The sequence below is a fragment of the Mirounga leonina genome, unplaced genomic scaffold (assembly GCF_011800145.1).
Source record: "Mirounga leonina isolate KUSES-001 unplaced genomic scaffold, KU_Mleo_1.0 Mir_454, whole genome shotgun sequence".
In the NCBI taxonomy this organism is placed as follows: Eukaryota; Metazoa; Chordata; class Mammalia; order Carnivora; family Phocidae; genus Mirounga; species Mirounga leonina.
Window position 1 is genome coordinate 6109567 of NW_023270763.1, and position 242014 is coordinate 6351580.

The 242014-nt window shown below is 47.9% G+C and overlaps 12 protein-coding genes and 1 non-coding gene across 35 annotated transcripts in view; 8 read left to right on the forward strand and 5 right to left on the reverse strand.

Annotated features, from left to right (window-relative positions):
* Window positions 1–11282: 11282 nt before the first annotated feature.
* ARPC1A (actin related protein 2/3 complex subunit 1A) lies at window positions 11283–40833 on the forward strand. Its single transcript, XM_034988396.1, has 10 exons — window positions 11283–11402; window positions 17968–18060; window positions 21079–21183; window positions 28295–28517; window positions 30491–30598; window positions 32905–33117; window positions 35277–35352; window positions 35783–35976; window positions 38443–38533; window positions 40431–40833. The coding sequence occupies exons 2-10, from the start codon at window positions 17997–17999 to the stop codon at window positions 40467–40469; spliced, it is 1113 nt and encodes a 370-aa protein (XP_034844287.1). The 5' UTR covers window positions 11283–11402; window positions 17968–17996; the 3' UTR covers window positions 40470–40833.
* Window positions 40834–46253: 5420 nt separating this feature from the next.
* ARPC1B (actin related protein 2/3 complex subunit 1B) lies at window positions 46254–60440 on the forward strand. Of its 3 annotated transcripts, XM_034988405.1 has the most exons (11): window positions 46269–46346; window positions 52132–52215; window positions 53627–53703; window positions 54289–54393; window positions 54806–55028; window positions 56770–56877; window positions 57657–57863; window positions 57967–58042; window positions 58763–58968; window positions 59736–59826; window positions 60112–60440. In XM_034988405.1, exons 3-11 carry the CDS (start codon window positions 53640–53642, stop codon window positions 60148–60150), a joined length of 1119 nt encoding a protein of 372 aa, XP_034844296.1. In that variant the 5' UTR covers window positions 46269–46346; window positions 52132–52215; window positions 53627–53639; the 3' UTR covers window positions 60151–60440. The 3 variants fall into 3 exon arrangements, with proteins under 3 accessions (XP_034844295.1, XP_034844296.1, XP_034844297.1); XM_034988404.1 differs by lacking the exon at window positions 52132–52215 and having other exon boundaries at window positions 46254–46346; XM_034988406.1 differs by lacking the exons at window positions 46269–46346; window positions 52132–52215 and adding an exon at window positions 47112–47126.
* A 3081-nt stretch (window positions 60441–63521) lies between these two features.
* Window positions 63522–74011, reverse strand: PDAP1 (PDGFA associated protein 1). Its single transcript, XM_034988411.1, has 6 exons — window positions 73881–74011; window positions 70884–70975; window positions 69458–69568; window positions 67756–67877; window positions 65349–65500; window positions 63522–64247 (listed from the first exon to the last, which is right to left on the reverse strand). The coding sequence occupies exons 1-6, from the start codon at window positions 73891–73893 to the stop codon at window positions 64189–64191; spliced, it is 549 nt and encodes a 182-aa protein (XP_034844302.1). The 5' UTR covers window positions 73894–74011; the 3' UTR covers window positions 63522–64188.
* A 136-nt stretch (window positions 74012–74147) lies between these two features.
* On the forward strand, window positions 74148–81197 carry BUD31 (BUD31 homolog). 3 transcript variants are annotated; one of them, XM_034988412.1, is made up of 6 exons: window positions 74148–74346; window positions 75360–75491; window positions 75909–76029; window positions 78985–79107; window positions 79341–79524; window positions 80954–81042. In XM_034988412.1, the coding sequence occupies exons 3-6, from the start codon at window positions 75936–75938 to the stop codon at window positions 81018–81020; spliced, it is 468 nt and encodes a 155-aa protein (XP_034844303.1). In that variant the 5' UTR covers window positions 74148–74346; window positions 75360–75491; window positions 75909–75935; the 3' UTR covers window positions 81021–81042. The 3 variants fall into 3 exon arrangements, with proteins under 3 accessions (XP_034844303.1, XP_034844306.1, XP_034844304.1); XM_034988415.1 differs by having other exon boundaries at window positions 74155–74346; window positions 79341–79507; window positions 80954–81197; XM_034988413.1 differs by lacking the exon at window positions 74148–74346 and adding an exon at window positions 74361–74445.
* A 218-nt stretch (window positions 81198–81415) lies between these two features.
* Window positions 81416–98339, reverse strand: PTCD1 (pentatricopeptide repeat domain 1). 5 transcript variants are annotated; one of them, XM_034988403.1, is made up of 9 exons: window positions 98263–98339; window positions 95620–96100; window positions 93290–93430; window positions 90489–90707; window positions 88080–88181; window positions 85469–86176; window positions 84278–84394; window positions 83473–83655; window positions 81416–81823 (listed from the first exon to the last, which is right to left on the reverse strand). In XM_034988403.1, exons 2-9 carry the CDS (start codon window positions 96076–96078, stop codon window positions 81641–81643), a joined length of 2112 nt encoding a protein of 703 aa, XP_034844294.1. In that variant the 5' UTR covers window positions 96079–96100; window positions 98263–98339; the 3' UTR covers window positions 81416–81640. The 5 variants fall into 5 exon arrangements, with proteins under 5 accessions (XP_034844294.1, XP_034844290.1, XP_034844292.1 ...); XM_034988399.1 differs by having other exon boundaries at window positions 95620–96138; window positions 98263–98280; XM_034988401.1 differs by lacking the exon at window positions 98263–98339 and adding an exon at window positions 98164–98252.
* Window positions 98340–98509: 170 nt separating this feature from the next.
* On the forward strand, window positions 98510–112366 carry CPSF4 (cleavage and polyadenylation specific factor 4). 4 transcript variants are annotated; one of them, XM_034988410.1, is made up of 9 exons: window positions 98687–98756; window positions 99476–99558; window positions 101299–101349; window positions 103423–103575; window positions 105281–105376; window positions 105777–105870; window positions 106975–107047; window positions 108492–108662; window positions 111389–112366. In XM_034988410.1, the coding sequence occupies exons 2-9, from the start codon at window positions 99546–99548 to the stop codon at window positions 111455–111457; spliced, it is 720 nt and encodes a 239-aa protein (XP_034844301.1). In that variant the 5' UTR covers window positions 98687–98756; window positions 99476–99545; the 3' UTR covers window positions 111458–112366. The 4 variants fall into 4 exon arrangements, with proteins under 4 accessions (XP_034844298.1, XP_034844299.1, XP_034844300.1 ...); XM_034988407.1 differs by lacking the exon at window positions 99476–99558 and having other exon boundaries at window positions 98510–98756; XM_034988408.1 differs by lacking the exon at window positions 99476–99558 and having other exon boundaries at window positions 98510–98756; window positions 108567–108662.
* Window positions 112367–113231: 865 nt separating this feature from the next.
* Window positions 113232–121418, reverse strand: ATP5MF (ATP synthase membrane subunit f). Its single transcript, XM_034988416.1, has 4 exons — window positions 121314–121418; window positions 115308–115415; window positions 114093–114209; window positions 113232–113380 (listed from the first exon to the last, which is right to left on the reverse strand). Exons 1-4 carry the CDS (start codon window positions 121324–121326, stop codon window positions 113352–113354), a joined length of 267 nt encoding a protein of 88 aa, XP_034844307.1. The 5' UTR covers window positions 121327–121418; the 3' UTR covers window positions 113232–113351.
* A 29191-nt stretch (window positions 121419–150609) lies between these two features.
* Window positions 150610–150681, forward strand: TRNAW-CCA. Its single transcript has one exon. It is a non-coding gene; the product is annotated as a tRNA-Trp (tRNA).
* A 6924-nt stretch (window positions 150682–157605) lies between these two features.
* On the reverse strand, window positions 157606–158239 carry LOC117999191 (adenylate kinase isoenzyme 6-like). Its single transcript, XM_034988143.1, has one exon. The coding sequence runs from the start codon at window positions 158200–158202 to the stop codon at window positions 157684–157686; it is 519 nt and encodes a 172-aa protein (XP_034844034.1). The 5' UTR covers window positions 158203–158239; the 3' UTR covers window positions 157606–157683.
* Window positions 158240–161262: 3023 nt separating this feature from the next.
* Window positions 161263–181008, forward strand: LOC117999373 (zinc finger protein 501-like). Of its 4 annotated transcripts, none has more exons than XM_034988417.1 (5): window positions 161273–161793; window positions 163382–163462; window positions 163756–163853; window positions 166021–166147; window positions 170999–173794. In XM_034988417.1, the coding sequence occupies exons 1-5, from the start codon at window positions 161469–161471 to the stop codon at window positions 172210–172212; spliced, it is 1845 nt and encodes a 614-aa protein (XP_034844308.1). In that variant the 5' UTR covers window positions 161273–161468; the 3' UTR covers window positions 172213–173794. The 4 variants fall into 4 exon arrangements, with proteins under 4 accessions (XP_034844310.1, XP_034844308.1, XP_034844309.1 ...); XM_034988418.1 differs by having other exon boundaries at window positions 161275–161793; window positions 163293–163462; XM_034988420.1 differs by lacking the exon at window positions 170999–173794 and adding an exon at window positions 180498–181008 and having other exon boundaries at window positions 161287–161793.
* Window positions 181009–194652: 13644 nt separating this feature from the next.
* On the forward strand, window positions 194653–206573 carry ZNF789 (zinc finger protein 789). 6 transcript variants are annotated; one of them, XM_034988426.1, is made up of 5 exons: window positions 194653–194852; window positions 197349–197426; window positions 202035–202161; window positions 202607–202704; window positions 204099–204178. In XM_034988426.1, the coding sequence occupies exons 2-4, from the start codon at window positions 197358–197360 to the stop codon at window positions 202657–202659; spliced, it is 249 nt and encodes an 82-aa protein (XP_034844317.1). In that variant the 5' UTR covers window positions 194653–194852; window positions 197349–197357; the 3' UTR covers window positions 202660–202704; window positions 204099–204178. The 6 variants fall into 6 exon arrangements, with proteins under 6 accessions (XP_034844317.1, XP_034844316.1, XP_034844315.1 ...); XM_034988421.1 differs by lacking the exon at window positions 202607–202704 and adding an exon at window positions 205467–206573 and having other exon boundaries at window positions 194661–194852; window positions 204099–204212; XM_034988422.1 differs by lacking the exon at window positions 202607–202704 and adding an exon at window positions 205467–206573 and having other exon boundaries at window positions 194661–194830; window positions 204099–204212.
* A 4982-nt stretch (window positions 206574–211555) lies between these two features.
* On the reverse strand, window positions 211556–221451 carry ZNF394 (zinc finger protein 394). Of its 2 annotated transcripts, XM_034988437.1 has the most exons (3): window positions 220787–221451; window positions 218222–218357; window positions 211556–212657 (listed from the first exon to the last, which is right to left on the reverse strand). In XM_034988437.1, the coding sequence occupies exons 1-3, from the start codon at window positions 221237–221239 to the stop codon at window positions 211576–211578; spliced, it is 1671 nt and encodes a 556-aa protein (XP_034844328.1). In that variant the 5' UTR covers window positions 221240–221451; the 3' UTR covers window positions 211556–211575. The 2 variants fall into 2 exon arrangements, with proteins under 2 accessions (XP_034844328.1, XP_034844329.1); XM_034988438.1 differs by lacking the exon at window positions 218222–218357 and having other exon boundaries at window positions 212334–212657.
* A 5702-nt stretch (window positions 221452–227153) lies between these two features.
* Window positions 227154–242014, forward strand: part of ZKSCAN5 (zinc finger with KRAB and SCAN domains 5) — a 23193-nt gene continuing 8332 nt past the window's right edge. The window contains exons 1-5 of one of the 3 annotated variants that reach the window (XM_034988430.1): window positions 227160–227740; window positions 228003–228520; window positions 232351–232489; window positions 237120–237202; window positions 237482–237617. In XM_034988430.1, the coding sequence (XP_034844321.1) occupies window positions 228107–228520; window positions 232351–232489; window positions 237120–237202; window positions 237482–237617 (772 nt within the window). In that variant the 5' untranslated portion in view covers window positions 227160–227740; window positions 228003–228106. Of the gene's footprint in view, window positions 227741–228002; window positions 228521–232350; window positions 232490–237119; window positions 237203–237481; window positions 237618–242014 lie in introns of all 3 variants that reach the window. The other 2 variants (XM_034988429.1, XM_034988427.1) reach the window with 2 other exon arrangements.

The window sequence follows — 242014 nt, forward strand, 5'->3', positions numbered from 1 at the left end:
AAGTGGCAGGATATAAAATCAATGCACAGAAATCAGTGGCATTCCTATACACCAACAAGACAGAAGAAAGAGAAATTAAGGAGTCGATCCCATTTACAATTGCACCCAAAACCATAAGATACCTAGGCATAAATCTAACCAAAGAGGCAAAGGATCTGTACTCAGAAAACTATAAAATACTCATGAAAGAAATTGAGGAAGACACAAAGAAATGGAAAAACGTTCCATGCTCATGGATTGGAAGAACAAATATTGTGAAGATGTCAATGCTACCTAGAGCAATCTACACATTCAATGCAATCCCCATCAAAACACCATCTTTTTTCAAAGAAATGGAACAAATAATCCTAAAATTTGTATAGAACCAGAAAAGACCCCGAATAGCCAGAGGAATGTTGAAAAAGAAAAGCAAAGCTGGCGGCATCACAATTCCGGACTTCCAGCTCTATTACAAAGCTGTCATCATCAAGACAGCATGGTACTGGCACAAAAACAGACACATAGATCAATGGAACAGAATAGAGAGCCCAGAAAGGACCCTCAACTCTATGGTCAACTAATCTTTGACAAAGCAGGAAAGAATGTCAATGGAAAAAAGACAGTCTCTTCAACAAATGGTGTTGGGAAAATTCAACATGCAGAAGAATGAAACTGGACCATTTCCTTACACCACACACAAAAATAGACTCCAAATGGTTGAAAGACCTCAATGTGAGACAGGAGTCCCTCAAAATCCTAAAGGAGAACACAGGCAGCAACCTCTTCGACCTCAGCCGCAGCAACTTCTTCCTAGAAACATCGCCAAAGGCAAGGGAAGCAAGGGCAAAAATGAACTATTGGGACTTCATTAAGATAAAAAGCTTTTGCAAAGCAAAGGAAACAGTCAACAAAACCAAAAGACAACCGACAGACTGGGAGAAGATATTTGCAAATGACATATCAGATAAAGGGCTAGTATCCAAAATCTATAAAGAACTTAGCAAACTCAACACCCAAAGAACAAAGAATCCAATCAAGAAATGGGCAGAAGACGTGAACAGACATTTTTCCAAAGAAGACATCCAAATGGCCAACAGACACATGAAAAAGAGCTCAACATCACTCGGCATCAGGGAAATCCAAATCAAAACCTCAATGAGATACCACCTCACACCAGTCAGAATGGCTAAAATTAACAAGTCAGGAAATGACAGATGTTGGCGGGGTTGCGGAGAAAGGGGAACCCTCCTACACTGTTGGTGGGAATGCAAGCTGGTGCAGCCACTCTGGAAAACAGTATGGAGGTTCCTCAAAAAGTTGAAAATAGAGCTACCATATGATCCAGCAATTGCACTACTGGGTATTTACCCCAAAGATACAAAAGTAGGGATCCGAAAGGGTACGTGAACCCTGATGTTTATAGCAGCAATGTCCGCAATAGCCAAACTGTGGAAAGAGCCAAGATGTCCATCAACAGATGAATGGATAAAGAAGATGTGGTATATATATACAATGGAATATTATGCAGCCATCAAAAGGAATGAGATCTTGCCATTTGCAATGACGTGGATGGAACTGGAAGGTGTTATGCTGAGTGAAATAAGTCAGTCAGGAAAGACATGTATCATATGACCTCACTGATATGAGGAATTCTTAATCTCAGGAAACAAACTGAGGGTTGCTGGAGTGGGGGGAGGGTGGGAGGGATGGGGTGACTGGGTGATAGACATTGGGGAGGGTATGTGCTCTGGTAAGCGCTGTGAATTGTGCAAGACTGTTGAATCTCAGATCTGTACCTCTGAAACAAATAATGCAATATATGTCAAGAAAAAAAAGAAGAGGAAGAAGAAGATAGCAGGAGGGGAAGAATGAAGGGGGGGAATTCGGAGGGGTAGACGAACCATGAGAGATGATGGACTCTGAAAAATAAACTGAGGGTTCTAGAGGGGAGGCGGGTGGGAGGATGGGTTAGCCTGGTGATGGGTATTAAAGAGGGCATGTTCTGCATGGAGCACTGGGTGTTATGCACAAACAATGAATCATGGAACACTACATCTAAAACTAATGATGTAATGTATGGGGATTAACATAACAATAAAAAAAAGAAGAGGGCGCCTGGGTGGCTCAGTTGGTTAAGCGACTGCCTTCGGCTCAGGTCATGATCCTGGAGTCCCGGGATCGAGTCCCATATCGGGCTCCTTGCTCAGCAGGGGGTCTGCTTCTCCCTCTGACCCTCCCCCCTCTCATGTGCTCTCTCTCTCTCATTCTCTCTCTCAAATAAATAAAATCTTTAAAAAAAAAAAAAAGAAGAAAAAAAAGTATTTTGCAGCTTTGGAGCACTGATTCCATAAAACTTTTCTCTATGCACATTAAAAAAAACACACAAACACACACACGACTTTTAAATATAGGCAGCAAAACAGTAACCAGGTATTTAGACCAAGGGGAAAAGTGTATTATGAGCATTAGGTTTAGCAATTAGGAAGACTACTGTGGGAATAGGTACAGGAGAGGCCCTCAGCCCAGTCTTGGAAGATAAAGGAAGGCATCCTGGAGGAAATCATGTCTTCGCTGAAGCCGAAGTATGAGTAGGAGTGGCTCTCCCTCAAAGGGGAGGGAGAGCATGTGGGAATGGAAAGTGGGAGTGGGGAGGACCAGCTGGAGCGCGCTTGGTCCAGGTAGCAGCACGTGAGCTACGGTGGCGCAAGCAATTGACATTCGGTGACCTTACACGCCAACCCCTGCAGGCACAGACAGTTTTGGAATTAGTGCAGTGTGAGCAACCAGGTCTCCACCTTTCCACACTACTCTTCTCTTGGGTCTATCAAGACAGCTGCCACAGCTCTAACCATCCTATCTTCCCACAACCATGTTTAAGACAGGGCAAAAATAAAGACTTCCTCACCATCCTTTTTCTCAGGGAGCATATTTATTCCCAGAAGCTCCCTAAGAGACTTCTTGAGTCCTGATTGGCAGAAATGGGTCACAAACCCTTCCCTAAGCCAATTAGCAGCAAGTGGCAATGTGGTTGCCATGTAAGGCAAGGAACATCTGTGGCTCATTCCCAGGGAACCACCTGAACAAAAGTAGTGGAGCCAAGAGGGTAAAGGTGATGACGTGTGGAGAGCCAGAGTGTCTGGTCACACAGAGGACATGGTGAGAGATGAAGGTGACAGAACATAGGAGACCTTGATGACTTGTTATGGAGTATGGACTTTATTCAGAGGGCAAGAGAGGTTTGTCATAATTCAATTCACATTATGCATTTTGGGCAGGGAATACAATATAAGCAAAGTTGTGTCCCACCCACTGCATCACACCAGAAGACACGTGACGTCAATTTGTGCCACTGTTTGTGATGTTGAGTTTGACACTTGATGAAGGTGGTGTCCACCCCAACTAAAGAACATTCTATAAAATAACTGGTGTGGACTCTTTAAGATTGTCAATGTTGTGAAAGGCAGGCAGGCAGGCAGGCAGGCAGGAAGGAAGGAAGGAAGGAAGGAAGGAAGGAAGGAAAAGAAAAGAAAAAAGGAAAGAAAAGAAAGAGAGGAAGAAAGAGAAAGAAAGAAAAGGAAAAAAATGGCTAAGGAGCTATCATATTAGACTACAGAAACATGACAATTAAATGCAGCAAATGATCTTGGATTGGCCCTGGGATCAAGAAAAAGAAATTGAGGGGTGCCTGGCTGGCTCAGTGAGTAGTGTGTGTGACTCTTGATCTCAGGGTTGTGGGTTCGAGCCCCATGTTGGGTGTGTAGAGATTACTTGAAAAAAATTTTAAAATCTTGGGGTGCCTGGGTGGCTCAGCCGTTAAGTGTCTGCCTTCGGCTCGGGTCATGATCCCAGAGTCCTGGGATCGAGCCCCACATTGGGCTCCCTGCTCAGAGGGAAGCCTGCTTCTCCCTCTCCCACTTCCCCTGCTTGTGTTCCCTCTCTCACTGTGTCTCTCTCTGTCAAATAAATAAATAAAATCTTTAAAAAAATTTTTGTTTCATCTTTAAAGAAAAAAAATTGCTAGGAACCAAACAAGAACAGTTATGCTCATAAGCAAACCAGTCATTTCATTCAGTGCTCCGACAAAAATATTCATCAGACTTGCAATTTTCTACCACTTTAAATTTGTTCCTGGAGAAGCACTCTTTGTGTTGGTTAGCTTCCCTCCAGGTGTAGAATTACTCAACTTTTCGCCAACAGTTTCATTTGGGACTGTGACAACAGAAGAAGCCCACAACGTATCTGAGATAATAAGCACAGAAAAGCAAAGGTACACTATATAATACAAATTAGAACTACAGTCGTCCCAGGTTAACCCATTTCTGAAAACAAGTCTAAGATCAAAGGAGCCTATATTAGATTATTTTAAATGAGAAATAAGAATGCATGCACTGCCTGCCCAAAAATTCTAACCAGTTTCTCTAAGTATCACTAAAAACCCTCTTAAACACCAATAAAACAATTCTCCAAACATTTCCACATAATATAAACGTTTTATATGCTTACATGTATCACTACCTAATTATTTAACACTTAACAAACTCCATAGTGATTACATTTACCAGCAGTATGTGATGATATACACTATATTAGATGAGAATTAAATATTCCCTATAACCTGCAACAAATGTACTGCAAAGCAAATGAACAATGTGATAATGTGTAAAAGATATATAATTAATGCAATAGAATTTAGCAAAATAAAACACAAATGGAGCCATTTTTAAAAATAATTACTTACCAAGTGATTCTGGTAATGGAGGACTAGGGTGACAGACAACTCTCCCACTAGCGATAACTAGAAAGGTGGAAAAAATATACAAAGATAAGAGATAAGAGAGAGCTAATAAGGTAGTAAATACCAGGTCAATATCCAAGAGAAAAGAGAATATCAGAGAGTGAGCCTAGCATTTTAGGACTGCTTCACCCCAAGGACTATTTGTTGATTCTAGACCAGGTGGTTGAGAGCCTACCAGTACTTTTAAAAGTCTATCATACTATAGAGACAAAAGATGCAGCTCAGGACCCTCCAAGGACAAGGGTCCCGGCAAACGTCTGTTATAGTCGTCAGGGATCCCCAGAGAAACAAAACCAATGGGAAATAGACAGAAAGACAGATACAGATATAGATACACAGTTATATCAGTAGATACCCAGATATAAAAAAGACTTAGTAAAAGGAATTGCCTTACATGATTATGGAGGCTAGCAAGCAAAAAATCTGCACAGTTGATATTCCTGTTCAAGGTTGAAGGCCAGAACTGCTGGACAACCAGAAAGAGCCAATGTTCCAGTTCAAAGGCCGTCAAGAGGAAGGAATTCTCTCTTACTAGGAGGAGGTCAGCCTTTTGTTCTATTGAGCGGTAAATAGATGCTACTATTGGATGATGCTCACCCACATTATGGAGGGCAATCTGCTCTATTCAGTCTACCAATCTAAAAGGTTAATCTCATCCAAAACCACCCTCACAGAAACACCTAGAATAATATTTGACCAAATATCTGGGTATCCCATGGCTCAGTTAAGTTGACAAAATTAGCCATCACATCTGTGCTTTGGGATGGGACACTAGGATCCAATCCTTGAGAAGAATGTGAATTAGAAGATGAACATTCTTCTCAAGGATTGGAGCCCAGCTTTGATCATCTGAATGACCCAGAAAAATCTCAAATCCTAAAATTAGATTAAGGTGATCCCAGATTGCTGACATCCTCAGGCACTTGGCAAAATTAAAATGAAAATCTTATCTGGGCAAAGATAAAATCATTTTAGGTCTCAAATTATTCCTACATAATGTAAAAATTAAAATGTTAGACACAACATTGATAACCAACCATATAAGAGGACAAGAATACAAAGGAGAACCAGTCAAAACAAGCTGGTAATAGAAACAATCCCACAGGAACTTCAGAAAATGGCAAATACACGGTATTTACAATAGAATTAAAATGTATGACAAGGATAGTATATAACTATGCAGAAGAATAATAATGGAGTTAAGGTAATCTAAGACCTTTGCATTATCCAGGAAGAGAGAGTACTAATCATTGGTGTGCTCTGTAGGACGAAAGCCCTGATCTGCAGCCTTTGCTACTCTCTATGGTATAAATGCTCCCATGGTGGCCAATTTCAAGCTACCAATAAGAGGTTACTGAACATGAATTTGGGAAAAGAGAGCACAAACTGTTCTCCCGAGCCAGTGTGCGCCTGCTCCAGCACACCTCTAAATTAGTTCTTGAAAATGGAATAATAAAAAACAATCCAGGGCACCTGGGTGGCTCAGTTGGTTAAGCGACTGCCTTGGGCTCAGGTCATGATCCTGGAGTCCCAGGATCGAGTCCCACATCGGGCTCCCTGCTCAGCGGGGAGTCTGCTTCTCCCTCTGACCCTCCCCCCTCTCATGCTCTCTCTCTCTCTCTCTCTCTCATTCTCTCTCTCAAATAAATAAATAAAATCTTAAAAAAAAAAAAATCCAAAAGACGGCAAAAAAGGAGAGAGGAAAAAAACAGAAAAGTCAGGACAAAAATAAAGCATATAATAAGATGATCGAGTTAAATTCAAATATATCAGTAATTAAGTGTAAATGGATCGATATTTCAGTTAAAAGATAAATATACCATAATCATAAATTGCAACTGCATGTTGTTTATGAGCAACACATCTAAAAGCATAAGGTAATAGAAAAGTTGAAAGGAAAAAAGATATACTAGGCAAACCCTAACCCAAAAAAAGCTGGTATATCAGAGGAGCAAAAGCACTATTAGAAAGGAATATTCTGGGGCACCTGGCTGGCTCAGTTGGTAGCCCATGGGACTCTTGATCTCAGGGTTGTAAGTTCAAGCCCCACATTGGGTGTACAGCTCACTTTAAAAAAATGGGGGGAGTGCCGGGATGGCTCAGTCAGTTAAGCATGTGACTCTTCATTTCGGCTCAGGTATCATGTCTCAGGGTGGTGAGATGGAGCTTGGAGTCAGGCTCCCTGCTCAGCATGGAATCTGCTTCTCTACCCCTCTCTCTGCTCCTCCCTTCACCGGTGTGCCTGCACTCTCTCTCTCAAATATTTTTTTTAAAAAGGAATATTTCATAATGATACAACATCCAACTCACAAGACATAACGATTCCATAACATAGAAGCACCTAGAATATAGCCTCAAAATATACAAAGAAAAAAATAACAGAGAGTGGAAATAGACAACTCCACAACACTTGGGAGATATTAACACACCTTTCTTAGTAATCAAAACAAGCAAGCAAAAACAAATTAGTAATTAAGCTAGAAATTATGCAATTAAGGCAGAAATCAATAACAAAAATATAACTTAAAACTCCCATGTTTAAAAATTAAGAAATGCCAATTCTACACAAACTCTTCCAGAAAACTTAAGAGAAAGAATACTTCTGAACTCATTATGAAGCCAGAATTACTCAAATACCAAAACCAAAAAAACAAAAGAATTACAAGAAAAGTAAACTTCAAAACAATATCCTTCATAAGCCAAGATTCCTTTTTTCTTTTAAGTATTTGCTTTGACTTTTTTTTTTTGTTATTACTTTTGCTAGTATGTCTTTGAGCAAGTTGCTTACAGCCTCTAAAGACTTTTTTTAATGTAATCTCCACCCCCAATGTGGGGCTCAAACTCACTACCCCAAGATAAGAGTCACATGCTCTACCGACTAATCCAGCCAGGCACCCCTTAAATTGTTAAATTCTTTTTAAGTTTTATTTATTTAAGTAATCTCTACACCGAATGTGGGGCTCGAACTCACCACCCCAAGATCAAGAGTTGCATGCTCCTTCAACTGAGCCAGCCAGGTACCCCTAAATTGCTCAATTCTTAAGAAAAATTTTAGCAAAGGAATACAATAACGTATAAAATTAATGTCAAGACTAAGTAGGACTGGTCAACCCTCTCAGGTCCCCTCCCTCTTCGGGAGCTTTGTACTATCACTTTACTATCACCCAATAAACTTTGTTTTGCTGCCCACCAAAAAAAAAAGACTAAGTAGGACTTTTCCCAACAATGCAAGTTTATCAATCAATATATAAAATCTAGGAAAAAAACAGGAAAAAAATCTATATAACCTTGGATTAGTCAAAGATTTCTTAGACGTGACACCAGATAAATGGACTTCCTCAAAATTAAGAACTTCTGCTCTTTGAAAGATATTAAGATAATAAATGAAGAGAAGCCACAGACTGGAAGAAAACAATTAGGAAACAATAAACTGTGACAATCAACTTGGTACATTATGTTCAAATAATAACTGCCACAATTTATTGAATACTTTTAATAAGCCAAGAACCGACAAGCATTTTATAGACATTCTCTATTTTAATCCTAAGACCAACCCTAAGAGGTGGATACTATAGAGGTGGAAACTATTATCCTCATTTGACAGATGAACATAAGAGAAATTGATTGACTTCTCCAAAGTCATATAGATAGTAAGCTGCAGAGCCAAAATTTGAACCCAGTTCTATTTATTTCCAATGTCAATGAACTCTCTTAAGTACTCCATCATACTATCTTTCTATTAAAATAACCTAAGTTTGCCTAACATGGAAAAGGCGTCAGAAGCAAAATGTGTTAAGTGGCCGTGGCCTCCAGATTTACAGGTTGGTGAACTACAGATTTTACTTACCAAATTAGGAAAACAATACGTGGTATTCATAAGTTTGCTCATGTGTTTGTCTTATAAGAATGGTATCTGTGATAGTAGGGTATTTATATACCATCTGAGACTACCTTATGCCTCTAGACACCCCACAAACTAAGTGGTCCCATCCCTGTGCTATGGAAACGAACTGGGTAAGCAGCCTAGAGTGCAAAAATTTGCACGCAGTTTTTAGTCCTCTGTACTGAATTGTACAAGATCCTATCCATAGGAAACCTTCCCTCCTTGGAACCATATAGGACAATATCTAAAGGAGTGGGCAATAAGCATAATTAAGCATTAACAGAGTATGCATTTATGTTTTTGTCCTTTGCTTATAGCTTTTATAGGCATTGATTCAATAAATATTTCCAACAGTCTTCGTGGTGAGTAGGTGGTAGGCATTAACCCATGGAAAATACAAAATAGAAGCAGAGGGGAATCTGGCTGGCTCAATTGGTAGAGCATGTGACTCTCGATCTCAGGGGTCGCCCGTTTGAACCCCACATCGGGTGTAGAGATTACTTTAAAAATGTTTTTAAAAAGAAAAAACAACAAAATGGAGGCCAAATGGCAGTAGTGTTCACTGTTGCTCAGCTGGGGTTCAAGGGAGAACCAATCTTCTTACCCTTCAAACCACATTCAGGATACTACTAAATCAAGGCCCTCCTGAGCAGATGGAAATCCTTAGGCCTTTGCAAACATGTAATCTTCCTGACCTATGATTGGGTACTTTCCTGATATAAGCCCTTCCTCCCACTCACAACTGGTAGTAACCTTTGTGTTTTTTGAAATCTCAGACTGTTTATTTCATTCATTCGTACTTTCATCCAACAAATATTAAGTAGGATCTTCCAGGTTTAAGGCATTGTGTATTTCCTTGTATTTAAAATTACGTGTGAACTGATCTTATCCTAGCTTCTGGGCTCCTTGAGGACAGGAAGATCTTACCCAACTCTTCCATACATCTATTGAAATTCTTAGCACAAATCTTGGCACTTGGTGAGTACTCATTAAATACTTGATGACTTGAAGTTTGACCAATTTCCAATTCAATCCTCTTCTTATTCCAATTGAATCAATAAAGCAAACAAAATCATTCCATGATATTATCCAACCCTTCACTTCCTCCCATTTCTAAGCACCACCTTTCCTGGTACTAATTTTTTTTTTTTTTTTTTAAGATTTTATTTATTTATTTGAGAGAGCGAGAGCTCATGAGAGGGGGGAGGGTCAGAGGGAGAAGCAGACTCCCTGCTTCTGAGCAGGGAGCCCGATGCGGGACTGGAGCCCGATGCGGGACTCGATCCCGGGACTCCAGGATCATGACCTGAGCCGAAGGCAGTCGCTTAACCAACTGAGCCACCCAGGCGCCCCTGGTACTAATTTTTTAAAAGAGAATCCTCATTTGGCATACTAGATCAGTGTGATTATGCATGTAAAAAAACAAACACTAAAAATACCTCACCCTCCTTGGAACTCCAACGGCTCGTATACCCAGGGCGTGACGTGATAATGGGAAATGCTCTGGACCAGGTATCAGGAGTCCAGCCCTGGCACCAACTTCTATCAACCCCTTCCCCAAGGTCTATTGATTTGCGTGTTATTCTCATCTATCCGGATTATAAACTCCTTCAAAGAAGGAGCCGTCTTTTGTAAAGAGGTGGGATCTAAATAAAACAGTTGGTATTTTGACTCTGGATACCAACTCTACATGCTTCTGGATTAGTTCATGTAACTTGCAGACACACGAGGAATCCTCGCTTCCATGTGTGCTGTCCTTCCTAGGCCAAGATGTTGGGAGGGGGGTAATTAATTTAAAATGATCGTTCTGCTCTCTCAGTCTGTCCTCCATCTCCCTGGGACCAAAGACTTTGTAGCCATGGGGCAAAACAAAACCAATTTCCTTCCAGTGCATTAGTGCTCCTTGGACAGCTGGATTAACTAACCCTACAAAACGGTGTGGCTCTGAAATCAGGATGTTTGGGGTCAAACTCATAAGCCCCCCCCAAGCACTCTGTTGGTGACCTCCAGTAGCCCCGGCCAAAGGAGCGCTGCTCCAGGATGTCTATGGGTTCAAGGGCACCAAGTGTAGCTGGAAGTGGGGTTCAGGGCACTTCGTAGAAGCCGCATCTGCAGAGCAAGCACTGTCTCCACGTGTTTGGGGGGGTGATGAATGTGGCGCCATTTGGGGAGCAGGGAACAAGTGATTCCGACCGAAGAAAGGTCGAGAAGCTTCCTCGGGGAGGGCCTCAGAGGCTTTCCACAGAGAAACTGGCTCCTAAGAGGGAAACTTCTCTCTGAAGGGAGAAAAACGTAGTCGCTCGTCGGGTCCCTGGCTCGCTCTGAAAGGCCTCAGCCCTCGCTAATTCATTTCCTGACAAAAGCACTTGTGAAAGCGTTAAGGCTCCACACGTCGGTCCGCGAGTCTGAGAAAACTTTACGAAGAAAAAAATGAACCCTCCACGCCCCTCGCCACCCTCGCCACCACCTTCGAGGCGGCGGACGACGCCGCTCGCAAGGGGCCCCTCACACGCCGGCCCCTCCCCCGCCGCAACTGCGCCGGACCCCGGCCGCGCGCCCAAGCTCAGCGCGTGCGCAGACCACCGCGCGGCCGCCCCGCGCAGGCGCCGAGGCCATTTCCGGAATCTGTCAGCCGCTCCCTCTGGGCCTCGGTCCTCCGCCCGCGTCCGCCGGAGCCTGTTCGCGTCGACTGACCAGAGTCCGCGAATTCTCCGCTCCGAGCGGTCCGCACTGCCCCGATCCCAGGTAAGGGACAGCAGGGCGAGCTCCTGGCCCTGTCGGCCTGCACTGGCCCGGCCTCGCACCAGACTTGAACCCGCGGGGGCGGTGAGGCGGGGGCGGTGAGGCGGGGGCTTAGGCCGCGGCGCCCAGGGGCTGAGGGGCGGGCCGGGTCTGCTGGCCCGGCCTCCGGAGGGGCGGGGATCCCCATTCTCCGTGGGGTCCGCCGAGCCTCTGGGGTGCCCACACACAGATCGCTTCTCTCGGGATTTTCCAGCTCCGAGCCTCCTTCGGTGCCGGGATTAGCGCTCCTTTACCTGCGCTTCCGTAGCCCTGTTCGCTCCTCTATGATGGGCATTTATCACAATGTGTAAAATCGTAGTAATGAGATGACCTTCCTCCTAGTCGAGCGTCACGACGGAAGGTTCCTTTCTTTAGCATCTAGAATAGGTACTGCGCGCGGTGGGCGACCCTGGAATGTCCCGCCCCTGTGTAGGGCAGCCCTCGGTCTTTCAGCTCTTGGGGGGCCCTCCCGAACTGCAGAAAGACCCTCCCCCGAGTTCTTGAAGCTTCCTCCGCGCGAGTGCCGCCTTCTCTTAAGTCAGTATTGCACACACCCGGCCCTGCTCGCTCCGTGGAGCCTTTTATGTGGCCCCTTTGACGTTCCGGCCCCTCCAGTAGGACTGCCCATATTCCAGTCCCGGCACCACCACTTCGTTGGGAAGATTGCTTCTCTGAGTCCCTGTTTGCTCGTCCGCAGTAGGAATGTTCTTAGGGCTATCATTATTATTATTATTTTTTATTATTATTATTTACTTATGTATTTGGATCAAGTTAGTTTATTTGCATTAATTGCCTAGACTAGTACCTGGCCCAGAGTAGGTGCTTAATAAATACTCGTTATTCCGCGCGCCTGGGTGGCTCAGTTGGTTAAGCGACTGCCTTCGGCTCAGGTCATGATCCTGGAGTCCCTGGATTGAGTCCCGCATCGGGCTCCCTGCTCAGCAGGGGGTCTGCTTCTCCCTCTGACCCTCCCCCCTCTCATGTGCTCTCTCTCATTCTCTCTCAAATAAATAAATAAAATCTTAAAAAAAAAAGAGAGAGAGAGAGGGAACACAAGCAGGGGGAGAGGGAGAAGCAGGCTTCCCGCCGAGCAGGGAGCCCGACGCGGGGCTCAATCCCAGGACGCCAGCATCACAACCCGAGTCGAAGGCAGACGCCCAACGACTGAGCCACCCAGGTGCCCCAATCTCACTTTTAAAATAGGGGTGAGGGGCGCCTGGATAGCTCAGTCATTAAGGGTCTGCCTTCGGCTCAGGTCATGATCCTGGAGTCCCGGGATCGAGTCCCGCATCGGGCTCCCTGCTCGGCGGGGAGTCTGCTTCTCCCTCTGACCCTCACCCCTCTCATGCTCTCTCTCTCATTCTCTCTCAAATAAATAAATAAAATCTTTAAAAAAAAAAAAAACAAAAACAAAATGTGATATTGGGTTGTGCAGCTAACCCAGTTTTCACCTTCTTCTTCCTGTTCATTCATACCCTGGAGAAGGAAGATGATCTTTCCAGCTTTTTTAATCCCCTAAGAATCTCAGTTTGGTATGAATAAGTCTAAAGGAAAAAAAGTATTCTTTCTATACCCAGAGAAGAATCTAGTACTGACAAGAGCTAGCTTAACGGGGCGCCTGGGTGGCTCAGTTGGTTAAGCGACTGCCTTCGGCTCAGGTCATGATCCTGGAGTTTCGGGATCGAGTCCCGCATCGGGCTCCCTGCTCGGCAGGGGGTCTGCTTCTCCCTCTGACCCTCCTCCCTCTCATGCTCTCTGTCTCTCATTCTCTGTCTCTCAAATAAATAAATAAAATCTTTAAAAAAAAAAGAGAGAGAGAGAGAGAGGGAACACAAGCAGGGGGAGTGGGAGAGGGAGAAGCAGGCTTCCCGCAGAACAGGGAGCCTGATGTGGGGCTCAATCCCAGGACGCCAGCATCACAACCCGAGTCGAAGGCAGACGCCCAACGACTGAGCCACCCAGGTGCCCCGATCTCACCTTTAAAATAGGGGTGAGGGGCGCCTGGATAGCTCAGTCATTAAGGGTCTGCCTTCGGCTCAGGTCATGATCCTGGAGTCCCGGGATCGAGTCCCGCATCGGGCTCCCCGCTCGGCGGGGAGTCTGCTTCTCCCTCTGACCCTCCCCCCTCTCAGGCTCGCTCTCTCTCTATCTCATTCTCTCTCTCAAATAAATAAATAAAATCTTTTAAAAATAAATAAATAAATAAATACTCGTTATTCCTACTGTTTGGGCATTCTGTGCATATCGTCTTCCGTTCCTTTCCTACCACCCCCCCCCCCCACCTCCGCCCAGACTTGAGGACCAGGAAAGTGTCAGATGTATTTATGTTTCTGGCCCTATCCCTGTGCTTAACTACACTTCTGGGAACATGGTAGACACTTAATAAATTGTAGCTTAGGATCTGATTAGAAAGCCATCTGTTCTCATACGCAGCTCTGGAACTTGAAGGAAATGCTAACCTACTTTTTATCTACTTCCCTTCATTTCCTAAATTACCGAAGTTATCCAAGTTCTGCTGTTTTCTTTTTTAAATCAGTTTTATCTCACCTTTTTGTTTCAGGTGTGTCCTGGGTTTTTCAGGTATCTAAGGAAAAAAGGAGAGGATATCAGTCTGGAGGGTGTTTTTGCCCTGTTAGGGAGTGGGTGTAACTGGCTGCTTCCTACCAAGAGAGTATTCGGAAACCTTCCAAGGTTAATTCATCTACTTATCACAATTAGAGGAGGGGATTATCTTGGAAAAATAAAACACTTGCTTGGAGGAAGAGTGGCGGTATTTTGATCTAGTTAACTAATCCTGTGCTGAAACAAATTCTGCATAAAGAAGTTTAAAATGATCTGCTGGTAAGGCTGGTGCCTGGCATTGAAACCTTGTCTCTGAACCTTGTGGAGGGTGTGGTGACCTTGTTGGAGTACCTGGGATTGCTGGGTTGGGTAATGAGAGCAATTAGAAACTGGATGAATCACAGTGTTGGAAACTGACCCTAAACAGGGAGCTGAAATCTTTACAAATACTTTCAGGCTTCAGGGCCAAGAATTCAAAATATATGTAGACGTTTCCAAGTTCAGAGGATAATAACCAGTGTGTGCTTTTAGAGATGGTTCAAAAGCCTTGGGTCAAAGGAAGAAAGGGAACTAATTCAGCATCTCTTTTGGGCTAGGCTTTGTACTACATGTTTTCACATGTTACCTCATTTAATCCTCATACCTACAGCCTTGGGATGTCAGTGACATGTCCATTTTACATATTTTTAAAAAATGAGATTTTGTATTGTTAAGTGACCTGCCCTGGGTCTCATAGCTAGTATGTGACCAAGCCAAGGTTCAAACCCAGGTCCCCTTGGCTCCGGAGACCATGGCAGCCAAACATCAGACTGACTGTATTCAAAGCGGTAGGTAAAAAAAAGGAGTTGGGTTGTAGGGGGAGTGCTTGGAATCATACTATAAATCATTATAAGTCATTTTTCCTTTCAGCTCCGTATAGTAAAAGCCTAGCAATAGAAGCTTGTCCAATTTTGTATCACCGCCTTTTTTGTCTGTCCCTTTTTCTCCTATCTACTCTCATTAAGACAAAAGTTTTCAGGTTTCACTTAAATACTAATCACAGTTTAGAATTAGAATTATCATGCTGTGTCAGGAGGTATCTTTTTCTTGGTACAGATTCCAGCTATTGCTCTCCTGCACTCACTGAGTTTGATGAAAACAGACTGTGTTTACTGGGTGCCTTATAAATTTGACAAACATGAGTGTTGTCTTACTCTACAGACTTACAATATCCACATGATTATAAATGAAGTACAGGTCTGAGTGTATGTCCAAATATGGAACTTGAATGATATAACAAATTTAGAAATGCAATTTTAGGAGTAATTATGCCATTATGTAAATGTTTACCTCTTTTGAAAGCTTTGCAACTTTGCTTAAAAAACTGAGTTGAGGGATGCATGGCTGGCTCAGTCAGTGGAGCATGCAGTTCTTGATCTCGGCATTGTAAGTTCAAGCCCCACTATGGGTGTAGAGATTACTTAAAAATAAATTAAGCCTTTTTTAAAAACTGAGTTAAAGAATGAGAAAGTCTTTGCAACTGTTCTTTTTTAACTATACACGAAATATGTGCTTTTATTGCATGTAGTCACATTGAATTATTTGTAGGCCAGTTTTGTTTTAATTAACAAATGAGCTTATAAAATACAGCTTTCGAACTAAATTGCTTTTAATTAAGGAGATATTTGTGACACAGTGTGTTATTTTGAGTAACTTATGAGTAAAACCTGTTGTGGCGGGTAAGCATCTGATATCAGATATAAGAGAGAATCATGCAGTGAGCATCTGGATGTTTGTTTTAAAAAACACATTAAGCAGCCTCATTTGAATTCATGTAAACATTTTTTTTTTTTTAATTTCCAGTTAGAGGCTTTTTCTTTACATGAAAGTTGCAGTTTGCTTTCTGGAATATGTAAAAATAAAAACCCAGTGACCTAAATAAATATCTTCACTTTAGAATAGTGAATATGAAACACTGACATTTCTCTGCCAGTTCAAGATATCCTATGTTTTATTTAAGGGTGTGCTTAATCTCTTTTTGACCTTTGGATTCCTTTACAACAGTTAGCAGAGACATTTCTTCTGCTTTCCACTGAGATTGATTTCTCCTTTGTCTGCTGAACTTCGATTGTTCACTTCATAACCTTCTGCTGTCCTTTCCATTCATTTTCTATTTACATCAGAATTCCTGTCTTACATTTCAGTCTCCACCCTAGGTTAAAGACTTGTACTGAAGTGTATTGAAACTTCAGAGTGTTGTGGGAGTGCCTCTTAGAAATGATAAAAGGGAGGAGGATCTGGCTGCTTTTGAAAAAAATTTCTCTTATTTCAGGTAATGGTTGCCTCTTTGGTGGATCCAGATTTGGGTATCTATGAAATAGAGAATTTTATTTGACTTTGAGCGTAATGGTGTGTCACAGATTCCTGCTTTTCATTTTCAGTAGAAAGTTTAAAGAGCAATGTAACAAACACCTGTATAGTATACTTTTTTTGTAGATTTACCAGTTGTTAACATTTTGCCAAATTTGCTCTTTATATATCTACTTGTCCTGAACTATTGAAAGTAAATTACAGAAGACATCATGACACTTCATCCCTAAACGCTTCATCATCTTTATATCCTAAGGGTTAGAACGTGCTCCTATCTAATGGCAAACAGTTATAGTTAAGACATTGAAAATAACTTCATATTGTTATGTAATATGTAGTATAAATTCATATGTTGTTTATTGTACAAAATATGTCTTCTATGGCTATTTTAAAAATATAGATTACAATCGAGTTTCATTTGTTGAATTAGAACAGTCCACTTCACACCCATTGCCTCTTATGAATAGTACAGGCCAGTTGTTTTATAGGATAGCATATATTCTGGTTTGAACTGTTTATTCCCCCTTTGTGTTATTTGACTAATTCCACCTCCCTTTATTTCCTCTAAACTGGAAAGTATGTCTGGGTCTTGATTGGATTTAGAGCAAATATGTTTGGCAGAAATACTTGATAGGTGGGTTGGCCATATTACCAGGTTTCTCCAGGATAGTCCTGTGACCTGTTGTCATAACATAATTAATAATGCCCCTTTTTGCTTTCTTAAACATTTCTGGTCTGGATGATAAGTGGTCACTGTTTTTTGTTTTTTTTTAATTTTTTTTTTTTTTTTTTTTTTTTTTTAAAGATTTTATTTATTTATTTGAAACAGAGAGAATGAGAGACAGAGAGCATGAGAGGGAGGAAAGTCAGAGGGAGAAGCAGACTCCCTGCCGAGCAGGGAGCCCGATGCGGGACTCGATCCCGGGAGTCCAGGATCATGACCTGAGCCGAAGGCAGTCGCTTAACCAACTGAGCCACCCAGGCGCCCCTGTTTTTTTTTAATTTTATGTATTTATTTGACAGACACAGCAAGAGAGGGAACACAAGCAGGGGGAGTGGGAGAGGGAGAAGCAGGCTTCCTGTGGAGCAGGGAGCCCGATGCAGGGCTTGATCCCAGGACTCTGGGATCATGACCTGAGCTGAAGGCAGACGCTTAATGACTGAGCCACCTAGGCGCCCCAAGTGGTCACTATTTTTAAGTGATGATGTGTACTTTGTGTTTCCTCCCATCAGATTAGATTGTTCCAGTCTTTTCAATAAGTTTGATCCCTTGGTTAAGATGGTGACTGCCAGATTTTTTTTGTTGTTAAGGCTCATTTTTCTCTCTTTGAAATTAGTAAATAATCTGTGGGATGATAATTTGAGACTGTGTGAATATCGTGTACCCCGACAATCTTTAACCCATGGTTTTAGGGTCCCTTGATGACCCTTGACAGAATAAAGTATACCTTGGTGGTTACAATGCTTGTTGTATTTAAATGATTAAGTTTTGACATTGAGATTGATTTTTTAATGGGACAGTACTGTTTTATTTATCCCCAAACACTTTGGGATCCCCAGACAACTTAAATATGTGTTGCCTGCCATTTTAAATGCTTTTTTCTGTTGCTTATTACAGCTTTCTATCCTTTGAAAACACTAAGAATAATGTCCCTGCATCAGTTTTTACTAGAGCCAATCACCTGTCATGCCTGGAACAGGGATCGTACCCGTAAGTATGCTATTAATTTTACTCCTTTATTTTGGTGCCTTTGATATTTTTATATGTAAGCACTTTTTTAGGGATCCCATACTTGTGTCACATGTGAAAAGGGCATGGCCATGGATTCGAAAGGAAACTAGGTCAGTTTAGTTTATAGATAAGAGAAACCAAGGCCTAGAGTTGCCAGTGGAAGGACTTTCCAGTGGTTAATGTTAGAGCGATTGCTAGCACCTAAGCCTTCTGGCTCTGTGTCCATATCTTTTTCTACAGTACCAGTTGGAGAATGGTTTATATCAGAGGCATCTTTCATTGCCTTAAGAGCCCAGCGTCTGGAATGGTTGTGTAGTGATGTCACAGTCCTCCAATATTTAGTAAGAATACTAAGACCTAAAAATAAGCTATTACAGAGACATATAGTTTACTCCTGATGTGCTAAGAGCAGTATTAGCTACTATTTACTATATTATTTTAATAAGCTTGAGTTTCTAGTTTTCTAGCTCCAACCAACTAGAAAGGGATGGAAAAGACTCTTAGAAGTAGGCACAGTACAACAAGCGAAGTGACAGAGTATGTAAGAGGGAGGCCAAAAAAACCCCTAAGAACAGACAGAAGTGTAGTAGTGTGCCCATGAGTTATTTTTAAAAATTAAATTATATTCACTGTCTTCTTTAAAATAAAGCTTTATTGGGGTGCCTGGGTGGCTCAGTCAGTTAAGCATCTGCCTTTGGCTCGGGTCACGATCCCAGGGTCCTGGGATCGAGCCCCGAGTTGGGCTCCCTGCTCAGTGGGGAGCCTGCTTCTCCCTCTTCCTTCCTCACAACCCCGAGATCATGACGTGAGCTGAAATCAAGAGCCAGATGTCCAACCTGCTGAGCCACCCAGGCTCCCCCTAGACATACCATATTTTCATCAGTTTATTCATCAGTTGGTGGCCATTTGGGTTGTAGCCACTTTTTGGCTATTACGAATAACGCTGCTGTGAACATTCACATACCAGTTTTTATGTGGACATATGTTTTCAGTTCCCTGAGTTTATACCTAGCAGTTGAATTTCTGGGTCATATGGTAACTATGTTGAACGTTTTGGGGAGCTGCCAGACTGTTTTCCAAAATGGCTATGCCGTTTTACTTTCTCACTAGTAGTGTATGAAGGTTCCAGTTTCTCTGTGTCCTTGTCAACACTTACCATTACCTGTCTTTTTTTATTATAGCCCTGTACCCACTATATTCTCGTAGGTATAAAGTAGTATCTTGTTGTAGTTTTGATTTGCATTTCCCTGTCGATGACTAATGATGTTGAGCATCTTTTCACATGTTTATTGGCTATTTGTATACCTTCTTTGGAAAAGTGTCTATTCAGATCCTTTGCCTATTTTTATTTATTTATTTATTTATTTTTTAAGATTTTTATTTATTGAGAGAGAGAGAATGACAGAGAAAGAGCATGAGAGGGGGGAGGGTCAGAGGGAGAAGCAGACTCCCCGCTGAGCAGGGAGCCCGATGTGGGACTCGATCCTGGGACTCCAGGATCATGACCTGAGCCAAAGGCAGTCGCTTAACCAACTGAGCCACCCAGGCGCCCTCCTTTGCCTATTTTTAAAATTAGGTTGTCTTTATTATTGAGTGATAAGAGTTCTTTCTATATTCTGGATATAAGTCCCTTACACAATACATAATTTATAAAATCTCCCATTCTGTGGAGTGTCTTTTCACTTTCTTGATGATGTCCTCTGAAGCACAAAAGTTTTTAGTTTTGAAAAAGTCCAGTTTGTTTTTTTCTTTTGCTGCTATGCATTTGCTGTTGTATCTAAGAAACCATTTAATTCAAGGTCACAAAGATGTATACCTATGTTTTCTTCTAAGAGTCTTACAGTTTTAGCTCTTATATTTACATCTTGCATCCATTTCGAATTAATTTTTTGTATAAGGTGTGAGGTAGAGAGCCCAACTTCATCCTTTTGCATGTGGCTCTCCAGTTGTCCCAACACCATTTGTTGAAGACTATTCTCTCCTTAATGAACTGTTTTGGTACCCTTGTCAATAACCAGCTGACTGTAAATGTGAAGGATATTGGACTCTCAATTCTGTTCATTGATCTTTATGTCTGTCCTAATTCCAGGACCACACTGTCTTGGTTACTGTAGCTTTGTAGTAAGTAAAGTGAATATTTTTTTTAAGGTTTTATTTACTTATTTGAGAGAGAGAGATATCATGAGCAGGGGGCAGAGATAGAGGGAGAGGCAGACTCCTCACTGAGCAGGGAGCCTGATGTGGGACTCGATCCCAGGACTCTGGGATCATGACCCGAGCCGAAGGCAGACCCTTAACCAACTTAGCTACCCAGGCACCCTAAAATGAATTTTTAAATTCAGTTTTTCTACAAAACATTTTAAAATATGGGATCCAAGTAGAGGTAAAAATAATAAGAGGAATTTTTCAGGGGTAAATCTTGGGAACCCTTTTTTTTTTAAAGATTTTATTTATTTATTTGAGAGAGCAAGAATGAGAGAGAGCAAGCACATGAGAGGGGGGAGGGTCAGAGGCAGTCGCTTAACCAACTGAGCCACCCAGGCACCCGGGACCCATTTTTTTAAAACAGATTTCTTACTCCTTCCTTGAAACTATTTTTAAAATGCCGACTCTTGGCATGCCTTGCTGGCTCATTTTGGTGGAGCATGTGACTCTTGACTTTGGGGTTGTGAGTTCGATGTTGGGTGTAGAGATTACTTAAATAAATAAAATCTAAAAACAAAAAACAGGGACATCTGGGTGGCTCAGTCGGTTAAGCCTCTGCCTTCGGCTCAGGTCATGATCCCCTGTCCTGGGATTGAGTCCTGCATCCGGCTCCTTGCTCAGCAGGGAGCCTGCTTCTCCCTCTGCCTGCCACTCCCCGTTTCTGCACGCCAGCTCTCTCTCTGACAAATAAATAAAATCTTTGAAGAAGAAAAAAAAAAAACAACTGTAACATATCTCTTTTTTGGTGACAATTTCAAGTTTAGGTGTTAACTGTTGACTTTTTTCCTCCAGAGATTGCTCTTAGCCCCAATAATCACGAAGTCCACATCTATAAGAAGAACGGGAGCCAGTGGGTGAAAGCTCATGAACTCAAGGAGCACAACGGACACATTACAGGTAAAGGAAGATGATACTTGCAAATTGAGCACTCTTCTATTAAATAAAGAGCCTGATAAAGTAAGTCTGCCTTAATATTTAAAGTCATGCAGCATTTACTGAGTTTTCTTTAGAAAACTTGAGAAAATAATCATCATAGTGATCTCAGGGGTTTTTTTGTGTTTTTTTTTTAAAGATTTTATTTATTTGACAGAGCACAAGCAGAGGGAGAGAGAGGGAGAAGCAGGTTCCCTGCTGAGCAAGGAGCCCGACGTGGGACTTGATCCCAGGACCCTGGGATCATGACCTGGGCCGAAGGCAGCCGCTTAACCGACTGAGCCACCCAGGCGTCCCGTGATCTCAGTTTTTAAGTGCTTCTTTTAGCCCAGCTGGTTCACAGCACTCCACTAGTGTATGGAAAACACTGATCCTACTCTGAGGAGTGAAGAGCTTAGATGAGGTGACAAGATGAGAATGTGAAAACTAGACATTTAGTGTGTCAGCTGTGGGAAAACATAAGCCAGACTGTGTTCCCAAGTGAGGGGACACAGTGTCTTCCAAACGCTTTCTGTATGTTGTTTGTGGGGTGAGGAAGACATTCCAAAATACTGAAAAGGACAAAGAGTAACGTAACAAACACCCACATTGCCACCACCTAGAATTAACAACCGTGCCAGGGTACTGAGAAAACAGAGCTTTATTTTTTTTATTTTTTATTTTTTTAAGATTTTTACATTTTTATTTATTTGACAGAGATAGAGAGAGACAGCGAGAGAGGGAACACAAGCAGCGGGGGAGGGAGAGGGAGAAGCAGGCTTCCCGATGAGCAGGGAGCCCAATGTGGGGCTCGATCCCAGGATCCTGGGATCATGACCCGAGCTAAAGGCAGACGCTTAACAACTGAGCCACCCAGGCGCCCCCAAAACAGAGCTTTAATAATAAGGAGTATTATTCAAGGTAACAGTACAGTCCCCTCCCACCGCCAGTCCTGTTCCCATCCCCCAGAAGCAGTCTGTAATTTGGTATGACATTGTCCCAGTTCATTTTTAATACTTGTACATGGGGCGCCTGGGTGGCTCAGTCATTAATCGTCTGCCTTCGGCTCGGGTCATGATGCCGGGGTCCTGGGGTCGAGCCCTGCATCGGGCTCCCTGCTCCGCCAGGAGCCTGCTTCTCCCTCTCCCACTCCCCCTGCTTGTGTTCCCTCTCTTCGCTGTGTTGTGTCTCTGTCAAATAAATAAAAATAATAACAATACTACTACTAATACTTGCGCGTACACATATATGTATTCGTAAGCAGTCGTCAGTACTCTGGGCTGGTATGTTCAAGCGCTACATAAATGGCGTCATGTTGTGCATCTCCAGCTTGCTTTTGTATTTCACGTTGTTCCTGAGTTCTGTGTTGATCAGGTTTATTCCTTTTAACCACTGTTTAACAATTCATACCTTGTTTATTTACTCTTCTCTCCACTGAAGGATGTTTAGGTTGTTTGCAGTTTTTCCTGATAGTGAGGTGCTAAATCGATCATCCCCGTGCAGGTCTCTTTGTACATGCGTGAATGTTTGTTTATGGCAAACTTGTACTGCTGGGGTGTGCACATGCTCAGCTTTGCTAGGCATGGTCATACTGCCTTCATCCTGGCCCCCTGGTATGGGAGTGCTTATCTTCCCCCATCCCACACGTACTTGATACGATCAGAGGGTCTGATGAGTGAAAGGCTGTGTCTCTAGAAATTGCATTTTCCTGATTAATAAAAAGGTTGAGCATATTTTCTGATGTTTATTAGCCATGCTGGATTTCTTTCTCAGACTTTATTGTTCATTACTCCTGATCATTTTTCCATTGAGTTTTTATCCTTTTCTTGTTGATTCATGGAAGACAGGATCTTAAAGCATTGGCTCTGAGGCAGTTTCCTGAGTGTACATTAGCTTTCATCTTTGACAAAAACTCTCGATGAATAGATGGATAAAGGCGGCAAGCAGAGTAGTGCTGAGTTTCATTAAGCAGGTATCAAATAAGGGAGGAGGAGGAGTAAGATAAAAATGGAGAATTTCTCTGATGGTTTTCAGAATTCAGTGAACCAAATCCTGATACCAGATTTCAAGAGAATGAATTGCTTTTTTGTGAGGTGGTATCTGGCTATTTTTAAAAGAACATACTCACTTACTGCTGTGTTCAGAAAGAATTCTTGTTCCTTGATCCTTACTACTATAATTTCTTCTTTATCCATTTTCTGGCAGCGTTGATTCAGCCTCTTGCTTTGAACAGTTTGGTCAAGCATGTCAGAACTTATTCTCCATAACTTTTCTTTTTATTTTTTTTTAAGATTTTATTTATTTGACAGAGAGAGACACAGCGAGAGAGGGAACACAAGCAGGGGGAGTGGGAGAGGGAGAAGCAGGCTTCCCTCTGAGCAGGGAGCCCGATGTGGGGCTCGATCCCAGGACTCTGGGATCATGACCTGAGCCGAAGGCAGACGTTTAATGACTGAGCCACCCAGGCGCCCCTCTCCATAACTTTTCAATTACAAACTTTTCACTGCAGTCTTGGATTGTCCCTCTCTTCACAATGACATTTGCTCTTACGTGGGCAGCAAAGTGACTGATAATGAATTTTTTTTTTAATTGTGACCCTGAAATTGCCTCTAGTCCTCCAACATACTGATTAGCTTAAAGATATCCTTCCCCCCAACCAGAGAAAAACAGCATGTTTTGACCTTCTGCCCCCTTTCCATTGTATTCCCCAGCAAAAACTCATGACCATCCCTTCTTGTTTTTGCCAATGATTTGTATTGATGCTAGTGAGCATCAGAGCCAACTGACCATATTACTGAGCTAGCACGAAAGACATAATTTATAATTTCTATTTTTGTTGCTATTGCTTTCCCATGACCTTATTTCTATTAGGTTTGGCCCATTTTCTTTACATTCCTTTGCCAGTGGCCTTGTGGCCTAAAAATAAGAACATTCATACTTTAAATTGGAATTTTAGCATTAGGAAATACTTCTAAGTGAGAAAGGGCTAAGGTGAAAGACCAAAGAAATAGCCAAAAAAATGAAATAGTTATGTTCTTCTTCTCATCTGCTTCTCTTTTGGAATCCTTTGAACTTGGGCCTGTTTTCATCCAAAGGTTCAAATGACATTTTTTTTTAGATCTGAAAAAACTTTTGTTGGAAAAATCTAAATATAACTCTGTGGCAAGAGACCAAGGATCATACATATTTTCTCATAAAGATAGTAACTACAGAAAAAAAAGAAAGAAATCTGAAGTTTTCTAGAAGAAAAGACCAGTCATTACTACAGAGAAAAAGAGTATGGTTAACATCAAAGAGAAATCAAAGTCCTGGTGTTTGTTTCTGTGAGTTTCTTTTTTTGTGTTAAAAGTGATCACTCTCTTTAAAAGAAAAATTTACTGTGGACAGTTTTAAACAGATAACATAAAAAAGGAAGAATAATGTAGTGAGCCCCTGTATACCCATCATCACCCAGATTCAGCAGTTACCACCTCACAGCCAACCTTGTTTTCAACTCATTTCCTCCTTGTATAGTTTGGAAGTACATGCCAGACACTGTATCGTTTCATATTTCAGTTTGTGTCTCTAAAAGAGAAGGACTCTTCTTTTCAATAATAACTGATACAGTAATTTTAATGGGGACCTTAATAAGGTGCACACATGGTTGTGATTAGTTGATATATCTCTTAAGTCTTTTGTCTATAGGTTCCCTTTCTTCTCTTTAACTTTGTAATTTATTTGTGAAGAAAACTGAGAAATCAGGTTGTTTGTCCTGTAGTGTTTTCTAGAACTTGGATTTTACTGATTGCAAGCCCGTGGTATTTTACATATTTTTCTGTCCTCATATTTCTTGTAAATTGCTAGTTGAAGGTAGGGAGTTAGGAAGTTCTTTTGTCAAGGATGCACATGGTGTCTAGTCATTGTTCTATGATGCTAGCAACTATCAATGATCAGTGGCCATATCCATTCATTTAATAGTGGCTGCAGTGTGGTGGTATTTTAAATCTGTCATTTCCTTTCTGTTAGTTGGTTACATTTATAAGAGACACTTCCCTTCATCTACTGTTTGGCTACCTGGATATATAGTTAGTATGGAAAAAACAGGGTAGATGCTTGAGTCTCTTCCTTTGCCTTTAAAGCCTTCTGATGGAATTAAAATAGTATTTAAAAGGTTTTTTTGAATAAACTTAAAATTTTAAAATAAGAGAATAAAAAAAGTAAATAAAAAAGAGTTAAAAGCTAATGTCATCTAAAATACTTTGAAGCTGTGACTGTTTTTACAGCTTCCATACTCAAATGAAAGATGTAGCTAGACTAGAAGCATAAAACAAAGCAGAATACGGTCCCTTGTGTTTTTTTTGGAGAGTATGGATCTGTTGATTTTTAAAAGTGCCTCATGCTTAAGCACCTCAGGAATTCTTACAACATTATGTGTTTAATCAGAGTGGTGATCATATGGAATAAGGGGTGAAATTTTAGATTGTCAAAATCATCACAAAATCACTGAGCTTTCTCATTATAAGGCAATATTCTGGATGTTAGGGGACACATTTGTTTTCTATTGCTGTGTAACAAATACTGCAAACTTAGCAGCTTAACCAAAGCACATTTATTATCTCACAGTTTTTGTGGGTCAAGAGTCCGGGCATGGCTTATCTGGAACCCCTGCCTAGGGTCTCGAAAGTTGTAATCAAGGTGTCAGCCAGGGACGAGTTCTCATCAGAGGCTTGACCAGGGAAGAATCCACTTCCAAACTCCTTCGGGTTGTTGGGAGTAGAATTTCCTAGCAGCTGTAAGATTCATGTAATGTAATCTTGTCCACTAATCATGTACATCTAATCACCTTTCCACCATTCCATTGATGAGAAGCAAGTCACAGGTCCTGCCCACACCTATAGGGAGGGGACTTCCCTAGGGTCTGCCCACCACAATAGTTTCAAAGACTTCTTATTTTCAAGAAGCTTGTAATCAAGTTAAGAGAACAAGACATTCATAAAAATAACAATATTTTGCATCACACTTTGGGGAATTTATCATAGATCATTTTAACCAGAACAAAAAGGTATGTTCCTGAATGTTTATTCCAATGTTACCTATTTTAATAAATGATTGAAGGGCGCCTGGGTGGCTCAGTTGGTTAAGCGACTGCCTTCGGCTCAGGTCATGATCCCAGGGTCCTGGGATCGAGTCCCACATCGGGCTCCCTGCTCGGCGGGAGGCCTGCTTCTCCCTCTCCCACTCCCCCTGCTTGTGTTCCTGCTCTCGCTGTCTCTGTCTCTGTCAAATAAATAAAATCTTTAAAAATAAATAAATAAATAAATAAATGATTGGAGACTAACAAAGCATTCAACAATGGGATGTTTTGGGAAATTATTATGATAAGATCAATGTTCTGAAATAATGCATAACCAGTACTAATTTATAAAAAGGAGAAGAAAATGTTTGCCATAGTATTAATATCATTTTGGGGGAGAAATGTGTATGGACATAAGAATGGGGGCAGGGCTTTGTCTACTTCCTTTGTGGTGTTTGTTTCTTGCAGGTTTTGCTTTTGTAGTTAAAAATAAAACTTAAAATCTGGGGCACCTGGGTGGCTCAGTCGGTTAAGCATCTGCCTTTGGCTCTGGTCATGATCCCAGGGTCCTGGGATCGAGCCCCAAGTCGGTCTCCCTGCTCGGCAGGGAGCCTGCTTCTCCCTCTCCTTCTGCCTGCCGCTCTGCTGGCTTGTGCTCTCTCTGTCTCTGTCGAATAAATAAATAAAATCTTTTTAAAATAATAAATAAATAAAACCTAAAATCTAATAAAGAGGGCTGCAAAACTATCCTATAATGAATGGACTTGCAGTCAAAATACACATCACTTAGAATGCACTCCCCCATATCTTTTTCCCCCTCAGTGGTGCAAATAATTGAGCAGACTATTCCTGTAGGTGAAAGAATGAATGAACTCTTCATACAACTAAAGTCACTGTGAGTTACGACCAATGGAAACTTTGATTTATATTCATTTTACTTTTTTCCCTATGTTAAGAATGATAATGATTAATTTTTAGGAAGATATCTATCGTAAGAATTTATTAGTTGGGACACCTGTGTGGCTTAGTCAGTTAAGTGTCCGACTCTTGATCTCAGCTCAGGTCTTGACCTCAGGGTTTGAGTTCAAGCCCCATGTTGGGCTCCATGTTGGGCGTGGAGCCTACTTAAAAAAAAAAAGAATTTATTAGTAACATTTCTATATGTTCAATGTGGAATTATATTTGTATTGATCCTTCACGGAGCCATCAAATAAGTAAAAGTCTGGCCAAATATGAAAAATAATCCATACATATTTAGATTTCTTCCTAGTTTAGATGCAAAGATACTCAGGGTCCCTTTCTAGAACCTGTAGCATATAGAAAAGGTATTTAGGTTAGTTTAAATGACAGTGACCCTCAGAAGAATATATAATGAGTCACAATTTATATTTTGCCTCTGTTTACTAAAGATTTTTTTTTTAATTTAATTGACAGAGAGAGAGAGAGAGGGAACACAAGCAGGGGGAGAGGGAGAAGCAGGCTTCCTGCTGAGCAGAGAGCCCGATGTGGGGCTCGGTCCCAGGACCCTGGGATCATGACCTGAGCCGAAGGCAGTCGCCCAACCAACTGAGCCACCCAGGCGCCCACTACTAAAGATTATTTTAATTTACCCTGATGTTTTATTTAGATGTGACGTAGCAGATTTTCAGTTGATATCATGGAGTGAGGTCTGTTAATGAATGAATAAAGGTAGTTTTAAACCCCCCAAAATCTAATAACGAGAAAAGAAAAAGGTCTTTACACCAGATCACTTTAGAAACCTGTGAATGGGTGGTAGAATGCCCCTGTTTAATTTTGTAACCTCCACAATCATAAAACAACTCTGTTCTGCCTGGCCTCGTGGAGGATCCCGAGTTACAGAACTTCGCAGAGAAACCTTGCCTTTGCGTGTGAGGTGATGATCAGGACCATAGATGAGGGGAAGGTTGGGGCTGGGGAGGAAGATACCAAGCCCACTTCTAGCCCTGCCATGGCAGTGCCCACCTGGCTGACGTCTCTTGTCATTGGCCAGGCAAAGCAGATGACACCACGTCTCACTTGCAGGTATCGACTGGGCTCCCAAGAGTGACCGCATCGTCACCTGTGGGGCAGACCGCAATGCCTATGTCTGGAGTCAGAAAGATGGTGTCTGGAAGCCAACCCTGGTGATCCTGAGAATTAATCGTGCAGCGACTTTCGTCAAGTGGTCCCCGCTAGAGAACAAATTTGCTGTGGGAAGTGGAGCACGACTCATTTCTGTTTGTTACTTTGAGTCTGAAAATGACTGGTGAGCAATCTCTGAGTATTTCTTATTTCTCTCTGTGGAATTACACATTTGGACCGCTGTTCCTGGTGACCTCTTAAAGCACTGGGTGAAGGCTTAACTGTAACTTCAGTGTTTCCTCGTCTGGAGATTTTTTTTTTCCTCTGAAGATCTCTGTTCCCTCTGAGCCGTTTTCCTTCTTATATGCACGTTGAGTCAGATACCACATCTTTCTCATGTTGATGCAGACCTGTGGCCCCATGTTCTGATTTCCTAACTGGTAGTTTCTGTAAGATGCTACTGTTCTTCTCATTCTGTGCTGTCCAAATTGTTTTCTTACTCTTACAGGTAACTCATAAACTTGAGAGATTCCCATGCATGACCTGAGAAGTAATTTTTTTCCTCACAACTCTGTCTACTTAAAATAAGATTCCTGCAGATAACAGTGTACTCCTTTAAAATTTATTGGCTAACCAAATCTGTCTTGGTATAATATTTTTTTCACTTAAGCTGCTGGGAGTAAAACCTGACTGGGATCTTGGCAGTATCGTCAGGCTGTTGTACCTTCTGCATAAATCACTTACAGCTGAGCCACTCAAGATACAGAGACTGATTTTATGGCCAAGTAACTTATTGTAACTAACCCTTCTCGCCTACTTTGATAAGAAAATGACTCTGCTCTAGGTGGCACACATTCACAAAGGGTGGTAAATAGCCTTCAACATGGAATTGTCATTCAGTAAGAATCTGGCAGTGTTTGTATTTGTCCTAAAAATAGCAGAGTACACATTACTCTTTGTGTCACTGTTACTGGTTGCTTTCTGCTGAAACAGTGGAAGGAACAGATTATATTATGTTTTGTGAAATTTAGTGAAATCTCACAAATTCTGATTCTTTGGAAAGAAAGTCTGAATTTGCAACAAGATTAAATTACGAATTTAAGACCTGCATTTTTCTTTCAAGTATGTGTAAAAATAAGCCTAACAAAACGTTGCCTGCCAGAAATCATTTTAGGAGACTCACTGTAATGAATAGATAAAAACTTTCCTTCCTAGGTAACGTTCAACCTCAGAGATTGTTCACATTTTTATTCACTGAAAAATAGTCTCAAATATAGGTAAATTGGGCTTTCTATAGTACAGGGTTGTCATTTGAACAAGCTGTGTTTTCAGGGGAGTTTCTCAGCTATAGAACAACATTTCACTGGAGTGATGTGAATACAACACTCTCTAAAAGCCTATAACTGCATTACAAGCAAGTCAGAACACTTGTCTGTTTTTCAGAAGGAAATTTTTTAGATAGGTTCCTAAGAGAAAGATTTTGTGGAAAAGTAATTTGGCATTCAAGGATGGGCATTCGGCTCGATATTAAGTCTCTCGGCTCTTAAACAGCAGAACATGATTGGTTTTTAAGCAGCAGTTTAGAGGCAGAAATTGAATTAGTGAAGCCAGAATAAAGACTGATCTCAGACATAAATAAACTTTTCGAGTGGAGGAGAATTAGTTAGAACCTCCAACAAGAGGTTGCTATTTTCTTGGTTGTGATTTCTCTGAAAAAATAAAAATAATAATAATAATAATTTGCAGCTTCACAGAGACGTAGAAAGGAAATTGAGCTATTTTACAAGCCAAACTTAACCCAAAATAAAATAATAGATTACTGAGTATTTGTCATAAAAATTTAAGTAATTCCAACCCCACCTTTTATTTTAAAGGTTAGTCACATGTAATCTGAAACTCCATGACCAGTATCCAGAGTTAATCTATAAATACAGTTACTCACAGGGATCCCCTGGTTGCCAGGAAGATTCAGTGGTAAGAACGTCAAACCCTGAAAGAACAGAAAGGACTATTATGGCTCTTCTTCCTCTCTCCGTTCCTCTCTGTGGCAGAACAGCGGGTCGCCACATGGGTATCACCTGACACACCTTTGTTAGGCCCTTTGGGAACTGTTGCTCGATGTGCGGATAAACTGAAATGGATTTTCTCCTTTTGTAGGTGGGTAAGCAAGCACATTAAAAAGCCAATTCGCTCCACGGTCCTCAGCTTGGATTGGCATCCCAACAATGTTTTGCTGGCAGCAGGATCATGTGATTTCAAATGCAGGTGGGAACAAATAAGAACTGGTAGACAGAATTGATCTGTTCCTTGTTCATCTTTCAAGTATTTCTCAGGTTAACCTTGTGTTTGCAAGGTACAATGCTAGGTACCATGAGGGACTCAGAGGTAGAAGGAGCTTGTGATCTAGGAAAGCAAGCACAGAAGTCACAGAGGGGGTAAGAAGTAGACTTGGGAGGTGCAGGAGGAGGGAGCTGCGTGGGTGGGGCCAGGGACATTTTCCTTGGGCAGAACATCATGTTTGGAGCAGAGGTATAGTGGCCCTCAGACTGCGGTATTATTTCTCATTTCGTAACCCAGGCAGGGACTCGGCAAATTCCAGGCTGAAGCTAAGATGAACAAAACATAGCTAAACAGTGCTCTGCTGAGCTATTACTGTGTTCTTCCTTTTCATTTGTTGTTAGCGTGAGGCCAGAAGAAACACAGCCACTTTGCTAAGAGCTTTAAGGATCATACAGTGTAATTGCTTTTTACAGTTACTCTTTACCAAGAAGGCTTTTTTTCCCTTGGCCCAAAGAAAAGCAAATAAATGTTACTTCACATTGACAATATGGTGGGTTGGGAGATGGTATGCATCTTTCTTTAGTAGGCTGTTTGGAGAATTTCCAGAAAACCTGGCTAGTAATTTATATCCAAGAATATCCAATGGTTTGGTTTTGGTTTTGGTTTTTTTAAGATGTGTGTGGGGATTTGTGGAATGGGGATACAGCAGCGTCGAGGCACTCTGCAAAAAGACTGCTTCTTCTACTTAAGAACCAGTGTAATTCTCTAGGAGAATTCAGGAGTTTTGTTGTCTCATGTGTTACCCAGAGTCATTCTAGCTCCCTTGAAGGATGGAACTGAATGATCCATACCACCTGAATTCTCAGGTTATGTCTAAAAGAATCTGGTCATGAAAATGGGTTGCCAATTTCTTTGATAATACTAATTTCCAGAAGCAAACTTAGCTTTGAATTGTGGTCCTGTGGGGAAGAGTCTGTCCAGTTCACAGTCTGCAGTTGGCGACTGAGAGACCACCGGTCCTGGCATAGCCTCTGATGACGAGAGCACTTGCTGACTTAAGGCCCAGCGATTCTCAGACTCATAAATATGGAGGACAAACTGATGTGCCAGAAGGAAGGAGGGTGAGGGGATGGGCAAAATGGGTGAAGGGGAGTGGGAGGTAAGGCTTCCAGTTACAGAGTGAGTCTCGACGGTGACAGGGAACACAGGGACACTGCAAGAGTGTCGTACGGTGACAGATGGTAGCTACACTTGCAGTGAGCGTGGCATAAGGTATAGAGAAGTTGAATCACTATGAAGCTAATGTAATACTGTGTGTCAGCTGTATTCAAGTAAAAAAAAAGTAAGGGCCAGGAATTCCAAGGTCATGTCCTCTAACTCAGAGAGAACTCACTGTGCCCTTCACCTCTCCAGAGGGGCTCTGCCTCTTCCAGAGCTGCTGCTGTCCTTGTCATTTCAGGGCAAGTATCTCAGATCATGTTAGGGAGTCTTTAGGTCCAGAGGTTCTTGAAGAGAAGCTCTACAAAGTAGAAATAGCGTTGGAAGGGGGTGGATTCCCAGCTGCTCTTTCTCCCTCCCTTTTCCTGACTCAGCATCCAAACCTCCTCACACACAGCTTCCTGGAATTCAAGAGGGAGAGACTGCTGACAGCCGACTGTGAAGGAGACCCTCCTTCACCCCAGACAATAACCTGTCACAAAGACTGGACAGGGAGCCCTGATAGCGTGATGGCCTGAGGGAGAGCCTGCCTACTCCCTCACTGGCCTCCCTTGGCTTCCTCTTTGGATGTCCCTTTCTTTAAATGGGTTAATGCCATTGGTTTATTGCAGCATGGCACATAGTTTCCTCTCCTACCGTTTGGCTGTGTGGGCTTCCTGGAATACTGTGTTGAAAATGATAGTGAAGTAGACAGGAAAGAATGCCGTGCTCACTTAGCAAGGTCAGCCATGTGCAAGGGGGGAGGGGCGGGGCAGCATGATCCTCCCCCTCTGGGAGGGAAGGGCTTTGTGCTCATTGCTTCTAGAAGTGCACCCCTAGAGCAGGGCCAGACACATCGTCGGTCTCCGTGTATACCCTTGGATTGAGTGCGTTTTGCCAGACTCCTACGGGCCTGTAGGCAGCCCATAGAACCAAGCCTTAAGAGACTTGTGGCTGTGACTCTGTCATGTTTCGCTTTTCAAGGCTCAGTCCCTTTGCATTCTGAGACACCCTACAGCAGCTACCCATGGCCTGTCTCTGTATACATACATTTTCATTTACTTTTTCCTTCTTTCCTGCCCCTTAAACTGCAGAGTATTTTCTGCCTACATTAAGGAAGTGGATGAAAAGCCGGCCAGTACGCCCTGGGGCAGCAAGATGCCGTTTGGTCAGCTGATGTCGGAGTTTGGTGGCAGTGGCGCTGGTGGCTGGGTGCACGGGGTCAGCTTCTCGGCCAGTGGGAGCCGCCTGGCCTGGGTCAGCCACGACAGCACCGTGTCCGTTGCCGATGCCTCAAAAAGTGTGCAGTGAGTATTTGCCTTTTGCGTGGAGTTAGGGAGTGGTTTGGGATCTCTCACCGGCTGGGCTAAGGCTCTTCTTCCCTGGGGGCAGTTCCCGATGTGGGCGTAAAAATCTGACCCGGAGCCGCAAGGCTGCCTTTAAAGTCACAGACACACGTTTAGATGGTCCATTTGGGGAAAGTTTAAAGAGTTAGGTCTCACTCCCAGAAACGCTTCTTAATGGGGGTAGTGATGGTGATTCCTTTGCAGGACCCTCCTGGTTTGCTGCCGCTAAGAGTTCCTGCAGATAGCCGATTTAGCCTGTTCGTGGGAATTCCTCACAACAGGTACACGTCATCCAGCAGTCTTAAGTAGGAGATAAGGTTCTTACTCTGTGTAGTCAGTGAACAGTGACTCCATTAATTTGGAATTTCATTCAGTAATACTTAAAACCCTGACACCAGTTTCTCAGGAGTATGCCGGAAGAACTTGAATTGCAGTGACTCATTTGTGAGGGAGGCACCTGCCCAGCCTTAGGGAGAGCACCAGGCATCTTGTCATACGTCAGAATTTATTAAGATTTTAGAGAGTGCAAGCAAGCACAAGGGGAGGGGGAGGGGTGGAGGAAGAGGGAGAAGCAGGCTCCCCATCGAGCAGGAAGCTGGACGTGGGGCTCCATCCCAGGACCCTGGGATTATGACCTGAGCCGAAGGCAGACGCTCAACCAACTGAGCCACCCAGGCGCCCCCCACATCAGAATTTATATCTGCTCGTGATACGCTGGAGGAAGAGAGATGATGATTGGAATTCTTCCCCTTACGAATCTTTGTTCTTCCTGGTGAATCCTTTTCCATTGGCAGCTAAAGGTTACCCCCCCAAAAGGTCTCCTAACTCGTCAACCTGTGTGCTGAGAACCGGTCACCTCAGGGGTCTCTGCCCCCCTCTGCTGCACAGTGACAACGAAGTGACATTTCAGAGAGGATGTTTTTTCACCAACTGGATTGAATTGGGTTTATTTTGTTTACTTTTTTTAACACCATAATAAATGGTGTAGTGTTCCAGATTTCTGTACATGTATAGGCACTTACATATCTTTTCATTTTGAACACAAATGGGATTATGCTGTACGTTTTATACAGTAATTTGTTTTTTGTCATTTAGTTTTGATGTCATGGTTATTTGATTGGTGTACAGTTTATCGTAATGTGTAATAAGCTCTTAGCATATGCTTATTAAGGTCCCCCGTTTGCCCTCATATTGATTTATGATTGGGCTTTTCTAGTCCTGCAAGTCCGATTATATCCTCTACCCTTCCCCTTCTCGAACATAAATATTTCCTGTAGTAGGAGCCAAGTGTGCCACAGTAAGGCCTTAAGATGAAGTGTTAGGACTTCAGTCCAATTCCAGTGGGGTCTCCTGAGACAGTTTTCAAAATGCATCATCTTTTACATGAAGTTGATCCTAATTCATCAAGCCCTGTGTTTGCCCGCCATGTCTGTGTGACCTCTTGGCTGCAGCAGGTAACTACTAAGTATGTGGGTACACACACACCTCCCCCAGCCCTTTTGTGCGCGAGCTCCTGGCTGGCCAAGACTTGTCCCCAGCTCCTCCCCCAATGCCTGGCAGAGAAAAGAGAATAGACTCTCCTAGATGTTTGTGCCCACCCTCTGGGAGCCCACGGTGACATGGGCAAGGACAGGATGGAAGGACAAGGCATTCAGTCACCAGTGAGTGACACACAGAGCGGTAGGTGGTCAGAGGAGAAGCCACTTCAGGCTGAAGAGGTCCAGGAAAGCTTCATGGAGGTGATCAGATGAGAGCTGAGCTTCAGAGACCAGGGTGGACTTTGGTGGACAAGCAAGAGACAGCATGTGGGTAAAGGGTGTGGGAGCAAAGGCAGAGATGGGAAAGAAGAAGGACTTGCTGGGGGCCAGTTTGTTACGAGTGGGGGGGCCTAAGAAGCAGGTGGGCCAGAGAGGGCCAGAGGCCTCTGTTTCTATAGGTGACCCCAGGGCTGCATCATGCTTGGGATTCCTGAAAGTACAGGTCATGGGGCTCCTTTTAAGCATATGTGTTCGTTTGCGCTGCACAAGCCCCTGTGAAAATGGGTCCTTCTCATTTGCCGTGTCTATAAAGAAGCTGCGTGGTCTGTGCCATCTCAGTTTAACAGCTGTTCTTGTGTTCAGGGTCTCAACTCTGAAAACAGAGTTCCTGCCCCTCCTGAGTGTGTCGTTTGTCTCCGAGAACAGCGTTGTAGCCGCGGTAAGTAATGCTCTCCGTTCTCCCTCGTAGTACACTGTGTTTAATTCTCCGGAACAGGAGCAGCGTGCACTCTGTGACTTGGTGCCCTGGCACAGACCAGAACAGCCTTTTAGAGTAGCGAGCCTTGGGCACCTGGGCGGCTCAGTTGGTTGAGCGACTGCCTTCGGCTCAGGTCATGATCCTGGAGTCCCGGGATCGAGTCCCGCATCGGGCTTCCTGCTCAGCAGGGAGTCTGCTTCTCCTCTGACCCTCCCCCCTCTCATGCTCTCTGTATCTCATTCTCTCTCTCAAATAAATAAAATCTTCAAAAAAAAAAAAAAAAAGAATAGCGAGCCTTGAAGACGAAGAGATGCCCGTGGTGTGCGCGTTCTGCGGAGGGGTCGGTGGGTGGGCGGCACACCCTCGGCGCCTGACTGAGCTCTTATTTCAGGGCCATGACTGCTGCCCAATGCTCTTCAACTATGATGACCGTGGCTGCTTGACCTTCGTCTCCAAACTAGACATTCCCAAACAGAGCATCCAGCGCAACATGTCTGCCATGGAGCGCTTCCGCAACATGGACAAGAGGGCCACGACTGAGGACCGCAACACAGCCCTGGAGACGCTGCACCAGAATAGCATCACGTACGTGCCCCCCAGCTACCTGGGGCCCCCGGGAAGCCACCTGTAGCCAGGGCCCTGACCCATCGCTGGAGAAGTGTTGGGTGACGACGATGCCTTTCTTCCTCTCCGTGTTTCCTGACTGGGTCCCTTTGCAAGTTGCGTGTACTGTGTGCCCAGACATCCCTTTAGGAACAGGAGCAGAGAGAAGTCTGTAGCTTCCCGACTATGGGCTCTTATTTTCAGCTTGTGACAGAGTGAGCCGCCCCCACCTAGGCATTCTGTCCTTCGAGGTGCGGCTGGTACGCAGCATCCCCTGTGAGGAGCGCTGATCCTACGGCAGACGTGAGCTGTGCCTGCCAGGGTGGCCTCTTCCTGGGGCTTGCTTTCTCAAACCCTGACTGAGAACAGAAGGAGACCTTCCTGAACGTTATGGTCCTCTGGTAGTGAACACGTGATGGGAAGACTAGTTATACCCTGGTTGAAAAGGTAATTCTAGGGACGCCTGGGTGGCTCAGTCGGTTAAGCGTCTGCCTTCAGCTCAGGTCATGATCCCAGGGTCCTGGGATCGAGTCCCACATTGGGCTCCCCGCTCCGCGGGGAGCCTGCTTCTCCCTCTGCCTCTGCCTCTCTTTATCTCTCATGAATAAATAAATAAAATCTTTAAAAAAAAAAAAAAAGAAAAGGTAATTCTAGCTGTCATTTCAACCATGGATTTCAAGTGATGTATACCAGTAAGAAGATCACTTAACTAAAGAAACGGAATTCTTTGATGACCTCAGGCAAAACCAAGGAGTTTCTTGACTTCAGGTTTTCATCAGGCGTGTGTGAACTGTGTTTTAACCAGACAGCCTGGTTTTTTCTAAATCTAGAGGAGAAATGTCGTCTGTTCTTGATACTTTCAGTGATTGTGGTCAGTTAGGTACCATAACATTTTCTCTTTTTGACTAGACCTTTTGTGTTGAGAGATTTGCATTGTGCTGATGATGGTGGGAACAAGAATGGAAACCTCTCGACTTTCTCTTTGGGAGAACTATTAAATGCAGGTTGTGCTTGTCATCATGTTCGGTGGAAAGGGCCGCTGGGTTTAAAATAGGCCGAAATGTCTGTGCTCTGCTGGACAGTCGTAGCTTGAAGGCACAGCAGGTCTTCCCTGTGCTTCTCATTTGTCTTGAATGACTTTCAAAACTATTTCTTGTGGATTTCTCTGAAGCTTCTCTGCAGACCGTGTATCAGGAAGGTAACAGCTCTCGTTGCGTTAAAAAAAGACCCTTGCAGATGGGCACGTTTGCTTTTATTTGCCGCTATTAAGTCCTCTTTGCCCTTTTTTTTTTTTTTTTAGATTTTTTATTTATTTATTTGAGACAGAGAGAATGAGAGAGAGAGAGAGAGAGAGCGCACATGAGAGGGGGGAGGGTCAGAGAGAGAAGCAGACCCCCCGCCGAGCAGGGAGCCCGATGTGGGACTCGATCCCGGGACTCCAGGATCATGACCTGAGCCGAAGGCAGTCGCCTAACCAACTGAGCCACCCAGGCGCCCCAGTCCTCTTTGCCCTTAAGCAAAGGGTCGGCACACCTTCCCTGTAAGGGACCAGAGTAAATATTTTAGGCTGAGGAGGTAGCCGGTCTCTGTCACGCCTGCTGACATCTGTGATGGCGGCCACGCAGCCAGTGGCAGTACATATATACGTGCGCGTGGATGTGTTTCGGTAAAACTTTACGGACACTGAAATTTGAATTTCCTCGTCACAAAATAATAGGCTTAATTTTTTTATACCTTTTTTTTGGTAACCATTTGAAGTCATTAAAGCTGTTCTTGGTTAACAGGCTACATGTGCCGTAGTTTTGCCATCTCCTTCCCTAGAGGGAATGTTCTAGACGTTTCAGAGGAGAAAGAAAAATTATTGTCTAAGCTATGGAATTTTCTTGAAAGCTTTTCGGCTAATTAGGCTAAGACAAGTTGTTTCATTCATCCATTCTCTGCATTGCTTGCTTGGACTCTTGTGTGTCTGAGTGTTGCTCACATTTATGATGATTCATTTCAAATGCAGGGCAAGCTCTTGACTTGCAGGCCCTGCTTGTCTTGGGAGGCGATTTGGGAGTTTTTGTTGGGAGCCAGTTGGATTTCAGTCATGCTTCATCCTGCCTCCAGTGTTTGTTTTTAATTGTTTCCATTTTCGTCATTGCTGTGGTCCTGCCCACACTCTGCTCCCGGGCAGTCTGCGTGCTGCGTGGCCTGGCTTGTCCTGCCTCTTGGCGTCCCGGTAACGACTGCAGCTTCCTACCTTTCCAGTCTTGGCTTTTCCGGACATCCGGTAGTAAGATGCATTTGAGTATTTTCTGTGTCCGACTGCTGCAGCCTAATGTTGACGGACAAGCTGATACTTAGGAATTGGGAATTTGTTGCCTTCAAACGCCCTTACACTGTTGGGAAGGTTGGGGCCCGCGCCCACCACACACTTGACAGTCTCTCGTGTTTGCTTTCTTTCAGTCAGGTGTCTATTTACGAGGTGGACAAGCAAGACTGTCGCAAGTTCTGCACTACTGGCATCGATGGAGCCATGACAATTTGGGATTTCAAGGTATTTTCCCCTTTTCAGAAGAAACGTTTGCGTTAAAACTCTTTCTCTGGCAAGAATGTTCCTCGTTTCTTGGAACAAAACGTCAGATCCAGTGCACATCAGAAACGGAGAACATTAGCTTGTAGTTGTCTTGAAAACCTGGCAGTCTGGGCCCCTGGCTGGCTGAGTCGGCAGAGCATGCGACTGTTGATCTCGGGGTCGTGAGTTCAAGCCCCACGTTGGCTGTACAGCTTACTTAAAAAAAAATTAAAACCTGAAAGCCATGAGGAGAAGAGCAGACTTTCGCAGTGAGGTGGGATACACCGATCTAGATGTCCACTTGGCGGAGGGAACCTTGAGTGGCATTTTTGTAGCAGGCCCTGTGTTGAGCCACCAGACTGTTCGACGACCTAGATCTCTTTCCATGGTTTACACGAATCAGTCTAATAAACATTCACGAGATGCCTGTTGGGTGCCAGGCCTGGTACTGGGCCCCGAGGATATTGAGGTGAAAGAGCCCTCAAGCGGCTTGTCTGGTAGAGAGTGGCGGTGTTCCGTGGAGCTCCAGAAGAGAGGCCAGTGCCTCTGTTTCTACAGAGGAATTGGGCGGGGGGTGGGGGTGGGGGGAGATTGCCAGCACTGCAGGGAAGAGATGGGCCTGAGCTGCATCTCCAGATGCACTGGGATTTTGGGTGCACGCGCAGGTGGGGGTGAGCCGTCTGAGTCACGAGAGCAGCAGATGCGGACCGGCCGAGCTCGGAGCACCGCCAGCGGTTTGGGCTGTGGTGTGGGTCCTTCCTAGTTCCACTAGGAAGCGGGCCACGGCGTGGTCAGGGAGAGGCGCTGGGCTTTGTGTGCAGATAGCTAGGACCTGCTCCAGAGCTGATTAGAGAAGCACCAGGCTGTAAGACGTGGACAGCCGTGGGCTCTGGGCAGAGGCTGTTGAGCCCGGCGAACAAGTGAGGAGGAGGTGACCTCCAGTGCTGGCAGGGGTGTGGCCCCAAGTTTCTGGACTGGGAGGAGATTTAGGAGGTCAAGTGGAGGGGCATCGTGAGGAGCAAATGCAGCGGGACTCTGCACACACTAGCTTGGGGATTGGGTGGATGGTGGGTGAGATAAGGAACCAGAGGGGAGCAGCAGGGGTAAGAGAGGAAGGCTGCCATGTGCAGCCCTGTGAATTTAATTTCTCCTGGTTGTTACCCCCGAAACAGGTAGATGTTTACAGAATTTTGCTCCTGCCCGTGCATTTCCATGATGTTTGATTTTTTTTCCCCCTCCTTGGGTGAAATACCTAATATGGAAAAAAGCCTTCAGAATACTCTGGAGAAGCAAACGGTCTTCCTCTAAAAGTCCCCACCCCACCCCCCACCCTTTTTACCTTCCCGTGCTTTCCATCCTGGGCATTGCGGCCCCCATGAAATTAGCTCCCTGCTCAGTTACACTCGGCACTTTATTCTCCGATCCCTCGGGCCACAGCCTTCCCTCTCCTGTGTGTGCTGTACGCTAGGAGGTCGCAGGGCAGTTTCCTGTGGTCCGTCCGCCTTTGAGCACCTGCTGTGTGTTGTGCCCCGGGCCCGCCACTGTGTGGCCTGTGAAAACGGAGTGCCCGCCGTGAGGGCCTCTCGGGTGTGGCGAGAGGCGCGGGACATGCACGCAGGCAGCCCTCACCAGTAAGTGCGGCTGGCCCAGATCCTGTGGCTCAGAGCCATGGCGACTGGGGAGCGCGGGCTTGGAAGGGCCAGCAGGGGGCCCAGGCCTGGGAGAGCGGGTGTCAGAGCTGGGCTAAGCCAGATTTGGGGGGTACGGGGCTTGCACATCAGGCGGCGGGGGGAGGGGGCAGTCGTGTGGTGCAGGGGGGCTGGGGGAAGACGCCACGACGTCCTCAGTAACTCTCAGTGTTCTTCCTGCCGTTTTCAAGACCTTAGAGTCTTCCATCCAGGGCCTCCGGATAATGTGAAGCTGAGTGAGCCTCCCAGATCCAGCATGACAAACGGACAGACTCACAGACTGACAAACGCGCTGACGCAGCCCCGCCGTGTGCATGGTGGTGAGGAGAGCCAGCCGCACGGAGACACTGAAGACCCGTTTCGCGCAAATATCGTTTGTGTGTTTTTGTTTGACTATAACTGGTGACAGTGTTGGTTTTTTAAAAGCAGCCGTGATTTGGGTTTTTCTGTTTTTTTGTTTTTGCTATTTCATTCCATTCTTGACCAAAGCTTCTCTTTAAGTAGTTTATTATGGAAAATTGTCACACTAACTTAAAGGAAAGGGTGGGAGACATGTCCATTGTCCGCTAAACAAATAAAAATACTGGATGTGTTTTTGGTTTTGTTTCCTTCTGCCGTTTCCATTAGAAAAATAGGGACAAACGCTTCATTAGACTAGTTCGTTTTTAGGGTAAAATCTTGGATTCTGAAATCGAGCCACCCTACCCCACCTCTGAGAAAAGCAGCATTTACTGATTGCTGTCTTCCAGCCTCGGAGAGCTGCACACGAGGCCGCAGAGATGCCCAGCTGCTGAGCCTGCTCTGAGGCGCCACTCTGTGGGGCCGCTCTGTGCCCGGGGCAGGGGCAGCCCCCCCTCATAGCACGCTGCGGGGACGTGCTGCGGGGGAGGGTGCCGTGGGGACAGGAAAGGGACACGTTACCTTAACAGTTTCCGCTAGACATTACTGGGCCCAAACTGAGTTCTCCTCATGATCAGACGGGAAGTTTGACGTTCCAATACTGAGAATCTTGAGAGGTGCAAATATAAATAATTAGCAAAGGAAGTAAATACAGAGTAGCCTTGGGCACAGCCATATTCCTGCTCTCCCTGGCCCAGGAGAAGGGGAGCAGTTGAGGTCTGATGGGTTGAGGCCCCTCACCAAAAGAGTTCTTGGCTTTGCACGAGAGAGAATTCAAGAGCAAGCCATTTATAGAAAGGGACAAAGATAAGTGTAGAAGTAAGAAAGGAGCTGCTTTACAGAGTATGGGGAAGTGGACCCCACCCCTGCCCGCCACCGCTGTTTTGCCTCCAACAAGGGGTTTTACGCGTTTTTAAAAATTAGCTAGCTGTACAGGGAGGGGCTTACTCTTTAACTTCGGGTTTAGCATTTCCATCGGGCAGTTTTTCCATTGCTTAGGTTGCAGAACTACCCACGGGGAGCAGTGGTAAGAGTGTCCAAACTTTGTGGCTTTTACTGCCAGAGGGAGAGGGGTCTCACGACTCTTTTTATGACCTGCTGACTTTTAGGTTAGGGGTCAGCCTAAATCCAAAATGACTTGACTTTGATCAACTTGCCCCCCGAGCCTCCCTTGCCTCCTGCCTCACAGTGATTCAAAGACAACCCTGGTTTTAGGACACTGGTAACAGTGCTTTATATCGTGGTACATTCTGAAGAGTAATTTTGCCCTTTTGGTGTCTCATGGGGAGCATCACTTTCCTCCAGGAGAGAATCTCAGCAGCCGAGGGGCTGGCCTGGTGGGCCTGCCTCGTCCCTGTTGCGGTAGCCACCTCTCGGGACCCCGGATGGCAGGAGCCCCTTTCTGTTAATACGTGTTTGCACCTGTGCATCCGCAAGGCCATTGTCACGGGACAAAAGTAGGCCCTAAAGAGGAATCCGCTAAAAATTCCCTTTTCGTATCATTAAATCACATGGTTTGGCCAGCAAGCCCAGAGGTTTTTAGAGAAACACCGTATTCCATGAGAGAAACAATGGCAACAAAGAACAAAAATTTCTAACTTTGCCTCCAAGAACTTAGCCAGAATTGTCTTTTTTCTCACCCGTCCAGCTGGAAACCGACGGTGCTGCCGGGCCCGGGGCCACAATAACTGCCAATCTGGGGGGCCTCTGGGTGACTGCCAGAGCCCTTTGATTCAAGGCTTTGGGCTTTAATGTCAGGTTAGAGTTCTGCCAAGTTGTGTGACCCTGAGCAATCTAGTTAACATCGCTGAGCCTCCGTATCCTCAGCTGTAAAATGGCAGTAAAAACAGGATTAGTAGGGGCACCTGGGTGGCTCAGTGGGTTAAGCGTCTGCCTTGGGCTCAGGTCATGATCCCCGGGTCCTGGGATCCAGCCCTGCATCGGGCTCCCTGCTCAGTGGGGAGTCTGCTTCTCCCTCTCCCTCTGTCCCTCCCCCCGGCTTGTGCTTTCTCTCTCACCCTCTCTCTCTCTCTGAAATAAATAAAATCTTTAAAAAAAAAAACTAATTCCTGTTAGATACTCAGGAAAACCGAGGTTCACTTTTAGGCTTGGCACTGGCCCTATTATAATAGGCCCCGGAGACCCTTATAACTGGTAGAGTGGGAAGCAGTGTATAAAGGATCTTACTAACCAAAGAAAAATCCAATAGTTCTTTCCAGAATATTCTGAGAATATTCAGCCTCAGAACCCAGATTGATTGCGTAGGCGACTCTCGGTTTGGCCCAACGGCCATCACCCAAGTGGTTTAGCTCCCACGTGTGTCCAGCTCTGGAGGCAATGATGTGGAGGGTCAGGGTTTCCCTCAGCACCTGCAGTGTGGCCAAGACGTGAGCTACCCCGTGTGGACTCGGGTCCCGTGTAGATCAGTATATGTATTATAAGGTTAGGTTATTTATTTATACATGTATAATTTAAATACTGGGTGCAGTAGGTAGAATAATGCCCCCCCCAAAGATGTCCATGTCCTAATCCCCAGAACCGTGAACTTTGCTGACGTAATTAAGTTAAAGAGGAAGAGGATTCTGGATTATCCAGGTGGGCCCACTGTAATCCCAGGGATCCTTATGAGGGAGGCAGGCAGGTGAGTCAGAGATGGGGCCGTGGGTGGGAGTGTCGCTGGGCCTCGGAGCCAAGGAACACAGGTGGCCTCTGGACGCTGGAAAAGACAAGGAAACAAGGTCTCCCCTGGAGCCTCTGGAAGGAACGCCACACTGCGCACCGAGACCGGGGACTTTGACCTCCGGAAATGTAAGAGAACACGTTTGTGTTTTTTTCAGCCGCGCTGTTTGTGGCAAGTTGCTACAGCTCAATAGAAAACTAATACATATGCTGTCGATTCAGAAAAAGGAAGAGATACAGGGTCTAGGAACAGTTCTTCCCAAATTGCGGGTCAGAGCCCATTCGTGGTTGTGAAAATCAATTTCGTAGGTCATGATTGGCATTTGAAAAACTGAAACAAGAAAAGAACACTTGGCATGGCAGTAAGAGTGCGTCATGATACCTAGGGTTCAGATATACGTGGGGGGGTGTACGGGGTCACAATACACATCACTGTGGGTCATGACCAGAAGCAGCTTGAAAGGGGCGCCGGGTGGCTCAGCCAGTTAAGTGTCTGCCTTCGGCTCAGGCCATGATCCCGGGGTCCTGGGATCGAGCCCCGCATCGGGCTCCCTGCTCAGCGGGAAGCCTGCTTCTCCCTCTGCCGCTCCCCCTGCTTGTGCTCTCTCTCGGACAAAAAAAGAAAGCTGGAAAGCCACCACCATTACTTCATTCACCTGGGGGATCCCAGGAAAGGTGCTATAACCACACCTTTGATGCGCTACCTGAGAATAGCTCCTGGACCCGGCACCAAGGAACGCGACTGAGAGGCGTTAACTACTCACAACAACCCTACAGGGTTGAAACCTACTGTCACATTTTAAAGATGACAAAACAAGTCCAGGGCGGGGGTGGGGGTGGGGGGCTGGCTGGCTGGCTCAGTCCGTGGAGCAAGCGACTCTTGATTTGGGGATCGTGCGTTGGAGTCCCCACGCAAGGTGGAGAGCGCCCCCTGCTGGGCGAGGGCCGGGAGTGGAGATGCCTGGTGAGCAAGCCCAGGTGAGTCAGGCCAGGCTCGGGGGCCAGGGTGAGGTCACGGAAACGGACAGGAGGGGACCCTTCCAACTATACCTTGGGGGGTTTCGTTGTAGTGTCCAATCACACTGCTACAAAACCACGTGGCTTGGAAGGGGGTGTGTAATAGGTGTCGCCCCCATCCCGGCCCCGGGATATGAGATGCTAAGCATGTTCTGGGCCTCCTGGGCTTCATCCACCTCACATGCAGGTGTGGCCTAGGCAAGGAGACACAGGGGTTTCTCCTCCTCCTCCTCACAGGGATCAGGTGGCAATCCCTTGATTTCAGGGAGAGCAACCCAAGGTCCCCATGTCGGGGTGGGCACACGCTGAGACACAAGGAGATCAGACTGGGCGTTTCGGGAAAGGTTTTCCTCCCTGGTCTCCCTCGCCACTGCCGGGGCCAGCCCACCACGCCCGGAGTCTAGATGTCTGGAGCTTGGCTGCCCTCTTGTGACCAGGAGGCAGCAAGGCCAGTGCAGCCAGGAGGTAGGAACAGAAAGCCGGAAAGAATCTTGAGGCCCTGAGGATAATGCACCAGCCCCCAAACGAATCCCTCCTGCAAGTCAGCCAACCCGGAAGAGTCAGCCTGGGTGTGTAGCTGCTTTTCTTGGAAACCTGAGAAGGGCGAAGTGCAACATCTTCACCCTGGGGCCTGGGGAGGAGGAATCCTCTGGCGGTCCTATTTGTCAGGGTGCTTAGAGCGATGGGTAACAAAGTTTCAACTCAAGCCAGCTGAAGAAGTCAAGTCCTTGGCTCACTGGTCCGGAAACCTCTGGAATCAGGTCGGGCTGGAGCTGACCAGTTAGAGTTTGACCAGGGCGCTGGTCATGTCTCTGAGATTTTCTCCACGGCTAGATGGGAGGGCTGGTGACAGCTCCGCAGTGTCTCCTGGAGCCAGGAGGGCTGGTAGTCCCACAAGCCGCAGCTGAAGCTTGCTCGCTCCTGGAGGAGCTGCCATGTTCACATGTCCTCCTCCCCACCGACCCGCAGAGGAAGAGCTCAGTGTAACAGGAGCTGGGATGGGTGAGCGCAGGGTCCTGCTGGGAGCCCAGCGGGCACCTCCAGTGGGGGTTGTAGACAGTGAGCTAAGAGACACATCCTGCAGGATAAACCGAAGTTGGCCAGGTGGGGACAGGGTGGGAAAAGTGTTCCAGGCAGAAAGAACAGCATGTGTCACAGCCCCGAGACCGGTAAAGGGTGGGAGTCTGGCCCCAGACCTCCTGAGTCCGGGAGGACCCCGCACCCCATCTGCTGCCGGTGGCCTGGCTGACCCTGGGAGAGAGGACTCCTGGGGAGGGGTCTGACCGGCTGAGTGGGCACAGCAGGGTCTTCACCAGGGTCTTCCCCATCTGCCCCGCCATCTGGCCACATCTCCACTGATGAGGCAGAGGCTAAGGACAGATAGACCCCTGGGGACCACTTGGCCCAGGATCCAAATTCACGTGGCTGCAGGGCCACCAGGCAACTTAAAGGCGAGAAGGGGACCGCAGCGGAATCAAAGGGCAAGGAGTCCTCATGGAGAGAACGAGCTGGGCCAGCCAGAGGCGCTGCGAGAGGCCAGCGGGCAGCCCTGCGCCGGGCGCGTTTGCAGCGAGGGCGGGAGGGCAGCCTCGCCTCGCCTTCCTGCCCGCAGCCGGTTCCGGGCCTGCACTGTTTTTGCGCCCTGAGGGTATCAACTCGCGGAGGAAGGATGGAGAGGGCGCTTTCCGGGCGGCGGGGACGTGCGCGCCCCGCCCGGCGGCTGCTCCGCCTGGGCGCCTCTCGGAGCCTCAGTTTCCCCACGCGTAAAGTTACGAGGGGCGGTCGCGGCTGATTTCTGGGCGCCCGGGCTCCGCGCAGCCCCCACCCCGGCTGGGTGGGCGGGGCCTGGGATCTCGCGGCCGCCGCCACCCTGGTCGCCGCCCCCGTCCCCGCGGGGCTGAGGCTGGGAGGCCCCGCCCCCCGCCCACGAGGAAGTGGCTGCGGCGCCGCGCGGGGCCCAGAGCCGGTTCGGCGCGTCGACTGCCCAGAGTCCGCGGCCGGGGCGCCCCGAGGTGAGGGGGCTGGGGGACCCTCCGGAGGGGAGGGGGCGCCCGGAGGGGAGGGGGCGGAGAGTCGCATGCAGGTGAGGAGGGTGCGGGACGCCCGCAGACGTGGGGGCGCGGGGAGAGGGTGCCTGCGTGAAGGGGCACAGGGCTGGGGGCTTGCCAGGTGTGTGGGGTCGCCTGGAGGGGAGGGGACCAGGGGATGGCGGGCCGGGCCCGGGGTGGTAGGCCCCCTCCGGGCGAGGGAAATGCAGGGCTCCCTGCCTCCGGCGCCCTCGGGGCGGCCCCGGCCTCCCCCCCGCCCCCGTCGCCCCCGCCGCCCCCGCCGCCCCCGCCTACCTCTTCCTGACCCTGCCCCGCGATCGGTGCCCCCCGCTATTTCGGGCCGCGAGGGCCCCACGCCCAGTCACTTCCCCTCCATCCTCCAGCCTTCCGGGTTGCTCCGGCCGGGAAATGAGCTGGCGCCCCCGCCCACCTTGCCCCCCCCCCCCCCCCCCCCCCCGCCCCCCCCCCCCCCCGCCCACCCCCCTGCCCCTGGGGCCCGGGTCCGCGGTCCTCACCGGGAGGGGGTCCGGACGCCGGACTGAGTGGCCCCTCCTTGGCCGGCGGCGGGAGAGCAGCGGGGCCCGCCCAGGGCGGTGACAGTAACACTAAGAAGCCCCGTAGCCAGCCTAGCGCGGGGACGGAGCCGGAGGCTCTCCCGGGGTGCTTCCAGGCTGTCCCCGGACTCCCCGCGCCTGGCAGGCGGCGCTGCCCAGTGGTTAAGGACACCCGTCCCCCGGGACCAGGGTAAGAGTGCCAGCTTCCATCACTGGCCGATGACCTTAGCAAGTCACCTAACTTCCCTGGACCTCAACCTATCTTATCTGTAGAATGGGGACGTCCTGAGGCTTCCATGGGATAATGTGTGGAAGTGCCAGGCACACACAGGGTACAGATGTGCTCCTACTCTTGCCACCATTATAAGGCCTGCCCACATTTATCAAAGTGTGTGGATGATGCTAACCTCTGCGATTTGGGGTCCGAATCCCAAACTGGGCCATGTAGGAGCTGTGTGGCTTTGAGCAAATCTTGGCTTTTTGTCTGAGTCTGTTCCTTTTTGTACAAAATGAAGGTTTAAAAAAGAAAAAAAAAAAAAAAACCCACAAAACTTTTTAGGCTTGCTTTCAAAGAGAATGTATGTCAAAGTCTTGGGTAAAACTACTCGGCATTTAAAGATGCCGGTAAAGGTCTGTCTCTGTGCATACATCCTCTCAGTTAGTTAAATGGTATCCCAACATGTTAGTGTCACAATTTACTCTTGCCATATTTATAGTCCTCTGGATTTTTCCACCCTTCCACCATTCTAAAGGGGGTTATTAAGAACATGTTTGCTTAAAAAAAAAAGGGGGGGGGTATTTTCTTAGCACCAGAATGAATTTATGCCACCAAAGAGTGTTAATTTTTAAGTTCCTGCTGGTGTTATTCTGCTTGTTCTGACCCAGTTGTTGAATTGTTATTGCGTTGCTCTTCAGAAAGGCTGAACAAATTAGCAGCAAATGAGAGTTTCTCCACAACCCTGCCAACACTGAGTTTTATGTGTTTTTGGAGTTTGTTTTGTTTGGATTGCTTTAGTAGTAAGCTTTAATGGTGCCTTTGTATGATTGTTTTCATTTATGTTTCTTGACTTGATTTTTGCCTGGTTTAGAAGACTTCGGGAGCAGACCTGGGGAGGAGGTATTAGCTGGTCTGTCTGGGGTGGCAAGGGCTATTCCATCCACAACAGGAAGTTGAGTAACTGCTTAGCACGTGTGCAAAATGGCTTGCTGGCAGCTCCCTGGAGCTTCTGAGCTGGGTGGGGACTTCCCTGAGTGCCTGTAGGGCCAGGATCTTGCTCCAGACTGCTCCTGCCTGGCTTCGTCTCAGATACAGCCAAATCTCTGGCTTCAGAGGAACTTGGCCAAGCTTCTCTGAAAGCAATAAGGAACCTACAGCCGGTACCTTGTTCAGCCCCAACCTTTTCTGATCGAGATGTGAAGGAAGCATTGGCTGAGGGCATCCAGCCAGTATGGAGAGTCAGAATTTGACCCCAGCACTGTAAGGAAGGAGCGCTGAGCCAGCCTTCACCTGGCTTGCTCTGCTTTGGAGGGGAGCTGAGTCTTCCCAAATGCTCAGAGAGGACCTTCTAGATTTCAGGTTTCCAACCTTTGCTAATCATTGACCCTAACCAGGAAGGAAAAAAAAAAAAAAAACTGAGCACGTACTCCCCAGTAAATATTTACATATTGCATACGTAGGCCACTGAGATAATAAAACATATTCATTTCTTGTAGCCCATCCCCTAAAGCAAAGGATGGGATTCCTGCAACCACATTTAAGAAATATTATTGAGCACCTATTATGTGCCAGGCACTCTAGTTGGTGGGGAGATACCTGGGTGGACAAAGCACATACCCTGCCCCTAGGGAGCTTACCTCCTCCATATCCCAGTGCGGGGTCTCTGGCACCCCCTGGAGGGAAACCCACTTCCTACTTTGGAGACACGACCTCCCTCCCAGACCTCAGGCCACCCTTCCCTGTGCTCTCCCAGCCCCAGCCCTGGATGATCTCCAGCCCATTCATACTGAGTGTTCATTGTGTGCTGGAAGGATGCAGGGGAAGGGCTACTGGGAACGCGCAGATCCTGGCTTTAGGCTGGCAGAGGGGAGCCAGCCAGGGGAGGCTCGGCGTTTGGCCCACACTCCCCCAGCCTCTGTTTCTGGGGTAATGAGGCACAGAGCACTGCACATGGACTCCTAGTCCCAACACCGTCCCCAGAGCCCCTTTCTCCTTCCCTCTGACCCCCAATCGTCCAGTGGTCCCATGGTGCTGACTCACAGAGGCACAGTGACAAGTGGGTGGGTGTTCCCGAGGCCATGGCCTCAGCCTGACTTTGTCTCCCCCCCCGGGAGCCATTGCTGAGGCACTGTGTTGTCGACACCCTTGGGCAAAGCAACTCTAGTTGGTATTCTTTAGGGTGACTGACTGGTTGGCGGTGGGTGCTTGCTCAGGTCCCATGGAGGTTTTCCTGGGAACGATGACGTCAGTTCCCATGGCAGGGTGGCCAGTCTGACCTCCTGGAACAATCCAGTGATTCTCCTCTAGGAGGATGTAGCCCTGAGGCAACAGTGGCCAGAGAAGCTACTCCCCTCTCTGGGTTACCACTTCCTCATTGCTAACTTGGGGGTTGGGAGTCCTTGCTGAGGCCCTGCTGGTTTTAGTTGCTTTGCAGAAGTTATGAAAACGGGAAAATGCACCTCTTCCCTCCCACCCCCTTCCCCCGGATCTACCCCCCCAGCCCCTTTAAGGTGTTAGTTAATGCAGTGTACTGAGTATTTCTGTCTGAATTCATGCTAAAGTGTGATTGGCTGATAGATGTGGTCTGAGCCTCCCCCCAGCCTGTCCCACTGTGCCTGTGGTCATCTTTATCAACCCCTTCCTCTCCCACTTGAGGACCTTTGTTTGGGTCCCAGGGAACAATGGTCAGGGCTCCCCCAGTCCTCTTGGCTGTGTGACTAGAAAGGGAGCTGCTGTCTTCAGCAGCCCTCACAGCCTGGAACTCTGGAACATCACGCTCGACAGGCTTTTGCAGCCTGGCCCCTGGGTCTAGATACTCTTGCCAAGACCCTTGCAAGAGGCAGAGACGCCCAGGCACACGGTCTGGGACAGTTGGAGCTGGGAAGTTGCATTCTGTAGGTGAGCGGTGGGCCCAGAGACCCTCAGGGCTGTCGCCCCAGGGCTTCTTCCTTCTGGGCCACCAGGGGCTGAAAGGGTGGTGGGGGAATTGGCCTCCACAGCGGCCAACAAGCGCCCGGCTGGGCCCCGCTGGCGACCTTGGAAAATGGGGGTGGGCAGATCAGCACAGATAGGCCTGGTCCTCCCACTGCTTGTCGTCTGCGGTGTGGATGGTGAAGTGCTCCCACCAAGCTGGATGCCCATGCTGACCCCACCCAGCGGCACCGGAAGTGCTGGGGGAAGTCCCCATCAGACCTGCTGACCTGAGCTGAGGGCCCCGAAGCGCCACTTCCGGGGCCTTTGCCTTACACAGAGAGGCCTTATAAGGAGAGGCTGGGGAAGCAGCCATGTGGGAGCAGTGTGCTGTGTGTGTGCGTGCAAGGCTGAACATGTGTGAGCGTGCAGGGCTGGACACTTGTGAGCATGTGGGAGCAGTGTGCGTGTGCAAGACTGGACACGTGTGAGCGTGCAAGGCCGAACACGCGTGAGCATGTGGGAGCAGTATGCTTGTGTGTGTGCATGCAAGGCTGAACAGGTATGAGCGTGCAAGGCTAGATGCATGTGAGCGTGCACAGCTGGACACTTGTGAGCATGTGGGAGCAGTGTGCTTGTGTGTGTGCGTGCAAGACTGGACAGGTATGAGCGTGCAAGGCTAGATGCGTGTGAGCATGCACGGCTGGACACTTGTGAGCACGTGGGAGCAGTGTGCTTGTCTGTTCATGTGCAAGACTGGACACGTGTGCACGTGCAAGGCTGGACACGTGGGAGCATATGGTAGCAGTGTGCTTGTGTGTGCACGTGCAAGGCTGAACATGCATGAGCGTGTGTGGCCTGAGCAGGTGTATCAGCTTTCTCTTTCTCAGCAGTGGATTGAGGACCCACTTGGTGCCCTGCTCCAGGCATGTCCCTACCTTGTCCCTGCATGTGTGTCTGTGTGTCCATGAGACCTGGGCTGCCCCAGGAACCTCCCAGAGCTTCCTGCTGTAAATAAAAACAGGTTTTGCATCTGGGGTGGGCAGGAGGAGCAGGGGCCACAGGGCGGTGAGCTGGGGGTCAGGAAGCCAGGCCCGGCAGGATTTGTGGTGCCACCTGGGGCAGGCCCGTCACTGAGCCCTGGATTTCTTGGGGGACAGTGGGCTACATGCAGCCCATCTCTAGCGGCTGGGCCCCAACTCCATGCTGTGCCTTCCAGCAGGGCCTCTGGGTCCTGAACAGGTGGCCATTCTCCGGAGGGGCTGGATAGGTGCCCACTAGTTTCCTGGGGTGTTCAGGGCTCAGACCCAGAGCTGGGGAGAAGCCTGCCTTTAGCCCAGTCCATGGGCTGCAGACCTGCCAACGGGTTCCTGGTGACACCTGCCAGGTGTGACTGGGTAGGTAGCTTCCCCTCGCTGAACCTCAGCCTCTCTGTCTGTCATCTGGGGCTGTGGCCTCTGAGCACTAAAGTCAAGAACACCTGGGGTGGGGGGATGGGTGAAACAGGCGAAGGGGACTAAGAGCACACTTATCTTGATGAGCGCTGAGTAACGTATAGAATTGAGTCACTATGCTCTACACCTGAAACTAAGAACACTGTGGGAACGCTACTGGAATTAAAAAAATGCCTGGACTGCTTAGAGCTAGCAAGTAAGGAGCATTCAGGAAATGTTGGGTGGTGGTTGTTTTTTGTTTTTTGGGATTTTTTAAGATTTTAAGTCCTCTCTACACCCAACATGGGGTTTGGACTCGCAACCCCAAGTTCAAGAGTTGCATGCTCTACCGACTGAGCCAGCCAGGCGTCCCAGTAGTTTTTAATTTTTTTTTCTTTTTAAATCAGAGAGAGTGAGCACAAGCAGAGGGAGGGACAGAGGCAGAGGGAGAAGCAGGCTCCCCGCTGAGCAAGGAGCCTGATGCGGACCTCAATCCCAGGACCCTGGGATCATGATTTGAGCCGAAGGCGCTTAACCAGCTGAGCCACCAGGTGGCCCCTGTTTTAATTTTTAATAAAGGACTTCCTCTGCTGGGTACTAGTGACAGTATACAGCTGGCTTCCTCACGTACTTAGGTAGCACCGACTACATGCCAAGCACCCAGGCACTGGGGAAAGCAGTGTGGACAAGACCCGTGAGAACTGTGTGCATCCAGCTCCGTGAGTCCCAGCTGGGGGAGACTGCAGGTGCTGTGAATGAGAACCGCGTAACGAATGCTCAGTGATGATTCTCTGGGGGGAAACTTCCATCGGGAATAGGGAGCGCTGGGGTAGGGGCCGGTGGCTGAAGCTGCAAACGGCGGTCAGAGAGGGTAAGGTGGCCTTGGAACATGGACTTGAAGGGCAGCAGCATGGGCTCGCCATGCAGGCCCCCCAAGGGGAGAGCTCTGGGGGCCGGGGGAACAGCCAGTGCAAAGGCCTGAGGCCCATGGGCCCTGGGATCAGCCGCGGGGCTCCCCGGGGAGACGGATTCCCACTCGGTGGGTCATGGCTGGATGTTACCCCGCGGGAGCTGCGTCTCCTGAACACCTACTATGTGCCAGGTGTGGCTTAATGTCTTATTTTACCCTCTCAACGCCTCTGGGGGCAGGACTCCTGTTCCCATTGTGCAGGTTGGACACTGAGGTTCGGAGGGGTGAGCCATGTGCCCAGGGTCAGTCACCGCGGGCAAGCGTGCAGCCCGGCTCCGCCACAGGCCCTGCGGCTGAGTGGGGAAGTGGGGAGAGCATGGGTTTGAGAAAGTGCTGTTCACTTTGGGTCTTTCCAGATGAGGAGGACTCTGCCGAAAGGAACAGGGGTGGGCAGAGCTGGGCAGGGAGGCGAGGGGGCGAAGGGACTGCCCGTCACCCACTGTGGTGTGTAGCCCACCTGCCTCAGGCTCAGTGGGTGGCAGCGGGCGAGGCTGGGGAGTTGCAGTCCGGGCTGGGCCCAGTCCTGGGGGTGCACCCAGCTGCCCTCTGTACCCGCCTTCACCCCCACAGTCCAGCCAGCCACTCGGGGCCCCGTCCTGCCCTTCCTGTGGAAGGGACAGCAAGTGGCTTTTCTGGCTGAGGATGGGATGTGTCTGTGTGTCGGTCCGTGCCCCTGCCCGCAGGCCCCTGCAGACCGGCTTCCTCCCCTCCGTCTCCTGGAAGGCTGCCTGCTGTGTGCTGGGTACAGCGTTCATCTCATCCTCACCCCGTCCTTTTTTCTTTTTTTTTAAAGATTTTCTTTATTTGAGAGCGAGCACGAGTGGGGGGAAGGGGCAGAGGGAGAGGCAGAAGCAGGCTCCCCACTGAGCAGGAAGCCCGACAGGGGGCTCGATCCCAGGACCCCGGCATCACGACCCGAGCCGAAGGCAGATGCTTCACCGACTGAGCCACCCAGATGCCCCTCACCCCATCCTTCTGCAGGGGAGGGGGCCCTCTACCCTTGAGGAAACTGAGGCACAGATGATGAGCGACACAAGCTCAGCACACCCCACTCACGGGAAGGCCAGGCTGGCCCCTGCTGCCCTCCCACAAGTCAGCTGGGGCCTCTTCTGGGATCAGAGGCGGGGCTGACTGGAGGTCCCTTCCCCTCTCGGGCACAGGAGCTCAGCGGCCATGGCCTACCACAGCTTCCTGGTGGAACCCATCAGCTGCCACGCCTGGAACAAGGACCGCACCCGTGAGTGCCACTGCCACAGGACGGGGGGGTGCGGGAGCTCCCGGAGTACATGCGGGTGGTAAACCGGCCAGGCGCCCTGGACCGTGGGCTCTGGGGCTGGCTGTCCCCCTCCTTCACCTCCAGTCGCCAGTGTGGAAGAGGGGATGGACGAGCTCTGGGCACACGCAGGGGCAGCCGGCCAGGGGGCCCTGCTGCAGGTGCCGCTGGGGAGAGAAACACGCAGGAGGAGGGAAATCATTGGAGGCAGAGGCGCTGGTTTAGAAAGGGTGGCCAGGGAGGTGTTTTGGAGGAGGTGAGGGAGCCGGCCATGCCAAGGCCTGGCGGCAGGAGATCCTGGCACTGCCCAGAGCAGCAAGGAGCCCAGGGCTGGAGTTGGGAGCAGAGGGCAGGAGACTGCTGTGGGGGTGCCTATGGGTGCAGGTGAAGGATGGCTAGTCCCAGGCGAGGGGTCGCAAGGTGCTTCAGGGAGCCCCGTGCCAAGGCAGAGGGGTGAAGGGCACTCCTGGGAGAGGGGACTTGAGAGAAGGGGGAGCCTGGGCACACACACCTCCTCCCACTCCCTACCCCTACCCTTCTCTCCTGCAGAGATTGCCATCTGCCCCAACAACCATGAGGTGCACATCTATGAGAAGAGTGGGGCCAAGTGGGTCAAGGTGCACGAGCTCAAGGAGCACAATGGGCAGGTGACAGGTACGTCAGGCTGACTGGGATCACTCTCCGGAAAGGAGACGGGATGGCGCAGGGCCACCCAATCACTGTGTTAGGTAGGATAGTTTGGGTTGCAAGTAACACAACCCTAATTCAAACTGGCTCAAGTTACAAAGGGATCATGTTGACTCATGTTACTGAAAACCTGAAGAAGTTTTGGGCTTCAGGAAAGGCTTGATCCAGCAGCTCAGTTCAGCATTACCAAGGACCCATTTCTTTTCTGTCTCTTGGCTTTCCAGCATGTGATATTTTGGAGAGACGTAACACTCTCAGTTCTAAGTGGCACCCCCTGGAGCAGCTTGCATCCAAATTGTGGCCTCAAGCCCCTCCTACGTGGATGCCAGAGGGCCTTTCTGCTTGGATGGCTTCAGCCTGTTTCCTCCCCATCCCACAGGCATCGATTGGGCCCCCGAGAGTAACCGAATCGTGACCTGTGGCACAGACCGCAATGCCTACGTGTGGACGCTGAAGGGCCGCACGTGGAAACCCACCCTTGTCATCCTGAGGATCAACCGGGCTGCTCGCTGTGTGCGCTGGGCTCCCCAGGAGAACAAGTTCGCTGTGGGTAGTGGCTCCCGCGTCATCTCCATCTGCTATTTTGAGCAGGAAAATGACTGGTGGGTGCCTGGGCAGGGTCAGGGTGGGCTGGGAGGGACCCTGGGGCTGCAGACCAAAAGGTGGTGGGACTAGTGTCCCAGAGAGAACTGGACAGGGTGTCAGGAGCCCTGTTCACAAGACCCTGGGGAAGTATGTCCTCTCTGGACCTTGTAGGTGACGTGCCAGGCACTCCCATAGCCCTGTCTCGGAACTAAGGGCACAGATCACCCCAGGACCACCTCTGTGAGCGTTGCCTAAAGCCCTGCGCACGCACACACATGGACCCCGACAGCCCTCTGGACTGGGCGTCTGTTGTCCCCACTTTTCAGATGAGCAAAGTAAGTCACCCTGAGGTCAGGTCACTTGTCCGAAATGTCCAGCCTGTCGTGCTTTCCTCCCCTGCGTCCCTGAGGGCAGAGGCTAGGCTGGAGTCTGGGGGACTTGAGAATGAATTCAGCCCTGGCCAGTTAGCTGCTATGGGACAGCCTGCCCCAGGTTTGTCGTGAGGTTTAAAGGCCGCCAGGATCAGGGAAATCCAAATCAAAACCTCAATGATAACACCACCTCACACCAGTCAGAATGGCTAAAATTAACAAGTCAGGAAACGACAGATGTTGGCGGGGATACGGAGAAAGGGGAACCCTCCTACACTGTTGGTGGGAATGCAAGCTGGTGCAACCACTCTGGAAAACAGTATGGAAGTTCCTCAAAAAGTTGAAAATAGAGCTACCATACGACCCAGCAATTGCACTACTGGGTATTTACCCCAAAGATACAAATGTAGGGATCCGAAGGGGTACGTGCACCCCGATGTTTATAGCAGCAATGTCCACGATAGGCAAACTGTGGAAAGAGCTAAGATGTCCATTGACAGATGAATGGATAAAGAAGATGTGGTATATGTGTGTACACACACACACACACACACACACACACACCGGAATATTATGCAGCCATCAAAAGGAATGAGATCTTGCCATTTGCAACAACGTGGATGGAACTGGAGGGTATTATGTTGAGCGAAATAAGTCAAACAGAGAAAGACATGTATCATATGATCTCACTGATATGAGGAATTCTTAATCGCAGGAAACAAACTGAGGGTTGCTGGAGTGGTGGGGGGTGGGAGGTTTGGGGTGACTGGGTGATAGACACTGGGGAGGGTATGTGCTCTGGTGAGCGCTGTGAATTGTGTGAGACTGTTGAATCACAGATCTGTACCTCTGAAACAAATAGTGCAATATATGTTAAGAAAAAAAAGAAGAAGGTGGTAGCGGGAGGGGAAGAATGAAGGGGGGGGAATCGGAGGGGTAGACGAACCATGAGAGAGGATGGACTCTGAAAAACAAACTGAGGGTTCTAGAGGGGAGGGGGGTGGGAGGATGGGTTAGCCTGGTGGTGGGTATTGAGGAGGGCACATTCTGCATGGAGCACTGGGTGTTACGCACAAACAATGAATCATGGAACACTTCATCTAAAACTAATGATGTAATGTATGGGGATTAACATAAGAATAAAAAAAAGGAAAAAAATAAAAAATAAAGGCCACCAGGGATAGAGTTCCCAGCTGGAAGGGACCCTGCTCCCCACTGGCCTGATCCAGGCCCTGAGAGGCCCGTGGGCCAGCAGTGCCCAGGCCCCTCCCTTCGGGGACCCTAGGGGGTCTGCAGGGCTCCATGGGAAGGTAGAGTCCCTGGGGCACTGAGGCCTTGGGTGCTGAGAGTGCCGGTCCCCCTCCCCTTTCCCTGTCCGTGTGTCCAGGTGGGTGTGCAAGCACATCAAGAAGCCCATTCGTTCCACTGTCCTCAGCCTGGACTGGCACCCCAACAACGTGCTCCTGGCTGCCGGCTCCTGTGACTTCAAGTGCAGGTGAGGGGGGGGGCCTGAAATCAGGGGAACCAGGGTGGAGGGAGCCCCGCGCCCTGCCTTCCAGACCAGCTCTGCCACCAGCAGGATGACCCAGGGCCTCAGTCCAGCATCTGTGAGGTTTTGCTTTTGGAGGGGTCGCCATTGGGTCCTGTCTCCAGCCCATGGAGAGTCTCGGCAGGATGCACCCTTTGCTACCTCTTCATGTCGGCAAGGCCTCTTTCCTATGTCCTCCTCTCCTTCAGTTTCCTTGTCTTCCACCTGAAGGACAACAAGTGGGTATGCTTCTCATACTAAGGCATAAATGACTGAGAAGCTTAGACAGACCTGCCTCATTATCTCGGGCCTGGAAGGTAGTGTCCTCAGCCCCCACTGGCTGTTTCTACTTCTGGGCCTGGCCCCCGTGAGCTTCCCAAGGCCTGGGGCTCCCAGCTCCAGACAGATGGCCTGGGTCTCTGAAGCGCCGCCCAGGAAACAAGGCTCCAGCAGGCTCCGGGGCGGCCCCTGGACGTGGAGAGGGGTAACGTCCTGCTGAGGTTCTGTGGGTGGGTGGGGAAGCTGGTTTGTGGGCACCTGATCTGTCCAGGGACCCCGTGCTGGCCCTGAGGCCCAGACTCGTCCCAGCATGAAGATGCAGGTCACGAAAAGCCGGCTCTGTAGCCACGAGCCCCCGGCTGGGCACTCTGGCCTCACCAGGCCAGTCTGGGAGAGAAGTCCCTTGCCAGGCGCCTCCCGGACCCCCTCGGCCATTGCGGTTTGTCTCCCTTGGTCTCTCCTGGCAGGATCTTCTCGGCCTACATCAAGGAGGTGGAGGAGCGGCCAGCACCCACCCCGTGGGGCTCCAAGATGCCCTTTGGGGAGCTGATGTTTGAGTCCAGCAGTAGCTGCGGCTGGGTGCACGGCGTCTGCTTTTCGGCCAGTGGCAGCCGTGTGGCCTGGGTCAGCCACGACAGCACCGTGTGCCTGGCCGATGCCGACAAGAAAATGGCGTGAGTACAGGCCACAGGGGTGGCGGAGGGGGGTTGGGCAACCAAGGCACAGACGGGGAGCGGCCGGAGCGGCTGACCCCCCGCCCCCCGCTGTCTCTCTCAGCGTCGCGACTCTGGCCTCTGAAACGCTGCCGCTGCTGGCCCTGACCTTCATCACGGACAACAGTCTGGTGGCAGCGGTGAGGCAGGGAGGGGCAGGGAGGGGAGCGGTGTTAGTTAGAGTGGCTCTCCACTGGTCTCCCCCCACCTTCTCTTCCTCCTTGGTCGGAACGGGCTGGCTTATGCTGCTGTAACAAGGCCCCAGTGCAGGTGTTTGGGGGGCGGGGGGGCTGCGTCTCCAACATGCGCCCCAGCTGCCATGCAGGGAGAAGGGGGAGGCGGAGAATTGTGCCCTGGACCCTGAGGTCTCTGCTTACGTCTTACAGGCCAGTGGGTATGTGGGGGCAGCACAGTTCTCCCCCGCATCCAGAAGGGCGCTGCTCTTCTCCTGCCCACCAATCTGTCTCCCCTCTTCCCCCCACATCCCCCCCCAGCAAACACCCTCGGGTCCCGGAGGGTGAGGGCGGACTCAGGCCTGCTTTGCCTACAGAAGCATCCAGCTGTGGGGTATTCTCCGGTTGGGCAGGGCACAAGGTCCCCGAGCTTCCAGGGAAGGCGGCCACCCCTAGATGCTCCCACCACCCCCCAGCACCCGGTCCCTGTCCGTATACCCAGGGTGGGCCTGGCTGTGTCTCCAGGCTGGTGTGGGCTTCCCTGGGGCTCCACCCAAGTCCCGTCACCAGACTCCCTTGGTGTCGTGCCTTGTCTCCAGCCTCTGTTTCCCTGTGCATAAGATAGTGGCGCTGTGCCCGCCCTCGGCCACACTCCTGTGACCTCCTCGCCCTGTTGCCCTGTCGCAGGGCCACGACTGTTTCCCGGTGCTGTTTACCTACGACGGCACCACAGGGACGCTGAGCTTCGGCGGGCGGCTGGACGTGCCCAAGCAGAGCTCACAGCGCGGCCTGACGGCCCGAGAGCGCTTCCAGAACCTGGACAAGAAGGCGAGCTCAGAGGGCAGTGTGGCCTCGGGCACTGGCCTGGACTCGCTGCATAAGAACAGCGTGAGGTGAGGGCGGGACCGACCCTGACTCCCCTCCCAGCAGTGTCAAAAGTGGGGGGCCCTGACTTAGGAAGCGGGCGACCTCTAGGTGGCACAACAGCATCAGGTGAGGGCAGCGCAGGTGCTGTGGGGACCGTCGCGGTTCTCTGGGACGACCAGAGAGCCACCAGCCCTGTGGGCAGGGCCGTGGCTGAAACGGTCCTGCCGCCGCCTCCCTGAGCAGTGAGGCAGGATGAGGCGTGAGAAACTGTCCACAACGCCCCAGGCCTGCCAGCCCCAGGTGTCCACCCCGCAGCCAAGTGGGGAGAAGTACGGTGGGACTTCCTGACCCTTCCTGACTGCCTCCGACCCCAGCTGGGTAACCCCCCCGCGGCCGTCAGGTCCAGTGTCATTTTCAGACCCAACTCCTGAGCCCGGCTTTCAGGGCTCGTCAGCACGACCCCCAGGTCCTCCCAGCCCCCGGTTTTGCTTTCCCCCCATCCTGCTACACTCCCATCACTCTGGACATCGCCCACACACATGGGATCCGTGCCCGGCCTCTGCACATCCGCTTCCATTTGCCTGGGCTTTCCTACTGCTCCTCCAAGCAGACGCGCGAGCCCCTCCTCTGCATCCCCTCCCGGCCCACTTCCCCGGCTCTCTGCGAGGCGCACCCCACCCGCACAGCCCAGCACTTCTCACCGGAGTCGGGTGGGAGCTCCTGGAAGGCGGACGGGCGTGAGTCCAGCAAAGGGCCACGGCTAGGACCCATGAAGCCCTCCTCCTCTTTGCAGCCAGATCTCGGTGCTCAGTGGGGGGAAGGCCAAGTGCTCCCAGTTCTGCACCACAGGAATGGATGGCGGCATGAGCATCTGGGACGTGAAGGTGAGTCCTAGCCCACCTTGGCCCCTCCTCCCCCTGGCCTTCCTCGATGGATAGCCCCTTTTATTTCTCTAGGAGGAAGGCACTTCTTTGGGATGAAGGCAGGGGGAGATGGGCACCCCTGGGGCACCTCCCTTTAGGGCTGGGTTCAAACCCAGGTCTGCCCAACTCCAAAGACCAGGTTCTCTGTCCTCTGCCAGGGGCTGGGCTGGCTAGAGGTCAGGTCCCTGGGGGGTGGGTGTGTGGGGGACAACCAAGAACCAGCCTGTCTGTTCTGTCTCCTTCCAGAGCTTGGAATCAGCCCTGAAGGACCTCAAGATCAAATGACCCATGAGGCATAGGTTGCCCTCATCCCAGCTGCTGGGGGAGGGGGTCAGGGAGGCTAAGGATTGCTTTGCTGAATGTTTCTAGGGTAGCAGTTTGGGTCCCCCTGGGGACTGCTCCAGCTGGAGGGGAGGGAGGGAGGGATGGGAAGCTTTTCTGACCTATTGAAGGAACAGGTGCCTTTTTCTTATAAAGAGCTGCTTTCATTTATTGTTAAAAACAAAAATGTTCTCAAAGTACTGTGCTGGTCATGAACTGCAACAACGTGGATGTAATAAAAAAGCAATCTTAGAGCTGGTCTCCCGTGTTTGGGAGGAGCGTGTGTTCTCACGGACACAGGTCCCTTCTGCTCTACCAGAAAAATTGATCCCGAAGCCCAAGGGCCTTCTCCTCCCTGCTCCCCTTTCCCTCGCAGTCCGGCCAGAGCAAGGCTGGACCCTGGTGGCTTCCCTGTCACTCGGTAGTCGGATTCCCAGACCAGTGCTTGCATGTTCCAGCCTGTTGCTGGGCTTTAATGGAAACTGATTTCTCAACTTGACATTTGCAGCTGGTTTCTGATAAATGCGCATCATTTCCTAAGACCATTTCCCCTCCATTCCTATTTCACAGAAGGCCTTTCCTGTGTAACACATGCTTCTGTTACCTAATTATTCAGTCACAACCAGGTAATGAGTTACATCCACAGATCCTAACTGTGAATGGCCTTACGTTTGCAGGATGGAAGATACCTAAACATACCTTATCCCAGACTGTTCTAGGGCCTATCCATCAGGATATCCCCCAGTCAGAAAAGGCCCGCTGACTCTTTCTTTTAAATCACAAGGTAGAAATTCTAAGATCCCAGGAGACAGGCCTCACAACTCCTCTTATTCTAATTGCTTGCCAAGGCCCTCCCAGCCTGTACCAGCCCGCTGTAAGGTGAGCTTCTGGTCCCAGAGCTGACGGGACTGTTGTCAGGCCCTGGAAGGCCAGGGAGGTGTCCACATATCTTTTTTTTATAGCTCACCTCAGGGCTGAAAAGTGGCCCCAGAATATCAGTGTTCTTCTGAGACCCTGACAAACAGGCTCCCCTCACTCTGAGAAGGATGAGCAGGAAGCATGCTCTTTGGCTGCAGGGGCCTCATAGATGTGAACTGTCTGCCCTCGTTAGAGACACAGTACTTGGCTGAAAACTGACAGGCTCAATGTTTTGCTTCTCAGAAGGAGGAAAAGGCATTAGAGGACTAGGTCGGATAGGGCTGGGCTTCTGTGGCAGGTGGGAAGTACATCAGGGAAGGAGGGGATTGGACCCTGTTCTGTGGTGGACACTAGGGCCACTGGCCAGGCTTTCTACACCCTGCCCCACTGGATGTTGAGGACAGTGGAGGGAACAAGTAGCTCACAGTCTGGTGGGGGCAGTTAATGATGACAACCCAGTGTTGGGGAGGGAGCTGGTGGAGCAAGAAAAGGAGGGATTGGGACTGAGGGAAGATTCCACGCAAGTCATAACGTGCAAGAGGGCTGTAAGCAAGGGTCTGACCTTTCTAGGAGCCAGAGGATTGATGTGCAGGACAGGGATGAGGTGGGTGGTGAGACTGGGAAGGTCCCCAGAGACCAGCTTCTGGAGGTCCTTGGCATTCTGGGGAACCAGGCCACTAAAATGGGAAGACACATGAGGCTGCTGGTGCAGTTGTGTGGGTGTGAGGTGACCTGGGAATAACACAGGCCCTGGGGACCAGCGGGATGCAGGGGATGAGGGACAGGGAGGAGCTGGGATGACCTGGGTGAGTGGAGGAGAACACAACTGGGAATATCCTAACGCGAGTCATTATGTCCCCACTGTGGGAAGGTTTTGGGGCGCCTGGGTGGCTCAGTTGGTTAAGTGTCCTCGATTTTCGGCTCAGGTCATGATCTCAGGGTCATGAGATCGAGCTCTGTGTTGGGCTGAGTGTAGAGTCTGCTTGGGATTCTTTCTCTCCCCTCCCTCTACCCCACCCCCCCATGTGCACGCATGCACTCAAATCTTAAAAAGGGGGGGCGGCCTTGTCACCCCCTTTTAAGAGAAAACTGAATGCCAGAGAAAGAAGTTACCTCCTCAGAATCTCACAGCCAGGAGGTAGCAGAGCCAGGATCCAAACTCAGGTCTGACTTCCGAGCCCCACTGGAGGGGCACCTGCTGAAACGTACTGGATGTGGGTCCGGATCGCTAGCTGAGCCAGGAAGGAAATGCTTCGAGCCAGAAGTCTTGCCGACACGTCACCCAGGTACACAGGTGAGATCTGTGCGACCACTCGGAGGCCCGTACACACCAGGGACATCCTGGCTTCTAGTCTCACACCAAGGTACAACCAGACAAGGACAAGTCCCGGGCACACAGGGAGCCCTGCTGGCCCAGCCGTTCCTGCAAACCCCCGGCTGCCAGCACGTTAGAGGCCACCTCCTCACCACCCCGTGTGGCTCTAGTTCGGCCGGCTGGCAGCCCCCGGAGCCAAAGACAGGGTACTCTGTCTGTGAACCTTCCAGACAACCACCACCTTCTTGTTCGTCTTCTCAGAGAACTCATTTTCACGGCACAAACCTGAACCAGCTCTGCACGACCTCCAAGGGGTGGGGGGCTCTGGCCAACCTCTGAGGTTCAGTCCCGCTTCTCAGGTCCAGGGTCAGGGATTTTCCAAGCCCAGGGGGAGCTGCAGATGCCGGCAGCTGTGGTAACCCTTCCGGGGCTCCTGGGGCTGTTGACCTCCAGCATGGTCAAGCCCAGGGGGCGTGGCAGGATCCCTGGAAGTCAGGGGCCCAACTCCATCTCTGCCACTAAATCCTCCTTTCTGACCTCAGGCCAGACCCCTGCTTGGCACCGGTTACTGACCTCTCAGGACCGTATGCAAAGGATGCTGGTGTTCACAAGGCAGAGCGCCCCTGATGAAGGGGTGCGGGAGCAGGAACAGGCACAGTGGCCGAGTCTGCAGGCAGCTCACGTGATGGTGCTAAGCCTCAGTTTCCCTGCTGCCATCCCCACCAGGGTGGTAAGGATGGCATGAGGTCAGGCCCGGCAGTCATGCCAGGTATTGGGATGCTCCTCCCAGCACTGAAATCCTGACACTGAACACCAGGGGCACGTGGAGGGCATCACAGGGAGGCATGCTGCTGGTGCTATGGACCGTGGACCGGTCCCTGGTCACTCTGGCTTAGGGTCTACCACACTTGGGTTAAAGGAGGGGAGGGACGAACTCTATCCCGAGGTCTCTCCTAGCTCAGATGCCCAGGGACCAGTCCCCACACCCGGCTGGGTGCTGCCCGAACCTCGTGGGGCAGGCCTGCCTGAGAGCAACACCATGCCCTGCTGGGGAAAAGGGCCCCCAGGCACAAGGGCCCAAAAATGGATCACAGAACAAAGATTATGATAATGTCAAGTTTAATCTGCCAAATATACAAGTTGGACTTGTGGAGTATGTTTTGCCTGGGTGCTGCACAGTAAACAGAGGCTTCTTGAAATAATCAACGGGGAGGGTTAAGAATGGGCCCTAGTGCTGGCCAGAAGGGTGGGGATGGGGCGGGGAAGGGCAGAGGGGACTGGCTGGGGACGAGCCATGACCCTCATGGACCCAGGGGCACGGGCTCCCAGACGACAGCCCCTCTGAGTGAGCACCCAGGCAACACAGACCGGGGCCGGTTGTTGCAAACTTGTCAGCAGCTGCCCCCCCACACACAATCAGCCCCTACCAGGCAACCTACGGGACAAATGGAAGCTCTTCTTACCCCACTTCCCAGGCACCCCCAACAAGAGTTCTGAATTCTAAAAACGGCAAAAACATTCGAATGGTTACATATGAAATGCTGTCCCGCATCTTTCTGTCTCAAAGATAGCAGCCGCTCCCTCCCCCCAGCCCTCCCCACCATCCCCCCAAACAATTTCTGTGCCAAGATGAGAAGGAGGCCCCAGGCTGCGGGGGCTCCTTGCCGTGAGGGGCTGCTGCTGCGGCGGCGCCAGGACGGGGCAGGCGAGACTCGGCAGAGGGCCTGGCGGCGCGGCCGGACCCCTGGCGCCTCCTCCCGCAGGCCATGCTACTTATTCAGGGACAGCGACTGCATCCGTTTTCCCGACAAAGTCGCGTCATCCTTTGCTGAGGGCGGGAAGGGAAGGGCAGGTGTTAACGTGACACCACCCCCCCGACACACATGCGCCCGCACACCCCGGGAGCACGGCACTGAGGGCTCGAAGACCACAGAAAACATTCGGGGCAACGGGCTCAGCCGGCAGAGGAACAGGCCCGGGGGGAAGAGGGTTCCTGTGGAAGCCACTGCGCCCTGGTGTCCAGACATTCCCGTCACATTTGGGGGGCTGCCCCCTGACACAAGCCCACCACACAATCTACTGGGCAAAGAGGAACCTCTAACCACCCCCAGGCGAAACCCCACAATCACACCCTCTCCCCGTGGGCGCTGCAGCCTCCGACCAGCAACAACATTCCAAGGCCTTTCCTGCTTGTGGTCTGGGAAGAAAGAGCTACCAGTGGGGAGCTGGGACAGCAGGCTACCTCCAGTGTAGTGTGACAACCCTGGGGCAGCTGATCTCCCCCTTCTAGGCCTGTTTCCTCATGATTTGGTGAGGAGGCAGGACAGCAGATCCCTAAGGGCTCTTGTGGCCCCACGTGTACAGAGGGGTGCGTGAGACCAGGAGGCGCAAAGTCCTGAGTCAAATGCTCCTATAAACCAGACCAACTCCCCACGGCTCCCGCCACCAACCTCTGACCCCACTGGAGGGAGAGCACGGAAGAGGGAGAGCTGGGCCAGGTTTCATCCGGGGTGCGTGTGAGGTCCAGCCTACGCCTGCCCTACCCTCTCAAGCCCCTCAGATGGACAGCGGTTACCCGAGGCGGCTCTCCCCACTACACAAGGTACCAGATACCTTAGCAGGACCGTCCAACCTTGAAGGTATGCCCTAGCCGCATCCCTGCGGCTTCCGTCGGCTGCTGTGCACGGTGCTCTGCTTAGACTCAAACCCTAGTCTGACTCCGGGCTGCTGCTGGACACTCCCCGCACCCCGGGATGTGGTGGGCAGGAACGCCCACCTCCACGTGACGAGAAAGGCACACGCATGTACCCACAGGCTGGGTCTCCAGCCAACAACCCAACCCCATCCCACCACACGAGGACACTGAAGCGCAGGGTTTGGTGGCTTGCCCAGAACCAGAGTCAGGCAGCCAGACGAGCTCACCACTTACCTTTCCTCTCTTCTTCTTTCTTCCTGGCAGCCTCTTCCCGCTGTTTCCGGATGATCGCCAGCCGGGCAAGGTCAGCTTTGGCTTGCTCTGTCTTCCCAGCTAAATGCATTTTCATGTAACGCTCCTTTGCTTTCTGCTTCTCGATTTCTTCTCTGTTTGGATAAAATGGTGTCACAGGGGACATCTTCACAACCATTATCAGCTGAGCTGAATGTGGAAGCCAGGATAGAAGCCAAGTCCTCGGGCCTGGGGCCCAAGTGGAGGAGGGCACCCTGGCTCCGCATACCCTCTTCATGATGGACACTCACCAAACAAGCAGAGGCACGGGCCCGGACCTCTGACAGACAGACTTAAGGGGCTGGAGGAAGTTCAAGTGGTGCAGCAGCTTCCCCAGACAGCAGAGGATGGGGGTGAGCTTAGCACAGAGTGAACAATGTCTGTGCTGAGGGGTAAGGGGGTGCTAACTAGGGTCTCATGTCCACAGCGAGAAAGGAGGCTCAAAAACCAAGTGAACAGTGTATCCAAAGATGAGCAGGAGGAGGAAGGCACTGGAAACCACATTCTGTGAGGGGTAGAGAAGGGAGTGGACCAAGTAGCCCCGGATGGGAACCACACCCACCCAATCTCAGGTCAACAGAACACAGCACATTCTCAATCAGGGCAGCTCAGATGTGTAAGAAAGAGACTGCCCTCCAGGGCATGAACCCCCACTGAAGAGGGTGTGGGAATGAGAGCTAGGATCCCACAGGACAAAGGTGTCAGTCACCAACCCACTAGATAGAGAAAGAGGTGATGGAGGATCTTCCTCCCAGGCCTGAGATTTTGAACTGGAGTGGGCACACTTTTCACTGTGCTATTGGATGGTCCCACTTATACCAGGTTCCTGGAAGAGCCAAGTACTGGAGGAGGGGGCAGGGAAGCCCTGCCTAGCAGGAGCCTGGGGGAAGGACCTGGCCTCCCGGAGGTCTTCACAGCACACAGCACTGAGTAATAAGAAACAAAACATGGGGACAGGCCCGACAGAAGGAGAGAAGGCCAGCCACCGAAAGTCAGGAGACTCTGGATAAGAAACGTGCTACAGAGATGAGACTAGCATACCTCTCAGCTCAGCAGATCCTACCCTGGGAGGTAGGTGCAGAGCCAGGAGCCTCTAAGCTAAGCAGGAGAGATCCAAACCCAGGGGGGAGAGGGGGGTATGCCCTGGAGGCATCCGGAATGATGAGCAAGGCTACCCAAAGGCTCTGCAAAGCCCCCTCAGTGAAGGCTAAGTGCCAGGCAGGATGCTGGACCTTATGGCTTTCACTCTGCAACCTCAAAAAGCAGGGGTAACAACAGGATCCCCTTTTTACTGTTGAGAGGGAAACTACCAGAAGGCTAGAATCCTTAGCGGCCTCTAATCACACCCTGAGCTCATGAGCCTTCCCTGTGGGGTTTTCTAGACCCCTCAGCCATGTTAGCACAGGAAGGCAGATTTAAATCCTAGCAGCGGGCGCCTGGGTGGCTCAGTTGGTTAAGCGACTGCCTTCGGCTCAGGTCATGATCCTGGAGTCCCGGGATCGAGTCCCGCATCGGGCTCCCTGCTCGGCAGGGAGTTTGCTTCTCCCTCTCCCACTCCCCGTTTGTGTTCCCTCTCTCGCTGTGTCTTTCTCTGTCAAATAAATAAATAAAATCTTAAAAAAAAAAAAAAAAAGACTAAACTTCTTTAAAAAAAAAAAATCCTAGCAGCCCAGGAAGGAAAAAAAAAAAATAGGGCAGTTTTCCCTAGAGAACTTCAACCTCTTGTAAGGCCCCTGGTATCAGCCGGCGGCCATCCAGAGTCAGGGCACTACTTGTCAAGCAATGGCCATGTGCAGAGCACTCCAGTACTGGACTGAGACCCTCACACAACCCAGAGGAGGCTGTCCGCAGCTCCATTTCCACCTGGGACTTGGGGAGCCCTCAGGCAGCCAGTACACCTCTCTGCACTGTGCTGCCTTCTCCCACAACCCATGGCAGTGACACCAGAAGAATGCAGGCCAGCAATGGTCAGATCAGGCCGGAGAAGGGAAGTGTCCCTGGAACGGGGTGCCCTGAAGGAAGGGACTATAGAATAACCGTCCGTATCCTTGGGCATTACTTCAAGTGCAACGCTCAGGTCCGAATCTGTTGTTCTATTTTTCCCTGCTGGGTAGAAAAAAATTATTTTTGTTTTGTGTTTTTGGAGAAGCTTCTATAGAGCCTTTGGGGAATAAGATGAAACAAAAATAAATGCTGTAGTTGGAGCCCCGACCCAGTCACTGGGAACCTCAGAGCCCAGGAGGCAAGGGCAGGGGATCTGAGCGCCTCAGCCACGCCCCCACTCTGCCCCGGCCCGCAGGCCAGCCCCCTGCCCACATGCCCAGGTCCCAAGCCCAGCAGCAGTGATTACCGTTCTCTCCTTGAAAGTTCCTTGGGCCCATCCAGGTCCAATTGTGTGACCTTTTTGGTTGTCTGTGCCACCCGGTTAGGGTTCTCGATGTCGATGAGCCCCTCCACGCCTTTGCGCTTTTGCTAAGATGGGACAAGAAGCTGGCTGTTGGAGAAGTTTAGTCCTGCAGAGCCCCTGAGGGCCACTCCCACCATCTCCCAACAGCCCACCTGGACGGGGACAAACTCCTGCTCCACCCCCCGGCCCAACATGATGCTCGGTCTGAGCCTCACAGTGGGAATAGCACTCAGGAGAGTCTTCACCAGCCTGGGAGGTACAAGGACGGTGAGTGCACACGACTAGAGCCCAATCTATGCCGAGTCCCAGCAACCAGGGATTATTCTCTGTTTTGGAGGTGAAAGAACAGACACAGGACTAACTAACTTGCCTAAGGCCAACCAGGAAGTAGACAGCAGGTGAGCTGAGAACCCAAGCCCAACTCACAAGCTCTCAACACAGAGCACTATGCCCCCACTGCAAGCCCGGCCCCTGCAAGCAGTTTTCCATGGAATCTCACGGATGACGGCAACAGCACTGCTGGATCCCCGGGGCAGGCCGGGCCAAGGATGTTCTCAGGACCAATTCCAACTCCCAGCCATCTCAGCTGAGGGGACGGAAATGACTTGAGAATGAGCCACGAGATCACAATCAGTTCTAGTAAGCTGCACCTCCCACCTCCCCTGGGGGAAGTTCAGCAAGAGCACAAGTCCTCAACGTAACAGGCTGGGTCCAAGTTTCAGGTCATGTTGAGCCCAGCTTTTCTCTTTAAGTGACCAAGGAGACAGCTTCCAAACAGCAGTGAATCTGACACAGAGCTCCAGACACCAACAGCCAATCCAGCTACCTGTAAACGCCTCCACTGACATCGCAAAGTGAACGTGCCTCACGCACTCTGCTCCTTCCAACCATCCTTAGGCCATAGCCTTATGCCTCCTTCCCTCAGCCCCTGCAGCCACTCCTCGGCAAACCCCAATGAGCCCATCTCTTAAAACGTGGTGTGAATCTGCCCACTCGTCTCCACAGCCACTGCCTCCATCCCAACACAAGTCAGTTTCTTGTCTGGAGACCTGTTGCCATTTCCCTGCTTATAACCTCAACACCCTAGGATTTACTCTTTGCAGAGAAGCCAAAACCACCTTTCAAAAGCAAATCTGGTCATCTCTCCCTCCCACTTCAAGGCCTCCACCAGCTGCCCCCCACCCACAACAGTGAAACCCAAACCCCTTCAAGTGCCACACAGGAGCTGCCCTTGCGAACCCCTCTTCTCTCCTCCCTAGCCACTCCTCTCTGCATCCACCAAGGCACATGCCCCAGCAGCCTCCTGCTGCTCCTGTTCCCACCCCAGGGCCCCCGAGTGTGCTAACCCAGCCGCCCGGACTGCTCTGCACGGTTATTTTCACACACCTGGCTCCAGCCCTTTTGTTCAGATCTCAGTTTGAAAGCCACGTCCTCATGATCACAGTCCATCTTGTTCATAATACCTGCCACTACTTGAAATTATGCTGTGCGTTTACTTCCTTATTGTAACTCCCTATTAGAACATAACTCCTTCTGAGCAAGGACTCTGTCCGCATCTACCATTGGAAATGGTAATCAAAAGGCACTCGATCAACGTTTGCTGACTGAATGAGTCCAAGTCCCAGGCCTCTACCAAACGGAGTACCTGGTAATCGTCGTCTTCATCTTCACTCTCATCTGAGTCTAAGGATTTCTTCTCCTTTTTGGGGTCACCTGCAGCCCCATCTCCACCTTCTTCTCCTTGTTCCTCTTCTTCCTGTTTCAGAAATGGACAACCTGCAAAATCAAAAATGCACAAACCCCCTAGACTGTGACCCCTGCTCCCATCACCTCCAGACTGTGGACCCAGAGAAATTAAGCCCCAGAAGGCTGGGACCAAGTAGGAGAAGGGTCCTACTCTGAGACCCTGGCTCCTAGTAGGGGACCTGGGTCAGAGGCAGCCTATCTACTCGGCTCCACAGCCTGAAAGCCATTCCCACAGTCCAACCTGGGGGAGAAGTTCATCTCCCAGGGTCAGAAAAACTCAGCTGTGGGGCTGGAAACCACAGTCCTGCGCAGCTCCCCTCCTGCTTCCCCAGCTGCCACACGCAGCTGCCAAATCCTGAGCCAGTCCTCCTCTGCTTTCCACTCCCACAGTTAATGGCAGGCCAGCCACTCCAACCTGCCCATGCAGAGGCCTTGCTGCATTGGCTTCCTAAGACAACACCCAACATGCCGCTTTCTTCCACTTTTCTTGCTTCCCACCAAAACTATTCCTAACAAAAACAGTAGGTCCTTCCCCCTTAGCACTTGCCCACACATTCTCCAAGGTCCTGTTTAGCTGCCCGCCCCTCCGTCAGGCCCTCTTCCCCTCTCTCCCAGAACATGTGGCCCCTCCCTTCTAGGGGCTCCCAGGCACTTCACAGCTGTGTCACTCATCGGGCCTGACTATGCTCTTCTCGGCCCTTATCCAGGGGCAGATCTAATGGTGTAGTCAGGGATGTGGACATCAACGATGATGGAAACATTCTATTTCCTGACAACAGGCTGGAAAAAACACTGCAGGAACAGAGTATAGTGAACTACTAAGCTCAGACTAGAGGCGAAGGGTGAACAGCTTCAGTGAGAGTCACAGAGAAGATGACGTTCGGCAAGGCCTGGAAAAACGAACAGTACTTTGCCTGCTGGGGGTGTGGGAAGGCAGGGCATCATGTCATGCTGGGTCTGGCAAGAGGTCTGGCATGGCTATAGCAAACAAATGGGGACTGCTGGGAGCTTGAGCCGCGGATGGGCTGAGCCTGGCGGAAGGACAGCTCCCAGAAAGCAGGAACACAGGGCCAAGAACAGAGACCCACTAAGGCAATCACCGCTAAAAGAACAAAGTTCTAATTGATTCAATCAAAGATGGCTCTCCTCTTCACTGTCGGTTATTCTGGGACACCTGCCTGCTGTCCACGCCCCACCCCCACCCCGAACCTCAGGTGCTGGCTTCTTCCTAGGAAATAGGTGGTCTTTGCCTGGCCTCTCTGGATGCCAAAGAGGCAGGAAACCACCCTGGGCCACTCCAGTGGCCTGGACAGGCACGTACTCACCCTGGCCTTCTGCTTCTCAGCCTGGAGCTGTGCGTCGATCTCCTCAGGGCTTGTGTACTGCCTTGCCCGGCCTTTGTGGCCTCCCTTTCTCCCTGCACAAAGATTGGCAGTTTAGGATGGTGGGAGGGAATTGGCTTCCTTGATTGCCCTGAGCCCCAGGGGGCTGTGTCCTGCCTGAGGTGCTCTCATCAGAGGCTGCAGAGTCCTCCCCCACCCCTCACCCAGCACCACCCAAACCTATACTCTCCTACCTTCACATGTTCAAAGGGACCAAAGGAGCAACATGTGACCACCTGAGGCAGCCCCAACTGTGTGCTGCATGTAGCTTCCTACAAATGAGACCCAAGGGGAGGATATGGGGGAGGGCACAGCACACACAGTAACTGGCCAAATCCCACGGTCCCTTAGAAACCACACACAGTGCACCCAAATGCAGTCAGAACATGTAACACTCACATCCTACTGTGACTACAGTGGTTTTTAAATGTTCTGTCACAGTCATCCACTCATCTGATCCTCAGAATAAACCTATGAGGAGTCACAGCTGGTCCTGCTCTGCGGACAAGACACTTAAGATTCAAATCTCAGCTCTACCACTTGCTAGCTTTTGGCAGGTACTTAACCTCTGAGTCTCCGTTTCTCCATCCGTGTTCTTATCTCCTAGAGTTTTCAGGCGAACGAACTTAACATGTGTAAAGCTCTTGGAACGGTGCCTGGCATTGAATAAGCACTACAGAAACATACGCTACATTTGTTATTTTTCTAATAGAGTATTTTGGCAGGAGGAAAAAAACAAAGCCACTGACCACATCAGTGATTTACTGTAAATGTCAGAGATATAATAAAATACTTCACGTTCACCTAAGTGGTATGGTAGAAAGAAAAAACCTAAAACCTACTGAAAACTTTCTTCTGCTTGGAGTAAGCAGCATAGCCGGCAAAGTTAAAGCTGAGAATGAAGCCGACTACCTTCTAACAGTTAAAAATGTGACTGTAAATTAAAGCTCATCTAAGAGTATCAGTTTTACAGTCTGACCCTCTTGAGCGAAGACAAAAGACTGACCCCTGCGAAAGCCATCAGCCAGTTTTATAGCAGGATGGCACCTGCTCTGCTGGTCCTGGAGGATGCTGGGGGTTGTGGCCTCAATCCATCCCCACCTCTTCTGGAAGCTTCGGCCCAGCTGACTTCCAGAGAGTGTCTCACTGAGTGTAGAGAATCTGTAATTAGACGGCCAGGGCTCCTCTGGACTCCAGAGCCAGGAGCAGAGAAACCAACCTCCTCTTATTTCCTAGACAGCAGCTGCAAAGCTGTAATTGGGCTGCTACAGACCACACCACCCATTTTTAATGACTACCTGGGTTCCCAGGGGTGTCTCAGTCTATGCTCATGAAAGTCCTATTTTGAGAGATCAAGCCTGCCGCTTAAAAAAAAACAAAAACAAAAACCAACACCCTTTCTTGCCCTCTTAAGATTCCAGGCAGTAGTCAAAACTCAAAACTGGCTACTATAGGCTCTCATCCAGCACACCTGGCTAGGGGAGACTGACCTTAGCTTGGCCTACCATAACTTTTATCAAAAACTGCTCCTGCCTTTAAAAGTGTTTCACATTTATACAGCGGAAACAAGAGGGCATCCTTTTCTCTCAGAGAACTTTATACTTTAAAATAAAAGAAGTCTTTTGTTTTGCTTTTCAAGCAAATCAACACAAGCAAGAAATGTAAATCGTATCTGCCCATGAAGCTTTTCACAAGCCAAAGATCAAGTCACTTAACCAAGATATTTAGGATTTTCTAATTCTAACCTCCAACCTTGGCTCAAAGTATCTATGAAATAGGACCCTTAGAGCCAGAATTCTGGAACCGAAAGGGTTCAATTAGCACCCTCCTTTTGCAGAACACAAGACTGAGAAAAATGGAAGAGACAGGGCTCTTCCTACCACAGATGAAATCGGTAGGGAGGTAGGTTTGAATGGATTCGGCTCTGTAACCCCCAATATCTCTGCAAGTAAAATCAGGAAGTCATTTAGGTTTGAAAGAACTCCAAGTAGATTTCCTGTGGGCTGAAGCATCTCAACCAACATGACACATGAGCTACCGCTATTAACCGAACATCTGTTCTGTGCCAGGAGTTCGCCGGGCACTTTGAGTGCATTTTGTTACGACCTCTACCTCCAGCTCTCCAAGCTAAGGGTTATTAGCCAGGTGCTCCAGATGAGAAAAACAGGCTGGAATTAAGTGATTTCTTCCAAGTGACACAGCTAGACTTCAAGAACTTCTGACTCTTAGGGAAAAGACAATGAAGGACTGGTCTACCGTGGATCCTCTATTTTCTTGGCCAAGAAACTGACAAAACCCTGCAAATAATGCTTAATGGGCGCTTAACTGTGATGCGCCCTCCACGTGGATTACCCAGTTTAAGCCTCCCACCTGTACTATGAGGTAGGTACAATCATAAGCCCGGTTTGCAAATGAGAAAACCCAAACACAGAGAGACGAAGCAACTGGCTGAAAAGCACACATGGAGCCGCTGACGAATAGGCGCGGTCAAAGCCAAGTCGGCCAGGCTCGAGAGCATCAAGTTAGGTCTCATTCGGCAGGCCCAGCTCGCCCAGAGCTCGAGAGGGCCCACGTTTTGCGCGCAAGGCAGAGGGCCCGGCACAGGCGCGGGACGCGGTGACTCAGTCCCCGGCTAGAAGCGGGAGGAAACTCCCGCTCCCCCAGGCCAGGAGCAGTGCGCCCTAGATCCGGCCTTCCGTGTCGGCGAAGACCCGGAGCCTCGGAGTCTCCCCAGACCCACGAAGGAGGGGCTCGTGGCCACTCCGGTCCTCAGTTTCTCCATTCGGACAATTGGGCGTCGAGGCCCACACCTGGCCCTCAGCCGGCGCGGACGCCCTCCCTCTGCGCCACTCTCCGAGACGCCCGCGGGCTGAATGAACAGCGGCTGCCGGACTCGGGCAGCCCCTCGAGGCCCGCGGGCCACGCGCGTTCGCCCCTCACCTCCTTTAGGCATCGCGGCTCCAGCGGCTGCGGCGGCGGCGGCGGCGCCTCGAACTGACACCGGAACCGGAAACACCTCGGGCTCGACTTCTTCCGACCGGCTCAGTTTTCCTCAGCGCTCCGCCGCCGCCGCCGCGAGGGCCGGGGACCTCAGGGAAGCCGGCGCACGGAGACTGTCCCGCGCGTCGCCTGAGTCTAAGCTCGCCTGCACGCTACCCCGGCAACAGTGCCTCCGGCCCCCCCGCCCCGGGGAGACGCGTGAGCCTGCCGGTCTCCCCGCGGAATTTGAGGGCAAAAGGCAACAGCGGCTGTAAAATTATATACAGGCAAAACTGCGGACACCTAAGGTGACGCAATCTCCGCGCGAGGTGGGGAGGGGCTCCGCGAGGACCCCAGCCGGAAGCTATCACCTGGGAAGCGGAAGCCGTCGGGAGAGAAGCGGCGGCTGACGGTGACGGGTTTTCAGGTGAGCCCTTTTCTGTATTCTCCAGTACTTTGGTAACGGCTAGGACCAGGAATCGGAGGTCTGCACTGGCCCAGAAGCGATCGGAGCGGCTGGACAGGGGTGGGTTCGGGCCTCTGGAGCGGGAGGTCAGAGTGAGTTCCCGAGAGGAGGTGGCGCCTCGCTCGTTCTGCCCAGAGAATAGGAGATTTGGGGATTTTCTTGTTTCTAGGCACCCCCTCCTCCCTCTCTTTTCTCTGCCGAGAACGTTTTCTGTCTAAATACTGTTTGTTCTTGTAAGCCCGGTTCAGATGCCGTGGTCTCTAGGAGCCTTTCCTACTATCCCGACCCTCAGGTTGTCCCTGCCAAGCTCCGAACGCCTTTCCACTCGTTTCTTCTCCCGAGCGCTGCCACCTCTTGATCCAGGTGCCTCCTACCTGTTACCTCCCCTGGTAACACATGGACCAGGGCTCTCGAATTTCCCTGACTCATAGCAAAGTGGTCATCCCGTATTTTTGTCTTCTCGGCTCGTGCGCGCTGGGGTAGGGTCCAGGTTCTGGCCATCTGTAGCTGCAGCGCAGGGGAGACACGTGCAAAGACCACAGATTTGGGAGTCAGGAGCCTCCCAATCAGAATCATACTCTGCCAGTTCTCAGCTGTTGTGACCCGGACTTTACCTCTAGAAGTTTCATTCCTCACCTGTAAGGTCGCTAATGGAGAATTCATGAAAAGGAGCCTGGGGGGGTGTGTGCGCGCGCGCCCGGTGCTGGGGTACTTTGTAAACTGTCAGGCACCCCACAAAAGGGAGGGACTGGTTGAGTTTGGGAGAGAGGAGTCTGCTGTGCTTCAAAATAGGAGATAATTAACCGGAATCCTCTTTGCCAGCTAGGAAATGCTACGTGGCTTGAAAAATGTTTTCTCTGGATTTGTACTGGCCTATTGTAGAGGCTTTATAATGACTTTGCCTTTATGTAATGTCTTTGTTGGGTTTCAGAGACTCTTTGCAGTCCAGCTAATTCACTGCCCTCATTTTACAGACAAGACTGAGGACCTGAAGGGGAAGGTGACCTCCCAAAAGTCACAGAGTAATTGGTAGAGTTGGACAAGAACCTAAGCCTGTAACTGAAGAGACCAGAGGTCTTTCTGTTATACTTCTTGGGACGCAGACGGTAAGGTGCTTTGGCTCTATACCATCTTTTTCCCTTTTAAACCCTCGTTTTCTCAGCTCTCCCAACCACAGGCCTTCTCACACTGTATTGTAATTACCTTCTCACTGTTTCCGTGCTAGAATGTCACCTTCCCAATGACAGAAGTTGTGTCTTACTGCTTGTTCTTTGTTCCCAACATCCAGTACAGGGCCAGGCTCATAGGTGATGTTAAGGATAACGGGAAAAATCTACTAAACACATTTAATGCAGGCATGTTCCATATAATTATAATGAAATCTTCTAGATTCTAGTGTTCCCATTTTACAGATGAGGAAACAAATTTAGGGAAGGGAATGTGCACCAAAAGGGTAGCTGGTGAAGGCCTTTGGGGAGCTCAGGTTCAGAAACCAATCCATTTAATTTCTCCCCCTTCTCCAGATCTTTGCAAATTATCTTGTAGAAAAAATGCCCAAAGTGAAAAGGAGCCGGAAAGCTCCCCCAGATGGTTGGGAGTTGATCGAACCAACACTGGATGAATTGGATCAAAAGATGAGAGAAGGTAAGTAAGTGGGGGAGTTTCTAACTGGGTGAGCTGTGTCTAAGAGTCACAGGCTTCGATGTCTCCAGGGGCCAGGCAGAAATGCGGGTATCACATGGGCATAGACAGCCCCACTGTGGCCTCCAGACACTGACCTGTTTTGTTTGCTTATTAACTCAGAATATTAGGAGTTCTGGAAAATAAGATGGCACTAATGAAAAGGTCCTCAAAGACATTTTGGGGCCAACTTTGATATAAAAGTCTTAGAGAATAAAGATTGGATAGTCTACCTCTAATTACTTACTGTTCTGGTTAAGTACCTATTTAGAGTCTTACAAAATGTTTACTTGGAAAATCCTGTCCTTTTTCATGTTCACATTTTCCGTTAAGAGTTTTATCCAGACTTTTCTTGCTGGTCTCTGACACGGTTTTCACCACTTTGTTTTTGCATTATCTGCTAGTTTTCCAGAATGTACCATGTTCAGTTTCCTCAAAATGCTGTATGATCTTGAACTTGATTAATCAGTGTAGTGTCTTTTTAGAAATCTTACCTGAAGCCACGAGCATCTGTTGGCCTTATAGGATCTCAGTATGATCCCTTACTCAATTGCTTTTTTTTTTTTTAATGTTTTGAGAGAGAGAGAGTGCGGGGCCTGGGGGGTCATGGCAGGGGAGAGAGAATCTTAAGCAAGTTCCACATCCAGCACAGAGCCCGATACATGGCTCCATCTCACAACCCTGAGATCATGACCTGAGCCGAAATCAAGAGTGGGACACTCAACCGACTAAGCCACCCCAGCACCCCTAAATAACTGCTTTTGTAAGGATTTTAAACTATTTGAAAATCAAGCATAAACAAATAACAGACATTTAGTTTTTTAAAGAATTAACATTTTAAAAGAATTGTTGCTGAGCTTTTGAAGTTAATCGAACATTTCTTTCAAAGTTTTTGGCATTCACCAAGTGGCAGGAATCTAGATCTAGTCTATGCTGTGATGCCCATATCTCTGGCCTCTCTTCCTACACTCACTGGGGCAGGACTCCACATCACCCACTGAAAGGCGCTTTCCACTTTGTGTGTGAACCTGTATAAAACAACGTCCAAGAATGTTCACATGGTCTTGTGAAAATGGGTCCAAAAGGGATTTTTTAAAAATGGGAGCGCTGCTTTGATTAAAAGATTGAGAAATGACAAAAGCACAGGGAGGAAGGCTCTGCTTCCAGATGCCTTATAAGCATGTTTGCCCCCCACCTTTTTAATTGAGATCTAACTGACATAAAACATTTTATGTTTTAGCTCTATGTGATTTGATGTATGTATATATTATGAAATGATTGACAATAATTTAAGATCCATTACCTCACAGTTTTTTCTTTTTCTTGTGAGAACTTTTAAGGTCTCTCTCTTTTAGCAACTTATAAATACACAATACAGTATTGTAAATTGTAGTCACCATTCTCCAGGATTTATTTATAACTGGAAGCTTGCACCTGTGACCCCCTTCCCCCATTTCACCCAGCACCCCCCTTGTTTCTTGAGGACTCTGATCAGATGTCCCTTTGTGCCTTCTTTGATCACCTGTATAAAATGTCAGTCCCCACTTCCCCTTCTGTTTTCTCTTCTTTTTTGTGGCCTTTACCACTTAGCCCCGCGTGCCGATCCGCCTCCCTCCCCGGGAATGCCACCCCAGAGCTGCTCTGCCTGCCCCACTGCTGTGTCTTCAGCACCCAGAGCAGGGCCTCGGCCGCAGCAGGCACGGTGTCCACTTGCTCAGTCCGCAACACCTGCCTTTTGCTCGGATCACAGAATCCTGTGTGTGGAGGTGAACTCTACATCTTAAGTAATAGCATGGCCCCAAAGTTTGAGAAATGGAGGTACAGTTTTCTTGACCACTCCTTATCTTTCTCCTCTGCTCTAAAAACTGAGTGGAGGTGGTAGACAAGGATCAACTTGTAACTGCTAACAGAAAGAGACTTGCCACTTGAAACAATCCTGTTTAAGTCATGTGGCTTATTTTTTTATCTTTTAAAATAACAGCTCTATTGAGATTGAAGTCCTATTTTGTAAAATTTGCCCTTATACAGTGTTCAGTGTATTCGGAGTTGGGCAACCCTTACCTCCTGAAGAAACCCTGCACCCTTTGGTAGTTACCCCCTTCTCCCCAGCTCTCCCAGTTTGAGCAACCACTCGTCTACTTTCTCTGTACATCATCATCTAGTAGGGGGGCTTTGGGGACTAGTTTCTTTCACTTGGCATCATGTTTTCAAGGTTCATCCGTGTTGTAGCAGGTCATTTCTTGTTCTGGCTAAATGATTCTTCATGGTGTGGGTAGGTTTTGTTGATCTATTCATCAGCTGATGGATGCCAGGATTGTTTCTACTTCTTGGCTGTTGTGAATACTGCTGCTTGCACATTCATGAGAGTTTTTGTGGGCATGTGTGTTTTCAGTTCTCTGGGCTATATACCCAGCAGGAGAACCGCTAGGGCTTATGGTAACTTTAACTTCCTGGGGAAGAGCCATCTTTAAAGTCAAGAGCCTATTCTCCAGAGAGGCTGCACCATGTTACACTTCCACCAGCGGCCTGTGATCCAATTTTCCTACATCCTCAACACTTGTGATGGTCTTTTTGATGATAGCCAACCTAGAGGGTATGAAGTAGGATTTATTCTTTATTCCTGGTTATTAAAAAAAAGGGGGGTGCCTGGGTGGCTCAGTTGTTAAGCGTCTACCTTCGGCTCAGGTCATGATCCCAGAGTCCTGGGATGGAGCCCCACATCGGGCTCCCTGCTCTGCGGGGAGCCTGCTTCTCCCTCTCCCGCTCCCCCTGCTTGGTGTTCCCTCTCTCACTATGTCTTTCTGTGTCAAATAAATAAAATCTTTAAAAAAATAAAAATTAAAAAAAAACAACAACACTGCATCCTGTGCAATGAACACTACCTGCCACAAGAAAACAAAGACACCTTTTTCTCTGCAGCTGAAACAGAACCTCATGAGGGAAAGAGGAAAGTGGAATCTCTGTGGCCTATCTTCAGGATCCACCACCAAAAAACCCGGTATATTTTTGACCTCTTTTACAAGAGGAAAGCCATAAGCAGAGGTAATGAACTAAATTCTCTCGGCCTCCCCAACTTGAGTAGCTTTCACATTTATTTCATGGTTCTTGTTCTTGCAACCTCAGCAAGTGTCAAGTTTTCTTACTGGTAAAAAAAAAAAAAGCGGGGAGGGGTCGGCGTTGGCTAAATATTCTTTCTAGTGAAGAGTAGTGATGGGCCGGGGCTGGGGAAGCTTTGTGATACCATGGTCTGATGCCCTTTCCCTTCTTTTTGACAGAACTATATGAATACTGTATTAAAGAAGGCTATGCAGATAAAAATCTGATAGCAAAGTGGAAAAAGCAGGGCTATGAGAACTTATGCTGCCTGCGCTGCATTCAGACACGGGACACCAATTTTGGAACAAACTGCATTTGCCGGGTCCCCAAAAGCAAGCTGGAAGTGGTAACGTCTCTACCCCTGTAATGTCTGATGATCGAGTTTGAGGTCACTTTTTCAGTTCGGAAGTCCGCCCTAGTTGACCGCAAGGGATCGAACATGATTTTGCTGACTGTCCTGCTGGCCATGCCCCAGGGAGTGAGTCCCTCTCCTGAGCAGTCCATGCTGGGCAGTGTGGCAACAGTCGTGTGTTAGGTCTGGGGGCCAACTGCACCCTTGGGCAAGTTATTGAATTCCTTCCCCACATAGGAAGTGGGGGTGAGAACACCCACCCCCAAGGTGGTGGGGAGGGCTGAGTCAGGGGAGCATGCTCACCCCAGGTACCCTTTTCTCCAGGCCTTCTCCTCAGATGTGTTCCGTTGTATTTCTTCTGTCAGAACTTTGTTCTAAAACTCACTGGGCAGCTCAGGAACAGTGCTGCACATGCAGTTGCTGAGCTGACAGCGTCAGCCTCTCTGAAATGGAATTGCAGAGGGAGGGAGGTGGTTCCTGGGACATAGGCCATGGTCGTCTTTGAGTGCGGCCCCTTGGCTGACCATGGTGGGCCCAGCTGGGCGGGCAGGCCAGACTGCCCACCTCCCAGGGGGCCACCTGTCACACAGGTGCCTCATCACCAGTCCCTTGATGTTGCAGACCAGTTCTGGTTTATAAAACTCTGGACCAAGGGCTTTAGCTCAGCAGGCAGCTCTGTCTCCCTGAGTCATCTGTAAAGTCAGGGAGCAGTGGACATCGAATGAGGGCCCAAGGACATCAAATTCTTCCTTAAGGGAAGAATCTGGGTGTCAGTTTTCTGATGGCATGGAGAGGTGGTGGAATGGCGGAAGCCACCACACCCCCCCCAGATTCTGTGGTGGCATTTGGTTGGGGGTACTGCCCCAGCCCTGTGGCCAGAGTAGATCCTGTTTTTGATTTAGTTGAGTTTCACCATCTAATCTTGTTCGTTTAGGTAAGGGTCTTACTCCTCCAAAAAAGAGAATAAAGGAAAGTATACACAGACCACTGCTGTAGGGCCTTCTGTCTGTTGGGCAGGCCCTCAGCCAGACATCCGGGCACACCTGGCCCAAGAGACAAGACCCTTCTGCTGCCATTCAGATTCCGGTGCACATCCTCTGCCCCTGTGCCCCCACTAGAATGTTCCCCAGCCCAGAGGCCCTGAGCCCCCTGAGCAGTAGCAGACCCACTTCCAGCTGACTGCAGGGTAGGTCATGCTCAATTCAGGAAACAAGAATCATTCACAGATTTTTTTTTTACTTTTTGGGGGTCAAGTACGTACAGTGTGCATAAATTCAGCACACAGAGGTATAGCTTCAGTGTCAGCAGCATGATTGTATCTGTCACGAAGATTTTCTGAGGAGCGTCCTGTAGACAGTGAATGTCCAGTTGCCCCCCCCCGTTGCGGGGGACGAGGGGGGCGTGGCAGGAGCGCAGCATCTCAGCTGTCCTCTGTTGCAGGGCCGGATCATCGAGTGCACACACTGCGGCTGCCGGGGCTGCTCCGGCTGAGGCCCTGAGGACCTGACCCGTCTTCACCCTGAACTTGGGACTTACGGGTTTCTGCCTGTCGCGCCACCCCCTTTCCTGGGAGCAGCTCTTCTCGCAGAGCAGTGCTCCTGGCCTGAGTTGGAGCATGGTCTCTATATGTAAAGGCTTTGGTGTTTCTCAGCTGTGATTTGTAGGAATAAAATTTTTAAACCTTCTGGGTCCTGCATTCATTCTTTCTGAGAGCCAGTGGACTGTGGACCCCAGTGGGCGAGTGCCAGGCCCTAGAAACCGGTCGCCCTTGGGCCTCCGTCCTGACTCCACCTTGTAGGTGCTGTGTGACTGAGCAAGTTCACTTTCCTCATCCGGGATGGGGACGACCACCTCCCAGACGAGGATGACCAGAGATGGCGTGCCAAGGTGGGTCAGGCTGCTCCTGGACCTGCCACGAACTTGTCAAGGCATCCTGGACCCAGTGTTTGTCCTCATGCCAATGCCTGCAAAACGCTACTTCCCTCCCTCTGGGTCGGACCCTTCCTTGGGGTTGAGGCCACACGAGCACATGCACAGGCCCGATGCGGAGTGGCCCCTGGGCTCCCGCAGAGCTCTGGAAACACTGCCCTTTGTCCCAGCTCTGCTCGCGGCCCCCAGCGCCTCCCATCACCTGCCTCCGAGGCCTCCGTCCACATCCGCCTCTGTGATGGGGTCTCGGTCCCCCTGGTGCTTGGTCCGGAACTTCTGCCACGGGTGGGGGGTTTCCTCCGCTGGCATCACTTTCAGCCACTGCTTATAATAAGCTCGGAAGCCATCAATCTTCTCCAAGTAGGTGTTTTTCTCTTTGTACTGTAAGTGGAAAAGCACGGGGTCAGAGGAGCCGTTAGGCACCGCACGCTACACACGGCTCATGCCAGACCATGGCCGCTGGCTCAGGCCTCAGGGAAGCTGTTCTTGCTTCTAGGTGCTTAAGGGAAGAGGGCGGGAAAACTGTTCGATACTCGAGTTGCTTACTGTCGAGAAACACAGCTGCTGTGGGGCAGGCCAGCTTCCCATCTGCTAACAGTCCCTCGAAGTTTGTGCTGCTGTGTTACACCCAGGGACAGCCCTCCCCGCCCCCCAAGCTAGAATCCCTGGGTGCTACCTCTGCCCCCACAGCCTGAGAGCCTCCCCTGTGTCCTCTCAGCACTGCTGCAGTGTCTCTGGAGAAGGGGAAGGAAAGGGAGGAAACAAGATGCGCCCGGCAGATGCCAAAAGAAAGCTGGTAAAGAAATAACGTAGGAAAAAAACCAGCCAAAAATATATATTCGAAGATAACGATGACACACAGCTGGCTTCCAAAGATTTAACAATTCCAAACTTGTAGGTACCTAATCCAGCCTGAAAGTACAGAAAACAAATCTTGACAGGCACAGACAGAATAAGACACGGTCGTAAGGGACTAGGAATGTGATTTAATCCAGTAAGATCCAGGCCTGTGGTAGTCTGGTATCTGGACTGAACCTGAGAAGATCCCTTGAGGACTGTACACCATGGAGTAGAGAGACAAATTCACTACCTGGAAGATACCTGCAACGTGGGACAAGAGAGGAGTATCCAGAACACATAAAGAACTCTGGAGAATCAGACAAGACTAACAGCCAACTGTCCACAGATGCCCAGTTATGCCCTCTGCCTGGCATACGCTCTGCTGCTGTCTCCCGGATTCTTACTGAGCCCTCAAAATGGCCCTCAAGTGTTGCGCCTGCACAGCGGTCCCTGACCCCATGCCTGGTGTGTCCCTGCCCGTCTCCCTCCCTCCCCACTGGGATGGTGCTCCTCCAGGCCACAACTGCTCTGGAGGCACTCAACATGGGGTCTGACTCCCGTGGGCCCTGAATCCGAACCCCCACAACCTGCTATCCTCAGTACAGCAGGGAGAGAAGTGGACATTACAAAGCAGATTCTGTCGCGGCCCGGCTGCCATCCCCGTTCACTGGACAAACAACAGTCTATATCGGGCACCAGGCAATGGGCAGGTACTGGGGAGCCAGGTGAGCGGGGCTTATGGTTTTGTGAAGGTGACAGTCACCTGTGCAGGCGTAATCACAGGTTGTGAAACACAGTGACAAGCAACAGGGCTGGACGTGGTGGGCAGGAGGGAGCAGCAGGGCACCCCTGAGAAAGAGCCGTCGGCGATGAGACCCACAGGGTGAGGAGCCAGTTACAGGAAGCACAGGGGGAACCTACTCAAGGCAGAAGGAATACAAAAACCCCGAGAAGGGAAGGAGGCAGAAGGCCAGTGGGACTGACTGAATCCAGGGAAGAGCAGCCAGAGATGAAGTGGGCCACAGGGACTCATGGGCTGTGGTTTAAGGAATTTGGGATTTCTCCTAAGGGAAGCCACTGACAGTTTAACGCAAGGGAATTCCAGTTCCGAAGGCCAGACCCAGGGTGGGGGCGCGGGGAGGCGGGATGGTTAAAGAGAGGACAGGCGAGTGAGAGGTTGGCGCACACACCCGGTCAAAGGAGGGCGGGTACTGGGCTGCAAACTCCAGCTGGCGGATGACCACCTCGTTCACCGGGACACTGCTGCACCTCATGTGCTTCAGGATGTTAATGAGATAGGTGTAGTCCAGCTTCTTGAGGGCCGCGTTGATGAGGGTGCTGTAGATGTGGGTGTTGGGGGTCACGTGGGATTTCTGGAACATCACAGACATTCGATCAGCGAGGTGATGGCAGTCGTTGGGACAAAGCAGCCCACTGTGCGTGTCAGATGGCCATTAGGCCGACCAGCCACCAGGCCAAGACGGTCCGAACCTGGTGCCAACGACGGGCTGTACGCCCCGCTCCAAAGGAAAGCACGTGTGCCCCGCACTGTCGGTCCATCCCACCCAGCCTACCTTCCCCTGCCTGAAGAGCTCGCTCAGAGATCGATGGCCTCAGGCAGTAAACCACGCACAGGAGACCACCTCCTTGGCTCCTGGTTGCGGGTTTACTGCAACCCCTGCCCCCGGAATTCGGATACATCCCTGCTCTTGTCATGCCTCCCTTACCTCCGGAGTTGGGGCCAAGACCTGTTGCCACCCCTCCATCTCTCCCCACTGTAACCACCTTCAAGACTCTAATGTTTTCAAAGCCAGTTCCTGCAGCAAATCACCAGGGTCCACTTTCTCTCAAGCTAGAGCGACCGCACTCTCCCTGCCCCCATGCACACTGTGCTGTCCGGGTGCAGAGGCCTGGGGGTTCAGGAGGGCCCAGCTCTCTCCCCGAACACCCCAAGTTAGCACCATGGGTCCGCCCACCAGGCCTGGACCCACTCACCTTCATGTCCGCAAGCAGCTGCAGACCGTCTGCTGGCCTGTGGCACCCAGTGGCCAGGCCACAGAAGGTCTGCAGGTTGGGGGTGAGGCCCCTTTCTGCCAGGAGCGGCAGCAGCGCCTGTGGGGACGGGGACGGCACTACCGTAAGCTGTGACCCACCAGGCCTGGCAGGAGCCTTCTCAGCTGAAGCCCGTGGCTGGCTGGAGACCTCAGGGGCACAGCTCTGCTCAGAGGCCTCCCCGCTCCCTCTGTGACCACACTGGGTGCGGGTCTCAGCCCGGCTCGCAAGCACCCAGCTCCCCGGAGTTGGGCGGCTCTGCGAGGAGCCCCGGCCTTCCGGCCCGTCTCCACCGCGCCCTGCCCCCCTCCCCGAAGCCCTGCGTACTCCCATGCCTCTCTGCTCCTCTGCTGGCCGTCCATCCCAGCACTCAGGCCTTCAACATCAGGTGAGCACCAGTGGTCTCCGAGGGCCCTGGCCCCACAGTCCAGGGCGGGACGACAACAGTGTGGGAAGTGAAGCTGAGGCTGCGGGGGCCGGCGGCTGAGGAAGAGGACGCCCTCGCAGCCCAGCCGGCTCAGGGAGGGGCCCTGTCCTGTTCAGCTTGTCTAGAGGGCGGCGTGCTCTGCACTGAGGGCCTGAAGGCAGAGGCTGCGTCCCTGTCACCTTTGATGCCCACAAGAGCCCGGGTCAGTGCTCTGTCACACAGACACGTGGACAAAATCGCACAAGGGCTCCGGTGTCCCCATCTGTGCAACGGGGGAAGCCTCATACTGGCAGAGCCCTGTGGTGTGGTCAGCGAAGAGAGGAACGGATGGGGAGCTCTTCGAACAGCATCTAACACAGACGGCTGGATCAGTGTGTGTGGGTCGGGGGGTGTGGCCGAAGTGTGGGGACACTCAGCAGCCACCAGGCTCTTAGGCCACGTGCCCCTCGGGCAGCGTGAGGACGTCTGCCTACACCCACCTATGAGCTCCTCAATGGGGACGGGCAGGGCGGCCAGCCGGTCACCCCTCCATTCTCAGCTTGGCCCAAGCCCAGGCCCAGAATGGAAGCTCTAGTCAGTCTGCCCACCTACCTCAGGATCAGGTGACGCCCCCTGCAGGGGAGCCAGGTCCTGCTGTCAGAAGGTCAGAGGGAACGGGAAGGAGGGGCCCCAGCCTTGAACCTCGTGCCCGCCTCCGAGCCCCTCACCTTCGCCCCCTCCAGATCGCCAAGCTTGCTCTTCTTCCTCATCAGTGTGTTGAAGAACGTCATGTCAGCTTCCACCTGGTACGTGTCCAGGACGGTCAGCAGTGAGGACTCTGCGGGACTCCCGGGCTCCACCACCTCAGCCAGCAGCGTGAGGGTTTTGATGTTGGGCCGGAGCCCATGCTCTGCCATCTTACCCAAGAAGCCCTCTAGGCCCCCCATCAAGGCCAGCCTGTCAGCTGGGGTGGTCACAGTCCCAAAGGAGACCACAGCTGGGGGGACTGCTCCCAAGGTCAGGAGGTTGGCCTCCAGCCCCCAGCGAGAAGCTTCTGGGGCCAAGGAAGTGAGGGCCACCATGCGGTCAGGCTCCGTCTTAGTTTCCACCTCAGGCTGGGCCTTGCTGAGGGCTCTGGCTTTGCGAGGCTCTGGAAGGCCCTCAAGCACCTGAGAAGGTTCCAGAAACAGCTGCCTCTCCAGGGCCTCCACGTGCAGCTTAACTGACATGCCATCGCCCAGCCGGGCCCGGGCTCTCCTCTTTGCCCAAAACTCACGTGCCAGGGGCTGGAGCGTGACCGTCTCCTCCCTGGGCCTCAGGAGCAGTGCTGAGGCCACCTCCGGGTCCCCCAAGCCGCAGTCTCGAGCTGCCCCCAGGAGCAGGTTGTAGCCATGCTGGCTCGGCTGGAGCCCCAGACTCAGCATCTGCCTCCACACCTGCCGGCAGAGACAAGCTCAGCTCTGTGCTCCTTCTCAGAAGAGCTGTCAGTGAGCTGACGCGAGCAGTCAACAACCATTCAGCAAGTGCAAGGGGCCAGGAAGGAGCTGGAGAGCACCTAACCCGATGCCAGGCTCTAGACAACTAAGAATCCTAAGAATCTGAGGACTCGCGGAGACTTCACGGGGGCGCTACTCCTTTCCTCTCTCTAGCTCACCCCAAAACTGTTCTCCACTTTCACCTCTCTGCCTCCTCCCAGGGCCCCTGTACTGGGAACAGACTTTGCCCTGGGTCTCTGCCCACCTTCTCTGTACTTCTCTGGGGAGGGACGATCTCAGAGGCTAGGTTCTGGAAGAGTCTAGGCTGGCTTAAGAAATGGATTTAGCGGCACTTCGAGTGCCCACTGTGTGCCCTGTCCCATGCAGCCTCCAGGAAGTATGAGAGCACAGGGCGGGCACGGTGGAAGGGGGCTCAGCCAGGAAGAGCGCCTCCCAAGCTGGGGGTCCAGGCAGCCCTATCTCCTCTTGAGATGAGATCATTTTCATCCCACAGCACAGCGCCTAGCACACTCAGTGTGTTCTCCACAAAGGACCGCTCTGGTCATGTCTGGGTCACTCTGACACCCAGACCACGCCATTCCTAAAATGCCACACAGGGCTCACTGGTCACACTGGATTCTTTGTCTGCAGGCTCAAAGAATGGCCACATTCAGTGGGACGAGAGCTCACATCTGACTTCCTGTCCTCATCAGGGATAAGTGTACAGACAAGGCAGGGACCGTTCAGGCCCAGGTGCGGACGGCCTGCAAGAGGTCCGCTGCACACCTGAGAGGGTCTTAAGGAGGGCAAGGGTCTCAGCAGGCACCTCCATGGGGAAGCATTGACAGAACTGAGGTTTAGCAGGGATTCGGGCTCTAGGAGTTGGGATGGACCTCGGTTCAAATCCCAGCTCTGCTTCATAGCCGTGAGACCTTAAGCCAGTTACTTAACCTCTGTCAGACTCACTTTCCTTATCCGTAAAATGGGGCTGATGGTACCTAGCTTGAGCAGTTTAATAAATGCACAACACAAACCAGCTATTAGCACTACAGACCGTTTCTAACTAGAACAGATCTAGAACAAAGAAAGGGAGGAACTAGATCTTGGCTGATTTTCACTAGAAAGCTACTGCTTCCAGAGGGAAGGCAAGCATCTGGTCCAGGGCTGTCCCAGGTCCCTGGGGCTCAGCCTCCACATAGGGAGGCCATGGTGAGAAGCCACCTAGGGAGCTTGCTGATATGCCGATCTGGACACAGTAGGCCCACGGTGGGGCTGAGACCCTGCTTTTCTGACAAGCTCCCAGGTGAGGCTGATGCTGCCGGTCTGCAGGCCCCACCTTAAGCTGGAGGGCTCTAGGTGAGCTCTGGGTCATTCCCACCTGTGGTACCATTGCTACCACTGGACTGGGGGTGGGGGAGGTTCTCTCTGGGGATCTAAGGTAGAATCAGAGCAGTGTATCTCAACCCTGATGTCTGTGAGAATCTCTCAGGACTACATGCAGAAATGCTGAGTGGGGGCCTGTGGGAGGTGGGCTGAACAAGCACTCTGGGCAAGACTGTAAGCTTTGGTGATATGAGCTAGCTGCCCAAAAGGCCACTCAGCAAGTGAAAGAGCACGGGCTGGCTGTGCCCTCACTTGGAGGGCAGCCATGCGGCCTCCTCGGGCCTCCTCCCCCTGCCATCTGTAAAACGGTGGGGAGCAGTGTGCTTTGCGAAGGCCAAAATATTGCAAACGTAAAAACACCCAGCATGGGGCAGTCGCAGGAGCTCAAATGCACATGTGATCATCATTTGTGCCCGATACAGGTGCACAGGAGAAGGGGGACTGCATGAGAGGCAGGAAGGCAGAGCTGTGAGGGACAGACCTGCAGGGCGTATCGGAAACCTGTCTTCTTGTCCTGGATGCAGCCCATGAGCAGGTAACTGAAGGTCTCCTCTGTGACTGCATGCCCTTTCTGGACGATTTCCTGGAGGAGGGAGTGGAGGCCGTGGTGAGAACTGGTGGCAGAGCCCGGGCCGGGGCCCGAGGGCTCTGACTCAGGGCAGACACTCCTGGGGCAGGCCCCGGGCCGTGCACCTTGAAGAGGCGCAACGTGAATGTGGCTCGAGGGTGGCTCAGAACCAGCTCCTCTCTGCACTCCCTCCTCCTCTCCTTCCAGGCTGCTCTCCCTGGCTGGCGCGATCACTTCTGGGCAGCCCCTCTGCAAAGACCACGCCAGCAGCCACTTTTAGCCCCTGTGCTTAAGGCACTGGAACTGCACAGAGCTGGCTTCCAGTCCCAGCTTTGCCACTGGCCACCTGTGAGTGTGGCACGGCAGGAAGCTCCCCAGCCCCAGCCTCCTCATCCCTAGAGCGGGGTCACAGGCAGGACCCCCCAGAGGGTGTCTGGAACAACCTCACCACAGAGGGTGGTGCCTGCCCACGGCACGTGCTCGTGGCGCTTGCTACCCCTGGCCTCCCTCGGGCCTGTCGGGGTTGGCCACTGCCTTCTTGAAACGTTCTTCCACCTCTCGGCCCCTCAGGGGCTCCTCCTCGAGCCTGTCTTCCTCTGTCCCTCTTGTGAGCATGGCTGCCCCCACCCTACCCCACCACTGTCGCTCTCCCATCCCCACCTCTGTCACCAAACCTTCCACCTCAGTGAGATTTTATTTTTATTTATTTATTTATTTATTTATTTATTTATTAAAGATTTCATTTATTTATTAGAGAGAAAGAGAAAGCACAAGCAGCGGGAGTGGCAGGCAGAGGGAGAAGCAGGCTTCCCACTGAGCAAGGAGCCCGATGCGGACCTCGATCCCAGGACCCTGGGATCATGACCTGAGCCAAAGGCAGACGCTTAACGACTGAGCCACCCAGGCATCCCAATTTTTTTTTAAAGATTTTAGTTATTTATTTGAGAGAGAGAATGAACAGGGGGGAGGGGCATAGGGAGAGGGAGAAGCGGGCTCCCCGCCGAGCAGGGAGCCCGATGCGGGGCTCAATCCCAGGACCCTGAGATCATGACCTGAGCCGAAGGCAGATGCTTAACGACTGAGCCACCCAGGCGCCCCTCTCAGGGAGGTTTTAGTTTGTGCTCCCTCTTCCTGGACAATCACAGCTGTCTCTTAACTGGTCCCTCTCCCCCACCAGCTAGAGTGACCTGCATAAAATATCAATGGCATCTCTGCACAGGTCAGGGGCCTAGCAGCCACACTGCCCTCTTCTGGAAGCTTCACCTACCTGCCTCTCACACAGCACCCTTCGGAGGGTTGCGTTACTCTCAAGGTCTCCAGGCTTGAGACCCCATGATCCTGCCTCTCCTGCAGGGCAGGCCAGCTCAAGGCAGCCAACCCACGGTCTGGTCAAAGGCTGCTCTGCACCACGTGGTGCCTGGACAGCCCATCAGGTCGTCTGTCCTGCGGGTGGCAGGAGCGACCTCACAACGTGCAGTGAGGAAAAGCGTCAGTCAGCGATGGAAAAAGCGAGACCAAACCTAAGAGCAGAGAGCAAGCGTGCCCTGCCCATGGGCCTGAGGGAAGACGAGGCTGCCAAGGGTGTGCCGAGGTTCTCCTGAGGTTTGGTCGTGGGGACCTAGAGCCTTCCTTTAGGTGTTAACTCATGTTTGTCTCCCTTCCCAACCTGAGCAGGCAGAACCACCACCCTGCTCGTGCTCCTCCCTGCTTAAACCCCCTCACTGTCTCCTTCTCTGGAACTGGGAATAAAAACCCCCCTTACAGCCAGGGAATAAGAGGCTACAGGGGGCACCTGGGTGGCCCATTTGATCTTGATCTCAGCTCAGGTCTTGATCTCAGAGTCAAGAGTTCAAGCCCCACATGGGCTCCAAGCTCCAGCATGGAGCACACTTTAAAAAAAAAGAAAAAAGAGGCTTTGGGCCAAAGCCCTGACACAGACAGGTCCCTGCTCCGCACTCCCAGGCCCCCACTCCCCTGCTTCCCTCGAACCTGGCACCTCCTGGAAACCGGGGACTTTTGTTCACTGTTCTAAGCAGGAGGCCTTCCCTGGGGAGCACGGATTCATCCCTGGCGCTCTGAAGCCCCGCCCCCCGCTGCGGCACCAAGGGGTCCCACACACGGAGTCACAGCACACGCAGCCCACCGCCCTCCTAGGGGTGGGACCTCTTTAGCTGTCAGACTGAGGCTTCTGAGAGTTGGTGAACCCGAGCCCGACTCCTCATCAGCCCGAACCCTCCCGTGAGGGACAGTGAGCCACAGCCTCACATCTGCCACGTGGGACCGGCCGCGCAGTGGGGAGAAGGAAGGAAGGGGCAACCTCACCTTGAACACATCGAGGCACATCCTGAGGTCTGCACACATGGCCGCCATCTTCAGCAGGGCATGGTACGTTTTCAAGTTGAGCTGGAAGTTCCGGGCCTGGAGCTGCTGCCGGAGCTTCAGGGCACTCTGCAGTGCAGAGTCCTTCCAGGGGGACTCGGCGCAGACGTTGAACAGGGCTGTATATGTGGCATCTGAGGGCTCCAGGTCCCGTTTTTTCATCTGTGGAGATGGGAAGACATCTGGAGGTGGCTCTGGGGTCAGCTGGACACACAGGTGACATCCACCCTGAGGGAAAGCTAGAGAGGACCCTGTTCCTGCATTAAACAGATCCGCTAGCAGGGCCTGTGCTAAGGCGGAACTGAGTGACATGTCAGAGCCTCCTCCTCCAAAACCCTGACTCGGCCAGAGGGCTCTGAAAATGGACCCTGCATCCAAACGCACCAAGCAAAAAGTCATCCTCCCCATGGCCGTCAGCCCACTCTGGGCCTGAGATGCGTATAGCAGGATCCTCCTGATGCTCCCAGGTCACCCTGTTAAGACCCATGTGGTGGAGCTGGTCTGGGAAAAGGAAGGAGGGGACAATCAAACCCCAGCTCCAGCATTTACTAACTGAGGGGTCGTGGGCAAGTTAGCTCCTTGTCGGAAAAACGGGGATGATACCATTACCTTTAAAGGCTGTTGTGAGGGTCAGCTAGGAGAGTGGCCCCCAGACCAGCAGCAGCCAGGAGCATGTCACTGCAGCATCTCAGGACCTCCTCCCCACCCCCCACCCCCCACTGCCCTGCAGAGTCACAAACCCGGGGGTGAGGCTGCCACTCTGCTTATCAAGCCCTCCAGGTGACTGAGCAAGCTGGAGTTTGAGAAGCTCCTGGTAAACCCAGTGCTCTTTCCCAGAGAAGGGCCATCTGACCGAGCACAGGTGACAAGCTGCTTGCAGAGTGTAAAGAGCCTTGTTCTCAGAGTCAGGCCATTTGGGGCTCAAATCCCAGCCCCAATGCTCTCAAGCAGGGTGACCTTGGACATGGCCCTTCATCTCTCTGGGCCTCTGTTTCCTCATCTGAAAAATGAGGATCATGATCCCGACTTTGAGGATGATGTATGCTGTGTGCATCCTCACATACACGACAAATGTGTCCTGAGGACTTACTACAGGCTGGGCACTGGCCACCAGTGGTTACAGGACATACACAGCCTGTTTTCATCGAGCTTCCACTCCAGGACAGGAGGAAACATAACAGACAAATAAGTAATCAACAACAGTAATAAGGGCTGCAAAGGACATGCACAGAAAATGGCAAAGGAAAAATAGCAGAGGTGGAGAAAGCTGGCAAACACCACTTTCGCCAAGTGACCAAGGTACGTGTCCTCTCTGATAAGTCCCCTGACAGGAAAAGGGCACTTTACCTTTGTGATAGCCCTTCCCCGAGCCCATAACCCCAGCCTCGTCACAAGAAAGTACAAATGGAGGGACTCCTGGGTGGCTCCATCGGTTAAGCCTCTGCTCAGCAGGGAGTCTGCTTCTCCCTCTGCCCACCCCTCGCTTGTGCTCTCTCTCTGATAAATAAATAAAATCTTTAAAAAAGAAAAGTATAAATATAGAGACATTCTACAAAATCCTTGACCAATACTCCCTAAATCTGTCAATGTCAGGGGGAAAAAAAGGAAACTCCAAAAATGTCACAAAATGGAGAACCCAGACTGGATACAGGAATAGAAAGAGTATCTTGGTGGAAAAATGTGGTGAGATCCAAGTAAAATCTGGAGTTCATCCACAGTCATGTACCAGCAGTGGTTTCTTAGTTCTGACAAATGCACCGTCACTACGTGAGATGCTAATATGGGGATTAGCTGGGTGACAGGTATTTGGGAACTTTTTCTACTGTCTTTGCAGCTTTACCATAAACCTGAAAGTGTTCCAAAATAAAAAATTAAAAAAAAAATAAGCAGCAAATTGATGGAGAGTAACTTAAGGCAAGAAAGAGGGAACTGCACTTCTCTGAGGTGACAGGTTGTAAGTCACTTAAGGATCCTGCGCATGTGAGGAAGGGCTGTTACCGGACTGTGAACTAAGAACCATAGGAAACACCCCCCTGGCACCAGCCACTCCTCACTTAGCACCTGAACGCTTTTCTGCTGGTCAGGGAAGCCTCCCGTCATTCCCCACCATGATATTTCATTAGGTCTATTAGAGGATATGTCACTTTATTGTTTGTAACCACAATTCCTCCCCCTTGCTTCCAGCTAGAGATGACCCGGCCTCGGGCAGGCACATCCCAGATGACAAGAAGTCTTGCTTCTGGCGGCGAGATAGGGTGGGATCACTCCTCCTAGAGCCTACTAACCTCCTAGGCAAAGCTCTTTCTCGGCTCACAGAGGAAACAGCTTCCTGGCTGTGAGAACAATAAATACAACACAGGAAGTGGATGAATATAAAGCGAAACCATCTTCCAAGAGGAATGAAAGCCCTTTTCAGAGGACCAGCTTTGGAAGCCAAGTGTGCATGTGTGTCCGGTGTGGGGAGTAAGTAGGGGTGAGGGGACGTGAACACACCTGGGGCAACGGTGGAGAAGGAAGGGGGCACGTGGGCCCTGCCGCGGTCAAGGCAGGTGCTGGAGGACCTTCCAGCGCATCTCATGTCATCATCCAAGATCACCTCCACTTTACAGAGGATGAAACAGAGGCTGGGAGGTTAGTCTGGCCGCAGGTGACATCCCACCATGCGTGCCTGGCTCTCTCTGCCTCTAAAGCCCAGGCTCTCTGGAGCCTCGCCCCCTGCCCCCAGCCCTGGGCCCCCCACTCACATCGTTGTAGAGGCGGAAGGCCTTCTTCAGGTATCCAGCCCGCCCGCAGCCCCCAATCAGCACCGTGTAGTTGCACTCGAGGGGCTGGAGTCGCTCCTCCTTCAGCATCTGCCGCTCAAACAGGTCCAGGGCCTCGGCCAGCTGGGAGGGAACACAGGAGGGGGCTCAGGGCGGCCTTAGAGACCCTTAGCAGAGGGAAGGAGACTGAGAATGAGGGACCCTCCCAGGCCTGCCCAGGAGCTACACAGCCGCTCTGGGCCTCTGCCACCAGCCTCTTGGTCCCTGTGCTCTGCAGCAAGAGAGCTTTGTGGTGGCCAGGAGGAAAAGCCCACTGAACTCCCACCACCTATGAAGGCTCTTGGCCCACTGCTATGGCTGCCTTCCCTCCAGCCAGACGACGAACTCCTTGAAAGCAGGGCCGCCCATGTCTTTGCCTCTTTGTGGGCCTACAGTAGAGCCAGGGCCTGGCCCTCAGTAAGTCTTCAGAAAATGTTCATTCTGCAAATCCTGGGATCTGTCCTGCCCTTGCTTCCTGGGTGACCCCATCCGCAGCGCCAGCCCCCTGGGTCTAAGTGGGAATGGGAGACCGGGTTCTGCACACTCAGGGCCACTGTGCTGCACGATCGCAGGGGGCCGTTCATAGCAACACTCCTGTGATGGCACAACACAGCAGCCCCGAGTGACCGGCTTCCTCTGGCTGCAAAGCCCCGTGGCCCACAGTCATCTCTACCCCACCTACTCCTTACACCATCCCCTTTAAATCCTCAGTTCACTCCTTTACAACTTAATTTTCTTTTTCATCCAGTGGTTCAACCAGTAATGACTGAATCCTGCTATGTACCAGGCAAGGTCTATTTGCTGGGGATACAGCTGTGAACAAGAGGGGACTCCTTCACGGAACGTGTCTTCTAGTGTGGAAAGACCTACGCCGAGTGAGATAACTAAGAAAAATATATACTGTGTCAAATGATGTTAGGTTTTAAAACAAAAATAAAGCAAGAAGCGCCTGAAGAAGGGGATGGGAGATTCAGTTTTAGATATGACAGCCAAGCAGGACTTCACCCAGAAGGTGACAGAACAATGATCTGAAAGAGGTGAGGGAAGGAACAACACTGTCTGAGAAAAACAGCCAGTGCAAAGGCCCTGAGGCAGGAGTGTGCCTGGGAGTTGGAGCTGGAGGAGCAGAGAGGAGGCCGGGATGGCTGCAGCACCGTGCGGAAGAGATAAGAGTAGAGAGGTAAGGGGGGGTGGAAGGAAGACCCTGCAGGCTTCATAAGCTATTCTGAGGGCTTTGGCTTCTCTTTATTTCTCAACTTTTTGTTACGGAACAGCTCAAATATAGACAAAAGTAAAGAGAGTAGTATAACTACAATGGTTATTAAATTTGGCCAATCTTGTTCATCCATACTCTGTACTCCTGCTCCAAACTGATTTTTTTTTTTTTTTTAAGTAGGCTCCACACCTAAATTGGAGCCCAGTGTGGGGTTTGAACTCACGACCCTGAGATCAAGACCTGAGCGGAGATCAAGAGTTGGATGCTTCACCAACTGAGCCCCCCCGGCACCCCCAAAATGAATTTTTTAAAGCACATTTCTAGACATTACATCATTTCATTCCCCAGATCTTCAACACACACCTCTAAGAGATTTTTAACATAAATGCAATGTCATTATCAACACCTAAGAAAATGAACATCAGTGTCATCGAACACACTGAGGGTCCTGGAAGGAAGAGTAACATAATCTGCTTTAACAGGGTGGCTCTGTGCTGCGCGCAGACGTGGGAGAAGGAGGTGGTGAGGGCGGCAGGGAGCTCAGTGACAAGTGTCGTGACAGCTGAGGGGGTGAGGATAAGGCGAGGCCTGGGCTTTCAGGGGTAGCACTGTGCGAAGTGTGAGGATTGGCAACATTTTGAAGATCCAGCTGGTGAGAGAAAGAGAAGAGTCAGGGACAGCCCAAAGGCTTCCAGCCTGGGCGAATGCAACAATGCAATTGCCATTTAGTGAGATGACGACAGTGTAGGGAAAACAAAGCTGGAAACCAAACTTTCAGGCCCATGTAGGTGAGCGTAAGGGAGCTGGTGAGGTAGCTAGATATGCAGACTGGGAAGGCTGGGCTGGAGATACGAACATGAGAACTGCAATTGGAGGGTGGGGGGTGTGAAAGCCAGGGGGCTGGTGGATTGCCCAATGCAGCACCCAGGGTGAGTGTAGACAGAAGAGCCTTAAGCATCCAAATATTTAGAGATCGGGAAGGTAAGGTGGCCCCTCCAAAATACTGGGCTTCCAGGGAAGTAGAACCGGGAGCAACAGAATCCAAAGGTTCCCTCACCTTCCCTTCTTTGATCAGGTGTTTGCACTGAAAGAAGTACCAGTAAGGCGTGTTTTTCCGGCCCCGCCTTATCTCTGGCTCCAGCCCCCTTTCCTCCTCTTCAGCATTCTGTTCCCTGAGACGTAAGTTATACAACTGGGCTGTCGATTTTCGGAACATTCTCCTCGAGGAGTACTTGTTGGAGAGGGTCCCAAAGCTCTCCTCTTCCTCCTGAGCGGCCGTGGGGCCAGGCTGGCTCAGGTCAGAGCTGAGGCTGCTCATGTTCTTCGGGTTCCCTTGGCCAAGGGGCAGCTGTGAGGGGGAGCTGCTGCAGGCTCGAGTCAGCCCCACAGCCCTCAGCCATGCAGGCCCCTCCCTGCCTCCTGCCCATTTGGCTCCGAGAGGGCCAAGGTGCTGGAGGGTGGACAGTCCCACAGGGCGGAGTCCAGAGAAAAGCGGGGCCAATCTTGCGAGGTCCATGTCTGGCTTTCTCCTCCAGGGCCTGGCACAGGTCAGAAACATAATGAAGACTACTTGGGTCTGTAGTCACAAAAGGCAGAGAGAAGACAGAGAAGTGGTGACAAGCACGAGTGCTGAGATTAGAACGCCTAGGTTCAGACTTCAGTTTTGCCAAAGAACCACCCATGAGTCCCTGGGCACTCGCCGCTCTGGTCTCAGTCTCCTGCCCTGTGAACTGGGGTTAACTAGAACCATCGCCCACAAAGCACCATAGCAACAATTGAACGAGGCCTCTGATACATGGCATGCAGCACAGTGCCAGCACAGTAAGCACTCAACAGACATAAGCTAGTGGTATTATCAAGCCATGACCTAAGAGACCGGGCACGGAAGTTAGACCCGAGTCTGAGTCCTGGCCAGAGCTCTAGGACCAGGCCCATCCCTTGACCTTCCTGTGCCTAGATTTCTTCAGCTGCAAGACGAGGATGATCCTACCGACCTCACCACAAGGTTATAAACATTCAATGTGATGTTTCTAGTACATCTCATTTAATAGATGCTTTAAAAATTGTAGCTATTATAATGTATTATTAGAAAAAAACAGCATTCTGGGCCTCTGCACAAGGAAGTTAACTCAAGCATGCCTTTTCTGCAAAATTTATGGATAAATGGGCCAGAGTTGTCCTGTTCAATATAGTAGCCACTGGCCACATGTGGCTACTGACCACTTAAAATGTGTCCAGTCTAAATGAAGACACACTTTAAGAACAAACCACACACCAGATTTCAAAGATTTCATACCAAAAAAAGAAGGTAAATTACACACAATAATCTTTTGACATGTCGAAATGATAATTTTGGATATATTGGGCTAAAAAAAATGTAACTTAGTTTTCACGATTTGTAAGCTTTATTTAAGGTGGCTACTTAAAAATTTTAAATCATATATGTGCTTGCATTATATTTCTACTGGACAGTGCTAGGCTAGAGATCCTGGTCTGCACACTTCAAACTCTTCAATAAAAAAATACCAGGGGGCGCCGGCGTGACTCAGTCGGTTAAGCATCTGCCTTCCGCTCAGGTCATGATCCCAGGGTCTTGGGATGGAGTCTAGCATCGGGCTCCCTCCTCAACGGGGAAGTCTGCTTCTCCCTCCCCTGCTCTCTCTGTCAAATAAATTAATAAAATCTTAAAAAAAAAAAAGAAAGAAAATGTAAAATTACATATGTGCTCAAGTTACATTTCTGTTAGAGCGGCAGGTCTCACCAGACAGGGGATGCTAAGGGCCCTCTGTACTAGTGTCACGAGGGTGCTGGTCAAGAGAGGCTGGCTAATACGGTACCCAGACCTGGGTTCACAGGCAGCCCAGCTCCACAGCCAGCCAGTCTCACCTTTGCATTCGGCTGCACTGCTCCAAGACCCCCAGCAAGTCACTCCCCTTCCTGAGCCTCGGTTATTAATCAATCTGCAATCACTTCCGAGGTCTAATTTTACATTTTCAAGTAGCCACATTAGATAAAGTGCTTACATGCATTAAATGAAATGCACCGCACTGCAAGAAAAAACCCTAATGATACCGAAATAGGTATCAAGACGTTTTTTAAAAACTCCTCCTATACTAGTGCTTTTTCGACGCATTAATACCAAGATCCTGCCATCCTGTCACAGTGGGGATCGGTGTACCTGATAGCCTGTATTAGCTGCAGATACTGTGTCTCCAGCCATCATTTACACTCATCTCCATTAGAAATCACGACTTAGTTTAGGGCCCTGTTAACGCTACTCCGTCAGTCACGGAAGGAAATGCTCATTTCACACAGAGAAAACTAAAGGGGCAATTTTCTTTCTACCCAAGTTCATTCACCTGCCCAAGCTAATAACCCCTGAATTGGAGACGCGCTGCCGCTGTCCTCTCTGGGGGACCGGCCCCTCCCCAGACGCTCCCCGGGGCCCTCTGGCCGGCCCGACCCCCTCCACACTGGCCTTTGGAGCCTCCGTCGTCTCACTAGACGTCCCCGGCCCTGACCCCGGCTGCGACACTCGCTGCCCCTCCGTCCTGTCCCCGCCCGGGAACGGGGCTCCAGTAAAGGTCAAACAGGAACTCACTCAAAAAGTCCGGCCCAGCAAATGCAGCCCGGACTCCCGCCCCAAGTCACCCCCAGTCCGGCTCCGCGTCACCCCGCCGCGTCACCGCGCCCGCCTCACCGCGCCGCGGACCAGGGTCTCGTTCCCAGAGACCTTCTCTGACGCGCACGCCGGCGCCGGCTTCACGCAGGCGCACTCCGCGACGCGAACTCCCCGCCCCGTACGCGCGGAGGCGGGTTACCCCGGGCCGCGAGGAGAGACGGGAGTTCGGCTGGCGGCTAGCCTGGCCTAGCGGAGCGTCCCGTACTCCCCGCTCTATTGGCCGGGTCTGGACAGGCGAAAGGCCGGCGCGGGCTCCGGGAGCTCCCGGCATCCCTCGGGCGGCGGCGGCGGCGGCGGCGAGGCAAGACGAGGCGGAGGACCGTGTGCGGCGGGGCGGGTGGCGGGTAGAGGTGTGAGGGCGGCGAGGGACCTGAGGGGTAGTCGGGCCGGTGTGGCCGCCGCCGCCGCCATGCAGGAAATCATCGCCAGCGTGGACCACATCAAGTTCGACTTGGAGATCGCAGTGGAGCAGCAGCTCGGGGCACAGCCGCTGCCCTTCCCCGGCATGGACAGTGAGCGCGGGGCCGGGGCTGCGGGCGAGGGGCGCGACCGACTCAGCCCCGGGACCCCTCCCCCTCGGTTCGGGACGCCCTCTCCCTGGGTCCCGGACCTTCTCCCCATCGGTGGTGGAACCCCTTCCCCCACCCATCCTGGGACCCCCTTCCTCCATTCAGAGTCGGGAGCCCCCCTTTCTCCAGTCTTTGAACCCCTGGGACTATTCTAATACAGTCTTCAGGAGGGCAGGACCGTGTCTGGCTGTTCAAATAGGTCTTGAATGAACGCGGGTGTCTCGGATTGGAAATTACTTCCCTCCCCTAACTAAAAGAAAATAGATATTCCCCCTTTTCATCTCCAGCCCCCCACTTTGAGCACCCTCTCCTTGCTTTCATCAAAACTGGGCGGTTGGAGGAGTTTTGCTGGAGGAAGACCCACCTGTTCCTCTCTGTAGGAGATTCCCAGGTAGATTCTCAAGCTCCATTCTAGGATGTGCACTCCTGGGAGCCTATCCCTCACTTTTCCTCTGGACCCCAATTCTGGGCCATTCATCCTACCTGGGCAGCTGCTTGAGCTCCCTTCATTCTCCACCTTCAGATGATAGCTCCTCCAGCCAACTTAGGTGGGTGTCTAGCACTTTAAAAGAAACTAACAGTTCTCTTCTCTCTTTTCTGGACACACTTGAAGTCTAACGTTGTACCATTAAAGCTCAGAGGTCCTTGTGTTCAATCCACAGATGGGGCATCTGAGGCCTGGGTGGGGGAAGGGACTTGCCGAAGACCACTTGGTCCCTGGCGACTTGGTACATGGTGGAGCCAGGTGAGCTCTCCAGTGTTCTTGACTGGCTCAGTCCGCAGTTCCCTGTGCCATGTCCCATAACTGCCAGAGGCCCCCCGTTCTCCCACCGGTCGGTGGCTTGGCAGAGCCTCCCTGCAGCTTCATTCCCATCAAGCGGCCACACTTCTCATGCACACGTGACCAGAGTTGTCCCACTCATGCTGACGCTTCTCTGTGAGATATTGCTTCTACCCACGTGACATACCTCTGGCAACCTTATCTCATACACACACCACCTGCATCTCTATGATACGCATAAGCAGCTGCTGACCCCTCGACACACGTGATCACTTCCTGCTTGTGCATGCACATCCACCTTTGCACATGTGGCCTTTCCCTGTGTTGATGGCATTAGCCTGAGGCCATGGAACCATCCATGCAGGGCAGCTCCTTCCCACCCACCTTTCTCCAGCATGGGACCGCACAGACTTGAGTCTGTGAAGGCAGGTGCAGTAGCAAGGGGCCCACATACCTGTGGGACATGCCTGGCCACGGGTGCTGCCCTGGCTTGGGCCTCAGACTTGGTAGGCACCCTCAGCACTCTGCCAGCCCATGAGCTAGTTCAGTGTGTTAAAGCCCTGGGAGGCCACAACCCTTTCTCCTTTGTCCTGGCACTTCACTGTCATCTTGTTTTGGGAAGAATTTTCAGTTCTCCCCTAAAGGCATACTCTTAACCTATCTGCCTGAGACCCAGGCCCCAGGATTATGGACTTCTGGCTTCAAGGAACGAAGCAAACCTCTGAGAAGAGCCCAGAAATACTCTTCTATGATGCTTTCCTTACTATAAGGCTTTTTCAACTTTTTGAAATGCAAATGAGTGACAACTTTTTGGCTTTCTAAGCTTTTTGAGATGCAAATGAGTGATACCCTCTTGACAGCCTTAAGTTTATCCTAGCAAAATCTGCCTGCTTCCGAGAATCCAAGGAATCTCCTGCAAGTTAGCGAAGAGAGGTATGAAACTGGCTTTCCAAGATGCTGTTGGTGGATTTTCAGCAACTCTAACATGCCTGCTGATAGAGGAAACTGTCTGTGAAGCCACGGACCATTTATTCTAGCAGCCATGGCGAGTGAATTCCTGGGCTCATTGCAAAGCCTTGCCCCCTGGAGTCACTGATACCACACTCAGCCTTTGTTCCATCGCTCACCTCACCTGCACGGGCTGCCTCTGCAGAAGCGGAAGACTGCACCTTTAATAATTGTGTGTTGGTGTTGCGCCACCATGAACTAGATCTTGGACAGGCAGAGTTCTGCCTCTGTGTCTTCCATTACGCTCTTCCCTCCGGAATAGCACCTCTGAGGCGCTTGTCCCTTCCTCAGAGTCCCCATTCGATTGTTTGTGTTTCCTGTGAGCTCATTCCCTCCCTCTGCCTCATGTTCAAAGACCCATGAATTAGCCCTCTGGAAGGTCCGAGTCCGAACTGGGGGTAATTAACTTCTGTGATCTTGTACCCCATCCTTCCCACACCCACTCCTAACTCCTTGAAAGCATCTCGCTTACAGGAGGCTCTCAGAATGACTGGTCTCAACATAGGTGTCTCATTTTGCAGGGAGTGACCAAAAGGAGCAGCTTTTTTTGTATTTGCCAGGCCTTGCATTTTTTTGCCAGTCTGTTTCCTGTACCCTGAACCCTTCATGGGTCAAAGGCAAACTGGGTCCCCTCCCCATGTCTTCAGCTGTCCCCAGGCACACCTCACTTTGATGCCTCTCCTTTCCTTCCTGCAGAGTCGGGGGCTGCTGTCTGTGAATTCTTTTTGAAAGCTGCCTGTGGTAAAGGTAAGAAATCCCTGGCTCCCCGACATTCCTCCTGAGGTGCTTTCCATCACCCTGCCCCCCAGCAGACTCGTAGGCCATCAGGCCTCTGGCTTGCATTGCTTTCTGCAGACTAGCAGTGTCCCTAGATGAAATTACTGTGCTTTGGACAGGCTAGGAACATGAGTGGGTATTCTGCCCGAAACCTACAACACGGGATGGAACCCTACTCTGAGTCTGCCTCCTCACCTCACTTTGCCTGTGGCCACGAGCTGACCTGTGACATGGACAGAAGGGCCAAGCACTGGGCGCCTGGATGGCTCAGTTGGTTAAGCAACTGCCTTCAGCTCAGGTCATGATTCTGGAGTCCCGGGATCGAGTCCCACATCGGGCTCCCTGCTTGGTGGGGGGTCTGCTTCTCCCTCTGACCCTTCCCCTCATGCTCTCTGTCTCCCATTCTCTCTCTCAGATAAATAAATAAAATCTTTAAAAAAAAAAAAAAAGGAGGCCAAGCACTGAGGTGTTCAGGAGCTTTTTCAAGATCACAGAGTTAGCGAGTGGCTGAGCCAGTGTCTGAACCCAAGCCTTTCTGCTTCTACAGTCTACACAGGCTCACTGTCCTCTGTATCATGTCATCAAAAACCCATATAGTAGTCTGTCCTGTGGAGCCTTGTTCATACTAACCAGGCTCCAACAGAGGCTGCTGGAACCAGACTATCCACTAATTGATGAGACAGACTGCTGGGTGGGAGCTGAGATGCCAGGTATAGGTCTGGGCATTTTTCTTCCTGCAAGCAAATTTATTTGGAAACTAAATTTTAATCAGTGAGTAGGGAGCACAGAATTAAGAGCAAGGGGGTGGTTTTAATGGATGATTTTGGCAAGTTTGGTTCTATAACCCAGTCACTTCCCACGGAAACGATAGACCTGCCAGGTAGACCGACCAGGTTGACCTGGGGCTGTCTGGTTGCAATATCATCTCCCACTGGGCTCCTGGTCTTCTTCCCATGTCTGTGCTCAGTAAATCTGGCCTTCTGACCCACCACCATCTGTCAGACAGCTGGCCTTAACACAGGGCACTGTGGCTGTGTCTATGTTAACTAACTAGTAGCCACTGGCCACATGTGGCTACTAGTTAGTTAACACATGCGGCCAGTGACTGCCATATTGGATGGGAGAGATATAGAACATCATTGGAAAGTTCTGTTAGAAAGGGCTGGTCTAGGTCTTTCCGTCACAACCTCATTGTGGTTGGGCCTTCCCAGTGGTCCCGCCAGGTCACAAGTTAGAAATAGGAGTTTCTGAGGGTATGGCTCTGTCCCATCTGGTGGCTGATCGCTCAGGTCCTGCTACAGAAAGGAGACCTCCCCCAGTTTATATACAATGTGTTTCTTCAGTTCCGAAGTTGATTTTCTTTCTAAATTCCTGGTTGCTAAGTGGGCACTCATAACTAGAAGTGGAACCCACTTGGAGTCCAGGCTTCTGCTGGTGGGCCTCTCTACCTTCTGTTTTTTTATAAAGGGTTATGTTTCCCAAACCCCAGTCTTTCCTTTACTACCGCTACAGTTTTTTGTCATGTCTATGTATCACTAGAGCTATAATTCAATTAAGAAATAAGCTCATTTGGGGCTCGTGGGTGGCTCAGTCATTAAGCGTCTGCCTTCGGCTCAGGTCATGATCTCAGGGTCCTGGGATCGAGCCCCGCATCAGGCCCCCTGCTCAGTGGGAAGCCTGCTTCTCCCTCTCCCACTTCCCCGGCTTGTGTTCCCTCTCCCGCTGTGTCTCTGTCAGATAAATAAATAAAATCTTAAAAAAAAAAAAGAAAGAAGCTCATTCTCCCACCACCCTTAGGCTTGTTAAGCTTCCATTTAACGGTGATGTCTGTGATACCATGATTCCATGTTTTAGGTTTTTCCAGAACGCGTTGACATAAAATAAGTACTCAGAGTTAAGATGTGTGGCTCTGTACTACCTGAAATCACATGGCCTTCTGCCCGAGGCAGACCCCACTTCCAGGACATGTCGCTCTCGGGTACTCGAGGGACGTGTGGGGTGAAGGCCCCCCTGCCCTCCTCACAGCCCCCCCTTCCTCGGCAGGGGGCATGTGTCCATTCCGCCACATCAGTGGCGAGAAGACCGTTGTGTGCAAACACTGGCTGCGGGGGCTGTGCAAGAAGGGGGACCAGTGCGAGTTCCTGCACGAGTACGACATGACCAAGATGCCCGAGTGCTACTTCTACTCCAAGTTCGGTAAGCAGACGCCCGGCCTCGGGAGCCCCGGGGAGGCTTCACCCAGACCTGAGACCCAGAGGGGAGAAGCAGCTGCTGGTGTGCCCACGCTTTCTGCCCTCTCCCAGCTCTCCAGCTTCACAACCTTAGGCCGTGCCCAGCAACCTCAGCTGGCCCTGTTGGTCAGGATGGGGGTGGGCTCTGGACCCCAGCTCTACTCTCTGTGGGGGGCTGGGCAGGGCTGGGCGTGCAGCACTGTCATCGGGAGACGGTAATTATCCCAGCAGCCCAACAGGTGTGGCCCGCCAGTTTATTAACAGTAGTTGTAGCTTTTTTTTTTTTTTTTGTAGAGGTAGCGTAAGCTGTGAAGTCAAAGCACAGAGGGTCAGAAATAGGACCCAGGCTTCCCAGCCCCGCCCCACCCATACCAGCACTGGAACCAGCACCAGAAGGGGGCATCCCCTTTCCATGGGAGCCATCTCCCATCTGGACCAAAGGTGGGAGCCAGCCCTCCTGGGCAGACTCTTAAGGGCACCTCTGCAGGCTGGCCTGGGTTCCTTCGTTCCTGCTGGGCCCGCAGCCCCCTGATGCTCTGATGCGCCCCGCCTGCCCTTTCCCGACAGAGCCTGGCCTGGTGCGCATGCACGGTCTGCAGCTCCTGTCACCTGTGAAACAAGTCAGGGTCCTAGTAAACAGGACAGACCCAGTCCTTGGCCCATGGTGCTTTTGCCCTAGCGGCCCAGGGGAGGAGGCCGCTGACACTAGTGAGACAAAGATGGGAATGACGTGCAGGAAGTGCTCTGAAGGAGACAGACAGCGATGGGACCACACGAGGACCACAGTGTCCTTTAGGCTGAATGGTCAGGGAAGGCCTCTCTAAGGAGGTGAGAGCGGAGCTGGGATCGGAAGGCTGAGAAGGGGCCAGTCACTGGGGGCACAGCTGGGGTCCCAGCATGGCTGGGGGAGGAGGAGCCTGGGGAGGGGTGGGCTCAACCCCACGGGGACTTCTGGTGCGTCTGGGAAGGAGTTTGCATTTTCTCTGACCAGCAGCGATCAGACTGGCCTTTCGTGTGTAACGTGAGTCGGGGAGGGCAAGCGTGGAGGTGGCGCCACCGCCCAGCTGGGCGAATGGTCCCTTAGTTGGGTGACAGATGCTGCCGGCCGGCTGGGCTGGTTGCTCCCGAGAGGAGCTGTCATCACAAAGGCTCCATCGCACTTGACCACAGGGATCCAGCCTCGAGTTCCCAAGTCTTCCCTACTTTTGTCCTGAAAGGCAGAATCCTCAGACCTTTCCCCCCATCCCAGCTCGTAGATGTGAAGGGCTGATCAGAGTAGACCAGTCATTTCCTGGACTCAGTTGGTGCCTTTGCACATTTGGGCCCCCCACAGTGCCCAGGGCACCCCGTTTAGGTAAGGGGTAGAGCCATGAGTTATTTGATGAGTGTGTACCCTGTGCCTGGCTCTGGGTCATTGCCCTTCAAGGCAGCATGGACATGTGAGAGGGAAGCACCATGTACAGGTCATGAACACAGCCCACGTACAGGTCAGGAGACTGAGGCTCCGCGACACTGCCCTGGGGCTCAGGACTCTCCAGGCCAGGAGGGACACCAGAAGCACCTGGCCCTCTGCCACACAGCAGGCCCCAGCCTTGAGGAAAGCTGAGGCGGTCTGAGTCCAGCTCTCCCCGAGCTGCCCCAGGTGGATGCGTGTTGGGCTTTCCCTGCAGGGGAATGCAGCAACAAGGAGTGCCCCTTCCTGCACATCGACCCCGAGTCCAAGATCAAGGACTGCCCTTGGTACGACCGTGGCTTCTGCAAGCATGGTAGGTGTCGGGGTGGCTGGGCCCCCCCAGCAAGAGGCCAGTTCTCTCTTCCTCTGCCCACACGACCCTCTCTACCTGTCCCACCTGTTCCAGTAAGACCGGGGTTAGGCATCTGGGGCTAGTGAGGCTTTTTTACACCCTCAGCTCACCTGAGCCTCCCAGACCTCCCGCGTGGACTGCCTTCTCTCCCATATTTTCCATAAGGAAACTACCATTGAAGGGGTCGTGGGCCATGCCTGTGTCCCCCCTGAATGGATACGAGGCAGAGCCCGCATCTGGAGCCCTGCTCTTGCTCTCTTCGTCCCCGGCAGTGGTGTGGGCAGGGCTCCAACTGGCCCAGGGGCACGAGGGCCTCCCCCGAAGCAGGGCGTCTGAGTGTCCCGGACGCTTGGCTCCGCAGGTCCCCTCTGCAGGCACCGGCACACGCGGAGAGTCATCTGTGTGAATTACCTCGTGGGATTCTGCCCGGAGGGGCCCTCCTGTAAATTCATGCAGTGAGTAGCCAGACCCTACTCCCCCACCCTGCTCCTGCCCCAGGCCCTGCTGCCCTCTAGATCTTCCCCGGGTCCACCTGGGCCTTGATCACTGCATGGTGTCACCACAGGGCCTGGGGCAGGGGCTGCCGCTGCTCCCTGAGCTCAAAGGTGGCTCTGCCGAGCCCAGCACTTAAGCTTTCCTGGGTCATAGATCTGAGAAAAGCTGGCCTCCGTGCTCCAGGAAACCTCACGTCTTGGCATGTCACTCAGGGACCTCTGGTTAAGAACCTGTGCCCTGAAGGAAGGAGACTTCGGTTTGGGGGCGTCCTCTGTGGAGGCAATGACCTTGAGATTCCACACACACTAGTCCACATAGCTCTTCGTGTGTGTGTGTGTGAGAGAGAGAGAGAGAGAAAGAGAGAGAATGGAGAATGTCCCCATTTCACACGAGAACACTGAGGCTCAGAGCTCAGCCACTGGCCAGGGTCATATGGTAGCAGGGGTGGCAGCTGGTCAAGGGCAGGTCCGTGGCCCCCGAAGCTGGGTTTTCCTTGCCCGGCAGGGCTCAGAGCTCCTTTCCTAGGCCTTGGTGCACATATGTCACTTTGGGTGGTTGTGGAGTCAGACTTCTGGGACTGCAGAGTAGTGTCGTCCCCAGTCCCCGGGCTGCTTCCATCCACCCCAGTGACACCTGCACAGAAGCACAGGATCCCGGTCACTGCTGCACAGTGGGCAGGTGACGGGTGCTACGGACTTGGTCCCACTCCCTAGGTGAGAGCCAGGGAGTGTGTCTTGTTGGAGGTGGTCCGGCAGCTGCACTAGACCCTCAGGAAAGGGTGTGTGTTGGGGGGAAGCAGCACTTGCAGGTCCCACAGCTAGGTGGGAGCAGAGCTGGGTCTGAGTCCAGATGAGTCCGTTCTTCTCGCCTCTCTTTCGCGAGGCTTTGGGGCAGGGCTGAGCGCCAGCGCCCACCCCACGTCCAGGCGTGTTGCTCTGTGCCTGGGCAGAGGCTGCCTGTGATCTCCCAGGGCCAGAGTTTGAGAACACTGCCTGGCCTGGCCCCTCTCTCATCCCCTCTTCCCCTCCCCTTGTTGTCCTCCCCTCTGGCTGCGGGGTGACCAGCCCTCGATTTGAACTGCCAATGGGAACCACCGAGCAGCCCCCACTGCCACAGCAGACGCAGCCTCCGACAAAGGTACCGTGCCCCAGCTCCCCGTCCCCGGTGCGCAGTCGGCCAGACCCGGCTGGCGACGTGTGAGAGGCAGGGGAGGGGGTGGGACAGGAGGGGAGTCACCCTGAGTTCCCGTTTGCATCTCCCTCGAGAGGTGGAGGGCTGTCTGCTAGAGCCCAGCGCCCGTGTGGCTTCTCTTCCCTTCCGGCCTGGCGAGTGCTCAGTGCGCCCCCTCGGGAGCCGGAGTGGAGGGCGGCATGGGCGCCGCAGGCCTGCTGCTCGCGCTTCTGGTTCCAGCCCGTCCCTTTATAAACAGGGAAACCGAGTCCTCAGGGCGGGCCTCGTCGGAAGTCCCCCAGCTGGGCAGGAGCAGCCTGGGGGCAGGCCTGGGGCTGACCGGGTCTCCGGCCTGTGTCAGTGCCCTTGCTGCCCCGTGTGGAGGTTCCTGGCAGGGAGGGTGGGCTGGCAACAGCGCTGAAGGACCGCTGGCTCCACCTTCCTAGACAAGGGGTCCCACAACCCAGCAATGGGCTGATCGTCTCAAGCTTGAGAGGGAGAGATGCCAGAGACACATGCAGCCCCCCACCCCCCACAAACCAAGGGCACCCTGGCTTTGGTTATGGGAGTGGAGGGTTGGGGGCCCAGAAGAAAGGCTGGCTGGGTGCGCTAAGCAGGGTCTCAACAGGCTGAGTACCCCCGCCTACTGATCTTGCATCCTTACCTTTTACTTGGTTGAACTCTGAGCCCACTGCCAGAGCCCTGTCCATCCTTGAGTGCTACAGGCTGAGCCAGGAGGGCGTGTTGCACTGAGCCCCACCCTCAGGTGGTTGTGGGGTAACTCAGACCTCATTGCAAAGCCAGAATTCCTGGGTGCAGGAGCAGCCGTGACAACCTGGGGGTTTCTAGCTCACTGCTCCTGTTTACGGGGGCCAGAGCCAGGAAGCCTCTTGGTTGGGAGGTGGCCTAGCTGTCCAGTCCCCACGCCAGGAGCCCCCGTCCCCCTTGCTCACATGACTCCCTAGTGGAGGGCCCTCTCAGCCCCTAGACCGCGGGTCAGCATGTCAGCCTCCCAACTGTTTTTCTGTGACTGTTGCTCGCCGTGTAGGCTGCTAAACATCTGGCTGAACCAAGCGTTCATCCTGACCTGAAGCTAGAACCTCAGAAACAAAAGTAAGGCCTGCTCATGCCCTCGCCCTGCTGCCCCAGAGACCTCCTCGTCTCTTTGGTGTTTTGTTTTCTACTTTTATTTTTCGTTCTTGTGTGTCTGCATGGTGTTTTTCGGGCAGCGGCTCCTGCCATCATCACCAGATGTTTCTTTCCTGCCTGCTCTCCTGAGCAGGGCCACCACGGAAGCCCTTCTTCCTGCTGGTCGTGCGGGAGCAGTCCCGCCCTCTTTTCTCCTGTCCCCATTGGTAGTCTGCGTGCACGTGTTTTCCGCAGTAAAACCGTGTTGTGTAACTCTTTCCAGCAAAGTAACAATCCGCCATTACAAAGGTCGTCCTCCTTGATCCAGTTAACGAGTCAGAACTCTTCTCCCAATCAGCAGAGAGCCCCGCAGGTCATCGGGGTCATGCAGAGTCAAAACAGCAGCGCAGGCAACCGGGGACCCCGGCCGCTGGAGCAGGTCACCTGTTACAAGGTGAGTCCCAGGGCTGGGGGGTGGGGTGGGGCTGTGCCCTCATTCCCTGTGTAGTTCATTTTGAAAAATGGTAGTATCTTTGTTTCTGGACTGTAAGAGTGAAAATGGGCTACCCTGGTGGGCTGGAGACCATCCTGCTTCCTTCCACAACACACCAAGGCCAAGTGAATGATCACACATGCTGTTGAATGAAAGGACGGAGCTTGTGGGAAAGAGAGGCTGGTAATAAAGTAGAAGCACAAGTCCCAGGGAAGGGAGTAGGCCCTGAAGCCTCTGGATGTCCTCACATCCTGCAAGGGCATCCCCAAGGGAAGGGGACAAAGCTTTGAAAACAGATTAGAACTCACCCTCTACACACACACACACACACACACACACACACACACCCCACCCCCTCCACCCCCCCACCCCACCCCCCACCCCAGGGAAAGGGTAAACTTTTTACAAACCTACTAGAAAACCTGTCTCATTCTTGGCTCTGGATGGAAAGGCGGGGAGGTAAGTGCCTTGAGAGTTTATAGTCACCAGGGGACCCTTCATGAGTTCGCACATATTCTGGAAAGCTGTAAACTGGGTTTTACGATCTGAAACAGCCCCAGATGTGGGTCCCTGGTGCCTGGCTCTACAAGGAATTTATTCTCATCCCGACCACATCTAATTCCCACAGCTAGAGTTCTGAAGAATGAGTTGTAATTAAAAATCACAAAACCTAGAAGGAAACCACCACCACTGAGGGAAGTCAGCAGAAATAACTGATAATAGAACTCCGCCACAAAAACTTCAGATTTGGGGATTATGAGACAAAATACAAAGTTAGTACACCCTTTTGGTAAAAACATTTAGATGACACACAAATGTTTTGGGTGCAGAGTGTTGTCCCTATTCCCACCTTCCCTAAAACAGCCACTTGATTCCGTGTGTTGTCACGGAATGTGCTGTGTTGTCACGATTTTTGGTTTTGGTGCTCCTTCACACCCCACAGGGGACCCCACACAGAGAACTGCGGTGCCAAACTTTTATTCACACGAGCACAAGGAACATATATTTTAATACAAATAGGGCCCTGGGATGTATAATGTCCTGTATAGTCTTTTTTTTCTCGATAACATGTTGTGGATCATTCTGTGCCGGTAAACGTAAATCTGTTTCACTGGGTGTGTACAGAACTGCAGTTTACTTTACCAGTTCTCTGTTGGTAGCAGTTTAGTTTTTGCTGCTAAAAACAGTGCTGAATCTGACACTTAGACATCTGTGAGCTCTCGCCCGACAGCAGCATCCATGCCTCCAAGTAGAAGATTCAAGTCAGGAGGTGTATGCTTAGCTTCAATTGTTCCCAGAACTTTCCCTCAGGAAACGCTGAGCCGTCAGACACAGAGCAGGGTGAAACACAGAGTGCTCGCACTCTTTCCCAGGAGAGGTTTGTGTTCTGCAGGGAGGGGACGGCAGGTGCCCCAAACCACTAAAGGCCTCAGGTTTCTGAGCATGAGCCCCACCAGGTGAGGAGAGTACGGAGAGGGGGCTGTGCCTCTGACCAGTCACTTCACAAGTCCGAGGAAACGCAGGTGTTCGGAGGCAGTGTGGCTGGCGTCCTGGCCCCCGCCCTCAGCAGCAAGCTCTCCTGCATCCTGAACTTAGGTGGAGCCGGGACCTAACCACCTCTTCTCACCACGCGCACTTCATAGTCGACATTATAGGCACCTTGTGGGAATCCTGGGTTCTCCAGGATCAGCTGTGGAGGCCGATGGACATGCCAGGTGCTGTGAGCAGGGGCCCGGTCAGCGCTTCCCTCTGCTCATCTCTTCGGTGTTAGGGCCAGCTGGCAGCTACACGGGCCACTCATCCACGTAGTCACACCTACAGATCAGGCCGACTTGAGAACATGGGGCCTGCAGGGTCAGAAGACAGAGCAGGCTGGAGATCTGGGCCCAAGGCCGAGGAGGTCGGGACTGCGAGGGCCCTGGGTGGGTGCCCCCTCCTGTCTCCTCCCAACCCCCTGGCCAGTGCTTGAGGCTGCTGTTTAACATTTTAAATCCCCTCTGCTTTCTGAGTGACAAGAATGAAGAGAAGCTAAGGAAGGGCCTGGAGAATCGGAGCCAAGATAAGTCAGAGTCAGCGCTAGATTTTTGAAGTGATGCTCTGGGTCTGTTCGCCCAAGTCTAACCATTGTCCCATCTCTCTGATCCTGTAACAAACCTGTCCCTGGGGTAGCTTAGGCAAGTATGCAAGAGCCAGGAGGGAAAACTGGGTGCAGCTCACCCTGTGTCCACGGCAATGAGTCCCCGGGTTGCGGGGAGGAGCCTGGTGGCTTCTCTCACGTTGTTGCCTCCTGTCTCCAGAAGAGTGCCTCAGAAAGGTAAGTGACTGGCCAGCCATACAGAGGGGCTTGGTCCCCAGGCAGGTGGGGGAGCTCTGGTGCCACGGGATTCTCATCGTCCTGCCACCCACCATGAGACCTTCTGTGGACAGGCGTGCAGGAGCTCTCCCTGCTGTGCTCGCAGATCGTCCTCTGGCTCTGCAGCTGCTCTTCCATCTGCCGAGTTGCTGGAGTTTCTGAGCCACTGTACTTTGGGGCTCCTTTTCCTTCATGTTTGAACGAAAGTCTGTACCACTGAGAATTGCAGAGTCCCATCCCTAGCCTGGTATTTGGTGGGTGTGACCTTACTTGAAAATTGCATTTGAAAACGGTGGTTTTTTCTGTCTCCTCCCTCCCTCCCTGCTGTTCCCAGTGTGGCGAGAAAGGACACTACGCCAACAGATGCACCAAAGGGCACTTGGCCTTTCTCAGTGGACAGTGACGGCAGCTGGAGCTGGAGCCAGCTCAGAGCAGCCCAGAGGGCCCACTGTTGGGAAGCGCTCTGGGCCCTCGTTGGGAGCGTGCACTGAACTGTTTCACGCGTGTTGGTGCCGCACTGGCCGGGGCTGGCAGGCAGGCACACTGGGGTTATCGTTCTGAGGGGCTACGTCTGTCAGTTTCCCTGTCATTTTGCTGTAATCTTTTCTTAAAAAGGGACAGGTGCTCTAGTTTGGTCCTTCCAAGTCAGCATCATGTTTGTCTAGCATCCCACCTCCTGTCCGGATCTCCCTGCACACCACCAGTCTGGGGAGGGGAGGAGGTCGGGGCGAAGGGCTTGTGCTAAGCAGGCTGTATGGAAGGCAGCCCTTCCCCTCGAGGCCTCATCATTAAACACCAGTTCTTGGTGACTGCAGGGGCTGGTGGATCATTTAAAGCTTCAGCCAGGTCATGCCTGCCTCCTCCATGTCCTGCCGAATTCAGAAGCTGTGCCTATCGATGTGATTTGAACGAGGCAGCCCTTCAGGGCAGACTTAAGTGCACCTGTTGCCTCGACCTGGTCCTGCTCGAAGGCGGCAGTGGTTGAGCGGAAGGGCGCAGGGCTCTCGGGTGTGAGGATCTTTCCTCTGGGCTGACTTCCTTGGAGCACCTGCTTGCCAGTGGTATATCTCAAGGGTACACCGCCAGCTGGAGCTGCAGAGCACCCGTTAAATGGAGGACCTGGTCCATCTGTGCACCTACCTCCTGCCCCGCCAAGCATCTGTACAGGCACTCACCTCTGGCCTCCGGAGACCATCCTGCCCCCGAACCTGGAAATGTGAAACCATCACCTGCAACCCGCAGGGCAAGTGGGCCTATCCAAGTTCTATTACGAGAACACTTTTTACGAGGTTGATTAAAGCTTGTTTTTTAAGCTGCGTCTCATTACTTCAGGGACCCCACGCCAAGGAGAGGACTCCTGCTGCTGGCCGCACGAGATGCTCAGCACGAAGCTTCGGTGTCGGTGTTTGCTTGTCCCCTTTTGACACATGTGAATCTCCCGGAGGGGAGGGAGGCTGCCAGGGGAAGAAAGGGCCTCTGTCCTGGCAGCTGGTAAAGTCTGGAAGCTTGGCCTTTGAACAGCCACGTGGCAGGTCTCCTTACTCCATCTCAGATGTTGGAATGATAACACTTACTCAGATGCGGATCTTCTACGAGATAATTAGTCACAGCATCTCAGCCCTTACACTCCATGCAGTATGTTCTTACCATACACCCCTCAAGAAACCACTTCTGGCCTTCATGTCCCTTTACCGAAGATCTCTGATGAAGGGTAAGAAGGAGGGGGCTGGATACGGGGGCAGTTGTGAGCTCTCATCAGGGCCTGTGTTTTCCCTTGCTCCCCTGAATCCTCCCACAGGCGAAGAAGCTTCCTTACCAGGAGGGCCCACACTAGTGTAGCCTGCATAATGCAGCAAGATGGGGGAGGAGAAGGCATTCTCGGCACTTGGCCCAAGTTCTGATGTAAAAGCATCAGCTGACAAAAAGCCAGAAGTGCTTAGAATACTTCAGGTGCAAAGAGCAGGGAAACCCCTCTGGGCACTTGACAGGCTCAACCAGATGACACCCCACCTCCAGTGAGCTGGGATGAGGTCCCAAAGCCACGGTGGGCAGCCCACTGGTTCAAAGCCCTGGGCCACGGACAAGAATCGCCCTTTGGGAACTGCAGAGCAGTCTCATCCCCACTGGTACAGCAAGAGCTCCGAGAGGGCAGGGAGATGGCTACACCAGGAAAGCAGTCCGAGTACCAGTCATCTTTTATTGGATGTTAATTCTGAATTAGAATATGAAAGGATTCAAGGGTGCCAGGCAAAGGTCATGGTCAGGAATGCCGAATGTGCCCCCACACTGGGCCCTCTTCAGTGGTACTTGCGTAGCCGCTCATGTTCTGAAGTTAGAAAGGCAAGATGGTAAGTTTCTTTAAAGGTGTAGTGAAAGCACAAGACAACGGCGGGGGGGTAAAGCCATGCTAAGAATTCCTTTCAGGATACAACCCAGAACCTGCCTGCCAGGGTCTCAGCAGAATGAGCAGACGTGGGGGTACAAAGGCACGTCGAGCTAATCTGCAGCCTGGCCAGCCTCATCCTTCCCAGGACACATGCACACTCGGACACAGTCCCCGAGAGCCTGGCCTTCAGAGCTAGCATCACCCCAGCTTTCAGACTGGCGGGGGCTACCGCGGGCACCCTGCTACCCTCTCCCACCCCACAAGCTCCTCTCGGCCTTCAGACCCAGGACAAGCTACGCCTTTCCAGAACACCGCACAGACACTGGATGGTACCACTCCTCTTTCTCTCTTCGCACTGGCTGCTAGGAAGATGAAGCCAAAATTTTCCACCAACCCTCAGCGGAGCCTGCAGCATCTTACAGAATGCTTCCTAAGTACTACTTTTATCAGGGATTCATGTCAGTTTTCCTGTCTTTATTTTCTCTTTGCCACAATTTTCTCACTTCAAATAGCATCCTCTGTACTACATTCTCATAAGTCCCTCCCAATTTTTCAGCTGCCATAGAATGAGGGACTTGTAAACCTGACAGTGAACCAGTCCCACCCAGCAATGAGCAACCCCAGAGGGCAAGGCGACCAGAGAGACACTCACTGAGTTCCTTGTAACAACGACAGTAGTTGAAAAGCACATAAGCTGCCAGCACCATAGAAATCCCAGCAACGCCCCCTTTCTTCACATTGACATACTTGTTGTAATACCGGTAGTAACCTGCAAACGAGAGAGGAGGCCACTGTTTGCTTTTGCGGTGAATGCTTCACACACTGCAAAGTCGAGTCTGGCTTAAATTCAGGGACCCACTTCCGTTCTGACTCTTGAAAGCCACTCACCCTAAATTCACTGGCTGATGAAGGGAAAAGCACCAATGCACTCAGCCTGTTAGCCTTTGATCCTACCTCACCCTCACCTCCAGCCCTACGGATCCCCTTACCCTAATTTGACCAAAAATCCAACCCCAAGTAAAGGCCACTTAGCTGAGGCCGGCTAGGTCTGCCTGTTGGGAAAGAAGGCTTTGTGCGATCATCTCTTTGCTGGGTACCCCCGCCAGTGAGGAAACGGTTTCTGCCCTCTTTGGGGCTTGTAGCTTGGTTGACAAAAAAATCAACGAAATGATTCTAGAAGGCCCTGGTTTATAATAGTGAGAGAAGATAGGAAGTCAGGGACTGTTGTCACTAAGTATGGGGAAAAGGCAGAGAATTCTGATCTGAGCTAAGGAAGGGCCCCTCAGGGCAGAAGGAAAACATGCCACACAAGAGTTACAGGGCGGCCAGGACTGGAAAGAAAAATGGGGGAGGGCGGGGCTCGAAGCCAGAGACTACACAGGCATCCGTGGGTTGATATGGGTCTCTGGTTCCTGGAATGAGGACAGGGGCCCCACGGGACTGATGTGACTGTGCACAGACCTGAAGGGTAGATAATTTCAAACATCCACCCTGGAAGTTTTGCCTGGCAGGGGGACGAGCGCTACCTTACGGACTGATGTCCACTATGCTTCAAACTCTTTCCTCTTTAAAAAGTCTTATGATGTAAAAATGCTTGTAGACGTTTAAGACGAAGGCAGTGGTACCAATTCCAAGCAGCAGAAAACATTTTCTTGGCTGAAGTATCTTAGAGCCAGCCTCTGATAGGACCAATCACCAATCAAACACAGAGCTTCAGGGGCTAAGAATCTGTCCCTGTCCTTCTCTACATAACTTATTGGTCTGAGACAAGGCCTTGACTGCTCAAATTAATTCAGAGCAAAGAGAGACCAGAAGACCTAGGCATCTGCTTTTTTTTTTTTTTTTACACATGGCTGTAGGCTCTGACCTCTTTGAAATGCTCCAGCAATGCCCTTAGGGGTGAAATCCCGCATCAGTATCCAGCTGGGCAGCTCTCCCAGTTTCACATCCATGAGCTTCTTCTCCTTCACTGGTACTGAAAAGGAAGAGCAAAAAACACGCACTGAAAACCCTCCAGTAAGACAAATAGCATCCTTTTATGTCACTTACTTCAACCATTCAATAAAGTCACTACACAGAGGCTGCACACGAAGAATATTATGAATAAATATATCACACCAAATTCACTATTTTAAGCCACAGTGTATATAAAGCGAGTTTTTTTTTTTTAAAGATTTATTTATTTGATAGAGAGAGATAGCGAGAGAAGGAACACAAGCAGGGGGAGTGGGAGAGGGAGAAGCAGGCTTCTTGCGGAGCAGGGAGCCCGATGTGGGGCTCGATCCCAGGACCCTGGGATCATGACCTGAGCTGAAGGCAGACGCCTAATGACTGAGCCACCCAGGCGCCCCTAAAGCAACAGTTCCACTAATGATCAAGATTTGAATAACAGCTTACTGGGAATAACTGTAAAGAGAACGTAAGCACCGTGAGGAATTAAATAATCAGGTGGAGGACAGAATAGAAAAATGATTGCAAAACTAATATTTACATGTACTAGCTCATTTAATCTTCACACCAAGTAGCTGAAGCCTTTATTTTATGAGGAGTGGAGGAGACTGACTCAGAGAAGTTGGGCAACTTGGCCAAGGTCACACAGCATGCAGGCAGTAGGGCAGGGCTCAACCTTAGGTCTGGCTCCCATGCTCCTCAAGACAATCTGATATTTGCCTCAAGCATCCTACCTGGGGCCACAAATGTTAAATGACTTAATAAAAACCACTCCAAATGATCCAATGGGCCCCAGATAATATTCCAATGAGAGTCTGGGGACAGAACAGGAAAGGCTCCTGGCCAGAGCAGGGTAGAACTGTGAATGTTCAGATGCTCAAAAGGAGAGAATGGTCTCCTTTCTCATCCTCCCCACAGAGATCACCTTTAAAAAGCTGCTGAGCAGGTATCCTCTTCAAGGCAAGGAGTTAAAGGCTACTGTCCTTTCTTAAAGATTATCAACCACAGAAGGAGCCAGACCAAATCACTCAAAGAAAGGTTTCTTCTCCATTTTGGGGATCCAAGGAAAAGACTAAGGCTTTGTAAGGACCAGCCTCAAGAGTCCACTGAGGGGAATCCCAGAGATCTCCTGACATTTCCCAACACTTAACAAGGGCAAGGGTTGTTGGGCCGTACAGAAATACAAGGTTTAATGGCAGCTTCTCATCTGCTACGGTCATCTGGAGAACGAGACACTGGGTCCGAATGAACCAGATCCAGTGTTTCAGTGTTTGTCAAGAGGCTACAAGTGAGGGGCACCTGGCTGGCTCAGTCGTTAGGCGTCTGCCTAAGGCGCAGGTCATGATCCCAGGGTCCTGGGATCGAGCCCCACATCAGGCTCCACTCAGTGGGAGGCCTGCTTCTCCCTCTCCCACTCCCCCTGCTTGTGTTCCCTCTCTCGCTGTGTCTCTCTCTGTCAAATAAATAAAATCTTAAAAAAAAAAGAGAGGCCACAAGTGACAGGTGGAGGCATAAGCCTAAGACTTGCATACATAGCTTGAGGGTTATGATTTAGGCTGCCTGTCCCAAACAAACTGGCCCGAACCTTCCATCTAGACTCAATCCAACAAACACGGAGCACCTACTGTATGCCTGGCAGCGTCCTACACACTATGGACACAGCACTGACTGCAGACGAGAGCCCTGCTCTCAGGAGCCAACCTTCTATCGCCAGACAACCATCTCACCCACTCATCTTAGCAGGCTCACCATACTTCCGCCAGACCCCTTTCTGCTTCTTCACCTGAGGGCCTTTGTATGTGCCGCGCTCCTGGATCATCATCACTCGGCCAGCTCAACATAAATGTTATTCCCTAAAAGGCCTCCTTCCCTGTCCATCTTATCTCAAGCACTAGCACTACCTTTCTATATGAGCTCTGAGCTCCAGTTTCCTTGTCTGTAAAATGGCTTATTCCAAGCACTGAATGAGAATCTATGTAAAAGCATTTGGAACAGTACTCAGAACTGTGAAGTGTTAACATTATTCTTGTTGAAATGTCATTAAGGTCTATGTGAAACAAAGAAAAAAGACAAAAGTAGAGAAAGAAATGGCATACAAACCAAACTTAAGGACGTCTTAAGTAACAGGACTTCAGGGATTACTCGCACCCTTTAGTTCTTTTCCAAACAGAAAACTGATGTGAGTAGTTCGGTAATATTTTTGAATATGAGATCGTCTCAAATGAATTTCGGGATACGTTCCAAATCTCTGTTGGAGAGTTTAGTGTCAATGATAGTAATACCACACAATAATGTCATTCGAGAATGACCTGTATCTTTCTGCCACCCTGTCCATGCTATTCCGAGAAAAGTTTAACAAGTACACATTTTTACATGCCAGTTTTGTCTTCACTTGGTTCAGAAGGCCGCAGTCCAAGAATAACTATTCTTGAATAAGAACATAGTCAACACCTTTGCTACAGACTCGAAGCCTTCTTGCATGCAGTGAGGAGCGCAAACATGTCATGCTAAAACCAACTGGCTTTAAATATGGCCACACAGTGGGGAGTGCATGACTAATTTATAAATGGAACTAGAAGGGCCGAATGTTGCGAACTGTTGGCACTGGGTAATGAGTCTGAAGTGTTCATTACATTATTGTTTCCTTCATCTTTGAAATCTTCCATAATAAAAGGTTTAAAAATGCTCTTAATCATAGTACTATGTTGGGAGAGGTGTACAAAAGAAACAGTATTTTAAGTCGAAGTATTTGAGACTGGTATAAGGCTGGTAACTCAAAAAAAAAAAAAATCAGGTCACTTCTGATCCCACAAACTATGAAAACACACTCTGCATTCTCACGACCACATTCAGAGGCTGGCATGGTGCCTTGGCACATCACGGGAGAAAACAGCCAACAATTTAAAATTCATTTTTCTATATATTCAGACCTATAAAGAGGGTTTCCTTAACAAAAACTAAGAAATTTATAAAGACGGGGAAAAATTTCACATTAGGCCTAAGGAGAGCCAAAAACAGCACCACCATAAAACTCCAAGAGATCAACAGATTCATCAGAGATGCATCTACACTTTCTCCAAGACTGTGTGTCTCTCTCAATGGAAGACGAAGACTTTGGTCCTTAGGCAGCCACACTGGAGCCCTCCCCCAGCACTTCCTGCAGTGCTGCACACCCCGCTGCATTCACTGGCTTACACTGGTAGAGGGCAATGAGAGAGAACACAGCAGACTTGGGAGTCCCGTATTCTGGGCTTAGTGCCACTTTGTGGCCGTGCACCCTTGGACAAGTTCCTGCCTTCTGTGCCTCAGTTTCCTCCTTCGTAAAAGAAGGTTAAGAACAGTGGCCACCAGGGCGCCTGGGTGGCTCAGTCGGTTAAGTGACTGCCTTCGGTTCAGGCCATGATCCCAGGGTCCTGGGATCGAGCTCCTCGTCGGGCTCCCTGCTTCTCCCTCTGCTGCTCCCCCTGCCTGTGCTCTCCTGCTCGCTGTCAAATAAATAAATAAAAATCTTAAAAAAAAAAAAAAGAACAGCAGCCACCTTGGTAATTGGCTGTAGGTACTATGTAAATGGAAATTATCTGTCTTTCTGCCTATGAGCTATGTGAAGGTGGGAGCAACCCCACATACAGTTCGTGGTCATAACATACTTTCAGTGAAGGCTGAGAAAGGACCACATGTTCTTGGGAGGGTAGGTGGCTCCCTGGCCTGATTTTATGACTTCAAAGCATACTGTCCACCTATACGGAGAGGCATAAAATGCTAAATGTCTTCTGGGTGCTAAATCCAGCCTAGGGCTGGCCACAGAGTAGCAGATTTCAGAACACTTTTTTTTTTTTTTTTTTTAATTTTTAAAAACCATTCTTAGCTCACAGGCCCTACAAAAACAGATCACAGGAAATCTAGCCCATTGGCCACAGTTTGCTGACCCGATCTCATCTATTGCTGTTAATTCATATTTCCATCACTTTATTTGCTAATGAACTAGTGGCTTTATGTTCTGGCGACAGACACCAGCTAAAAGATAGTCAGTACTTAAAAGACTTGGACTTCAACTCCTTCACCTAGGGTGATGCTGAATGGGCCAGATGTGACCCTGCTCAAAGGTCACAGAGTGGAAGCTGAGATGACCAGTACTCAACAGCAGGTCAGGCAGTGTTTCAAGTACCTTACACGTACTAAATTGTTTAATCCTTAGTCCACAATGCTCATCACTTCGCTCTACTTAAATAAGATGCCAAGTCTCAATGCTTCCTTTTCACATGTCCTCTTGTTTAAACAATACAACCACCGCTGATAAATATTCTCATACCTGTTTTTTACAGATGGGAAAAACAGCATCATTCTCATCTTTTCTGATCCCCTCTTCATTTCTCCAGGCTGATATTAAGAATATAGAAACTGCGGGGCGGGGGGGGGGGGGGCGTCTGGGGGGCTCAGTCGTTAAGCGTCTGCCTTCAGCTGGGGTCATGATCCAGGGGTCCTGGGATCAAGCCCCACATCCGGCTCCCTGCTCTGCGGAAAGCCTGCTTCTCCCTCTCCCACTCCCCCTACTTGTGCTCCCTCTTTCGCTATGTCCCTCTCTGTCAAATAAATAAAATCTTTAAAGAAAAAAAAGAATATAGAAACTGGGTAAAACAGGGGCGCCTGGGTGGCTCAGATGGTTAAGTGTCTGCCTTCGGTTCAGGTCATGATCTCAGGGTCCTGGGATCGAGACCCCCGTAAGGTTCCCTACTCAGCTGGAAGTCTGCTTCTCTCTCTCCCTCTACTCCTCCTCCCTGCTTGTACTCTCTCACTCTCTCTGTCGAATAAATATTAAAAAAAAAAAGAAAGAAACTGGGTAAAACAGGTTAATCAAAATTCTGCCTCAGGCAGGCCACACCACATCTCTGACCCTTATTTTCATCTTTAAAATGGGATCAACGTTCCAGACAGGGACTTAATGACAAGGCTAATGTGAGAGGCTCTAGAGCTAAAACATGGTTTCCGTACTAAAAATAAATAAATAAATAAAATCAGTGTGCACAAGGGAGCCTGGGTGGCTCTGTCGTTAAGCGTCTGCCTTCGGCTCAAGTCACGATCTCAGGGTCCTGGGATCGAGCCCCACATCCGGCTCCCTGCTCCGCGGGAAGCCTGCTTCTCCATCTCCCATTCCCCCTGCTTGTGTTCCCTCTCGCTGTGTCTCTCTCTGTCAAATAAATAAATAAAATCTTAAAAATAAATAAATAAATAAAACCTTTAAAAAAAAAATCAGTGTGCACAGTCTGAGACGTGTAGATTTATACACGCATGTCACTGAAAAGCCTGCAGATCATAAGGCCATCCTTGAGATTAAAGCTCAGTTTACCACGAGGCCTCAGACCCCTAGGTTTGCATCCTGCTCAGCCCTCTCACTAGTTGTGACCTTGAATAAATCACGTCACCTCTCTCAGCCTATTCAACGCGTATTCCACATATATGCGTCCAACCTGACATGGTATCAGGCACCGTCCCAGGCGTTCGCTCCTCCTGGAGCTTAATTTGAGCTTCAGCTTTGGAAAGGGCAGAAACTGCGCCTAGGGTTCAAATGCAAAGCGCTTGGGCTGCAACGGGGTCAATATTCTTCAACGAGGAGGAAGGATGGCCGGAGGTGGTGCATTCCCAAGCTCGCAGACGCGTCCCCCGGCTGCCGTCACCCCCGCAACTGCAGCCGAGAGACGCGGGCCCTGGGGCAGGCGGGCTGCGCGCTGAGCGAGCGCAGGGTAGAACGGTGCAGGGCCCTGGGCAAAGGGCTCGGTGCCCCTCCGGTGAGGCCATAGGGAAGGCCCTGAGCGAAGGGCAGGCGGCTCCGCAGCCCCCTCCCCTCCCAGTGCAGCTCTGAGCCCCGAACCCCGGACCACGGGTCCTGCCCTCAACCTTGCAACCTTAACCGGTTACAGGTACTCACCGACTGACGCCATCTTGGAGTCCTGGGTGTCCGCTCTGCCAGGCCGCGCAAGGACTCCTGGGTAGGGAGCGCGCGCCCCTGCTGGCGAGGGGAGCAGAGGTTCATGGGAAGCAGGTCGCGGTTTGTACGTGTCTGGAGCTGCAAGTGCACCATGGGGTGAAGGGCAAAGTCTCTGGAGGGCAAAGCCCCGGGATTCCGCAGTAGGGAGAGGGGCTGGGGGCGGAGGGATAGGGAGATGGCGGACGGGATGGTGATAGTAGGGCTCAGCTTGGGCTTCCCATCCTAGGAGAGAGGAGGCTGGCAGGGACCAAAAAATGGGAAGCAAGGAGAAAAGAGCATCCTGGCTTTCTTACTTTGTCGCCTTGAAAAGGCCACGATAACCATTCCTGGTTCAGGAATTCTGACTTGGGCTGGACGCTTCGATTCCCTGAACTGCACTTCCTTCTCTAAAGTGGGATGCAATACAGCAGGCACCAGCAGACAGCGGCAGGGGAGTGGCCTGCCTCAGGGAACTTTAGGATTCCAGTTTTCTTCCCTATTCAAGAAAGAGTCTAAGTGTAAAAAACAGAAGGATTTGTGGAAATAAATAAATAAGGGTTTGTGGTTATATGAAAAACCAGGAATGCAAACAAACTCTGGAGTCACCATGCACAGTGTTCCCCAAGACCCATGATTTCTAAGCCTTAGCCATTCATCTTCAGAAGAAAACAGGGACAAAGAAGGGGTGAATTCCCGGGATCTTGCTGTCCCTGGAGCACCACGTAAACCCTCTGGGCTAGAGGCTCAGTGCCAGGATCCATGCCCTCAGCAAGAGGGTTGTAATTTACTCCCTTCATAGGTCCATCAAGAAACTGGACTCCTCGCTGGGGCAGAGATCCATTTTCTTGATATTTGTCTCCTCATAGCAGTTTAATTCATTTGAAATACTTTTTCTTCCTTTCTCTTAGAACCAAAACAAACAAAAAAACCCATGCTCTCTGAGGTGGCTTTAGATGGCATGTTCATGTGTTTCTGGAAAATTTCTTCTCCAGTCCTGATAAGTTCAACAAGTTGTCACCAGCAATGCATGGGGGTGTGGGAGTAGGAGGCATCATACCCATTAACATGGTTCTTTTTTTTTTTCTTTCTGGTTTTTTGGGTTTTTTTAGAGAGGGAGAGAGAGAGGGAAGGGCAGAGGGAAAGGGAAAGAGAGAATCTTGAGCAGGCTCCATGCCCAGCGTGGAGCCTGACGTGGGGCTGGATCACACAATGCTGAGATCATGACCTGAGCTGAAATCAAGAGTCAGACACTTAACCAACAGACCCACCCAGGCGCCCCCCATTAAGATTTGTTCTAAAGGGATTTGCATTTCTGGGGGTGACATTGGGATCTGGTTTCCAGAGGGGATGGGGCAACTTTCTGTTAGACAAAACGCTGTGGCCATTTCAGCTTTGGTGTCCTTGAATGACCTTTCTTCGGAAATAATAGGGGTGCCTCTCACCAGGGAGAACCACCCCATAACAGGGAGCTCCTTGACAAAGGCTATTGTGATCATTGTCTCATCCTCCGTGGTGCTGGGGGGTAGGGATCATTAACTTCACTTATCAAACAAGATTCCTTGTGGTCCTTTTCATATCGTCAAGTACACTGATGGACACTAACCATCAGTGGTCAGCTTACTTTTCTGCTTCTTCCACTATAAATTGAGCTCCTTGGGTGCCTGGGTGGCTCAGTTGGCTAAGCGACTGCCTTCGGCTCAGGTCATGATCCTGGAGTCCCAGGATGGAGTCCCGCATCCAGCTCCCTGCTCAGCGGGGAGTCTGCTTCTCCCTCTGACCCTCCCCTCTCTCATGCTCTCTCTCTCTCTCATTCTCTCTCAAATAAAATTTAAAAATAAATAAATAAATGCAGATCTTTTAAATAAATAAATAAATAAATAAATAAATAAATTGAGCTCCTAAAAATAAAGCTGTTTCTGAACTCAAAGTCTGGCTGTCTCATTCAAGATGTTCAATAGGTGTTTGTTAAATTATTGTGTGAGAAAAGAGAGGTAAATGAGCAGAACAATAAATGAAAGAATCACAGAGATAGAAAGCAATTGAAGAAGTCCCTATGCTCAGTACGTCAGAAATGCAAGGAGCACCACGGCATGGCATCTTAGCACACCAGGTGGGAATAAGGCCCCAAATGCATTTCTAGTACAATCAGAAGGTGTAAAAAAAAAAAAAATCATGGAGTGGGGGAGGAGCAGAGTTCTAATGGCAAGGAGGCATAAAGGGGGAGTGCAGTGAGGATTCACCTGGTACACAGAGGTGGCCACCAGTATGAGGTGAGAGGAGTTGAAGAGTGAACAGAGAAATCCTGGAGGATCTGATTTATATGCAATGAAAGGGAAATAGGACAGAAGGATGGTGACAAGGGAGAGAGCAAGTTAAAAGAACACAGAAAACAAGAAATGAGATTATCAAATATCAAGAAGCCTTGATCTTGAACTTCAGGTTTCCAGAATTAGGAGAAATAAATTTCTGTTATTTTTATTTTTATTTTCTTTAAGTAGGCTCCAGGCTCAGCATGGAACCTAACACCAGGCTTGAACTCATGACCCTGAGATCAAGAGTCAGACAACTGACTGAGCCACCCAGGCGCCCCTCTTTTAAAAGGCACAAAGATTAGAAATGAAATTTATACCATAAATCATGAAGACAAAATGAGAAATGAGGCAACATAAAAATAAATTGTAAAAGGTGGTTGAAAAAATTAAAAATGGGAATCAACAAACATATAGCACATTATGAAGAGAATTCAAGAGACAGGGCTGTAGACAAGGAATGATGTTGAAAACACAACTGAAAAGCAAAAAAAATAGTACAAAATATCTCAAGATCAAGGTGCCTGCAGATTCGATTCTTGGTGAGGGCTCTCTTCCTGGCTTGCAGATGGCTGCCTTCTCATTGTTATCTTCACATGGCAGAGAGCCTCTTTCCTGGCTGCCTTCTCATTGTATCTTTACATGGCAGAGAGCCTCTTTCCTGTGTCTCTTACAAAGGTGCTGATTCCATCATGAAGGCTCCATCCTCATGACTTATTTATCTCCCAAAGACAACTCCTCCCAGTACCATCGCATTAAGGATTAGGGTTTCAACATATGAATTTTTTTAAAGATTATTTATTTATTTCTAGAGAGAGCTTACAGGGGGGAGGGGTAGAGGGAAAAGGAGAGAGAGTCTTATTTTTTTTAATATTTTATTAATTTATTTGACAGAGAGAGAGGAAGAGACAGCACAAGCAGGGGAAGTGGCAGGCAGAGGGAGAGGGAGAGGGAAGCAGTCTCCCCACTGAGCAGGAAGCTGGACGTGGGGCTGGATCCCAGAACTCTGGGGTCATGACCTGAGCCGAAGGCAGACGCTTAACTGACTGAGCCACCCAGGCGCTCTGGGTACTGTTAACTTTAATTCTGTACTGGGGAAGCAATAATTATGTAATAATTGAGATAATTAAGATACTGGCATAGTATCTTCGATACGAACACAATGCAATATTTAAAGTTATGATTGAAAAGATTAGGCAAAAATGAAATACTTAAGTAAAATAGATTCTGAAATGGTATTTATGATATTTATTTATTTATTTAAAAAGTAGGCTCCACACCCGACATGGGGCTTGAACTCACAACCCTGGGATCTAGAGTCCCATGCTCCACCAATTGACCCAGGCAGGTGCCCCGAAATGGTATTTATGATTTTTTAAATAATTATTTAAGACAAAATTCTTACAAGTAGATAATATCTGAAGGGAACATTAAAATATCCTTGTTAAATGATGGGGCTTTTGGGTGCCTGGGTGGCTCAGTTGGTTAAGCGACCGCCTTCGGCTCAGGTCATGATCCTAGAGTCCCTGGATCGAGTCCCGCATCGGGCTCCCTGCTTAGCAGGGAGCCTGCTTCTCCCTCTGACCCTCCCCGCTCTCAGGTGCTCTCTCTCTCTCTCTCATTCTCTCTGTCTCAAATAAATAAATAAAAATCTTTAAAAAAAAATGATGGGGCTTTGGTGTTTTGTTCATATAAAATTTTCTTTTAGTAAGGTTGTATTTTTAGGATCCCCTACAGTTCTGTACAAACTCTGGGCTCCCCAACAAGCTGAAAATGTATGGCTCTGACCCTAAACTGCAAATCAAAGGTTTTGAGAACTGAACTAGAGTAAACAACTACCCAGGTCCCAGACCTACCTGTGCATGGTGCACATGCAGGACAAATCCAAAAAACACTGTAGAGCATTGGACAAAATCCAACACCCATTCATGATAAAAACTCTTGGTAAACTAGGAACAAGGTGGAACTTTCTCAACTTGATAAAGACTATGTATAAAAAACCTCCAGCCAACATCATATTCAATGAAGAAACTAGAACCTTTCCCACTAAGATCAGGAACAAGGTGAGGATGTCCCCTCCCACCACTCCTTTTCAACATGGCACTGGAAGTCCCTGCTAATGCAATAAGGCAAGGTATACAAATTTCAAAGAAAGATGTAAAACTGTCATTATTCACAGATGACATGATCATCTATGTAGAAATTAAGAACACTCCTGGGACTAGTAAGTGATTAATAGCAAGGTTGCAGGTACAAGGTTAATATACAAAGGTCAACTGCTTTCCTATATACCAAGAATGAACAGATGGAACTTGAAATTAAAAACACAGTATCATTTACATTAGCACCAAAAACTATGAAATACCTAGGTATACATCTAGCAAAATATGTACAAGATCTATGCGAGGAAAACTATAAAACTCTGATGAAACCATCCAAGAACTAAATACATGGAGAGATATTTCATGATCATGGATAGGAAGACAATATTGTCAAGATGTCAGTTCTTCCCAGCTTGATCTATAGATTCAATCGCAATCAAAACTCGGCAACTTATTTTGTGGATGTGGACAAACTGATTCTACAGGATGGCTAGGAAGAAAGTTGGGTAACAAAATCATGCTCCTTGATGTTAACCCAAAGGAGGTGAAAACATATCTACACAAAAACCTGCATATGAATGTTTATAGCAGGTGTATTCATAATTGCCCAAACTTGGAAGCAACCAAGATGTCCTTACGTAGGTGAATGGATAGCTCAAATGGTCCATCCCAGACAATGGAATATTATTCAGCATTAAAAAGAAATGAGCTTTCAAGCCATAGAAAGATATGGTGCATATTACTAAGTGAAAGAAGCCAACGTGAGAAGGCTTCATACTGTATAATTCCAACCATATGACATTCTGGAAAAGGCAACATTATGAAAAGAAGAGTGGTTGCCAGAGGTGGAGGCAGGGAGAGATGAAAAGGAAGAGCACAGATGATTTTAAGGGCACTGAAAATACTCTGCATATTATTATAATGGATATATGCCATTATGCATTTGCCCAAACCCATAAAATATACAGCAAGGGTTAATTCTAAGGTAAACTACAGACTTTAGATGACTATGATGTGTCAATGTAGGTTTATTCTCAGCAAAAAAAATTTCATCATTCCAGCGAGTGATTTTGATAATGGGGAAGGCTATGAATGTATGGAGACAAGGGGTATATGGGAAGTCTCTGCACCTCTTTCTAAATTCTGTTGTAAACCCCAAACTGCTCTAAAAAATGATTTTAAAAAAATTCATCAAGTGCCAACCACAGGTTACTGGTGGTATCTCTCCAGAAAAAACTTGAGCTGCAAGGTATTGGGCATGGTTTTCTTACCGAGTTACCTGTCTGGGTTTTGTAGGAGTGCTCTGTTTTCTGTATTTTTTTCCTCTGCTTCTTGAATTCTTTCTTTTTTAAAAAAAATATTTTATTTATTTAACTGAGAGAGTGAGAGAGAGAGAGAGAACATAAGCAGGGGCAGACTCCCCTGCTGAGCAGGGAACCCAATGTGGGGCTCCATCCAAGGACCCTGGGATCATGACCTAAGCCAAAGGCAGATGCTTTCCGACTGAGCCACCCACGTGGCCCTTGAATTATTTCTTTTAATAACTTCACCTCCTTTGATTGTCTTTGCTCATTTTCCTCCCATTCTTTATTATTTGGAATAACTTCCTTAGGAGAATCTTTTGCATGTTTCTTTAAAGATTTTTCTGCTTTGACTTCCATTAATATTCTGATGTTGTAAGCACTTCTTGCCTGTTACTAGAGGTATTTTGAACAACTAACTGCTGGCTCCCATGTTCAATTGATACCTTTTTATGGAGATAAAAGTTCCTAATATCCCATCCATCTTACCAGGTTTCCTTAGCAAAAATCTATACACTCCACCCATTAAAGAATGCCTGGGACTCTTCTAAACCATACCCTGAAGTCCTGATGATTAATAGTCCACACTGGATCCAAAAGGCTGCCTCTCTGCACCTGTCAAAACTAGCTGTCAAAATCTGTTCTAGTCTCCCTCTGCACAGCATGACCCTCAGTTACTTCACTCAGTTATCTATAATACTAGAGGGCTTTCTTGACATGACACAGTATAATTTAACATTAAAATGATCGCATGAAACAATACACATTTGCAAAAACTATAAAAACAAAGAGTATGATTGTCAATCCTGAATGGCTTTTGAGCTCAGTTTTTTTTGTTCATTTAATCTCAGACACTGGGTATTCTCCAGTGGTTCAGAAGTTGCCATTGGGATATTTTCCTCTCCCGAAACGGGGACTGTCCCTTACCTGCAGAGCTAAACATCGAGGCACTGACACCCCCAATTTTTCATCTCTACAGTGAGCGGCGTCCCGCGTTCCCGGCACTCAGGAAAGCAGGACTCAGTAGCTCCCCTGGTGGCTCCAGACGGATAGGCACAGGGAACCGGAGCTGTGGGTATTAGCGGGGCGGGAAGCCTGGCACTGAGGGCTGGACCCCGGAGACACGAGCGCGGGGAGCAGCAGCCCCAGCCCTGGTCAGAGATGGGGGACGCGGTGTCGGAGGGGAAGGTGGGCGCGGGAAATCCAACACCTGAGTCTCTGCCTGTGAAACGGACTAGGGGGCTGGCCTAAGGGCAGATTCCTCAGCAGAGTCAGCTTTAAAGGGCTTCTGGAAGGAAGAGATCAGCAGAAGGCCCAGAGCTGGAGACCCCTCTCTCCGCGCCCAGACCCTCTCTGTCCAGTATCCGGCCGGCCACCTGGGCTTTTTTTTTTTAAGATTTTATTTATTTATTTGACACACAGAGAGAAAGCACAAGTGGGCAGAGAGAGAGGCAGAAGCAGGCTCTCCACTGAGCAGGGAGCCCGATGCGGGACTCGATCCCGGGACTCCAGGATCATGACCTGAGCCGAAGGCAGTCGCTTAACCAACTGAGCCACCCAGGCGCCCCACCTGGGCTTTTATCGTTGCCCTTCATAAGCCTGGCCAGTTGGAGATCGAGGCTCTGGGAGCGTCACAATGGGACCCTCTTGACTCAATCCGTTGAGGACCCTCTAAGCTGCCCCCTTCTTCTCCCTGCGCTGAACGACCTATTCCGCCGCATTCTTCCCCTTCCAGCTCTGCCTCCGTCTCCCTGGTCCTGCCTGCTCTCCGTCCCGTGGAGAACCAGAAGATGTCCCACATTCCCCAGAGAAATCGCAGCGGCTGGAGCCAGGACTTGCAATGATCAAGACGTCGGGTGGGTTAGAGGAAATCCCCTAAGTCCGGGGTCCGCATGGCAGCGCTTCCTCCCTGGGCCGGCTGCTTGGGGGATCAAGGTCAAGCCCGGGGTTAAGGCAAGTGGAGGAGCCTCCTGGAGACCCGGTCCTCTCTCCGGGGCCCACGATCCCGACTCCGCCCCTTCCGGAGCTCCGCCCACGGTGAGCGGGCGGTCTCCATGGTGACAGTAAACAAGCCTCGGCTCCGCCCTGTAACCCAGAAGGACAACGCACAAACCCGGATGGGAGGAACCGGCCCTTCGCGAAAGGGAGCCCACGTGGGGGCGAGGCCCTGGCCTCGGCGACCTGGGGCTCGGGACACCCGGACCTGGGCTCCGCGGGGAGGGGCTACAGTCCTCAGGAAGGGGCAACAGCTCCCGGGAGAACCAGGAATCCAGCTCCCAGGGAAGTCGATGGAGCCCCGATGTGTACGTGGCCCCACCCGGCAGAACTGGGGAAGGTGCGGGGTGGGGGTGGGGGTGGGGGGCCGCTTGCCAGGCAAGACCTCCTGGGCCTAGCGTTGTCCTGAATGGGAGCAGGGGCTGAGAAGGAGGAGGAGCACGGTGAGTGGGACTCGAGCATTGGAGGGTCTGCTGTTTCACTGATAAATCTGTACTTTGAAATCAGAGTACACACATCATTTAAAGGGTTCAATCTTTTAGAATTCTTGTTTTTTTTTAAAAACAGCACCTTTGTATCCTTCGTTCCATTTCGTTTCCTACAGAACACGCGTGTCCAACCTGCCACTTGATTATTGCCCCCCCTCCCCCCAGCACTGCTACGCGTATTTCACTTACTGTCCTCTCGCCCTCTTTGGGGCCCTGCGATCTCTACATCTGTCTCCTGTTCTAGGAATGATGGCTTTCTTAAGTTTGGAACGTGCTGCCCATTTTTATTCTGTTACCAGTCCTCCTGATGTGTTGTGCTCTGAGAGTATTTTTAGGTAAACTTTTGTCTTTTTTCTTTCTTTCCTTTTTAAACAATTGTTTGCTTTCTTCAAAATAATTCTTTGTATCAGACGACTTCTCTTGAAACAGTTTCTTTGTAGGAGATAGTTATCTTATCCCTATCTGGAGAAAAAGTAAGTTATCTGACACCATAACACTGTGTTGTTCAGTATGGTAACCATGAGTTGCTTTTACATTTAAATATGAATTTTTTTCAGGGGCACCTGGGTGGCTCACTTGGTTGGGCTTCCAACTCTTGATTTCTAGGTCATGGTTTCAGGGTCTTGGGATCCAGCCCCCTGCATCTGCTCTGAGCTGGGTACGAATCTGCTTGAGATTCTGCTTCTTCCTCCCCCTTTGCTCCTCCCCCAACTGGGGCTGGCACTCTCTCAAATAAATAAATATCTTTTTAAAAATATGAATTTTTAAACCTTTTTTAAGGATTTATTTGAGATAGCGAGCATGGTGCAGGTAGGGGGCAGAGGGAAAGAGAGCGAGAAACCCAAGCAGACGCCCCACTGAGCACAGAGGCCCAGGAGGGGCTCCATCCCGCATCGCTGAGACCATGACCCACACTGAAACCAAGAGTCTGACACTTAACCAACTGTGCCACCCAGGTGCCCCTGAATTTTTTTTTTTTAGAGAGAGAGCGCATGTGCCAGCAGGGGGAGGGGGAAGGGGAGGGGCAAAGGGGGGGGGAGAGAGAGAATCTTAAGCAGGCCCCACCTCCAGCGAGGAGCCCCGCAGGGCTCCATATCAGCACCGTGAGATCATGACGTGAGATGAAATCAAGAGTTCGCCAGGTAACCAACTGAGCTACCCAGGCACCCCTAAGTTTAAATGTGAATTAAGCAATTTTTTTTTAAAGATTTATTTATTATTTGTTTGACAGAGAGAGACACAGCGAGAGAGGGAACACAAGCAGGGGGAGTGGGAGAGGGAGAAGCAGGCTTCCCGCGGAGCAGGGAGCCTGATGCAGGGCTCGATCCCAGGACCCTGGGATCATGACCTGAGGCGAAGGCAGACGCTTAACGACTGAGCCACCCAGGCGCCCCTAGAATAACTCTGTATGAACAGATTTGGTCCTGAGGGAAATCTAATTGCCCCTCTCCTTCATATGAATTTGATTTCTCAGTCACTGGCAGGGCTATGTTTCTTTGGATCGCCTTCTGCTGATGTCTCAGCTTACGGAGTCAAACTTTTGGGCAGGTTACTGTAGGATTCGGGAACACCACTCAGTGTTCAGTAGCAGGGCTGGGGTAATAAAGGTTGTTGGGTCGACGAAACATCCAAGACGTGGATATGGCCAGAGAAGAAAGGAAACATCCAGAGAGGCAGGCAGGTCCAGCTGATGAGTTCTCCAGGAGAGGTGAATGTTAGGGAATCAGGAGTTACAGAGTCACCACGTGGTGAGCAAAAGCAGGATAAGAAACATGGCCCTCAGCAAGGATGAGAAAGAATATCAAGGAAAGGTATTGGCTTCACACTCCCTTCCTTCCCCTGCAGTACCCTTTCCTCTCTCCTCCACTACTGAAATTCTATTTCTCCTTCAACTTCAGCTCAAATGCCGCCTCCACCAGGAAGGCTCCCTGAGTTGCATGGCTGACATCCAGTCCCCCTACCTCGGCCCCACCCCGCCACCCCACGTCTTTCTTTAACACCTCTTTCTTGTCCTTCACAGGCTGTCTCAGTTACAGGCAGTCAGTTGTGGTCTGTCACATGCAATAAATAGCAACTCCATTAGGACAAGAACAGTATCTTTAAAAAAAAATTAATCCCCATGTCTCTCAGCATGGTGTATTACACACAGGAAGTCATTAATAAATGTTCACTGATTGAATGACCTCAAAAATTCATTAGGAGAAACAGCACTAGGTGCAGAATAGGGCATTTGAATCACTCAGCCATTCGGTTACTACGTACTGACCATGTGACCCATGTGCATGGGTACTGGGAGCACAGCCCTGAACAAAAGAGACAAAAACGTTCATCCCCAGGGAACTTACACTGCAGTTATGTATTAGTTTTCTGATTGTGTGCACTTGCGGATTCCCCACCCCCACCCCGGGTGTGTTCTAATGGAGAAGTTCCCCAAGAGGTGCCTTGTCTCACCTTAAAATCTTCATGACACCACATCTTACATTCAGAGAATGGGTTGTTACCCGGTTACCCACCAGGGGCACTACCGTTACGGAATGGATCGCCCGACAGAAGATCCAAGCGGCACCCGGAGATCTTGGAGGACAGGAGGTTTATTTAACGCCAGCGGGCTCAGAGGAGCGTGGTCTCCAAAGGTCTGAGCCCCGAGCACAAAGGGGGCAATTTGTACACTTCTACTTCCGCACACTTGGCACTTTTGGTGCATGTGCGGAGCGGGGCAGGGAGAAGAACCAGAAAGAGCGCCGGGGCAAGGACTGGGACTCTCGTTGGCTCAGTTGGCCATCTTAGGACACAAATTGTCCTTATCATCCCCCGCTTTGATGCCCCTTTAAACACCTAGTTTAGAGGGCATCATTCTGTTTGACTCTGAGGGTGGACTGCAAGGCTTGGGGCGAACATGGACTTAATCATAAACAACACACCAGGTAGCAGAAGACCAGGACTGGCTGAGGCCAGGAAAACCATGGTGAAATGCGCTCAGGAGTAGACAGCAGAGGGCCAGTAAAAGTGGGATCTATGACCTTAGGTAGGAGCCTCTAGGGGAAAGTCTAGTCAGGAGGGGCAACAGTGTAGAATCTGACTCGCAAGATGAGGGAAATCACACCGAAGCCGGAGTGAGTTCGTGAAGTCTGGCTGGACTCTCCACTGGTGCGGCTCCTCATCCAAATGATGAGCTTTCTTCTTTCTTCCAGTCTTTGACCCAAACTGAGTCCCCTGTCTGGAAGAAGTGTACCTGAGACCCTGAAGAGTTTGGGGCCCTCTCAAAGGTGTACTTTTGTAATTTATTTAGGGTAGCCCCCAGGGCCTGAAGCTGCTCCTTTATCCCTTTATCTCCAACCTGATGCAAGTTTCCTGGAAGGCTTCCCAAGCATGGGGGAGGCCATCCATATATTAATTCGAATGGGGAGAAACCTGATGTCCCGGGCGTGCAGCGAGCACACAGGAGAGCTAGGGGTAGCAGATCCAGCCATGGAAGTTAGTCTCCTGACAAAACTTTGCTAAGGTTCCCTTGAGGGTGTGAATCATTCACTCTACTGTTCAGAGACCCTGTCTCCTCTTGCCTTGGGTTCAATCGGAGGCTAGTGTGTCCAGTGGGCTCAAAGGTTATCTGAGCCCTAAGCTTGGAGAGTATGTCTCAGCCCAGGAGAGGGATGGGGCAATCAGGCAGATAAAGGAATTCATGTTGGACCCTGGGGCCCCCTGAATTCACACTGGCGAGCCTGGCAAAAGGGCTGTTATATCGCCCGCATGCCAGTGGCCCCAAGGATGGTCGCAATCCTTTTGCTGAAAGGGGCCACTGGGGAGGTGACAACAGAGTGCTCGGCCCCAGTATCAACCATAAAAGTCACTGGTTGGCCCCCCACCTTCATTCTGACCTTGGGCTCCTGGGGGCCAAGGAGGAAAGAGCCCAGTCCCCCTCAGTCTCCATTATCACAAGGCCTATGAGGTCCTCCTCTCGGGGGTTCTTCCTTGTAGCGGCTGGACTTTTGAGCCTTTCCCCAGTTGGAACATTCATTTTCCAATGCCCTTTCTCTTTACAGTAGGCACATTGATCCCTTGCCAAGGGGGTTCTGGGCTTCCCCCCTTTCGGTGGTTGGGGTCTCCCCGTCTTTGTGTTGTCCTTTTCTTTCAGGGTGGCAGCGAGGAGGCTCTTTCTTTTTCACCTTTTTGTCAGCTTCCCATTCGGCTGTGACCTCCCTGTTCATATAGACCTTATTGGCAGTCTCTCTTAGTTGGGTGATGTTCATCCCGGCAAAACCCTCTAGTTTCTGAAGTTTTTTTCTGATGTCTGGGGCAGCCTGAGCCATGAAGGTATTTACCATCTGTTGGCTTTCCTGTGCCTCGGGGTTAAATGGAGTGTATATCCTGTAGGCTTCACATAGTCTTTCGTAGTAGTCCCCGGAGGACTCCCTTGGTTGTTGAGTGACGGAGGATACCTTAATCATGTTCATGGGTTTCTTAGCTTCTGCCCGGATTCCCCAGAGGAGGGCCTCCTGGTACTGACAGATGTGGGCCTGTCCCTCGGTTGTGGTGAAATACCATGCTGGGCGCTCTGTGGGTGTGGCTGTATTAGCCCAGGAAGCAGGGTCAATGACTCCCGCTGGTGCGTGCTCTTCCAGGTACAGCTGTGCACCTTTCATTATTCTCTTCTTTTCCTCTGTGTTAAACAGGGTGTGGAGTAACTGTTGGCAGTCTTCCCAGGTTGGCCAATGAGGCTGGAAGAGGGATTCTATGAGGTCTACCATGGCTTGTGGTTTCTCAGAGTAGGATGGGGTGTTATGTTTCCAGTTGAGGAGGTCGGTGGTGGAGAAGCACTGATAATACATCATGGAATGGCCTGGTTGGACCGTCCCGTCTTCATCATGCCTCTCGGGTTCCCGCGTCTCTCGTACAGGCATTTGGAGGGCGCTTGCACCGGGCAGCCTGGCTGCTGGTCCTGGAGAAAGTGGATCCTTTGGGCCTGGGGGCGCCAGTGAAACTGATGGCAGCAGAGTGTCTGGACCTGAAGGGCCAGGTATAGACGGTCTTGGGGGTATGTACGGTGGGGGCAGGTTCGGTTTGTCCTCGGGATCTCTGGCTACGATTTGTGGAGAGTGGGGCTTTTGCTGATTTTCTTTAGGTCGCTTGGATGAGGTGATTAAGACCCGGGCCTGTCCCTGCCTATTGCAAGTGAATCACACGCAGGGGGGAAGGGTCTGAGCAATTCCTAGCCAGGAGTCAATGTACGGAAACTGGTCAGGGTGTCCTGGTTCTCCTGTTATGACTCAGAATACTCAATGAATCATTGTGACATCCAATGTCCCTTCTGAAGGCTACCTGACATCAAAGGTAGGCCGTTCCAATTCACATAGGGTTCTCAATTTGCTGAGGTTCATCCTGACTCCATAGTCTCCCGAAAACCCCTTTCCCTGAACTTTGGGGCCAGTAAGCAGTGTGGAGTCTCCAGATGATGTTGAGAGATTTGGTCAAGACCTGCACAATGTCTGCCACAAGTGCAGGTCCATTGTCACTATGGATTGTTAATGGCGGGCCGAACCAGGGGGACGATCTCCTGCAAGACAACTTTAGCTACTTCCCAGCTTTGCTCCGTCCTGGTCGGGAAGGCTTCGACCCACCCAGAGTATGTGCATACTATTACTAGGAGGTATTTGAACCCCCTGCTCGGCTGCATGTCTGTGAAGTCTACCTCTAGATCTTCGAAGGGGGTTGCTCCCATCCTCTGGACACCTGGCGGGGGCCATGGTGCAGACTGAGCATTATTTTTAGCACATGTCATGCATCGTTCACTCGTTGCTCAGCACAGTGTTGGCAGCTGACCAAGGTAGTGGTGCTTCTTGAGAAGGGTCTCTAATGCAGTTTTCCCCGATGAGTGAGTCGGTGGTGTTCCTTGGCTAGATGCCCTCCAGTTGCTGTTGGAACAAAGATGCGCCCGTCTGGCATCATCCACCATCCCTTTTCAGTCAGGGTGGCTCCCTCAGCCATGGCCCATTCTTTTTCCTTTATAGTGTAACTGGGTGGAGGGACTTCTTCCGAGGGTGCCAGGGCCATGGTGAGGGAAGGGGCTCTGTCCATGTCCTCACTGGCTGCGGTCTTGGCTGCGTCATCTGCCAGATGATTTCCCCGCACTATGGGGTCATCTCCTTTCTGGTGTCCCTTACAGGGCAGGATTGCTACTTCCTTTGGAAGCCAGATGGCTTCGAGGAGTCTCAGTATCTCAGTATCTCCTCCTTGTTCTTTTTTTTTTTTTTAAGATTTTATTTATTTATTTGACACAGAGAGACACAGCGAGAGAGGGAACACAAGCAGGGGGAGAGGGAGAGGGAGAAGCAGGCTTCCCGCTGAGCAGGGAGCCTGATGCGGGGCTCGATCCCAGGACCCTGGGACCATGACCTGAGCCTAAGGCAGATGGTTAATGACTGAGCCACCCAGGCGCCCCTCTCCTCCTTGTTCTTGACAGCTTTTCCTGCTGCAGTTAGGAGGCCCCTTTCCTTGTAGATGGCTCCATGTATATGTACAGTAGCGAAGATGTACTGAGAGTCAGTGTAGGTGTTGATTCGCTTGCCCTCACCAAGGGTGAGGGCTCAGACTAAAGCATATAATTCATCCCATTGAGCTGACCATCCAGCTGGTAATGCCTTAGCTTCTAGGACATCAGTGGTTGTGGTTACTGCACAACCCGCTTTCCGGGCACCCTCTTGTAGATAACTGCTGCCATCGCTGAACAGCGTGAGCTCTGGATTCTTTATGGTTTGATCCCACAGATCTGGACGGCTCACGTAGACTTCATCAGTCACCTCGGAGCAGTCATGGTCTGCTTCCCCCTCTTCCGTGGGGAGAAGGGTTGCTGATTTAATGTCCTTACTGTTTCGAGGGTGACCCGTGGGTTTCCACAGAGGAGCCCTTGGTATTGTGCTAGCCGAGAGCTGGAAAGGAAGCGGTGTCCCTGTGCGTTCATGAGGGACACAACTGCATGAGGGACCTTGACGTTAAGTTCTTGCCCCAGGGTAAGTTTGTCTGTCTCCTTGATGAGTAGGGCTGTGGCTGCCAGCGCCCTGAGGCATGGTGGCCATCCCACTGCCAGGGGGTCGAGCTTCTTTGACAGGTAAGCAACTGGCCATTGCTAGGGTCCAACAGTCTGGGTGAGTAACTCGAGTGCTATTTTTTCCTTTTCAGTCCAGGCAGGGGGTTCTCAATCTGGTCCCCCTAAGAGATCATAAAGGGGTCTTGCTCTTGCTGAGAGCCCAGGGATCCAGATGCGGCAGAATCCTGCAGCCCCCAGGAATTCTTGTAGGCCCCTTTTTGTCTGGGGCTGTGGCAGGGAGATGATGATCCTTTTCCTCTCCGGCCCTAGTTCTCTTTTCCCTTGGGTGAGGAGGAAACCAAGGTATCGGACCTGTTGTTGGCAGATTTGTGCCTTCTTCCATGAGGCTTGGTATCCCAAGTCTGACAGTTTTTTTCTGAGCCACTTAGGTGCCCCTGGGGGTTGCTTTTTAAACACACAGCTTCTGGGATATTCCCCCCATCCCACCCATTTTGATCCATTGGGTTTGCGTGGGCCGGATAGTATTACACCCAGTGCTCATCACAACACGTGCCCTCCGTACCCATCGCCTGGCTACCCCATCCCCCAAATAGTTGCCTTTTTAACAAGGTTCTCCCAGGTGACTCTTATAAAGGAGGTTTGGAAACAGTGTCTAAGCCTTGCTGTTCAGAGTGCGGCCAGTGGACCAGCAGGATCTGTATCGCCTGGGGTATCTTGTTTAAATCGCCAATGTCAGCCCTACCCTGGACAGACAACCGGAATCTGCCTTTGAACAGTGTAGTAAGCTACAGGCTTTTGATCTGACCTCTTCTATTCTGTTTTCATTTTAGTAGGGTTCCTCCCCCGACTTCCTTGCCCCAGTCCTCTCCAGAAGAGCCGGTGTCCCCTGCCTCTCCCTACCTGAGACCTGTCCCAACCCTGAGGGAATGCTCACCCCAACCTCCCACCACCCAGAGATGACAAGGAAAGGTGCTCTGTGAAGCTAAAGAACCTAAACAGCTGGAGATCTTGCCTTGTTAGAGAAGGCCGACTTGACTCCCAGGTCCTCCGACCTCTGCAAATTCCAGACCCCCAGGCCTGTCTCATTATCTCAAATTTAGTTGCTCCGCTTTGTCTCCATCAAGTGTTCTGAAGCATTTCACACACAACTGGGCTTAGACAATTTGGCCAGACCTTTGATCATGGTCTCTAGAACCATAGGTTTACTCTGCCCTGACCCCATGGTGATGTCCCCGTGTGCGGTGGCGCAGAGACAGACAAGGGGGGGTTGCCTCCTGAGATGAGGAGACCAATCAGATGCCCATCTGGCCGTGTCCTGAAGGAGCTTAGGTGAGGCTTAGCCGTAGCGGTCTCAGCGTTGTGACTTACGATCGTAAACTATTCCGATGCCGCCATAGACTGTATGCCGTTCACCACGGAATCGCAGAGGGGCCCACTCAGACTCCGCAGGCTTCTGGGGACCTTAAGGGTGCCCGCCCGTGGAGTCACAGAATCAGTCCGCTTGAGCAAGCCAGGTCGGACTGCACATTCACTCACACATTCACGCTCCAGAAGTTATTACATTCCCTCCCTGGGAATCCCTACCTGTGAGACCTCTAAGAGGTCTCTGGGAGGTGATCAGGCTCCCCTCCACCCCAATGGGGGTGGGCCTGTCTGGGTCCTGGGGCCCCAGGCCTTACCGGAATCCGACGTCAAGACCAGGTCCTCACCTGCCAAGTCTCCTCGAGTCTGGCGGGAATAGCGGAGTGGGACCGGCCCGAGGCGACCGGGGCAGGAGACTGCCGAAAACTAGGCAGGGCGCGCCTTCTCCGTTATGATCCCTCGTTCCATCACTGCCCCACCATTGCCCCCAAACTGGTGGCAACAATGGGCCAGCGCGGTTGGGTTTCCCGGTCAAGGAACCAAATATTACGGAACCTGGACCGGATCGCCTGATGGAAGAACCAAGCGGCACCAGGAGATCTTGGAGGATAGGAGGTTTATTTAACGCCAGCGGGCTCAGAGGAGAGTGATCTCCAAAGGTCTGAGCCCCGAGCACAAAGGGGGCTATTTATACACTTCTACTTCGCATACCTGACACTTTCTGGCGCTTGCCCGGAAGCGCCCCGGGGCGGGGGCTGGGACTCTCTTGCTGGCTCGGTGGGCCATCTTAGGACACAGATTTCCCTTATCACTATAGGCACAGAAAAAAATCCGTTGGCTGATTGTTCATTTCTTCCCCTCGAGACACTAAAGTGATATCACACAATTTGATTACAGCAGCCAGACCCTAAAATGGGGAATGCCTGCAGTTTCTGGCATTTCCCTTGGGAGCACAAGCAAGGAAACCACGGCAAAACATACTTGCTTTTTTTGTGAAAGTAGAGTAGGAAAGGGGTGCCTGGGTGGCTTGGTTGGTTGAGCGTCTGCCTTTGGTTCAGGTCATGATCTCAGGGTCCTGGGATCAAGCCCCATGTCAGGCTCCCTGCTCAGCGGGATGTCTGCTTCTCCCTCAGCCTGCCACTCCCCCATGCGCCCCCACTCGTGCTCTCTCGGTCAAATAAATAAAATATATTAAAAAAGAGTAGGAAAGATTATATGCTGACAGATTTCTTAATTTTGTGAACATTAAGGTGATGGTCACCCAGCTTCCATTCATGCTTTTGTGTCTACTCCCAAGTCCTGAATTGCGCTGTGATCCTAGACAATGGTTCATTTGGTCATAGGTTTTCCACGTGAGGATGGAATTTTGGAATAGGTGGTAAGTATGCAAGGTCACATCTGGGGCAGAATTGCTGGGGGTAACGCTTGGTGCAGGGAACCTGTCATAGAAGTGCATTCATTTTTCTGGATCTTAAAGATTGGGGGAATCAGATAAACACAATGAGCCCTCTCTCCATGCATTGCCAGGCTCATGATCTGCAACCACCTGAGGGCATTCACTGGATTCTGACACCACCCATGGTCCGTGGGTAAGCAGCTCTGCCCTATATCCTGCGCTGGTGCCCACCCTGACCAGTCAGCCCCTCCCACTGGGGGCATCATTTCTGGCAAAGCACCCCAGCCTTAGAGGTGCAGTACAGAGATTGACTCACTTCAGGACAGCAGCTTTAATTTTCAAGAATTGAGACCCACTAGGGGCACCTGGCTGGCTCAGTTGATGGAGCATGCGAACCTCTTCAGGACTGTTCGAGCCCCATGTTGGGTGCAGAGATTACTCAAAAATAAAATTTAAAAAAGTAGAATTGAGACATTAAGAAATGCCTCTTTGGGCAGAAGAAATGTGTCATTGTCATGTTCTCCAGACCCTGCAACCCACCTCCCAGGGAAGTCTCATCAGATGACTATTTTCTAGAAAGTTGCAAACAGTTCAAGACTGGTCTTTGCAGGTCTTTCACTCAAAATCATTGACTTGTTGAGGCGTCTGGGTGGTTCAGTCAGTTAACTGTCTGACTCTTAATTTCAGCTCAAGTCATGATCTCAGGGTTGTGAGATCGAGTCCCACGACATGGATCCCTGGGTCCCATGGAGTCTGCTTGTCCCTCTCCCTCTGCTCCCCTCCCCTGACCCCACACTCTCTCTGTCATAAATAAACAAAATCTTAAAAAGAAAATCATTGTCTTGTCTCCCAATTGGAAGTGAAGTCCTCTTGGCTCTCCGCTGCCATTGCCCTTAACCCAAGAGAGACTTTTTCTTGTTGTCCCAGCAATACAACCTGCCTGAAGGTGGCTTCTCTGGGCTTCCCTAACCTGGGAGCTTCCTTCAGCTTCTCCACATAAGTGAGGAGTAGGGTAGAGGCAGCCAGATGGAAGGGGCGCCCTGGGCTTCCTGGGTCTAATCAGAAAATATGGTGTGACAGCTGGTGTCATTATGAAAGCTATGCTGCGTGAAGAGGCCCATCAGAATGCCTGGAACACTGTAGGCACTTAATACATGAAAGCTACTGGATGGGAATGCACACATGCACAGAATCATTTATACACACAGACACACACAACACTTTCTCTCTGGAGCCCAAGGGATAACCCTGTGGCAGGAACCCAGCACGGAGTTTGTTCCAGGAGCCATTTCTGTCCAAAAGCTGGTGAGATGGAGCAAGTCAGAGGAGTATCCCCAGGAGGCCACTGTGCAAATGACCTCCTTTCTCGGGCAGCCTGTCCCTTGACCACAGTGCGTTCTTTGGAGCTAGACACGGGGGGAAGGAGTGTGTAGGATCCCATCTGGAGCCTGCACAAGGGATGACTCTGGGGGCGCTCCAACAGTCTCCACTGGAGAGAACAGAGGGTGGAGGGGAAGCTGGTTCACTTCAACCATTACATCTAATTCACTGGGACCATTCCTGCTCCCACACAGTGTTGGGCCCACAGTGAGTCCCAGACAATGGAGTTAATCCTGTCACTGACACTTGGGGAAAATGAAGGGCTGTGCCATGTTCATCCTGAGAGTCAGAAATTTGTTCAGGTTCCTGTCTCGCACCTGCTCACAGCCCAAGCCCAAGCCAACCGTGAAAGGGGAAAATCAGTCCCCTTTCTCCACCCCTGGAGCTTGGGTGCTACTCTCTGTGATATAAAATGGATACAGGGAACCTGAGAAGATGGCATAAGGAAGTCCCAATAGGGCTGGCTCCCTCTGAGCCAAAGCCACGAGGAGATCACAGCAGGGCCATGGATCCTGATGGCGGCTGCTTTCCTGAATATGCTGGGGCTTGTGTGGCCAAGGGCAAGTTTCCCCCTCTGGTCTTAGATTCCCAATACATAATTCTGATTCTGACACCAATTCCAACTTGTAGGTTTCCCTCCACACCACCAAGCATTTCTCTGACATCAGCTGGGTGTCCTACAATTCAACTCAATTCTTTTTTTTTTTTTTTTAAGATTTTACTTATTTATTTGACAGAGAGAGAGAGTTAGCGAGAGCGGGAACACAAGCAGGGGGAGTGGGAGAGGGAGAAGCAGGCTTCCCGCAGAGCAGGGAGCCCGATGTGGGGCTTGATCCCAGGACCCTGGGATCATGACCGGAGCCGAAGGCAGACGCTTAACAGCTGAGCCACCCAGGCATCCCCAATTCAACTCAGTTCTAACATATCTACCTGAAGATAGCGTCAGATCCCACAGGCTAAGGGCTCAGTCCTACAAGTCTGCCCCTACCCCCACTTGAGACAAATAGCTTCTGACTCACCAGCTATAGAGAGGAGGTTCCAATGCCGCCCCCTGCTTGGGTTCAATTCATTTGCAAGAGTGGCTCACAGAATTCAGAGAAACATTTTACTTACTAGCTCACTGGTTTATTATGAAAGGGCATTACTCAGGAACAGCCAGATGGAAGAGATGCACAGGACAAGGTATGGGGAAGAGGTGAGGAGCTTCCATGCTGTCTCTGAGCATGTCACTGTCCTTGCACCTTCATGTGTCCACCAACCTAGAAGTTTCCTGAACCCCATCCTTTTGGGTTTTGATGGAGGCTTCATTACATGGGCATTCTTTTTTTTTAATATATTTTTTAAAGATTTTACTTATTTGACAGAGAGAGACATAGCGAGAGAGGGAACACAAGCAGGGGGAGTGGGAGAGGGAGAAGCAGGCTTCCCGCTGAGTAGGGAGCCCGATGCGGGGCTTGATCCCAGGACCCTGGGACCATGACCTGAGCCGAAGGCAGATGCTTAACGATTGGGCATTGGTGATCACTAAGCTCAATTCATATGAAGTTCATGAGGCAAAACTCATTCACATTGAAAAAAATGAGAACAGCTTTTTTTGGGGGGGCGTGTGAAGGTGGGGATAGACAAAGAAGGGACATAAGATAATTTTGTGGGACAAAGGCTAATGTTCTATAACTTCATAGAGGTTTGCGTTACATAGATGTCAAAACTCATCACTTAGGATGTGCATTTCATTGTAAGCAGATTTTAACGAAAATGAATACTGCAAAAATATTGAACTCGAGTTAATAGGCATTCTGGATTATTTAAGGAAAAACTTGGTGTCTGCAATTTTCTTTGAAATGGATACAAATAATGTTATGGGTTGATGGGTTGGGGGTATGTGATAAAGCAAGTACATTTCAATGTTAATGACAGAATTAATGTTGTGGGGATACAGGTGTTATCTGGAAAATTATTTGTCTCCCATAATGTTTCCAAATTTTCATAAATAAATGCTGGGGGAAAAAAAACAAGTCCTTCCTACTTTGATGTTGTGTGGAGGTCCCCACGCAAAGAGATATGAGGTTTCAGAGTAGCTGGATCTGTTGGGATGCCAAGTCAATGGGGAATAAGCTTATTCAAGGCAAGAACACAATAATGGGTCATTACAGATTCCTTTAGGAAACCTATCCTAGTTTCACTTTTGATACCAGAGGGGTGGAGGGAGGCCTTACACAGCTCAGGGGGGAGCCAAGGAGCACAGGGAGCATGGATAGGACCCCCTGAAGGACACACTGCTTCCTCAGTGTGCCTGGTGGGGTAAGTGTGACTATCACAGGTGGGATGACCTTTGCGCTAGCAACTCTTCTATGAAGAAATCATTAGTGTGCACTCGCATGTTCATTCATCAGCTCTGATGGAGAAGAAAAGACGCTGCATGAGCCTGAGTATGTAGCATTCCCTTTTTTTTTATTTCTCCTCCTCTTGCAGACCTAGAACCTCTAACCATGGTGCTCATTAGGGCTCTGATTTTTTTTTGTTGTTGTTGTTCTAAAATTCTACCTACATTTTCCTCTCTGGTTTGTGCCACATGCAGTGAGGACTTGTCACGATTCAGCCTCCTCAAGGTCCATCCAGCCTCTTGCCCACCTGACCCCTCTAATCTCCTCTGGATTGGGAAGAGGTCTGCGTTGTTTCCCAAAAAAACGTGCTACGAGAAATACCTGGCATCTGTTCTTTCTGAGGCTCTTTCTCACTCTGGTGTTCTGCAAACAGATTTTACTGCTGACAGCACTTTCATAACCTCTCTTCAATTTCCCTCTCCAGCCAAGTTTTCTGAGATTTCACATAATACTGGAGTCATTGGCTCATATTGTCCTTCATTCTGGTGATGCCCTTCCTGTTGTCACTACTCCACCAGCTGGTATTTCCTTCCAAAGCCAATGGAGCTCAGCGTGGTGTTTCCCAGATTTTTCTTTGGCTTCCTCAAGGGTAGAGGAAGTAGATAGGGGAGAGAAGTGGGCACCCGGAGTCTATGCCTGAGACTCAGAAGAAGAGCAGCGGGCCAGAGTGGTCACCTCTGTAGAGTCAGCTTTAAAGGGCTCCAGAAAAGAAGGGACCAGCAGGATAGAAGCTGGAGGGCCTCCCTGGGCAACAAGAATGTGTCCAGTACAGGCTCTGGTGACCTGGGCTTTTATCCCCACCCCACGTCATCGTCCATCCTCCCCCAACGCCCCAATCATCAGCTGAGGCTCGGGGCGGGTCACAATGGGACTTGGTGTTAGTCCCCATCCCCACCTGACTCCCACAGAGAAGTCATCCTTGGCCGGAATATCGGGGCTAGACAGCCGATTCGCACTCCAGGACTCTCTCCATCTCCATCCGAGTTCTCCCCGCTTCTCCCTCTTTCCAGTCCTAACCCCCGCGCTCCTTCTCCGCCTTCCCCGCCCAGAAGACGATGGGGGGCAGCACTGTGCCAGGGGGAAACTGGAGGGGCCTCGGGGTCCTGCCTCCGCCTGCCGGTGCACTGGCCTTCACCTTCCTTGCTCCTTGGCGGTTTTCGTGCACTGCCCCTCCTAATGCACCCTTCAAGATTCCAAGACCAGGGGCGCCTGGCCAGCTCAGAGGAGCATGAGACCCTTGATCTCGGGGATCGTGAGTTCCAGCCCCACTTCGGTGTAGAGATTACAAACATACAAACAGATAAATAAAAAAGATTTCAAGACCAGCCAGGTGCAGAGGGAACTGTTGGCCTTGTGCGCTTGCTCTCTTCGCAGCGGAACCATCCTTAACAGGGGTGATTTGGGCCAACGGTGACGTCTGCTCCCCTCCCCGCCCTGCATTGGGGGAAAGGGAGATAGGTAAGCGGCTGCGCCTTGGGAGGGGCTGCTCCACCTCCTAGACTTGTGGGCGCCAGCGTCTGGGTTGAGAAGGGGAGTTGATGCGCAAAGTGGGAAGAGAGCTCCCCGACGACAGTCATCCGGATGTGGCGAACACCCAAGCTCAGGGCTGTAACACTCTCCCCCAGGCTGAGGGGGGCAGCTAAGTTCTCCTCCACCCTTCCCTCCTTTGCGCCCCCCCCCCCCATCCCAGCCTCCCGGGAGCAGATCCCTGCAGTCCTCAGGTGGGAGCGCGCCCCCAGCCAGGCGCTGGCCCCACCCGCAGCCGCTTCCCGCTCAGCGCTCGGCTCCCCCCAGGCTCCCTCCACCCCTGGCAACCCGAGCCGGCACACTTGGGGGCGCGAGGAGGAACGCTGGGTTGAGCCCTCCAGGCGAATTGCCTGGATCCCTTCCTCTTCTGCATCGAAATGGTTTCACGCGTCCTTGAACTCTCTTCCAAGTTCATTACAATTTTTCCTTAGGGCGCTTGTTGACCATGGACGGTGTCTGGGGGTATAACTGAGCCTTAGACGGAGCTTACCTCTAGTTTTAGGCTGCTGGTCCCAAGCAATCGGAGTCGAAGGAGACCCTGCCCTTGCACCTAGGTCTGTAACTCCCAGCCTCCGGGGATGGGCCTTCCTTGGTGGGATCTGAGCCCCCCCCCCCCCCCCCCCCCCAGTGGCGCAGGGACCGGACAGAGCTTCCCGACCCAACGCAGGGCGCGGCGTGGCGTCCTCCCACCTCTCCCGCTAAATTTGCCGGGGGAGTCCTCGTCTCTTGCACGGAGCTGATTGGCTTGAACTCAACGGGTGCCGCGTCAGGTCCGAGCGTCTGATCCGAGGTCGCAGCTTGGAGGCGAGAGCCTGGGGGCGAGCAGCGCTCGTCTTCTGGGGAGGCTCTGTAGCTGCTGCCTCGCGTGAATGGGAACGCAAGGGCTGGAGAGCGCTGCCCACGGGGCTCACCAGCGGAAGGAAAGGAGCGGCCGGTGGCCCCTGCGTCCCCTCCTCCTCTTCCCTTCCTCCATGCCCCCCCCAGCACGCGTGGGGGACGCAGGCGTCGCCCGAGCCCAGCGTGCACCCCTCCTAGGAGGCCCCAGAGAGAGGCCGGAGGGGAGCGCCGTGATGACCACTCCCTCGGTGGAGGGGTTAGGGCCAGAAGCTAGGATTTTATACATACAAACGCCAAGGTTTCAGTTAATGAACGGGGTGTGTATGGGCGGGTGGGGGGGGGATGCAACTTATTCCCGAGATACTTGTACTCCCCACGACAGGACCAGCTGCAAGTGCGTTCCCGTGCAGACATTATTTTTTATTTTCTTCTTCTTCTTCTTCTTCTTTTTCTTTTTCTTTTTTTTTTTTTTTAAAGATTTTATTTATTTATTCATGACAGACAGAGAGAGAGAGGCAGAGGGAGAAGCAGGCTCCCGAGGAGCAGGGAGCCCGATGCGGGACTCGATCCCAGGACCCTGAGATCATGACCTGAGCCGAAGGCAGACGCTTAACCATCTGAGCCACCCAGGTGCCCCCGTGCAGACATTATTAATACATTTTCAGAACCGAGCGACCGTGAAGGAAAACTAGCCATGAGGTAAGAACTGCATTTTTATCTCAAAGCTCTGTGCTTTTCAGCGTGGGAAGTCTCAGGATTGTTCCTGACAGTTACACTTCATAGCTCATCACAGATCATCGGCGGAGTTGGCACTGAGCAGCTGTGTGGGGAATTGATGAAAATGTGTATCTATAAAAGGGTGGACCATCTTTCCACGATATATACATGTATCAAATCATTATATTGTATATCTTAAACTAATTCAATGTTATAGGTCAATCAGAAATAATACATGGGCAGGAAAAAAAGAGCGAATCACCTGTTCTGTGCACTCTTTGTACAAACACCTCTGCCCTAAGACAAGGCGTCCTCTTAGAGATAATCCCCATCGATGTAAGGGAGGGGTCTGAAGCTTTCACCTCCAAGAGTAACCCAGGATAACGGGACCCATCCAAGTTGTGGGGGGACCTTGTTCACTCAAGACCCTGCCTAGGGGCACCTGGGTGGTTTAGTTGCTAAGCATCTGCCTTCGGCTCAGGTCATGATCTCAGGGTCCGGGGATCGAGCCCCACATCGGGCTCCCTGCTCAGCGGGGAGCCTGCTTCTCCCTCTCCTCCCCGCTCCTGCTCTCGCTCACTGTCTTTGTCTCTCTTTCAAATAAATAAGTAAAATCTTAAAAAAAAAAAAAAAAAAACTTAAAAAAAAAAAAAAGACCCTGCCTAACTGGGCAATAAAGGAAAAGCTGGGAAGGTTCTTCCCGGGGCTGTCGCTTCGTAGATGAATTGATTTGGGCAATTTGCCTCTGTCTCTCTGTTTCCTCTCCAGAAAAGTGGGATTCGTAATAACAATGTCTACCACAGAGAGGATGTAAGAAGATTAATAACATAACATACTTAGAATGGGCAAGAGGCTCATAGCAAGCATTCCACTTAAATGTTATGTATTACAATTATCTTCTTTGTTATTGAAATATATTTGACATATAGCATTATATCAGTTTTAGGTGTACAACAAAATGATTTGATATACGATATGTCACAAAATGATCACCACAATAAATCTAGTTAACATCCATCACCACACACACACAATTTTTTTCTTGTGATGAGAACTTTTAGGATCTGCTCTCTCAGCATCTTTCACAAATACAATACAGTATTAGTAACAATAGTCACCACGCTGTACATCACATTATCTTCTTTAATTCTTAAAACACCTTTACAGAAGATCTTAGAATCACAGTTTTACAGATAAATGAAGCTCCTCTTTCCGAGAAGCTCTTTCACTCAGTTCATTTGGGGGAACATTTACTACTAAGGTGCCTGTTGCTGTGATCATCAATCTTGTTCAACACTCCTCACCTCTGACTCACCCCTGAGTCCAGTAAAGGCTCAAAGGGGTCTTAGAGAGTCTTGAGGGAAGGAGGAAGGAGCAGTGGATTCTGACCTGCAGGATATGCTGCGAGTAGGCAGATGGGAGAATCTTGGATCCTGGCCAGTGAGAGCAACAGGAATTTAGGGTCTGAAGATTGGGCCTGCAGGCATCAGTGACTGGGTTGGTGTAAGAGACTGCTTGAGGCCTTCTGCTGAGATTAATTGGGGGATGAGAGGTGGAGGTATGAGGGTTTTGGGGTGGTGTCTGATATGGTTGGGGACTGCGGATCAATGCAATCTGTGATGTGAGGTCACATCCAGGATCAGTGATCCAGGTTGAATGGGGTCAGTGTTCTGTGCGACTCTCTGGGGGTCCATCATGGGCGATGTTAAGCAGTGATTAGGCATGTGAGGGGTGAAAGCAGCACCCCCTGTCTTGTTCCTACATTAGGGAGAACAAGGTTCACCTTAATGATCGGAATCTCCTTCAGTTGGGGAGAGGGTCTTTTTTTTTTTTTTAATGTTTTATTTATTCATGAAAGTCAGATAGAGAGAGGTAGAGGCAGAGGGAGAAGCAGGCTCCCCGCCTAGCAGGGAGCCCGATGCGGGACTCGATCCCAGAACCCTGGGATCATGACCTGAGCCGAAGGCAGACGCTTAACCATCTGAGCCACCCAGGCGTCCCAGGGAGAGGGTCTTACAGTGAGTGGATCATGGAGCTCTACTGAGTTTCAGCTGGTTCCCATTGGCCCTCACTCTTGGCTCTATGGGAAGCATCAGGCAGAAGCCCCTGGAGGAATCACACCTTGCTTTTTAAAGTAAGGATGTATTAAATTCCCAGAAAATTCCTGAAAACTGATCCCAAAGTCTTCAGGATCCATAGACACTGCATATGTAGTTTCTCATGTAAACTATGAAAAACCTATAGCCACATCACACATGAAAGTGAAAGACTGGATACTTTCTCCATAAAATCAGACACCAGGCAAGATGTCTGATCCTGCCATGTGAGCATCGAGGTCAAATCTAAGTTCTTGGGGGGGTGGGGGCGGGCAGCAAGGGTTGGGTTATGTGTCTGGAGGTCCCTACTTCAACGACCTTATAGGGCAGAGTGTACATTTTAAATCTGAGCAATATCCAAGTTGCTTCATTTCTGTCCTAAAAAGCCTCCTGAAAACTTACCCATAGGTGCAGGCACCAAGCTGCTTGGTGAATGGCAGAGCCCAGCCTCCCCAGGACATGCCCAGGGAAGTACTGTGGGTTTGTTTGAATAAAAATGCAGTTTTTGAGAAACCAATGGTAGCAGTTTTCCATTGTGATTGTTGAGTAAAAGAGAATTTTTTGTTTTAACATATTTACCCTTTTCCCTCTTCTTTTAATGTAAGACTATGCGGGAATGAAAGGAAGAGTAATGCATCTCTGCAACTGATAACCCTGAACTGTCTGAGGCCACAAAGAGCTGTCAAGGTGAGCTGTCAAGGTCGTTGGCAGCTTCACGCCCACCAGTCGATCCCTTCCTAGGAGGGCATTCGGTGTTTGGGGTCTCCCTGGGAGAAACAGACATCCATACACTCAGGTTGGAGCTTTGGGAGAATCCTTCATTTTAGATATAGAAATGATCTCCAGGTCTGTGTCTTGGAGGTGTTCACTTTACTGTTCTGTTACTTTAATTTTTTTTAACGATTTTATTTTTAAGTACTCTCTGCACCCAAAGTGGGGTTCGAACTTAACAATCTTGAGATCAAGAGTCGCACGCTCTACCCACTGAGCCAGCCAGGCGCCCCTACTGTTCTGTTACTTTAAAATCAACTCCCATTTAAAGGACATAGATCTACAGGTATTTACATCCCATAACTCTATATCCGCAATTTAAAACTAGTATCACTTGCTGTATTTGAAAAATAAAATACATTATTGAAACAATAAAAAGGCTCCTTCTTCTTGATGCAACTGTTAGTGGCTCAGTTCAAGCTCTGAGAAATGCCGGCAGAGTGAAGGGTGGTTCTTCTGTCCCTGCAGCAAATTCACTGCAGCATCTTCAGCAGAAGCTTTACTGTGGGTGCTCTTTCATGAATGGCACGAGAAAGGCAATATTGAACCTCAAATCTTCAATCTAAAGCATCCCCAACAGTGCTAGTCTTGACTGGGTATGCCTGGGATTCAGGAATGAGGAAATTATCTGTTCGTTGTTCCCAACTCAAAATCATCATTGTGTTCCGCATGTCCTAAAAGTCAGAAGTGGAAGGTTTCCCGTTACACCAGCAAGGATGTGGCGAGATCAGTCTTGGTATTTCACCCAGGAAGCCTGTATGTATGATGCCCAAGTTGGGGACACCTGGCTGTCACATGGCTCCTACATCCAGAATCTCCCTGATGCCAGGTCCTCTCCATTCATTAAGCTCCATCAGTGAACAGAGCGCTGCTACCGAAATCCTATTATCCATGGTCTGCTCCACATCCCAACCACAAAGCATTACTCTCCCCTCCCCGACCCATTGTTCTTTTAACCCGAAAGATCACATCAGGTGGCAAGATGTGCAGAGCCTGGTTGTCTGCAGGTGCTCAACACTACTTACTGTAGTTTTGTTTTTGTTTGCTTTCGTATCTGATGAGGTTTCTACAATGAATGTGCTATTTTTTTTTAAAGCAAAAAGTAAAAAAGAAACCAAGTGCTGCTTTTGGGAAGTGGAAACAGTCTTCCCCCGTAGGCGTGAATGGGGTGCAAATCCTCACGTCGCTCCGCGTGCTGAAGGGCTGGGACCGAAGAGAACCCGGATCCCAGACGCCCCCCACTCCTGCCTTCCCTGGGAGCTGCGACTGACATTTTCCAGACGCTTCCCAGACCTCGCTCCTTAAAAGCCCTGGGGAGGTGGGTTTCCCGAATCCCGAGCGCGAGTACCCCCGGAGCCCTGAGCTCCTCGCTTGCTTGCTTCATTCATATTTATATTTTGCTTTGAATAGCCCCGTTTTAGAAGGGACAAAGGGCTCAGAGTCAATTCCAAGCCAAAATATGGGCGGTGTAAAAAAAATGCCAAACGCTGCACCTGACACCTGCTGCAACGGACGTCGCTCTAAACAACAAAAAACGGGGCAGCCTCCAGGACCTCGTGGCGCAACGGTAGCGCGTCTGACTCCAGATCAGAAGGTTGCGTGTTCGAATCACGTCGGGGTCACGGCTGTGGCTTTTTCTGTTTAGCCGCCCGAGTCAAACGAAACAGCCTAAGCGTCTGTCCGCTACCTCCCAGCCTTGGGCTTTCTCTTACCTTTTCTTTAGTCCAAAGGGACTTCTTGTGAACAACTCAGCAACGCACAGGCACATGAGCTGAAGGGTGTGGATGACCTGGAAGGGGGAAAAAAAACCCCAGGAGCCGACCTGGAGGTCGTTCTGTTCCTATCCTTAGCAGGATTATGCTTCCGAGAGGACATTAAAAGAGGACACGAGGAGACTTTGCTAATGAAGTCACTCTGGTGTGAAAAGTAGCTTTTTTTTTTTTTTTAATTGGGTCGCTAGCCGGGCATGGCACAATGCCCCTGGTCGATATTTGTGTGACCTTGATGAAGACGTCGGTTTCCCAATAATCCCCAATCCCCACCCCCGGAATTTTCATGGTTTGAGCTTCCTGTCAGAAGCCCCTGAACAGGGGCGCCTGGGTGGCGCAGTCGGTTTCAGCTCAGGTCATGATCTCAGGGCCCTGGGATCGAGTCCCGCGCGGGGCTCCGAGCTCAGTGTGGGGTCATTCTTTCTCTCCCTGCCCCTCCTGCTCCTGCTGTCTCTCTCTCTAAAATAAGTAAAATCTTAAAAAAAAAAAAAAAAAAAGGCCCCTGAACATTGTGGTTAAAGAGAAAATACTGTGAGCTTGATTCAAAATTTATTATGCCGAGGATGCAGTTCTTGAACTTTCTGAAAGCAGAAATTACCCTAAAATTTACCACCTTTTAATTTAGGTGTGTTTTTTTGTTTTGTTTTTGTTTGTTTGTTTGTTTTTAAGTATTCTCCCTGCCCAACGTGGGGCTTGAACTCACGACCCTGAGATCAAGAGTCGCATGTGCAGGGACTGAGCCAGCCACGTGCTCCAATTTAGGATTCATTTAAATGCATCCTTCCAGGGGCGCCTGGGTGGCTCAGATGGTTAAGAGTCTGCCTTCGGCTCAGGTCATGATCCCAGGGTCCTGGGATGGAGTCCCACATCAGGCTCCCTGCAGGGAGCCTGCTTCTCCCTCACCCTCCTACTGTTCCCCCAGCTTGTGCTCTCTCTGTCAAATAAATAAATAAAATCTTAAAAAAAAAAAGAAAGAAAGAAAGAAAAAAATAAATAAATGCATCCCTCTAATAGGGATTTGAAACAATGGAGTTTCAGACACAAACCACTTGCCCTGACCTGAGATGGAGGAGAAACACAGGAGAGCAGAAATGGAGATCGTGATGGACTTACCAGGATTAAGTTTTCATTGCACCAGCCTCACTCTCCCTTCAGTTTAAAAGTCTGTCCTTTGCTGAGCTTAAAAAAACAAACAAACAAAACAAGCATCCTTTACAGATGTATTTTTCTTTTTTTAAAGAGCAATCTGTACACCCAACGTGGGGCTCGATCTCAGGATCCAGAGTTCAAGAGTCCCGAGCCCTATCCACCCAGCCAGCCAGGTGCCCCTGTAGGCGTGCTTTTTAAAGATCTGAATGATTGATGAAATCTTGGAATCGACAGCATAGCACTTGCTTTGAAGCCAAAGTGATGTGAACGTGCAACCTTCTGCACCAGTCAGATGTGTTACTGTGGGGACATGGTCACAAGCACCAGATCCCTTTTGTGTAATTAACATAGGGTCATTTCCTCACTTCTCAGTTGCACAGTTCAATGTTTGCGATCCAGGCATCCAGACGGTTTGGGATTCTCTGGGTTTGGGAATTCTCTGGGCTTCTGGTCCTTTGATTAGGAGATTACCAAGTAAGGTGAAAAGTCAGTAAACAGGAGGGGAGGGTGCCTCAGGGAATACTTGCCTTCACCATTCAGAAACATCCTTCTCCCCCCCGCACCCCAGGAAGTTTTGAGGCACCAGCCCTTCCCCACAGTGATGCTGGTCCCGCCTCTTCTGCAGGACTTCAGGTTCCAGCAGCTACAAGAACAAATTTTACTCAGAAGAAAAGTGAGGTGGGTGGGGGAGAGTTCCTTTGATACAGGAGTGTCCTCAGAACTGGCCGGCACCAGGGGAAACTCTACCCACCCAGGGAATGCTGGGGGGGAGCAGACAGAAGGAAACGCTGGTGAAGGTCAGTCATCCTCCCAGGAGCGTGTTTGGGAGCCTCCCGGGATCTTAGCAGGAGCCGGGGTCCTACCTGGAGGATACAAACGTGGCCTGGGGACCCGACCTGTCGTGTTTCTCCCTCCCTATGTTCACATTCTTGGAAGGGACCTGCAGGACTGACTCCCCAAGTCATCCTCCCAGAGACCGACTGGGCAAGCTTGACCACCTCTCCTTTCCCTAAGTTCATGTGCCTGGCCCTCACCTGCCCCCCTTGCGTGCTGCTGTGGAAGTCCTAGGGGCTTGGGACAGGCCAGAGAACAAAACAGACCGGGCTTTCAGGGAGGTACCAGCCTCTTCGAATATCTGAAGAGATTTGGACAGGTGACAGGCACAACACAAAGGGACACAGCGATGAGGAGGTCACATGGTGGGAATGGGGAGTCTCTTCCTTCCAGCCCTTAACACAAGAGAGTCCTTGAATTACACTTATGAGCATGACGTTGTGGTTTGTTTGCTCTATTTTTAAAAAAAGGACAATTGCTACTTTTTTTCTCTTAAAGAGTAAAATATATTATTTATTGATTTTTAAAGTAGGCTCCATGCCCAATGCTGGGCTTGAACTCGTGACTCTGAGATCAGGAGTCCCATGCTCTACTGACTAAGCCAGCCAGGTGCCCCTAAAATATGTTTTGTAAAAGAAAATTTGCCAAATACAGGGAATTCTGATGAGAAAACAAAATTGCCCATAATCAAACATCTCAGGGAAAATCAAGGCTGTTGTGATGATTTGCAACTTTCTCTGGTATTTTTCTATGTCTGTCTATCCTTAAATGTCTTTCTTTTGTAAAATTCTTTTTGTAAAAGAATTTCCTCAGTAATACTATACTGGCAGGTATTACCTATAAACTTGGTTTTTTTTAAATTTTATTTATTTATTTTATGTAAGCTCTATCCACAAGGTGGGGCTTGAACTAACAACCCTGACATGAAGGGTCATGAGCTCTACCCGCTGAGCCAGCCAGGCGCCCTTAATGTGTATTTTAAAAACAGCTTTATGGAAGGAAAGAAGGAGAGGAGGAAGGAACTTCAAGCAAGCAAGAAAAAGTTTGCAAAACTTGGCTACCCCAGTGGAGAGCCCAATGTATTTCTTTTAAATGTCTGTAGAACTGGTTTAGAGGAAATCTGTGATTCATCAGTCTTACACAATTCACAGCGCTCACCATAGCACATACCCTCCCCAATGTTTATCACCCAGTCACCCCAAACCTCCCACCCCCCACCACTCCAGCAACTCTAAGTTTGTTCCTGGGATTAAGAATTCCTCATATCGGTGAGATCATATTCATTTTCTTTTTCCTTAAAGATTTATTTATTTATTTTAAGAGAGAGCAGGGCTGGGGAGGGCCAGAGGGAAAGAGAGAATCTCAAGCAGACTCCCCACTGAGCATGGAGCCTGACACAGGGCTTGATCTCATGGCCCTGTGATCATGACCCTGAGATTATGACCTGAGCCGAAATCAAGGGTCAGATGCCCAACCGACTGAGCCACCCAGGTGCCCCTCAGAATGTTCATTTTCAAGCAAATATTGTGAGGCGTGCAAAGAAATAAGATGGCCCATTCACAGAAGTTAATAGAAATTCTTGGTAATCTCAAGTATAGAAGTTTTATTTTACTCTATAATTATAGGAATATAAGCATGCCAGAATTTCCAACTTTTTAAATGTAATTCAAGCCAAAATAAGTAAATAAATAAATGTAATTCAAGCCTAGAGAAAAGTTGCAAGAATAGTCTATGAATTCTCATATTCTCCCCACCTAGATTTACTGTTTTTTAAACATTCTGTCACATTTTTTATATAGGTATATAAATCCAAACACATGTATACATATTGTTTGTGCTATTATTATCATTTTCTAGATCATTTGAGAGTAAGTTGCAACATCCTGACCCATAACTTCGAAATATTTTCACATGCATCACACTAAATTTTAGCATGTATTATGCTAAAGAACAGAGGCATTCTCTTATATAACCACTGTAAAATTACCAAATCTTGCAAATTTAACATTAATACAATAAGAATATCTAATATATACAACATACTTAGATTTTACAAATTGTCCCAGTAATGTATTTTATACAAAATTTTTTAAATTCATCATCCAATCCAAGATTATGCATAACATTTAATTGTCATGTGTTTTTAATTTCCTTTGACCTGGTACGTTTCTCAGCCTGCCTTTGTGTTCCTGACATTGATCTGTTTTTGTTTTTGTTTTAATATTTTATTTATTTATTTGAGAGAGAGAGAACATGAGCAGGGGAGGAGCAGAGGAAGAGGGACAAGCAGACTCCATGCTGAACATGGAGCCTGATATGGGGCTCGATCCCATGACCTTGAGATCATAACCTGAGCCGAAATCAAGAGTCACACACTTAACTGAATGAGCCACCCACGTGCCCCCTGACATTGATGTTTTTGAAGAACAGAGGCCCATTGATTTTAGAATAATCCTCAGTTGGATTGATCTGATTGTTTCTTCATGATAAGACTTAGGTTATACCTTTTTTTTTTTTTTTGCAAGAATATACAGACATGATGTGTTCTTCTAAGGAAATTCTAAAGCATTGGCATTTGGAGAAAAAGACGTTAAGGGGTTTGTACAACAGGAGAATAAAATGGAAGCACTTGATCCTCCCAATATAATAACAACTAATAACAGTCAATATTTATTAAATGCTTTTTTAGGGGCGCCTGGGTGGCTCAGTCGTTAAGCATCTGCCTTCGGCTCAGGTCATGATCCCAGGGTCCTGGGATCAAGCCCCGCATCGGGCTCCCTACTCCACGGGAGGCCTGCTTCTCCCTCTCCCATTCCCCCTGCTTGTATTCCCTCTTTCGCTGTGTCTCTCTCTGTCAAATAAATAAATAAAATCTTTAAAAATAAATAAATAAATGCTTTTTTAAAAAGTAATCTCTAGGGCCAATGTGGGGCTTGAACTCATGACTGGGCCAACGTGAGGCTTGAACTCACGACTCCAAGATAAGAGTCACATGCTTTACAGACTGAGCCAGCCAGGCACCCCTAAATGCTTCTTGTTCTATTTAGTCTTCACGATAATCCATAAGGTAGGTACAATTATTATGTCCATTTCACAGATAAAACTGTAACTCATCCAGGGGCACACACCAATAAGTTTTGGAACTGGAATTTAAACCATGGATCAGACTTAACAACTGAGGGCTTAACCATTATTGCACACCTGTCTCTGAAAGACTAATAGCACTTTACTGAGAAGGCAGAAGAGGTATGGTAAAAAAAAAAAAAATGTCACAGAAATCATGACCTTGGTTGGGACCCAATTGGAGGAAGAAAATGATCATCTGGGGAAAGTTTGAATATATATATATATATAAAAAGTAAACAGGAGAACTGCTGACAAAAATCACCAACTCAAACCTCACATGGGAGAAGAGAGTCAGGCTCAAATTCAGCTCCTAGGGTACAGTATATGAACTTGATTCAACAAAGCTGATCCAAGGGTTTGGAGCTTCAACAAAATTAGAGGTTGTAAAGCAGCAGAGAAAGACTTCTTCATGCTCAAGGCCATACATCATTCCCAACCTGCTCAGGTAGCTAAAAGACTCAACAGTTAATAAGAACAAATATGACGACCTCAGCTCTCATTAAGGGGAGAATTCTGTCACCATATAAACAGTGCTCAGATAAACAAGATGAGTCAAAGAGAATCCATCAAAGCAAGTATTTTGTATAAAGAGTAGGCCCTGGAAGATCTGTTTATCTTCAAAGATGACTAAATTGAGTTCTTCTTATGCTCGACTAGGAGTTTGGACCAGCCCTCCCATGAAGAACAACTAGAGAAGCTAAATAAAGTAAAACAAACAGATGGAGCTACCCAGGCAATGAAAATTTGCAGAGACCAGATCAAGACGAGGCAAAAGAAGTGAGCTCTACATTTGAGTCCACCCTTCTCACTAAGATAATTGCTGATTACAAAAGCAAACGTGGTAGTTAAGAGGTTGAAAACACTGAAAAGATGCAAGCTCTCTGGGTGGGGGGACAACAATCAGAGTCCAAGGCCCACCATGGAGGAGGAGCCCTGATGAACACCACATGCTTCCACTAGGAGCACTGAGGGGCTGGAGCATAACTGGGTGAATTAGAAATAGACCAGACAGCTCCAGGATGGAAGTCCAGCTTAAACCCTGATTGCCTGTTTCTCATTACCTTATTTTTACCATTTCATTTTAAATTTCTGATTTATTGACTATCACTGGGTATGGTGTCTTCAGTGATATTTTAATTTTTCCACATAGTTCATGTTTTCCCATATATAATTTCACTTATTAACTGCTTTTTTTATCCTTAGTCTTTTTTTTTTTTTTTAAGATTTTATTTATTTATTTGACAGAGAGAGAGAGCACAAGTAGGCAAAGAGGCAGGCAGAGGGAGAGGGAGAAGCAGGCTCTCCACTGAGCAGGGAGCCTGATGCGGGCCTCAATCCTAGGACCCTGGGATCATAACCTGAGCCGAAGGCAGCTGCCTAACCGACTGAGCCACCCAGGCGCCCCTTTATCCTTAGTCTTAAGTTTTATTTTAAGGGATCATCTTCATTTTCTTGTAACCAGCTTAGAAGATAGCCACCCATTTGGTCAGATTTATTTATTCTTCAGCAGTTGAAGCATTTAAGATGACAGTTTTTACTCTAAATCCTTAATGATATTATATATACTATACTTGAGAATGTTCTCCTTTCTCATGGAGAAAAAAAGCCCAAACATAAACCTTTAGATTATCCATCTACTAGTCCTGCAGCACAATCTTAATAAGAAAGTTTTACTGATAACTGGACAATTTATTCATTATGGCAGGGATATAACAAGAGTGGTTGTAAAGTGGCCAGTCTTGTAAGTCAGGAGCTATGATCCTTGATCCACTGCTCAATCCACTTCAATATCTGATTGATATTCTCCTCTAGATCTTCTGATTTACTGCTGGGCAGTTGAGGTACTACTTCTTCCTTGTAGGGTGCTAATGCTTCTTCATAAAGAACTTGAAAAATTTCACACTGAATATTGTCTTTTAGTTTCTTTTCATTATAACCCCTTGTTTCAAGTCTTTTGTACAATACACTGTCATCTGCTTGCAGCACAAAAACTATATAAAACCAGCGTTCAGGGAAGAAATCACAACCATGGTAATCAACAACAACTCCACCTTCGCTCATTTGGTTTTCTAATTCATCAACTACTCTGTCTTCATCTAAAATGGGGCATTCATACTCTGCATCATAGCCATCATATAACTGCCCTTCTTGAGCTATATCACCCACATTAATGTATTTCAGTCCTGATCTTGATGCAAGTTCTTTGCCTAGCGTGGTTTTTCCAACCCCTGGTGTACCAGTGAGCAGGATGTTTGGAAGCAACATGGTCCTCACCACACTGGCTCCGGGTGTCACTAACTGCTTTTTAAAACACAATTTCCAGGGGTTCCTGGGTGGCTCAGTCAATTAAGCGGCTGCCTTCAGCTCAGGTCGTGATCCAGGGTCCTGGGATCGAGCCTCACATCGGGCTCCCTGCTCGGCGGGAAGCCTGCTTCTCCCTTTCCCACTCCCCCTGCTTGTGTTCCCTCTCTTGCTGTGTCTCTCTCTGTCAAATAAATAAATAAAATAAAATAAAATAAAAACCAACCCACACAGTTTCCAGAATTTATCTAGCTTATTTCAAGTATTATTTGCTCTTGTTTATTTTTGAATGGATTGTGCTTTCATTATTTTCGTCCTCTTAGATTCCTTAAATTTTTTGTTTTGTTTCCCCAAAGTCTAAAATATTTAGTCAGTTTCTTTATTTTTTCACTTTCTTTTCTAATAATGAAAATATTTAAAGTGATATTACTTTTCCCTGAACATTTCTTTGGTCTTTTCTTCATGAGTGTTGATATGGTAGTCTCATATTTTAAAATTATCAAATAGAAATACATTCCTAAGATCTATTCATTTTATGAGCAAAATGACCAAAAAGAAGTCTGAATCTAGAATATGTAAACACTGAAACTTACTTTAACAACATAAACAATGCTACACTCTAAATATCAAGTCAAGGGGCGCCTGGGTGGCTCAGTCGTTAAGCGTCTGCCTTCGGCTCAAGTCATAATCCCAGGGTCCTGGGATCGAGCCCCACATCGGGCTCCCTGCTCCACGGGGAGCCTGCTTCTCCCTCTCCCACTCCCCCAGCCTGTGTTCCCTCTCTCACTGTGTCTCTCTGTCAGATAAATAAATAAAATCTTTAAAAATAAATAAATAAATAAATATCGAGTCAAGTTTACCATAAAAAGATTGAACACTTATTTTTTTTTTAAAGATTTTATTTATTTATTTGAGACAGAGAGAATGAGAGAGACAGAGAGCACATGAGAGGGGGGAGGGTCAGAGGGAGAAGCAGGCAGGGAGCCTGATGCGGGACTCGATCCAGGGACTCCAGGATCATGACCTGAGCCGAAGGCAGTCACTTAACCAACTGAGCCACCCAGGTGCCCTGAACACTTATTTTAAAGTTATAATTGGCTTGTTCTAATAATGCAAATAAGTGAAAAGAAGGAAAATGTATAGGTCTATTTTATGATTATAAATCAATGAAATTTGCAATAATAATATGTCAACTTATATACAGAAAAATTAAGACCTCAACTACTGAGAAATTTAAAGTTACCATTTTAGGGGTGCCTGGGTGGCTCAGTCATTGAGCGTCTGCCTTCATCTCAGGTCATGATCTCAGGGTCCTGGGATCGAGCCCCACATGGGGCTCCCTGCTCAGTGGGAAGCCTGCTTCTCCCTCTCCCACTCCCCCTGCTTGTGTTCCTTCTCTCGCTATCTCTCTCTTTAATAAATAAATAAAATCTTTAAAAAAAATAAAGTTACCATTTTAGTAATAACAGAAAACATGAATAGAAATTATGGCAACTCTTAAGTATGCTCCACTATTGTCTCTTGGGTTTTCTTCTGTTGATACCCATTCTGGCCTGTGTCCTGCCACAGGTATGATGACTACACACTAGAGGCACCTGGCCAACAACAATTGGAAGGTACTTCTGGAAACCAGAGATATGAAAATGCAAAAAAAAACCCTGATTCCAAAAAGTTAGAATCACGGGAAACAGCAAAGTCTGCTTTTCATAATACAGCAACAACCATGCCTGGTTTCTGAGCAGCTGGTAAATTGTGTGTCCCCTGCCTGTGATTTTCAGATTCAAGCTGAGAAGTGCCTTCAGTCATAGTCTATTGACTATCTTTGTAAGTCTTTATGAGTAGTAGTAGTATTGTGGGTATCTACACAGCACACAACAGAAAGATGTGTTAATTTCGTCATCCTTATTAGAATTTTGCAGTTTAGCTAGTATGTATATTTTATTTTATTCTTTTATTTCTTTAATTAAAAAAATTTTTTTGAAAGATTTTATTATTTTTTTAGATTTTATTTATTTATTTGAGAGAGAGAATGAGAGAGAGAGAGAGCATGAGAGGGGGGAGGGTCAGAGGGAGAAGCAGACTCCCTGCCGAGCAGGGAGCCTGATGCAGGACTCGATCCTGGGACTCCAGGATCATGACCTGAGCCGAAGGCAGTCGCCTAACCAACTGAGCCACCCAGGCGCCCCCCCCCCCAAAATTTTTTTTTTAAGTAGGCTCCATGCCCAGGCTGGAGCCCAATGCTGAGCTTGAACTCAGGACCCTGAGATCAAGACCTGGGCTGAGATCCAGATGCTCAACCGAGCCACCCAGGTGCCCCTATGCAGGGTTTTATAAACCGTGCTAAGGAGTTTATGTCTTATTCCAGGGCAGAGGGAAGTCACTGAAGGGTTCTGAGGAGAGGGACATAAACAGATTTAATTTTTCAACGTTCATCTTGGCTGTCTTGAATAGCATGGATTAAGAAAGGCAAGATTAGATGTGGAGAGACTATTCAGGTGACTATGGTCATCTGGACTGGAATGACAATTGATTTCTTCTGGTTTCTGAAGTGAAGAACTGGAGTGTTTCTGCACAGAGGAAAGGAGTATCTTTCATCCGGTCGCTCTTTGGCTCAAGGAGAGCGGCCCTTCTAGTACCAATGTTCATAAACTCCAGGTCCGCACAATTTTCCACTTCAAAGCCAATCTTCGTACTTGCCTCTTTCTCACATCTAACTTTTCCTTGTGAACTCATTCCTATATCATGTTTTTTCTTTATATCTCGTGGTTCAGGACAATGGCTTCGCAACCGTGCCTATGGTTTTTATCAGCCAGAATGCTTTCAACAAAATCACTAGCACTCAGTTTACAGATTTGCGGCTTTATTGTAAGAATGAGAAAGGCTAAGGAAAAGACTTTGTGTAACAGACCCCCAACCACCACCAATCAATAATCAGACACTGAAAATATCTGGAGCTTTAAATTTTTTGTTATTTTTATTATTATTATTTTAAGATTTTACTGATTTGAGAGAGAGAAATGAGACAGCGACCGAGCACGAGCGGGGAGGGAGGGGCCGAGGGAGAGGGAGAAGCAGACTCCCCTGCTGGGGCGGGAGCCTGATGTGGGGCTCTAACCCAGGACGCTGGGATTAGGACCTGCGCCGAAGGCAGATCCATAAGCAACGGAGTCACCCAGCTGTTACAGGACAGCTTCTCATCTTACTCAGAAAGGAGACCTATCGGATGAGGTATGATCTCCATCTTAAGGCTGGTACCGAAGGCCTGCAGTTCTCTCCCCTGGCTCTGCAGACGCCCCCTCCCGCCGCCCAGGACGGGCACCGATGTCCCCGAGCCCTCTGGGAAGTGGAGTCCTTCCGCCGGGACCCCCGACCTGGCGCGGTCGCCTCCAAGTGCGCAGATGCGACTCCAGACGGAGCCTCGGGCTCGAGCCTTTTGTTTCCCCGCAGCTCAGGGAGTCCGGAGAGCGACTCCGTGCGCCCGTCCCGTCTTTCCCAGAGCGCAGCCCTGCGGGGACCCGCCCCGTGGCCGGAGCCGAGACCGCGGCGCGTCTAGGGGTAAGAGAAAGCTGGGCCCGGGGCGCGGGTCTCTCCGACCCGCCGGTCCAAGCGCGCGGCTCCAGTGCCCGAGCCAGGCTCTCAGGTTGCGGCCCCGGGGCTGGGGGGAAGGGCTGGGCCCTGCCCGCGCGTCCCGGGCCCAGTCCCCCGCGCTCTGCGTACTCCTCCCGCTTCCCTGAGCGGGAGGCGAGCCGGGTTTGTGGGTTTAGCGCTGAGCGAGGAGGTGTCCCGGATGCGCGGTTGCCGCTAAGCCCTCTGGGAAGTGGAGTCCGGGAGCTTGAAGGAGGCGTGGCCGACAGGGGGGGTCTTGGGAGCGGCAGTGCGGAGGCCGGAGAGCTTGAGCGCCTCCCGTCCGTTTGGACCTTAAGTCTTGCCACGCTACCAAGAGCCTTAAGGTTCTGAACGTGGGGGACACAAAGAAGAAAATGGTGTCCGTGTCTCACTCATTACTCTTCTGTGATTTGCTCTATCAGAGTTTGGGGGCCTGCCTGTATTTTGCAGCCAATGCAAGGGGTTGAATCTTTTCTCTCTCTCACACACACAGCCTGGAATGCCAGGATTGGGTCAGAGGCAGGGAGAAGCTTTGTTGCCATGCAGTTTGCAAACCTGGGAAATGCAGCCTTCGGCTACAAACCAAGAGTACACTCCCAAGGGGAAGGGTTAGGCTCCGGGTTAAATAGGCACAAACCACAAGTTTCAGGTGCCTAGTGACAAGCAGGATACAGTTAATAAGTTAATTTCTGGTGGCAGTTCAGGATGTGGCAGCCATTCAACAGGATGTGCTGCAGGCATCTTTTTTTTTTTCTTGCAAATTTTGTTGAATTTTGTGCCAGCTTGTCCCCTTAGGCTGTACTGACTGGTTTTGTTCCTCATGGTCATTCAGCCTGATGAAAAGTTTAGTTTTTCTCCCTTGACAGGTGGGAAGCCATTTTGTCTGTCAGTTATTACTGTCTAATTACTGAAGTCTTTTGTTCTCACTCTGACCATGCAAGGGAATCCCTGTCTGTACATTTTCAGGGTCTTTAAAAAAGAGCAGGTGGGGAATCAACTGTATAAGGGCCCCATCTGTCAACTGCCTGTCTTTATGAATAGTAAGGATGAACCAAGGGTGGAAGCCTTGTTTATAGTTACTGCTGCCATAATCACAGGCCACATAATCATATGGCCAGTTGTATGCTTTAGGGTCTTATGGGAGTTTTGCACAGTCTGGAACCAAGTGTGAGGCTCCCAGTTCCCTGCCCTGATTCTCTCCTGGTTTTGTCCTGGTGTGGCATGTAGTGACTGATCTCAGTACTCTAGAGAATGGTCTTCCAGCTGTGGAGATTAATTTAGCCTAAATAATAAAGGTTTCAAGCAAAGAAGAATTACTTCTGAGGCCCTAGGACTTAAATGCAGAAGAATAAGCCTCCTAGGAGTAGAGATAGAGAGAGCGAGATGCCCCAGGGAGCAGGAACCAATTCCAGAGGATGGTGAGCCTAACCTCAAAAATCTCTCTCCAGAGCTTCAGAGTAGAGTTGAATGATTTACACAAAGAAGCAGATTATGTATTGCTGAAAAGTTCATATTTATCTCATCTGAAACTGTAAAGAAGAAGGAAGTCATAGCAATAACAGGACAAAGAAAGAGAAGCTGATCATGGATTATCTGACCATTGAAGCTGAGGAAGAAGGTAAGAATTACAGAAATAGCCGTGGAAGAGAGAATATTCCATTTTGCTTGATTTTCTGATAAAAGGTCACGCTTTTCCACTCCCTGTTAGACTATTCCAAAAGGTTGATGAATTGTGGGTCTACAAGTTTAGATTTTTGGGCGATGCACTTTCACTTCATCATCTTACTCTATCCTCATCCCACCTTTTTGAGTTAAGTTGAGTAGGCCTTGAGTATATAATTTAGCTGGCTTGTGATAGTTTTCGTCTCAGTGAATAGAGTGTACCTCCTTCATGGCTTTTTTCCTCCCCAGTCCTTCCAGCCATTACTAGTGAGGATGCTTCTCTGCCCCAAAAACAGAACACAGAAGAAGTGGAACCTACTGTTGAGCTCCTTCCTGTTGAGTTCCAGGCAAGTTTGAGGTTAAGTTCCCTCCTCTGAAATCTTAGCTTGGCGTTCACGGTGTGTTGTTTCCTTTTTTCATCTTGCTTCAGAGGTCTACAGCAACCCCAACTAGAGAACTGAACCAAAGTAATTTTTCCTTAAAGACTTGAAAGTCTGGGGAAAGCTCAGGCTCAAGCCTTGAATTTGGGAGTAATCTGTGTGAATGGTATTTTAAGCCACGAAACTGTGATCACTAAGGGAACAGAAAAGAGATGAAATTTTATTACTGAATCCTATAGCTCTTCAACTCTTAATGGTCAGGGAAATGAAGAGGAACCAGCAAAGGAGACTGAGAAGATGTGTGGCCAGTGAGGTAGGGGAAAGTCAAAAGTGTGGCATCCTGGTAACCAACTGGAGAAAGTATTTCAAGGAGCAGGGAGTGATCAGCTGTGCAAAACGCTGCTGCTAAGTTCAAGTAAGATGAGGGCTGAGAATTAACCACTGGATTTAAAAATATGAAGATCATTGGTGACTGACAAGAGCAATTGCATGGAACGGTAGGAATGAAAACTTGATTAGAAAGGATTCAGGAAAGAATAGGAAACAAATTAGAGGCAGGGACTACGGACAACTATTTTGGAGAGTTTTATGCTAAAGGAGAGGACAGAAATAGGGTGATAGTGAGAAGGAAGACAAAAGAAGGTTTGTTTTTTGGGTTGTTTTTGTGGGGTTTTTTGAGGATTTTTTTTTTTTAATATGGGTGAAATAACAAATTGCTTATAGGTATGTAAGAATGGATGGAGAAGAAGTCTAATGACTGAGTTCAGGGGAACTCTATCATTTAGAGCCACTTTTCAGACATTATTTATTTTAAACAAAAAATCATGTTAGGGATGATGCCTATTTCACAGCAAAACTGAGTGAGGCTCACAGGGGCACCTGGCTGGCTCAGTCAGTGGAGCATGCGACTCTTGATCTCAGGGTTGTTAAATTCAAGTTCCACATTGGGTGCAGAGATTACTTAAAAATAAAATCATAAAAAAAAAACCCAAACCAAAAACTGAGGCTCACAGTAACTTGCTCAGAATCATAACTTGGTTGAACCCTAATCAAGAATCCAGGTATGTCTGATCCTAAATCCTATGCCTCTTAACCACTGTAGTCTTTTTTTTTAAATTTATTTATTTATTTTAGAGAGAGAGAGAGAGCATGAGTGGGGGGAGGGGCAGGGGGAGAGGGAGAGAGAGAATCTCAAGCAGACTTCATGCCAAGTGCGGAACCCAACGTGGGGCTTGATCTCAAGACCCTGAGATCACGACTTGAGCTGAAACCAAGAGTCAGATGCTTAACTGACTGTGCCACCCAGGTGCCCCTTAACCACTGTATTCTATTGACTGACTTTCTCACAAAGTATTCTCCAGTTAATTACACCCACATGAATGTCAATATAACATAGAATATGAAGAACAGTTGATTATTTTCAGTTTATAATCAGTAAATCCATTCGTTCAGAACAACCGTAGTTATTAAAGGATAACTAAATAAATCTAAAAGTCATAGCCCTAAGTACAGAGAAAGAAGAAGCTTCTGTTAGAACAGGATGGCTGTCTATATACAATCAGGATATCAAGCAGAATTTCTATAAACTCTCCGAATATTCCAGGAATCAGTATAAATTACATGTCTGAGACTTACCCCACGTACAACTAAGTATAATTAGTAATTAACATTTAGTTGTCATTCAGTGGTTAATTTATATTAGATTTACTTAGTAAACTATGTAAGAGACAGAAAAATATAGTTAAGAGTATAGCTTTGATGTCAGATCACTATGTTGTACTCCTGAAACTGATATATTTTATGTCAACTACCCTTCAATTAAAAGAAAAAGAGTATAGCTTTGGAGTCAGACTGCCTGGGTCCAAATCTCAGATCTGATCCTCACGTCTGTAAATAATGTTAATAATAGTACTTACTTCATATAGTTATCATTGCAAGAGGTAGTTCAAAGGACTTAGCACATAGAAAATATATTATAAATGTTAGCTATTATTATTTTCCTCAACATGGGCTAATACTTAGAAATTTTAGACTGTTCCATTAAAATAAAGGTTTACCCTTTAGATTAAAAAATACTTCCTCTTCTAGATTGTTCTCGTCCCTAAGTCCTGTAAGAATGTGCTTTTTCTTTCAGGAATTGGTGACAGTCAAGGATGAGGAAATGGATTTCGCTCATGTGGAAGAAGAACAGCTGAGTTCTGCCCAAAGGTACATGGGCATGGATATGAAAGTGGAGAATTGTGGGAGCCTGGTATTTTGGGGTAAGAAAGTTATTTTGTAATGCAAACTGCTTACTGGGACATAAGTTTCCTCTATAACTAATGGCATCTAAAATGGCATAGTTTTGCTTCAGATCCACAGAGCGTTAATCCCCTAGGAGATCCCTGATCACTCTGGACTCAGAATTGGCTTCTTTTCTCTTTTGGCAAGTAAAAGTTCACTGTCTCTGGTATTGAAAAAGGACAGCTTCATACATTGTTTTTTTTTTTTTTTTAAAGATTTTATTTATTTATGTAAGAGAGAGAGAATGAGGGAGAGCACATGAGAGGGGTTAGGGTCAGAGGGAGAAGCAGACTCCCTGCTGAGCAGGGAGCCCGATGCGGGACTCGATCCTGGGACTCCAGGACCATGACCTGAGCCGAAGGCAGTCGCTTAACCAACTAAGCCACCCAGGCGCCCTTCATACATTGGTTTTAAGATTTCTAAAGCTATAGTAATCAAAACAGTGTGGTACTAGTGAAAGGAAGATGTAAATCAATGGAACAGAACAGATGGTCCAGAAATAGACCCACAGATATATGGTCAATTAATTTCTGACAAAGATGCAAAGATCAGTTCAATGCTAAAAAGGAGAATCTTTTCAATAAATGGTAATGGAACAATTGGACATCCATATGCCAAAAGAAAATCCATACCTCCCACCATACACAGTTACTTTCAATGGATCACAGAACTAAGTATAAAACCTAGAGGGACCATTAAAGACAGTCTTTGCGACCTTTTGTAAGGCAAAATTTTATTAGATATGATATCAAAAGCTCAATCCAGTAAAGCCATCTGGGTCTTGGGTTTGCTTTATTGGAAGGTTTTTAACCTTGAATCCTGGTCTCTTGCTAGATGTAGGACCATTCAGATGATCTGTTTCTTCTTGAGTGCGCTCTGGTAATGATTTATCATCTTTCATTCCTGATATTGGTAATCTGTATCTTCTCTGTTTTAATTTTATTGGTCTTCTTAAGAATTTTAATAGTTTTATTGATCTTTTCAAAGAACTGGCTTTTGATTTCATTGATTCCTTCTACTGTTTTCTGTTTTCATTTTTATTCATTGATGCTCTTATTTTTATTATTTTTCCCCTTTGCTAACTTTAGGTCTAATTTTCTCTCCTTCCTTTAGTTTCTGAAGGTAGAAGACTAATCACTGGTATACGATCTTTCTTCTCTCTTAGTATGAACATTTAATGCTATAAAATTTCTTCTAAGGACTGCTTGGCTGCATTCCACAATTTTAATATGTGGTGTTTTCATTTCCGTGGTTCAAAATAACTTCTATTTTCTTTTTCTTTTCTTTTTTTTTTTTTTTTTAAGATTTTATTTATTTATTTGAGACAGAGAGAATGAGAGACAGACAGCATGAGAGGGAGGAGGGTCAGAGGGAGAGGCAGACTCCCTGCCGAGCAGGGAGCCCGATGTGGGACTCGATCCTGGGACTCCAGGATCATGACCTGAGCCGAAGGCAGTCGCTTAACCAACTGAGCCACCCAGGCGCCCAAAATAACTTCTATTTTCACTTGTGACTTCCTCCTTGACTCATGGGTTATTTACAGATTTCCAAATTTTATTTTATTTATTTTTATTTATTTATTTATTTTTTAAGATTTTATTTATTTATTTGACAGAGAGAGAATGAGAGAGAGAGAACACATGAGAGGGGATAGGGTCAGAGGACGAAGCAGACTCCCCGCCGAGCAGGGAGCCCGATGCGGGACTCGATCCGGGGACTCCAGGATCATGACCTGAGCCGAAGGCAGTCGCTTAACCAACTGAGCCACCCAGGCGCCCCAGATTTCCAAATTTTAGATGGTTTTCAATAAAAATTGTTTTCAATTTTGTGGTTTGGTTCTGTGTGGTCAGAGATACTTTGTATGATTTCAGTTCTTTTAAATTTCTGAGATTTGTTGTATTACCCATAATATAGTCTTTTTTTTTTTTTTAAAGATTTTATTTATTTATTCATGAGAGACAGAGAGAGAGGCAGAGGCAGAGGGAGAAGCAGGCTCCCAAGGAGCAGGGAGCCCGATGCGGGACTCGATCCCAGGACGCTGGGAGCATGACCTGAGCCGAAGGCAGACGCCTAACCATCTGAGCCACCCAGGTGCCCCCATAATATAGTCTTGATGAATGTTTCATGTGAACTTGAAAATAAATTTAATTAGGTCAGGTTGGTTGAGAGTATTTAGGTCTTCTATATCCTTACTGATTTCCTGTCTACTGGCTTCTACTGATTACTGACAGAGGAGTGTTGAATTTTCCAATTATAAAGATTTTTTTTTTTTTTTTTTTGAGACAGATAGAATGAGAGACAGAGAGCATGAGAGGGAGGAGGGTCAGAGGGAGAAGCAGACTCCCCGCTGAGCAGGGAGCCCAATGCGGGACTCGATCCCGGGACTCCAGGATCATGACCTGAGCCGAAGGCAGTCACTTAACCAACTGAGCCACCCAGGCGCCCGAATTTTCCAATTATAATTGTGGTATTGTCTATTTCTCCTTTTAGTTTTATCAGTTTTTGCTTATTGTATTTTGCTTAATGTACCTGAAACTCTTTTGTTAGATGCATACACATAACAAATTATCTTTTGGTGAACTGACCCCTTTATCATTTTATAATGTCCCTCTTTAACCTTGGTAATATTTCTTGTTTCGAATTTTATTTTGTAGGATAGTAATATAGCCATTCTCGCTTCCTGTGTGCATAGTATATTTTTTTCCATTTTTAAAAATCTATTTAAAGTTTTTTGTGGACAGTATATAATTGGGTCTATTTTTTTAAGATTTTATTATTTTATTTATTTATTTATTTGAGAAAGCGAGAATGAGAGAAAGAGCACATGAGAGGGGGGAGGGTCAGAGGGAGAAGCAGACTCCCTGCCGAGCAGGGAGCCTGATGCAGGACTCCATCCAGGGACTCCAGGATCATGACCTGAGCCGAAGGCAGTCGCTTAACCAACTGAGCCACCCAGGCGCCCTTGGGTCTATTTTTTTTAATTAATTTATTTATTTGAGAGAGAGAATGATCAGGGGGAGGGGCAGAGGGAGAGGGAAAAGCAGACTCTCTGCTGAGCACAGCGTCCGACGTGGGAATCGATCCCAGGACCTTGGGATCACAACCTGAGCTGAAGGCAGACGCCTAACTGATTGAGCCACCCAGTTGCCCCTATCATCAGTTCTTTTACAGAACAAAGATAAACTGTCAGGAGAAAGAGGATAATCAGGTGAAATTATGTGATGTAATTGAGATGCTATCACTACGTCAGTAATCATATTATATGAATACATCAAAATACCGTGTTGTGTACCTTAAATTTACACAGTGTTATATGTGAAATATATTTTAATTTTTCTAAAAAAGCAATTAATACTGTGGCCTGGATGAGGTCTTTAATGGAGACAATGTTGTGGGGGATGGGGAGGGGCAAAAAAGGAGAGCTTAGACTGAATACCAAGAAGCATCATTTAAGAAGAAGAAACAGAAAAAGTCCCAAGTAAATAGAGATCAGGAGTAAAACTTGGACAGCTTACAATCACAGAATTATATCCGAATAAAGTTGGGGAAAAAAAATGAGGGGGGGATGTGGTTGGGGGGGAGGCATGGTCACCACTGTCAAGTGCTGTTGAGAGGCCAAGTTAAAGAATGAAAATAATCCACTGGATTTGGGTGACATATAAATGGTTAGTAACTTCAGTGAGAGCAGTTGCAACTGAGTAGTAGGGAGAGAATCCAGACTACAGCGAGTACAGGAGCAAGGATGTGATGAGAAAATGTACAAGACCTTTTTGAGAAATTTGGGTATGACCAAAAAATAAGGAAGAAAGGAAGGAGGGAGAAAGAGAAGGAAGGGAGGAAGGGGAGGAGGAAGAATGGAAGAGAAGAAGGAGAGAAGGAAGGAAAGGAGGGGGCAGTGGTTAGTGGAAACACAAAATCATATTTAAAGTGTCTGTTAAAAAAAAATAAAGTGGGGGCACCTGGGTAGCTCAGTCAGTTAAGCGTCTGCCTTTGGCTCAGGTCAATGATCCCAGGGTCCTGGGATCGAGCCCCACATCAGGCTCTCTGCTCCACAGGAAGCCTGCTTCTCCCTCTCCCGCTCCCCCTGCTTGTGTTCCCTCTCTCGCTGTCTCTCTGTCAAATAAATAAATAAAATCTTTTTTAAAAAAAATAAATAAAGTGTATGGTGAACATGAAAAAAATCTGTGCTTTTAAAAAGGGACTGGAGTGGGGCACCTGGGTAGTTCAATTGGTTAAGCGTCCGACTCTTGATTTCAGCTCAGATCATGATCTCAGGGTGGTGAGACTGAGCCCCCTCATTAGGCTCCATGCATGGAGCCTGCTTAAGATTCTCCCTCTCCCTCTGCCCCATACACCCCCTGCCCCTGCTCTCTCTCAAAAAAAGGGGGGGGGGCAGAGGGAACTATTTAAAAAGTCAAAAAGTGATTATTCCCAGGTGATTATTAGAACTGATTTTTTTTGTCTTGTACTTTCTCAAAACTGCCCAATCTCAACTTGTGTTTTCATCTTTCTACCCTTCCTCAGATATTTTATATTAACATTTATTCTCATCCTGCTAGCTTATCCTCCTTCCTGACTTGTCTGCTCAGTTTTCCATTCTCTTAGGTAGAGCCTCCTCTTCGTCCTCTTATTGTGCCTTGTATTAGCCATTCTCCCATCTCTGTTAGTCCCTGAAACTTCCTCTGCCATTGCCAGGAAGCGCTTTCTGAAAACATTCTAAAAACATGTTTAAGAAGCATCATTTTTCTTTTCTTTTCTTCTTGCCAACTCAGCTGTTTTTTTCTCTCAACACAGAGAACACAAACGCTTGTACTTTTTATTTATTTCAGATTCCGAATCTATACCTGAAACTAAAGAGTCCTTTTCAAAGCAGGGACTTTATGAAGAAGTGTCTCCTGAAAGAGAGCTGATAATGGAGAGACTTAAAAAGGATGAGTCCTGGGACTCCAGATTGATAGAAGCCTGGCAATGTGAAGGCACATTAGAAAGGCAGCAAGGAAATCAGAAGAAAGATTTAAGGCAAGTCATAATTAAACACAAGAAAAACCCTGTGGAGGATTGTAGTGAAACTGGGGAGAGTTCAAACCCAATTCGACATTGCAACATTTACTCAGTGAAAAAGCCTTGGAAGTGCAATGAATGTGGGAAATCCTTCAGTTACTACTCAGCCTTTATCTTACATCAGAGAATTCATACTGGAGAGAAGCCTTATGTATGTAATGAGTGTGGAAAGGCCTTCAGTCGGAGCTCATCACTTATTCAGCATCAGAGGATTCACACTGGAGAGAAACCCTATGAGTGTAATGAATGTGGGAAGGCTTTCAGTCATCGGTCAGCCCTCATCCAACATCACATCATTCATACTGGAGAAAAGCCCTATGAGTGCAGTGAATGTGGGAAGGCCTTCAACCAAAGCACGTACCTTATTCAACATCACAGAATCCATACTGGAGAGAAACCCTATAAATGCAAGGAATGTGGGAAAGCTTTCAATGACACCTCATCCCTTATTAAACATCAAAGGGTTCATACTGGAGAAAAACCCTATGGATGTACAGAGTGTGGGAAAGCCTTTAGTGATAGGTCTGGCCTGACCCAACATCAGAGAACTCATACAGGGGAAAAGCCATATGAATGCAGTGAATGTGGGAAAGCTTTCAGTTACTGTTCAGCTCTTATACAACATCAAGGAACTCATACTGGGGAGAAACCTTACAAATGTAACGAATGTGGGAAAGCCTTCAGTGACCGCTCAGCTCTTGTAAGACATCAGAGAATTCATACTGGAGAGAAACCTTACAAATGTAAAGAATGCAAGAAAGCCTTCAGCCAGAGCTCATCTCTTACAAAGCATCTGAGAACTCATACTGGAGAGAAACCGTATAAATGCAATGATTGTGACAAAGCCTTCAGCCAGAGTTCATCTCTTATTCAACACCAGAAAACCCATATGGGAGGAAAACACTACAAGTGTAAGAAATGTGAGAAAATGTTTAGTGTGCGTTCAGCCTTTCATCAACACAAAGAAATTCATGATGGATAGAATGCAGTAAATTCATGAAATAATTATGTAGTCTTGGGGCACCCAGGTGGCTCAATTGGTAGAGCATGCAACTCTTGATCTGGGGTTGTGAGTTCACGCCCCATGTTGGGCACAGAGTTTACTTAAAAAAAAAAAAAAAAAGTATTCTCTCCTGATAGTGTAGACCTGTTCTAAGTATTACAGGGTATACTACAAAAACACGAGGCTGTGTCATGTAAAAAATAGCTCTCTCCCTTGAAAGGTTATTAAGTATGGGAAGAGGACAAGAGGTACAGTCACAAACCTCAAAAAGCTGAAGTAATGAGGAAAAATCCTAGAGAAACACAGAAGGAGAAAGTCTGGTTTAGTCAGAAAAACAGACTCAGAAGCTAAGCATCTGCTATTACAGAAAAACTAATCAGAGGAGCAGACTGAACAGTACTTGAGGCTGATGGCTGTCTAAATAGTAGTTTTAATCTGAAGCCAAGTGGGGAGGATCAGGATCCCAAAGAGGAAAATCACCAGAAAGTTTCTCTAGAGAAAAAAAAAAAACTAAGCCCAGGAAATCCTCCTTTTTCTCTGTCCCTACACTCCATGTGTTCACTTGCACACTTGCAAACATTTACACTAGTGCTTGTTAACCCTGGATGTACATGAAATCATCTGAGGAGCTTTTAAAAAAAAAAATACCTAGCTCCCAGCCCCAGAGAATTCAGATTAAATTTGGACTAGGGTGTAGCCTGGGCATCAAGAATTTAAAAACTCCTCAGGTAGTTCCGATATGCAGCCAAGATTAAGAACTACTGATTTAGGCTCTTTCTGCACAAGGATCAACTCAATAAGGTAGGAGAAGTACAGGCAGCTGAAAGGATAATAACAATTTACATCGGCTCTCAAGAGCTCTTTGTGTCTTGTCTCTCCCTTTTCTTTCTGTTGCTAATTATATGTCTTTTTTTTTTTTAACCTGACTTTGGATCCTTTTGTTTGGATGTTTTTTGTTTTCTCTGACTTTGTGTGAATTGAGCTGCCTGGTACTAACTTCTGCTCTGGCCCTCACCCTTGCTAAATGTGCTCCTTTAAGCCTGGTTACAGCTTTCTCAATCGCTTCTGCCTATGAGGATCATATATTGTGCTTGCTACCCATGGCCCAATGGTGGCAAATATTTACTGTGAGGAACAAGAGGAGGACCTACAGACCAGAAATCAGGAGAGACAGAGTGACTAGAAGGGAACTTGAAAGAGTTAAAAAATTTTTTTTAAGATTTTATTTATTTGAGAGAGAGTGAGAGGGAGCTAACACTAGCGGGGGGAGGAGCAGAGGGAGCGGGAAAGCAGACTCCTAGCTGAGCAAGGAGCCCTACTCGGGGTTTGATCCCACCCTGGGATCATGACCTGAGCCAAAGACAGATGCTCAACCGCCTGAGCCACCCAGGCACCCCCATACAGTTAAACTTTTGACTCCAACTGTATTGTTGGTATCTTAGAATTTCCTGAAATTATAATAAAATTCAGTTGTGTGCACAAATTAATACTGAACTTCAAGGGATATAGGTGGGAGGAAGGGTAAATAAAAAATGTTTCTACATTTAGGGGCACCTGGTGGCTCAGTTGGTTGGGCGACTGCCTTCAGCTCAGGTCATGATCCTGGAGTCCCGGGATCGAGCCCCGCATCAGGCTCCCTGCTCGGCGGGGAGTCTGCTTCTCCTTCTGACCCTCCCCCCTCTCATGCTCCCTCTCTCTATCTCATTCTCTCTCTCAAATAAATAAAATCTTTTAAAAAAAAGTTTCTACATTTAATATGAAAAAGAATAATAATGCTAAGGAGATTATGAGAAATTACAGATGATAATGTAATCCATATAGAATATCCATTAAATGATAATGCAAATAGAGGAACTAAATTACATGTTAAAAAATGTTTAATCCAAAAGAAGGCAGGAAAGGAGAAAGAAAGGCATGGATGGGACAAATCCTAAATAGGTAGCAAAATGGTAGACCTAAGTTCAACCATACCAGTAATTACATTAAATGTAAAAGAAACACACCAAATAAAACTCAAAGATTACAAGACTGAATAAAGAAGCATGACCCACGGGGTGCCTGGGTGGCTGTCATTAAGCGTCTGCCTTCGGCTCAGGTCATGATCCCAGGGTCCTGGGATCGAGTCCCACATTGGGCTCCCTGCTCAGCAGGAAGCCTGCTTCTCCCCTCTCCCACTCCCCCTGCCTTGTGTTCCTACTCTCACTATGTCTCTCTCTGTCAAATAAATAAATAAAATAGTTAAAAAAAAAAAAGAAACATGACCCAACTATATGTAAAAGAGGCACATGTTAAATATAGAAACATAGGTTGAAAGTTCAAAAGATAAAAAAAAAAAGAACAAAAGATAAAGAGACACAGTGAAGGGCGCCTGGGTGGCTCAGATGGTTAAGCGTCTTCCTTCGGCTCAGGTCATGATCCCAGAGTCCCACATCGGGCTCCCTGCTAGGCGGGGAGCCTGCTTCTCCCTCTGCCTCTGCCTCTCTCTCTCTCTCTCTCTCTGACTCTCATGAATAAATAAATAAAACATTTAAAAAAAAGAGAGAGACAGTGAAAACACTAATCATAAGAAAGCTGGAGTGGACATATTCATATCAGATCAAACAATTCAAGAAGGGTATCAAAAAAAAAGGTATCATCATAGATACAGAAAGACCTTTTGTAATGTTAAAATGGTCAATTCATTAAGGTTAGGAATTCTTATAATGTGTAACTGGGTTACAAATATGACATGTTAATATTATAAGTAAGATTTATAATTTTAAGTTATTAATATATTATGTGCCTCACATCAGGGCTTCCAAAATCATAAGGTAAAAACTGACAGAACTAAAGTTTTAAAAAGAACAATCCACAATTTTATAATTAGAAATTTTAACACTCCAGGGGCACCTGGCTGGCTCAGTTGATTGAGCATCTGACTCTTGGTTTTGGCTCAGGTCATGATCTCATGGGTCATGAGATTGAGCCCTGCATCAGGCTCCGTGTTCAGCGGGAAATCTGCTTGAGGATTCTCTCCCTCTGCCCCCCACCCCATGCTTGCGCTCTCATGTGCTCTCTTTCTAAAATAAATGGATGAGTCTTTTAAAAAAATTTAATAACCCATTCTCAGCAGATGCTAGAACATGTACACAAAAAAATATTAAAGATCTAGAAAAGCTGAACAGCACTACCACCTTGAATTGATTGGCATATATAGAATATAGTATGCACATGGAACACACAACTTCAGAGTGCACATTCCCTTCAAGTGCACATGGATGTTCACCAAGTTAGGTTATACGCTGGCCCTTAAAGCAAGGCTCAATAAATTCAAAGGACTGAGAATATTCTCTATTACATTTAATGAAAGTACAGATCAATAAAATAAGATAGGAAATCCCCAAATATTTGGAAATTAAATGCCATACCTCTAATTAATCCAAGTAAAAAATTTTAAAGGAAAATGGGTTGAAATAATATATAATACTCTTTGACTAGTGGGATTAATCTAGATACCACTAACAGGTAATGGGGGAAGAAGCCTCAACTTCCAAGAAATTAAGGGAAAACACCATTAAATAACCAAAGAGAAAAGAAGAAATAAAATAGACATCGAAAAACATTTTTCGACTGAATAATAATGAAGATGCAACATATCCAAACTTGTGGGATACAACTAAAGCAATGTATAGAGAGAAATCTCCCGCATTAAACTACCTAACATTAGAAAAGAAGGTTGAAAATCCATCATTCCAATTTCCATTGAAAGACTAAAAGTGGAAGCAAATTAAACACAAAGTAAAAGGAAATACATAAGAAAGAGCAGAAAGTGGGCGCCTGGGTGGCTCAGTCCATTAAGCATCTGCCTTCAACTCAGGTCCTGATCCCAAGGTCCTGGGATGGGGCCCTGAGTCAGGCTCCCTGCTCAGCGGGGAGTCTGCCTCTACCTCTGCCCCTCCCTCACCACTCGCACTCTTTCTCTTTCTCTCAAATAAATAAAATCTTAAAAAAAATAAAGAGGAGAAATTTTAAAATACAAAGCAGATACACAATATAGAGCATCAACAAAGGCAAAGATTGGTACTTTGCGTATGGCGGCTTTTACAAAACAAGGCAAAACAAAACAAAACTGAAAGAACATGCAGGAAAATTACATGTGGGGGTTGGAGGGAATGAAGTGAATGGAGCAGGGTAGAGTGCCGCCCTTCACTGTATTTTGTTTTGACTTTTGAGCCACTCAAAAAAAATTTTTTTGAAGATTTTATTTATTTACTTTGGAGAGAGAGCATGAGCAGTGGGGAGGACCAGAGGGAGAGGGAGAGGGAGGGGGAATAAGTCTCAAACAGATTCCACACGGAGTGCAGAGCCACGCGGGGCTTGATCCCAGGACCCTGAGATCACGACCTGAGCTGAAACCAAGAGTCAGACGCCAAAGCGACTGAGCCACTCAGGCCCCCCTCCAAAAATTTTAATACCCATCCAGTGCTATTCCAAGCCATATCGGATACTGAGGCAAAAAGAAACATATGTACCCCTATATACACTTACCAAAATATTTTACCATGTTTTGAACCAGATTGGAAAATTTAATGCAAGCTCCATAATTCAAAAGAATGACTATGGGGCAGGCACCCGGCTGGCTCAGTCAGTAGAGCATGTGACTCTTGATTTCTGGTTTTGTAAGTTCAAGCCCCTTGTTGGGCATAAGATTTACTTAAAAAAATAAAAATTAAAAAAATGACTACATACCAAGTCCACATTGCCCAGTCTGTTTGCACACCACTGTCAACCTGTAGAAACTGGGATGTGATGGCTTCATGGCCCAGGAACCACGAGCTGATTGGAAATAACACCCAAGTGCACAAAAACCCTGGGTTATAAAACAAGCAAACCACAGCTTATCTTATTTAAAATCTTATATTTTGTTTTTCATCGATTTTTTGCATTGTTTTAAAGATTTTTTTAAAAGATTTATTTATTTATTTATTTGAGAGAGAGGAGGGGCAGAGAGAGTCCCAAGCAGACTCTGGGCTCAGTGTGGAGCCTGACGAGGTGGGGGTGGGTGTGGTCAATCCCAAGATCATGACCTGAGCCGAAAACCAAGAGTCCGACATTCAACAGACTGTGACACCCAGGCGCCCCCTTTTTAAAGATTTTTAAAGTAATCTCTACACCCAATGTGGGGCCTGAACTCACAACCCTGAGATCAAGAGTCACATGCCCTACCGACTGAGCCAGCCAGGAGCCCCTGCATTAATTTTGATTTAGAAAATATTGCATTAAAACCTTTCTCTTGAGGGGCGCCTGGGTGGCTCCGTTGTTAAGCGTCTGCCTTTGGCTCGGGTCATGGTCCTGGGGTCCTGGGATCGAGCCCTGTATCGGGCTCCCTGTTCCACGGGAAGCCTGCTTCTCCCTCTCCCACTCTCCCTGCTTGTGTTCCCTCTCTCGCTGTCTCTCTCTCTGTCAAATAAATAAATAAATAATCTTTTAAAAAAAACCAAAAACATTTCTCTTGATTACTGAATTTTTTGGTGCCCTCTTAAGTTTTGCACCCAAGGTGAAAGCGTCACTTGCCTCACCCTCATCCCTGCTCTGAGCACATTATATGGGATCATCTGGAGGTGGGAAAGCTGGAATGGAGGAGATTCAGTGATTTTCATCATGCCCAAGGAAATCAAAGACTCTTTGTGGACATATTTATTTAAAAACTCATTTAAAAAACTGTAAAGATATTGGTAGCTTTTAGGAAATTCTAAAACTTCATTTGCACTTTTTAAACTCAGACTCACAACCTGGAGTTACTGGCCAGTTTGGGTCATCATCTTTGTGACAGGAAATCAACAGAGACATCCGTTTGTTACCAATTTCACTCTAGGATTTTCCATTTGGGGGTCTGGAAGCTTCATCTCAGGGGCCCTTCAGGGAACCATATGCCTCCTGACAGGGCCTGAAAACCCTGTATCCAACTACAGCTGCCGAGCTCACCCTTCTCTCCCTGCTCTGATTGGGGATCTCAGTCGGTGCTGTCCAAGCAGGTGCCGAGATTGCTGGGACTAGATACATAGCCCCAGGTGAGTGATTTGAAAGCTCATTTTCATTTTATCACCCTTTACCCACAACTTGACCAACCGCCTTGCAGGTTCAACCCTAAGTCACAGTGCAGTCCCACTCAAAATGTAAACGAGCACGCAGGCATGCCTCCTGAATTTGGCAAACATTTTCCTGTGATCCACTTTCCTCATCTGTACACTGAGGAAAACAAGAGCGCGGACTTCACAGAGTTGTTATGTGGATGCTATCAATTAATTCATGTAAAGCACATGGAATAGTCCCTGGCACACAGGGAGATGCTCAATAAATTTCAAGATATTATCTATTAGTTTTGGTCACTAAATATACTTTTAATAAAAATATATGAATAATTTTAAGGGAGTGCCACCATTGACAGAGAAATAAAATGCATCATTCAGATAACCAGACAAATGGTTGGTGATAACTTTGTTCATAGTTTCAAGGAAGAAATGAAAAAAAAAATTTTTAAGATTTATTTATTTGACAGAGAGAGACACAGCAAGAGAGGGAACACAAGCAGGGGGAGTGGGAGAGGGAGAAGCAGGCTTCCCGCTGAGCAGGGAGCCCGATGCGGGGCTCGATCCCAGGACCCTGGGATCATGACCTGAGCCGAAGGCAGACGCTTAACGACTGAGCCACCCAGGCGCCCCTTCTGGTGCATTTTTTGCCTTTTTTTCCAGTATGTGAATTAATGATACAATATTGCAATTCACCATCTCGAAATGGTGGTAATTTGCCAAAAAATAAAATGGCCCAAATGATCAGAACATATGCATTACTGAGCAGGCCAGCTATGAGGTTATTGCAATTGTTCATTGTGATATACCCTATCTTGTCCATATCGTGTGGACAGAGCCATTGTGACATTATCTGTTCGACTTTCAGATTTACTATCTCCTTGCTCCATATGCCATAGGAAATCTTTCTTAAATTATTTCGATCACATGATATTCTTTAATGGGTGATTATTAAAAAATCCTTTTGTATTTTTTAAAATTAAGTTTCTTTATTCACTTATTTAAGTCATCTCTACATTCAACATGGGGCTTGAACTCACGGCCCCAAGATGAAGAGTCACACGCTCCTCTGACTAAGCCAGCCGGGCACCCTGAAAAAAATCCTTTTATTTATTTATTTATTTATTTAAAAGATTTTATTTATTTTTTTGACAGAGAAAGAGAGACAGCGAGAGAGGGAACACAAGCAGGGGGAGCGGAAGAGGGAGAAGCAGGCTTCCCGCCGAGCAGAGAGCCCGATGCGGGGCTTGATCCCCGGACTCTGGGATCATGACCTGAGCAGAAGGCAGACACAAATGACTGAGCCACCCAGGTGCCCCGAAAAATATCCTTTTAGAAAAATACTTTTATTTGGCTGCTTTCTGTATTTAAATTCCCACATTTAAAGTAAATAAATCTTCTGTATTTCTTTTTCCTTTTAAGTAGGATCCATGTTCAGCATGGAGCTCAACACAGGGCTTGAACTCATAATCCTGAGATCAAGACCTGAGCTGAGATCAAGAGTTGGACGCTTAACTGATTGAACCACTCAGGTGCCTCTAAATCTTTTGTATTCTTTTTTTTTTTTTTAAAGATTTTATTTATTTATTTGACAGAGACAGAGACAGCAAGAGCGAGAGCGGGAACACAAGCAGGGGGAGTGGGAGAGGGAGAAGCAGGCTCCCCGCTGAGCACGGAGCCCAATGTGGGGCTCGATCCCAGGACCCTGGGATCATGACCTGAGCCGAAGGCAGCCGCTTAACGACTGAGCCATCCAGGCGCCCCAAAATCTTTTGTATTCTTGATAGTCCAGGGATGGACTGACCAATTTACAGAGAAATTGCAGTTTAAGAAAAAAAACAGAGCATTTATGCAATGAATGAAAGTGCTCCAGGCAGCTAACACAGCTATGCACTAAAAGTCATCTGCTGGGACGCCTGGGTGGCTCAGTCGGTTAAGCAGCTGCCTTCGGCCCAGGTCATGATCCCAGGGTCCTGGGATCGAGTCCCACATTGGGCTCCTTGCTCAGCAAGGAGCCTGCTTCTCCCTCTCTCTCCCTCTGCTTGTGCTCTCTCTGTCAAATAAATAAAATCTTAAAAAACATCATCTGTTGATTGGAAACAACTGATTCCACATTGTTTCTACTGTGCCAAAGCAATCTCTCCCTCCTTGACAACTGGACATGTAGCTAATGTGTCCTATCCCTTCCTCCCACAGACCTGCCCAAGAGGAATGTGGTGGTCCTAATCGCGAGTGGAGAGGGAGGATGTTTCCAGGGCTGTTCTGGTTTCTCACAAGATCTAAAACAGTGAAGGCGGGTGTATGGAGGGCAGAAGAAGTGAGCATGTTGTTGGGTTTGGGCCGCTTCACACCATGTTCTGATTTTCTACCAGAAGAAAGGTCACTTAGGAAACAAACAATAATGACTTAATAGGTTATCAACTTTTTGACTACTTTTGTCAACTTACGTGGAGTTGCGTGTGCCTAGGCCCTTAGACTTGTACCAATTTTACATTATTATGTTGTCAATTCATAAATGTGTTCCTAAATAATAAATGAAGCTTCAATCAAGCATTCAAATCAAATATTTGCATGACGTCTAATTTGAATCACGTTTTGACTGGTTTAAATTTAACCGTAATTTGAGGCTATCCCTGACTTTGTGCCACCTCCAAATCTATTACCCTCTTTAACCAAGACTTAGCTGTATTTAAAAGATTAACGTGGCACCAGGATTTAGGGTAAAACGTGTGAGTGAAAACGAAGAAGCAAGCAGATAAATAAAGAAGCAACTGTAATACATCAGGGGCAACTAAAGTCAGAGTTACCACAGTAACATAGTTGACGGAACAAGTATGAAATAAATTACACATGAATTATGGGCAGAACTTGTGGAAGCTTAGAGATAGAAGATTCAAGATAACTTTGATGTTCTAATCTTAGGCACACAAGGTACCATTGAGGCAAACAGGGAAGTTAGGTTAGGACGTCAACTTTGAACGGCTAGACAAATAAATGGAAAAGTCTTGACAAGCACTGTGGGATAAAGAGTAGGGAATCTGTGACCCCACAACAAAGCAGGAAACTAGATGGTTAACTTGGGATACCACTACTGCAAGTCAAACTCTCCTATTCGGTGGTTGTCTTTAGACTCCAAGGAAGGTTCAACCCCCAGTTCTAACTCAGAAACCTATTCTATTTCTATCACCTCAATCAATTTACATCCTAAGAGCCTTCTGAGTGTACTGCAAAGAGCAGAGGTCCTCACATTTTAGCAGGCATATGGATCACCCCAGTGTTTGAAAAAATTCACTCTCCCGGGCCTCTCCTCCAGAGATTCTGATCCAGCAGATTTAGCTTGGGACTGGTGGATCTGCATTGTAACATGTGTCTCTGATAATTCTGATGCAGGTGACTGACTACAACTTGTAAAACACTGTTGAAAAGTCTACAAACGTGTGAACACAAAAGAAAAGAAATGGTTTTCCAATGCAAAATCATCTCACATCTCAAGACCATTTGCATAGAGAAGCTAGGATTCTGAAGCTCTATTTCCACCTGTCCTTAGAGTTCTTAGGCCCTATCTTCTAAACTGGTTGTCCCTCAACGTTTGCCTTTACGCTTAGGAATTAAACTCTAGGAGGTGTATTCTAGTTGAACCTAGATTACACTGCCCCCTCCTCAGAGAAGTTCAGGGAGAAATTATTTCCAAGGGCTGAGAATTGCCCCACCTTTATTTAAAAAGTAAGTAAACTGGAGAAAACAATTTACACATCTGTTACGATTTGATATAGAAAAATCATCATTGATGTCAGAAACTCTAACTGTAAGGATAGGCTTCAGTATTCCTTCTATATGCTTGTGTCAGAATTCATTTCTGATTTCTGAGCATATAAATGACACTCTAACAGACTTCAGTCAAGGTTCTAGCAGGAGAGATCAGAAACTATGTAACATGGACATCTGCCTTCGGCTCAGGTCATGATCCTGGGATCGAGCCCCACATCGGGTTTCCTGCTCAGCGGGGAGCCTGCTTCTCCCTTTCCCTCTGCTGCTCCCCCTACTTGTTCTCTCTGTCTGTAAAATAAATAAAATCTTAAAAAAAAAAAGACCTAAGTTCTTGGGATAAGGAAGTAGGCCCTCTAAACATGGGGCACATGGAAAAAAAAAAATGGGGCATGTGCGCAGGATGGAGACATCCAACCCTGGCAGGTGAGAAAGTAAACAATTAGGCTTCCAAGAGATTACTCAATAGTAGGAGAAGGTATCTGTTCTCCTTCCAGCATGCCTGTGGGATGCTGTTGTTATCCGCTGGTTTGAAAGGCTGTTATCATAGAACTGTAATAGCAAAATTAGCCTGAATCCTCACAAGATGGTAGCAAGTAAGTCAGTTCCCTCTTCTGGTCTGTCAAGTTCAACGATACACCACTCCTGGATGGATAGGAGTCAGTAAATAGTCTTCCCTGCCAGGCACTTGTTGATGGTGCCAGAGGTGAATGGGGGTGAAACTAGGAGAATAATCCCATCATCCAGGACCAAGAGGTCCTCTTATTGGATAGAAATATACATGATTCAGCTTTCAATCTCCTGTAGAGAACAAGCTAGGGGTACATGAAATAGCTCGGCCTTTTGCTTTGGAGAATGGAGGCTTTTGGAAAATTGCTCTTTCTGTGATGTTAGTCCAGGTCTTCCAAGAAGCACATGCCAAGATGGGATGAAACATGCAAACATTTTATCAGGAGGCATGCCTGTGAGAAAGGAAATGGGGTGGGGGTAGTCTCAAAGCTGGGGCGAGCCCAAGATGCAAGACGACCGCACGTGAAGGACAGGGGAGAGAAGGTCACTGGAAGCATTATGTGGCCCTGCAGTTTAAGGAAAAATCAGCAAAGTCCTAGGGGAATCTCGAGCCAATAGCAGGTGACAAAGAGTCTCATACCTTCCAGGGCTGGTCTGCCTTAGCATCCACCTGCACTCAGTCAGTGCCTGGGAGCAGCACCTAGGAGGCATGTGGTGAGGCAGTTAGGACCTCGAGCCAGTTGTTTCTGCAGCAAAGGCTCATAAGGCCATCCTCATGGCCACTACGTGAGGCTTAAGAGAATATCCCAATGGAGACTTAAGAGTATTAGTTTGTGGGGCACCTGGCTGGCTCAGTTGGTAGAGTGTGCAACTCTTGATCTCAGGGTCGTAAGTTCGAGCCCCACATTGGGTGGAGAGATTACTTAAGTAAATAAACTTTAAAAAAGAGCATTAATTTGTTAAAATATGATGACAGAGTGTGTGGAAAAATACGTAGGACAAATGACTATCAATTTAGGTAAGGCTATAGCCTCTAGGCCATGTTGGATTTTCATTGCTAAGAAGGCTTCATGGTATAGAATTATTGGCCTATCTCATGCAATTCTAGATGACTTTCCTCAAATGATGTATTTTCCTTAAAATCACACTGCAACTTGGCAGAACTGTGTTTTGGATCCAGGCATGTCTTCAGTGTGTTTGATGTCATATGTTTTAGAGAAAATACATAATCTCTACTTATCCCAGTTAAACTCCATTCTTGCTCTCTAATTCCAGGAATGAGTGAGGGCAGTGGGGTTATGAATGGTAAGAAGGAGGAACATAATTCTTGCCATCACGGCCCTTAGTAGCAAGTGACATAATAATTCTGCAGATTAGGACTCTAGGCTACCCCAGGAGTCTGCTGACAGTTCTGCTCTCCACGGTGGGAGGTCCAGAAGCAGGAACACAAGGATTCCCACCAGTTTGCTGGTTGTGCCAGCAGGCTGACCATAGAGGTATACACATGGCGGTCCTCAGAAAGAGGACTACTGGACAGGAGGGAGAGTACTGACCTCTGGGCCTGCTCACACAAACTTAGCTCCAAAACACATAAGGGAATCTCCTAAACTCCAATCCCCCTCCCACCTCCAACCTGCAAGTGTCCATGACTTTCAGCTTGTCCTGTCCAACTGCATCTGAAGGGAAAAGAGGATCAGGGTCTCAGTCTCGCCAGTAAATCTCTTCTGCAGCAGCACGTCCTAGGACCACAGTGATGTTTATGACACTTGGCATGCTGGCACACATCTCGAGTGGCAGTCCTGGGAGCTGCGCTCTGAACGCCTAGAGCTGAAGGCCACCGTGGGGAACGGTATCAAGCCTGGGGCGAGGAACTCTGTCGGACACGGACTCCCAAGTTCATCTTCAGCCACTTCAGGCCTAAAAACATACTAGTGGGCATCGGAGGCTGGGGTCAAAGGGGGCATGATCAAAACTTGGGGAATTCTCTCTGAGCTGGAAAGCCAGGGCTCATGGTTACACAAGCCCCAGAAAGAAACATGGCACACTGAGGCCGATGTTTGAGAATGGCTTTTAGGGGTAAGGATAAGCAAAACGGTCCAGGGATTCAGGAAGCAAATTTCTGAACAATCCTTATGGAAAAGACTGGGCGTTTGAAGGCTGGGATAGGCAGAGGCTCACGGCTGACTTGGGACATGGGCTGCAAGGGTTTCGTACATGTGGAGCCAACGAGGGACCGAAGGGACAGAGCCTGTGGGTAAGGCCAAAGTAGTCAGTAGTTAGGAGTAAAACTGAGGGGCGCCTGGCTGGCTCAGTTAGTGGAGCGTGTGACTCTTGATCTCAGAGTCATGAGTTCGAGCCCCACGTTGGGTGTGGGAGCCTACTTTTAAAAAAGAATAAAACTGGGCACCTGGGTAACTCAGTTGGTTAAGCGACTGCCTTCAGCCCAGGTCATGATCCTGGAGTCCCGGGATCGAGTCCTGCGTCACGCTCCCTGCTCAGCAGGGAGTCTGCTTCTCCCTCTGACCTTCCTCCTTCTCATGCTCTCTGTCTCTCATTCTCTCTCTCTCAAATAAATAAATAAAATCTTTAAAAAAAAATAAAGGTAAAAATAAATAAATCACCAAGTTCAAGGAAGTGGGTCAAATTCTAGTAGGATCTAGGGGTACAAGGAAAAGCCCAGGCTTTCCCTCCTACGAGTCTTTCTCCTATGTGTTTCTTTTTTTTTTTATTAAAGATTTTATTTTTATGTAATCTCCACACCCAACATAGGGCTCGAACTCACAACCCCAAGCTCAAGAGTCACATGCTCTACTGACTGAGCCAGCCAGGTGCCCCTCCTGTGTGTCTCCTTTTTTTTTTTTTTTTTTTAAGATTATTTATCTGAGAGAGAGAGCAGGGGGAGGGGAGAGGGAAAGACAGAATCTCAAGCAGACTCCCTGCTGAGCGCGGAGCCTGTCTTAGGGCTTAATCCCATGACCCTGAGATCGTGACCTGAGCTGAAATCAAAAGCCAGACATCCAAGTGCCCCATTGTGTCTCCTTTAATGCTCACACAAAACACTTCACTTCTGATCATTAAATGTATGGAGGTCCCCCCCACACACCAAGCAATTCTGCAACACCAGCTGGGTGTCCTATAATTTTAACTCAATTCTGACACTATCTACCTAGAGCCTACAGGTTAAGGGCTCAGTCCCATAAGATGGCCCCCACCCTACTTCAGATGCCAGTCGCAAGGAGTAGGTCCCTAGGTTACCCACAACTTCTGTCCAATTTGGCTACAATTTGGAAGTTCCCACAACTTCCTCCTCAGGTTTATTTAATTTGCTAGAGCAGCTTACAGGATTCTGGGAAATACATTTACCAGTTTATTAAAAAAATATGATAAAGGATACAGATAAATAGCGAGATGAAGAGATACCCAGGGTGAGGTCTGGGAGGGTCCAGAGCACAGGAGCTTCGGTCCCTGTGGAGTTGGGATATGTTCACCCTGCTGCTGGTGTGGATGTGTTCATCAGCCTGGAAGCTCCCAAACTCATACTATTTGTTTTTTTTTTTTAATGGTTTATTTATTCCAGAATGAGAGAGAGAGAGCACAAGATTGCACTGGGGGGAGGGGCAGAGGGAGAGGGGAGCATCTCAAGCAGACTCCCCACTGAACATGGAGCCCAATGCGGGGATCAATCCATGACCCTGAGATCATGACCAGAGCTGAAACCAAGAGCTGGATGCTCAACCGAGCGAGCCACCCAGGCACCCCACTATTGGGGTTTTATGGAGGCTTCCTCATATAGGTATGACCAATTATTAACTCCATTTCCAGCCCCTCTCCCCTCTCTGGAGAAGTGAGGGGCACGACTGAAAATTCCTAGCTTCTCATCATGGCCTTGGTCTTCCTGGTGACCATGTCCCAACCAGGAGCCATCTAGGAGCCCACCCAGAGTCACCTCAATAGAAAAAAAGATGCTCCTGGTGCTCTTACCATTAGGAATTTACAAGAGTTTTAAGAGTCCTGTGTCAGGGATGAAGTAAAAAAAAAATATTAGAACAAGAGATGCTCCTAGTGCTATTATCACTTAAGAATTTACAAGGGTTTTAGAAGCTCTGTGCTGGGAACTGGGGGCAGAGATCAATGCATATGTTTTCTATTATCTCACACCAGGAATGTCTAGTCTGTGGGTTGGCAGAGAGTCTGGATGAGGCTTTTGTTAAAGCTGCACATGATGGAATGAGATTCTTCCAGATTACACAAGAGAAATAACATAATGTATAGCCCAGCATAGACAGGAAGTGGCTGACAGGAACCACATAAGGGAGTCAGAACCCCAGAAAACTTGGTTTAAAGCTAGACACAATGTGCTCTGCCTAGTCTTAGAGATGAATTAGAGTAGAAGCAAAAAGCAGCAACAGGGACACAAGTCCTACCAAGGTGAGAGACAGGCCAGAAAACTGAGATCCTAAGACTCATTCAAGGACCGAATGGAGGAAGAGGAAGAGGATATAAACATCCCTAAGTTAATTTATAACCTCCCCATGATACGAGTATAAGTAGTCTTTTTCCCCTGCAGCTATATTCATGAATTCTAGAACTCATGTACAAAAATAAATAAGCAAACATAACAACGATAATAAAAAAAAAGCTCTGGGGGCGCCTGGGTGGCTCAGTTGGTTGGGCGACTGCCTTCGGCTCAGGTCATGATCCTGGAGTCCCTGGATCGAGTCCCGCATGGGGCTCCCTGCTTGGTGGGGGGTCTGCTTCTCCCTCTGATCCTCTTCCCTCTCATGCTCTCTGTCTCTCATTCTCTCTCAAAAAAAATAAAAAAAAAAAAAAAAAAAAAAAGCTCTGAAAAAAGAGCAAATACATTTTTCTGTCGTTTATAAACACATACCATAGAGCCTTTCTAACTAAAACAGTGTAATATTGGCATATGAATAGATAGGCAAATGGAACAGAACAGAAAGTCCAGATATGGATCCAAGAATATGTAAAGATTTAGTGTACAATAAAAGCAGCATTTTATATCAACGGGGAAAGACATTTGTTTTAAACAAATGCTACCGGATAACTGTTTTGGAAAAAGGTTAAATTTAAATCCATAACTTCTACCACATACCAAGTTAAATTCCAAATAGATCAGAGATTTACGTATTAAGGAAGTAGAAGCAGAAGCAGCAACAGAAGAGGAGAATAGTGAGGAGAGGAAGGATGAGGAGGGTGGGGGGAGGAAGAAGAAGAAACCAAAAAACTGCTGAATTCATTTCTAATCTGGGCATAGAGAAATATTTCTAATGATGTCTCAAAATCCGAAATCCAAAATCCAAAATCTATACCCCAAGAGGAAAACATTCAAGTACAATTATGGACAGTTCACTCACAAAATACAAATGAAATTGTAAAAAAAAGAAAAAAAAAATGCAGTGGAGTAAATTTAAAGATTGAATTGGCTTTATTGAATGATTCACAAATCAGCAGCATCCCATCCAATAGAATGGAGCCTCAGAGAGCTACAGAAGGAAAGGTTTTGAAAAGCAAAAAGGGTGTGGAACAAGGAAGTCATAAATGAAAAAAAAATCTTCTGGCAAGGTAACCTTCCTTTGGGAGACAAGAGAACTTATTAGGAGCATGGCTTCATTGGCGCTGACCAGAAAATTCCAGACTGACAGGTTAGGATTACATTCCTAGGGAAGGTCAAAAGTAATTAAGTCAGGTATTAAATCTTGGTATGGTGTCATGGGTTTAAGATAGAGAAACTGAAGGACTCCATAAAAATCTGCTTTTTTTGTTCCTTTTCCTGCTTCTATTCTTGCTCGGACCTGCACCCTCACCTCCCCACCCCCCTCTACACAGGCCTCAGAATGTCCTCCTTGTAAGGGACAAAGAGCTAATGATTTCTTTGGAATTGATAACATCTAAGGAAGGCCCAGGAGAGAATGACCAGAGGAAGCCGCTGTAGAGGCTGCTTTTAGGCAGACAGGTTTGAGCGAAGGAATGTTGAAAGGGCCCACAGCACCCCCCTGGCTGAATACAAACAGGCCCCTCAGGTGACCCACCTCATAATATCCATAGGCCCTAACTTTCCAGTGGGCTACTTACAACTAGGCACAGTTACCGAAAAAGGGAAAGTGCCCTATGTGGCCATTACCTCCTCACCTTTCCCCTTTAAAAACAGCCCTCACCCACTGCCTCCTTGCAGACAGTCTCTGCTTTGCTGTTCTGCCCATTGTTCCCTTGGGGTGTATTCATAAACTTCTGTATCCTTTGTTCTGCCTCAGGTGAGTTCTTCCATGGCCTCACCACCGGCTTCCACCTGATCTTCGACCCACATTTGGGGTCCCCCTTCTGATCGGACAGACACCTCATTAGACACCATAGCCATTATATGCACATTCCAGACCATGGCACGAGACATGTGGATGCCAAGGCCCCCTGGCTCCAAGGAATAACACCTGGGCCTCCGTCTTTGTTCTGATCAGTTCCTAGATGCCCGAGGGGACACGTTCACCAGACCACTGTGCTCAGTAAAAACCCCCAGGCCCTGAACAAAAATGAGTCTCCCTCCTTTCCTTTCTGACTCTCCTGGACACACTGTATCTGCACTCTCTCTACACCTTCAGTAAACTCTGCTTTCACTTCCTGCTGGCTTGCATTTCATTTCTATCCTACATGCAGCCAGGGGCCCCCATGGCTGGTCCTGCAGGACCCCCTCTGAGTCCCCAGACCTGGCCTGCTGGCATCAGGTTTAACCCAAGTGACTCTCTCCGTTTTGGGCCTGTTGTTTCTTCTTCTTCTTTTTAAAATTTTCTTTATTTTAGAGAGAGAAAGAGAGCAAGCAGGGGGAGGGGCAGAGGGAAAGGGAGAGAATCTCAAGTAGACCCCGAGCTAAACACAGAGCCCGATGTAGGGCTCGATCTCATGACCCTGAGATCATGACCTGAGCCAAAATCAAGAGTCAGTCATTCAACCAACTGAGCCATCCAGGTGCCTCTGTTGCTTCTTTTAATTTTTTATTTTTTTAAATTAAAAAAAAATTTTTTTTAAAGATTTTATTTATGTCAGAGAGAGCACAAGCCAGTGAGGAGCAGCAGACAGAGCAGGCAGAGGGAGAAGCAGGGTCCCCACTGAGCAGGGAGCCCGACGTGGGACTCGATCCCAGGACCCTGAGATCATGACCTGAGCCGAAGGCAGCTGCTTAACTGACTGAGCCACCCAGGTGCCCCTCTGTTGCTTCTTTTTAATAGAATTTAAGTATATGAAAATTTTAAGTGCATTTGTAATAAAGGAAATGCATATTACAACTATACTGAGTTTCCTCTTCTGGCCATGATGCAGTTACTAAGACTAGACTGGCTGAACTCATTGTAAAAAACTATAAAACTAGACAGAACATATGAAAAAATGTTTCCGACTGGGGACACCAGGCAGTTCAGACCTGTGATCCCTGAAAAAACGCACCTTCTGTGCCACAGCTCAGGGGAGGAAGAGTCAAAACAGACCATAGCAGGCTCTCTAAGATGAGGACACAGAGATTTGAATTCAAGGAGGCAGAGGTAGCTGGGATTTGGGTAGCAGAATCCTAGGGAGCCAGAAGCTACACAGAGAAAATCTCTAGAAATTTCTATAACGGGTCCTCTTGAGTCTGTTCCTAGTAGAATCATGCCAGGCAAAGAACGAACAGGAAACTGTAAGCTGAATAATTCTCAGAGGTCACACAGAGCTGGGAGATGCTCATGTCCTGACTGCCATAATTAGTGAAAGTATTAAACTAGCCCTAGAGGACGTCAAGATTTGCTCAAGCTTTCAAGCCAAGGTCAGCTCTTCTTGGGGTGAACTCATCTTTACCAAGCTTCAAAATAAGCCTTGAGTTAAGCTGATCTGAAAGTAATTTGAACTGTCTTAAAGAAAAAAAAAATTTATTCTGGTAAAATATATATAACATAAAATTTAACTTTTTAATCATTTGCGAGCAGACAGTTCAGTGGCATTAGGACATTCATATTGTGTGCAATGATCACCACAATCCATCTCCAGAACTTTTTTCATCTTTCCAAGCTGAAACTCTGTCCCCATTAAACATCAACTCTCCATTTCCCCCTCCCCTCAACCCTGGCAACCGCCCTTGTACTCTCTGTCTCTATGAATTTGACTACTCTAGGTCTCTCACATAAGTGGAATCATACAATATTTGTCCTTGTCTGTCAGGCCTATTTCACTTAGCATCATCTACTCAAGGTTCATTCATGTTGTAGCATTTGTCAGAATTTCCTTCCTATTTAAAGCTGAAAAATATTCCATTCTATGGATATACCACAATTTGTTTATCCATTCATTTGTCCAGGACATTTGGCTTGCTTCTGCCTTTTGGCTGTTGTGAATAGGCTATTATGAACATGGGTGTACAAATATCTGTTTGAGTCACACTGCTTTCATTTCTTTGGGGTATTAACCCAGAGGAGGGATTTCTGGATCATATGGGTTCTAATGCTTTTAAAGGAAAACAACAAACTCTGACACTCAACGCAAAATTCATTAATGTCTAGCACTCAATCAAAAATCAATAGGTATGTAAAGTAGCAGGAAAATGTAATCCAAAACCAGGAAAATAATCAGTCAATAGAAACAGATCCAAAAAATGACAGACATTATGGAGTCGGGAGACAAGCTTTAAGTAGAGTGGAGTGCGGGGATCTCATGACCCTGAGATCATGACCTGGGCTGAGATCAAGAGTCGGGAATTGGATGCTTAACTGACTGAGCCACCCAGGTGCCCCAGGAGACTTGGACTTTAAAATAATTATGCTTGGGATGCCTGGGTGGCTCAGTCGGTTAAGCATCTGTCTTTGGCTCGGGTCATGATCCCAGGGTCCTGGGATTGAGCCCCACATGGGGCTCCCTGCTCACCTGGGATCCTGCTTCTCCCTCTCCCTCTCTGCCCCTCCCCTCTGCTTGTGCTCTCTCTCTCAAATAAATAAAATCTTTTAAAATAAAATAATTATGCTCAAGGACTTAAAAGAAACAAACATAACGGATGCCTGGGTGGCTCATTCAGTTAAGTGTCTGACTCTTGATTTCAGCTTACAACTTGAGATTGAGCCCCGAGTTGAGTGTGGAGCCTGCTTAATATTCTCTCTCTCCCTCTCCCTCTGCCCCTTCCTGCTCACACTCTCTCTCTTAAAAAAAAAAACCAAAAAAATAAAAATAAAAAACAGAACAAAAGAAACAAACATAAAACAAGAAACAAATATAATGAAATACAAGGTAATAAAAATAGAACTTCTAGAGATTAAAACACACACACACACACACACACACAGGGGCGCCTGGGTGGCTCAGTGGGTTAAGCGACTGCCTTCGGCTCAGGTCATGATCCCAGAGTCCTGGGATCAAGCCCTGCATTAGGCTCCCTGCTCAGCCAGGAGCCTGCTTCTCCCTCTCCCTCTGCCACCACCCCCCCACTTGTGATGTCTCTCTCTGTGTCAAATAAATAAATAAAATCTTTAAAGAAAATCTAAAAAAAACACAAACCAAATATCAGAAAGGATCAGTCAGCTTCAAGAGTAGCAGTGGAAACTATTGCTTATCAGATTTACAGTTAGTGATCTCCTCCCTGTAGTGGTCCTTATCTCAAGCACTGGGAGATTGAAGATTCTTCTTTTCCTTTCCCAGTGTTTTAGTACAGCTCTTTAGCCTCCTGCTCCGTGTAGCTTCAGCTACCAGTAAATATCCTGAGAAGGAAACTACCTCTGAATTTGAGGCCCCCAAGTTTCCAATATTATCATGGCACAGTATAATTTTTCAAAAGTTCAACTGGTTTTTCCTGTATGAGATCAGCAGCCCTTTGCCTGAACCAAGCCCTAAATACTTTTTTTTTTTTTAAAGATTTTTATTTATTTGACAGAGAGAGAGACAGCGAGAGAGGGAACACAAGCAGGGAGAGTGTGAGAGGGAGAAGCAGGCTTCCCGCTGAACAGTGAGTCCAAAGTGGGGCTCCATCCCAGGACCCCAGGATCATGACCTGAGCCAAAGGCAGATGCCCAACGACTGAGCCACCCAGGCGCCCCCAAGCCCTAAATACTTTGAGTAACATTTAAACGTGTAATATTTGAAATTTAACAGTGCCTGGAACATTGTAGGCCCTCAATAAATTTTCTTTTAAAGATTTTATTTATTTATTTGAGAGAAAGAGCAGGAGTGGGGAGAGAGAAACAGACTCCCTGCTGAGCAGGGAGCCCGACACAGGGCTGGATGCCAGGACCCTGGGATCATGACCTGAGCTGAAGGCAGACGCTTAACCGACTGCGCCACCCAGGCGCCCCGACCCTCAATAAGTATCAATTGAATGAATTTCATTTTATTTCCTGATTCTCTTAATTGTCTTTCGGAAGTTCAAACTGCTGCAACACTGAGTCAATGAATATCTGCGTTCATCTAACGATGTTTAGAAAACTGAAGATTTTCTCCCTAATGCTTTAGGAACATTTACTGTGGCCTGGCATTGTTCTAAGCATTTTACATATATTAACTCATTTAATACAGTAGAAAACGAGCAGAAAGTGGCCCCTCTTCTCTGTATTTCCCCCTTACCTGTGGAGGGATATATTCCAAGACCCTCAGTTGATGCCTGAAACTGTGGATAGTACCAAACCTTACATATACTATACTTTTTCCTATACTTACACATTTACGATAGAGTTTCACTTATAAATTAGGTACGGTAAGAGATTAACAACAATAATAAAATAGAACAATTATAACAATACACTGTAATAAAAGTTATGTGAATGTGGTCTCTCTTTCAAAATAGCTTATTGTACTGTACTCACCCTTCTTCTTGTGATGATGTGAGATGATAAAATGCCTATGCGATGAGATGAAGTGAGATGAATAAGGGAGGCATTGTGAGGTAGCGTCCGGCTACTATTGACCTTCTCAGGATATGTCAGCAGGAGGATCATCTGCTTCTGGACCATGACTGACCTTGGGTAACTGAAACTGTGGAAGGCAAAACAGAGGATAAGGGGGTGCTACACCTCAGAACAACCCTATAAAATTCATAGTCCTACTCTCCTCATTTTACATGTATGGAAACTAACATACAGAAGAGTGAACTAGTTCGTCCCAGGTCAAACAACTAGTATGATACTGGTAAAACAAACACCCTATCCCTCTCTCTGCCTCTCCTTCTTTCTCTGTTTCTAGTGTTTTGGCCCATGGAAATCAAGACTTAAAGGGAGATTTCACGTAAGTGTTTTTCTTAACCTGTTACTTTTTTTTTCTTTGCTAAACATGGAATCCCATCAAATCCTCCTATCGGGGGGCGCCTGGGTGGCTCAGTCCTTGAGCGTCTGCCTTCGGCTCAGGTCTTGATCCCGGGGTCCTGGGATCGAGCCCCGCATCGGGCTCCCTGCTCGGCGGGAGGCCTGCTTCTCCCTCTCCCACTCCCCCTGCTTGTGTTCCCTCTCTCGCTGTCTCTCTCTGTCAAATAAATAAAATCTTAAAACAAACAAACAAATCCTCCTATCAATTACAACTAATTGCCACTGATAACTAGTCCTATGTTGCTTTGTTTAAATAGCATTCATGTAATTTCTGAATAACATAGTTTCAGATAAATACCTATTTTTCATAGTTTTATGTTAGGTAACACAGATATGTGTAATCATTCACTATATTCAACGTATTATGTTATTCGTCTGGTAGGACTGCGTCCCGGGTTAGCTCTCTAAAAAGTTGGTCACTCCACACTCAAAAGAGGAGCTTTTGAAAAATACCCAGTTGCACGAGGGCCCACTCCTAGAAATTCTGATCCAACTGGTGTGGAAAACGAGCGCCTGGGTGGCACAGTTTTTAAAGCCTTCAGGTGATTTTTACTGGAGATTCCGCCCTGCTCGGCTGGGCGGGAACCGGCCGGGGCGGGGCCTGGGAGTCACGTGGCCCAGGCGGCGCCCTCTGCGGCCGTTGATTGGCCCCGACCTGAGCGGCGGGGGCGTGGGACGGGAGGCTGCCGCCCTCCTAACCCGACCAAAGAGTTCCGAAGCCTCCGCGCTTCCTAGAAGGTACGCGGGCGGAGACGCTGGGCTCCGCGCGCGCCAGTGAGGGCCGGCGAGTGGCGGGGATTTCTTCCGCGTTCGCGCCCTCGGGTAGCGGGTGGTCATTGGAGGGGCGCGGACCGCAGCGCGGGTCGGGCTGGGAGCCTCGAGAGGGGAGCCCGGCCCCTAGGGCCGCAGCAGGTGGACACTGAGGACTTCCTGGAGGAGGTGGCGCGGCGGAGGGTTGGAGGTGCGGAGCGGGTGTGGGGAGAGAGGAGCTAGTGTGATGGGAGGGGTGGCTGGCGCGGGCGAAGCCCCGGCGGCCCCGCCACGGCAGGTGTCCGGGTTCGAGAGACCCTCAGGGGAGGTCGTCGGGCATTTACGGGGCGTCTTCCCGAAGATGTCAACTTGTGACTATTTTCCGTGGTGTCAGGTCTTCAGCAGGAAGGAAGAACAAGTCCGATGAATGAATAGCTGGTGAATACTGTGGTTTGGTTTGGTTATAGGGGAAAAGGAGATGTGATTGAACGTTGCAGGAGTTCAGGTTATAGTGGAGGGGCGTTTTAGATTCTGACTTCCAAATGCACCGTGCTCACGGTAGACAGTAGAGTTTAGATAATGAAAGCGTTGAGGTCCCTTCCCCAATCTCGAAGCCCTTGGTCAGGACATTTTTTGGAGTGCCTCCTTGCTTAAAAGACAGAGCATCTTCCAAATAATGTTTTTAGGGAACGTGAATGGTTCGAGAGACTTTCTTACAAACGCACTCACAGAAAGCAAGGTTCGCCTGTGGCCAGAAAAAAGCACAAGAAAAAAATGAAAATCACCTGTATCCCATCACTTGTGTACTTCCCGAGAGTAACGATGTTGAGTTTATAATGATCCAGAAAAACCAAAGTGGAGACCACAGTTTGGGTACACCCTTAGGCCAACCACCCTTAGCTGTGGAATCAAAACTTGAACTGTCCTAATTTCCCAAAATGCTGACTCTTCTTCTGGGAAACTTAAGCTGTCTTCATGTCATGGTGACCTTGTAGCTTCCTGGCCAATCAGCTAAAAACAAGTAAACTTGTGCAGTGCTTCTATTCTAAAAGGGTTGTAAGTTTCTAGTAAACAGTCACAGTAGAAAACAAGGTATTTCCTCATTTCGTGTGTAGTGGCGGAGAAATAACTTTCTTTCTCCGTTCTTAGCTGAGATCCCGGCAATAAAAGATTAAGAGAAAAAACAAATTTATTAACATGTATAGGTGGGAAATACCCACGGAAAAATGAATAACTCCTGGAGTGGCTTAGAATTCGGGCTTAAATACCCTCTTAATAGGGAAAGGGGAGAGAGGATGTAGGCCTCTTAGAGGAGAGTAAATGAGTTTTAGGAAAGATGACTGGGTCCTTAGAAGAGCAGACAGGAGGTCCGATGGTTTAGGATAGTTTGGGTGTGGTGTCAACATCTAGTCTCATCTCCTGGGAGGGGAATTTATGACAGTTGAGTTCCTTTTCAATGATCGGTCTTTAGGCAGATAAGGGGAGCTCAGAGAAAGCCTTTCTCTGTGTTTGCCACTTTTCAAGTGCCCACAGCTCAAACTGATCATGGGGTGGCATATTCTGCTACCCCTCACGCCTTATGAACTAAGCTGTGGCTGCTGAGAGCTCAGCCTCTTCATGCTTTTGGTTTTGAAGTCTTGTTTGCTGTGTTTCTCAATAAATATGCATATCAAGTCAAGCTCTCTGAACAGTCTTTTGACAACGATTGCTTCTGTGTCTATAATAGGTAGCCTGAAATCTTTAACTGCCCTAAAGTCATTTTTATACTCTCTGAGCTGATCCTGTAGGATGTAGAAATACATGACCACCACCCCACCCCACCCCCAAACGAGAACAAACAAAGGCTCTTCATTCAGATCCTGCTATATAGCAAGGGTGTGAGTCACCATTGCTTGTTTGGCAGAGACCCAAAGGCAGGCAGGGGTAAGCCTTATGGTGGGGAGAAAAAGGAAGCTCAGATGTGCCCAGTTTGGAGGTTAAATAAATAGAAGCAGAACATCCTATGTGGTTGGGTAGGGGAGTGTATTTGGCTTTCTCTGCTGGTCCTAAATTGTAGGAAGGAAGTCAGAATTAAGTATAAGTTGGCCGTTATTGACCCGATATTGGTTTGGGGCTGATTGCCGAATGGGGTGTGATTTGGATTCTGGGCTGGTTGCTGCAGGTTGTGGGCCAGAGTTCTATTCTTATCTATGGTCTTGTCCCTTTGTGTATGCAGTCTTTCAATGAGGTGCTACAGAACATATTCTAGGGAGAAGGGGAGGGCAGGGCCCTGGGATAAAGCTTTGGAAATTGAGCCAACTTCAGAAGTTCCTAAAAAAGACTATTCTTTTTTTTTTTTTTTTTTAAGATTTTATTTATTTATTTGACAGAGAGGACACAGCGAGAGAGGGAACACAAGCAGGGGGAGTGGAAGAGGGAGAAGCAGGCTTCCCGCAGAGCAGAAAGCCCGATGCGGGGCTCGATCCCAGGGCCCTGGGATCCTGACCCGAGCCGAAGGCAGACACTTAACGACTGAGCCACCCAGGCGCCCCTAAAAAAGACTATTCTAGCAGCTGCTTTCATTTTTTCCCATTTCAGCACCAAACACTGTGACTGTATATTAGCTCAGGTGTGTTGGCCCTGTTGGAATTCCCTGTCCCAGGGCTGCCTGGTGAGAGAGGCTTAAATTGGGAGTGGCCTTTACTCATTATCTTTTTTCCTCCTTCAGTCAAGCCTCATGGCGGCAATCCTGCCCCATCTCGGAGACCAGGACTTGGAAGCTGTATTCCTGACAGCTGGGTGGAAGGTGAGCTGGGCTCCTCCTCCCCTTCCTCAGGGTAGTCCTGCAGCCAGGCAATGGCTTTGACTCCTTTGTTCAGGTTGAGCCATCTTTATTAATTTGGGGATTTTTTTCCTTCTTGGAAAGTGTGCTGTTAAAGAGCTTGAATTCTGGGATCAGACAGGTTCAAATCCAGGCTTTGTTGTAGATGTTTTACCTTCAGCAAGTTACATAAGGTCCCTGGGCCTCAGTTTACTTATCTGTAAAGGGGATGATACCACCTATGGTAAAGAGTTGTGAATTAAGTGAGGCACTTGGTGAAATAGGTAAATAATACTTTACATAGTATCTAGTTCTATTTTAAGCACTCTCCAATTTTAGATACTGTTACCATAGTTGTTCATTATTTCTGTCAGTGAGTGTTACTATGTACCAGATACTATCCTTTGTGCGGGGGAGATAAACTCTCTCTAAAGGAGTTTACAGGGTTGTTGGTTTTTTTTTTTTTTAAGTAGATATGTAAACAGACTCTTGCATTACAGGGATAAATTCTGCTCTGGGAGTACTAAAGGGTATAAGGGAAGCTTAGTTATTGAATTTGCAACATTATGGAGGTTGATTCTAAAAAGTTGCATTTAAAAGTAAGGAGACAAGTTAGGAAGCCATCCTAACAATTTTGAAAGAAAGGTGGGACAGGAGGGAGGCAAGTTGAGTTACTGCAGTTTGACTGCCTTGCTCCAGCATGTCTTCACTTTCTGCGGAGTCCCGAAGCTCTGCCAAGTAGGTGGGAGCAGGGATGCCCTAGAGCAGTTGCAGAGGTGTGATGAGGCTTAAACCAGACAGTGGCTTACGCAGCCACTGGAAGTGTGTGTAGTTTTCTCCTGGGAGCTGGTCCCGTAAGGGAAGGATAGAGAACAGAAACCAGAGGGGAAGGCTGGCACAGGAATGTCTTTTTAAAGATAGGAGAGGTTTTGGGGCACCTGGGTGGCTCAGTTGGTTGAGCTTCTGCCTTCGGCTCACATCATGATCCCAGGGTCCTGGGATCGAGTTCTGGGATCGAGTCCTGCATCGGTCTCCCTGTGCAGTAGAGAGCCTGCTTCTCCCTCTGCCTCTGCCACTTCCCCTGGCTCGTGCTCTATCTCAAATAAATAAATTCGTAAAAAAAAAAAAAAAAAAGGAGAGGTTTTGGCATTTTTGCTGATGAAGGGGAAGGAGGGAGGGGAGAAGTGAGTGTTTAGGAAAAACACTCCATGTTTCTCTGCTTTCTACTTTCTTTTTTTTTTTTTTTTTTTTAAAGATTTTATTTATTTATTCATGAGAGACAGAGAGGCAGAGGGAGAAGCAGGCTCCCCGTGGAGCAGGGAGCCTGATGCGGGACTCGATCCCAGGACCCTGGGATCATGACCTGAGCCGAAGGCAGACGCTTAACCAACTGAGCCACCCAGGCGTCCCTCTGCTTTCTACTTTCATGCCACACTTCACTTCGGGCACCAAACATGTTGGGGTTTGTCCCACACATCAGGGAATTCTGTGACACCAGTGGGGTGGGGTGGGGCTGCAATTTAACTCAGTTTTGACACTTTCTACCTGGAGTTAGCATCAGACCCCACAGGGTAAGGGCTCAGTCCCCCAAGACTGCCCCTCCCCCACTTCTGCCACCAGCCAATTGTGAGTCCATGTTGTCACTTGTGCCTTGACTGGCTATATATTTGGAGGTTCCCATGACCCCCTCTGCGGGTTCGATTAATTTGCTTAGAGTGGCTCAGAGAACTCAAGAACACAGTTTACTTTTACTAGATTTTACTAGGTTTATTATAAAAGGCTATAACTCAGGAACAGCCAGACAGAAGAGGGGTTCAGAGCTTCTGTGTTCTGAGTGTGCCATGCTCCCAGCCCTCCACACAGTCGTTAGCCCTGAAGCTGTCTGAACCCTATCCTTTTGGGCTTTTATAGAGGCTCATTACATGGGCTTGATTGAGTAAATCATTGCCCTTTCGTGACTGATTCAACCTCCAGCCCCTCTCCCTCCTCCGAATTGGGGGGTTCAAACCCTCTAATCACATGGTTGGTTCCCTTGGCAACCAGCCTGCCATCCTTGGGGCCTTTCCAAAGATCACCTCATTAACATAAACTCAGGTGTGGTGAAAGGAATTTGTGATGAGTAAGGAGACACTCCTTTCTCTTTCATGACTCGAGCTATTTCAGAAACCAAGGACAGAAGGCCAAATATGAAGAGATGCTCCTGCTCTTATCCCTTAGGAATTCCAAGAGTTTTAGGAGCTCTGTGCTGGAAATGAGGATGAAGATTAAATATATATATATATTTTAAAGATTTTATTTATTAGAGCATGCACACGAGGGGAGAGGAGAGGCAGGGGGAGAGGAAGAGGGTGAGAAGCATACTCCCCGCTCAGCAGGGAGCGTGGCTCTATCCCAGGATCCTAAGGTCATGACCTGAGCCGAAGGCAGATGGTTAACCGGTTAACCGACTGAGCCACCTGGGTGCCCCTAAGTATATATCACGGTATCACAGGGGAAAGAGAGTAAAGATATGGAAGAGTCCTTGTCATTGGATTAAGACCCTGGGGAGGAGACACAAGGGAATGGAAGCAGAGGCAGAGGGGGAGGGATTGCTAGAAGGACAGCTTCTTTCCCTGAGGGAAAAGAGAGAGGGATGAGTGAGAACATAGGTAATGCCTGGCGGGGATGGTGGGGAAGTGAGAGGAATTAGGGAGCATGTGCTCTGTGGGCTCTTTCCTGGGACATAACCGGCAGTGACTTCTGGAAGGGAGTGGTGAGGTGAAACACATGCCCTCCTAGCCCCTCTGAGTACCTCCCACTGGATCGTTACCGTGTTGACTCCAACTTTCCCCCTGGACGGTCGGTTCCCCAAGTGGGACCAGGCCTGCTATAGAATCATACAGATTGTGCAGGTAGCAACTCCAGGGGACCCATTCACACAGCTGTGATGTAAATGGTGTCCTGTAGGTCTGAGCAGTGCACAGCCTGAACGGTTATATCCTGTGGCCTCAGCAGGAGCTGGACCCCTTGTTGCTGGCCTATGGCTTGAAAGCTAGCAACTATTGGTGCCCAGTGTTTCTTGAAAGAATGAGGGTGGTAAAGGTACAGAAGACCCTGGGGAGGAATGGGAGGGTGAGAGTTTGGGGCAACATTAAAGGCCATATGATTGAATGTATAGAGATTACTCTGTGGGAGATTAAGGCATTTTATTCCCCAGCGCTTGCTTACGCTCACGTAGCATCTGAGAATGTCAGCTGAGGAGACCCACAGGACAGCTCTGGTAAAAGGAGGGACGTTTGGGGGGCGCCTGGGTGGCTCAGTTGGTTAAGCGACTGCCTTCGGCTCAGGTCATGATCCTGGAGTCCTGGATCAAGTCCCGCATCAGGCTCCCTGCTCGGCAGGGAGTCTGCTTCTCCCTCTGACCCTCCCCCCTCTCATGTGCTCTCTCTCTCTCTCTCATTCTCTCTCTCAAATAAATAAAATCTTAAAAAAAAAAAAAAAAAGGAGGGACGTTTGGGATGGTGGTAGGAGGGAGCTCGAAATGGTAACTCTGGAAGTCAGGCTCGGTAGGGAGGAAAGAAGCACCCTGTAATTTGGGAATTCTGGTATCTGTTTCCTGAGGGGTGGTGGTGGCATTTCCTATTACTGATTGCCCTTTCCCTGCTCAGATAGCCCCTCAGGCCACACAGTTTCTCCTAAGGGAAGGGAGTGTGGTGGGCAGACAGCGGGCCTCTGCTCCAAGGGCTGCAGTACTCTATTCTCTGCCCACTTGAGCTGAACACAATTGCAAATGGAAACTTCTGCTGTATGTATTGTACTGAACAGTCTCTGTTTGCCCACCTTTGATGTATGCTTCACCCTCCCTCACTTTGGTCTGTGCCCTCAGAGGCTGACCTTCATACGCCATCAGTGGGTTCTCTTGCCCTCTGGCTTCCAGTTGGCTTTTGGCAATGGGGTGGAGAGGGTCAGGGGACCAGAAACCTGGAGGAAAGCAGTATTGGGTTTTATTCCCACGGCTCCCTGCCTGCCGGGCCATGGGATGACAGTGACCACATGGCCCCAGTCTTGCTTCCTCTCCAACAATTTTCTGGATTCCAATAACCCCTCCCCTACCTTCTTCCCCCCTTCAGACATGGTGGGTGATTGTTCCCCATGAGAGCCAGCCTTGTTGGTTTCCATGAAGCACCTTCCTTTGTGAATAGCCTGCGTGCTAACTTATCTTCAGTGACCTCCTTGAATGCGCCATCTCTTTCCTAGGAGACCCGGGGCAGAAACATATTCCGTGTTAAAGGTAGTATTGTATAAGAGTGGGGTCAGCAAACTGACCTGGACCTGGTAATCAAGTTTTACTGGAACACAGCCGTGCCCATTCACTTACCCGTTGTTCCTGGCTGCTTTTGTGCAGAATAATCATAGCAGAGACCAAATCGCCTGGGAAGCCTGAAATATTTACCATCTGGCCCTTTACAGAAAAAGTTTGTCTACTCTGTAGTAGAGAAGAAAGAACGAACTTGGCCGAGTCACTTGACCACCTCAAACCTCACCTGTAGAATAATAGTGATAGCTCACAAAGTTACTGTAAGAACTGAGCCTATAATCAGTCTCTGTTTTCAGGAGTTGCTGTCCTTTGAGGATGTGGCTATGTACTTCACCAGAGAAGAGTGGAACAAACTTGAGCGGGCTCAGAAGGACCTCTACAGAGATGTGATGCTGGAGAATTACAGAAACATGATCTTGTTGGGTAATGACGTGGCTTGAAGATTTGGCTCTGAGTGTCTACACAAGTCCTCAGTCCCTTACGTGCAATTTCAAAATCAGAGAAACTCCGAAAACTAGTTTTTTCCCCATAATTCATTTAGCGGCAAGACCCAACTTGTGAAGTCCTCAGGTGGTAAAACCTGATCTCTTCCTACAAGAAGCTATGTCTCATCCCTATTTTTCCCAGTTGGTCTTTGTTTTTGTTTTTCCCACTTGGTCTTTGTATCTATCTATTTAGCATCAGAAATATCAGTGTGTTTGAATAAGGGTACATCTCCAACCCCTGCTGGGGGCGGGACGTAATAGAAAATATACACACCAAGTTGCCTTTCTAAAATCTGGAAAGAATTCTGAATCCTGAAACACGTCTGGCCTCAAGGTTTTCAAATAAGGGATTGTGCACAAAGAATAGTTTCCTTTTGTTTTAGAGGTCAGAGATGCTAAAACTCCCCACCCCGATCCACATCCTCCACATCTGTAAGACCTGTATGAGCTGAAAAGATTATGGCTGATTTGGATTCCAAAGGTTAGCTTCTTTTTCTCTGTCTTCTCTCTGGAAATGGGTTCCTTCCTTGTTGGCAGCATCACCAGGTATCCAGGAAACGACTCTTAACTGACTTCATTTCTGAACCTTCACTGCTTCTCTCCTCGGGGAGCCTGCCTTTGTCTTATTCCAGTGCAGAGTCTTCTCCTGTGGGCGTTTCTTCCACAGATAGCTTGCTTTCTGGGGCCACAGCTTTGACCCCCACATTGACAGTCTTGCCACAGCCTTGACCACCTCTTTTGGGATTGTCCGCCCACCTCTGGAGTTTCTGATGTCTGTTTTCCTTATGAACGCATTACAAGAGCAGCCTTGAATACATAGAAGGTACAGGAAATTATGACAGGGAGGGGAGAACATTCAGGGATAACACTTCATATTTTGGAATAGTTCCTTCTAGTTTTTCTCCCCCTTAAAAAATGTGGCTGAACATATTCTTCATATAATTCTGTAATTCCTTTAAATCTTAACATTACAATATCAGCATTTTCCCTATGCTATTAAAAGCCCCCATAAATATAGTAAATGACCATAATGTAATTCTATTGTATGATCTATAATATTTAATCATTTTCCCATTTGGGGATATTTAGTTTGGCTTTTTTTGTTGTTGTTGGCTTGCTTATGGATTTATCATTTTCTATATTCTAATGTTCTAATGGATGTTTCTGACCATAAATCCTTATATAAATTTCTGACTATTCCCCAAGATACAGAATTTTGGTGTTAAAGGGTATGGGTACTTTCAAGTCTCTTTGTATTACCCAATGACTCAATAACAGAGTAGGAAATAAAAATCCTCTGCAGGCCCACTGCCCAGAAATGATCCCCGTTAATGTTTTCTTGGACTTTTTATTCGTCTTTTCATATATATGTATACTTCTGTACATTTACACCCACATGCATAGTTTTTAAGAACAAAATTTGGATCGTACTTCACATGAGTTTTGCATTCGGCTTTATAATAATACATAGGGAACATTTTCCCATTTTAATATTCTTGAACACATGGATTTTTAGTATCTGCCGAATACTTTTGCCTTCACTGCATTCAAATGCTATGCTGTAGACATTGCCCTGTTGATGTTTACTTTATTTCCAGCTGTGCACTGGTACAACTCTGCTGAACGGCTCTGGTCCATTCATCTTGGTCCTAATTGTTCCATAGACTCTAAGAGTGAAATTACCACATCTAAGGCTGTGATGATTGTTGAAGCTTTCCATAAAGATTGTCAGATTGTGCCAAATTCTATTCCCACCAGCCCTTTTGATTATTGTCCTTATCTGTTTGCCACTGTAGACCCAAGGGGGTTAAGCTGAGGTCTAGGACATCTCTCCATAACTCACTAACCACATCCCATTTACTTCTCCATGAGTAGGATTTCAGTTTCCCAAACCTGAGGTGATCTGCCTGCTGGAGCAGTGGGAAGAACCATGGATCCTGGATCTACCAAGAGCCGGGACTAGGAAGGCTTCCAGTAGTGCTTGCCCAGGTGGGTGAGGAGAAGGCCCAGTTGAGTGGAAATCCTGAGGAGGCAGGAAAGCCACATTAATGAAGCCCCTTGTGTTGCCCCAGAGACTGAGCCAGGGGTTTGGTGTATCTCCTCCCACTTTTTCATCCCTGCTGCCCTCTGAAGGTAGTATGTGTGACCATTAGCCCCATTTTCCAGATGAAGAAACTAAAAGATTCAGGGGCGCCTGGCTGGCTCGGTCGGTGGAGTGTGCGAATCTTGATCTTGGGGTCATGAGTTTGAGCCCCACGTTGGGTGTAGATTACTTAAAAATGAATAAATAAACTTTGAAAAGATTCAGGTATCTGTCACACAGATTAATAGTTGGGATTCGATTTCAAGTCTGCAAAGCTCAGCCTCATTCCATTGCAGTAGAATGCTTCTCTGAAGCAGCCGGTCTGACAGTTCTTATGTCAAACTAGATATTCCTTATTTTACCCTCGTTACTTATCCTTCCTCTCTATTTTCTCTTGTTCCTTTGCTTTCATTTTGTTTTTCATAGTCCCACAGTGTTTCTTGATGTACCTGCTTTTTCCTGCTATGTCCTGATCGCTGCTTCTACCTTATTCCATATCCTCTGCTCCAGAGTTTATCAACCTCTGCTCTATTGACATTCTGGGCTGGATAATTCTTCACTGTGGGGAGCTGTCCTGTGTATTGTAGGATGTTTAGCTCTACCCACTAGATTTGAGTAGCACCACCCCAGTTGTGACCACCAAAGATGTCTCCAGACATTGCCAACTGTCCCCCAGGAGGCAGAATCACCCCTGGGTTGAGAACCACTGCTGTATTCCCTTGGCTTTTGTACCTACTTCTATCTGGTTCCTTTCCTATTCTATCTTACACTCCCCATTTTAAGGAGTTGTTTCTCCCAGAACTATTGAAAACCTGCTTATCGACAAAGTAGAAGATGTTCCCTCTCCTACATTACGTCACACTACTGAGTACCCAGAGTAAGTTATTTTTCCAGTAGTCGTGATGGGTTTGTTCGATTCTCCCTTCTCTGGCACACACTTGTGCATTTTTCTGTCAGCTAGTTGATGTCCAGAACTTTTTCTGCTATTGAAGCTGGGAGCCCTGTGAAAATCAGAGTTTTGGCCTCTTTAGCCTGATGACGTAACGAAGCGGGCACTTCTTAGCTTCATTTGAGTGTCTGGTAGCACACACAGTTGGCTGCTTTTTTTTTTCCTTCTGTGGTGCACAGGTCATTTCTGTGTTTTCTTTTTATTTGGTTAGGCTCTGAAGCCAGATGCAAGACGAAAAAGCCAACTCCAAAGCAGAAAATTTCTGAAGATTTAGAGTTGTCAGTGGTAAAGCAGACAACGGCCAAGAGATCTGCAGAAAGGTCACATAAATGTAATGAATTGGTGGACGTTTACAGACTTGCATTCCCCACTCTTGGTGATGAATGCCACAAGGACTTCCTTCAAAACCTCCACCTTACTCAAGATCGGAGTGCCCAAATAAGGAAGAAGCAGGGCAAATGTGAGGAGTATGGAAAACCTTTCAATCAGAGATCGTTGCTTTTGCGGCATAAGCAAATTCTTACAAACGCAAAATCTCATGAATGCAGTGAATGTGGAAGAGTCTTCAGGCGTCAGGCAAATTTCATTCGACATCAAAGAATTCACACATCAGAGGATCCCTTTGAATGCGACATATGCGGGCAAGCCTTCAAACATAAGTCTACTCTTCTTGTCCATAAACAGTGTCACCCTCAAAAAAAGCCATATAAGTGTCATGACTGTGGAAAATTTTTCCGTCAGATGGCATATCTTATTGAACATAAAAGGATCCATACCAAAGAAAAGCCCTATAAATGTAGTGAGTGCGAAAGAACGTTTAGTCAGAATTCAACCCTTATTCGACATCAGTTAACCCACAGTGGAGAAAAACCCCATAAATGTCACGAATGTGGAAAGGCCTTTGGTCGGCATTCGACCCTTCTGAGCCATCAACAGATTCATACTAAACAAAACACTCACAAATGCAGCGAATGTGGAGAGTCCTTTAGCCGGAATGTGGATCTCATTCAGCATCAAAGAACCCATACCAAGGAGGAATTCTTTGAATGTAGAGAATGTGGAAAAACTTTTAGTTTTAAGGCAAATCTTCATCGCCATGAGGTCATTCATACTGGAGAGAGACCCTACAGATGTGACAAATGTGGAAAATCTTTCATCTGGCGCACAAGCTTTATTAAGCATCAGGGTACTCACAGAGAACGGATATCAATGTGATACTAACTGGAAAAAGACCATTTAAAGACCAGAACTTACCACTCTTGTAATTATGTGTAACTTCATTGTTTTATAAAAATTAATAAACAGGAATTGAAATGGTTTTGCTGTGGGGACCCTCTTTTTGTAGCTAACCTTCTTGCTGGAGTCAAGAATTAATAGAACATGTAATAGTCTGTCATGTTCAGTCTCCGTTGAGCTCCTCATACCTTCATTGTCCCAAGTCCAGGCGGAAGGGAGGCATAAAAACTTTGTGGTTCCCTAGGCTGGAGACCATTTGATGGATTATGAACGATGTAGGAATACTTTTCTTATTTCCTGTATAACTGGGGGGAAAACGTTTTTAAGTCAAAGAAAGGTGTAAAAAGATACTTTTCTTGGTTTTATGTAGAAAAATTACCTGATAGTACATTGACTTTTTAAAAGTAAAACAAGGGCTACTCACAAGTAACTCGTGAGATATTAAGAATCACTAAAATTTGGGCACCTGGCTGAGGCGTCGTGAGTTCAAGCCCCACTTTGGGTGTGGAGCCTGCTTTAAAAAAATTACTAAAATGTACCCAGAAACTAAAATTAGCGTGCTACTAGGTTTCTATTCAGAGTTCTAAGTCAACTGTTAATAGTTGGCCTGCCTGCCCTCTGCTTACTCCCTCTTTTGGGCTTCATCTGAGTTGCACCGTGTGTCTCTTGGCCTGCAGGCTTTTTCTAAAACCACAAAAGGCCACTGCTCTGTAGGGTAACTACATTGTGTGAGCAGGCCTCAGCTAATGCTTGATGGGAATTTCACAAATAGGATCCTCTCCCCTTGGGTGGAATATCTCTGAAACATGTATTTTACACTTGTTTTCGGTTTTGCCATGGGATTATGCATTCACTCACCTTGGCAGCTGCTTTATTAGCGGTCTTCCCTGCTCTGTCTCTTCTATACTCCCCTCCCAGTGTTTCAACACTTCTCCCCACAAGTGAGTTGCTTGCGTTCAGAAAGTGTCGACTGTAGTCCTCGAGGAGCCCTAGGTTACATAGGTTGAGCTGACCATATGACTCTTCCCTACAGCTCACCAATACAAGAAACCCATTTGAAATTCTAATATCCTAAGCATCATCCTAGGTCTGCAATATAAACTATTTGGACGCTCTCCTATAAATCCCCTCTAGTTTCTTCTTGGTTTTATTTTCTTGCTCCTACCAATTCCATGACTTCTCACCCAACATATAAAAACAAAGATCTATTGAGAAAAAGGAAGTGGCACCTCAGAAAATTAAGGAATCTTGAGCCTTGCAGGAGGAAAATAGTAATAGACTGTATATTGGGTTCAAAAAGCAGTAATTTTGTACTGGTCGGCATGAATTGGCTAGAAGAACCTAAACAAAGTTGACTTCTGACTGAGGGGGAAATAAGCCAGTGAGAGATAAGTCCCACTTAAAACAACCTAGGGAGATGGGGACCTATGAAAAGTGCTTCCCTCCACTGCTAAGTGGAAGCCATAAAGCTCCCTAATAAAGCAATCAATCAATCAATCAATCAAGTGCCTGGTAGGCTCAATTGGTGGAGCATCTGACTCTTGATCTTAGGGTTGCAAGTCCGAGGCCCATGTTGGGTATAGAGATTACTTAAAATCTTTAAAAAGAAATACATACATACATTTAAAAAAATGGCACTTTGGTTTCCTGATGGCAGCTCTCCATTGCATGGATGAGAACTGATTTGGAAATTCGCAATCTGGTCTGGGGAGTCTGTTACAGGCATACACTCAGCTATGGGAGAACTAGAGGCATGCCCTAAAGGCTATTCTTGGGCTGTGGCCAAGAGCTAAACTAAGCCATACAGTCTGGCAAGTGGGCCTTGGACAATTAAAAATAATCATCAAAGTGGGGAGCCCAATTATGATAAGCCCTTTGCCCACCAGAATAATCAGGGTGGATTCTGAAGATAACAGACGTTCTAGGCGAACCACTTGAAGTGGGCAATGTGGATATGTGGGCATCCACGATGAGTGGCCACGGAGGCTCCCAAGCCATGTTGTGTCATAAGACCCCACAGTCCATTGTGACACCTGCTGGGGCACCACTGGTTGCCAAAGACTGTTCAGAATCCTGCCAGGTTAGCACAATGGGAAGTGGGCTCACCTGCTCAGCCCCACCCCACTGCGTGTGCCTAGAAGATGGCCCTGCCCCACGTCCCTTAAAGGAACCTCAGATGCCTCACGACCCTCTGGTCCCTCACTCTCTGGTGGGGTTAGTGAGAGGGCCGTCTACACCCCAAAGCCTAAGGGCACCCAGCCCAGCCCTCTCACCGTCCCTCCTGCTGGTTTCAAGGAGGGTCCAAGGAGAAGACGTGCACTACTGTTCCATCACATCCAGGATCAAGGAAGTGAGCTCTGGAAGGCAAATAATTTAGTTTTGGTTTTTGAACATTTAGGGAATGAAAATTAAGATGAGGTAAGGTGACAAGGCTAGAGTAGGACACTCAGAATAGAATAATTTGGTACTCGCTTTGGGGGAGAGAAACTAGGAAAGTGTATTAGCTCACATACTGACCAAGGAATTCTACTTCTGGGAATCTAGCCTTAGATTCTAAAGAACAATCCAAATTATACTGACATTCACTATAGCACTGCTTGCAACAATGAGGAGAAATGCCTGAACTATCCAATAAAAGGAAAATGGCTCCATCATTATGTCCACTTGATGGAAAATGATGCAGCCATTAAGCGTAAAGGTTATGAAAACCATGTAAAATCCTTAAGACATAATATTAAAAAGATGTAAAATATAAACACTATGATTTTCATTATATGAGAAGTATGCAGAGAAAAAATTCAGAAGGAAATATGACAAAATGCCAGTAACGGGTGATCAGTGTGGTAGGATTATGGGTAATTTCCTGTTATTTTCCCAAATATCCAATAATGTCCTTATATTCCCTTGATCAAAAACAAAGGGCGCCTGGGTGGCTCAGTTAAGTGACTGCCTTCGGCTCGGGGCATGATCCCAGGGTCCTGGGATCAAGCCCCACATCAGGCTCCCTGTTCAGCGAGGAGCCTGCTTCTCCCTCTCCCTCTGCGGCTCCCCCTCCCTGTGTGCTCTGTCAAATAAGTAAAATCTTTAAAAAAAACAATAAAAAACACAAAAACAAAAACCCCCAAACAGGTTCAAAAAGAACTTAGATACAATACAGGCTCGTGTGTAGAAGTGGAAAGGTAAGGGACGCCTGGGTGGCTCAGTCGGTTAACTGTCTGCCTTCGGCTCAGGTCATGATCTCAGGATCCTGGAATTGAGTCCCGAGTCGGGATCCCTGCTCAGCAGGGAATCTGCTTCCCCCTCTCCCTCTTCCCTCTGCTTGTGCTCTCTCTCGCAAATAAATAAATCTTGAAAAAAAGGGAGGGGGCAGCCTGGGTGGTTCACTCGGTTAAGCATCTGCCTTTGACTCAGGTCATGACCCCAGGGTGCTGGGATCGAGTCCCACATTGGGCGGGGAGCCTACTTCTTCCTCTCCCTCTGCCTGCTGCTCCCCCTGCTTGTGCTCTCTCAAGTAAATAAATAAAATCTTAAAAAAAAAAAAAAAAGTGGAAAGGTAAGATCGGCTTAGGCTTCGTGGCATGCCTCGTTTAATCCACCAGGGACAATAAAGCCAACCCCATATCCTTCCTTCACCAGTCACATGGGTGGAAAGATGGCTCTGGGGAAGTTAAAGAATGATCAAATTTGAAACCCTTTGAGAGCTGGTGTTTCTCGTCATGATGCATGTGCACAAGCCAATGGCCCTCCACCATTACTACCACGGAGGTGCTCCAGCTGGGCAGAGGGGAGGCGGGACGGGACGGGGAGAAGAGGCAAGCCATGGTGGGGTGGGAGCCCAGTGCTAACTGCAAAGAAGAAACTCACGTTACTGGACAAGCAGTCAGATCACCTGAGTTCTTTTTTTTTTTTCCTTTTTTAAGTGGGCTCCACACCCAGCATGGAGCACTGGACTTCAACTCACAACCCCGAGATCAAAACCTGGGCTGAGATCAAGAGTCGGGTGCTTAACTGACTGAGCCACCCAGGTGCCCCTGCTCACCTAAGTTCTGAAGCATCAACTGTGTGCCTTCATTTCTTCCTCTCTACCTGGGAATGACATAAGTCCCTACTTACCTCATAGGGTTGCTAGGAGTCAAATGGAAAAATGTCTATGGGTGCATTTTATGAACAGAGTATTATGTCAGTGAATACTGGTCGCAAAACAAGCAAGAGCTGAAGGAGCTTCTGCCTTTGGTGACCTTTTGCGGAACACGCTCCAGAGCACTTCCTTATGTCCCATACATTAAGAAGCCTTGACAGAAAAAAACGTGTTTTAGGCTATTTGATATCACAAGAGCCTCTCTCCTCTCCCCGCCAACACCCAAAGCTTACTGAAAGGTTTAGGGAGGACTTTCATCAAAAACCAAAAGTTTTCAAATAGAGGCCCTTAAATTTAACTAGCTTCAAAAACGATACAGTGACAGGAATTAGTGGGTGTGTTTGGGTGGGGCCTTCCTTTGCTTCTCATTTAAAAGGAAATCAACCGGAGTTATAAAACTGAACTCCTAGAATGGGGAAGAGAAACTCTGCAAAATTAATGTTTAAAAAAGTAAAAAATATAGAATTCCTCTTGCATGCACCAAACTTTACACGGTGTTTTGGATTATCGTGTATTTGAAATCCTGTCCACCATCGAGGTAGAAAGATAATTTTAAAAAAAAAAGGAAAGGAAAGACAACTCTAAGTGATTAAAATATTTCTCAGGGAAGTAAGTGGTGTGGGCAAGGCTTGGGTCTGAAAGTGGAGGTAAGAAGAGGGAAGAGACAAGGACAGAACTGTCACATGTCGGAAGGCCCTTCCATGCAACCATCCTTTGGAAGGGCTCCCCATTTACACATTCCTACTTCACTTGGATGCTCTATCTGAGTACGTACTGAGACTCAAGTCAGACTGACTGATCTGTCTTGGGTGGGATGCCCATGGAAATACGATCCACAATTGACTGAAATACTCCAAATGCCAAAGAATGTAGTTTCTGGACAATGGAAAAAACTAACCAACCAACCAACTAACCAACCAACCAAAACAGCCAGACAGCAGCCACGTCAGAACAGTGGGACTTTATTTCTGTGGATCCTTTGGTGTCGGATAAGGTGTGGACTCTGTCTAAAGCTTTCCCCACATTCAAGACATTTATAAGGCTTTTCCCCAGTGTGGGTCCTCTGGTGGGTAATGAGGGTTGCGCTCTGACTGAAGCGCTTCCCACACACAGAACACCCATATGGCTTCTCACCGGTGTGGACTCTCTGATGTTTAGAGAGGTCTGAGCACCGTTTGAAGCTCTTCTCACATTCTTCACACGTATAGGGTCTCTCCCCTTTATGTATCCTCTGGTGTCTGAAGCGGTTGGAAGTGCGGCAGGTTTCCCCACATTCGTTACACTTGAAGTGTTTCTCTCCCACGTGGATTCTCTGGTGCCGGTTGAGGTGGGAGCTCTGTCTGAAGCTATCCCCACATTTGGGGCAGGTGTAGGGCTTCTCGCCCGTGTGTGTCCTCTGGTGTTTAATCAGGGCGGCACTCTGACTGAAGCTCTTCCCGCATTCTTGGCATTCATAGGGCTTCTCTCCCGTGTGGATTCGCTGGTGTTTAAAAAGGTCAGAACGCTGCTTGAAACTCTTCTCACAGTGGTCACATCTATAAGGCCTTTCTTCACGGAACTGCCGCTGGGTCTCAGAAAGACCTGCCCTGCGGGAATGTTCTTCACTGTCAACAGAGCTGTGAGGTTTCACCCTCTGACGTTTTACCGGGTCTCGACTCTGTTTACAACTGTCCCCCTGTTGGTTCCTGTTAACAGGCCTCTCCACTGTCTGGATGTGCTGATAAGGAACAAAGTTTGAACTGGGGGCACTGTTCCCAAATTCATTATTTTTGGAGTCTCCCTCTTCCGTGGGACCATTCTTGAGATCTGTGGTGCTGGAGAGTCCTTCCTCTTCAGGAGAATTTTCAAGTTTCAGCGGTGAGGGATTTTCTGACTGCTTTTCTACCCTGTTCTTGTGGGTATCATCACACCCAGAAAATGGGGGAACCTTCCTGTGGGACCCTTCTTGTAGCTGCCCCTGCGGGTCTACTTCTTCTAAAACCTCTTGCTTTGGAATAAATTCTTTGTTCTCGGTTCTGGTTTCCAAACCTGAAACATTAAAAAGAAAAATAAAATGGCTGACATTTCATCCCTTTGCAAGACCGAAACAAGCAAGTGCCTGCAGTAAAATAACCCCCCAAAATATTCTCCATGAACCACTCCCCAAGTTAAATTATTTTAATCAACCTGCCAGATGTGCTCATATTTACCAGTATGAACCCCGTTTCTTTCTTTTTATGCTTGTGCCTACACACACAAACCCATCTCTTTTCCCCGTGCTCCACTCCACCGTTGTAGGAGGCACAATGTCATGACAGAGGCATATCTGGAAGGGGTGTCAAGAAGGGCAGAACAGGGGCGCCCGGGTGGCTTAGTCGTTAAGCGTCTGCCTTTGGCTCGGGTCGTGTTCCCAGGGTCCTGGGATCGAGTCGCATTGGGCTCCCTGCTCATCGGGAGCCTGCTTTTCCCTCTGCCTCTCCCCCTGCTTGTGCTCTCTTTCTGTCAAATGAATAACTAAAATCTTAAAAAAAAAAAAAAAAAAGAAGGGCAGGACAGCCTGTACCCCATGAATGAAGGACGGTTTAACAAGAGACCTTCTAGTCACGTGATGAGTTATCGTAACAGATACACCACGTGCCCTCAATGTCTGGAGGCAGGGTCTGGGTGGGAGACAAATCTCAGACTGACTGAGAGTCTACAGAGAAGCAGTCAAGCCACCAGATTCCACCCCAATCCAGAATTTTTGCAGCTTACCCTCCAGGGAGACTGAGCCAGGTAAGTTCTGGGTTGGGGATGTCAGGCACAGCTGAGAACAGGGGACAGGGACCACTTTCCTCTCAGGACAATCAAGTGAAAATGGACACACAGCTGGGAGAAGCTCAGTGCACTGTTCCCTGCTCATGCCCCAAACTGTGAGCTCCGAAGCCGACATCCTCCAGGCAGAAAGGGAAGGGATTTTTATGGCAGGGATTTCATAGGTTTTATTCCCTATTATGTCCCCAACACCTAGAACAGCACCTGGCTTACCGCTGATGCTCAAAATATTTGTTGAATAAATCTCTCTGAGGTAAAACTTGCCAGCCCAGGCCTAACATATGGGAATTCCCAAATAAAACAGCACCTGATAGCCAAAGCAGTGCTGAGAAAGAACGAAGCTGGAGGTATCACAACATCAGATTTCAAGATACACTACAAATCTGTAGCAATCAAAATAGTATGGTACTGGCACAAAAACAGACACATAGATCAATGGGACAGAATAGAGAGCCCAGCAATGGACCCACACTTGTGTGGTTAGTTACTCGATGACAAACGAAGCATGAGTATACAATGGGGGAAAAGACAGTCTCTCTAATAAACCGTGCTGGGAAAACCGGACAGCTACATGTAAAAGAATGAAACTGGACCACTTTCTAACACTGTACACAAAAATAAACACAAAATGAATTAAAGACCTAAATGTGAGACCTGACACCATAAAAATCCTAGAAGAGAGCACAGGTAGTAATTTCTCTGAATTGGCTGTTTTCTACATATGTCTCCTGAGGCAAGGGAAACAAAAGCAAAAATAAGCAATTGGGATTATATCAAAATAAAAAAAAGCTTTTGCAGAGGGCACCTAGCTCGCTTATTTGGTGGAGCATGTGACTCTTGATCTCAGGGTTGTGGGTTCAAGCCCCAGGTTGGGTGTACAGATCACTTAAAAATAAAACCTTAAAAAAAAGAAATAAGAAGGGACAGGGAAGAAGCTGATGCAATCAGTCTACAAGTTCCAACATCCAAATAAAAGAAATCCCAGAAAGAAAACAGGAAAAAAATGACATAAAAATAAACAGGTAGGTAAGTATATAAAAAAAAATACTATAAAGGGGCGCCTGGGTGGCTCAGTCGTTAAGCGTCTGCCTTCGGCTCAGGTCATGATCTCCAGGTCCTGGGATCGAGCCCCACATCAGGCTCCCTGCTCAGTGGGGAGTCTGCTTCTCCCTCTCCTCTGCCTCTCCCCACTGCTCCTACTCTCTCTCTCTCTCTCTGTCTCAAATGAATAAAAAAAAAAAATACTATAAAAATTTTCTCGCAACTCAAAGACATGGGTGTCTATGTTACAAGGAAAATGAATGAAAAAAAAAAAAACCCTTACACTAAGTCACTTCATTCTGAAACTTTATGCTAGCAGGAATAAAGAAGAGATTCTAAAGGCTTCTATGCAGAACAAACATCACACACCAAGGATAAAATATCACAATGGCATCCAGTTTCTTCTAGCAACATGGCAAGCTAGCCAGAATATTCAGTTTTCAAAATGTAAAATCATTCATTCATTCATTCATTCATTTGAGAGAGGGTGAGGGGAGTGTGCACAGGGGTTGGGGCAGAGAGAGAATCCAAGCAGACTCCATGCTGAGCCCAGAGCCTGACGTGGGGCTCAATCTCATGACCACAAGATCATGATCTGAACCGAAGTCGAGTCTGATGCTTAACCAACTGAGCCACCCATTAACCCTGTCGGTAAAATCATTTCTAATGGGGAATCCAGCCATACTATGATCCGGATGTGTGAGAGGAATAGAGACATTTTCAGACACGCAAACTTTCAAAAAAATTAAGCTCCAGAGTATATGTTCTCTAGAAGATACTGGAAGATGTCCTCCATCAAATTGAGGTAGGTAAACCAAGGACAAAAATGGTATGGAGTCCAGGAAAGAGAAAAGGAATTCCAGGGTGATAGTGAAAGAAGGTTTTGGGGACAACAGTTGTGTAACAAGCCTGGAGAGAAGCCCATTCACACTGGAGCAGAAGAAGCTTCTGGAGGATTCCTCCAAGGGGAGTATGAAACTGATGGTGTATCTGATACATCTGAACATAGAGTTTTACGTTTCTAACAGGGAGCCTGTGAGTGATCTCATGTTCAATAGTTAGAAAAGCAAAACTAAAAAAAAAAAAGAAAAGAAAAGCAAAACTAAAAGTTGTAAAATAAGACATATAATCATATAAGCTACGTGAGTGAATACAGATAATATTTTCACAAGTGGAACACTGAAACATTATACATCGATATACAAAAGGACTGATTTAACTATAATGAGAGAATTACAGACGGCTAAATGTGCGTGTGTGTGTGTTGGGAGGCATAATTCCTGTCTTCCTCAGGAGACAGTCAAGAGATACTGCCTGAAATCGAGGAAAAAATAGCCCAATAAGAGTTCTATTTAGAACTATGAAAATAAATACTAGTGAAAAACAAATAAAAGATTTTAAAGCTGTTGTCTCTGCAAAGTTGGAATCAGGACTGAGAAGGGCCTGGTATTTTCCTAAGATTGGAAAAACACAAACCACCAAATAAAAGATTGAAAAATCTGAGCATAGCTGACCCTCGAACAAGTGTTTAAACTGTGCAGGCCCACTCATGTACGGATTTTTTTGGTAAAGACAGTACAATACCGTAAGAGTATTTTCTCTTCCTTATGATTTTCTTTAAGAAGGATTTTTTTTGTGCATGTTGAATGCATTTTTTTTTTAAGATTTTTAATTTATTTTTTGACAGAGAGAGAGACAGTGAGAGAGGAAACACAAGCAGGGGGAGTGGGAGTGGGAGAAGCAGGCTTCCACTGAGCAAGGAGCCCGATGTGGGGCTCGATCTCAGGACCCTGGATCATGACCTGAGCTGAAGGCAGACGCTTAACGACTGAGCCACCCAGGTGCCCCCGTTATGATTTTCTTAAGAACATCGTAGGTAATACATGTAACATACAAAATACATGTTAATCGACTGTTTATGTTATCCATAAGGCTTCCAGTCAATGGTAGGCTATGAGTAATTAAGTTTTGGGGGAGTTAAAAGTTATATGTGGAGTTTTGACCGTGGGGGGAAGGGGCTGGTACCCCTAACCCCTGCATGTACAAGTCAACCGTATATTAAAAATTTTAAATTCTACATAACTAAAGATGTCATTGTGAAAAGAAAAGCCACTTATATAACCAGTAAAACAACAAAGAGTTAATATCAAAAATACAAAGACGGCGCCTGGGTGGCTCAGTCGTTAAGCGTCTGCCTTCGGCTCAGGTTATGATCCCAAGGTCCTGGGATCGAGCCCCACGTCGGGCTCCCTGCTCCACAGGAAGCCTGCTTCTCCCTCTCCCACTCCCCCTGCTTGCGTTCCCTCTCTCTCTCTGTCTCTCTCTGTCAAATAAATAAATAAAATCTTAAAAAAAAAAAATACAAAGAACTGCCACAAAGCAATTAAAAAAATAACACAGGAAAGGAAGGGAGATAGGATATCAACAGGCAATTCATAGAATGTTCAAAACAAAAATCTGAAAAGATCTTTAACCCAGTAGGGAATCAGGGAAATGCAAGTTAAAACAATAAGATACCATTCATTCGTTAATCCCCCTAGTATTTATTAGGCGCCTACTGTGTGCCAAGCACTATTCCAAGGGCTTGGGATATATTAGAACCAAGCAGACAAAATCCCCCCAACCTTGTGGAGTTTACATTCTAGAAGGGGTGGTCAGACAATAAAATAAACAACATAAATTATATAAGAAGTCAGAGGGTGACAAATGCTATGGACCAAGTCGAGGAAGTTAAGGGATCAGTCAGCAGTGTGGGAGAAGGAGACAGTGAAGGCAAACTGCAGTATTAAACATGATGGTCAGGTCAGGCCTCACTGAAGACTGAAATCTGAGCAAAGACTTGAAACAAGTCAGGGAGTTTGCTTAGTGGAGATCTGGAGGAAGATTATTCCAGGCAGAGGGATCAAATAGAGAAAGAACAGGAGGCAGGATGCCCACCATGTTCAAGGAGCAGCAAGGTCAGTGGGGCTGAAGCACGGTGAGTGAGGGGCAGAGTAGGAGAGGAGTGGGCAGGGTGACGGGGCCTTGTCACATTAGGCTTTTACTCTGCGTGAAACAGGTTCTGAGCAGATGTGTGATGTAATATTTCAAAAGGAACATGTGAGCTACTGTGTTACGACATCACGCCATCAGCTGAACAGCAAATGTTGACAAGGATGCAGAGAAAGAATTCTCACACATTGCTGGTAGGAGCCCAAACTGGTTACAGTCCTTCTGAACAGCAAGATGGGCAAACATGCCTAAGTCTATTCTCTTTAGGAGTTCCTATAAATGAACACAGAATGATTCAAGAATCTTTGATGTGATGCTATTTGTAACAGTGAAAAACTAGAAGCTTTGATGTCCATTGATAGGACAGTGGATAAATGAATTCTGGACTATTCATACAGTGAAATAGACAAATGTTAAAATGAATGAACAAAAGCCACATGTGTCGACATGGATAAATCCCAAAAATGTAACGCTGGAAAAAAAAAAGGCAAGGTGCAAAAGAATCATACAGGAATATATTAAAATACTGAAATATTAGAATTTGATAAACCCGGGTGGTAGATACACAGGTGCCCATTATATTTTTTATATTTTTCTGTATGTATTTTATTTAAAATGAACCAAAATAAAAAGCTGAATCTATCATCTAACAATACAGAACAGCAAGGACCTGTTGGGTCACAAAAGAGATGCTAACAGATCTCAACCTGGGTGTGTGACTGGCCCTCCACAAATCACACACAGCTTGAAACAAAGTCAGCACTTACTCAGCGAGACCAGCGAGACCGTGTTTCTACAGTCCTTCAGTGCGCTCTCCGGGCAGAAGTCCCTCTGAGCTGGGTCCAGACGGTCCCACTCCTTCCAGGTTAGAGACACAGCCATATTCTCAACCGTCACCAACTCCTGAAACAACATGAGACCTCTACTCAGTGCCTGCTGTCCCAGGACAGCATAAGTGACCACTCATCTCAGGATGAAACCAGACTCCAGAGGAGTCTGCAAACACTGAGCAGAAAGCCCTGGGAATCAAGTTAACAACCATGGCTGTTGAATCTTTTCCAGTGAGTCTTGTACTGACTGGAGTTTCAAAGGAACAAAGACAGAGGCTGAAATTCTCTTGCAATCCTGAAAAGCTTTTCTGTGGACTGTCCATACTAATGTGGGGAAAGAGCAAAATCTTTGAGTTATATCACTGTGATTTATCAAATAGGAAATCTGATATAGATTAAAAATATACAGGTAAGCAGGAAGTCCCCAATTGCAGTGCTGGCTCTGAGACTTGGTTACCTCATGTGTGAAATGCATACAAATAATTTAAGAAGATGAAGGTAGCTCACTGACAGCAGGTGTTCATTAAAATTTACTTTCCCTTCCCTTGACCATTGCACAATAAGATAATTATCCAGCAAGATGATCTTTTGAGGTAGCTTATTTAAATGTAAATTGACCATTCACAGAAGGTAAAGCTACAGTTCTTGGAAAGGGAAGGTTCTAACACTGGTGTGGAGAGATGTCAGTCTAGGTTTCAGTGATGGGTCACAAATGGACTCTAAGGATCTCTCACTAAACGACAGGAAAGGGAAATATATTTTTAAATTTTCTATATGTTAAGTTTTGACATCTTAAAAAAAAAAAAAATCTTTCTGGCTAGGGAGACTGCCCTTCCCACAGCTAGTCAATTCTTAGAGAGAGCAAAAGGCTCAGCCAAGACTACTTAATCTCAAGCCATACCTCCTCTACCTGCCTGTATACTCTATCTTCTTCATTCTAGAACCAGTTGTCAAACCAACTAGGGACCAGCCCTACAGGTTAGAGACTGCTGAAATTATTCAAACCAACCAATTCTAAACTGTTCCCCCTGCCCTGCCTTGTCTTTCCCTGGGAAACCTCAGTACAGGCTCTGGCCTAAACCTTTCCCTTTCCTCCAGTTTTCTGCCTCCTGACCACCCCAAGTGTCCTTCCCAGGAAGCTCTGAGTGTCATGCTGTGCCTCCTGTTTCTAAGATCTGAGTATAATAAAATTTGTTTTTTCCTGAGCCTTGCCTCTGCTTCCTTGTAAAGGAAAATCACACTTCTGTGTGTCTCTTCTACTTTCAATACTCTGAATATTTTCACTACAATACTTCACTTCTGACACCAGATGTAGGGGTTTTCACATATCAGGCAATTCTGTAATACCAGCTGGGTGTCCTAAAGTTTAACTCAATTCTGATACTATCTACCTGAATATAGAGTCAGATCCCACAGGTTAAGGGCCCGGTCCCACAAGACTATCCTCCCCTCCCAACTTTGGAAGCCAACCACAAGTAGTAGGTCTCCAGGTTACACACAATTCCTGACTTGGCCACAAATCAGAGGTTCCCATGACCTCCCCCTACCAATTCGACTCTTTGCTTGAAGAGCTCACGGTACATAGGCAAACACTTAGATTTACCAGTTTATTACAAAAAGATATGATAAAGGATACAGATGAACAGCCAAACGAAAAAATACATAGTGAGGGGCGCCTGGGTGGCTCAGATGGTTAAGCCTCTGCCTTCGGCTCAGGTCATGGTCCCAGGGTCCTGGGATCGAGTCCCGCATCGGGCTCCCTGCTCCTTGGGAGCCTGCTTCTCCCTCTGCCTCTCTCTCTCTGTCTCTCATGAATAAATAAATAAAAACAAACAAACAAAAAAAAAAACCTCCCAAATTGTCTTCCAAAGATGGTTGGTTGTACCATTTAAAAAAAAAAAAAGAAAAAGAAAAAATACATAGTGAGATCTGGGTGGTCAGGAGCACAGGAGCTTCTGTCCCCAAAGAGTTGGGGTTTTTCACCCTCTGGGTATAAGGAGGTGTTCACCAGTTGGAAGCCCTCTGAATCTCACACTATTGGGATTTTTATGGAGGCTTCACCACATAGGCATGATCAGTAAACTCCATTAGAGCCCCTCTCGCATCTCTGGAATACCGTTATCAACCGTAGGAGGACGGGGGTCGCTAAACTTCTAAAAAGTAAAACAAAGTGGTAGAGAATTGCTGTTCTAGCCTAAGTAGTTAACGACATGAAGCCACGTTCCACCTGTCACCTTTCTTCCTCAAATAATCTAGTTAAGACAACAGGGTGTCTTACAATGGGTAAACAATGCTCCCACGTTGGTTTTGTGCTCAGAGGTCTGTAACTCAAGGATCATTTCCCGGATAGATTTACTTGTCACTGTTTCCTACGAAAAGAAAGTTTCACGCACACCCTGAAGTTAGGACAAAATGTAGTAAGGAAAGAAGGTCTGAAACTCACAGCATCCCGTATACCTCTGTTCCCTACACCCCCGCCACCAGAACACTTTCACTCCTCACCTGGGGTGAGGCCCCATCAAGCGCTCTCTGAAAAACGCGCACCGCGGCCGCAGCCTTCTCCCCGCTCTGCGGGCAGTGCCTCCGCACCCAAGCCTGTAGCTCTTGGGGCAGGATGCTCAGGAACTGCTCCAGCACCAGCAGTTCCAGGATCTGCTCCTTCGAGTGCATCTCGGGCCTCAGCCACCGGCGACAAAGTTCCCTGAGCCGGCTTAGCGCCTCTTCGGGTCCAGCCACCTCCTGGTAACGGAACCGCCTAAAACGCTGTCGCGACTTTTCCGGATCCTGACAGTCCCCAGGCGCGTCGGGCTCCTGACCTCCGGGTGAGTCTTCCTCCACTTTCACTATCAAAAGTCCATCACGCAGAGACGGCGCGGCGACCCTGGACCTCGCAGCTGCCATCCAGGCTCCTGCCTCAGCATCAGGGACTTGACTCGCGGTCAAGCTCGAACTCATCTTCCTCCCGCGCGGGCTGACTTTCCCGGAGTTCTGCCTTCAGGGGACAAGACAGCAAACCCTGCAAAAAGCCCCACAACTCATCAGACTTCCCCAGAGCAGCGGCTCCCGACTATCCCGTCCCCAGCAGGGCCCTACCCTGCCCGACCCCTCCGATACTCCTCCCACCCGCAGGTATTCCACCCACAACCCGCTACGCCCAGCGACAAAAAGTACTAAAAAACCAGGCCGGAAGTGCGTCACCGACTCCCTGCAGTGCCCTCCCCTCCCGGGCATTTCCGGGGCCTCTCTAGGCGCCCCGGAGGAGTGAGGTCCATCTCGGTGGTTTGCCGTCCCGCCCCTTCCAGAGATACTGTGTGGGTACCCCCCTGGAGGCGCTTACAGTCGTTTAGCTCAACAGAACTAAATGATACTCTTATTTTACAACTTGAATGTCATTTTTTAAAAAAGATTTTTTTTTATTTATTCATGAGAGACAGAGAGAGAGAGGCAGAGGGAGAAGCAGGCTCCCAAGGAGCAGAGAGCCCGATGCGGGACTCGATCCCAGGACTCTGGGATCATGACCTGAGCCGAAGGCAGACGCTTAACCATCTGAGCCACCCAGGCGCCCTTGAATGTCATTTTTAAACACATTGTCCGTGAATAAAGTTTTGTAAATTTTGTTGCAGGAAAAGATAAAACTCTAACTGTACAGTGAGTGGTAAACAATCATCCATCCATATGGTATTTATATATAAGAAAGCTTTGTAGAGTAACTGCTACACGCCCAGGCATACTGCTTGACACTATAATTACAAAACTGAGTAAACATAGTCTCTATCCTCAGTCTCCTAAGAGAGTCAGACACTTAGATCGTTACAGGACAGGGTGGTAAATGCAATACTTTGGCATGTATGAACAGTACATTTGTATGACCGGGGTGAAAATAATCAGTCATGGCTGATGGGGAGGGTACGGTGAAAGACTTCACCCAGGAGATTAAAGCTTAAAATGTCCATGTGGGCTGAAGACATATTTTATTTTATTATTTTCTTTAAGATTTTATTTATGTAATTTGACAGAGAGGCAGCGAGAGAGGGAACACAAGCAGGGGGAGCGGGAGAGGGAAAAGCAGGCTCCTTGCTGAGCAGGGAGCTTGACGCTGGGCTCAATCCCAGAACCCTGGGATCAAGACCCGATCCGAAGGCAGAGGCTTAACGGACTGAGCCACCCAGGCACCTCAGAATCTGTATTTTAAAAATATCCCCAGGTGATTTGTATACACATGAATTGAGAAGCAGTGATCAGATGAACCTTTCTGACCAGTACAAAATTTAAATATTGTGTGTAAATAGATTACCTTTGTCCTTATCGGGACACATAAATATTTTGTGTGACAATGTGAAGCAGAGTTGTATTTCAGGGGAGACTGTGGAAGGAATGGAGCTCCACCACAGGTATCTTGCCTCCAAGCATTTGAAACTAAACTTTAATTCAGTTTGCAACAGGAATTTTGGTCATTTTTAAACTTCATTTAAAAATATTTTATGATGATATGATTTTGACCCCAGGATTCTATTATGTGACTGCAGCTCATTATAGTGTGTTTGAAAATATAAATACCAAAGACTTATTTAAGTATCGTGGAAATAGCTTAACCTTTGGATTCCATGTAGTCAGAAAAGTCAGAAGCAGAAAACAATCTAGCTATTTTTTTTTTTTAAAGATTTTATTTGTTTGACAGAGAGAGAGACAGCAAGAGAGGGAACACAAGCAGGGGGAGCGGGAGAGGGAGAAGCAGGCTTCCCACCGAGCAGGGAACCCAATGTGGGGCTCAATCCCAGGATCCTGGGATCATGACCCGCACCGAAGGCAGACGCTTAACGACTGAGCCACCCAGGTGCCCCACAATCTAGCTATTTAATAGAGAAAGATTTTTCTAGTAGTTTTTTTCTTGCTTCAAGAAACAATAAAAAAAAAAAAGAAACAATATATAATAAAAATACAATAGTCATGTTTTACATGTTTCATATCCATTTATACTTTAACAATGTTCAGAAAAGAAATCATGCAATTGAAATGAAAAATACTGTGCATTGGTTTAACATTTACATTAAATCATCTGCATTATTTATTTAACAAGGGAAGAATTATCCAAATTATATGTTGTAGGTAAATTCATTTTAAAAATTTATCTATTTAAATGAGTACAATTAATATCCTGATTTATGAATGCAAAGTCCCAAGCAAGGTCAGAATTCCATAAGACATCTCTATGGACTAAAGTTTAAATTACAAGCTAATGACTTACCCAAAAGTTGTGCAAAAGCACGGAGTCAACCCCTACTTTATGCTTTAGCAGGTAAGTGGCTGTACTAGTCTGTTTGGGATCTGTTTTGGTTAGACATTAACAGGGCATGAAAGAGGCGAAGGCAGATTTTTTAGGATTTATCTTTATGACAAATCCATTTCTAGAGAAACAACTTCATTATTCTCAAGGCTCAGGTTTGTCATTCTAGAAATTTGGAGCAATATATAATAATTTAATGACATAACTGGTCCCACATTTATATCTGATCTCTCCAAATGGTCTGAAAGCCCCTGGAAGGCAGAAACTTTGTATAAGTCTACTTATTCATCTCTGTGGGAATGTTATCACAATCTGGCAGGAAGTCAAAAGTTCTTTTCCCAGTATTGCGGGACAAGGCTTCCAGTAGGGCCATGTGGCCAAGGATGGGCAAAGGAATTAAGGACAGAATGCAAATTCCTAAGTACAGGCAAACCTAGCTTCAGAAAATATCCATTTATATAACTAATTATGGAATCTGGAAGTGAATAGCAACTACTGTGAGGGCAATACAAGCATTTTTCATCCCCTCCCATCAAGGTGGTCTGCTCACCAGCTGATTACCAGTCAGGTTCTACCAGCTCCTGCCTCTGGGTTGTGTGACTATGGGCTCTAATCATGACATACTGTCTCACCTTTAAAAAAATAATTAGGAAAAGAATTTAAAAATAGGGCAAGGATAAATGGGGCCAGGGATAAAATGAGATTACAAGTTGCCTACTGTAAACTCCTATGTACTGGCAAAAAATAGCTCACAATTTGGCTCCGAAAAGCCTCAGCTGCCAGTGTAAGAGGAAAACAAGATCAGTTACATGATATGCAGCATGCCTTGGGTAAAAGCAAACTATTAATGGTAGCTTAGGAGAAATGCAGCTATTCTTGATACCAAGTGGGAAGAGAAATTTCCCATGACTGCCCAGGAAAAGGACACTGTGTGACATCATGGACAGTATCTTAAGATCTCTGTAATAAATAAAATTAATGGATTTTAATGCCCTTTCAATGTTAGCTGACGGCAAGTACTAAAGCACAATTCAAAAGAGCTAATTCTGTGAAGGAAATAAAAGAGTGTCGTTTAAGATTCAGCTCTCTGAAGGTCTGGTTTAATATAAAGACAAAATTCAAAGTGCAGCTCTTTCCAGACCTTTTACCCTGCCATACAGGCTGATGGTTATGTGAAAAGTCCATTTCCAGTACTAACTGGATCATCACCCTTTTCTCTCCTCTTGACAGTATCTTATTGTGGTATATTGCAAAAATGGCCAAAAAAGTAAAACAAAAAGTATAGAAATACACTTTGCAGTTCCTCTCTGAGGAACTGGAGTCTATTTCTGTTGAATAGAAGTGGAGAGTATTTCCCCACCCTTTGAATTTGGGCTGGTCTTGTGGCTTGATCTGACCAACAGAATGTGGCAGAAGTGACACTGAGTTTCAAGCCTCAGGATCAAGAACCTTTGCAACTTCTGGTCTCTTGCTTTTGTAATCTGCCACCACCAAGTGAACAAGTCTGAGCTAGGCTGCCAGGTGATGGAAAATGTGTGGCCCACATGCCTCCTAGCACTCCAACTGACAATCAGCCAATCCCCAGAAGGAGAAGTGCTTATCTCACCCACAGCTGACCACAGACAAAAGGAGCCCAGCAGAAAAGTCACCCAGCTAAGCGTGGACCAAATCACCAGCCCACAGAGTCATAAGTAAAATAAGTGGTTGCTTTTTTAGGTCACTAAGTTTCGTGTGGTTTATTATGCAACAAAAACTAACAGACATACTTTTAAACACCGGAGTAACTCAATGCACAATTTTAACAAAAAAGATAAAATACTTAGGAATGAACGTAACAAGCTATGTGCAAAATATATGAAGAAAACTAAAACACTCCTGAAGGATCCAAAATTAGGCTTTCTTCTCCCACAAATGGAAAAACATACCATGTTCTTGGATAGGAAAATCAACTTTATAAGAATGTCAATTCTCCCTAAGTGAATATAAATTAAAAATGATCCCAATAGAGACTTCTCTCTAGAACTAGAAAAACTGAATCTAAAGTTAAATTTGGAAAAGAACTAAAGAAGCAAAAATACCTTGAAGAAGAAATAGAACTGGGGGGACATTTGCCCTAAGAGATACTAAAACCAAGGGCGCCTGGGTGGCTGAATCGGTTAAGCATCTGCCTTGGCTCAGGTCATGATCCCAGGGTCCTGGAATCTAGCCCCGCATCTGCTTCCTTGCTCAGTGGGGAGCCTGCTTCTCCCTCTCCCCCTGCCGGCCGCTCCCCCTAATTGTGCTCTTTCTCTGTGTCAAATAAATAAAATCTTAAAAAAAAAGAGAGAGATTAAAACCAATGACTGGGGCGCCTGGGTGGCTCAGATGGTTAAGTGTCTGCCTTCGGCTCAGGTCATGATCCCAGAGTCCTGGGATCGAGTCCCACATCGGGCTCCCTGCTCCTTGGGAGCCTGCTTCTCCCTCTGCCTCTCTCTCTCTCTCTCTGTCTCTCATGAATAAATAAATAAAATCTTAAAAAAAAAAACCAATGACTGATCCTCAATAAATGAAAACATCATATTATCACAGGGATAGAACATCGCACCAGAATAGAAAATGTAGAAATAGACCCCAAAACACGAGGATTTAGTGTATGAAAAAGGCAGCATCACAAATCAATGGGAGGTAAAGACACTTTGTCATAAATGATGAGACAACTGGGTAGCGATTTGGAAAAAGACAGAGTTAGAGCTATACTTCACACCGTACACCAAGATAATTTTGAATGGACCAAAGGCTCAGTGTTTAAAAGTGAGCATACGCAAAGTAAATGTAAAAAGTGAAACCACAGCAGACATACCGCAGTGTCAATTTAGGCGTTTGTAAACACATACACAAACGAGAGGTTATTAAGAAGGGCATCCCTTTGGCTAGAGAAGCCCTGCATAGACGAGTCCTCTACTTCGCAGGAACTCATTGCTCTCAACTCCACTCTCCCCGAGAGCAACCCACTCCGCCACTATCGGCCTTGCCCGCGGAGGCGCCCGAGGAAACGCCTCCTTGCCTTCCCGCATTCTGATAGGCTCTCGAGACCGAGGCTGCAAAGAGACCCACGGCCCTATTGGCTAGTGGGCGCGGCCTGCGCGGGGCTTCATGGGAGTTGTAGGCTCCTGCGACTCCGCGTCTGACGTCGGTGATTTCGGCCCCGTGAGCACTGCGGTGGTGAAGAGGTGGGTGTGTCTGGAGACGGGGTGCGGGGAGGGGCGAGGATGCAGGTGAAAAAAACGAAGGATTTAAAATTAAAAAGAAATTAGGGTTGCGGGCCCTCAGGAAGGGGCGAACCTACTTGGAAGTGGGGCACAGAGCGTTGGGGTGGGGGAGCGCAAGTTCTACGGCCAATCAGACATTAGCAATTCTTGCCTTAGCAACCACTCCGGACAGCTAAGGCCCGGTCCCTTGCCCCCACTCCAAGGGAAGGGGAGGAGCCCGGGCTGTTTAAATGGCTTTGGGCTCGGGTGGAGAGAAGCCGGTGCCGTTTCCTTCCCCGCTCTGGTGGCTGGGAACCTGCGGCTCGGTGGGCGGGGAACAGCCGCGTCCCGGAGGCACGCCAACTCCCCGCCGATTGGCCCACAATTCCTCGGGGGCGGGGTCTGGGGCGGGCAGGTTCCCGCCCGCTGCGAGGCGAGGACCTCCGGGATTCCTAGAGAGGACTCGGAAGTGCTCTTGGCGGTGGGATTGATGGCTCGACCCCGTTGGACGGGGAGAGCTCGGACTCGCTTACTTCCGGCGAGGAAGTGTTGCGAAGTGTCGGCTTCGGTTTTCTCTCCGTTTGTGGGAAGAAACCTGTCTTCCCAAGCGTGGCTGCGAGAGCTTGGTCTCCAGGAGAGCTCCCCGGGACTGGTGCCTGGAGGAAAGAGGATGGGCTTTGTGTCCAGACGGGGGTCCTGTGTCTAACCTTGACCGGCCCGGTTTCCGTGACTATGGGGTCGGGGGCGCTTCTGAAGAATCCGGGTCCAAATCTGTACTTATAACTGTGCTTCTCTTCGGGACCAATGAAGTCTCTTCTTGGTCTGTCATGCTCTTGTGGCATGAAGGACAGGACCCGTTTTGGCCATTGTAATGTTTTTAACCCCTGTTTTGACTTAAGTTTGGCTTGTGGTAGAGAAAAGCAGAGACTGCGTCTGGACTAGTTAGTAGTAAGTCTTGTCCTATTACTTATATGAAATGTAATGTTCTTCACCATTAAAACTGTATTCGGTTAGGCCTGATGTCAGATTTTTATTGCTCTTCTTTACATTTTTTAAATGTTGGAAATGTTCTCTATTAGTAATTTTATGGGTGGAGTGACGGCTGTCTTGTAGTCTGTATTTTAAAGTAAGTTGCACTGTTGAGTGGTCTTTAGTACCGATGACCTCTTTGTCATCTCTTTGCTAATAATGATTTCCAATATATCAGTAGGTTGCACACTAATGGAAGTGCCCTTCAGAAGATCTTAAAGAGCAGAAAACAGATCTGATCTGTGTGACAGCTAACCTGGAGAGACATCCCTCTGAGTTGGAATGATAATGACAGAGTCTGGGGAAGTTATAGACTTAGACCCTCCAGCTGAGACTTCACAGGAGCAAGAAGACCTTCTAATAGTGAAGGTGGAAGAAGAAGACTGCACGTGGATGCAGGAGTACAATCCTCCAGTGTTTGAGACTTTCTACCAGCGCTTCAGGCACTTCCAGTACCATGAGGCCTCAGGCCCCCGGGAGGCCCTGAGCCAGCTCCGGGTGCTCTGCTGTGAGTGGCTGAGGCCTGAGCTGCACACCAAGGAGCAGATCCTGGAGCTGCTGGTGCTGGAGCAGTTCCTGACCATCCTCCCTGAAGAGTTCCAGACCTGGGTGAGAGAACATCACCCAGAAAGTGGAGAAGAGGCTGTGGCTGTGGTAGAAAATATACAGAGAGAACTAGAGGAACGCAGACAACAGGTGAGCGAAAGGGGACACATTGGAGCAATGAGGAAGGAGAGGAAGAGAGTTAGGTGCTGCTGAGCAGGGGTGAGATCCTTTGAGCTCTGGTGCTTCATCCATATTCTTTTGTTCTCCTGGGATTAGGTACACTGTGGAGATTTCCTGCCATTCCAGCAAAGAAGCAGTATCCAGTGTGTTAATCTGGAGAAGACAGTCAGCGATTTTATTTATTTTTAAAATTACTGTTTCTATTTTTTGAATGACATGATACAAAATTCAAAAGGTGCATAAGGTTGTTATGAAAAGTAAGTTTCCTCCCGCCCCTAATTCCCCGGCTGCCTAGTTCTCTTCAGACGCAGCCACTGTTACCTGATACCTGTATATCCTTACAGAGATAGACTTTCTTCTCTATATATAAGCATACGTGTAGATGACATGCTTTAAGAAAACACAAATGTTTTTAAATCACTGTGCGCTTCTGCCTCTTGCTTTTTTCTCATATCTTGGTTTGTTCCATGTCCGTGCAAACAACGCTGCCTCACTCTCTGAAACTGTGTTATATTCCATTGTGTGGATGGATATACCATAATTTAACTCCCATTGAAAGCCATTTAAGTCATTCCTTTAGGATGTTTCTGAACTTTTACTATAACAAGCTGCAATGATTGTCTTTTACATATGTTATTAATTATAGAATAAGTGCTTAGAAGAAGTCAGATTGTTGGCTCAGGGGCCATATGCATTTGTAATTTTGACAGCTGTTGACAGCTTGCCCTCTGTAGAGCTTATACCGGTTTTTACTCCCTACTGCAGGGTATGAGAGAAATTTTTTGCTCACAGCCTGATAATGTGATGTTATCCAACTTTTTGTTAGTGCTAATCTGAAAGATGCAATATTCCATTTCTGTGCAATTTTAGTATGCATTTCTCATATTATGAGTGAGTTTGACCTCAGTGTGTATTTTAAAGGTCTATGTGTGTACCCTTTGTTGTTGTTTTTTTTTTTTTTTAAAGTAAGCTCCACACCCAGTGTGGGGCTTGAACTCACAACCCTGAGATCAAGAGTCATATGCTCCACTGAGTGAGCCAGCCAGGCGCCCTATGTGTCTACCTTTTTTTGTGAATTACCTGTTTACAGTATTTACCTATTTGAAAAAAATAAGCAGTGTGTCTGTCATCTGAGTTGCAAGTTTATTTTTCCACTTTGTTGTTTGTCTTTGCTTATGCAGATTTTTGTTTTGCAGGGTTTTTAATCTTTATGTAGTCCATTTATTTTTTAATTTATGGTTTCTGGGTTTTGTGCTATACTTAGAAAGGCCTTCTCCACTACAATATTATAAGAAAATTTTCTAATAGTCTCTTCTTAGTTTTTTATTTTTATTTATTTTTTTGGTGCATGGTGTTTGATATGGTTATAACTTTCTTTCCCCAGATGTCTATCCAGTTTCCCCTTTTTTCCCTCTCTGATTAAAACGCCATCTTTATTACATACCAAATTTCTGCATGTATTTGGGTCTATTTATGGTCTTTTTATTCTGTTTTATTGACCTTATTACCTGCTAATGTATCAGTATCTGAATTACTTGAGCTCTGTAAAGGGTTTTGGTATTGATAGGGCTACCCCTCCCCCTTCCAAATTTTTTTCAATATTTTCTTTTTTCCTTATGAACTTTAGAATTGCTTACTTAAAGTTTTCACCACTCCAAAAATCCTGTTAGTTTTTTTTTTTGTAGGGGGCGGATCCAGTAAATCATGTATTAATTTAAAGAGGACCGATACCTTTATGTTGTTATATCTTCTTGTCTTTTCTTCTCATTTATAACCTGACCCTCTACCTTCTTGTTGCTAGGGTCACACTCTCTTAACCCTTTTTTTTTTTTTTTTTTTGAGCAAAGAAACAAAAATCATGAGACCTTGAGTCACAAGAGTTTGAAGCTAGTTGGAGAATTTCCCTCATTCTTTTTTTTTTTTTTTTTTAAGATTCTATTTATTTGAGCGAGAGAGCGTGAGCAGGGGGAAGAGGAGGGACAAGCCGACTCCCCGCTGAGCGGGGAACCTGACATGGGGCTCGATCCCAGGACCCTGGGATCATGACCTGAGCCAGAGTCAGACGCTTAACCGACTGAGCCACCCAGGTGCCCGTCCCTCATTCTTGAGAGCCATTGCACTTCATTGTAAGGTCGCAGTCCAATTATTCTTCATCTCTGGGTAAGGGGTACTTCAGCCTTCCAGAACATCCTCAGGCTCTTCAGCTGAGGTTAAACTTCAGGAGGTTTAATTCACTCCATGAGGCAAGGGGGCAGCAGAGGGAATTGCTGCTGACCCTCAGCCAGACCCTTGGCTATACCGAATGATTGTCCTCCAGATGGGAATGTCTGAACCTTTCTATTGCCTCCCATCAGGACAGAAAGTAAAGGTTCATGGTGACATCTCGTTATTCCTTTTTTAAGCCTAATTTGGGACATTAACAAACAAACTTGTCCCTCCTTTTTTTATAGTAATAAATATTCAAAAGTACAGTTAAAAACAGAAAGGGTTTTTGAAACAGAGGATTTACAGCCGCTATGTACATGTACCTCTCTCATTGTGATATGCAGCCCGTCTTTGGAAGGGACACAGAAAATAATAATTTCTTAGTGGTAGTCAGGGATTTGAGGCCCATAGAGGGGATTTTCTTAAGGGCCTTCACAGCTCACTTTGTTTGCCTTCCTTTCTGCCTGTCGTCTATATCCCCGACATTGTTCCTCAGCTTTATCTCCAGGTGGTTTTTGTCTCTGGCAGGCCTTTTCCCAGGCTTTATCCTTTACCCCTCCTCCTTGGTTTCTCTGTCCTATTGTCAGGGGACCTCAAGGGCTGCTTTGCTTTTCGGTGCCGATGTGCCCTTTGACATACTTGGCATCATCTTAACTCTTATCTTGAGCGGGTCCACAAGGACACACAAATTTCCATGCAGAATGATCTTTGCCGCAACTGTTTTGTAGCCACCTGTTGATGTAACTCCTGTGCCACGTTCTGCCAGTGCTAAGAGGGTTAAAATTTAAAGTGCTTTGAAACATAAGGGAGGGGAAGAGGGGGATGGCAATTCTCTCTCAGTGCAGGATCTTAGTATCTGCTAGGATGCTGCTGAGCTAGTACCTTCCAGAAAAGACAGATTGTGGAGAGCGGTTGTGGCAGAGTAACTGTGTGTCCCCTAGGATTGAGTGAGAGCCCAGAACAGAAAGATGGAGTACTTAGCAGGTCAGACAGGAACTAGCTCTGGTCTTGGTGTTGGTCTGTCCTACTTGAACGGGGTACGCTAAGGAACTGAGTATGGCTTCCTGTGTCCTATATTGACCTTTGCAACCTCCCTTCTCACTTTTCTCCCCCTTCACTAAACTTGGCCTACCCTGGCTTTCTTATGGTTTCTCGACTATACCAGATACCTGTTTCTGCCTGAGAGTCTTTGCTTATGTCGTTCTCTCTGCCCTGGACACTTCTGACTTTTTTCCTGGCGGGCTTCTTTTGCCCTTTAGGTGTTTACTTAAAGCGACACATCCTCAGAAAAGCCTGCCTTGGCCACCCTCTCTCAAGTAGTTTCATCTGTTCTGTCTTAAGGCACTGCTTTCTTCTCCTTTCTAAGGTATAACAGTCTGTAATTATGTATTTGTGCGTGGATATGTTTAATGGGAGTCCTCTTCACCTAGAAAGAAACTGTGTTTATTAAGCCACTGTGTAGTCAGTTTGCTTGGCTCATTGTAGATGCACATTAAATATTTGGCAAAAGAGTGAATGGAAGAAGAATGGAAATTTACTGGATTCTTCCATAGCCCTCCCTGCAACGTGCTGATTGGTGTGGTTGTGCTTGTTAGATCGTGGTGTGTCCTGAAGTGCTTCCTCAGAAGATGGTGCCACCTGGAGTTGTGCAGGAGTCCCTCAGCCACCAGCTCCCGTCCGTGGACCCCCAGTCTGTACAGGAGCCACAGAAGCCTCATCTCCTGGAGGAAAATGGTGAGGACGTGTGATTCGGTGGAACAGATGTGGCTAGAAGTGGGCGCCCTGGCCACGTGGGTAAGCGGTATCTGTGTGAGAGAGACTTCGGGCTGGGCAGCCACTCTGCAGTCAGCAGGATCGGGAGCTTGGGAAGGGCTGGGACCTGGCATCCAGTCCCTGGCATTCAGAGAGAGGTCAGCTTGTAGGATGGCTAGGCTGTGCACTGTAGTTCCGTGGGAAAGCTGTCGTGACGACGACAGCTCTCAGTGCAGGGACTGTCAGAAGATCTACAGGAGTCCTTTACGCAAGTGTCGCACTTGTTTTATGACCGCTTTCCGGCTCCACCTCGTCGATTTTGTTGTCTTACGCTTGTGCAAGAGCAGCTCTCCAGTTCCCGATTGCACTCATTTCGGGCTGCCAGTCGTTCACCTTGAAATCTTATTTCAAGCAGTGCCTCGCAGTGACCTTTAGAGCAACTGTTCTCTCTCTCTCTCCTCCCCCACCCCCCTCTCAACCTTATTAACGTGTATTAGACACATGAAGGGTGAAAGTGAGCTGCTGTGTATCTTATTTATGACGCACATGTCCCCAGGTCTTTAACCCTAATCAGAAACTCTCGCTATCAGATATATCTTAGGATTCAGAAATTTTCAGATTTATTTATTTATTTATTTATTTATTTATTTATTTAAAAGATTATTTATTTATTTATTTTTTGAGACAGAGAGAACGAGAGAGAGAGCACATGAAAGGGGGGAGGGTCAGAGGCAGAAGCAGGCTCCCTGCCGAGCAGGGAGCCCGATGTGGGACTCGATCCAGGGACTCCAAGATCATGACCTGAGCCGAAGGCAGTCGCTTAACCAACTGAGCCACCCAAGCGCCCTGAAATTTTCAGATTTATTAAGGGAATATGATTTATATACCATATAATACAGTACCAGCAGGATTTGAGGTGGGACTCCACAGTGACACACATTAGTGAAATGTATGCAGCTTTACGGTGAGTGGATTAAATAAAAACTTTAAAGAGCTTCCCATCGGTTCTGGTCAGGTTTTGCTGTCAAATTAGTTCAATGTGTAACTTAATGAGAGGAAGGCCTTTGGTATTGAGAGCTTGGGGATTTCAGAGTGTGGAGAACCCGTGTTCCAGGTTCGGCCCCAGGCTTGCTTCTGTTCTCCCCTTAGGGGTCAGGCCTTCCATTTCACATGCCCCACGGCTCTGACCTTCTCCAGCTTTCCTTTCACAGTGGTAATAATAACAGAAGTGTTACTTAGGTAGAGTTTACTGGGTGTCGGCAAGTGTCCCAAGTGCTTTATTTGTAGGAATTCATTAAACCCTCAGTGTACCAGAAAAAATAGTCTTTGCTGTTTATCACCCGGGGCCAAGGGATCCTTTATTTTATGTATATATATTTACTATTTTATTTAATTTATTATATTATTTATTTTATTTTATATATATTATCATGTATATGTTATTTATGAATAATTTACAGAAGAAACAAAGGATAATAAAAAATAATTCTCAAGGAAATTTTAATAAGAACCTCTTTATATCAAGTACATTTTGATAATAGAAACATTGTAAAAAAATTAAAGAATACCGTTACACAGTACTGTCCCTGTTCCCTTTAGAAAAATGAATACTGTCCCTTTCACAAAATGGGATGGTCCAGAATCTTGTTGCAAAATCTTGCCGCATGAAGTCCTTCCTGTTGAATAATTCAGTGGATGAGAATGTCGTATTTCCTTTTTGAAATTAGAAATAGAGTGTTTATCGCTGATTCTTGTGTTTGAGAAAATTTACCTCTGATATTGTTTGTAGACTCCTTCAAAGATTTGCCCTTTGGCTTCAGTTTCAGCATTATCGTGTAGAATACACTGCTCTGTCTCTTCCTGTCGTCTTCTTACTCATCTAGTAATAGTGAAGTGTCTTTTGCTGCAAATTTTTTTCTCTTTGCTGATGGGGTGGAAAATGAAAAATTCTGAATTCACAGCGATGCTCAATGAAAGCTAAAAGCAGGTATCGATAGTCTTATACCTTCTTGAAGATGCTGCAGAACTCTGGGCAATGAATTTAATACTTGGAGACTAGTGAAGAATGATGATTATTTCACTCTTACATCATCATCCTAAGTATTTCCTTTATTCTCCTGTTTTCTTACTATTTTAGTTTTTTCTGCTATCATTGGGAATAATTAATGAGTAATGATTGGTAAATATGTGGTAATTCCTAGGATGATGAATTAGGAAAATGTTTTATGATACAGGAAAAATAAGATCACTCAGATCTCAAAATGTACCCTACATGTGTAGAAGAGGCCAGTGGATCCATATAGAAATTACAAGACAGAATGAGTCGTATTCTATTTTTTAATAATACTAAAATAAATTTTCTTCTTCAGAAGACCTCTAAAGGGATAAAAGTCATGTAATTCCAGCCTTTAAAAATAGTTAACACTAAAAAAAAAATAGCTAACACTGTTTATTTATTTTTTGTTTTTAAAATTTTTATTTATTTATTTGACAGAGAGAGATATAGCGAGAGCAGGAACATAAGCAGGGGGAGTGGGAGAGGGAGAAGCAGGCTTCCCGCGGAGCAGGGAGCCCGACGTGGGGCTCGATCCCAGGACCCCGGGATCACGACCCAAGCCAAAGGCAGACACTTAATGACTTGGGGCCAGGTGCCCCGAGTTAACACTGTTTAAAAAAGAAACGCCAAACCCCAAATTGTGTCTAATATACTTAGTTGGCATAGCAAGGGTTAATGTCCACACAGACCCAATAGAATAGGTACTACTGTTATCCTCATGTTAGAAATTAAGAAGCTGAGGCCTAGTCAGGTTAGGTAATTCATTCAAGGTCACGGAGCTGTCAGTGACTGAGCTGGGATTCTAACCCCAGCAATCCAGCTCTGCATTCATCCTTTTACCCCAGTCCGAGCTGTGCTGCTTTTGCCTTTCCTGCAGGCCCCCCCAAGTGCAGACTCCTGTCCTCTTCCCGCCACTGCCAGAGTCTCATCATGCCAGGCTGCTCTTCCTTCTGTCCCTAGGTGCTGCTTCTCTTCTCTGCCCTGTTAGCTAGACCCAGCCAGTTTCTTTCTTCCAGCAAAATTACGAGGTTTGTTTTGTGTTTGTTTCAGTTTTTGATTTCTGTGCACTGGGGAAGGCTGCATTCCTCCTGCCTTTGATAGCACCGAAGGCTGGTTTTCTGTCTCTGGGACTAATTCCAGCGTGAGAAGGGTGAAGTCATTTGCTGAAAAGCTAAAGAAACAAAAGGTTTTACAGGAACGTCATAAAATAAGTGGTATTGTTTGGAGTGTAATTATTATAATTATTCCAGTTGTAATTGGAATGTAGTCTATACTCAAAATCAAAATCACTGTTTAAGTACAGACTACATTCCGTCCCTTTCTTTGAGTCCTGTTTTGACTCTGTAGCCACACTCCTGGTTTCAGCTGCCATCTCTGTTTCTGGCTTTCGTCTCTAACCATGATCTCTTTCTTTTTGTGTCATTGCTGATTACATGCTAGTCCTTGGACAGAAGCAAGCTGCATAACAACATACATCTTTAGGACCAGGGAAACCATAGCAACATCCTAAACTGTCAGGTTAAAGATTAATACCAGGTGGATCTGTCCAGATCAGGGCATATATAGACAATGAGATCGTATGCACCACCAGTCTCGCACAAAGAACAAGCAGAGGTGACACAGCAGGGGTCAGAAGGTCACCAACATCTAGAGATCAGACCCTGCAGGCGTTGCACATGCAATTCACTCTGCCCAGAGAGCACCCTCATCCCCCCAACCCACCCCAACCCTACTGACCAGAGTCACTTCCTGTGGAAAGGCTTTCCTGATGCTCCCACCTTCCCCCTCTCTGCCCTGGAGGTTCCCCTGTTTCCATGCTCTTGTGGGAACTTGGGTGAATTTCAAGTATATTACCCTTACCCTGTGCTGGAAGTAAGTGAGGCTCACATGTCTGCTCTCCCCACTAGACAGTGAAGTTTTTGGAAGGCAAGAATTGCTTTATCTGCCTGTTCTTATAACACACAATGTAGACTTAGTGCATTACTAATTGCCTGACTCTCCATCAACCATACTAGCTTCTAGAAGGAAGAGAATGTGGACTAAGACCTTGCTAGTCAAAGGGTGGCTCAAGGAGCAGCACCAGAATCACCTGGCTTTGTTAGAGGTGCAGAATATGGGGGCCACCACAGACCTGCTGAGCCATATCTGCCCTGAACCAAGCCCTCCACGTGATCTGTGTGCGCATTAAAGTTTGAGAAGCCCTGGGCTCTTGGTAGCGCTTCAGCTTCATGGAAGCTATGGGACTGGTTAATCTTTGAGATGACTAGATTTGATCTTGGCGGAGCAGATTGCATCCTTTACAGGGGACTGGCACAGTCTTGAGATTACTGGCAGGGATTAGCCTGACCAAAGCAGGGAGTCTAGTTTTTCGGGGGGAAGAGTGAGTGTAGTTAGGTGGGGGAGGAGTCACAACGTGAAGGGCCTTGAGAGCCGAGCAGAAAAATTTGGCCTTGCCATAGCAAGGCGCCATCGTGGATTCTTGAGTGAAAGTAGAACATGATGGCAATCGGAACTGGGCAAAGATTCTCACTGACACCTCTTTTTCTCCCCCCTCAGCCCTACCTGCTCTCCAAGTTCCTTCCCTTCCCCTGAAGGACAGCCAGGAGCTGACAGCCTCACTTCTCTCGGCTGGGTCCCAGGTGAGCCAGCGTCCCATGCCCGCAGTGAGGACCCACGTCTGTTCTTGGACAAGTAGCTGCCCTGATCCTGAATCTCCATTAGGAGTTCTGTCTCTCGCTGCAGCCCGGGCCCTCCTGGGGTTCCTACTTGAATGTCGCTTTCCCTTCTACCCAGTGCTCCCCTCTCCTCTTTGCAGCACAGACCCTCCCTCTGTTTTTTCCCTTCGTGCTCCCAATTCTTCCCCTCACTCCAAATTTGAACCTAGGGAATGGAAATTTAGTGGCAATCTCGTGTTTCAGAAGTTGGTGAAAATTGAAGATGTGGCTGATGTGGCTGTATCCTTCATCCTGGAGGAATGGGGACATTTGGACCAGTCCCAGAAGTCCCTCTATAGGGATGACAGGAAGGAGAATTATGGGAGTATTACTTCCATGGGTAAGAATGATTTCATCTGTGCTTGGATTAGGACATCTTAATTTTGTTATAAAAAGTATTTCTGGCACATCGGATAAAAGCATGTATGTGACTTAATTACTGTGACTGCTTATTTTTTTTTCTGTGAAAGAGTAAATTGACATTCCTTGACATTCCTTTTTTTTTTTCTTATTCAGCTTATTCTGATAATTTCCGTCATCATCAGGGTATGTTTGACGTCTTGATAATACTTGGGGGATAGTATTTGCAATCCAGCAAATGCTCTCGTTTTAGTGCTTTAAGATAAAAGAGCTCAGAACTAAAAGGCTTGGGTTTTAACAGATTTGTAGTAGTTATTGGATTCTGTTCCTTGACAAGTTGAATAATTTTTTTTTTTCAAAGATTTTATTTATTTATTTGACAGAGAGAGACACAGCGAGAGAGGGAACACAAGCAGGGGGAGTGAGAGAGGGAGAAGCAGGCTCCCCGCAGAGCAGGGAGCCCGATGCGGGACTTGATCCCAGGACCCTGGGATCACGACCTGAGCCGAAGGCAGTCGCCTGACCGACTGAGCCACCCAGGCTCCCGAATAATTATTTTTTTTTAAAGATTTTATTTATGTATTTGACAGATAGAGACATAGCGAGAGAGGAACACAAGCAGGGGGAGTAGGAGAGGGAGAAGCAGGCTTCCCGCGGAGCAGGGAGCCCGATGTGGGGCTCAATCCCAGGACCCTGGGACCATGACCTGAGCCAAAGGCAGACGCTTAACAACTGAGCCACCCAGGCGCCCTGACAAATTGAATACTTCTTAACTGAATAATTCTCACTTGTGAAAGCATCTCAGACCTCCACTGAATAACTGTTTATTAGAGTACATTTGACCCTCGAACAACATGGGGCCAGAGGTGCCGACCCCCCCACGCAGTCGAAATTCTGTGTATAACTTTTGACTCCCCCAAAACTTAACTACTCCTAGCCTGCTGTTGACCTGAAGCCTTCCAGTAACATAGAGCCCCCCCCCAAAATTTTTTTAATTAAAAAAAAAAATAAATAAATAATAAATTAAAAAATTTAGAAAAATCATAAAGCCGATTAACACATAGTTTGTATATGTGTCCTGTACTGTGTTCCTACATGAAAGTAAGCTAGAGAAAAGGAAGTGCTATTAAAATAGTAAGGAAGGGCACCTGGGTGGCTCAGTTGGTTAAGCGACTGCCTTCGGCTCAGGTCATGATCCTGGAGTCCCGGGATCGAGTTCCGCATCGGGCTCCTTGCTCAGCGAGGAGTCTGCTTCTCCCTCTGACCCTCCCCACCTCATGCTTTCTCTCTCTCTCAAATAAATAAATAAAATCTTAAAAAAATAAAATAAAATAAAATAAAATAGTAAGGAAGAAGAACTGCATTTACAGGGCTGTATGTATCGAAAGAAATCGGTGTGTCAGTGGACCTGCGCAGTTCAAACTCATGTTATTCAAGGGGCAACTGTGTTATCAGAGGATCTGCCTTTTCCCCAGTGCGTGGGTGGCTGGTTGTTCACTCCATCTCCATTCTCAGATCATGGGTGCTTATTTCATGACGTTCGCCTTGCTATCTCCATTTTACATGTCCTCATCCCTTCTTGAATTTTGTGCCCCAAATGAGATTTTGAACCTGTTTCTAAATTATCCTGGGAACACATACTCGATTATGTGCCTAGAGCAAATTATAAAAATCTCAGCACCGTAGCAAACATTTCATTCTTTTTTTAAATGAATTTCAAATACCTCACTTGTCTAATTTGAGCCTGGTAGTATTTTCTTTTTTTCAATTACTTTGCAGGCATTTAATGGGTTTCAGGCTTTCAGAACTTGGCACAGTTCTTTTTTATACTGTTTTCCAAGCAGTTTTAAATTTGTCCTTTCCAATTTTTAAAAAAATCCATCTGTTCATTACAATCTCTTTACAACTCTAGTGTACTCCTACATTAAGAACACATTTGATGATTTCTGCCCCTTAACTTCTCTGGGAAGGCCACATTAGGTATTTGTATGCCTGTGTGTTCCTAATAGCATTGAGTAGGTCAGGATTTGGGGCATCTGGGTGGCTCAGTTGGTTAAATGTCTGCCTTTGTTCCTGCCTTTGGGACATGATCCCGGGGTCCTGGGATTGAGCCCTTTGTCAGGTTCCCTGCTCAGTGGGGCTTCTCCCTCTCCCTCTCCCTATCCCTCTGCCCCTCCCCCTGCTCATGCTCTCTCTCTTAAATAAATAAAATCATTTAAAAAAAGAGAGAGAGAAGGTCAGTATTTTAAAAGTATCCATCAGATTCAGAAATGAGATTTTAAAAAAACAGATGTATCCTGGAGACAGCCATTTCAGTGGAGTGTCCGGGACGTTGGGGAACAAGAGACAGTTTCTTTGAAGATTGCAAAGGAGAGGAATTTGAGAAAGCTATCGCAGATACACTTTCAAGAACATTGTGAAGGAAATGAGAAAGGGGGCTTATCACTATAAGGGTACATAGCTTAGATGGATAGATTGGGGTTTTGTATGTTCTCTTTTTCTTTCTATTCTTTTTTATTGGGGGGCGGGCAAAGGGAGAGGGAGAGAGAGAATCTCCAGCTGACTTCCCGCTGAGCATGGCGTCCGACATGGGGCTTGATCTCACAACCCTGAGATCATGACCTGAGCCAAAATTAAGAGTCGGATGCTTAACCGACTGAGCCACCCAGGCACCTCTGTACGTTCTCCTTTTCAGTGGGAGAGTTTTAAGCATACTTAAATGCTACTGGAAAAGAACTAGTAAAGAGTGAGTTTGAAATGTTGGGGCAAGGAAGAGGAGATCATTGATGAGGGTGATCCCTCAAAAACAGGATGGCATGGGGAGGTCGGGGGTCCGGGAGGGAGGCTTGGCCTTGGTCAGAGAGACAGCTCTTCCACCATGAGGCGAGGGGAGGATGACAGAGGAAGGCTGGCAACAAGTTTTTGGTTGGTCTGTAGGATGTTCAAGGAGCTTTGCCTTTCCTTCAAATAGGAGACAGTCACCTGTTGAGAATGAGCAGGTGATGAAGTAGGTGGCAGAGAAGAGGTTCGAATACATTGGAGAACCTTGTACATGCACATAGTGAAACATATTCAAATAGTATAAAGGGGTATAAAGTGAAAACTGAGTCACCTACCCTGCTTCTCAATCTTCTGTTTACTATTACCAATTTCTGGATTGTATCTCTAGGCATATTCTGTATACACACGTTTTTGCAAAACATGGTAACATGCCATACACTAGTGGAATTTTAAAATAACAGTGATATATCTTGGAAGCCATAGTGGAGATATTTTGACATAGCTGATGAGAAAAATGAGTGGGGAAAGGAGCCAGCTGTAGGAACATAGAATGCCAACAGGGCAGCAGTGAGGTTGAAGAGCCTGAATCTTTAAAGCACCAAATCTGCCTGATTTGTTTTTGTCTCCCCTGCCCCCCACCATTGTATTACTAACCAGCTGGGCAGAGCATTGAGCAAAAAGCATGGTCTTCTGTCAGATACACAAATAACCCAAGAGAATCAACAGAAAGCTTGTCATGTACATGGGAAGGAGGTGGGGAAAGAGGGAAAAAGCAAATCTGTAAACCCATTGGTGTGACAACCTATGTAATCGCCGTATCAGGAAAAGGGCAATTGTTAATAGAACTAAAGAGGTTCATTGGGCTAATCTTATTTATTTATTTATTTATTTATTTATTTTCAAATTCACCCCTGGAAAAAGAAAACCATGTGCTTTTTTGACTTGTTGGTTGGGAGAGAATTTTAGTAAGAATAAAATGTGTGGGCGTAAGCAGATGTGAGTAAAAGAGAAAAAGAAATCCTGTGATGACAGAGATTACCTGCCTACTTAAATGGGGGAGGAAAAAACGATTCTTTTTTATTATATGTTTGTTTCTACTATTAAGATGTCTTTTTAGGAAGAAAATTAAGGTAAAAGAGTTTTAAGAAATTAAAATTCGGGGCGCCTGGGTGGCTTAGTTGGTTGAGCCAGGGTCCTGGGATCGAGCCCCACATCAGGCTCCCTGCTCAGCGGGAAGCCTGCTTCTCCCTCTCCCACTCCCCCTGCTTGTGTTCCTGCTCTCGCTGTCTCTCTCTCTCTCTCTCTCTCTGTCAAGTAAACAAATAAATCTTAAAAAAATATATAAAAAAATAAATTAAAATTCAAGTTTTCTTGATGGAATAAGAATTATAACTTCTCACTCTGTAAAAAAAAAAAAAAGATTAGTAATAATATCTACCTCAAAAGGTCATTGTTAGGATTATATGCCATAAAATCGTAAAACCCTTATAGTCCTGGTCCATTGTAGCACTCAGCAAATGTTAGCTTTCATTACCATTATTCTGAAATATTTGAAAACAACCTTGCTGGGGTTTTTTTTTTTTTTTTTTTTTTTTT

Bases quoted from the DNA above. Each gene is read 5' to 3' on its own strand.
- ARPC1A (XM_034988396.1), top strand. From the start codon at position 17,997: ATGTCCCTGCATCAGTTTTTACTAGAGCCAATCACCTGTCATGCCTGG. The intron at 21,184-28,294 runs GTAAAGGAAGAT...TCTCACTTGCAG, and splicing joins GCACAACGGACACATTACAG to GTATCGACTGGGCTCCCAAG. The intron at 38,534-40,430 runs GTATTTTCCCCT...GCCGTTTTCAAG, and splicing joins TGACAATTTGGGATTTCAAG to ACCTTAGAGTCTTCCATCCA.
- ARPC1B (XM_034988404.1), top strand. From the start codon at position 53,640: ATGGCCTACCACAGCTTCCTGGTGGAACCCATCAGCTGCCACGCCTGG. The intron at 55,029-56,769 runs GTGGGTGCCTGG...CCGTGTGTCCAG, and splicing joins TTTGAGCAGGAAAATGACTG to GTGGGTGTGCAAGCACATCA. The intron at 58,969-59,735 runs GTGAGGGCGGGA...TCCTCTTTGCAG, and splicing joins CTGCATAAGAACAGCGTGAG to CCAGATCTCGGTGCTCAGTG.
- PDAP1 (XM_034988411.1), bottom strand. The intron at 65,501-67,755 runs GTAATCACTGCT...TTATCCAAACAG, and splicing joins GAACTTTCAAGGAGAGAACG to AGAAGAAATCGAGAAGCAGA. The intron at 64,248-65,348 runs GTAAGTGGTGAG...TCCCGCCCTCAG, and splicing joins GAAAGAAGAAGAGAGGAAAG to CAAAGGATGACGCGACTTTG.
- BUD31 (XM_034988412.1), top strand. From the start codon at position 75,936: ATGCCCAAAGTGAAAAGGAGCCGGAAAGCTCCCCCAGATGGTTGGGAG. The intron at 79,108-79,340 runs GTAATGAACTAA...TCTTTTTGACAG, and splicing joins GAGGAAAGCCATAAGCAGAG to AACTATATGAATACTGTATT. The intron at 79,525-80,953 runs GTAATGTCTGAT...CCTCTGTTGCAG, and splicing joins GTGGTAACGTCTCTACCCCT to GGCCGGATCATCGAGTGCAC.
- PTCD1 (XM_034988399.1), bottom strand. From the start codon at position 96,120: ATGTTTCTGACCTGTGCCAGGCCCTGGAGGAGAAAGCCAGACATGGAC. The intron at 90,708-93,289 runs GTGAGTGGGGGG...CCATCTCCACAG, and splicing joins CCTTCCGCCTCTACAACGAT to ATGAAAAAACGGGACCTGGA. The intron at 86,177-88,079 runs GTCTGTCCCTCA...CTCTGCCGGCAG, and splicing joins GTTTCCGATACGCCCTGCAG to GTGTGGAGGCAGATGCTGAG.
- CPSF4 (XM_034988407.1), top strand. From the start codon at position 98,654: ATGCAGGAAATCATCGCCAGCGTGGACCACATCAAGTTCGACTTGGAG. The intron at 105,377-105,776 runs GTAGGTGTCGGG...TTGGCTCCGCAG, and splicing joins CCGTGGCTTCTGCAAGCATG to GTCCCCTCTGCAGGCACCGG. The intron at 108,663-111,388 runs GTGAGTCCCAGG...TGCTGTTCCCAG, and splicing joins AGCAGGTCACCTGTTACAAG to TGTGGCGAGAAAGGACACTA.
- ATP5MF (XM_034988416.1), bottom strand. The intron at 114,210-115,307 runs GTCAGAGCCTAC...TCTCGTTTGCAG, and splicing joins TGCTGGAGCATTTCAAAGAG to GTTACTACCGGTATTACAAC. The intron at 113,381-114,092 runs GTGAGTGTCTCT...TTCTAACTTCAG, and splicing joins TCGTTGTTACAAGGAACTCA to AACATGAGCGGCTACGCAAG.
- LOC117999191 (XM_034988143.1), bottom strand. From the start codon at position 158,202: ATGTTGCTTCCAAACATCCTGCTCACTGGTACACCAGGGGTTGGAAAA.
- LOC117999373 (XM_034988417.1), top strand. From the start codon at position 161,469: ATGATCTCCATCTTAAGGCTGGTACCGAAGGCCTGCAGTTCTCTCCCC. The intron at 163,463-163,755 runs GTAAGAATTACA...TTTCCTCCCCAG, and splicing joins CATTGAAGCTGAGGAAGAAG to TCCTTCCAGCCATTACTAGT. The intron at 163,854-166,020 runs GCAAGTTTGAGG...TTTTTCTTTCAG, and splicing joins TCCTTCCTGTTGAGTTCCAG to GAATTGGTGACAGTCAAGGA.
- ZNF789 (XM_034988421.1), top strand. From the start codon at position 197,358: ATGGCGGCAATCCTGCCCCATCTCGGAGACCAGGACTTGGAAGCTGTA. The intron at 197,427-202,034 runs GTGAGCTGGGCT...CTCTGTTTTCAG, and splicing joins TCCTGACAGCTGGGTGGAAG to GAGTTGCTGTCCTTTGAGGA. The intron at 202,162-204,098 runs GTAATGACGTGG...CTCCATGAGTAG, and splicing joins CAGAAACATGATCTTGTTGG to GATTTCAGTTTCCCAAACCT.
- ZNF394 (XM_034988437.1), bottom strand. From the start codon at position 221,239: ATGAGTTCGAGCTTGACCGCGAGTCAAGTCCCTGATGCTGAGGCAGGA. The intron at 218,358-220,786 runs GTGAGGAGTGAA...ATGTTGTTTCAG, and splicing joins TTGATGGGGCCTCACCCCAG to GAGTTGGTGACGGTTGAGAA. The intron at 212,658-218,221 runs GTAAGTGCTGAC...TTAATGTTTCAG, and splicing joins GGTCTCGCTGGTCTCGCTGA to GTTTGGAAACCAGAACCGAG.